This window comes from Cetorhinus maximus, chromosome 25, assembly GCF_964194155.1.
Source record: "Cetorhinus maximus chromosome 25, sCetMax3.hap1.1, whole genome shotgun sequence".
NCBI classification, from domain to species: domain Eukaryota; kingdom Metazoa; phylum Chordata; class Chondrichthyes; order Lamniformes; family Cetorhinidae; genus Cetorhinus; species Cetorhinus maximus.
The window spans coordinates 31,045,279-31,333,636 of record NC_135903.1 but is presented as its reverse complement, the minus strand read 5'-3'; the positions used below and the strand labels follow the sequence as shown (position 1 = coordinate 31,333,636).

The window sequence follows — 288,358 nt, the reverse complement described above, 5'->3', positions numbered from 1 at the left end:
ATGGGAGTTGGATGGAGAAACCTGATCACAATAGCGCTGGAGAACTGAATTAACAAATATAATCACTGAAGTCAATAGAGTGAGGAAGCTGAATTAGTTTATTCTCTTACTAAAGCTGACTGCGAGGGAGCTGAATTAATAGACATGTTCCATCATTTTGCAGCATGAAGAAGCTGAATAAAGACAGCAGTTAGTAGTGATAGAGTTAGAATTGCAGCGTTTGCAGACTTTTGGTGAATAACATAAGAAGTAGGAGCAGGAGCAGGTCATTCGGCCCCTCGAGCCTCCTCCGTCACTCATTAAGAACATGGTCGAACTTCAATATGGCAGACTTTTAGCTATGTTTTCAACCCAGATTATTCTTGACCCTTCAAGGAACTTGGGCTGTCTGAAACTCTCCTGCCTAGTTGTTCAATGAAGAGTGCAAGAGGGTATGCCAGGAGCAGCACCTGGCATACCTAAAATGAGGTGTCAACCTGGTGAAACTACAACACAGGTCTACCTGCACATCAAGCAGTGAAAGCAGTAGATGACAGACAGAGCTAAGCAATCCCACAACCAAAGGATCAGATCTGAGCTCTGCAGAGATGCCACATCCAGTCATGAATGGTGGTAGACAATTAAACATCTAACAGGAGGAGGAGGAGGCTGCACAAATATCCCCATCCTCAATGGTGGGGGAGCCCAGCACATCAGTGCAAAAGACAAGGCTGAAGATTTGCAACCATCTTCAGCCAGAAGTGCCGAGTGGATGATCCATCTCAGTCCCCTCCTGAGGTCCTCTGCATCACAGGTGCCAGTCTTCAGCCAATTCAATTTACTGCATATGATACCAAGAAATGCCTGAAGACACTGGATATTGCCCTGACAACATTCCAGCAATAGCACTGAAGACTTGTGTCCAGAACTAGTTGTGCCCCTAGCCAAGCTGTTCCAGTAGGGCTACAAAACTGGCATCTACCTGACAATGTGGAAAATTGCCCAGGTGTGTCCTGTCCACAAAAGGCTGGACAAATCCAACCCGGCCAATTACTGCTTCATCAGTCTCCTCTCTATCATCAACAATGTGATAGAAAGTGTCTTCAACAGTGCTATCAAGTGGCACTAAATACAGCAATAACCTGCTCACTGATGCTCAGTTCGGGTTAGGCCAGGGCCACTCAGCTCCTGACCTCAATACAGTCTTCGGCCAAACATGGACAAAAGAGCTGAACTCCAGAGGTGAGGTGAGAGTGACTGTCCTTGACATCAAGGCACCATTTGACCGAGTCTGGCATCAAGGAGCCCTAACAAAACTTGAGTCAATAGGAATCAAGGGGAAACTCTCCGCTGGTTGCAGTCACGCCTAGCACAAAGGAAGATGGTTGTGTTGTTGGAGGTCAATCATCTCATTTCTGGGATATCGCTGCAGAAGTTCCTCAGGGTACTTTGCTAGGCGCAACTATATTCAGCTGCTTCAATGACCTTCCCTCCACCATAAGGTCAGAATTGGGATGTTTGCTGATGATTGCACAACGTTTTGCACTATTCTCAGATACTGAAGCAGTCCGTGTCCATATCCAGAAGGGCCTGGGCAATATTCAGGCTTGGACTGATAAATGGCAAGTAACATTCGCGTCACATAAGTGCCAGGCAATGACCATCTCCAACATGAGTGAATCTAACCATCACTCCTTGACATTCAATAACATTACCATCTCTGAATTCTCCTGTATCAACATCCTGGGGGTTACCTTTGACCAGAAACTGAACTGGACCAGCCATATACATACTGTGGCTACAAGAGCAGGTCAGAGGTTAGGAACTCTCCAGATAGTAACTCACCTCCTGACTTCCTAAAGCCTGTCCACCATCTTCAAGGCACAAGTTAGGAAAGTGCTGGAATACCCTCCACTTGTGTGGCTGAGTGCAGCTCCAACACTCAGGAAGCTTGACATCATCCAGGACAAAACAGCCTGCTTGATTGGCACCCCATTCACCACCTTAAACATTCAACCCCTCCACCACGGATGCACAGTGGCAGCAGTGTGTACTGTCTACAAAATGCACTGCAGCAACTCTCCAAGGCTCCTTCAACAGCACCATTCAAACCCTTGACCTCTAACACCTAGAAAGACAAGGGCAGCAGACGCATGAGAACACCACCACCTGCAGGTTCCCCTCCAAGCCACATACCATCCTGACTTGGAAATATATCACCGTTCCTTCACTGTCGCTGGGTCAAAATCCTGGAACTCCCTCCCTAACAGCACTGTGGGTGTACCTACACCATATGGACTGCAGCGTTTCAAGAAGGCAGCTCACCACCACCTTCTCAAGGGCAATTAGGGATTTGCAAAAAATGCTGGCCTGGCCAATGATGCCCACATCCCCTGAATGAAAAAGAGCAGAGCGCCAAATTATGGAATATTTTTATTCCTATTTAAAATTAACAGTGACATTTCATAAAATGTAATAAAGATTAGAGGTAGGCTAAACTAATCCAAATTTAATTAGATTGTGTGCAAATGATCTCTTACAACACCACCTGATTAAAGTAAATATTGTATGCAAACTCTGTTTCCACACCATGACTATTCTGTGATTCTGTGATTTGTAATTAAAGGGATCTAAAATCTCCATGATGAAGTATTTGTTTTCATTACAAGACCGGCACCAGTCTGCTCACCGCACCTTCTGCTTACTGGGCTGCATGGCATAATTTTCTTGCAAATATATGTGGGTAAATCACGCACAATTAAATCCGGCATGTAAATCACGTGTGTTTTCATATCCTCCAAAAATGTATATTTAATGGGCTTCAAATTGGGTGAACTCACTCAGGGGTGTGCAACTCACCCAGATTTCCTCTATTCATTATGCCGGAGCAGTCCAATATGTCAAGGTGCAGAAACGGGAAGATCTACCCCATGAGGTTAAATAATTGGGAGTAATTTGAGACTCAGGCATGGATTCTATACTGGATTTCATGTCCATCTGTGTGAATATTTCCTCTGTTTCCTGTGTATTTGTTACATTAAACATAGCGGAAACTTTCTTGAGATTTTTACTTCCAGCAATGACATTATGCCACATTTCAATCATTGGCAATAAAGTTTACATTTATAAAGTGGCTTATGGAGTCAAAATACTAATGGGCCTTCCCAACCATGATTCCATTTTGGTCTGTTCTTGTGTGGTATTTGTTGAAGAGTGGGTGAATGTTGATGAGGACATTGGGAGAACTCCCTCATATTATTGGATGAAAACATCCAAACTAATACCTGCTCATAACAAGCGTACCCTTTAAAATCTTCTCCATGGCCAAGTGTTGAATTGTGCTTATGCTGAAACCTTTACTGACGCTGGGTTCAGTACTTAATGAATCACAATGCGTGCCTTCCACTTCCTAACAATCTGCTCTATCCTTTGGATGTGATTTCTGCAGAAAAATTGATGTCAACTCAATGGAAAGTTTCAAATTACACCGAATTGTCTTTTTCAAAAATAGCGCTCGCTGTGCAAGCACCACAATCAATTTGGTTTGCTTCTTTTTAATTTCAGGCTGCTTTTCACAAATGGCTTGCAAAAAGCACTTTTTGAAATAAAGAGAGATGTTGCCAAAACTCTTTGTCTTGCACTCATCAGGACAAATGCTAGAATGCCAAATTTCAAATGATCACAACAATTTATACTACAGGAGAAAAGAGTGCTGATTGGTTGGCAAGTCGACTCTGATTGGTTGAGGTGTTGCCATGGGGAAAGCAACAGGGAACTTTAGGCTCCCCAGGCTTCCAGATAATTCAAAAACGCCATAAGGCTTGAACCTATTCCTTTTGTTTGCAGAGAGCAGATCCCTGCATATGAATGTATGTCAATTCTAGCAAACATAAATGAGCCATGTTACAAGCTCAACTGAACACCTTTCCTGACTACAGGACGTTGCAAAGCACTTTACAGCCAATGAAGTACTTCTGAAGTGCAATGTACTGTGTAGTTTACTAAGTGTAGTGTACTATTGTAATATACAAACACAGCAGTTAGTTTACACACGACAAACTCTCACAAACAGCAACATGATAATGACCAGATAATCTGTTTTTAGTGACATAGGTTGAGTGATAACTTTTGGCCAGGATACTGGGGATAACTTTCCGGCTCTTCTTTGAGATAGCGCCGTGGGGCGTTTTACAACCATCTGACAGGGCAGACAATCCTGTTAACATCTCATCCAAAAGCAACATCTCCGAGAGCTCAGTGTCAACCTAAATTTTTGTGGTCAAGGCTCTGAGGTGGAACTTGGGGCGAAATTTTACCGACCCATACCTGGAGGTTTGAAGGTTGGCCAGGGCTCATAAAATGCTGCATGTGGCCTTCCCGTCACCTACACCAAAGACAAATGTAGGTCCCTTACAGTCTGAAACGGGAGAATTTATAATAGAAAACAAGATAATGGCAGAGCAATTAAACAACTACTTTTGCTCTGTCTTCATGGAGGAAGACACAAATAACTTCCCAGAAATACTAGGGAACCAAGGGTCAAGTGAGAAGGAGGAATTGAAGGAAATTAGTATTACTAAAACAATAGTGCTGGAGAAATTAATGGGACTGAAAACTGGTAAATCCCCAGGGCCCAGTAATCTATATCCCAGGGTACTAAAGGAGGTGGTCATAGAAATAGTGGATGCGTTTGGTTATCAACTTCCAAAACTCTGTAGATTCTGGAACAGTCCCGGCAGATTGAGGGGTGAAAAATGTAACCCCACTATTTAAAAAAGGGAGAAAACAGCAAATTACAGACCGGTTAGCCTAACATCAGTGTAGGGAAAATAAAGAACAAAGAACAAAGAACAAAGAAAAGTACAGCACAGGAACAGGCCCTTCGGCCCTCCAAGCCTGCGCCGATCATATTGCCCGTCAACTAAAACATTTTGCACTTCTGGGGTCCGTATCCCTCTATTCCCATCCTATTCATGTATTTGTCAAGCTGTCTCTTAAACACCACTATCATACCTGCTTCCACCACCTCCTCTGGCAGCGAATTCCAGACACTCACTACCCTCTGCGTAAAAAACTTGCCCCGCACATCTCCTCTATAGTTTTCTCCTTTCACCTTAAATCTCTTCCACCCTGGGAAAAAGCTTCTAACTATCTACTCTGTCCATGCCACTCATAAAATGCTAGAGTCTATCATAAAGGATGAGATAACAGGACACTTAGAAAATATCAATGGGATTAGACAAAGTCAACATTTATGAAAGGGAAACCATGGTTGACAAACCTACTGGAGTTTTTTTGAGGACATAACTAGCAGAAAAGATAAGAGAGAACCAGTGGATGTGGTATATTTGGATTTTCAAGAAGCTTTTATAAAGTCCCACATACGAGGTTAGTGTTAAAATTAAAGCACATGGGATTGGGGGTAATATATTGGCATGGACTGAGAATTGGTTAGCAGATAGAAACAGAGAGTAGGAATAAATGGGTACTTTTCGGAACAGCAGGCAGTGACTTGTGGGGTACCGCAGGGATCAGTGCTTGGGCCCCAGCGATTCACAATATATATCAGTGATTTGGATGAGGGAACCAAATGTAATATTTCCAAGTTTGCTGACGATGTGAAACTTTGTGGGAATGTGAGTGATGAGGAGGGTGTTAAGGGGCTTCAAGGCGATTTAAACAGGTTGAGTGAATGGGTAAATACATGGCAGATATAGTATAACGTGGCAAGAAAAATGTCAGAGTATTATTTAAATGGTGCTAGATTGGGAGATGTTGATGTACAAAGGGACCCGGGTACCCTTGTACACCAATCACTGAAAGCAAGCATGTAGGTGCAGCAAGCAGTTAAGAAGGCAAGTGGTATGTTGACCTTCATTGTGAGAGGACCTTGAGTACAGGAGCAAGGATGTCTTATTGCAGCTATACAAGGCCTTGGTGAGACCACACCTGGGGCAGAATTTTGCCCTTGACGGGCGGGCTTGGCGGGGGTGGGCAAAGGCGGTCAGAAAGCCAACTGCCACCCATGATCAGGGCCGGACCGTGATTTCACGCTAGTGGGCCAATTAAGGCCCGCCCAACGTGAAGCGTGAGTGGCAGCGCTCAGTGCCGCCTGTGCGGGTGGGGGAGGAGGTCGAGTGCACGCTTGAAAATCTCTGAGAGACAGAGATGCCTCTGGGAAATGAACAGTTTTCGAAAAAATAGTAAAGATTTAAAAAATGTCATGACACATGTCCCCTCATGTGACTCTGTCACAAGAGCAGGGACATGTTATAAATGAAATGCAAAATGTTTTATTTTATTTTTATTTGCTGTTGGAAACCTCATCCTGTTAGACGGGCAGCGAAAAATTTAAGTTAATTACCTTTTTACTGGCCTTAATAGGCCTTTTAATTGCCAGCGGGCGCGCTGCCGATTCCTGTGTGTGCCCACCGACTGAAATATCCCGTGACTGCGCGTTGACGTTAGGATGCTCGCCCAATGTCAACGCGCGCCATTTTAGGTTCAAGCAGGTCAGGTGCGCGCCCGCCCGCCCAAGTAAAGTTTCTGCCCCTGGATTATTGTGGGCAGTTTTGGTCTCCTTACCTAAAAACAGTTATACTTGCCATAGAGAGAGTGCAGTGAAGGTTCACCAGACTGATTCGTGGGATGGCAGGGTTGTTGTATGATGAGAGATTGGGTCGACTAGGCCAATATTCACTGGGGTTTAAAAGATTGAGAGGAGATCTCATTGAAACATAGAAAATTCTGACAGGGATGGACAGACTGGATGCAGGGGTATTTCCTCTGGCTGTGGGGCCTAGAACAATGGGTCACAATCTCAGGATAGAGGATAGACCATATAGGACTGAGATGAGGAGAAACATCTTCACTCAGAGGGTAGTGAATCTATGGAATTCTCTACCACAGAAGGCTGTGGAGGCCAAGTCACTGAATATATTTAAGAAGGAAATAGATAGGTTTCTGGACTCTAAAGGCGTCAAGTGGTATGGGGAGAGTGCAGGAGTATGGTGTTGAGATAGAAGATCAGCCATGATCATATTGAATGGTGGAACAGGCTCGAAGGGCCGAATGACCTACTCCTGCTCCTAGTTTCTATGTTTCTACCCACCCACCCTAACCTGTCTTCTATTTTTTGGAGGAAGTGAGGCATCGGGTGCCCCACCCACCCTTGGGCCTATTGAGGTCCTTATGTGGCCAATCGATGGTCACTTAAGTACTTAATCTTGTCCCCGCCGCTATATTACACGGGGGAGGGGCCCACACCAGGTAAGTAGCCTGGCAGCTTTCGCTGCATGGGCTGGTGTCAGGTAAGAGGCCAGGGATCTCCTTTGGGGATCCCCTTTGCCCATCGGAGGTACTTGGCACCCCCCCCCCCAACTTCTCTAACCCTCCCTCACTGTCTCTCAAAACTGGCCCCTGCCTCTCACCCTCTCTCCCTCTCCCCCCCTTCTCTGGGGTCTGCCAGCCAAGTCCCATTGATACTGGACACACCTTCAATCTGGCCTCCATAACCTCTTCTTCTTGAGGGACTGCCCATAGTCCCAGCAGTGGCCACTCCTTGATCTGGATGCTGCTGGGATGTCAGAGCTGCTGGCCAAACAGATTGTCTGGCAGCTCTCTAAGGCGGGACTTCCTCACCACGGAGTGTTAAATGGCTGTGGGGCAACCAGGATCGGCGGGGATTTGTTCCCTGTCGACTCTTCAGAAACCCCTCCAGCCGAAAAATGCTGCCTTGAAATCACAATCTCTGACTCGAGAGTATGAGGGTTATCAACTGAGCCACAGCTGAAAGCAACTTAATTTCTGATGGATTGGAGTGAATGGATTATAAACATGCAAAATATATTAAAAATCTTGTATATAACAACCAAAAATCGTATTTCATCAATTTGAATCTGTGCCCCTTAAACTACTTTCATGGCACACCCTGAAAGTAGGGTTCCTTATTTGTTTCTTATTCATCTTCATTAGGTTCTCCTCTCAGTAACTCTTTTTTCATTCATAAGACCTGAGGCTTCTTCAATACTTCCCATAACTCTAACACAAGGGGATTCATTTTAACTCGGTGTATGTTTAGGTTGAATGGGGTGTGAGATAGGAGTGACGCCAGGACTGCAGCAGAAATTGGATTGGAGCCTGAGGACGATCTACAAAGACAGCAATATAATGTCTCATAATCCTCAGACCCCGTTGTGAAATCTTAGCCCCCAACTCCATCCCTTTCCTGGCAATTGTCTGAGGCAAAAGCAGACTGCTTGCAACCTTGTTTTACCCCAAGATGAGCTTCTAGCCACATATCCTCAGAATCTCTAAGACTGCCTACTTCCACCTCCATAACATTACCTGGCTCTGACCCTGCCCTAGGTCATCTGCTGCTGGCATCCTGATTCATGCCTTTGTTACCTCTAGACTTGACTATTCCAACACACTCATGGCCAGCACCTTTTGTTCTATTTTCCATAAACTTAAGCTCATCCAAACCTCTGCTGCCCATATCCTTACTTGCACCAACTCATCACTCATCACTTCCATGCCCACTGACTTACACTGGCTGCTGGTTAAGCAATGCCTCAATTTCTTCTCATCCTTGATTTCAAATCCCTCTATGGCCTGAGCCCTTCCAATCTCTGTAATCTCCAGCAGTCCGACAAACCCCGGAGATATCCGCACTGCTCCAATTCTGTTCCCTTGCGCATCCCCAATTTTAATTGCTCCACTTTTGGTGGCTGTGCTTTCAGCTATCAAGGGAACAAGCTCTGGAATTCCTTCCTAAACCCCTCTGCCTCTCTGTCTTGCTTTCCTCCTTTAAGACGTTCCTTAAAATCTATGTCTTTGACCAACCTTTTGGTTATCTGCCCTAATATCTGCTTAACATCTCAGTGCCAAATCGTTTTTGATAGCAGTCCTATGAAGCACCATGAGACATTTTATTTTGTTAAAGGTGGTATATAAATTCAAGTTGTTGTTGCAGCACACCATGCTGAATACTGTCCCATGGTGAATGGACATATTAGGTGACAAAAATTCCTTGGTTACTCTTAATTAGATAACTATTCATAAAATGCCTAATTTTGTTCCTATGTGCAGTACTTTAACACTTACTCCCGGAGTTTCATCTTTTGAAGGTGATTGGTCATTCCATCAGAATGACCATTAGTTTAATATCAGCTCGCTGCACAACCTTCTCCCTCCTTGCATTACCCATTGGCTAGACATCTCTTAGTCTTTTCAATCTTCATGATAAATTATCCTTTCTCTAGGACTCCTGGTAGTAGAGTTATGGTAAATGACATAGCATAGGGAAATCAGGAACAGTGCCTTAAATTAACAGTGACAGTATGATACGGGATCACAAATTCAAACCAGTATAGAGAGAATGTAAGACAAATGTCAGAAGACACACAAAGAGAATGGAATGAACTTCAGCATGAAACAATGGAGACCAACCCTTTCAAATCTTTTAGGAAAAGGTTAAATGCTTTGTTAAAGGTATGCAGGACCTTTCTAGATGGATGAGACATGATCAGATTAATGGCCCTCTTCATCTGTATCTATCTTGTGAGCAATGTTGTTGCAACTGGGAGGTCAGTTAATAACTTGTAAAAGCGAACCAAAAATATTTTCTTCAAATGACAAGTGACGGGTGACCAGAGGAAAGTGCCACAGTGGAACCTTATCCAACAGAATTCCTTTAATGGCAATTCTTTGTTTAGAAGAGAGTAACTAAGAAATTGAAACTCTCAACCCTGCCTGCCATGAGTGATGACCTTTACTCTCCAAAAGAATACCCATAATTTGCCAATGTCATTTAGTGAATCTTAACCCTGGCGAGAAAAAGACATGCTCATCCTTTTGTTTAAGGAAGAATTTCACCCTGGGCTTCCTTGTAGTTTAATTGATTTTCTGAACGAACGAGTTCTTCATTTTGCTTCTATTTTATTTAAGGTTTAAATCTCATGTGGCACATGCAAAAGACATGTGCACTTCATTCCCAAGATAATTGTTCCCGTCCCTGTGTTTTGCTCAGTTGCATACCACATGTGCAGCATTCTCATTCCCTCAGCTCGCCCCTGCACACAATTATGTTGTGACAGCTGTTGTTTACATGTTGGCATGCTGGCAATGTCCCTGTATGGACAGCGAGGTGTAGGAGTCTGGTAACTGCCTGGCAGGCTGGCGAGATAAGGAAACATTGTGTGTTTTCAGCAAGATGTGCAGCTTGCCAATTAAAATTTTCAACATCTCAAAAGATTCAAAAGTCTTTCGGAACAAAATACATTCCAGGATGCGAACCGTTTTCGAGATTGCAATTAACACGGGCTGAAGGATTTGCAACTCCTAAATGAGGTTTTTCAGCCTTGGAGCTGAGATGCACAGCCTTATAATTGTTTATACAGATTGAATTAGAATTAGAATCCAAACAGTTTAATAGAAATGTTCAGTTTGAGGGAATATTTGCTTTCGCACCAATTTATTGCTCAGGCATTTTGCTTAATGGAAATGGCTGGATGTGGGGAATGCTTTGCTTGCTGTAGGGTATTTTCATTAAGAGTGTTGTTGTGTTCCTATCTTCGCATTCTTCCCTTGGAGCATTGTGTGAAATAGTGGAAGGGTTCATGGGTGGATTTACAGCCCTTTGAACAGTGTGAGCACTGCTTCCATGGCCTCAACCATCTTCATGCCAGCTGAGGATGCTTAGTTCTCTATGGTTTAAGGGTTTTCTGGACATGTGGGGAGGGCTCCCACACCCAAGTTTCCCCACTGAATGTTAACCCAAACCTTAGAGGCGGATCTCTAGTCCGCACACTTGGACTGTCTAAAGCTAAGTTCGAACCCTACACTTTGGGCTGGATTTTCACTCAGTTGGGATGACTCGAGAGCCCTTTAAAAATGGTGGGCAGGTCCCAATTCCAGGATTCCCGACCCCATTCCCAGGTTATCTGAATTTTTGAAGTGCCTTTAATTGGTTTGGGCTGGTTTGGGTCAAAAGCCCACACCCAGCACTCCCAATCTGGCTGGCTCCATTGTGGGGATAGGCATGTCCTACTACTCTGCAATTTTCATGGAGTGGGCTCAGGTTTTAAAGAATTGGGGTTCACAGCCCCTTAGAGGTGTCATGAACCCTAGTCTGCATGAGGGAATCTTTTAAAGGATGAGTTCAAAAGTCCTCCTCATGCCACGGAGGCTCAGGTAAGGTCTTCCACCCACACCCCAAGGCCCCTCATGCCCCCATGTCAAGCTATGCCCCTCCACCTACCCTTCATGGCCTCTCATGCCCTCTACTGCAATCTATGGCACTCCACACATGCTCCATGGCCCCTCATATCTCCAAGCCAAGTTATGCCCCTCCACCCACACCCCCTCATGGCCCCTTATTGCCCCAATGCCAAACTATGGCACTTTTATAAAAGCAAAATACTGCAGATGCTGGAAATCTGAAACAAAGAACTCTCTCCTCCACCCCCACCCCCTTTCCGATCCCCTTTTTCCAATAATTTATAATTTTTAAAATATATTTTTCTTTTCCCGCCTATTTTAAAATTTATTTCGATCTAACCTTTTATCTCCACCTTTTAACCCATTTTTATCCCTTCCCCTCACCCCACCCCTACTAGGGCCATCTGTCACTTGCTTGTCCTGCTTTCTACCCTTAATGTCACCATTAGCACATTCCTTAGGTAATATCACCACCGTCAACACCCCTTTGTCCTTTTGTCTATGACATCTTTTGGCAATCTCTTCTTTGCCTCCACCTATCACTGGCCCTCTATCCAGCTCTACCTGTCCCACTCCCCTCAAACAGCTTATATTTCACCACATTTCTATATTTCCTTAGTTCTGATGAAGAGTCATACGAACTCAAAACGTTAACTGTATTCCTCTCCGCAGATGCTGTCAGACCTGCTGAGTTTTTCCAGCTATTTTTGTTTTTGTTATGGCACTTTCATGCCCATTGACCTGCTGCAGCTCCTATGCTTGGCTGATAGCCCAGAAATCCATTACTCTTGTTGAAACACCTGAGCCCCAGAGGAAACATTGCTTGATTGTCAGCTCTGGCTCTCTGATCCCTGCTGTTGATTTCACAGTGTTTATTTACACAAGGTTAAGTGGTTTAAAGGGTTTGTGGTTTCTGTTATTGATTCTTTAAAGGGTCTGGATGATTGACACTTTTATTGCATTGTTGTGAAATTTTTTTTTCAACACAGTGGAAAGTAATGAATGAATGTTTTTTTAAAAAAGCCTTTTTATCACATCCTACTGTCACAATGGGGTTCATGGGTTCTATACATTGTATAGTGGGACAATGTGCATGGAAGTGCCATAGTTTGGGATAGGGGGCATGAAGGGCCATGGGGTTGGGTGGAGTGCCATCATTTGACGTGGGGGCATGAGAGGCCATGGGGGGTGCTTGGCATAGAAGGGGAAGAATTTTTCCATTGGCGATTTGGGGGCAGGGCCCGCTCGCCGACGCGAAAATGAAGCAGGATGACTTTGAGGGGAATCCCCGATGTCATCCCGGGCCATTTAAATATTCAGGAAGGTGGGCGGACAGCGTAATCAGCTGTCCGCCCGCCAACCAGTCAATGGCCAATTGAGGCCATTGACAGGGTAATTAAGCCAATTAAAGGCCCTGCCCATCCAACCTTAAGGCTGGCGGGCAGGCCAGGAGCCCCGGCGGGCAATAGAAAAAACATGAAACCCCATCCACTGGCGGGATGAGGTTTCATGTCTGTTTTTAAAAAGTTTAATAAAGTTTATGTGATATTTATTAACATGTCCCATAATTTTTTTATTTTTCTATTTCTCAACTTACAAAAACTGTCAGTGCTCTCCCTGAGGCAGCACTCTGACAACTGGGGAATCCCTCCCCCCGCCCCCCAACCCCCCCGCACAGGAAGTGCATAGCACTTCATTGGCCCGCCAATAGCTTGGCATAGAAGTTGGAAGGGGTCATGGGGGTGGGTTGAGGGGCAGAGCTTGTTATGGGGGCATGAGGGGCCTTGGGGTGTACCTGGGGGTGTGAGGGGTTGTGAGAGCTGAGGGCCTTTCTGTTTTTATTTTAACTGGGACGACATCCCACAGCGCTGAGGCAGGCATTTTAAACAGCGCGCTTCGGGACCAGGCAGCCCCTGTAGGTGCCTCCAAACTCCTTCCTTGGCCAGCTGGCCTGACTTTAGCCCATACCTGACCCCCACCACCCCCCCCCCCCCCCCCCGCCCCCAGCAATGAAGATCCCAACTTGCCTGAGGCAGGTGGGCCAAGCCGGGAATTTTCCCAACTCCCGCTACCAGCCTCGGTGATGAAAATCCAGCCCATAGCACTAGGCCAAAGTCACGCTCCATTAAGAAAGAGGGCTGAGCTTTTAGGCTCCACCTGAGGTCGGGAATGGAAGTGGACGGGGCCAGAAAATATTCAGCACTGGCTGACAGCTGGTTTCCCAACCCCATCACCAGCACCGTCCATTTTTGCCAAGGTGTGCTGGGGGTCGGCAGGGGTACCTGCCCTGTGAAGTTAGGCTTATTAAGCACTTTGCTTACCAGAGTTAAAAGAGGCCGACTGGGGTTTTCAGGCAAGTGCCTCTGTGAAAATCCCAAAGAATGACTGCTTCCCCCGGGAGTGGGTTCAGGACCCGGAACCACTCCCAACTCCTTTTTTCTGACATTGGAGGGGAAAATCCAGCCCAAGATATTTACGGTACACTAAAGCACATTTACAATTCCGATTTCCTCCTGTCAGGGTTAAGATTGTATACATTCTGAGCTGTGCCGACGGAAGATGCACCGAGTTCAAATCTACGAGAAGAGCAAAAATGACCCCCTTAATTGTTGAATGACCTCAGTGCATTTGGCGTGGCAACAAGTCAAACATTCAGTTCTCCTGTTTAAAGGGGCCTTTGTGTGGATCAGTGGTTGGTGTAAGAAAATGAGCCAAAGAGAGGGTGTGAGAGAAGTAAAAATCTCACCCTGCAAAAAGATACTAGTGTTGCTGTGAAGAATGCTGAACTTGTGTGACGCTAAATGTTCTTGTATCAAATTTTCTCTATGTGCTTTTACAATCAGTCAGAGATTAATTTGGTACAAGTGTGCTAAATGTTTGCATGACAATAGTACCTTTCAAAGCTCATGTAGAACAGGAAATCAACACCATAAATTTTCCCCTTCCTCTAGACTGCAGAATAGGTATTTCCCAGGCAGAGGCAAGGGGATAAAGAAGTGCTGGTACATTACCTCAGGTCTCCAACCCATTGTAGTCAGGAATTCATGCTGAAAATGTTGGGCCTGCATCTGTTGAAGTGTTGTCCAGCCTAGTACTGTCACTACCATGAGACAGGCTAGTGCATTTTCCAGCGTCTCACCTCACCTTAAGAGGTACCTGAAGATACTTGGCGCAAAGACCTGTTTCCCAAGCCCTGCGGGTCTTTGGTTTCTTGGGGCAAGCTGAACACTTCACAGCAAAAAATGGGGTTTGGGGAGGGAATTCGAAATTGGATCCAACTGCTCTACACTAACATCAGTAGCGCAGTCTCAATCAATGGGTGGGAAACAGATAGCTTTCCGATTAAATCTGGAGTCAGGCAGGGCTGTCCTCTCTCGCCTGTCCTTTTCGTGTGTTGCATAGAACCCTTTGCCGAGTCCATCAGGAAGGATCCGGGCATAAGAGGAGTGACGATCCCAGGCAGTGGAGGCACTCAGGTAAAAGCCTCCCTGTACATGGACGACGTCGCCGTCTTCTGCTCGGATCCGCTGTCGGTGCGCAGACTGATGCACATCTGCGACCAGTTCGAACTGGCCTCGGGAGCCAAGGTAAATCGTGGGAAGAGCGAGGCCATGTTCTTTGGGAACTGGGCTGACCGATCCTTTGTCCCCTTCACTGTCAGGGCTGACGGCCTGAAGGTGCTGGGGATATGGTTCGGAGGGACCGGGGCATGCGTTAGAAACTGGAAGGAGCGAGTGGCTATGGTGAAAAGGAAACTGGGCATGTGGGAGCGACGCTCCCTCTCCATTGCGGGAAAGAACCTGGTCATCAGGTGTGAGGTACTCTCGCTGTTGCTGTACGTGGCGCAGGTCTGGCCCATTCCAGACTCCTGCGCGATGGCGATCACTCGAGCCATCTTCCGCTTTATCTGGAGGTCGAAAATGGATCGTGTCCGCAGGGACGCGATGTACAAGCCTCTAGATAAAGGGGGAAAAAACGTGCCCAACATCGCCCTCATACTGATGGCCACCTTTGTGTGTGGCTGCATCAAGCGGTGCGTAGACCCTCAGTACGCAAACACCAAGTGTCACTACGTGCTGAGGTTCTACCTGTCCCCGGTGTTGCGAAGGATGGGTCTGGCCACGCTGCCGCGGAACGCTCCAAGTAGTTGGACCGTGCCGTACCACCTGTCCCTGGTGGAAAAATTTATGCAGAAAAACACCTTTGACCACAAGTCCATCAGGCAGTGGTCAGCACGTAACGTCCTAGAGGCCCTGAGGGAAAAGGAGAGGGTGGACCCTGTGGGATGGTTCCCCGAGCAGACTGTCAAAGTCATTTGGCAGAATGCCTCATCGCCAGAACTTTCCAACAAGCACCAAGACGTAGCTTGGCTGGTGGTGAGAAAGGCCCTCCCCGTCAGATCCTTCCTACACGCCAGGAGGCTCACCCCCTCTGCACGTTGCCCTCGAGGTGGCTGTGGTGGGGAAGAGACCGTTGTTCACCTCCTTGTGGATTGTGCCTTTGCAAAGAAAGTCTGGAGAGAGATGCAGTGGTTGCTGTCGAGGTTCATCCCGAGCAGTTCTGTGACACAGGACTCTGTGCTCTACGGGCTGTTCCCAGGGACACACACCGAGACAAACATCAACTGCAGCTGGAGGATCATCAACTCGGTGAAAGAGGCGCTTTGGTCTGCCCGAAACTTGTTGGTCTTCCAGCACAAAGAGTTGTCCCCGACCGATTGTTGCGGACTGGCACAATCCAAAGTCCAGGACTACGTGCTGAGGGACGCACTAAAGCTTGGGGCAGCTGCCGCAAAGGCGCAATGGGGAAGGGTCGCTGTCTAAGACCTTTCTACCACAGCGCACCGAGAGACTGGGAACTGTTTAGAGCCCCTCGGGCTGTACAGATCAAAATGAAAGGCTGTAAATGATTGTAATATTGTTTGTACTGATGCACCTGGTGATACATTTTGTAAAAGTTTAACCTGGATTGTACCCTTGTAATGTTGTTTTTGAAATGGTTTGGAATGTGATTGAAGATATTTTATGAATAAAGTATATTCTTACAAAAAAAAAAGCAAGGTAATAATTGACTTTAGAACCACCACCAGCACTCCCCCCCCCCACCGACCCTGCCAAAACACACACACACACACACGCACATACACAACAACTAAAGTGAAGCAATCTGGGCCTTCACATTGCACTTGCATTTCTTCTCCAAAGTTTTAGGTGTGTGTCCCATCCTGGGAGCGGACATACACCTGGAGTTCCCAATGACCAGGCAAATGGTGAGGAGAGGAGAAACACAGGAACCTGTAAAGTAAAATCTACGCTCTCACTAGATAGCTGACAATATGTTGGATTGTTAGACTTTTGACAACAAAAGAAGGGAAGGAAAACTTGAATTTATATCGCAGCTTGCATGAACACAGAGCGTCCCAAAGTGCTTTATTTCGCCTATTCTGAGAACAAAACAAATGCTGAATAATATTAACTCAATGAAGAATTATTTAACTGAGTTTATGAAAAATACAAGATAAGGACATAGAATTATAAATGGGCTAATGAAGGTAGCAAAGTTCTGGGCGATGAAAACCATTAGAAGAATATTGAGCAACATAGTAAAACCATAGGAGCAAAAATTTAAGTTATCAACCTCATAGCTCCAATCATAAAACCTATATAACGCATGCAAGTGCGTCAGCTGGTTGGGAAATAAACATTCTCTGGCAAGTACTGTGTGTCAAGGTAGATAGTTGCTTCTGATAAACTCTTCCAATAGAATTTCCGGACTTTACCGAAACAATCTGTGTTGATCATGTAATATACACTTTGCAGTGTTATTTATATAAAATGGATAAAGAGACACTGGAGAGGATGCAGTGATGATTTACAAGGATTATACCAGAAATGCACGGGTATACGGGGAAAGGACTGACAGGCTGGGTCTCTTTTCTCTTGGAAAAGAAAGGCTGAGGGGCTGATCTAATAAAGGTCTTTAAAATGATGAAAGGTTCTGATGGAGTGGATACAGAGAGAATATTTCCTCTTGTGGAAGAGAGCATAACTAGAGGCCATCGATATAAGATAGTCATCAAGATATTCAATGGGGAATTCAGATGAAACTTCCTTAGCCTGAGAGTGGTGAGAATGTGGAACTCGCTACCACAGGGAGTGATAGAAGTGAATAGCATAAATGTATTTAAGGGGAAGCTAGACAAGCAGAGGAGGGAGAAGGGAATAAATGGTTACGATGATAGATTTAGATGGAGAAAGATAGCAGGATGCTCAAGTAGAGTATAAATACCAGCATGGCCTGGTTGGGCCGAATAGCCTATTTCTGTGTCGTATATCCTATGTAAACCTAAGTAATATCCTGCAAATTACTTTTGAGGCTGTTGTAATGTAGGAAATGCAGCAGCCTATTTGCGCACAGCAAGCTCCCATAAACAATAATGCAGTAATCCACCTGAGAGACCAGACGGTATGTCACCTTATCCAAAATACAGCGCCTTCAATAAAAGCAGCATTTCCTCAATACTGCAGCCTAGATTTTGTGTTCAAATCTCTGGAACGGGACTAGAACCCACTACCTTCTGGCACAGAGGCAAGAGTGCTACCAACTGAGCTACTGTCGCCGAGGGTGATAGACTTAAGAATTGCCAACTTACTGCAGCTTCATCAGCACTGAAAGCACCACACACCCACCTCTAGATCTAGTGATCTCAGCTCTGCCCAGAAACAGTGGCAGCTGCAGCAGTTCCTGCATCAGAAGTGACAGGTGCCTTGGCAACAATTAGAATAATCTCACTGATGGTCTACAAGCCATGACAGCAAACCTCAGGTGGCTTACCACCATCAGCTCAGCTCCTGTGTAGCTGAACACTGTCCTTTAGTCACTGCAGTGTTCCTGGATCAAACTTTTCTTCAAAGTCACCCTTGCTTCCTGAAGTTTGGTTTTGTTAGTGTTATATCTTTTCTTTTACTGAATGCAAGCAAGTGCAAAGGCTAGCAGCAAAAAAGTATGGAAATAATTAAATTGTTTCTGTATTTTCCTTTATCTGTTGCCACTTATGCACATTTGGAAATGTTTTCATCTCAGGTTCCCAAATTGTCTTTTCCTGTTTGTTCTCTCGCTGTTTCTCCCGTTGGCCTCTGTTTTATTTTCTTGCTCTTTTCATTTTCTGCTGTGGCTCATTTCTTTCCTCCCTTATTGCACTCTTCGGGATGATTTTAACCCTGCCTGCCCAGAGGGAAGCAGGCAGTGGGCTGTTAAAAACAATCAGCTTATTTCCCCACTCGGACCCTGACTTTTTCCAGTCATTTGCAACGTTAATATGCAGGGTTTCGCAGGCAGATGATGTGTCCGCTTAAAGCAGATTCCTAGATTCATGCAAATCGGAATCTTATCATATTGATAGATCCCCTGGTTTAGTTTAAAGTGGGGCCTGAAGAAGGAAACTACTGTGGCTTTCAATAGCTCAATCCCTCTGTGTTAAGGAGGGGTTACCACCCCTGAATATGTGATGCCTGTTGGAAATGGGTGCTCAGGCAATGGATTATTAATAGCTACAAGGTAACAGCCTGTCCAATAGCCACCAAAGCTCACGTATGAAGAATGGTAACTGGGCCGAGTTTTGAGAGGCCACCTGGTGCCCACAGAAGGACTAATTCAGGAGGGGGTCAACCAGCTTCAGGAGAGGAGAGGGACAAACTTGTCAGAGACAATAAGACACTGTGTATGAAAACAATGCTAAATCCCCAAGACATATCAGCCTGTATCTAAAACTTCTTATAAACTTATTAAAAATAGTACTGCTGCTCCCACAGATTGTAGAGTATCATCATTACTGGCAACAAGCATTTATTTAACTGCAAACTATACTACTAAGCCATCTGGACAAGCAGACAGGCCAATTCTCACAAATTCATCGCGAGAGACACAATCCCTGAGCCTCGCTCATGATTGGGTAGAGGGACTTTCAAGTTGCCCAGTTTTTTTTAAATGGAGTCAAAATGTCTAATCAGAATACTGAAGCTGGGAGCCAGTTGAGAGCGCGCTCAGCCGCCTTAGGTGGGGCGAGTGTCAGCCTGTGAGGAGCCGGAGATTGCAGCCGGAAGATCCTGTGAACAGAGGCTGACTTAATCAGGTGGAAAGTTCAGGAACTGCTTTTCTGCAGCTTCCATTGTAGCAGAATAATAATAATCAGCAACCCCTCCTCCTCCAGAGGCACCACATGTCCCTGAGCATACACACAAGAATAAGCTGCTGATTCACACATCAACCTCCACTATCACTGCCACCTCTCTCTCTAGGGCAGGGCAGTGGTATCTCAGGGTTGTTCCCAAACACTGTCCACAAGAAGTGAAGCCTCCCCTGCCTACACATCCCCCCACCACACCATCCACTCCCGCAACCCCCCCACCCCGCCCCCCACCCAACCACACACAGACACACACGCATGCACATCAAAACTCTTCTTTCACGCCTTCACTGCTGTTTGGATGTTGCTGAATTTTTCTATCTCAGCTGTTACTTTAATACTTGGGTCCCCAAACTGTGGGTCCCGCCGAAAGCCAGTTAAATTTTGGCTGGGCCATCGAATCTACTGCAGCAGGTCCCACCACACCAGGGCCTGAAAATCCAGGCCTGAGACCTGACAGCCCTGGGATCGGCTGTGAAGCCCCTTTAAATTTTTTAAAATTAATTGAATTTATGTTCCATTTTTTGTGGTGAGCGTGGCCTAACGTGATGGATTGCGAGGCCCAATAGCTGACAGCAACGAAGCCTGTAAAATGGTCAGTGTCCGAGTTTTATCTTCGTGTCCCTTCACCACTAATGCTTGAGCTCTCCAACCCAAATCCTGGCCTCTGGCCCTCTGGTCAGGCACTCTCCCCCCAACCCCACCTCCCCCTCCCTCACCAATCAACAATCCTTCTCCCACCACCCCCCTCCCCAAGGACCCCATCTGCCCCGGTTTCACTGAGACCACACTAAAAATAAAATGTTAAAATGGGGTCACAGCAGGAAAATGTTTTGGAAGCACTGTTTTAAAACCTTTAATCCCAGCCCATCTTGCTAGTGACTTAGTTATTTTTTAAATTCTTTCAAGGGATGTGGACATCACCAGCAAGGTCACCATTTGTTGCCCATCCCTAATTTCCCTTGAGAGCAGTCAAGCATCAACCACATTGTTGTGGGGTGTGTGGAGTCATATGTAGGACAGGCCAGGCAAGATTTCTTTCCCAAAAGGACATCAGATGGGGTTTTACAACAATTGATGGTAGTTTCATGTTATCATTACAGAAACTAATTTACAATTCTAGATTTGTTTTTAACTAATTGAATTTATACTCCACCAGCTGCTATGAAGGGATTTGAACCCATGCCCTCAGAGCATTAGCCTGGGCCCCTGGATTATTAGTCCAGTGACAGCATCGCTATACCAGCACCTCCCCATACTACAGCACAATTGCATCTTCTGCATAAAATGGTAATTAAAGATTTTAAATATTCTTCCACTAAATATTTCAGAAATCCTTTATCAGTTAGATTTAAATTCATAATTAGCGTTATAATTTAGAGAGGGGTGGTCCATGCTTACTAATCTATTTTGAAAAGGGATCTTTCAACCAAAAAGGTTTGAGAGCCATGGGACTATGGAGCAGTTGTTTGCAAACTGGGGCCCGTGGATGCCTGGGGAGGGTCTGTAGAGACTTTCCAACATGTCCGTAAAGTAAACTATCGGGTGAGAGAGAGGAAAACACAAAAGGTGAAGAGAAGGAAAGGAAGACAAGGTGCCTGCTTTGTGTAAATTAATGCACAATTTTAGGAAGTTTTTGGTCTCAGGATTTTCAATTAACCTCATTCACCAACTCCACAAACCAGAGATACTAGGCTGGTAAACAGGAGCACTTGTCTTTTGACACAGAAAGCTCAGCTGATAATAGGAAGGATTTTAAAAAGATTTTTGTGAAGCACTTTCAGATGTAGCGATATAGTTTTTATAAAATGCCCTGTTCTGAGATTAAATAAGCCAAGAATGAGGTTTATGTAGTTACTGGGTAAAAGGTGAATTTATCACTTCAAAAGAGTTATTTTGAAGCCTTTGCTTCTTAACCGAGAATCGTTCAGCTCTAATTAATTTCAAGTTATGCACAGCCTGTGCTGTTCCTCTAAACGCCAGGTGGAACAAGCTCCTGGAGCAGACGATCACATTTTGACCTGATGTGGATAACCTCACAGTGAGCACATGTCCTTCTGGCTAAGCAATGAGATGAGCTGACATCTTACCCTTGCTCCTCTCGCACAGCAGATGTTAATTTAGTTACCAACCACCGGCACAGCTGTTCCGAAAAGGCCCCAACTGGCAGAGCTGTTCGCTCATCTACAACACTGTGTCTCTCTGCCAGCCAATATTTGTGTGGAACCTTGAAGGAAAGCAGCATTTTATCAGGTCTGAATCTGGAGCTGTGTTAAAGTTACAGCACAACTGCCAGATACAGAGCAAACAAATTTCGCTTCCAAGGCGCAAATATAAATTTATCCCATAGGAAGTTAATTAAATTCAGAGCTGTGCAAACAGAACACTGATGAGACCAGCAGCTCAGCTAATAACTTGCAGCATCTGATGAATATTGTTCTCCGTTCATGATGTAATGTTGAATGATGTCACCCTGAGCCCTCCCTGTTGCAGTGACCTACGCAGACTCCAAGTTGAAACGTTGAGCTGAATGTTACGCTGATCGGACGGGCGCGCGCCCGACCCAACCGGGCGTGAAATCGCGCAAGATGACGTCATCCCGCGCTTGCGCAAGATTTCGGTTGGCGGGGGCGCACAAAAGTCAGAATCGCGCCCACCGACAATTAGGAGGGCAATTAAACCCATTAATGGCACAATTGTCTGTCATTTTACATAGTCCGTCCAACCTTACGGTTGGCGGACGGGCGAATCGGCCAGGCGGCCCTTACATTTTTCAGCAAACCTCATCCAAGGGCGGGACGAGGTTTCCGTTATTTAATAAAATAAAAATAGGAGTCCGTGGACAGCACTTTCATCATCTATCTGATCAGGTGCCTGGTTGTGATGCTCGGACATTTTTTTTCCTGATTTTAAAAACTTTATGTCTTGGGATTCCGGGTCTCCAGCTCCCTGAAGCAGCTCTCTGCCTTCGGGGAGCTTCCTGTCAGCGCTCGCCCACGCCCGCGCTGACATCATCGCCCGCCCACCTCCCGCTCCCACCCCAGCAGCGCTGAGCTTCTCAGTGCACTCCAGAAACTTGAGCACAAAATAATCTAGGCTGTCACTGCAGTACAGAGGAACTGCTGTATTGCCAGAGGTGCTGTCTCTTTGATGATATGTTAGACCAAGGCCTTTCTAAGGCACACATCAAAGATTCCATAACACCACTTTACAGAAAAGCGGAGGAGCAATTTCCAAGGCCCTGACTAATGTCTATTCCTCATCAGCATCACAGAAACAGATTACCTGGTCAGTTTCACATTGCTGTTTGTGGGACCTTGCTATATGCAAGTTGGCTGATGTGCTTCTTACATTACACTTCAAAAAATAATTGACTGACTGCAAAGTGCCTTGGGATGTCACAAGGTTACGAAAGAAACTATATAAACACAGATCTTTTGTTTAGGTAAACAGACAGGGCTTAGCATCTCATCCTGAAAACCAGCACCTCCAACAGTGCAAAACTCAAAGGAGTATGTCACCATTAAATTGCCCTTTGAGAAAGGCTAGCTCTATGTCCTAGAAGAACATTAGCTGAACTATCACAATCTGGAAGGAAAGCTGAGATCTGATTGCAAGCTATGAAAAATATTTAACATGAATACACAAAAAATGTTTAATGATCCTTGATGTCTGTTTTACATTATTCACTGCTTTGTTTGGAATATTTTGTTATTCTGTTTGTAAACCCCTTTTTGCTGCCTCTGACTATCAGCAATTCCCTTCCTCAATGCCTGGTGAAATTCACAAGGTTATGAAAGAGATTTATACATGATAAGCTACCATAAATTAACATACATAGTGAATATCAGAAAAGGGTTTCTCTTAAGGGCATTCAACTTGCTTCGCTATTTTTCCTCACTGCATATTCTGTCTAAACCACAGATAAACCATTTTGATTTTAAAAAATCTATTTACATATATTAATAGGTTGATGAGATCCATCCATATTTAGAACAGTTAGTGTAAATCCCAAGTATTCTCTTGCACTCTGTCGCATTTAGCCTGTCTTAAAAATTAAACAAATTGTAGACCTATGCAGACAGTAACCATGCAAATACAGTCTCAGACTCAATCCCTGATCTGTGCTGGTCTCAACTGGAGCAATAGTAAAGATATTACAGTTGGCCTCAGTAAACTGGGCTAAGGAGGGCAAAATAAGCCTGGGATTTGCTCTTGATGCCAAAAGCCAGTGATCTTTTGTCGGAAGGTGTGTGCTGTGAATGTTGGGGGAGGACCGGATGTATCTCAGCTGTGATATCCTTCATGGGTGAAAAGCTTGATGGCACATGTCCAGTGGTTGCTTTATCAAGGCACTGAAGGACACTGAGTGCTGAATGATCCATATCCCAGCAGGAATCAGTGCTTTTAGGAAAGGACAAGAGAACAGGCTTGCAAAAGACCTTGAACAAACTGTACAGAGAAGGTTGAGCACCAACACTGTTCTTGTTGCTACTCTGACATCCTAACACTCCCACACTGCTGTTTGACATTGGAATCAATAAGCATTCAAGATCTGGCAGACCTATTAAAACAAATCCAAGGCTGTAATTTTGCATTATTTACAGCAAAGTAAATAATCAGGGTAAAGCTTGCTTGGAAGTGATGCCATAAGCCATACAAATGAATATCACTCAAACTGTGATCCAGAATTACTGCTTAAACTCACTCCTGTAAATTTGCTAGTCTTTGTATTATATAGCCCCAAATGGCTTTTTCTAAACTTTGGCTCAATGAAGTACAAGATTTGGTGTTCCCTTTGAATATCCTTTGAGGTGCTACTTAACTGTGTCTCATTACCAAAAAGTCCTGGAGATAATAAGTTACAATCAAATAAATTACTGACCATTACATGTGCACCAAGAAACTTTCATAGCAATTATTGGAGTGGTTATTAAAGCATACAATATCCTGGGCTTTATTAATAGAGGCATAGAGTACAAGAGCAAAGAGGTTATTGAACTTGTATAGGACACTTGTTTGGCCTCAGCTGGAGTACTGCGTCCAATTCTGAGGGCTACACTTTAGGAAGGGTGTGAAGGCATTAGAGAGAGTGCAGAAAAGGTTCAAGAGAATGGTTCCAGGGATGAGGAACATCAGTTATGAAGATAGATTGGAGAAGTTAGGACTTTTTCCTTAGAGAAGAAAAGGTTGAGAGGAGATTTGATAAAAATCATGAGGGGTCTGGACAGAGTAGATAGGGAGAAACTGTCCCCACTTCTGAAAGGTTTGAGAACAAGAGGGCACAGATTTAAAATAATTGGTAAAAGAAGCAAAAGTGATATGAGGAAATACTTTTTCACGCAGCAATTGGTTAAGGTCTGGCGTACACTGCCTGAGAGTGTGATGGAGGCACGATCAATTGAAGCATTCAAAAGGGAATTAGACCATCGTCTGAAAAGGAAGAATGTGCGGGATTCTAGGGAAGAGGTGGGGCAATGGAACTAGGTGAGTTGCTCATTCAGAAAGCCCGTGCAGACACATGGGCAAAATGGCCTCCATTTTCTTAGTGAAAACGTTTAACTTTATTTACAAGAGAGCAGAAGCAACCTACACGTGTGCATCAAACTCCATAACTAAAGAGGAACTCCATAATTAAAGAGGAACTCCCCTGTAGAGGTTCCCCGCGCTGCTAACACATTGGCTTACACAGATCATGTGATCTTGCAACACCACAGGATTATTCTTAAAGCTACGGTCCTACATTTCCCAAAACTATAATTACTACAGGCGCCGTAACAGTTCTGTGATTCTGTGGAGGATATTGCTTTGTGCTGTTAAATCAATGGGAAAAATTAACTTTTTTTCCTTTTGTTACTTATTCCTGATTATTACAATGTTAATTAAGAAAGTTTTATGACTGCTGTATTTTTCTCAATTGCATTTTATGATATTCATCATTTGCTTTTTTTTTCACATGCTTGATATGATGGAAAGGAGGTGTGCATTTTAAAAACTGGGAAAAAGTTACTGGTAAATTCTCCCCACATTAAAATGCCTTTGTTCCACGAAGCAGTTGTTCCCCAACACCCTCAGGCTGCCGTACATGAGGAGATATATTTGATACAAAAATTTCTTGTTCTCCATTTTTAATATTAAAGTTACTTCAGTAAAAAGGACACCATTTCGAGACCATCAGCGATACTTCAGACAATCATATCCAAAAGTACAAATAAGAGAGGGACATCTGTATCATGCTTTTTCTTCTGACCTAGAGCCGGAAATTTGTAAGTAGCTTCTAATTTGAAAAATGTTGTTTGCAAACAAAGCAATTGAACACTGACTTCCCCAGGCTCTATATAACCTACTGCAATTAGACTTTGCAGCTTTAAAAGGGTAGGCACTTGAACGTAGACATACCCCGACAGCAGATTAAACACATTGTGCATGTGGAGAACTGATGAAAGGTCACAGAGCTGAAACGATAATTTTGTTTGTCTCTCCACAGATGCTGCTTGACCTGCTGAGTATTTCCGGCATTTTCTGCTTTTATTTCTGATTTCCAGCATCCGCAGTATTTTGCTTCTGACATTACAAGATAGACTGACTGTGAGCAATACCACAGGAGTCCTGCTAGCAAACGTAAACAATTTTGAGCTCCTCTTGCTTCTGAACAGTTGCCAGCAATGCTGTGATAATCATTTTCTCAGGGTAAAGTGGAAAAGTTCAAACGTTGCCATTTCCAGTGGCTCACTGCAGAAATATAAATCAGAAAAATAACCACAAAACAATCTGTTAGCTTACTGCAAAGTTGTTCTAGGGTTTTAAGTTATGGAATTGATAACTATATATGGCTGCTGTTAAAACATCACCAAGAACCTGTCTGTCATAAGGGACCTATACCCCACAGACTGTGTTTGGGGCATTCTGCAACAGTCTAGACACAGTAACGTGCCTGAGCTGCAGATGGTTTTTACAACACCAACTCCCTTGCCAATTAAGAATGAAACCAGTGGTGGCAAGGAAAGCTCTGAGAGGGGCTAAGTGAGAATGATCTAAAGGAAGTAAAAGATTTTCAAAAATTTCTCAGAATGAGGAGAGCATTCACAACAAACTTTATCAGGATTAAACTGTGATGCCAACCTGGTTGTCATAACTCGAGAGTCAGCAGTAGGGGATAGGTGCTGGATCACCTGTATTCACGATGCCCCCACCCTGACAGGATCAACTTGCCAAATTAGGTCAGCTGCCTCTATGAAGCAGAAACTAAATGGCACTGCATCATTCTGCAGTGTCCAAAGGGCAACTCCTGACCAGTCACCCAAGTAAAGACATTACAGATCCCACTTTTTGCCTAAAGTAGGGATAATGTGGGACGGAAAGATAACCGGGGAGTGGGCAGGGGAGCGAGAGAGGCAGAAGAGAAAAAGAGAAAAATAGGACTTAGGGAAGTGAATTTTGACTTTGTGTAATAATGTCAAGTGATTGATTGAGCAGCAGCTCATTTTACATCCCCTTCCCATTGAAGCCAAAGCAAATAAAAATTGAAAGAGATGTAAAATAGGTTGCTGATTCATTAACACACATCTTACATTATTGCATAAAGCCAGTAATGTTTTTAATACATAGAAAGCTATTTGTATATCACTCTCTAGTGACCAATGCAAAAGAAATGGAGCTAAGAACCTGCAAAGACATTTTATATCATTTTCTTATGCACTTCCAATTGTTTTACCTTACTCCCAGGCAGGTTTTAAACTGATTATTTTTTGTTGTGGTGAGTTTGGGTGCTTGTTAACACAGATGTGCAGATGTTTGAACGGGGCGAGTGAGACTGGCTGTCAATCACAGCTACAATGAACTGTGGTAATTCTATCTCCCTACCTGTCTGCACGTGTCCCACATGCATTCCATAGCTCTTAATTAAACTTCAACATAATCTGGGATTGCGAGGATAAACACCACTGAGTTGACTTTTAATAGAAAGAATTGAGATGCTGGCAATGTTTAAAAGTTCCTTTCACTTAATACGATCAGTGATGGACAGGGAAAGGACCCTCTGGGTGTGAAAAGACGTGCAGACACTGAGGCATTGGGGAGGGCGCCGAAAAGGTTTGTGAGAATGGTTTCAGGGATGAGAGACTTCAGTTACAAGAATAGGTTGGCAAAGCTGGGACTGCTTTCTTTAGAGGATGGACAGTTGAGAGGAAATTTAATGTTCAGAATCATGAGGGACCTGGACAGAGTAAATAGGAAGTAACTGTTCCCATTGGCGGAAGGACTGAGAACCAGAGGACACCAATTTAAGGTGATTGGCAAAAGAAGCAATGGCGACATGAGGAAAACCTTGATGGAGGCAGTTTCAATTGTGACTTTCAAAAGTGAATTGAATAATTATCTGAAGAGAAAAGATTTACAGGACTATGAAGAAAAGGTGTGGAGGGATGAGGTGAGTTCCAAGGTGAGTACAGGGACCAAGCACGGATGCGATGGGCTGAATGGCCTCCTTCTGTGCTGTAACCATTCGAAGACTCTATGACTCTGGTACATCAAGCCTGTCCAGATAATTACAATTACAATAAGAACGAGGGCAGCAGATGCATTGGAATGCTATCACCTTCAAGTTCCCCTCCAAGCCGCTCGCCATCCTGACTTGGAACTTTATTGCCGTTCCTTCACTGTCACTGGGTCTAAACCCTGTAACTCCCTCACTAACAGCACTGTGGGTGTACCTACACCACATGGACTGCAGCGGTTCAAGAAGGCAGCTCACCATCACCTTCTCAAGGGCAGCTAGGGATGGGCAATAAATGCTGGCCCAGCCAGCGACGCCCACATCCCATGAATAAATAAAAATAAACTTTCTGATTCAGAATACACCCACTCTCCAGATTAAAGCAAAATAGTGCAGAAGCTGGAAATATGAAATAAAAACAGAAAATACTGGAAAAACTCAGCAGGTCTGACAGCACCTGTGGAGGGAGAAACCGAGTTGACGTTTCAAGTCCGCACAACTTCTTCAGAGCGAAAGAGAAGTAGAAATGGAAGTAGAACCATAGAACCATAGAACCATAGAACAGTTACAGCACAGAAGGAGGCCATTTGGACCATCTTGTCCATGCCAGCCCGAGGACACCCAGGTGCCCTTTCTAATCCCACCTTCCTGCACCCGGCCCACAGCCCTGCAGCTTACAGCACTTAAGGTGCAGATCCAGGTACTTTTTAAAAGAGTTTAAAGTTTCTGCCTCTGGCATGGCCAGCTTTCTCAAGGGGATTCTACAACTTGTCCAGTTGGACGATTGCTCTGCTGCCCCCTAAAATGCACATTAATTTGCCGTCTGCACCTCAGCGTTGAAAAGTTCTGGAGCAATTGGTGGCATTTTCATGCTTTTGGGTTGCTTGTGTGGTGCAGAAAAGCTTCAGAGGCTCCGACTCCCAGCGCGTCAATGGAGCTGCTGCTGAGCGCCCTCAGCTGCAGAAGAATGTTCACTTTTGACAAGCTTTTCCAGGGGCGTGGCTGCTTCCTTCACCCACCGCAGCATCCCCACCCCCCCCTCCCCCAACCTCACCACGCCTCAACCAGCCCCCCCAGCACGCGCTCAAGCATGCTTTCAATAGAAGTAGAAAACACACTCGCCACCCTACCCAAAATCATGTGATAAAATAAAACAAATATTCCTAAATCCTAGGAGTAGTTTTGAAAGAATGTCATATCACATCATCCAACTGGCTTGAAGTGGTAATCTGTGTAATTCTGCTTCAGAAGAGTTAAAATTATCCCAACAAAATTCAGTTGAATTTCTTTTAAAGACAGATTAAAAGTCTTCTGTAACTTGCTGCCTGTGAGATCCCATATGAAGAACAAGACCGGGGGATATTTTAGGCAAAAGACCCCCTTTGATTCATAAGAAGACATCATACTGCCTTCATCAGATTTTATATATTTGCGTGGAGAGATCTAAATATACAAATTAATTTTGCAAAATAAAAGGCTGAAGTGAAAGCAACTAATCAGGGGGTATTGAAATTGCAGACACTGCCCGCCTATCAACACCACTGCTTGCAGTGAAAGGACAGTAATTGCACCCTATGATGAAAAAAATTATAGTCAGTAGCTTTTGTTACTGTCATGGCTATCAGTAGATCCAGCTGTTAGCCCCAAGTCTATGAGGCTTCCTGCAGATGGCAAGTGGGTTGATCTCTCTTTTGCTTGATTAGACAAAATCTCAGCGGAGCTAATTTAAGGCTTATAATGAGTACATGTGGCTTGGGTATTGGGCTTTCAATATCTTAAGTTGAAAAACTATTAAAGACAAATGTGTGAAGATCATAAACATAATATTCAGTTTGTTTAGTCTTATGAGCACCCCGCGTTTCTTTCTGAAGATGAATTGCAGATTATTAAAATATATACACTTAAAGTCACTTATCCATACTGAAAAGTGAATGGCTGCAGATTGGCTAAATAATTATGATTTGTGTCTAATTAATCCTAGAGGAATAAGAGGAGGTTACGCTGTACCTGGGCTCAGTAACTGCAAATTCCCCTTCACCCACCAACCTGTAATCAGCATTTCTTAATGATATCAAACCAACTGACACCTGGCAAACTGTGTTGGTCTCAGTTGGCATCACCTTCAATAGTGTCTCGCTTATACAAACATATGAACGTATAAATTAGGAGCGGGAGTATGCCATTTGGCCCCTCGAGCCTGCTCCACCATTTGATAAGATCAATGCTGACCTGATTGTGGCCTCTATTTTCCTGTCAACGCCCATACCCTTTGACTCCCTCGTCACTCAAGAATCTATCCAACTCAGCCTTAAAAATGTTCAATGACCCTACCTCCACTGCTCTCTGTACAGTACTCTAGATGTGGTCTCACCAATGCCCTATACAACTGTAGCAAAACTTCCTTACTTTTATATTCCATTGCTCTTGCAATAAACAACAACATTCCATTTACCTTCCTAATCACTTGCTGTACCTGCACACTAATTTTTTGAGATTCATGTACCCGGACACCCAGATCCCTCTATACCTCAGATTGCTGCAATCTCGCTCCATTTAAATAATATTCTGCTTTTTTATTCTTCCTGCCAAAGTGGACAAATTCACATTTCCCATATTATACTCCATCTGCCAAATTTTTGCCCACCCACTTAACCTATCTATATTCCTTTGCAGACTCCTTATGTCCTCTTCACAACTTACTCGCCTAACCATCTCTATGCCATCAGCAAATTGAGCGACCATACAGTTGGTCCCTTCCTCCAAGTCTTTGATATAGATTGTAAATAGCTGAAGCCTCAGCACTGATCCCTGTGGTACTCCACTCATGACATCTTGCCAACCCAAAATGACCCATTTATTCCTATTCTTTGCTTCCTGTTAGCTACCCTATTCTCTATCCATGCTAATATGTTACCCCCAACATCATGAGCTCTTAGTTTGTGTAGTACCATTTTATGTGGCACTTTGTCAAATGCTTTCTGGAAATCCAAGGACACCACATCTAAAGGTTCCACTTTATCCACGTTGCTTAAATGTTACTTCCCCAATGAACTCTAATAAATCAGTCAAAACCCTTCCTCTTTCATAAAACCATGTTAACTCTGCCTGATTGCATTAAGATATTCTAAGTGCCCTGCTAAAACCTCCTTAATAATAGATTCTAGCATTTTTCCTATGACTGATGTTTGGCTAACTGGTCTGTAATTTCCTGCCTTATGTCTCCTTCCTTTCTTGAATAGAGGAATTAACTATTCACTATTTTCCAATCTGATGGGACTTCCCCAGAATTTAGGGAATTTTGGAAAATTAAAACCAATGCATCTATTATCTCAGCAGTCACTTCTTTTAAGACCCTGTGATGAAGTCCATCATGACCTGGGAACTTGTCAGCCTTTAGTTCCAATAATTTTCTCAGTACTCTTTCCCGGCTGATTGTAATTGTTTTAAGTTCCTCCCTTCCTTTCACCTCTTGATTTACAGTTATTTCTGAGATGTTACTTGTGTCTTCTACTGTGAAGACAGACACAAAATATATATTCAATGCATTTGCCATTTCCTGATTTCCCATTATTAATTCCCCAAATCCACTCTGTAGAGCATCAACGCTTACTTTAGTTATTATTTTCCTTCTGAAATACCTGTAGAAACTCTTACTATTTGTTTTTGTATTTACAGCTAGCTTTATCTCATACCCTAATTTCTTCCTCATTATTTTTTAATATTTATTTGCTTTTTAAAATATTCTGTCAAATCATCTGACCTGCCATTAATTTTTGTACAGTTGTACACTTTTTTCAATTTGATATTATCATTAACTTCCTTAATTAGCCACAAATGATGCATTCTTCACCTAATGTCTTTCTTTCTCATTGATCACTACTGATCTATTTCACAACCTAACTCCCCAGGTCACTTTAGCCAACTTTGTCTTCATATCATTATAATTGCCTTTATTTAAGTTTAAAGCACTAGTCTTAGACCCACTCCTCTCTCCCTCAAACTGAATGCAAAATTGAAAGATGTTATGATCACTGCTATCTAGGGGCGCCTTTACCTTGAGGTCATTAATTAACCATTAATTAATTACACATTACCAGGTCTATAATAGCTTGATCTCTGGTTGGCTCTAAGAAACTGTCCCAAAAACACTCTACAAACTCATCTTCCAAGCTACCCTTGCCAACCTGAGTCATCCAATCTATATGTAGATCACTGTACCTTTCTCACAAGCCCCTATTACTTCTTCCTGTATTCCCCATCTTAGATTGTAGTTAATATTAGAGGACCTATAAACTACTCCCACAAGTGACTTCTTATCTTTGCTACTGCTTGTCTCTATCCAAACTGATTCTGCATCTTGATCTTTAGAACTAGTGTCAACTCCCACTATTGCATTAAAGTCATCCTTAACTAACAGAGCTAACCCTCCACCTTTTCTGAACTTGCCGCCCTTCCAAAATACTATGTACCCTTCAATTTTCAAGTTCTGGCTTTTGTTATCTTGCAGCCATATATCTGTAATGGCTATCAGATCATAAATTTTTATTTCTATTTGAGGCTGACAATTCATCTGTTATGAATGCTATGCACATTCAGATACAGAGCCTTTAGATCTGTCTTTTTACTATTTTTGTAACCTCTGGCCTTATCTGCTGGCACGCTAAGTTTGTACGCTCTGTTCCTTCGTGCTTTGATTTTCATTACCCATATTGCTACCTTGCTCTCTTGTCTTGGCCTCATCCTTTGATTTATTATATCTTCCCTCACTTGATCCCTTGTCCCCACTATCTACTTTAAAGCCCTCTGTACCGTCCTAGTTATACTACTGGCCAGAACACTGGTCCCAGCACAGTTCAGGTAAAGACCATTCCAATGGTACAGCTCCCACTTTCCCTAATACTAGTGCCAGTCCCCCATGACCCAAAACCCATTTCTCCCACAGGAATCTTTGAGCCACGCATTCAACTATCTAATCTTATTTACCCTATGCCAATTTGCTCATGGCTGAGGTAATAATCCAGAGATTAATACCTTTGAGATAAAAACAGAAAATGCTGGAAAAACTCAGCAGATCTGGCAGCAGTGGAGAGGGAAACAGAGTTAACGTTTTGAGTCCAATACAACTCTTCTTCAGAGCTGAAGAGAGGTGGAAATATGATGGACTGGATAGAAGGTCAGGGATAGGTGAGAGCTCAGGAGAGATTTGACAAAGATATCATGGACACAAGATAAAGACAGTATTAATGATAGTGTTAAAGACTAAAGAAGGTGTAAGTAGTGGCATGAAGGTAAAATAGCAGAATGTGCTAATAGCAGAGCAAGGTCAGCGCTCTGTGAAAGCAAAATATAAGAACAAGCTACAGATGGCTCTGTGGGGGAAGGGGGTAGGGAATTATTTTTTTAAAAGATCAAAATAGAGGGAAGTGTTCATGGTCTGAAGTTGTTGAACTTGATGTTAAGTCCAGAAGGCTGTAAAGTGCCTAATTGGAAGATGAGGTGCTGTTCCTCTGGTTTGCGTTGGGCTTCACTGGAACATTGCAGCAGGCCAAGGATGGAAATGTGGGGATGAGAGCAGGGTGGTGTGTTGAAATGGCAAGTGACAGGGAGGTCTGGGTCATGATTGCAGACTGAGCTAAGGTGTTCTGCAAAGCAGTCACCCAGTTTGGGTTTAGTCTCCCCAGTGTAGAGGGGAACACATTGTGAGCAGCGAATACGGTAGACTAAATTGAATGAGGTGCAAGTGAATTGTTGCTTCACTTGGAAGGAGTGTTTGGGGCCTTGAATGATGAGGAAGGAGGAGGTAAAGGGGCAGGTGTTACACCTTCTGCGATTGCATGGAAAGATGCCATAGGAAGGGAGTGATGTGTTATGGCTGATGGGGGAGTGGACCTTTGAAGTCCTTAATACTTCAATTTAGCCCTTAGCTGCTCATACTCCCTAAGCAGAACCTCTTTCCTAATCCTATCTATGTCATGGACCACGACAACTGGATTCTCCCCCACCCACTGCAAATTCCTCTCCAGCCCCAAGCTGGTGACCAGAACCCTGGCACTGGGCAGGCAACAAGCCATCTGGACTTTCGCTCTCAACTGAGAACCATGTCTATTCCCCTGACTATGCTGTCCCCCTCCTACCACTACATTCCGATTAACTCCCATCGCTTGAGTGGCTTCCTGCACTGCAGTGCCATGATGAGCTTGCTCATCCACCCTGCAGCCCTCGCTTTCGATCATACAAGCTGTAAGAACCTCGAGGACCAAGAACAGTGCCACGGTACAGGCTTCCTCCTCCTGGATAATGCCCCTCTCCTTGCCAATTAGAGCCAGAGCAGCTGCATGATTGCGGGGGGGGTGGGGTGTAATATTTCTTCACCACTTCCCTTTTCCGATACCCCACATTAACAGAAATAAGGAAATGTATGGTGCGGACTGCACTCAGCGGGTTGTGCATCGTTGAACTGCAAATTTGAGGCCGACATCCTTGTTATGGCTGGCGTCCACATCCAGCCTGCAGTACAGCTTTATTGGTCCCCTGCTGTGCTTCTTGTGAGCTTGTCCTCAAACAGCAAAGGATTGACAGGCTGTTTTGCCTCTTGCTTGCCAAAAGCCTGCAGCTTGATTGACAGTGAGGGCTTAAAAGCCTGCAGGCCCAATTCTTCTGCCACTCTGTCCTGAAGACAAAGCGTAGATATCTTGTGGTCTGCAAAGAGGGCTGACTGGAAAAAAAAAACACACACACACAGACACATCGATTAGAAAGAGGGATACAGGGAAAGTACGTGAACAAGAATCCCGATCTAAGCTGTATTCATGACTCCAGGGAGATATCCCGTATCGTATTTAAGTTTTGTACAATTGCTATCATGAATTTCCTGTGCAGCAAATTTCTGTTCCCGGGCCGCCCATCACTTAGATACCAAGTGAAACCATTTCATAATGGGGGAAAAGGAAAATAAAGGCCAAGTTTGTGTGGGCTACCCTTGAGCGCCCCCTAATAATGCCTCACAGAGTCGCGATGGGAACAGTCAGCCCCTCCATCAGTTTTGTCAAAGGAGAAATAATTTGAAAAAATGTAAATACAGCCAAAAAGGATCATTTGTACCCTGCAAGCTCTTTGTAGACAGATAAAACTTTATCACTATATGAATTACTTAAAAAAAATATAGGTTCATGATTTTTGCTGTTCATTAAGGTGAGAGATGTCAGTCCTATGTCATGAAACAATTTTCTTCTAGTGCTTACTGTCAGCATCAAACACCTGGGTACAGCTAGCACAGGCAGGATGTGGAGTTAAAGTTAAAAGCTCCTTTAGAATCTGCTCTGATCCCAACTTCAGAAGAGTATTCCTTAATACAACAGAGTGATTGCTTTTCATCATCCACACAAAACATCCTGATGGCTTGGCTGAGGGACATTGCTAAATTATCATAAAATTGTGGGCAGCAGTGTGTTGAGTGCCTGTGTTCATTCGGTAACAGACTGACCTCAATGAATTAATAAACTACTTAAAAATGAAATAAAAAGGGGAAACAACTTTGACGAATCCTTCAGGGAGAAAGGGCAAGACACTCAGTGTGAATGAATATAGTGACAAGCAGAGTCACACTAAAATGGAGGTCAGAGGGGAAAAGAGACCTAGGAAAAAGCATTTCTGCAGAGGCAAAACATCGGCAATAAGGAAATTCTTTCAATACTTTTGAAGTAAGAGGGTTGTCAAAGAAAAGATGAGGACCATAAAGATGCTACCAGGACTAAAACCAAAGATGAAGACAAAGTCATTTTCGGGTGTATTATGAACTTTCAGTCAATACTTTAAACATTTTGAACATAAACAGTCTATTAAAATGGCCACTGAAAATCATGTGACATTTTGGCTTCGGAGCTCCAGACAGTCCCGAGTCTTAAACAATTGCCTAATTAAATATGTACATTCACAGCCATGCAGAGAATTCACACATCCCTTTGCTTAAGGATAGACCATCAACAAAAGAAACATAGCATTTCAGCTGGCCCATCGTTTTGTTTCACCATGGACAAAAGAAATATGGAAACTCAATGTGTGTTAGACGAATGTGAATGGATTTTCATTGACCTTCCATGGTATTATAATGATCTATCATCCAAACCTGGACTAGGTGAATTTTAAAGTGTCAGACAACAACATAGGAGGTGTAATCAATACACACCACTCCTTTTTGAATAAAGGACTTTGAACTTATGACAGTCACATAGAAAGGAGCCATTTTGTGGTCTACTTTAAAAATTTAGCAAGAAGGTGCTCAGAGACAGAGATTCCACTGAAAGCCATCGACCAGCTGCAAGACATCCAAGCAGCCAAGGTAATAAACATCAATATCTTGAAAGTGGGAGATTCCTAACAAAGAAAAGGACTTTCCACAACATGTTCCAACTTCAAATTCACCAGAGAGCCAACCTCCTGGAAAGTTAACTAAAGGGGTTTCGCAGCTTACTGAAAATCCCCTGCTTTACAAGACCTTCACTTCAACCAAAGCATCAACTCATCTAAGAAACTACAAGCCTCTACAAAAGAGGCTGACACAATCACAAATTGTAATGGTATTGGTATTTTTTCCCTCTTCTGTATCTAGTCTACGTGTGAGTGATAGTGTGGGTGAGTCGAGTGAATGAGACGTCACATTTTTAAAACTCTGGGGCACATGTGTGATGATAAATAAACTTCCTTATTTTTAAATTCACAAAAACCTTGCTGCTGGAATTATTTAAATTGGGACAAACACTCTGAGGGTAAGAAAACACACACTGCTCACTTACAAAAATACTGATCATGGGCAGTAAAAGGAAACACATCAATTCTGTCCGTGACAACAAGATAGTTATTATACTAAATTATTACTTCCTCCTAATATTCACTACGAAAGACCTGAGGAACATATTATCCCTTAATAGGGATAACCTAGGCAAAATGAATTACATTGGTATAAACGAGATGGAATTCCTAGACAAGCTAAAAGTCCTGAAAATAAATAAATCCCTAGAGATAGATGGTAGCTTTCCTAAAATGCTAAGAGATGTAGGGAGATTTGTGAGCCATTAGCAGAACCATTAACAATCATTATGAAGGGTCACTGGGCACTTGGGAGATATTAATCGATTGGAAGCAGGCTAATATGCAAAAAGGACCGCAAAATGGGGTCTGACAGCCATTGAGCCATTTGCTGTGCTCCAATCCTCTGTAAAATAATGAATTTCAAAATTCTTACATCAGAACTGATAATCTGCATGATAATGTTTGACCGAGTATCTGTTGTTTACTATCCTTCATACAACTCCTTGTCCATACGTAAGATTTGCCCTGAGTTGCTCCAGCTTCCAGTTTAACAAAATGCCTTTCGTGTGGAACATGTTCAGCACGTTGTAGGGTCACCCACTTCTTTAGATGTCACTTCTTGAAAGCAGTCGAGCAGGACCTTCCCTTTCTGGATCCATGTTGGTTACTGTTTACGTGGCCATTTTTGTGCAGATTGTCAGTTCTGATGAAAGGTCACAGACCTGAAACGTTAACACTGCTTCTCTTTCTGCCGATGCTGTCAGACCTGCTGAGCATTTCCAGCATTTTCTGTTTTAGTTCCAATAAAATGTTGAAAGCTTTAACCAAACAAAACCAAATGGAATATGAGTCAGGCTGCATCATGAATATTGGGTTTAACTCTGGTAACAAAGGAAACATTCAAGCTTTGGAGGTACTGGAGGGAAGAGCAACAGGCATCTGAGTTGTGAAGAAAGACTAAGGAAATATGAAGCTTTCAGCTGAATGAAGTCACCTGAGAGGTGAGATGGACAAGATAGTCAACACTATGGAACAGATGGATCTGGAGTTACTTTAAATTGTGAAAGTGGGAAAGGGTGGTGCTGGTCACAGGTTCAAACAATTTTTGGCTATCTATAGATTGTCTTGTTCTCCAGTTGCAGACATAACTCTTCTTAGAAAGGAACGCAAAAAGACTGGCTCACAGATTTTAAGGTTCATTAATGCCCCCTAATAGTCAGGGAACAGGGATTGCATTAGTAATTCCATTTCTTCCCCCCAACCCCCTCCCCCCCGCCACCGACGATATAACACTCTACCGTTATACAGTTCTTACAGCCAATGAGGGGGGAATTTAGTGTGCCATTTTCCATTGCTCCTAGTGGCACCTGGAAGATGAGTGGATGTCACGGAGGAAGACAAGAGTCATTAGAACAGGCAGAACAATGACAAAGCCGTTTGGTTCATCAAAGTGCATCCAACTGCATTTTTAATGTCCCTAACAGCTTTGCTTTCACTCCCTTGCCTCGAAAACTGTTCCAAACATTTGTCAAAAGAGGAGAGATTTCTCCCTGACATCAGCTTTAAATTTATGTTTCACTCATTTTCATCTAATAGCCTCGGGTTCTATCCTCCTGGCTTTCTGTGCACACAGGCCTACAAGCAGCTGGTTATAAAGCAGCACTGGCAGAGGCCAGGGACCAGGGTTGCTGCCAGAGTGATCTGTGGCACAAACAGGATTGAAAGAGAAATTAAGAATAACTCTATTAAGTATCAATGAATAAAGTAATTAAACTGCCATTTAGATACACGGGGTTGAATCTATTAACGACATGCTCACTGCTGAGATTGTATTATTTCCCATTTTCTCAGATTTAATGTAAAAATCCTGCTGCCAATGTGGTCCCATTCTCACAGTCTGAGCAGACTGTCAGTTTATGCTGAAGTAGCTCTTGTTGTAAGCTACCAAAGTGATGAATGATAGAAGCAGTGGGAAATGCAAAACGTTTCAGCTGTATGCCCATATAGCATTAAGCACTCTTGAGTTCAATCTGGATAAGACCAGCTGCAATGTAGAACTTTCTCTGAATTAGCCCAGCAAAGTGCCTCAGCTGCATCATCAGTTGGGGCATCTCTGCATTATTGATTCTTCCATCCTTTCCTTTCGTTGGAGCATTGCTGAATTACTATTAATTAGCGCCAAATGTACAGGCTGCTTTGTGCAGTGGGAACTGGCTCGAAAGTGCCTAAATGCATTGCACTTGTGATCCTTAACAGCCAACAGAGAGAGGGGAAGCCATTATCCACCCATCTGTCTGGGCCCCCCCAGGGCCCTCCAAGGTGAAAAGGCTGTTCAGATACACTAGGCCACCCAGAGCTTTTAGAAAGAAAATTGGATTATAGCACGCCAAATTACTGCAGCAATGAAACTAAATCTGACCCATGGTGCACAAAAATGCCCAGGTCTTCTTTAAACCACTTGCAGATTAGCAATTAAGTGGCAGCTTTTCCACTTGTTTCATTTTGACATCAAGAACTGGGGCCTTGATATTAATGTGAAAATGGGCTCCGGGCAGGGAGAAGCCAGAAAAGGAGTGGGATGGGTGCACAAAGAGCAGGGAGTCCAGATTTAATGATGCTTCCCTGGATTACTGCAGGGCGCAGGCAGGACAAGGGTTTTCTTAGCAATGGGAGGAAGAAACCTGCTGTGTTCACCAAGAAGACATGGTTGGAAGTGGCTGAGGAGGTGAGCAGCAGGAGCATTTTGCCCCAGTCTTGGATGCAATGCAGGAAATGGTTTAATGACCTAGCCATGTCAGGAACAGTGAATCCATTTACTGATTCATATACACGCTTTGGCATAAACGCACGCTCACCTCCCCCATCTGCATACTTCATCTCATCACCCCATCACTTCAGCAGCACCCAGCTTTCACTTGCTATGCACTTCCTCAACTCCTCATCTATCCATCCACCTCTTCCACTTGATAATTGGATCCCAAGACAGAGGCCAAAAACATCTTAGCCGTTAGAGCAGCCTGTCTGTATTTCTGCTGAAGCTATATGGGTTGCACTGTGTAGAAGCAATGGGAAGTGTAAGTTAAATAAATTGCAATTCACCAAGGTAATGCATGTGGATGATTGAGAAAATGTTATGTTGTTAAGCCTCTTCTTTCTATAATGGCACGTAAAATTTATTGATCAGAATCACTTCCACATCTTGTTCATTATTGCACCCTGAGTACCAACTCACCCTTTCATTTGTTTCATGATGAATGTCAATAGAACCATAGAACACTACAGCACAGAAAACAGGCCATTCGGCCCTTCTAGTCTATGCCGAAATATTATTCCGCTAGTCCCATTGACCTGCACCTTGTCCATAACCCTTCAGACCTCTCCCATCCATGTATCTATCCAATTTATTCTTAAAACTTAAGAGTGAGCCCGCATTTACCACGTCAGATGGTAGCTCGTTCCACACTCTCACCACTCTCTGAGTGAAGAAGTTTCCCCTAATGATCCCCCTAAACCTTTCCCCTTTCACCCTAAAGCCATGTCCTCTCGTGTTTATCTCTCCTAATCTAAGTGGAAAGAGCCTACTCGCATTTACTCTGTCTATAACCCTTCATACATGACAAGGCCCGTTGGGTGGGTGAGTGGTTCAAGGATTGTTTGATGCAAAGGGAAGGTTGTTATGGGGGGAGCCTGAGACTGCTGTTGCTGGTGGCTTCATTTGTTATTTGCTTCAGTGGAAATAATTCACTGAGCCTCATAGCTAGGAAGGCAATGCTGGAGACAATGATCTCCTCATCTGAAGACCACGGTATTCCTCCAACAGCAATCCTTTTTGCTGCGCAATGTTGTGCAGGACACTACAACGATTCTGGACACCCTCACTGGGAAGTTCAGAAGGGTGATTCCTGTCCTATTTAGGCACTTGAAGCACATCCTCAACATGGCGATAGTACACGCCTGGTGGTTATGTAGCCCTCATTGTAGTACTCCCACGCCTCACTGGTGGGGTTCTTCGTAGGTGTCAGGAGCCAATTTTGAAAGAGGATCTATCCTTTGTCTTCTACCAGCCGCCTCTTCACGCTGGTTTCTGGAGTGAAAAGCTCTGTAATGTTGGACTGCAGCAGTATGAAAACATCGTGACAGCACCCAGGTCATCTGACGTTCACCTGCATGAACCTTTTCCTGTGGTTGCACACCAGCTGTGCATTGATAGAATAATATCCCTTCTGGTTGCTACAAACACCTGGGGGTGAATTTTACAGGGGGATGAATTCCTCGCCCCACCCTCCCAATCGAAAAGTCGGTCGGCACTAAGCTGACTTTAAATTTGGCTGCCCTGCAGAGGTAATACGCTGGGGGTGGCCTTAAAGATGTAAGAGTGGGACTTTTGCCCCTCAGGGACAGGTAGTCCCACCCTTGAGAACTGCTGGCCAATCTGTAGTCTCAACAGTGCCAGAAACAAGTAGTGCCACTGCTGGGGCTACAACCAGTCCCCGGGCAAGGAAGAACATGGATACTGATCTTTAATGTAATTCCGGGCATTTTGGTCATGAAATGATTGGAGACCCCAGTGAGGGGGCTGTAGAAGGATGGGAGGTCGAGATTTTGGGGCTGGTAGAGCAGGTACAAAGGGAGAGGTACCATCTTGGGGGCAGTGCCCTCATGGGCACAGGGAACCCCCAAAGGAGGTACCCTCCTCCCTTTCAAAGCTGCAGGCTGGCCATCTTGCTTCTGCCTTTCCCCAGATGCACATATTATTGCAGCAGAGAACAAATGAGATGCTTAACTGGCCATTAATTGGTCAGTTAGGGGCCTCAATAGGCCCAAGGGTGGCAGACTGCCTGACGCCTTACCCGTCCACAATAAGATGAGAGACAGCTTGCGGGTGGGTGGTGGTCTGGCCACTCACTTTATTTTACCAACCCCTCCGCCTTCAAGTACGCTGGTGCAGGGGGGCCATAAAATTCACCCCCCGGTTGTGCTGGTGGTCCTTGGATTATCATGAGTGTGCAATCGATGGTGTCCTGTATCTATGGGAAAATGGCCAAAGGGGTGAATGTGAATGTGCGCTTAATCTGGCTATTGACCTCACACAGGAGGTTGACACAAAGCAATGCCCTGGGAAAAAACCCATTCATGACCTGCTGTTTACATTTATGGGAACTGACTGAGGCATCCTTGATCTGTCTCCAGTGGCAAATTGGAAGGAGTCAGAGGCATAGAATGAGAGGGCAATGTGTTTGTTGATGGAGATGGATAATGTATGGCCACCAGAAAGCAATTCTCCTTCAACCACCTGCTGTGTCAAACTGAGCCTGCAGAAACATTGTTCTTCAGATGCGTCTAGGTAGCAGTGGTTACTGCCTTCTGTGACCTTGACCCTTCTGTTGGCGTCCTGCTCTGCTGTTCTACCTTTTCCTCTTGTGTGTACCTCCCCTCCTGTGCACCTGCTGATCTTACCACAACATGATGTCACTGCCCTGGTTGGTGATTGTCCCATTCGATGGTGTCAACAAAATCCTCCCATTCTGCTTCTGTCTGTTTGAAAGCCTCCAAGCCTCTCCACAAAACTAGATGCAGACAAAAACTCTGAGCTAAATCTGAGGTTTAACCCGATGAAGTGCATCTAAATCCTGCCTCTCTTTCACTGATGAGTTTCCATGTAGGAGGAGTCAGATTCAAAGGAATAGTAAAATGATTTGAAAATCCCATAAAATCAATTTAATTATCATATGATATATACCAATTGCTGGCCCTCCTGTGCTCATGATTGTGCTGATTCCAGTGAGAAGGTTACTCATACACAGCCAAGCAGCTCTCAGTTAAAACCAGAATTGTGCCCATTGCAGCCAGAGTGCATTTAGGTTTCATTTTCCTTCTACATTTACTAAGCAGCCACACTCCTCCCCAAAACCACCCCCATTGTTGGGTGGTGAAACTATCCCTCTCATATACCTGTTGGGAAAAATATTTATCTTCAAATGTAGCAAAATGAAAAATGAGTCACTGATTCAAACTGAATTTCATACAATGGGCCAAGGGTTTTTTTTATTCATTCATGGGATGTGGGCATCACTGGCTGGGCCAGCATTTATCGCTCAGCCCTAATTGCCCTTGAGAAGGTGGTGGTGAGCTGCCGCCTTGAACTGCTGCAGTCCATGTGGTGTAGGTACACCCATAGTGCTGTTAGGGAGAGAGTTCCAGGATTTTGCCCCAGTGATAGTGAAGGAACGGCGATATATTTCCAAGTCAGGATGCTGTGTGGCTTGGAGGAGAACTTCCAGGCAGTGGTGTTCCAATGTGTCTGCTGCCCTTATCCTTCTAGATGGTAGCGGTCGTGAGTTTGGAAGGTGCTGTCTAAGGAGGCTTGATGAGTTCCTGCAGTGCTTCTTGTAGATGGTACACACTGCTGCCACTGTGCAACTGTAGTGGAGGGAGTGAATGTTTGTGGATGGGGTGCCAATCAAGTGGGCTGCTTTGTCCTGGATGGTGTCAAGCTTCTTGAGTGTTGTTGACTACACTCATCCAGGCAAGTGGAGAGTATTCCATTGCACTCCTGACTTGTGCCTTGTAGATGGTAGACAGGCTTTGGGGAGTCAGGAGGAGAGTTACTCGCCACAGGGTTCCTAGCCTCTGACCTGCTCTTGTAGCCACAGTACTTATATGACTAGTCCAGATCAGTATTATGCAAAAGCAAAGAACAGTTGATCTAAGGTGACCCATTCACATGTTATTGAGTGAAAGGGCACATGTTTTTCTGCAAGTTCCCAATCCCTCAGCTTTGAGGCCAGTGACTTGCCCACTGCAATAGGAGGAAAATCAAGGGAAATGTTGCCGGCGATTGTTCTCATGCAACTTTTGGCAGCCAGCTCTGGAACAAGACCTCCAGAGAGGCTCAAGGCTGGAAGACCTGTCTGTTCTTTCAGTTGGTGAATGGCATATCAGCTAAGAAGATCTGAACAGAATAGAATTAAATGCATTTTAGAATGAGAGTTGAAAGGAAAAGCTGAGTGCAAAGCTAAAAATCCCTCATTGGCTGCTGACTCATAACCTTTCCTGGGGAATATTATCTCTGTGTGCTACATGTAATGAAATCATAAATGTATTCTTTATTAATGGGTTTGCAATTCCATTACACAATGCACGGAGGAAATCTTAGCCCTTTGGTTGGTGTTCACTTGCTGCAGTTGATAATAAGATAACATCTCAAGGTGCCCCCAGTTTTCACTCAGCAGGACAATTTCCTCAGGCAGCCTCTTCTCTTAACCGGTGTTAGAATTTTAAGCAGCAGTAAGTTTTATAGAGGCCACGTTTTGCCTCCCTCTGCCCACCTAACACTGGTGGAGGCTTCCAGCTTATTATTGCAACAGCTGCAGTGGAATCTGCTCACCAGCATTTGCCTTTCAACTTTTAATTTTATAAATAGTTTGTGGACTGGAGCCACATACATGTTAACTACTAGGTGGGCAGAGAGAGAGACTACTTTAAAACTCACTGCTGGCTAAAATTATAGTGCTGGTAAGACTGAGAGTGACCGCCAAAGGAAACAAAAATATTCCAGCTACACCCCCAATTTTTTGCTCACAGTAGGAAAAGAAACCCATGAAATGTTTCCTGTACATTGTGCTCAATAAACTTTGTCGCAAGCGTTTCCATTTCTCTCCAGAATTATACAGTTTCTTGCTGTGACCATGCACAAGCATCAAAACATAGCAATAAATCAGAATTGCTGGGTGTCTGTTGTTAATAACAAGAATATGGTGCAGGCACACTAGCTGCAGTAGACATGCTGCTGTTGCACTGAGAGGCATTAGGTTTTTATGTGGAATGAATATGTTGCTAGGCAGCGAGATACAGCAAAGATGCTCATAATGTCTTGTTTCTATCCAGCTGCAATGAACATTATCATGTCTTAGTTAAGCATGGAAGCAAAACCATCATTTCATTTGAATTTCGAGTAACCTCTGACATAATGCGGCTCGTGCCAGTTAAGATCTTTCAGGATGTGAGATTTTTGGATCTTCGGCAAAACTACAATTTGAAGTCTCCTGAATTGCAGGAAATGTCGCATTTACTTTATTCTGACAACACTATTATTCAGATTTGCTGCATCTAAACAGCTACTTGACATTTGACATTGGTATACGATAGTGGCATCAAGAAGAGCTGAAAAGGCCATCGGCTGTACACATGACTTGCTTTATAAATCTTCATTTAAATTTGATAAATCATTATAACCACAAGACAAGTCATAAAGTTAAGAAGCTTACGGTTCCCCATTAGGACTGGTCATTAAATAACTATTAGAAAACAATACTACCATCCATGATTGAAGTACTTAATGAGTTAACACTAATTATCAAATACTCATTTTGTTTTAGGTACTAAGTTCATTCAGGCTTTGAAACCTTCTGTTCTGCATGTCTCTCTTTAAACCCTACGAAAGACAAGTGCCTTTCAGCATCTTATAGACACGTGCTTGGTGGAAAAAGGTGAAGGTTTAATAACGTCAAATCTCTTCTGAAACTTAAGTTGACCATTTTATCATAATATTAGACTTAATAACTTATTGCATGTATTGATTTTAATTTTCTGAAAGCTATTTCCAACACTCAGAGTTAATCATTATGGAGATTGGATCCATTTTAAAGTTGGAGTTTAATAACATGTAACAGCCTGATAAAGAGAATTATGTATCTATTTACATTGCAAGATATTTGCACTTGGCCTGCTTACTTAAGTTGCATGGTCGTTGTGTTCGGCCTCCCTCCTTTCAGTTGCCTTAGTTCCACTCTTTTGACCACTTGAAACTACTCAGCCTCTCTCCAGCTTTAAAAACCTCCCCAAATCCCATCTCCTTAATCTAGTTTTCAATTAGCCCTCTTCATATTCTCCTTCCTGGCATGTCCTCCATTTTTGTATTCCTCGTACCTGCACAATACATGAACTGACCCATCATTGTCACTGTTCAAAGGAGAAGGAGGACAGGATCCACCCACATTGTGCAACACTTAACAATCTGTGGACCTGCAGTAGGTGGTAGAGCTTAGCAACGTTCTTCCGCGAGAAGAATATAGAAAGAACCGCTTATTTATACATAGTATTTATAAAGCATCTTTCAAACAGCCAATGAAATACTTTTGAAGTGTTCCTGCAGGCAATGTGGTAGCAAATTTATGCACATCAAAATCCCGCAATCAATAATGTGCTGGTGACAAAATAATCTGTTGGTTGAGAGATAAGTATTGCCCAAGGCCCTGAGAACATGCGTATTCATCTTTGAAATAGTGCCAGAGACTCTTTTCTGCCCACCTGAGAGGGCAGTGTGACAGACAGCTCATCCAAAAAAAACAGCATCTCCAACAGTGCAGACCTCCTCCAGTACTGCACTGGAATGTCAGTCTAGATTTTCTACTCAAGTCTTGGGAATGTGGTTTGAGCCAACTACCTTCATGACTTTCAAGGCAAGAAGGCAACCAACTGAGCCACAGCAGATAATGTTAGGGCAAAGTTTAAATGAGTGGCGCTGAAATCCATCGTCCCAATATTAGCATATTTGACAGAAAGAGGCTGTGAAAAGGATAATAAGCCCTGGGCCATCCTTAGCAAGCTCCTATTGTTACTGCTACCATTTCAAAGCGCTCAAACTTTGAATGGCGGAAGCAATGCTGGTGGATTATGGGGACAATGGTGGCAGACAAGCAGAGGTTACCATGGAGAGCGTATAGCAGTGGAGCACAGCAGACAGATGGGCAGCAGACCAGGCCAGGCATGGTTAAAAAGCAAAAACATCAGTGAAGCTGAAGAAGCCAGCGAATCTTTGCAGGGAAGGCTTGAATTTTTGTGCAGATTTGTTTAAATAACCGTCTGCATCTCACTCACTTGTGGCATTTGGATATAATCTTTTGCTGTGAAAGGTTGGATATCATTTATCTAATGTATATTAACAAGTAACAGTTGGCAGAAGCTGGACCATGGGGGAGAGGCAATGGAGGAGCCAGGGAGAGGATGTTAGATAGCAATATTTAACTTTCCTTGAACTGTTCAAGTTACATTTACTGTGGTTCACGGGCATCTTCCGATATATATTAATAAGCAATGGAGGGTAAATTATCAATATTCATACTTGGATAGAATACAATGATATACAATGAATTTTGACAGAAACATGGACACACATACCATGTTTAAATTTAGACCTGGTCATGTTCTGAGTGGAGATATTTACCTGAAAATTAGGAATGATTTGCACTTTGAGATGTTTGAATTAACATCAATTATTCAGAGATGAACAAACAATTTTACAAATGGAATGAATGATATTCTACTCTGCGATTAGAGTACACCAAATCATATGATACATGGTAGTGACAGATCTCTGTAAAGTTTGCAAGATTAAGCATTAGGAAGAGTTCAAAATGACTGCTTCATGTCTTGTTTGTGAACCATCATTGGAGACATTTACACAGATGGAGGCACAATGAACCTCAAGCTAAAGTAGACTGTGATGGCAAAGGGGATAATTTCACCATTTAAAGCTTCTACCTTGCATGTCGTTTGCTTCCCATCATTTGTGAATATGTAATGATGTGCGAGAAATTTAATGAGCCAGAGTCCTGTACTGTTTCCCAGCAGCACCGCGTAGACAATGGAAAAGGGGAAGGCATGAAAAGCTGTCGATGTCTCTAGAGAATGAAACAAGTGTAAGGGAGTATGTCAGGAAGACAGATTAGACAGATACAGTAACAAGAGAAATAGATAACATAGAAATGGCTGAAAGGAGGCAAATACAGACGTGAAAGGTAACGGAGAAGAATGCAGAAACTGAATTGCACATAAAAGCTGATCATTAGGGAGGAGATTGGGTTCAGAGGACACGTGAAAGAGATAGGGGGAATGGTTGGGGGAAATTGAAGCTAAACCTAACACAAATTGCATCTAGATGGAGATTTTGTGTTTCACCCCTCTTGTTCAGATCATGTCTGAATGAAATACTAATATTAATTTGAATAAAGTGGATAAGTAATGCAAGTTTACAAAATATTCTTAATTCTGATTCAATCCAAATGAAAGCAAATTGGTCACCTCATATCGCAATTGATCTAACTTGAGATTTAGTTCTGTGACCTTGAATTCATGCTTTTGTGGAATGGATATGAGTTCTAGGTACCAAATGTAGCAACACAAATGTAACAGGTTTAGTGCTAGGAACATGGGATCAGTGAAACAGAGAAGTTGTGCATACAGAAGGTTGCAATCCTGTATAAATAGGGACATAGACAAAAAGGAGTATCTTTTGTGGCAGCAGCTATACTTGCAGGAAAGTTATTATTCATAATTTCATATTTCCACAAGAAGATGGTAGCTAACTTCAGTGAGCCTGCCAGAAATGAGCAGCATAGGGCACATACTGTTAGTATGGGCATGTTTCATCATACATAAGAACATAAGAAATAGGAGCTGCAATTGGCCAAATGGCCCTTCAAGCCTGTTCCAACATTCTGGGTGGTCACTGCCAGAGGCCTCTAATACGGGATAGTGCTGTGGCACATGGGGGAATGACAAAATCATACACGTAGAGACGTCATCTGGAGATCCAATGTGGTTTGAGACGGAAAGGGCCCAATTGCAAGTAGGTGAGAAATGATGAGGAGGGTGTTGGCGTGAAGAAAGTATGAAAACCAACTTCTATTTTCTGCGTCTAGGTCAGTTTGAGGCTGCTGCAGACAGAGAAAGGAATAAGCACAAGCCTCTGGCACTGCTTCACTGCTGTAACTGTACGAAGGCACATAATAACAAACATAAAGCCATCGGTACCAGACAGTTGCCAGCCTGGCTAAAAACTGGACTATCTGGTATAAAACCCAATTCCATCAGGTTGATCTTCTTTCTCAACTCCACTTTCCTGCTCTATCCCTGTATTCCCTGATTCCCTTAGGGTGGGATTTCCCGGCCCTGCCTGCCACTGCGATCGTCGCGTCCCACCGAAGGTCAGTGGACTTTTGGCTGGGCTGCCGAATCTCCCGCAGGAGGTCCCACCACAACGGGGCTGGAAAATTCCAGCCTGAGTGTTCAAAAAACATGCACAAAACAACCTTTATTTATTCAGATCTAGTGCTTGCTTGTTTGTTGAATTTTCACAATCATGAAAGGACTTTTCAAAGACATCATCACCAATTCAGCGTCACAAATTTGCACAAAGATGGCTGACCAACAGTGATAACTATTGTACTCAGCAATTAAAGCTGCAGCCTTTTAATGTTCGTATCTGGACTTCAACAGGAAATTGCAAAGGAAATTCAGGCATTGGAAATTTTACAAAAATTAATTTAAATTCCAAATCGCTGTTTCCAGGTGCTTTTGTTTTTCCTTCTCATCATTAGGGACTCCCACTATTGTGCATCATTCACTTGGGAAGCAGGCAATCCACACTCAAGCCTCTAATAACTCCTTTCTTGGCAGGCACCTGGGCTGTATGCTTTATAGAGAAATGCCAGACTTCTTCTTGGCTCCTGTATCTGAAGGCATGGCTAAAATCAGAAACTCTGCAGTGTTCATTTCCATTTTGGCGCTGGTGAAAAACTGGTGATCGTGGATTGAGTTGTGTGTTATATACCCCACTTGACTTCAACGAAAAGGGAAATCGGATCAAATTTGTACCAGAGCAAAGAACTCTTCCCATCAGTATTCCTCTCCAGTTCCATGTCCTGTCCTGTCCTATCCCCCCCCCGGCAAAATGTGGCTTGCATGTCAATATATTGCACCACAATTTCAAAGGAAAGCTTAATGCCAGGATATCTGGTGCAGTTTGAAACATCTATTTTGTTGTAACAAGTAGACACTTATTTTCAAAAGATGTCTATCTTTTCCTTTCCCGCAAGCTGCAGTATGATTTTATAAGCAGCCGTCATCTTCCAATATCATGCCATACTTCATGCATGACTCTATCGGGAAGTTGACAGGCTATTTGACCATTCAGATTATCAAGGCCAAGCCTGATTGTGTCCTTGATCTAATGTGAGTAATTTTGACTTTGGGGCACAGTATAAAACAAGTGACATTGACTTAGCCACTCGCTAAAGCCATCAGAATTGGAAATCAGGAGAGATCAGCAATGGGCAACTGAATGGATGTCACTCACTTTACACTATCACCCCAAGTCAAAATGACCTCCAGGGGCTTTCCAGGAAGGATAACAAGATTTTGATCAGATGAAGTATTCCTGGTTGATTTTTCCCTATACTATCTCGGGTGCACTGATGTTAATGTAGACCCCAATCACTAGCTGAAGTCAACAAAATTACACAGGCTAGGAATTAAATCTGTTTCTCTTAAAATAAAAACAAGTTAGGAAGACATTTAATTTGATATGCTGATCATTATTTATTGGCATTTATATATCATTACAATTTAAAATAAGTAAATCCCTAGATAGTAATATTGGTGAATTATATCATTGAATATGAACAGATTATATTTTCTGATGTATCTATACCAAAATATCTCTGAAATTTTTAACCGATCTAAAAAAAAAATGAGGTTAGGATTCCTTAATATATCAACCTTTAACTGTAAGAGGCCAGTTGTGTTACACCATTTGTATCCAGGTGAAACAGTTTTGCTTTAATATTGGCATGAGCTTTTTAGGGTAATTAGTGTGTGAAGCCATCTGAAGTGCATCTAGACAAGAGACCACCCCGAAACCGTGTTCTCACATTATTTGGCCTCTATTCCCTGTTCTTTACCTTGGTCTCATTGATTCTATCCTCACATAATTTAACTTGCATTTGAATATCACTGCAATGCGTTCCGAGTTCTATTATCTCTGGTACAGGAGCCTGGAATGTAACTCACGTCTGCCAGCCCCACACCACTCTCTGATTATGTAGCAAGCCTGTGGTACAACAACATGCTGAGACATTTCTCCAGATTGAACCCCTGATATCTGTTGACACCCACTTTTATACACAAAATGATGCAGCCATATATAATCCATTCAGAACTCGAATCTTCAGTGCTTAATTTCTCAGAAAAAAGGTGGGGGTGGGGTGGTGGGGAAAATCAGAGCAAATCTATTGTGACAGAATACTTCCTAAATTGCTACTACAGGCTCAAACATCTTCCGCTACACAATTAATTCAAATCAATCAGTAGAGATTAAGATTAATGACACTCACAGGTCTGTCGAATGGCTGGTAATAAGATACAAAATGAGTCACAGCAGATCTGACTCTAGTTTAAAGTTGCTTGTGGTATTAAAGAAAATTAACCTGCTTCTTCACTTTAAGACAATTATTGTAGATTTGTTGGGAGATATTGCTAAAATGCTTTTAAAGAAAAAAAAAAGCACTCAGGATTAGAAATGTTTAAATGTCAAGTATTATCAATGAAAATGGACATGCAAAATTATAATTTTGCATTTCATTCAGGTGCAGGCCATAGGTTTTCAACCTGTGGCCCACGAAGGAGATCTACAGGATCAGAATTCTGCCTGTCTGGGGCCAGGAATGTCTGTCAGACAGCACAATGCTATACTCTTAGGTATTTGTTGAGTGACTGGCATACAATTTCTGTTGCTGCATTATCCCAAGAACAAGAGTTCTCAGAGTGTACTATTTATTTTGGTAGCTGACACTGCCTGCCAGAAATTAGGGAAGGAGTCTCCCAGAACTATCAATATTTGCAGGGAGTCCCCACTGACATTGCTAGCATAGGATGGTAATTAGGTAACAGCTGGAACCGCATCATAAGACGGTATAAACTTGCACTTGATTGCATTTAACACTTGACACAAAAAAAATTGCACATGCCATATCTTTCACCCATGGACTTGTTTAAAATTGTTCATTTAATTATTTATTTTGTTTTAGTTGCCCCACATGCTTCACACTGCCAACTATTCCCAGTGCCTGTGCCAAGACAGCTTTGTAGATGGAAATGAAGGTTTGCCAGAGTAGCCCTGAATCCATAGCCTCTGATTTTGTACAGCTGTCTTGCTTCCACTTAATGCCCACCCAAAGCAGCCAAGGTCTGCAAGATGGTCAGGGCAAACATATCTGAACACAGGTGCCATCGCAACGCCTGCCATATTCTGCTTATGGCTCATTTTGAAACAGAAGCTGCATTTGAATCTGAAGAACAAACATTGCAGCCTAGGGTGGATAGAGGAGACCACCCCCTTTGTGTTCTGGTGAGGACTCTGTAGCAGGTCCCTAGTGGAGCAGGGTTAATATTGTTAATATAGTCGTGTTGAGCTGGATCATGTTGACTAGGAGAACAAAATAGGAGCAAAAAGTATAGAAATAAAGCCTGAAGACCCCACACAATATTTTATCTTTGACCTTTTTTTCCATGTGTCCTGTCACAAGGATAATGTATGTCAAAGTCATTCAGGCAGCTTGTCAAGTTGAATCAGTCATACAGAAGCCCTTTAAGCTTAGTAATTGACACAGTGTAAACTTTCAGGGAGTTTTTCATTCTTTGTGATGCTCTATAACTGATCAGGTTATGAATTGCACTGTTAGTGCAGCAATTGGTGCATCAATCCCACTCCCCCACCTCCAATATGGAGTGATGGAATTTGTTATACCAAGAAGTTGAGTCCTTAATTTTACAATAGGTGTCATCCCGCAGGAGATCTTGAGAATGTAATTCATGCAGACTCTCCCACAACAATTCCAAGGCAGTGCTGCATTGTTAGAAAAAATTGCCTTTGAGATGAAACTTCAAGTTGAGGCCCTAAGACAGACATTAAATATCCCATCTGAAGAAGAGCAGGTAAATTTAACTAGCCTCCTGGCCAACAGTTATGTCACAAATACCACCATAATTTTTGTATTGTTTTAATACAGGGTCGCTTTACTCACCCTTATCTGCCGGGAGGTGAGTCAATTACAATATACTGCAGACGCAGAGACTAATATGAAATGAAGCACATACTATATATTTACACAAACAATAGAGCACTAACATGATGTGTGCTTCCTCCAACCAGACTCTACTCTAGACTAACCTTAACATGGTAGCCCGCGATACACAGCTATTGGGTCTTACAGTCACGTGGTCAATCTGCTCACATTCTCTTAAAGGTGTATGACACCTCAGATTACCACATCCCTCCCCATTTACTTGAAAGTACATTTTACAATATTTTAACTATTTACAAAAATTAACTATTTACAAATTTAGTCTCTCTGGAGGCTTTTTCAAACGTGTCGCCCGTCGTAGTTCTACGACTTCAGGATGTTTATTTGAGGCCTCCTTCTCAGGAGTTATCTGCCCATTAGGCTCCCCAGTAGGAACCTGTAAGTTTGCCTCTTCGAGTCTCTCGGGCTCAATGGGTTCTACAGGTACTTCCAAAGTAAGAGGAGTTCCTTCTACCTGTGGTGTAGACTCCAATGGGAATGCATGGCACACCTTTTCTTGTGGATCTGCTTCCCGGTTCCTGAGGTAATCTAGATATTTCCTGAGTATCTGACCTTCAGCCGATATATAATAGGACAGGGGCCCTGTCACTGCACTGACTTCATTTGACAGCCATTTGGGCCCATCTCCAACGTTCTTTACAAAAACTGCTTCTCCTACAGTGAAATTTCTTTCACGACTGTGATAACCATGTTCATTTTTCTGGGCCTCCTGACTTCTCTCCACCCAACCCCCTAAATTTGGCCTTATGAGGCTTAACCGTGTCCTGAGACGTCTCTTCATTAATAATTCTGTGGGGGCAATACCAGTGGTCATATGTGACGTAGTCCTATAGCTGAGCAGGAAATGTGATAACTTCATTGCTATGAATTTAGTTTTTTCATTCTGGCCTTGAAGGTCTAGCCTGCCCACTCGGCCAACCCTTTGGATGCAGGATGGTATGGCGAGGTCTTGACATGTGTTATGCCATTGAGAGTTGTAAATCTTTGGAATTCCCTGCTAGTGAATGCCGTCCCTATTATCAGACACTTTTATCTCTGGTAAACTGTGTGTTGTGAAACTCTGATGCCACCTGTCTATGGTGGCGGCAGATGTGGGTGATCGCACATCGTATGTATCCGTCCATTGGAGTGAGCATCAGTAAGTAAAAGAAATATTGTGCCCAAAAAAGGCCCCACGTAGTCAACATGGAGGCAAACTCATGACCTTCCTGGCCATTCCCGGGGATGCAGTGGAGCAGAAGGAGGCAATTTCTGCACCTGTTGGCACTGCATGCAGCTCTTGACCATGTTTTCGATTTCAGTGTCCATCCCTGGCCACCATAAGTAGCTGCACGCCAACATTTTCATTCTGGAAATGCCTGGGTGAGCACTATGCAATTCTGTCAATAATGGTCGTCTCCATCTGGGAGGCACAATGACTCTCGCTCCCCACAGTAAGATGCCATCCTGGCAGGTGACCTCGTATCTCCTCTTAAAATCGGGCTTCATTTCATCCGACTTTGGCTAGTTAGACCATCCCTGTAAGACTTGTTCCCTGACATGAGACAAAACCGGATCGCGGTCTGTCCACTCTCTGATCGGTTTGGCATTCACTGGTGATGAATCCAGAAAATTTACTAACAAGACAAGTTCTTGAGGAATGCGGACGTTCACATTGCTGTCCTTTAGCGGTAAACAGCTCAGTGTGTCGGCATTGGCAACCTGGCTTCCTGGCTGGTGGATAAAAGTATATTTGTAAGCAGCTTTAGATGCGTGCCAAGGCAATTGGGGGTATTGCCTTCCCCAAACAAGCCTAGTAGTGGCTTGTGATAGGTTAGAATGGTGAAGTGGCAACCGTGATGTATTGGTGGAATTTCTTAACGCCACATACAATGGATAAGCCTTCTTTCTCTATTTGTGAGCATCTTTGTTCCGCCACAGAGTGTTCTGAGACGGAGCCAATGGGCCGTTCGGAGCCATCCGCTATCCAGTGGGAGAGTACTGCCCCTGCTCTGTAAGGGAATGCATTGCATGATAAAATCAATTCTTTCTTTGGGTCGAATTGTACCAACAGGGCCGGTGAATGTAGTAACTGCTTTACTGCTGTAAAAGCCTGTCGTTGTGGGGCTTGCCAAGTCCACCTGTGGTTTTTCTTGAGTAACCTGTATAATGGAGCCAGTACTGTTGACAAATTTGGGAGAACACAACCGTAGTAGTTAACCATTCCCAAGAAGGACTTGAGTTCTGTGGCATTTTTCGGTGCTGGCGCCTCACGAATAACTCTCACCTTGTCTTCTACTGGGTGAAGGCCCTGCGAGTTGACCCTGTGGCGCAGGTAAACCACTTCTTTTGCTTGGAAGATACATTTCTCCCTCTTCAAGCGTACTTCGGCTTGTGAGAAACACTTCAATACCTCTTCTAAGTTAGCCAGGTGTTCTTCATCACTTAGTCCTGTTACTAGGACATCGAGATAAACCACATGGGTTAGACCTTGCAGCAAAGTTTCCATAGTTAGAAAATGGCACAAGCTGATGAGACTCCGAAGGGTAACCTGGTATATTGGTATAACCCTCTATGTGTTGATAGTCACCAAATCCCGAGAGGCCTTTTCTAGTTCGACTTGCTGATAAGCGTGGCTCATGTCGAGTTTCGTATGTGCGGTTCCCTTCATCAATTTTTGGTATAGGATGCCTGTCAAGTCTGGCCACTTTGTTAACAGTCAACTTGTAGTCCCCGCATATTCGCACACTCTGGTCAGGCTTTAGTACTGGAGCTATGGGCGCTGGAAAATTGTGCAAGTTGTAAGACTCCCAGCCTTTCCAGCCTGTCCAATTCTATATCCACTTTCTCTTGTAACGAATAGGGGACTGGCTTCACCTTCAAATATCTGGGGGTTGCTCCAGGATCCACGTGGATTTTAGTTTGCAGCCCCTGGATCTTCCCGAGCTCTTCCCTGAACACAGAGGCATATTTCTGTAGTAATTCTGGCAGATCTTTGATTCTGAGTTGAAAAATCTCAGTCCACTCCAACTTTATTTCCTTAAGCCAGTTCCAACCAAGTAGAGTTGGACCCTCCCCTGCTACCACTATCAGGAGTAGGTTAGCAGACTGGCTTCCACATTGTACTGGAACCTTGCATATACCCTTTACTCGTATGTTTTCACGAGTATTATGTTTTACATCTGAGTTTTCCAGTTTTAGTGAGTGGCTTCCTCCATTCAGATACTTAAACTTGTGTTCCCCTATGACTGTGGTGGATGTGCCTGTATCCACCTCCATTCAAATAGGTTTCCTGTTGACTTCTGCTGTCACATAGATTGGCTCTGTTTTACCCATTTTTAAGTTGTGTAGCGAGTAAATATCTGACTATTTCTTCTGGCTCCTCGGTTATATAAATTTCATGACTTCTGCCTTTTTGTTTGAAATTTGGCCTCAATCTGTCTTTACAATATTGCATAATGTGCCCATTGCGATGGCAGTAGAAACACTCGGTCTTTTTAAATTGTCATTCGTTTGTAGGCTGTCTGGTTCTAATCCTGCTATTATTGATATGTTTTTTTATCTGTTAAGCCTTTGCTTTTTGCTGGCCTGTTAATGGCGGCTATTTCCCACCTTTCCACGGAACCCTGCACTTCCACACCAGTGCCTCCCTCCCAACGTGAGGGACGGCGCCATATTGTGCTCCCTTGATTTCTTCTGAGTTCCTGACTGCGCTTTCCATTATGAGCACCAACTCCAGCGCCTTGCTGAAGTCTCAAGTTGTTTCTGACCACAACCTTTTCTGAATGGCATCTTCATTAATCCCACACGCTAATTGGTGTCTTAACATGTCGTTAATCGATGTCCCGAACTCACAGTTCTCTGTCAATTGTTTTAAGGCTGCTTACATAGCAAGCGACTGTTTCTTCAGGGCACGACACCTCGAATTGAATTTAAAACGCTGCATTGTTACCAAGGGTTTCAGTTGAAAGTGGCTTTTCACTAGATTCACCAACTCATCAAAGCTCTTGGAATCTGGGGCACTGGGTGCCGTTAGACTACGGATTAGGCTGCATGTTTTACTGCCACATGTCGATAAGAGGGTCGCCCACCTCTTCTCCTTCCCTGATATGTCATTGGCCAAAAAGAAAAACGTGAGGCGTTCAATATAATGTGATCATCAGGTGGTCTGATGAAACTGTTCAATGTGGCCAAACTGCTGCATACTGGAGGGCGATAGTTTCGACGATTATGGTGAGGGCTTACAATTGTAATGTACCTACAATCGGACTGCAAGGCACAGCTGGTTCACTACAGTTGAGTTTTCCTTGGTGTCATCAACCGGTTGTGTTTTGCCTCATCGCCAGTTGTTACGTTTTATTTATGGGTCGCTTTGCTCGCGAACCGGTTGCACGCTTATCTGTCGGCAGGCGAGTCGATTACAATATACTGCAGAACAGAGACCAGTATGAAATGAAGCACATACTATTTATTTACACAAACAATAGAGCACTAACATGTGTGCTTCCCTAACCAGACCCTACTCTAGACTAACATGAACATGGTAGCCCACGCTACGCAGCCATTGGATCTTACAGTCACATGGTCAATCTGCTTACATTCTCTTAAAGGTGTATTACACCTCAGATTATCACAATTTTCTTCCATTTTTAAATTGGGCCTGGTTGTGCACAAGTTGCCCGCCACATTTACCTACAACAGAGAGAGCAGTTTAAAAAGCAATTAATTGGTTATATCCTGTGAAACATGAAAGACCGTAAATGCAATCTCTGTTTGTTCTCTCTAACTTTGTGCATCACTATAGGACTCTAAGAACAGCAGGAGATGGAACAGATTCCTTTGACTGTGGCTTGTCATTGCTTTCATTTTGCGCAAATAAATTTTCATGCAGCTCATGTTTGCTCTGTTGTTGCTTTATATTGTCAACTTCTATCCTGTAGTTATTTTGTATAAAGTGTTCCTGTATGTAGCTACACTATCATTTTCTAGTCATTTCACTCAGATTAAAATGTTCACAGCTCCTTTTGAATGAGAGCCACAATAAAACTCCAACAAAAGATTTCAGTAGCAGTCATTGTGAAAAATGGTCAACGTGTTTCATAATGATTTTGTGGCAGAAATGGTTCCTGTTATATCATATCCCTGAGAAACAACTGCCCTCTATTGCAGTGAACTTCAATTATGGTTAGTTTGGAAAGGACAAAATCATTGTGACAACTGGATCTCTTACTCGCATGATTCACTGAATCGACACAGCCATCAAAACATGTTCTTAAAGCTAATTTGGATTTCAGAACATCGACTCCGACAATAAAAGGGTAGTTTATAATCTTAGGTAATCTCTAAAGAGGTACCATTATCATTGCGCCCAGGCCCGCAGAAGTATTATTTACCTAAAGTCTCTGGCGACTTGTCTTTTTAAATACACAGCCTATGTATGGTAACAAAACAAAATTATCCCAAGGAAAGCAGTGGTTTTTACTGATTATTTATTCATTGGATTCTGGTTGCAAATCAATCCTTGATTGCATTTTGCAACATTGAACTTAAAAAAAAACTATTAAAAATACTATAATTAAACAAAGGTGCAATGTCATCTCATTGTAAATTACTGTCCCCTGATACCAACATGGTGATATTGGGTGGGGTTAAGAGTCTAGGATCACTACCGCTTTTCAGGAAGGCAAGGACAATTTTCTGCCATTTTGAAAGGGGAAAGAAACATGATTTTCAGGGGTTAAGTGTAAGATCTAATGAAAGTTGTAGGAAGGATTTTAAAATATGCATCGACTGAAAGTTGATTGGAATCCAGAACAAAATTTAAGAGCCTGCTACTGCCCGAGCTGTGAGCTCCTGCATGGATGCCCAAAGCTGTAGCTTCCCTATTTACACACAATTGAAGCTTTAGTTTAGGGCTTATTCATGATTCAAAGCAGGGGTCCTGAGGGGTTTGCAGTTGAAACCAGAGGTACTAATGCATTAGTTCAAAGCATATTCAGAAGTTAAAAGCCATAAAGGAAAATTTAAGATTCACAGAGAGAGCAGAGTACGCATTTGGGTTGAGTTTGAAATCACCATTGATGTCAGTCACAGAAACTAATACTAATTAATGAATAATGAAAATTATATTTTAGTAAGTGATGCTAATCGTGTTTGACATTCCATCATGCAGATAAAAACAAAATACTGGAAACTGAAACAAAGGTACTGGAAATACAAAATAGGTTGATTGAGATTGCCAAGAACAAAACTCATGGGTTTTAACTGAGGCAGGACAAAGGAGAGACAACCAAACTGCTTCTGGGTCATTTAATAATGAGGCTGGGTGCCTTCATTTTAACTCTTATTCTATTTTTAATCACAGGCAACTGGGTTTTCTGGGCATCAGGAAACTCAGCAGCTTAGACAAGGTGAGAAGGAATGGATCCATGAGGCAAGTGCTTTTACAGTGCTGCTTGTGGGTCAGGAGCCGTAGGCATGTTTCCTCTAGGTGCAACCAGTTACCCAGTTAAATTTTCCCAGCCAGTGATCCATCTGCTCTATTCCCTAACCACCATCGGATCCCCAAGGCCACCATCCAAATCTCCTTCCACCACCATGGGAACCCCCCCACTGCCGACCGAACCTGCCCTATGATTTCGCTCAGTTCCACTCCTCCATCTGCTCTCATAGGGTTCCACCCTGCAAAGCTGACTTCCCACATGAGAGGCCTCCATCCTGTCGATCAGGCCGCCTGAGTGGGAACCCCCCTTGAAGGAGCCCTGCAGTTAAATTCTGCAAAACATTTTGGAAAACTGTTCTTCCAGGTTTTTCAACCTCAAGTCCCCAGCACGGAACTCCCATCCACGCTAAAATCCAGGCCTATGTGGCCAAAACGGAAAGTGTTTTACTTTTCAGCACTCAAGTCCCTCACTTTAATTATACAAATTATTTTCTTACACTTTGTGCTAATTAAAAGTATTGTGTCTAGCACACATCTGGTGTGACATCCCTTTAAGTGAGACACCTCAGACATCACAGCTTGAAGAATACTACATTTCAGGGCATCACATTTCATTGGGCAAATAGTAGTGATTGCTTGAAATGAGAACTGTTATCACTGAAATATTCAACTGTCTAAATATGAACACAAATCAAAAACTATTCAATTTCATTTGTCTTGCTTGTCCATCATTGGTGCAAATCAATCATTCAAATAAAGTTGAGCCATCGTCTTGACTTCTCAGCTATTTGAAAAATACCCGCATAAGAAATAGGAGAACAGTTAAACAATTTAAAGTATTTATTCTTACACAAAATTGCTTCAATAATGATTTAAATCTCCGAAAAATTCTTGAAGTTAATCCTACATTAGGACCTGAAACTTCAACAATGGGTTGTGTTCGGTTGCACCTTGTTTTTCTGCTGATCCTCCTCTTATTTTGGCTTCAGGATTTTGACAGGAGCTGTCCTTGCTTTTGGGCTTAAAGTACCATATTTTGGAGTTGGGGGAAATGAAGTAGTGCACCAGGATTTATTTTTTTGAATGGCAATACTTCGCTGACAAGGAATACCCAATTGTTTCTGACTAAATGAAAGGACCAAGTCTTGTGCTGACAAGAAGCATTATACAGCACAGGGGACCATGACAATAAGAGGGGAAAAATATAACATTATAAAAATTGAAGTAAAAGCAAAAAATGCTGCAAATATTTAGATCAGGTAGCATCTGTGAAGTGTTATGACGTGGCAGATGATGTGTGCCAGGCGGATCAAATCCACGAGAGAGACTTGATCACGTGCTCACAACTGCTTTGCAGTTTGTATTTTATTTCGAGATGTGTGCCCTGAATTCAGAAGTAATAAGACTGCCACTACTTCAGAGGTTTTTTAGAAAACTAAATTAAACATTTATTAATACAAAAAGATTTCAAACACATACATAGGTCTACAAATTACTATAATAACTCTTAAAACCCCTAATTAATCTGGCTCCCAGTTACAACTCCACTAAGACAACAGTAAAAACAAATAGATTTTAAACAGATCCAAGCAAAGCAGCACGATACCCTGGGCAGTGATATTCAAAGTGAGTTTTCTTAGCTTCGGTTCCTGTAGACAGCAACTTGATGCACAGAGGATGGAGGCTTTTCACACTTGTGTTAGATCTTAGAATGCCTTCTCCTCTGACACATAACCTCATCTCCTTTATACACGTTTCTCCCATTTTAATGCAAATTCCATTGTTCCAATATGTCTTAGGAACTTTACCTTTCTCATAAAATTAGCGCTATGAAAAGATTTATACTATCAGTAACATTTGGGAAAAATAAACACACTGTTTGGCTTAACTTCTGGCTGGGTGTAACAGCTTACCATCTCTTTGAAATTTAAGCTAACCTAATTTATCCATAAATGCAAATTTTCCTCACACCTCATATTCTAAAACTTCAGCCGTGTTTACGTATTTAGCGATTCAAACCTAGCTTCTTGTTGATAACTCACAGCCTCCAGGCCAGCTGTCTCTAATTCATTTAAACCACACACACACACACACACACACACACACAAAGAGAAACTAATCCAAACCCCACTATTAACTCACTTTTACAATAAATCACAAGAATATTATGAACACTGTTATTGTTTCTCTCTTCGATCATGAAAATAAGTCCATGTTTCAGGTCAATGGCTTTTCATCAGAATTTTTAAAATTGAAGGTAAATTTAACAGCAACGAACAAAGCAGTGGCCTTGATCATTTGCCAGAATAATTCATATAGTCTGTGCCACAGACATCTGACAGTCAATTAATTTTATTTGCATAATTCTAGTTTATCAGTGAAATTGGACTAGGGCTGTCAGCTGCTGCACAGCTTACAGCTAGCTCCTGCACCTTTCCACCATAATCAGTCCATCCAGAAATAAGCCCAAACTGGCATCAATGTTTCCATATACTTTCAGCCAGGATTCTAGCCCAAAACAAGACTATAAAATTGTGTTTTGTGCAATATATTACACAGAACAGGAATCAAACCTGTCTGCCATTTAGGGAACAGTTAGTTGATCAGTTCTACACCTCCAGTTATTTAGAATCAATAGTCAATATTTAGGAAGGTACCTAACAAGTCCTTCAAAAACGTGTTGATACCTTAAACCTAAGGAAAAATACTGAGGCTGACGTTGGAACTTAAAGCCTCGAAGTATAGGAAAAACAATTAAAGTAGGACATAATCTAGGTTTTTAAAATATAGATGTAGGCACACTCTCCAGCATAGAACAGAAGGATAAAATTCAAAATTAGCAAACTCCAACTGAGACTAGAAATTAGAAGGAATTTCTCCTCCCTACCTACCAAGGGTATGCAGGAAAAAGTCACAGAACAAGCAGTTATAGCAATGCTGATTAACTGTTTGGAAAAAAAATAGCTGCATGAACATTTGTTTAGGAATGAGACTGAAGGTTAGAGAGATAAGCAAAGAAAAAGATACTCAAACTAAATACAATGAATTCTGGCCACGGACACAATGGAGGGATTATCCATAGAAAGCAAATGCCGATATTTGAATAATGCAGAACATTTGCTCAGGACATTAAACATGCAGGTTAGAGGCTCTGATAGGATAAATTGGTTACAGTCAGTTGAAAAAGGCAGGTAAGGTGGAACAAATGGCATTTTAAAGTTCCATGATTTGCTATGATGGCATTAACACACTTAGTCAGAATTTTATGGGAAGCTAATGAATTGCACAGATGTGAAGATGTGTCAAAATTGGGCTTTGAGCCCCAGATGCTCAAAGCCTGTATGTTTGTTAATAACAGTGTTGCAAAAATGCAATGTTAGTTTTTATCACATTTCCTCTAATCACGCAGGGCTCATTTAATTCCAAAATCAGCTGACCATAAAACTTAAAAACATAAAACAAGTTCCCATTAACTTGATTATATTAGTTAACTATATTGCAATAGATTTCTGGGTGGTGTCATTAACTATTTGTTTAAAAAAAATTGTTATTTCTGTTGCCTGGCCCCAAATCTCTATCACTTCTGTTGCACAAGGTTGCAACTCAGGCTAATCCTGCCCCTGTTCTCTAATCTACCGAGAGACAGTTAATTAACTATAAATCTCAAAATTGTCATTGCCATTTTTGGTTTGCCAAAATTGTAATTTTTGGTAGCCATCCTGAAGTTTTGGTTAGTATCTTCCCTTTTACATTGATATCTTTCCATTTGTGTCAGTTTGGGACATCTTCCATTTCTATCTTTCTTTCTCTTGTTAAAAAAATATAAAATCTTCTCTCCACCATCATTACCAGAGTTGAGAAGCGGGCTTTGACTAGCGCACAGCCTTTCTATTGGAGAAGCATTAAACCTCTGCTCGATCCGACAATAAATCGAGAGCCGCTCAGCTGAGTTACATGGTTCCTTCATGTTCTACCAATGACATAGGTAGAAATAGGGATGAGGTCTTGCATCAAAAATTCAGGGAGTTAGGCAGTAGACTAAAAAGCAAGACCTCTCGGGTTGTAATCTCTGGATTACTCCCAGTGCTACGTGCTAGCGAGCTCAGAAATAGGAGAATAGCACAGATAAATACGTGGCTTAAGAGTTGGCGCAGGAGGGAGGGTTTTAGATTCCTGGATCACTGGGACTGTGTCTGGGGGAGGTGGGACCTGTACAAGCGGGGCGGCCTACATCTGAACCAGAGCAGGACCAACATCCTTGCGGGCTGGTACGCGAGTGCTGTTGGGAGAAGTTTAAACTAATTCGGCAGGGGGAGGGGACACAGAATGTTAGCAGAATAGGGACACATCATAATACAGTAAAACAATCAAGTCAGAGGAAGTACAGCTGCATTAAGTTTCAAGGGAGTAAGGCAAGGCTGGATGGCCTCTATTTTAACGCCAGGAGTATTACAGGTGAAACAGATGAGTTAAGGGTGAGGATTGACACGTGGAATTGTGATATAGTAGACATCACTGAGACGTGGTTGAGGGAAGGACAGGATTGGCAACTCAACATTCCGGAATATAGAATCTTCAGGCGAGACAGGGGTGGGGGTAAAAGAGGAGGAGGCGTTACATTATTAGTTAAGGAGTCTGTTATTGCAGTAAGGAGAGATGATATCTTGGAGGGGGCATCGAAAGAAGCTTTGTGGGTAGAGCTTAGGAATAAAAAAGGGGCAACCGCATTATTAGGTGTTTATTATTGACCCCCAGATAGTCAGCGGGAAATTGAGGAGCAAATATGTGCATAATTTGTGGAGGTGTGTAAAAACAATAATAGGGTAATTATATTGGGTGATTTCAACTTTCCCAACATTAATTGGGATAGATATAGTGTTAAGGGCTTCGATGGAGTGGATTTCTTGAAATGTGTACAGGAGAACTTTTTAGGTCAATATGTAGAGGGTCCAACAAGGGACGGTGCATGTTGGACCTAATTCTGGGGAATGAAGCCAGACAGGTGGCTGAGGTGGTGGACGAGCATTTTAGCGATAGCTAAATACAGTTTAAGTTTGTTATGGACAAAGAAATCGACAAGTTGCAAAAAAATGTTTTGGATGGGGGGACAGTGAATTTTAGTAAAATAAGGCAGGATCTGGCCAAGGTAGACTGGGAACAGCTACTTGTGGGGGAAGCTACAGAGGAGCAGTGGGAGGGTGTTCAAAAAGGAAATGGGGAGGGTACAGGATCAACATGTTCCCTCTAGGGTGATAGGAAGGAGTAACAAGCCCAGAGAACCATGGATGACCAGAGATATTCAGGTTACAATGAGAAGGAAAAGAGAGGCTTTTAGCAGGTACAAGGGAAGCAAATCGGCAGAGGCATTAGTGGAGTACGGACAGTGCAGGGTGGAGCTTAAGAAAGCAATTAGGACAGCAAAGAGGGGATATGAGAAAGCTCTGGCTGGTAAAAGTAAGGAAAATCCCAAGATATTCTATAAGTATATCAATGGCAAGATAACCAGGGAAAGAGTAGGGTCCATAAGGGACCAATGGGGCAATCTATGGGTGGAGCCAGAGGACATTGCTAGAGTGTTGAATGAATACTTCACGTCCGTCTTCACCCAAGAGAATGAGGATGAAGGTATCGAACTTGGGGAGAGAGACTGCGAGGTTCTTAAGGAAATTGATATAGGGAGTGACAAGGTATTGGAGGTGTTGGCAGGCTTAAAAGTGGACAAATCGCCAGGTCCGGATGATTTGTGTCCCAGACTGCTGAGGGAGGCAAGGGAGGAGATCGTAGGGGCTCTGACCCAAATTTTTAATTCCTCTCTGGCCACGGGGGAGGTGTCAGAGGACTGAAGAACAGCTAATGTAGTTCCGCTATTTAAGAAGGGTTGTAGAGATAAGCCAGGGAACTACAGGCCAGTGAGTCTCATGTCAGTGGTAGGGAAACTATTGGAGAAATTTTTGAAGGAGAGTATCTATCTCCACTTGGAGAGGCAAGGTTTGATCAGCATGGCTTTGTCAGAGGGAGGTCATGCCTAACAAATTTGATTGAATTTTTTGAGGTGACCAGGTGTGTAGATGAGGGTCGTGCAGTTGGTATAGTTTATATGGATTTCAGCAAAGCCTTTTACAAGGTCCCACATGGGAGACTTTTAAAGGCAAAGGCACATGGGATACAGGGTAATTTGATAAGGTGAATTCAAAATTGGCTTAGTTGTAGGAGGCAGAGGGTGATGACGGAGGGATGCTTTAGTGACTGGAAGCCAGTGGCCCGTGCTGTACCACAGGGATCTGTGCTGGGTCCTCCATTATTTGTCATTTATATAAACGACATAGATGACTATGGGGGGTGGCAGGGGGCTAGGATTAGTAAGTTTGCGGATGACACAAAGATTGGCCGGGTGGTTAACAGTGAGGTTGAGTGTCTTGGGCTACAGGAAGATATAGACAGGATGGTCAAATGGGCAGATAAGTGGCAGATGGAATTTAACCCTGAAAAGTGAGAGGTGATACACTTTGGAAGGAATAATTTGACAAGGAAGTATTCAATGAATGGCATGGTACTAGGAAGTTCTGAGGAACAAAGGGACCTTGGCGTGTGTCTATAGATCTCTGAAGGCAGAGGGACATGTTAGTGGAGTGGTGAAAAAGGCATATTGCCTTTATCAATCAAGGCATAGATTACAAAAGTAGGGAGGTCATGTTGGAGTTGTATAGAACCTTGGTGAAACCACAGCTGAAGTACTGTGTGCAGTTCTGGTTGTCACATTATAGGAAGGATGTGATTGCACTGGAGGGGGTGCAGAGGAGATTCACCAGGATGTTTCCTGAGATGAAACATTTAAGTTATGAAGAGAGGTTGGATAGACTTGGGTTGTTTTTCATTGGAGCAGAGAAGACTGAGGGGCAACCTGATCGAGGTGTACAAGATTATGAGGGGCATGGACAGGGTGGATAGGTAGGTCAGTTGTTTCTCACGTGTCGGTGCAGACTCGATGGGCCGAAGGGCCTCTTCTGCACTGTGATTCCAGTGGTCCAGGCAGCGGAACCTTTGCTGCAGGAAACTAATGGTCTGCTCTTACGTTTCTCATGGAAGCATAGCTCTCGTATGCCTGCTGTGCACATATGTGGAGGTTGTAGGCTGGAATCAGGAGCTATGCAGTCAGCAGATCGTCCTGGTCACTCAGTGGCCACCTTCTGGTTTGTTGTAATGGTTGAAATATAGCTGGCACAGTAGACTGTTACAAAATGAATGCATTGTGACTGCTGTCAGGATACCAGGAATTGGCCTGCATGATGCGTTGCCTATGATCATGCACCAGCTGTACGTCGAGGAATTGAAAACCTTTTCAGTTCTGGTACATGGCAAGTTGCTTTGTAGTACAGAACTTAAATATTGCTGAAAAGAGAGATAAGTTGCAGAAGCTTTTCGTCTTGCACTCAGCAGGACAAATGCAAGAATGCCAAATTTCAAATGATCACAATTGATACTACACGAGAAAAGGATATTGACTGGTTGTCAAGTTGACTCTGATTGGCTGAGGTGTTGCCATGGAGAAAGCAACAGGGAACTATAGGCTCCTCAATCTCCCAAGTAATTCTAAAATGACCCAAAGCTTGAACCTGTTCCTTTTGTTTGCAGAGTACAGGTCCCTGCATATGAATACATGTTGCTTTAGCAACATGTCTGTTTTCAGCAATATACATGGCAAGAGTTGACATGAGGTGCATGCAAATCGATCTGCATGCAGTCAATGGAGCCTTGCAATCCTCACACTTGCTCTGCCTGCTTCACTCTGGCAAAAGGAAATGAGATGAAATTGCTTTTGTGGAGGGAACCTCAATGACCTCCCTAATGGATCCGTTTGATCATGTTTTTGGTTCCCCAATCTAATCTTTGCCTATTTGACTCAGCTCATATTTTAAGACACTTCCAGAAAGCATCTTGGGATGATTTTCTGCATTGAAGGTTCCATATAAAGTGCAACATTGCCAAGGCAGTATTGCATCTACAAGAAAGTGGAAAAGCAAATTACACATTTCTAGCTAATTAAACAATTAAACTGAGTAACCAGAGATAAAAGCAAAATACTGCGGATGCTGGAGATCTGAAACAAAAACAGAAAATGCTGGAAAAACTCAGCATCTGTGCCGAGAAAAATAGAGTTAATGTTTCAAGTCCATATGAACCTTCTTCAGAGCTAAAGCTTAGCTCCAAAGGAGGTTCATATGGACTCGAAATGTTAACTGTTTTTTTCCCTCTACAGATGCTGTGACACCTGCTGAGTTTTTCCAGCATTTTCTATTTTTGTTTGTGTAACCAGAGGTTGTGTTCACTTAATAGTTGGATTTCTTTTGCCTTAAAAGGGGGCACAGCTTTACTTCAGCAGCACAGCACCTGTTTGCAAACAGCAAAATTCTTCAGGCAATAATTAAACGCACACACGACGCATAATTCTATAGTGTGAACAGATCCTCAATTTAGCTACAAGAGTGAAACAAAATGCTCCGATATTTACACATATCTGTCGGTGGAGCCTAGCTAATAAAGGTACTACTTTATTATACAATTGTTATACATGGATCTCTAGAATGCATTTCTAAGGACACCGCTTTAAGAAAAAAAGTAGATACATTGAACTACTGATTTGCATTTTAGACCACAGCCCCATTTTTGAAATTTCAGTTGCCCTATTCATTTATATACTTCAGGCAGCTTTAATTCCCAAAGGAAACAGGTCTACAGTGGACAATCAGAAATATGCAGATACAGTTCAATTTATCTTGCTCATAAAACTTACCTGCAGTTAATTGCATAGCCTTCCAGCCCCGAAACTATAATTAAGTGAGACTTTGCTTTGTGTGATTTTGTACTATCTTGATCAAACTAGTGTGAACTCAATTTACAAAGGGCAGCTCACTGAGAATGTTCAGAATTTGTTTTAATCACTATTGTCAATCGCATAAAATTATATAAAGCTTTATAAAGATATTTTACATTTCTGTACAAAAGAAAAAAATGTTACATCATGCATAAGGAGCACAGCCTGTCTCATTTCTACCTCCATACATTTGGGAAAAGAAAACCAGTGATGAACTGGACCAGCAAGCAGTGATAAGAGGCTGGTTCAAATCTCTAAGATAAAAGCAAAAAACTGCGGATGCTGGAAATCCAAAACAAAAATAAAAATACCTGGAAAAACTCAGCAGGTCTGACAGCATCCGCGGAGAGGAATTCAGTTAACGTTTCGAGTCCATATGACTCTTCAACAGAACTAAGGAAAAATAGGAGGTGAAATAAATATAAGCTGGTTTGGGGGAGGGGGGAACAGGTAGAGCTGGACTGAGGGCCAGAGATAGGTGGAGATTGCCAAAAGATGTCATAGACAAAAGGATAAAGAGGTGTTGACGGTGGTGATATTAGCTAAGAAATGTGCTAATAGGTGACATTAAGGGTAATAAACAGGATGAGCAAGGTACAGATAGCCCTAGTGGGGGTGGGGTGGGGGGAAGGGATCGAAGTAGGCTAAAAGGTAGAGATAAAACAATGGATGGAAATACATTTTAAAAATAATGGAAATAGGTGGGAAAAGAATATATATAAATTATTGGAAAAAAAGGGGGGTCGGAAAGGGGGTGGGAATGGAGGAGAGAGTTCATGATCTAAAGTTGTTGAACTCAATATTCAGTTCGGAAGGCTGTAAAGTGCCCAGTCGGAAGATGAGGTGCTGTTCTTCCAGTTTGTGTTGAGCTCCCGCTGAATATTGAGTTCAGCAACTTTAGATCATGAACTCTCTCCTTCATCCCCACCCCCTTTCCGATCCCCCTTTTTTTCCAATGATTTATATATATTTTTCTTTTCCCACTTATTTCCATTATTTTTAAATGTATTTCTATCCATTGTTTTATCTCTACCCTTTAGCCTATTTCGATCCCTTCCCCCCACCCCACCCCCACTAGGGCTATCTGTACCTTGCTCGTCCTGCTTTCTACCCTTAATGTCACCTATTAGCACATTTCTTAGCTAATATCACCACCGTCAACACCTCTTTGTCCTTTTGTCTATGACATCTTTTGGCAATCTCCACCTATCACTGGCACTCTATCCAGCTCTACCTGTCCCACCCCCACTTAAACCAGCTTATATTTCACCTCTCTTCTATTTTTCCTTAGTTCTGTTGAAGAGTCATACGGACTTGAAACATTAACTGTATTCCTCTCTGCAGATGCTGTCAGACCTGCTGAGTTTTTCCAGGTATTTTTATTTTTGTTTTGGTTCAAATCTCTGTTGTAGTACCAGAGTTCCCAAATTCAGTCACATTGTCAGGAGATGGTGCTTGTTCCACATCAGTCTATAGTATCCTACATAAAGTGGATAGAAAAACACTCCAAATTAGTTGTCATTTGTATCTATGGGCAGTACAGGAATCAGGGTGAACAAGCAAGAAATTTAAGAAAAAAGTTATATTAAGTTTTCAATCATTGAAACATTCCGTAAAATTTATCAACTTTTCAGTTAATATTTTCAGAACTGTGATATTTGAGCAAAAAAATTGGAGTGTTTTTGCTGATAAACTGAGATTGCACAGGTTAAAAAACAAAACTACTGCCTTCATCAGATGAAGACCAACAATTCTTTTCTGGTTAAAGACGATCTCTAGTTTATTGAGTGAGCACCTTTCCTTCCTTCTCCTACACGCCCAAAAAATAACTCTGAATGCACAAAGGAACAATATCTGCAGATTTGTCTAAGTGAAAAATTCTGTGGCTACAGTACAGATCACAGACACCTGCAAAGTTTAAGTGAAAGAAAGACTTGCATTTATATAGTGCCTTTCACAACCTCAGGAGACTCCAAAGCACTTTTCAGTGCTTCTGAAGAATAGTCATTGTAATGTAAGAAAGTGGCAGTCAACATGCTCCCACAACAGCAAGTGATAATGACCAGATAATTTATTTGAGGGTTAAATATTGGCCAGGATTCTGGGGATAACTCCCCTGTTCTTTTTTAAAGCAGTGCCACGGAGTCTTTTACATCCACCCAAGAACAGAAGAGGCTTTGGCTCAATCTTTCATTCAAAAGATGGCAATTCCAACAGTGCAGCACCCCCTCAGCACTGCACTAGTGGCAGCCTAGATTTTTGTCCCTGGAATCACACTTGAACTCTCAACCTCTGATTCAGGTGAGTGTGGTACCAAGCGAGCCACGGCTGATGTAGTATGGCAAAAGCTATAGAGATTAACCTATATGTGTGTTTAAATGTAAAGGCTAAAAATAATTTTCATCCACAATAGTCAGCAAAACAAGTAGTAATGTAGAAAGCTATTTTGCATAAGCAACTGAAAAATGCCAGTGTAATAACCATAGACTGTGTACGTTAGAATATTTCTTGTGCTGGCGAGGCCAGTAAATTGCTTTGCCACCACCTTCAATATACAGTATTTTCTATTACTGCTCTGAATTTTATCACAAGTATGCTGTGCACCAGTTAGTGAGAGGGTGAAGATCTACACCTACCATTTAACGTTGTTTTGATTGTATAAAAAAAGTTATTAGGCCCAACATTTAATAATAGAGTAAGGTGTTAACGCTGAGCATTTGAAAGAAACGGCATCAGACTACCGCTGAAAACAGCAGACACGGCTAATAACAAAATAAATTTCAACGAGTTAATTAACATACAGTTTCTCTGCTCCTGCTTTTATGATTAGAATTTTGCTCAGCCTTTTAATAAGGTGAAGCCGATTCACAGCTTTCTGTTATTTACATTCTATTTAACTAACGAATTACATCTTCAGAATGTCCAGTTTGTGCTGTTTCAATGTGGAAGGCAGACCAGGTAAGCTTCCAGTTGCTGGTTCTGATAGCAAGCAACGCTGTCCAAAATCCATTCTCTGGTAACTACAATGTTGTTGTATTGTCTCTGGATGGCTGTAACAATATAGCAACATGACAAAATTAATGCTAAAAACATGTAATGGGTTTTGACATAAACCTTCAATCATTTAAAAAGAATCTTTATGAACATTAATAATCTTTCTCAGTTAGAGCATAGTAAACATCAGCAATGTCAATCTTTAGTCGACCTGGAACACACACACAAACTGTTCAGAAACAAGTCAGCCCCGGCCCAGATCATGAAACTAACCTCCAAGAAAGTCTGGATGCCAAGGACTGTAGAGACTAATTCAGCTCAGTCTGTTGGAGTCCATTGCTCCAGCACGTGCCTGAGACCAGCCAAAACTAGGGTTTTTGGGGAAAAAAAATTCTACAATAGGTACCTAGTTATCCTCAAGATTCCTCACTAGGTTGGAAAGGTTGTGGAGATGAGCACAGTGCAAATAGTTTTTAAATTGAGCCTGTACTTTTAGAACATTAATTTCTCTTCCAATCTTCCCACGATGTTTTCACCTTTTTTTTTAAGTGCAAAGCACAAGCAGACTTCTTAGGCTTACAAGTAGGTCACTAAACCTGGAAATGTCTCAAACACATGTATTATATCTATTATTCAGCTACTACAGAGAAGTTAGAGTTCAGCATGTTTTTCCAGTTTTCACAAATCATTACAGGGATTGATCTGTTCTAAATAACAGGATATTTATGAAATGTAAAATTTAATGGCTGCAAAACACACAGCTGCTAGCTTACCATACTTCAATAAAAGCATATCCTATGCAGTAACGATACAGATTTAACTCTTAAACCCACCTCCGTAGTCAGTATTTGCTGGATTAGCATCAGGCTGCACAACCACCACTGCAGGACAATTCTGGCAGAACAAAAGTATATATGGGGGAGAAACAATTAATAAAAATTACAAAAGGCATTGCCAAAAACATCCTCATTCTTTGAATAAGTGTTTTACATAAGAACTAATGCCTTCCACTTATTTTAAGTTCTGTATCAAGAGAAAGAAAACACTGGTCAAGAAATACAGTAATAACTTTTCTAGAGTGCAAGACTTTTAGCATTCACTATTTCATTGTATCAATATTTTCTTTTCATATTTTGTGCCTTTCAAGATTTTAATAGCATTTTCAAATTAGATTATTCTGCTGGTCACGGTAAAACACAGAATCACACCCAATTTGCATACAGTGAGATTTTGTTCTGAACAGAATAATTAGAATCCAAGGACTGAATTTGTCATTTTTTAAATAAGTGACCAAACCAAAACACTTGTCTAAATGCTACACAAATATATAAATCTATTATAATTTTTATTTCACAGATAATGAGGTCCTGATTTTTGAAGGCTGTAGATTTTTACATAAATATGCAGTCACACTTTATTCAGGGAATGATCATGCTGGCTTTGGCTGAATGCAAGGGAACATCATATTATAGAATGTATAAGACTGTGGAGACAATGTGGTTTACATGAAGAGTCACCTATCATCACAAACAGCCTCACATCTATCTGTTCATTCATCCAATGTAAAATCAAGTCTTCTTTCACTTTTCTAGAAAATGCACAGGCAATCAAACTGTACATAAAAATTAATAATGTTTTTAAAAATAACGGCAGATGTTGAGAATTTCTACCCATCCAACACCGTGTCCCCATTCTTGCTTTTTGGGGAGGGGTGGGGGGGGGCAAGGAAATGCCAAAAACTGGTGTACAAGTTATGGGAATAATAGTCCAGCTGCTTAAAGGGGAAACGTAACTTTCTAATTTGTCCCATAACCTTGAATGTTCTAGTGGACGATACCATAAATGCAAAGGTTTCTCAGGTTAACCATTTCATCAATACAAAAAAAAAGAGTGCTAGGAATCGAAGATATTTTGGAGAAGGATGCAGAGATCAAGGTTGAGTAGTATACTGAAGTTCTGCATTCTTAGGTTTAGCCCGATATGCTACGTCAGGAAGGTTGAGTATGGAAAGCTTCACATATAGCTGGAGGAGATTTCAGTTCATCCAGATAGGCAGTTGGAGAAAGTGCCAATGGCCTTGGGGAACGTAAAAGCCGCATAGCTTAACTACTCAATTTACTCCCTAAATCATTAGGCAGACAATGTACTATTTAATAACACAGGATTTCAATTTCTCTCCATTAAGACGCAAATCCAATTTACTCATTTTAATGGTTCTATGACCTTTAGGCATATTATCTTGTACTTACAGGGCTGTAGGTGAATAAGTAAGGTTCCTTAATTATGGAAGCACCGCAGAGTTCTATCATCCACTCTAGCTGATCTGCAAGAGAGAGCAATATTCATTTATGACATGTTTTATACCTACATTTAACAGTGATGGCAAGACTAGAATTTTTCTTTAAAACTTCCAGAACAATTCAAAATTAATTTGTTCAGCTTCAATTCCCAACCTCAGTTGCATAGGAAACAAAACAATTGAGGAACAAAAATTATGCATAGAGTGTGTGACCTTATGCAGGCATTGTACAATGCCATTAATCCTCATCCCCATGAAATGTAACCATCTATGGTCCACATAAGAATAGAGTAATTATAGTCCAGTTTTCCACTGTGCTCTTCTAAAGTATGATATTGAAAGCTTCTTGGTGGAGTGCCTAGAACTACAAGCACTCACTATTTCCGAAGCAAAGCTTTACCCATTGGACTGTATACCCAGAAACCGTGCATGTGCTGCTCCCATTTTTCCTGTCCACTAATTTTAATGGCTGAAAAAGAAAAATCAGGGGCCAAGCACCGATGACTTCCCAATAGTCATCGAACCCAGGACAGCTGTATACTGTTAACATAAAAACAGAAAATTACCCTCTATTTGCATGGAATGCTGGCCATCTTAATGCAGCAATCACAGTTTTATTTTTAAAAGTGGAGGAAGTTTTTATAACATAAATACACATACATATACATACACACACACAGGCTGGAGTATAATTTCTATAATACAAAAAATTACAGTGCTAAAGAAAATCCTTCACAGCATTACACGAGCTAATGCTACCTCTTTAAATTATCTAACCTCATTTCCTATATCTTTTAAAATTCTTCCTTTTCAAATACTTATTGACTTCCTTTTAAACAATCTTTAATTGTTCAATAGCCACATGTAATTTTCTAATACTCTGCTTTGTGAAATTCTGTCTCTTTTAATTTTCACCTTCATTTTTTAAGTGATACTTCTGAATCTGTGCCTATTGTTATTAGTTTGCCAATCAATGGAAATGAAGCTTTCGCTTTTTTAAAAAAAATCTCCATTAGGTCCCCTTTTAACTTTCTCTGTTTAAATAAAAACATTCCTTTTTCCAAAAAATAAGCTATAACCCCTTACTCTTATTATAACTCTAGTGAACCTTTATTATACTTGTTTCATGGTTCAAATTTACTGCCTAGAATGGAACTGCGAATTTTATTACAATAACTTTTGAAGTTTTTTTTAAAAACTCAGTCATCAGATGTGGGCATCACTGGCCTGGCCAGCATTTATCGCCCATCCCTAATTGCCTTTGAGAAGGTGATGATAAGCTGCCTTCTTGAACAGCTGCAGTCCATGTTGTGTAGTTACACCCACAGTGCTGTTAGGGAGTTCCAGAATTTTGACCCAGCGACAGTGAAGAAACAGAGGTATAGTTCTAAGTCAGGATGGTGTGAGACTTGGAGGGGAGCTTGCAGGTGCTGGTGTTCCCATGCATCTGCTGCCCTTGTCCTTCTAGGTGGCAGAGGTCACGGGTTTGGAAGGTGCTGTCGAGAGAGCCTTGCTGAGTTGCTGCATTGCATCTTGTGGATGATACACACTGTTGCCACTGTGTGTCAGTGGTGGAGGGGGTGAATGTTGAAGGTGGCAGATGGGTGCCAATCAAGCAGGCTGCTTTGTCCTAGATGGTGTAGAGCTTCTTGAGTGTTGTTCGAGTTGCACTCATCCAGGCAAGTGGAGAGAATTCCATCACACTTCTGACTTGTGCCTTGTAACTGGTGGACAGGCTTTGGGGAATCAGGAGATGAGTTACTCACTGCAGAATTCCCAGCCTCTGATTTGCTCTTGTAGCCATAGTATTTATATGGCTAGTCCAGTTCATTTCTGGTCAATGGTAACCCCCAAGATGTTGATAGTAGGGGATTCAGGGATGGTAATGCCATTGAATGTCAAGGGGAGAATGTTATATTCCCTCTTGTTGGAGATGGTAGTTGACTGGCTCTTGTTTGGTGCTAATGTTACTTACCACTTATCAGCCCAAGCCTGAATGTCATCCAGGTCTTGCTGCACATGGACATGGACTGCTTCAGCATCTGAGGAGTCATAAACGGTGATGAACATCACGCAATCAGCAAACATCCCCATTTCTGATCTTATGACGGAAGTCTGATGAAACATTACTCATCCAAGGTCCACAGAGCCTCTTTTCCTTGCCCAGAATTGTAACAGGCAGTCAAAAGGGGAAGCTGAAGTCCACCAGCTCAAATAATTTTGAAACATTCCAACGATAGTTTTTAAACACCCAAGATCGGAAGAGTTTCTTTCTCAATAGAAATGAAGGGGATGGAGGATGAGAGGTCAGCCAGGAGAGCAATGGAGTAGTCAAATCTGGAGATAACAGAAGTCATGGATGAGGGTTTCAGTAGCAGATAAGCTAAGATAGGGGCAGACGTGATAATGTTATGATTGTCAATGTAAGTGGTACTTTTGTTAGGTTACGCAGATCAGATGATGCTCAGTTTAAGGTTGAATAGACATCAAGTGTGAAAACAAAATGGTTCAACCTGTAAGAAAGGTGGGGAGGGGGGTGCGAAATAGAAATCAATAGCAAGCATATGTGGAGGAGGTCAAAGACAATGCGTTCCGTTTTAATGTTTAGTTTGAGGAAACTGCGGTTCATCCAAGACTAGATTATGACTGACAAGTCTGACTCTGTGATAGTGGAGGTGAAGAGGTACCTGTAGTTGTGATTATAATTGTGGAAGTGATCCCCAGGTCTGTGGATGATATCCATAAGCATGTATAGGAGAGGGAAAAGATAGATTTTTAGGGGTCTTCAAATGCAACATAGCATAATTTTGTCAGGATTTGCTAGCAGCCCAGAGTATACTAAAAGAGTCAAGCAATCATAATCCTGTTTATTTGCTGTTCAACAAAAGCACCAGAGTCTTTCTCCAAACTTGTTTAGAAACAGAATCATATGCAAGGAAATAAAAAAACTTAATAAAGCTAAAAAAAGGGCAATCAATACATGACTGCTAAAATGGTGTTAAAAATAAAATAGGTGGACATAGACACATTATACCTGAGATTTCATGGATGCTATCTGTAGCTAACTGGAGAAAGCAAGTTAAATTTATCATAACATCCTGAAGCTTGTTATATCCTAATGAACCATTATTAATACTGTTTTCACTCTTTCAAGTGTTTGAGGACACACCCAAGAAGCCTCAGATTACCAATCACTTGTGTGTGGTCTCCACACAACAGTAGTTTATTTTCTTTTGTAAAGAGTGTTTAAGGCATGTGGGAACAAGACCTGAATACCCAGGAGATTCCTGCCTGTGGCACAGCATGCTTTTGAAGTTTCAATGGGAATAAGCAAAATGACCCATGACCTCCAATAGAGGTGGCACAGTTGTAGCTGCACCCCAGCCATCAAACAACAAAGAGCTCAAATAGTCCAAAGCCCATCGCGCAAGGTTAAACATGCACTTAACCAGTGAGCATGTAGCATAGTGCACTCTGAAATTCCCATTGTGCACAAGTAGGATTGAGGACATTTGAAAAGCAGTGAAAGTGATGCACAAGAAAGGAGGAGGTCTTCTTGGGGTCACTTGCTGTAAATCATCTTTGGACATGGTATATTTTACCGAAATATTTGCAAGGTCAATATCGTCTTAGAGATAGAGAGAACACATAAAATCATTAGGCTAAGCAAATAAAGACATTAAACTTCTGTTTTCTTTACAAATAATATTTTTTTAAAAACTAAGAAGAATGGCATAAGATTGATAAGGAACACTCAGAGAGGCATCACTTATGCAATCCCTTCTACCTTGACAGGACAATGTTTTCATTTTGTAAATAACGCTGCTAAAGGAACCCTAAATATAGCAAGCAGACAATTTAAGAACCTTAGTTAACGTTGAGTCTGTATGACCCTTCTTCAGAGCTCTGAAGGGTCATACAGACTTGAAACATTAACTCTGTTTCTCTCTCCACAGATGTTGTCGGACCTGCTGAGTTTTCCCAACATTTTCTGTTTTTATTTAGATTTCCAGCATCTGCACTATTATGCTTTTAATTTAAGAATCTTGCAGTTGATGATTGAGAAAGATCCTTGGCATTAATGAAAATATTGGTCAAGCATTTCATTGATAATTTAATAACTCTTAATGGCTTAAGAGCCTAATTCTAACAAAGAAATTCGTAATCTGATAATAGAAATACACCAAATTTCCTGGTAATCAACTGCAAATTACCATTTGTGATAACAAGGTCACAACCATTAACTCCGCTGTGTGCAGCATCAACATGGAGTACATTAGCAGCTGGTGTTGGAACTGGCAGCCAAGACCAGAACTGCTGAATGAACCTTATTTGCATTATTTCGATGACAAGTACATCCATCATTTACAATCAATGACTTCCACAATTGTTATATCTGCTCAACATTCTCTAGAAACATGAAAATTTAAGATGAACCTACATAGCCGACAGCATAGGACACAAAGATGACACGAGCAACAGAGGGTAGCTACATTTCAGAGAGATAGTATATTCTTGTAATATAGCACAGCTCATATCGCTGAGTTCTTGGTGAGGGGTTGTATAAATGGGAATGTAAGGGAAAAGTCATCATGTAGCTAAGTCGAAGATGGCATGAGTTCATGGTCTAGGAGCAGCTTTCCTCCCTTGTCTTGGTCACGTTTGGCGATGCCCAATTACCAGAAAGCTAAATCAAAATGTTCTATCAAGCCCACCATTTGTGAAGCAAATGTTTAATTTCCAATTGAGATGTTAGTACTGGGGAAGAAAATCCTTTTCCGTATCTGGCACCTAATGACTATCAGATAACTACAATACAGCTTGACAGAATGTAAAGCTCCCAGCACTACCTCCCACTAAGTGGCATAACTACAGCTTCACCCGTCACTATGGACTTCGAGCAAGGGCAATGATTTAGGAGCAGATCCACAGACTTAAAACCCTCCAGGAAATGGATTGCATAATTAGAGTTAAAATCTACTGTTCCATTTCCAAATTTAACATCGGCATCAGATTGTTGAAAAAAATATACAATTATTTATTTTGATTACCTCACAATCAAATCTTTAGCAGTAATTTCCCCTGTTTGCCTCCAAGCTTCTACTGCTATTCAGGTGCTGGTTTTAATTAAAAGGTCTGATAACCCTATCAGGATTTTGAGAACTGGTTGAATTTACTAATGCAGGGGAGGACTTTTTAAAAAAATGATATTTGTTAATTCCTTTCAATGCATATACAGTTTACATGAACTGAAGAGTAAAACAATTGAAAAGACAATGGCAGTTTGGGCAATGTTAGGAGGCATGGGTAAAGATAGATTAAAATGTACCTTCAACATAAAGTGAAATGTGTGCAAAAAGGATCACGCCATATCAAATCACTAGAAATAAACACCTCCATCTTTATCATGGCATGAACCATGAGAGTAAACCCTATTAAACCCTACCCCACTTAGGCAATTAAAAAGGTGACCTTGAAATAACTGGGAGCACCAGATCAGAGATTGACTTCAATGAAGATATTAAGTATTTAATTATTCAAAATGGAAACCACATTTAACATGTGAATATACCTACACAAGTGTCCATCTGTCACTCATGTAATTCACCTTTAATTCAGTGCACCATTTTTATAAAATTATGGATCCCGATGTTAAATCAAGATCCCTTCTATATGTTCAAGTGGAAAGTAGACCATGGCACTACACGAAGAGGAGCAGGAGAGATTTCTCTGTAACTTGATTAACATTTAGTCCTCACCCAACACCGACACTATAATGAACACATTGAACTTAATTGCTGTTTGTGGAATCTTTTGTGTGCAAACCAGTTGTCATGATTGCCTACTTAAGAACAATGCTTAAACAGTAATTCGCGGATTAAACAGCACCACAGGTGTCTAGAATATGTGACAATTTCTTGCTAAATACAGTTTATCTTTTCTTCCCCCTTTAGTTCCACAAGTATACTCATAACTCATAAGCACTGGCATAGACCAGATGGGCTGAATGGCCTGTTTTTGAGCTGTACATTCTATGTCAATAAAAAAAAAACTTGAATGACAAAGACATTGGTGAATGACACAAATTCTTTCATGGTATTCAACATGTTCTTCTGTGACATTTTTTATAGGGCAAGTCCTACATGTACAAGAAAACTTTAGATACAGATTTACAGGTTAGCAAGGATGTTATGGTTGTGTAGCATGGGGGAGAGAATAAATGAGGCAGGCATCACTGCAGAACTTGAGCTGTTTGAAGGAAATGCAGGAATGGCAGCAAATCTTCCGACTTGACTTCAATGAGAATTTTGTTTCACCCCATTTCATTCAGAAAGTACCCTGGAGAAGTAAACTATAGGTCGTATAAGCATTTTTGTTTGGGTCAGCTGTATAACACTAGTGAGTTTATTTTGTACTGACGTTCTAGACTGCTTAAGGGTAATCGTAGTTACCATGGTTACAGATGGCACTTAGTGACGATGAGACCAGATGCACAGCTGTTTTGATTTATTTTTAAAATGCTGGTGGCTTGCAGGAAAGTAGTTTTGGTTATGTAGATGAAATTCTGTATTCAAGGACAGGTGATAAGATTCTCTTCTAGGCTACAATTCTACATTCAAGAAAAAGGGCATCTTATTTTTTCCTTTGCTCCTGGCATTTCTCTTCCCTGCCTCCACCGACCCCCCTCCAAAACCCCCTTCCTCAGATTTTTCTGTAGTAAACACCATTCTCAAGCCAAATAGGTGCTCAGGCAACCTGTTTCCATAACTGTGCCAAAGAGGTTCTGTAAGCAGCTGCTACAAGGGTGGGGGGGAGGGGCAAAAGGGAGGGTAACTCTTCCCTCAATTTTCCCTCCCTCTCAGGAAGCAGCTGGTCTCTGCTTGGTGCCACCACAATAAGTATAGGTAAGGGTCAAGACATACAAAGTGGATATTATAGGCGCTAAACAGCGTTCCAACACTCTGCAACATTACGTAGTAGAGCTGCAGCATGCTGCCCAAGCACAACAGTTTCTCAGTGCCTTTGTCCCTCCTCCCTGAATTTTACCCCAGAGTGGACATGAGGCAAAGGAAGAATTGACTTCAGCTGACAAGTAGACTTTTAACACAAGTCTAACAACATGAATAGTGACCAGTTAGAGAGATGGAGTGAAAAAAACCTGGCACTCATAGAACTATGACCCAACAACCAGCAAATATCTACAAGAAAAGAAAGGGAGAGAAGAAAATTGGCAATTTAAAATCAGTAGTATCTGTTAAAATAGTCACAAGGCTTAAATTAATGATGACAGTTACATCGCATATTTCCTTGAGTTAAGAAGGTTGAGGGGCGATTTAATCAGAGGTATTTAAAATGATGAAGGGATTCAATACTATTGATACAGAGAGACTATTCCCTCTAGTGGGGGAATCTAGAACAGTTAGGATCTTGAAATCTGAGCTGAAGGGATTTAGGGGTGAAAGTATTTGTTTTCAGCATGGAAACCAGGAACACTCTTCCTGCAGTCCACATTAGGTCAAATGAAATTTTCAAGACTGAGTTTGATACATTGTTCTTAGGTTAGGGTAAAAGATATGGAGTAAAAGCAGCTAAATGGATTTGAAATACAGATCATCCATTTTCTAATTGAATGGCTGAACAGGGAATGAATTCCTTACACCTGTGCTTATGTAACTGTTACCAATGAGTTCAGTCCTTTTACACCTTTGTTAGAAGTAGCAAATATTGTAAAATATGCTACAAAACAAAAAACCTCAAAGCTTTCTTGGCATATATAAACAGTTGCACCTTGAGTAAATGTACCATTCGCCACTTGGCCATGAGGAGCCGCAATGCTATAGTCATGGAACCAAAAAGAAAATCCAACGGCCAACCGTATCAGCATATTCAAACACTGATGCCAGACCTCCAAGCTATCCACAACCCACCATATAAGGTTTATTCCCCGTTTATGTATTAGGTACGCTAAACCACAAAAGAAGGGTCGTGAAGACTCGAAACGTTAACTGATTTCTTCTCCACCGATGCTGCCAGACCTGCTGAGTTTTTCCAGGTAATTCTGTTTTTGTCACAAAAGCAGTATATTGTACCAGTAACATATGCATAACCAGGCAATAATAACTGCATCAAAAAAAACAATTTTTATGGAATAATTCCACTTATGGGGAAAAAAAGCTTATAATTCTTGCTGCACTTTTCAAATGTACATTTATAAACTTGAAGAACACCTGCCAGCACCTGAATCCATTAAGCCCTGGTTTATTATACCTATGAATGAAGCACTGATTTAAAGTTAATCTATTCAAAAAAAAACTGCATGAATGTACATTATGTAGTGACTAATTCAAGTGATTTAATTCTTTTCCTTATTAGAAAGTCAGCGTAACCTACCGACACTAAAATCATGCATTAATAGTTTGCCTTAATTACATTTGGAGTTTGACAGGTAACTGAGAAGCTCTTACCTCTACTCATACCAGTAAAAGAACCAAAGCAGCAAATCTCACAATGGCTTAACAGCAGCTGAAAAGCAATGATTTTTAAAAAATATTAGCAAAAACATTAGTGGTAATTTATCAAGTATACCAAATTGCCTCAATATTAAATTATATAACCAACATTGCTTTTAATATATTATATTTCCACAGCACCCCTACTTTTGAAAAATGTCCAAAGCTGCTTTAGATGGGGAAGAAAAGTTGAAATTGGGCAAAAAAAAAAAGGGTGAGATCATTTTTTCTGTAAAATAAAGGCGGAGAGAGATGTGAATAGGGAAAAGGGTTGAATGAGGAAGTCCCAGAGAATGAAGCTGAGGCTTTTGAAGGTTCTATCAATGGCTCACAGGCTTGAGCTAAAAAAAGAAGGGTGGGGAAACAGAGCTGGAGATGGTTCCAGAATTAGGGTAGGAAAGCCTTTGAGAGATTTTAAGATGAGGACAAGAAATTTTAAATGTTACATGTTGGGACAACAGGGACAATAGGTGATCAATGCAGGGATGGTGCAGGCATCTTTTGGACAAGTTAGAGTTTATGGAGAGTGAAGGTTTGATGGTCAACAACAAGGACATTGAAAAAATTGAGACTAGAGGCAACAAAGAAATGGTTGCAGGTCTTTAATATTGAAACGGGGTGGAGGCGGGAAATATTGCAGAGCTGGAAATAAGAGGTCTTGGTGAAGAATGGATATGTAAAACATGTTGATTTTCAAAGCTTGGGTTAAAAAAAAAGGATTTGCTTATCTGGCCAAAGCAGAAAACAACTTGCTTATCCTCCCTATTGACTAATTAGCAAGGAAACAGAAGATTAAATTCTCTGCATTAACAATGGATAAGATAATAAATATATTCCTCCGTACCTCCAGACATTTTTGTTTATATATTATTACAGAGCTTTCTCTAAAGAGACATACTAATAATCTAGCAATTTGTGTGGGTTGCACTTGCCATAAAAAATTGTTATTGACCTACGATATAATTAAAATTTTTTGCAGCATAAAATTCTTCAGATATTTGGTTACTTATTTTATGATCACAAATGTACATGATCTAACTTGCAGTAAATTGTTATTCATTAAGGAGTCTCTAAACAGTTTTAACAACCAGATCCTGACAGTTGTCTTGCTGCTGGCTAAAACCACCATGACTTGCGATCTTTTAAGTTGGTAGCCAAACTACAACTCCCAGCAATATACATTTCACAGCAGTGCAAGTACAACTGATATTAACAATTTATCCTATTTAGCAATTAGCTGATAAATTATTTTATCAAAAGAAATTGAAGTTATCAATTGACAAAAAGCTAGCAGAGAGAACTCAGCTTCAGGACTCTCAATTTTTAAAAACTATATTGAATAGCAAATACGTGCACAAGTTTTGAAAATAACTCGCACCAATGGGGAGGGGGAAGGGAAAGAGCAGCTGCCATTATAACTCAATCTGTGATCTCACTTTTCCATCCACTGTTTTTCTTGCTTTCCTTGGGCCGTTGTGGTTTCTTCCATTGATTACATCACCCTGCACCTCAAACTCATGCTGTAATATTTGAGGACAAAAATATATATTGTTGTAATAGCTTGAAAAATTAGATTTGTTTGACAATACCAAAATGTCTCGCGATGTACAATGCCACACACTTCATATTTTGAAAGGTGTTACATATTCCCAACTGTTCTAACTTGCAGAATGCACAAGAGTAACAAAAAGAAAAAAAAAGGTTAAATTCTGAAATTAACTTCTGGGGTTGCATAATAGATTAGAAAACCACCTCCACACATACCTCTGGAGCTTGGATTAAGTATTTGTCTTCCTTTGGTTTGGTAAGGGGCCCACGCGAAAGACAGTTTGGAAGTACTATAGCAGCAGTATAGGTGGAGCTAATCTAGCCTACATTATACCTGACAATTGAGCGGTGTGGGTTTGAGATGCCTCTTTGCAGCACCTTGATGAGCATAAAATCCACCCATTCAACCTACATAGCATTCTTAAGGATCCTTCTGAAGTAGACTGAGGTAGATGCAACCTATTATGTCTGCAAACTGTAATAATTCACACCCAATCAGAACACCGAACAGAAGTGGAATTTACACACACAGGACAGAGTTTAACGTAGGCAACTGGGGTCATGCCCGCTGGCTGGAGAGCCAGCAAGAGCCCCATGTTGCATTTTTTTGGAAAGGCGTGCTTCATGAAGTGCCAATTAGGCACTTAACTTGGCAACGGCAGGTCTTCCCCAGGATCAAGGACCCCAGGGACAGAAGTCCTGCCCACCAAGAGCTGCTCGCCAGAGGCTGGCAGCTCTTTATTGCTTGGGAGTGCCATTTGGGGAGCAGTGCCTACTGCTGGTAATTCACCCATTCTAGCCTCAAGATTAACAAGGGCCCGGGCCACTGGTGATTAATGACGGGTGGCGTATTGCAGGCTGAGGAGGGGAGGGAGAGATTGCTAGCAAGGGCAGGGAGTTGGGCTCTCAGCAGGCACCCCCATTCCTGATGCCAGGTTCCTCGATCAGCCCCCCCCCCCCACCCCCCCGCCGAGTACCTTTAGACACTACCCCCTCACTCTTTCCTGGAAGCCCGTACGCAACCTGACAGTTTGATTTTCGGGATTCCTGCATGGAGAGTCTCTTAAGTGGGTATTCATTTTCCACTTAAGGGCCTCGATTGGCGGCAGGATGGGAAGGCAGTCTACGAGCCATCCTGCCACAGACTTAATCCAGACAGAGGTAGGAAGTCAACGGGGTCCTGCCATCATCCCACTCGATTAAATGCCCGCCCCCCCACCAAACTCGCCATGGAGGGGGCATTAATTTCCACCTACAGTTATTTTTAATGGTGGTGGGAGAGAATCAGAAACTCATGACCACACAATTATGGATCCGCTTCAATTTTTGGGATTCTTTCCATTGTAATTAGTCCTTCTAATGCAAGCATTTTGTAAGATGGATAGCTTGCACCCTCAACTTGCGGACAAACTAATAAATAAAATTAATAAATGAGTGTTTTATGATCATAAAATTCTATATGAATTAGGTTCAATACATGGGAAATTTACCCGAACTCAGCTGTAAACAGTTCATTTCTTACATGGAAGCGGAAGGGCTGTGGCACAATAGTATTGGGTGTCAACATTGCACTGTCAATGATATCCCACTGTATATGTGATTCAGTTGGTGCAATGCAGATGCCATTGCAGCCAGTAGGTCTGGGATTTTAAAGATAGCATTTAAAATGGATGACAAGACTATACAGGGGTCTTTACTCTCTATTTTGTCAAGTGTAATGTTAAAGCTTTATTTACTACAATTTTCAGATACGCAAATCAAATTTAACTGTTTGTAATCCAAGTACAATCAGACCATCAAAACATTGACATGACAGGATTACAAAGTCAGTGGCATACTGACTTCTGCATCTCAAAGCAATAATGGAAAATTGATTATGTGTCTAATCTTCATAGCAGAATTTGTTTTTTGTCCATGCTGTGGTACACAAAGCTTACAAACACAAATGGAAGTGATAAATTAGGCAGAATTACACAGCTCTCTTTTGTTACAGGGACATGATGTGACACCAATCCAATGTTATTAAAAACATAACTGGCTAAAAGTATTAAACCACACCAAGCCCTCAAGATATATTTTGGTTAAAGTTCTGAATTCTCCCAAGAAAACAAATAGCCAAAAGTCAAAATTAATATTCAAATCATTGGGCTCGGAATGGTCTAATGTAATGCACCAGAGATGAAACAAACCAGAAGATAGCAATGTCATCAGCCTCAGCAACTGTGCAAAGGTTTTAGTGCACTAGCTTCTGCATGACCAAAATTATAAAATACTGTTCATAACAAAATGAAAACTAATGTTCTCTGCAGAAAAAAAGGTAACCTTACCTCATCAATTACCATGCCTTTTCTGGAACACTCAATGATCCCTGAAAATAAATCACTGCAGTCATTTTGCAAGCACGCTACAATCTTAGTAAAGAGTTTGGTCATATTAGGTACTTAATGATAATAGTTTTCACTCTGAGAGGCAATCATGGCTTTATACAGCTGATCTCTAAGTGTTAGCTTTGGATCAATGGTAGAAATGTCACTGGATTCAGAATATCACGGCTTCAAGCTCCACTTGAGTTGAGCCGATAATCTAAGTGCTGAAGGAACACTGTACTATCAGAGGTGCAGTCTTTCAGATGAGATGTTAAACTGAGGCCTTGTGCACCTTCTCAGGTCAACATAAAAGATTCCATGATGCTTTTAACAGTATGAGAGTCCTCCAACAATCCATCTTTCAACCAGCATCAACAAAAATCGGTTAGCTGGTCATTTATCTCATTGCTGTTTGCAGGACATTGCTGTGTGCAAACTGGCTACCACTTTTGTCTATATTACAAAAATGGCTACTCCACAAAAGTATTTGATTACCAACGAAGCATTTTGGGACATGCCAGTGATCTAAGGGTGCTTCATAAAAATATGCAAATTCCTTCTTTTTCCCGTGTGCTTCAGTTTAGGAATTCTTAAATTCTATCTGAATTAGTCAACAATTACCAGTTTCCTTTCAATTTTGGGCAGTGTGCTAATGCAGTTATTACATCAGTTTATTGCATCAAAGCTTTTTTTAGTAAATTATACTTACATTGATAACTGACCACCCATCTCCTTCCTGCTATTCCCATGAAGTACTTCAGCGTTCTCTCACAAACTAAATCTGTATCTGAAATGTTAATTAGCAAACAAATGTAGCATTAACACACCAGTTTGGCTTTGGCGATAATTTTTAGCATTTTTCGAACACGCATGTAGCTGGGTCACTGATCTCCCTTATTTACTACATTCCTCTTCACCAGCAAGTTCACAACTTGCACTATGATTGGATCCTGAGAGATATCTTGTAGTTTCACCTAAAAACTAATCCTGATCAAATTGCACAATAGCAATAGCACATTTTATATTAATAATTCACAACAGTCAGGTTAAGTTGCTATTTAATCCCATGCTATATAAAGTTTGGATTTTACTGGGATAAGAGGAGAATGGTAACTAAGCAAATATTAGACGCTCAATTTTGGTTCAGTTGCAACTGAAATAGTGATGAAATTGAAGCAAGTGTTTCAACAAAATCAACAGGATGCCTTTAAAAGCAAAACAGCTTTAATATAAAACTAGTGGATGTCATTGGAAGGAATGCTCTACAAATAGTCATTTATTGGATGCAATGCAGAAGAAGGGACTAAGGGGATACTGCGATAGGGTAAGAGGTCAGAGTGGGAGGAGGTTGTAAGAAGTATAACACTAGCATAGACCAGTTGGGCCAAATGGTCCATTTCTGTCTTGCAACCTTTTGTCTTGAATTCAAAAAAGGTAAAGCTAGTAAAATAATATGCAGGTACCTGTTTTCATGATAACATGGGTTGTACTGGGTGAAAAATTAGTGAGGAAGGTGGCTCCTGTTTTTCTTGCAAACTTTCCAACCAGCAGCTGAAATTCGGGAACAAAAACAAGATTCATTTACATACAATTTTAATCATTTTTATCTCGACAAGGCATCATTACTTAATTCAGCTTCTTGTGCAATTAAACTCAATTTTTTCAGGCTCTTACAATTATAAAACTTGATAATGCCACTGGACACGAAAGCAAACCAGATATTGCCTTCTGAAAAAAAATAGGCCGTCTGCACACTTATAAAGGCAGCAAGGGTAACAAGATCAAGAATTGGAAAAATTCTCCCATTCTACCAGGTTTTGATAATCCAGCACCTTTACTGAACACAACTCTAAAATTTTTATTCAATATAATTTCTTTCAGAATATAAACAAAGGAAGCAAAGTCCCTTGACAAATTAACAATGAAAAGAGTGCTTTTTCAAAATCAAAACCCAGGAGGAAATCTTGAGGAACATAAATTAAAAGAAATTATTGGTGGCAGTCGCAGTTATCCACAAATTATGCTTTTTTTTTGTATGCTGGCAGCAAAAAGTGGTACAGCTTGTAGATAATTACATCTCATTGTTTAACTGGATACTCCGTCAAAGTCAGCTCCCTGTCACCAGTGACATTAGCATACAGAACTGAGCACTTCAATGTCACGGTCGTCAGGTTTTAGCATTTCAGTTTTTTTTTGACAACAACAGCCACATTCAATGGCTAAACATGCAGTTTACATATCAATTAATCCTTTATCCACATTGGTTTCAAAACTGTACTCATGTCCAAAGCAAATATGTCAGCATGTGTTTAGGCATGTAAATATAACATCTCAAGCGTTCTTGAATTCCAATTATATTTGCGTTCTAGCTCCAGCTTTGTGCGCATGTTTGATGCAATAGGTTACACCAAGATGAATGATATATTTCCACTACTTTGGTCAAGGTATATTGTGAGATGATTGGCTCTTCTAATAGTATGCTTCAATTACTTTTTTTTTTAAACAAAACCTTGCTGGATTCCAACCCTTTGCCTCCCCTGCTTAACTGTGCATTTTGTTTTTACTGACTCCTGAAAAGGTTCTTCTGTGTCATGGAGTTTACAAAGTTTGTTATGACCATCGGACAGCTGAATCTCACTCCAACATTAGAATGGATGACCAAGTGGTCCCACTGCACAAATAATGAAATAAATACATTATATATTGTACATTTAAAAAAGGCCATTATGTACAGTAATTCATTCAATTGCCTCAGTAGATGTGTTCAAACTTTGCTTCCTACAGTATACAACATCCTCTAAACTCAAAGGGAAATAAAGTTTAACTCATTTGCAGGGATCTACTATCTGATATAAAATGGATATTATGTTGTAACAGTTATCTTTTAGTAACTGGATACTAATTTGGATGGTAAATGCAAAATAATAGCAGTTTAAAAACTAGGGCCAGCTTTAGCAACAGCCAAACCTCTGGAATAGTCTAGGGAAAAATGAACTCTTCTCCATTGTGATAAACTTGTGTCTGAAGATTAGACAGATAGTATCCATAATACAGCTGCAGAAAATGGTGAGTGAGGGGGCAACTCTGGTGATGGCAAGACCAAATGCCCTCTTGATCCCTTCAATATAGCGTTTAGATTTCCACTGTCACATGTAGTTTGGATTTCTTGACAAATTAATCCAGTATTTATTTGCGTAGTATCTCCCCATCTTTTGCAAGGCTGTTTTTGTCCACCAAAACTCCTCAGTCTCATCTGCTTCTTCCATGACATCATGCACTACACTGTACAGTTTGATGGCTCCACTTTCTGCAGTTTCAGAATGAAGAATTGAGTGAAACAGGGCTGTGTCCCAGTACCCACTCTCTTGGCGCCTTCTTCTCCATGTTCCTGACCTTTGCCTTCCCTGCAGATATGGAAGGAGTCTACTTGCACATTAAGTCAGATGATAAGCTCTGCAATCTATCAAGGCTGAAAGCAAAGACAAAAGCGCATTGCATTCTGATCACAGAACTCCTATACGCTGATGCTGCTGCGCTGGTTGCCCACACGAAAACTCAGCTTCACAAACTCATGGATTGTCTATCCCATGTCTGTAATTTGTCCTCCCTGATTAAGAGCATCAAGAAAACTGTGGTCATAGGACAAGGTGTTACATCGCCATCTCTGATCACACTAAATAACACCCCACTAGAAGTGGTTAGCAAATTCAGCTACCTCGATTCCCTGATGACGGACAATCTGTCTTTTGATGCAGAACTTGACACACACACACAAAGAAAGAACTACCATCTTTAGCTGATTCATGAAATGCGTATGGAATAACATCAAGCTGACCCTTAGGATCAAGCTGATGATTTATGAGGCCTGTGTTTTCAGCACCTTGCTGTATGGCTGTGAAGCATGAACGATTTAGTTATTAAGAAAACAGCTCAACAATTTCCATCTTTGGTGTCTACTTCGCAGGACAAAATCACAAATGTATCAGTCGTCTCAAAGGCAGAGCTATCAAGTTTGTTAAGCACTCATCAAACAAAGGTGCTTCAAAGGCTCGAGCACATTCGCAGTATGGGAGACAGTCGCATACCCAAGGACTTTTGGTATGGTGAGGTAGCCAGAGCCAGATGACCAGTAGAACACCCAAAGCTCTTCTTCAAGGATGCTTGCAAGCGTGACATGAAGGCCTAGACATCAATTATGGCACCTGAGAGTCACTAGCTGACAACTGAGGAAAATGGCAACACCTCCTGTGGATTGACATGACCAGTGGCTACTCCAACAGACACCAACGCCGAAAACAACAATCCATGACGACACTTGGCAGCTTCATGTGTGGCAATTGTGGCAGAAGCTGCATCTCAAGATTCAGCCATCAACAAAGATGTGCCACATGAAGACACTCTATCTGAAATGGGTTTTTGCTGCGTGCCCATAATCTTACGTAGATGGAAGGATGCCGGCCAGTGAACTACCTCTGCGTTAATGATCTTAACTGTTAATTCTGTTCCTCAAAAATGGTCAGGTTCAGTAATTCCTCAATGCTTCAAGAGATTTGATCAACAGGCAACAGTTAAACAAAATTAATTGGAGAGTCAAAGGAAAGGCATAAAAAAGTTAATTCTTTGTTAGATTTGCTTAATGGCTCTAGATGTCTAAATTTGAGGAGGTTGACTGTTCATTTGCTTCTGAAAACACTAAAATTAACATGACTTAAACTTACAATTTCATTTTTGTTCAGCCCTGAAGCTACAAAGGACATTTTTCTTTGAATGGTCACAACCGTGCTCTTGGTGGCATTTGAACTTTTGTTAAAAACAGGAGACGAAGTCAGTGAAGATCTGTTATGTTTTAAGCTTTTGGACGTTGCCCTTCTGTCATGTTGGGGCTGTGACGTACTTGCGTTGCCAGCTACATCCTCTGTAGGTTGGCATCCTATCATGGGAGACAAAATAGAAGAGCTACTTGCTGTTGCCAAAACACAGTCTCACTTTCTAATTTCTGTACCCACGAAATGTCTTTCAGCGGTTCCTCAACATCAGCATCAACATTTCCTTGAAGAATAAACACATTTATTAACAACTTGCAAAATATTAGAAGTTGCACTGCCCAGACATTTTTGAAAAGAATTAACAATCCTCACTGTTTCAATTATGAGGTTTATTAGATTGTTACGTTTTGGGACTGTTCTTTCAATTTTGGTAAAATGAAGGCCGTCATGTGACCTGTTCTGAAGTCTGCCTGACAACAAGCCTGGATTGTTTGGCTGTTAAAGGGGGGCCAGATTGTTTTACTGGGAAGATGACGCAAGGGTTTTATGCTTGGAGGCAATGGCAGCAGCCTGCAAGCTAGCGGTGGATAGACTGTGCGTCTCTAAAGTCCCAGAAAAGCTTTGAGAATGTCAGGTTGTAAACAGTTGCACTTTAAACTGTCCAATCAGTTCCAATATGAAAGGGAGAGGTTTAAATTTGAGGAGGATTCACTGTTCATTTGCATCTGAAAACACTAAAATTAACATGACTTAAACTTATAATTTCATTTTTGTTCAGTCCTGAAGCTCTCAAGGATTGTGAATCAGCATTTCTACTTGGATACAAAGCCCGTGTGATTCATGTCACCATGGAGATGGGTTTCTAAGAGATCCTTGAAAACTCTCAGGCACAGCTAGTCTGCCAGGATCCAGGGCAGGGAGAGCAGCTACTGGCAACAAGATGCTGTGGTTCACTATCCAGAAATGCGGGTGGGAGCTTGCACTCAGATTGGAAAGACCAAATTAGTTTTGAGTTAAAACAAGGCTGGAAGGTTTGCCTCACTTTAGCTAGAGGGAGAAATCAGGAAAACTCACACTGTGAAACTCAGTTGTGGAGTACAAAGTTTCCAGGCTGAAAAAGGAAAAGATCAGAAATAAACCCTCAGGAGCAAAGAATCATTTTGGACTGATTTGGAGAGAACTGAATATTTAGTTAAAAGACAGTGTAACATAAACCTGTTAGTTTTTTTTCCCAATTGTATTAAAAGTTCTGTTCTGTTGTTTAAAGTGCAAGTTGACTAAACAGTATTTTTGTAGGCAATGTTTTTGGCTGTTACAGTAAACACCTCAAAACGTGAAATCTAGTTATGTCATCCATTCAGCTATTAAATGGAAGTTTGAATTTCTTTTAAAGTTATTGGTCGCCTTGGGGATTGTAACATTGTCCCTATGATTTAGTAACAGCTCCTAAGGGGTATATTAAAGAAGTCAAGACCAGCAAGAACAGGAATGGTGACCCAAATGTCACTTTGTTGCTAGGAAGAAAATTAAGTCCTTGAATGTAACCTTCATTTTAACAGTAAGTACAGAGTTCTTACATTTCCAAAGTTTTTTTAAAAAAAGATGAATTAACCCTTCCCTCTTGTTAGTTTGAAAACTTGCCTTTTCTGAAGATCACTTTTCTGGACAAGTTACAGAATAACTGAATGCAACAATATTAAATAATGCCCCATCATTTTGTAGAGATTTAAACCCAACTTAGATGCAGTGCAGCAAAGTTGATAAATTGCAAAGAAGAACACAATTCATTTGCAAGAATGGGGAACCAACAAATCTTCAGCTGGTCAGGTTTCATTTGCAGTCAAGTCATTAAATTGGTCCATCTTAGTTGCACTCTTACTTTCTAGCTTACTCCCAGGTGAGTGTTTAGTGGAACTGCTAGAGCACTGTAGGCATAGGCATTTCCTAAAGGTAGAGAAGCACAGGTCTGACCCAGCTCCAACACTAACATGTAATAAAATGGATCAACATTATTACAACGACCTTGTGGTCAGAATTCTTCCCTCAACCCTTGGGGAGGCTTGCACCTGTAACAGGAGTACAAGGTGTGCCATTAAAAAGTCTGCAAACCAACATAACAGCACATGTATTCTTCCGAATAGTTTCTTAAAGAAATTCTATAGTAGTCGTCCTTGATCACTGTGCTGTGTAAAACTCTTCTGATTATACTGTAGGTCATTTTTTTCCATCAGCTGGTGTCACTGTAAATGGCCCACACATGTAAAAAGGTAGCATTGGGACCACAAGAAAAAAAAGGACACAGAAAAAAAGGGCTAGTAGGACGAGTAAAAATTCTGAATGTGGAGGCTGAACTTCTCTGAACGAAGGGAGAAGACCAAAAATCAATCCTTCTTTTATTCAACCTTCACATACAAACAGGACAGAATAGCCAAATTTCTGCAAAACTCTTAAGATCTATAAGCATAGCTGGAACTCTGCAACACAAAAGCAGTTAAGAATCAGGGGCATAGGGACAAGACAAAAACACGTGTTACAAGTTTGCAGACTGTGCTACATTATTTTGCTTCATTCCCAGGCTGCTCTGAAAATATTACACCAACTGTTTGTGTTTTTAATGCAGATAGGACATATTCTGTTCTTTGATTCCAAACTTTAAACTGAACTCATATGGATGTTTTGATTCTGTGTGCTTTCCTTTATATGAGAAGTACCTTCACTATCTGAGTTTGTGGGCTTCTTTATCTCCTCTTTCTTTTCTCCTGCATTTAGCGAATCAGTCACTTCTCGAGAATCTGCTTTAGATCGGAATTGGTTTAGCGAACCATTCACTGCTTGGCGTTTCTCTGATATTTGTCCATTTTCCAAATCCAGAAGAGATGGGGAACTGACAAAAAAAAAGGAAAAAAGCAGTTAAAAATGTGTTACAATAAACAAGAATAATTCTCAACACCATTTGCGATTCCTCAGATATTGAAGCAGTCCATATCAATATGTAGCAATATGTGGACAACATTTAGGCTTGAGCTAAAAACTGGCAAGTAACATTTGCGACACACAAGCGCCAGGCAATGACCATTTCCAACAAGAGAGAATCTAACCATCTCTCCATGATATTCAAAGGCATTACCACTGCTGAATTCCCCACTATCAGCAACCTGGGGGCTATCATTGACCAGAAGCTGAATTGGACCAGCCATATAAATATTGTGACTATAAGAGCAGGTCAGAGACGGGAAATTCTGAGGTAAGTAACTCACCTCCTGGCTCCCCAAAGCCTGTCCACCACAAGGTACAAGTCAGGAGTTTGATGGAATATTCTCCGCTTGTCTGGTGCAGCTCCCACAACGCGCAAGAAGCTTGACACCATCCAGGACAAAGCAGCCCAACTGATTGGCACCCCATCCACCACCTTAAATATTCACTCTCTCCACCCCCGACTCTCAGTGGCAACAGTGTGCAGGCAAATTCCCCTCCAAGCCACTTAACACCCTGACTTGGAAGTATATCACCATTCCTTCACTTGTCACAGGATCAAAATTCTGAAACACTCTTCTTAACAGCATTCTGAGTTTACTTGCATCGGATGGGTTGCAGTGGTTCAAGAAAGTGTCTTACCACCACCTTCAAGGGCAATTAGGGGTGGGCAACAAATGTTGACTCTGCCAGCGACACTCACATCCCATTAAAGAATAAACAAGTTTATGCAGACATTATTACAAGACATTCTGTTCATCTACACATTTCTCATTCCCAAGGTATTTGGAATACATGAACACTACAAAATACTCCAAGTATGCTTGTGCTTTGTAACCTAAAAAGTAATGTAAAACTTTTTTTTTTGCAGGACCTGGTATTGCAAACGTTTCTGTGCCATGACAAACTGTACTGCAGAGGCAATACTGCCAGTAGCAGTACTTCAGGAAAAGTCTAGAATCATGGCTCAAATCATACTTGGAGAGAACAAGGAGACAATGGAACTTATCACCCAGTTAAGCACTCTATGAAACATTAAACTTGTTCAAATCAAATGCTGACTAACTTGCATTTATTCTTTTATTTCAGATTCGTAACATTTACAATTTTCTGTTTTACTGATCTAGTTATCCTGTGCAGCAATCAATTGCAGTTACTGGTTTTAACAATTTTTAATCAAACTCAGGTAATAAATAGTAGCTAACCTGTTCTGGCTGCATTATTTCTTTGCAGTTAATTTACTGGGGAGCAAGGTATAAACCATCTCATTTAGGACAATTTCAGATAATTTCAGGAAAAGTATAATTGTTAAACTGGTCAGCATTTGGCAAGGAGGATATACCGCCCATTACTGCTGAGTATATTCCTTCATTGCTTGCCATTTGGTCTATTGCGACCCAAGTATCTTCTCTGAAGCTAAGCTAAATTCACTAATAGATTCTCTGCAAGCATTTTTTTTGACAAGTAAAAGATAGTATGCAAGTTATTTACGGAAGTATTGGTAAAGGCTACAGAAGTAACAATAATTGTTCACTGACCTCAGTAATAGTTTAGGGTGTCCAATTTATAGGGAGGAAACAAAAAAAGGCATTTTTATCTCACATTGTAAACTCATTCAACATCTACATACTGTTTCTTTAGTCAAGAAAATATATGCAAATTTAAACAAGTCCTGGTAGAATCTTACCATTCAGTCTCCTCTTCGTCCCCATGTGTAAAGATTATGCTTGTATTTAGCAGCGATTGAGGTTTTACAGCCTCAGTTGCTGGAAGACATTTTAATTTTGAACTGCTTTCCAAATTTCCAGTATGTCCCAGGTGAAATTCAGCAGTAACTGTTAACATAAAGAATAAGGTTTTTAAAAAAAATTATATACATTTACTCTTACATAGAAGTTACAAAACGGAAGCAGGCTATGCAGCTAACCAGTCTGTCAGCATCTTTGAGGTTTTAGATAAATGCTGGAATTCCATATTTGCTTACAAAAATTGATTAAATATATTCTACCCAAGGCCAATTATGCTTCACTGCACTGATGATAATAAAGAATTAATCAGCATAAATAATTCATAAATGCTGCAAGTGGATTATGAAGGCTTGTCTAACTGATAAAAATTAATCTGGCGATCCCCTGCTACCTGTGTAATATTTATAGATTGCTTCTTTCAGTTGCAGCCCCCACCACTAGGTTAAGTGCTTTTATTCCTCAACATTTTCCAGTCAAGATCTTCCATTGTACTTGATGTGAATGGTTCAGGAGTCGTGGGAAAACCAACAAGGGAGAAAATCAGGGAACAAAAGAGGGTCTGGGTCTTCATAGGAAAGTACAAACCTTATTAAAAATGATTTGTGTTGAATGTTATTTTAATGTAGCAGTAAGCCAGCAACTTGCAGAAAGTAATTTTACAGCAGTAAAGTAATGTAGAAATGACTAAAAATTAATGGAAATCATGCAGAAGCTTCAAAGTTGATGAAAAATTTAGAATTTGGGGTGGGGGCGGGGGAAGAATGGGGTGCAAGAAGTGGTAACTGCTATGAGTAAACTCCGAAGCACCATCTGAATAATCCATGCACATAAATCAGCTTTAACGGGCAGATTGCTGAATTTTTCTGATTTTTTTTTTTGCCCATGAAATATTTAGCACCTGAATTTTAAAATCACAGGTTGCAACTAAAAATCATTGGTTGCCTTTTCAAAAGCTGCATGACCATGTCAAAGCTCTGAATGAAACTACAATTCTGATGCCATGTCATAGATGTAACCAGCACAAGACTATACTACATTTACTAACTTACAGCAAAAGTTTTGAATCAAACATAACTCAAATAAAAATGGTCAGTTGTCGATGCCTTTGCAGTTAAATGCTTAAAAACCTTGCTGGAATAGCATCTTTTAAGCAGTTATATGATCCCAAGCTAATCAATCGCATGTGTTTTTGATAAAAACAATGGAATGCTTATGGATCCCATACCTGTGGTTACCCACTTGATTGTAAATGGCAAAGTCAAAAGCCTTGTTCGATATCACCAGGTAAAGCGCTAGAGTACCTGCATGTAACTATTTAATTGATTCCAGATGGAATTCATTTGAAACTACTAAAATGTCAATACATTAACTATCTTTGTCATCAGTTCCCAAATGTCTGTTTGCCCCTGCAGCAAATTTAGAACAGAACAAAACTAAAGTCAGGTTTGTTAGTGAGTTTGAGAATACAGGTCAACTTCTGAACTGAAGACAATCCTTAACTAAGAGTGCAATGATTTAACCCCATTCCTCGACCAATACTGTTCTGAAAATGTGCTCTCCAGTGAACAGTGGTATCTCAGTTGAAGTGGGGTTTAATGTCAAAGTTGTTTCTTTGCATTAATTCCAAATAATATGCATATTAAATCTTTCCAAGAATCCCATATAAAAATCAAATAGTGAGCTTTAAAATTAGATTAGAACCTTCAACATTAAAGGTAATAAAATCCGAAATAATTTAGTTTTTAAACTGGCTGGTTCCATTCTGGGTTTCAGTTCTGCAGTCAACTTTCGTTCAAATCAGAATGACTGGAAATTGGCAGAGAAAAGTCACAGGTTATCTAAAGAGTACTTTGACTAAACCATTTTTAATTACAGGTTTAAATTGTATTCTGCGGAGGAGGATTTCAACTTAACCAGTTTCTGACCGCAACAAATGATTCTTCATTGTATTCTGCTCAATTTCTTCTACCATCATGCACATGACTGCTCCTATCCTGAAGTAAAAATCAAACTGTTTGAAAAATAGGCTCTACATTTGGATCATATTAAATATGATGACATGCCTGTGCAACTGTCCCCTTAGTTTCAAATCGGTCTTGGAAAGTTAGATTTCAAATTGGACACCAAGTGCTCTACGTAACACGACAAATGGTAAATTCACATCACACAAACTCCCCATTCTGTACAAACATAGTGATTTCAAAATAGTTACTGACAACATGTTATACCACCCCATCGATTTTCAGTAATGAAGCATGCAGGAACGTGTTTTGCTGGTTCGCCTTGTTAGGACCCCCTTAGAAACCAGTAGTGTTTCCAAAGAGATTTTAGGCAACTTATATTTTAACCTACAGAAAGAGCCGCTCTTGTATACTTACCACACATCGCACTCTCCATGGAATCAGCTGTCCTTATAGCAGACAGTTCACAGGAACTCCAGCTTCCAATAGGTCTGCATTTCCTAGTTTTCCCCAAGTAATAACTTTGAGTGACCACCTCTTGGTACTTCCCATAGCTTTCGGAGTGTTTTCCAAATCCAACAGCAGTAGCAAATCCTGTCCCGATGATTCGTCCCCTCTGGCCACACAAGGACGACTCTCAGAATTCTTAGGTGGCTGTGGAATGCCTCTCTTTGACTAGAGACCGTCTCCCTCCCACACCCGGTAGCTCACCTAGACAAGCAGCCTCATTTCTCTGCTGACCACACCAAAACTGCTGTCTGTGATATTCATTGATTTGTAGGGAAGCCTGTAGCCTGATCTCAAAAACGGCCTCCCCGCCTTCTTCCCCACGGCAACATGAATCACTTGGGCCTTGTATCTATGTAGAAATGCTAATTAGCTATCCTTGAGAGCCTAACTCTCTTTCATGTTGGAATTAAATGGACAAGTTAAAGCACAACTGTTCACACAGCCTGACATTCACAACACTTCTCTGGGACTTGAGACTCTCAGTCTCCACTGCTAACACACAGTTGCCCCCATTGTCTCCAAGCAGAAATACCTCCACCTTCTTCCCAGTAAAACAATCAAAGCCTTCCTTTGATCTCCAAAAACCAAACCACCCACACTTACTGCCAGGCAGACTTCAGAACAGGTCGCATGACCACTCTGTTTTACCTTAAATTAAAGACACAGTTCCAAAACATCTTATAAATCTCATAACTGTAACAATTTATATTTAAATCACAAGGCATTTTCATCTGTTAATGTTAATCTTTTGTGAATACCAGGGAAAGTATCTGCACAAAAGCAGCCTAGTAGAACGCTCATCATCTGCTACTCTGAAGTTTTACAATTTTATTTATGGTTTAAAAACTTTACCCTTTTTAATCAATGAACTACCTGGTTTCACTTGTTTTTCAAATAGCTCTGGACAATCTTCTGGATGGTTTGTTGAGAGCAAGTGTTCAGTGTCTTGGCTTCCATGTTCACCCAGGACTGCCTCGAGCACAGCCATTTCATGCTCAAGTTTCTTTATGTTATTCTGTATTGCACACCTTTGCTTGGGAGGTAAAACAAAAAGTTTCCAGTTGAATTAAATGTTTTTTTTTAAAAAAGAATGGTGCACTAAATGCAGCTTGTGATTTTAACTCAATAAAATATTTTGAACAAGGCAATTGCTATTCTATCATGATGGAAAAAGACACTTAGGTCTTAATTGGTCTTTACAGCTTCCAAATTCATGTGGAGGGCTTTTAACCCTATTGCCATACTGATGGCAGACGTCATTTTAAAAAAAATGATTTTCACCTAAAAAAAAAACAATTATTTTCCTAAAGCACTGAGTGAGAACATAAAAGTATGCTACGAGATATGGCTACTTACTGCACCAAAAACTCACTTTCAACACACCATATATAAATTATGCCATTATGGTCCTGATCCAACTTAATGTCACGAGGAAAGTGAAAAACTACAGATGAAATTTCCAAGATGGGGCTCTGGGAAATTTGTAGCTCACTCCTTATGATAACTGAGAAATAACTCTTGGATGTTGATTTATCTGATATTCTTCAACCTTGAGCAGTACTTTGCTGGTTCAAAATGAAAGAGGAACTGCCATGTTTTGCATAGTATTTAACCATCTGATTTCAACTTTGCTGTTAACCAATAATTTAAAAAAACGTGGGAGGAACAGGACTGTTTTTGATGGTTGTCTATTCTAGACTTATTTTGTGACAAAAATATTTCCGCTAGTCTCACTATGAATTCGTGGTACTCAATAGAGATTACTCTCCCAGCACATTTTAATTTGATGTTAATTTATACCATTGTTTTACCTGTGTGGTTAGAATTTCAATCTCTGGAGAGGAGTCCCCTGTACGGCTGGCTTCACTGTCGTTGCTAGGTACTTTCCCACCTTCTGCAGACAAACACAGTTGGAAAACTAAGATTATAACAACCTACACCGGCATGTTGACTCTGGGGCAGGTGCATCTAAATCCTTAGATGTGGAAAATGAGTTAAATAAACCACATACACTCTCACTATATGAAAGATTTAAAGCAGTAGTTCTCGGTGTTTAACTCAGGCCCCACCAATATGCAAACCAATGCCCCGTTCTGTATTCTAACTGAAGTGAAGTTGCACAGGGAGCATCCCCATTACCTCCACAAAATTTTGATTTTGCTTGGTGTATTTCACAACACTTCTGACAGAGTACAATTTTGTACGTGGGCTGTGATAAAAAGCAGTAAAGGCATTTGTGCTACTCCCCAAGTTGTCCATTTTTAAAAAGATTACCCCGTGTATGAATATAATTTATTTCAATCATTGATCTGTATCCCTGATCTTATTTGCATTAACTATCCTTCCTCTACAGACACACAGACATCAGGTTCCTACCTCCTAGGTTATTTTTGATCCTCTTTGTATCTTCCTCACTGATCGTCCTGGTTTCTATTTCCACCTTCCGGAACTATCTTTTCTTTTAATTCCTAATAGACAACCTTCACTAAACAGACCCATGGACTTGTTTTCTTCATCTGCTTGTTCAGTCTGTCAACTTAATTTGATGGTTATTTCCAGGATTTCCTTATACCAAATCCCCAAAAGGAGGGGGTAGCAGATGCCTGTTCGTTCATTATCTGGTGCAAGGTCCCTGAACAGTAACAATGTACGAAATTTAGTATCAGTGACAATTAAGCCATAAAATGGAGAAACTAAGACCATTGGTGAATCTACAATATATCTTGGATATTAGATGCACCTGCCAGCTTATTTACATTCCTATTGTTTGTCAACAGGAGTGTCATCAATGTACACAAAAACAGGACTTGTTAATACTATAGCTTGTTTTTATTTTAATAAAGCTGTGCCGTCTGCAGATTCAAGTCAGACCAGATGTGGAATATGAAATTTCTAGTCACCTTAATTGCTTAGTCTCAGTTTTTATGCACAATGTCCATAAATTTTCTTGAATGGTTATATTGAGGGAAAAAAAATATAAACCACTGTTTGATACAATGATAATTCAAAGTTGGACATTTATATTTCTTTGAAAATCAGCTTCAACATCTGGTCACCAGAAATGTTTGCCTAAAAAAATCTTTCAAATTTCCCAGTCAGCAGGTAAACCACCAATAGAACTTTGACTGCCCCATGTCTAAACATTAAATTGAATTCTGTGGGTCAAGTCACATTCCAAGCATGAAAGTTTCCCAAAATGGCCATTAACTACCATACCAAAAAACTGTGGCTGCACATGTGGAGCATCCCAAACTTCTTCAACTTTGCAGTCATTTTTTTCATCCTGGCTCTTTGATTCGGTTACACTTAAAGCGTTTATTTGTTTGTGAGTCTTACTGCTCGCTTTTGGTTGGGGACTGGCATCAGGGGACGAACCATCAGAATGAGAAGAGAATAAGTCAGGAGATTCCCCAGATTCTTGGCTTGGGGAAAGGCATTCATTTTTGGGAGAGCCTTCACCATCTACATTTTCTTCCAATTTATTTACTTCAGTACAAAAAGTCTTTATAACTTCTGTGTTGCTGTTTGGCAATGAAAAGGGTAGTACTAGTGAGCCCTTTGAAGACAGATGTGTTGCACTTAAGGGACTTTGCGACACAGATGGAGCATTTGACTCCAATCTGTTGAATCCAAAAATCTGAAAACAAGGTAGCTCTTCATCGCTTGTTTCAGATTCTGAAGTCGACAGTTTAACTGGCCGCTTCCTCCGACGCCGAACCTGGTCTCGTGTCGAAGATTTCTGAGAGTTTCTCTTCTTCAGTTTCTTTGTCGCTGTTTCATATTGCTTCAGTCGGTCTTTCTGACATTTACTTTGTATTTCATCCATGCTTTTATTTATGCTTTCTTCAGCACTGTCTAGCAGCCCATCAGGAGTTACGGAAGACACCAGTGAATTTTGTAGACATTTGTTCTCACCAGTTTTATATCCTGCAACAATGCTTTCTTGTGCATTGGTAAACATAGACTGAGAGTGGCATCTTGCAACATCAGTTAATTTAACTAATTCACTTTCTGTAGTGCTTTCTACAGCCATAGGAATATTTTGAAGTGATTCACAATTTTTAGAAGACTCTCTCTCTTTTAACAATTTATTTGATTTATTTTCTTGATAACTATCTTTCTCATTTGCTTCTTGAACAAGCAGATCTCTAGTTGAAAACAATAATTCAGACTCTGGGTGGGCATTGGAATCAAGTTGTGTACTTAAGCCACCTTGCTGAATATCTTGGCTGACAGCTACTTCTAAGGCTCTGTCTTCAACTGCGTTTGTGGTTTTTTTATGACAAGAATTGTTGTGTGCGTTGCTCTTAAAGTGCTCACTGACTGTGACTTGGCTTGATCTATCAGAATCAAATATTTCTTTCTCTATATTAACCAGTGAACTACTGCTATCTGAGCTTTTTATTCTCAGCAAGCTGGTGCTCCTTTTTCCCTTCGACCTGCTACTTGAGAGAGGCACCACCTCCTGGATATGCTGTGGAAATACAGGAGGAAGAGGCGACCCAAGGGTTGAAGTTGTTGGAGGCACAATTTCAACAGAATCACGATCTTCCCTGCTCAATAGCTGCAGTACACTATCCAACTCAGATGTGCACTGTTTACTTTTGACGCCACTGGCAACCTCGGCTTTTTTGATTGGAGAATCAGTTTTATCCAAATTAACTTTTCCAGTATCCTGATTTGTAGCAGCATTTCCATCGTAATCTCTGTTCACTGCATTTCCCCTATTGATCCCCTTTGATTTACAAGTGGCCTCAGCATCAATACATTTGGAAACTGGAGCTGTTGCGCATTCATCTTCTACAGACTGACGCTCTAGTCCTGGCATAAGAATGAATGATTTTCGTTTTGATAATTTGAATGACTTTAGAAGCTTCTCAGTATCCACTTCACTGTCATCAGTCACCTCCTTTGATCTTGTCTGTTGTTTGATAGCTACGTCCTCACTGCTGTTCTCTTCACTGTTTACAGTTCCTACTCTGGAATGACTCACAGTCAAACATGTAATATTATTCGGGTTCACTTCATCTTTACTGGTACAACTGGAATGTACTTGTGGGTCACTGTGTTTTTCCCCAGGAACAGGATGTAGTAACATGCTGGCGGCTTGTGAACCTGAATCTTCCGAGTGTGTGACAGATGCTGCTATGAAGGAAGAATGATCAGACCACATTGGACATTCAGCTAGCACAGTAACATTGCCAGTTTCTGCTGCTTTATCGCAGTCCCTTAATTGATGCACATTCTCTGATAATCTTAGCGCATCACTGTCTTCGAGCTCCTCTGCCGTAGAGTTCCCAAGTGATCCATGAGAAGCTACATAATCTTGCTTTGAATAGCTATCATTAGGTAACTGTTCATTACAGGCGTGAACTATAATATCCTGCATTGGGAGACTCTCAGTTTCTACACATACCGTTCTTGCATCAGTAATTTCCTCACTAGGCTCTGCTACGGGGTCATTGCCTGCACCAGGTGCAAGGAGTGTATGCAACCTGGTGAATTTAGATTTCTTCCCTTTATTTTTGTCCTGCAAGATCAACTCTTCATCCAGCAGCTTCAATCTATTACTTCTTCTGGTCGCCCTCAGTTCTGGTTCGGCCTTCGTTGGTTCTTCGCTACTGGGGAAGCTATCAATCTTGTTCTCATTCATGTCAACTGGGTTGCTTCTCGGACTTCCATCAGCTCTTACAAGCTGATTGACTAGCTGCAAAGGTTTGGCTCTTTTTCTTGTCTGTTTTATTGTTGACTTTTTTCCTTTTTTCCCCAAACCTTTGTTAATTTTTTTCTTGCTTTCAGCATCAGTCTTGCCTAACTCCAAGTCTGGCTGCTGTACAATTTGCTCAGAGTCTTCACCACAAACTACTAGTTTATCATTTTGTTTAATATCAGATGGCTCACCTTGTATTTCTTTACTTGTCTCAGTTCCAATGTTATTAGATACAGGAACATTCTCCTTGGGGTCTATTTGTTTTTTTCCATTCTGAACACCATCGCCATAGTTACCCTCATCATTGACAGACCTCTTTATAAAGTCTTCAGGATCTAGTCCATTGCTTTTTCTTTTCCCTTTTTCAGTTTTATTCCAACTGATGTCAAAGACACCTTCTCTGCGAGATGTCAAGTCATCACTTTTACTGTCAGAATTAAAACTCCAATTTACTGGAGCACTTTTTCTCTTATCTCTCTTATATGTTTTCCCAAAGATTTTGTTTTTAACATCAGCTGCAGTTACTGTTACTACACTTTTTTCTTTTAAAGGCGAGATTAGGCCATATTTAACTTTTTCAGTATCTTCTGAACCAGAAGCTTCTCCACCAGAGGCAGGGCTCTCTCCTTCTAAGGAATCTGACTCCATTTTCTGGTCATGTGGATTAGATTCAACACCAACAGCTCTCACCTCATCAACATTAATTTTGGATAACCATTCACTGACTTTCTTGATAATTCGCTGGCTTTTTCTTTTGGACACTTTTAGAACTGGTTGGCTTACAGTTCTCTGAATGTCAGTTTCATCTTCAACCATTAAAGTAGAATCTTTAGGGTTCAGCTCTTCACATTTAATCAATTGATCCACAACTTTTTCAAACGCACTTTTTTCTGAAAGAGGCGTTGCACTGTCAGTGAAAAGTTCGTTTCCGTTAATGCAGTTTTGCTTATTCACCCATTCTGCAGCAACTTGCGAGGAGCTCTCATTTGCAAAGATCTTGCCAGGTGCCTCTGGGCTACAGAAATTACTTTCAGATTTGTTCTCAGTCATTTGTTTTTGCTCTGTTTCAGATTCAGTTGCACAGGAATAATCACCAGCATCCGTGTTTGCAGTATCTTCTGACACTTCATTATCATCTACAAATTAAACATGTTTTCAGTCAATAATTTAGGATTAGTTTTGATTGGTAAATTAGTCTTTTTTTTCATTTCTCACTTTGCTAGTGTAAATATTCTTATGGAGCTTTAAAGCTGAATTTAAATTCAAAACCTTGGACAGCAACTTTCTCTCTCTCCCCATGAAAAATTTCTAAGTAATCTGCCAATTCGCTTTTTGGTGAAAGCAATCTATGTTCAGTGCACAACAAAAAGATCACTGTTTTCATATGATCACACAAATTAAGAAGCTGTATGTCAGAAAGATTATTCCCCTTGAAATGGAAAAATCTGATATACAATACTAGCAATTAACAATTTATTGTGAATATCCAATATCATCCCTGGATCATGCAGTTAAGTGAGTCAATATAATCATATAGTTCCTGTTCCTCATACTGACCCACCAACCATCAAGTCAGGAGGGGAGAACAACCAGCCTTACAACATCTCTAAGAATGGGAACAACAATTCTTGGAAAAAAAGCATTCTTGACCAAAGTAAATGGATCAGTCATATGGCAAAAAGAAGTCAGCGACATAATGATGTTTAATGCATTATCTAAACTCATTTCCCCTCAATTCATGGCCAATCCGTCAACCTTGCTGTTCCTTGTGGTCTCCCTCAACAGAAGCAACCATTTTGGTTCACTTCCCCCTCTCCTTTATCAACGCCATCCCCTAAACCTCATCATCTGCCTCTAGGGAAAATACTATTCTTCAGTTACCCTCACTAAATCACTTTCGAACTCAGAATTCTTTCTGCTCCTGTTGGCGTGCTCAACTGGTCCCTCACCTCTGCTTTAAATTCCCTTGTTCTAAACACTCTGTCAGAGTCCCCATCTTTTTCCCTTCAGGTTCATGAATGGAGGACATCTGACAACTGGTCTAGTCATTCATTCAATATTAGAGTTGGCTAAACTATGTTAAGCACTGCTGTCTCTTATTATCCTCTGTCAAATCATTCTAGTAATTCAGGCATTCTGCGAACGTTCCACACTAATTTCTGCTTACCCATGGCCCCCATTCTCACTGATCTACAATGCCTTTGTGTGCTTCAACCCAAAGAATATAAAATCTTTACATATTCTTTGAATTTTTTTCATGGATCTGTCTCAAACTACTTCTTTAAGCTTGTCCAGTCTTACATCTGCTGGTGAACTATTCGATTCTCAATTTAGTCTTTTGTACATTCCTCCTCCTCCTTTCACATTACCCTGTCATTGGGTCAACTTTTCAGTCACCTCAGCCCTAATCTCTGCATTGCCACATGAACCTTTTGCCTCTCCTCTTACACCTTAAAAAAAAACCTGGATTACAAGGAAATGGCAGGATGGGGTGATAGTGGGAGAAGTGACATGAGAACAAGATTTAAATATGAAAATGAATTCCTGGAAAGCAAAATTGGAATCCCTACATGAAATATATCTTAGCTAGTCTGAAGTAAATTCTGCAATGAGCATGCTTAAGCCATCACACATTATGTTGGGCCAAGATTATGCTGAGTGACCTTTAACTACAAGACATAAGCATACTTTTTTGGGATAAGCAGGTGTCTCGGATTCTTAGGAATTCAAGGAGAATGAGTTTGAAAAATAGGTGATAAGACGATAAATCAAAGATTAAGATCTTTCATATATTCATCGGTGCTATACTATAACCTTTTGTACTGCTATGCAGTTGATTTCAATTAAATTAATTAAATTCAGATTCAGACTATCCACATGAATGAACAAAGAAAACCTGATCAACTAGCTTTGAAGCCCACTTCTTTAAGACAAAAAAAAGTCCAATTTACACGATTCATCTTCCAACAAAGGAATTGAATAATGTCCTTTAAAACATACAATAAAGAAATTATGTCTGTAAATTTTCACACCAGGACCTTCAAGAATAATGGAACAATATCTCCAGGAAAATCAATTCCACATGATTTAGAAACCAAATGGTGCCAGGCACTTCTGTTCTGTGCAATATTGATCAGAATAAGATGATCAAAGAAACATTGTAATCTACATAACTACCTACTTTCTACTGATGCCAGCAGTGCAGAGGCCATCAAACTGCAAAGGCTAATTGAGCAGTCAGGTTTGCCTTACTTAAATCAATTTCCTCCAACTCTTTTTCAAACATGTGCTGTTTTATCAGTAATTGTTTTAGCCAAGAGATTACAATGGGTGAAGCCAGGACGATTGTAAATTTCAAAGGTTTGAGAACAAGTACTATCTTGCCCAGAAAGAAAAATAAAGATTGATAAGTAGGGATAAGGGCTAGCAGGGGAATGATGAAGGAATGGTAGATGGCATGAGCAGAGCAGCAAAACACATTCAGAGAGAGAGAAGCCATTAAAAACAGCGTGGGAACTCCCGGCAGTGACAGGGCAGCAAAGCACAACAGGAGAAAGGTGACAGGCTGGTATATACCGCAAAGTGACATCACAAGACAAGGAGTCGCATGGGGTGAGTGTACTGCTATGCATTTAATTTTAATTAAATTATCATATAGTTACAACCAGTATTCAAGTAATCATTCATATCTAGGGATAAAGTTAAAATTAAATAAGAGAGGGATAGCAACATTAAAAGGTTCTGAATTTTTCAGTAAATTAAAATCTGAGGAACATGGGTAATAGCTAAGCTAAGCATTTATAATAACCTCCCTATAAAATAAAGTGATACTAGGACAAGGGAGTAAGCTGATTGATGAGTAGCCAATAAATCTTTATTTATTCAGATCTTAAACTTAAGTCAGCTAATAGCCTAATAAATTGAGGGGCATCTAAGTTTTCATCACTTAAGGGGGTTGGAGGGGAATTTCCCATTTTTTGTACCTAATTGGTCATGAGCTTTTAATCTGGTTTTGTGTCTCTCCTTGGAGATTACCTGGTCCTGCATCAGTGGGGAGCATATATATCGGGGTGGCCAAACCGCGGCTTGTGAGCCACTTGCAGCTCTTTTATAGATAAAGTGCGGCTGCCTGCTTTTACAGTCAAAGTAGGGCGGTTGTTAAACAGAAGATTAATCCGGATCATTCTGAAGAATCGGCCAAGGCCTTGGCTCGGCATGGGGAGCCACCGCATCCACTGGCCCAACTCTAACCTGACTAGTTTAGCCCAGTTTCTGTGATTTGATGATGCAGAGGCCATACTCCCAGTAGCTGCTGCTCCCACATCCAGCCTGCAGAATGCCTTCCTGCGCTGGATTATCTGTCTGCTCCCTTGCCTGCAGGAAGTCGAGGCTGCCGGACTGGGGTGAGAGCAGGTCTGGGGGAGGCCTGTAGAGCAGCCGAGGTTGGGATGTCGGGGGGGGCAGGTGGGCGTGGCGCTGAGAATTGGGACCTAGGATTTGGGCCCTGGCAGCTGCTTTTCTCCACTCCAGCACTTCTACATCCAGGCAAGGTGGAGAAATCCAGATTTGGAGGTGGAGGTAGGAGGAAGGGATGAGTGAGTGGGGCTGAATGTGGAGGGAGGGCATGAGTGAGGGCTAAGTGAGGACGGGGGGGGACACATAAAAGTGTGCGCAATAGTAATAAAATTAAATGTGTCTATGAAGGTCATCTGTGTCTTGTGGCTTTCAAAAGTTTGGGGATTATCATTGTGGCTGTAGAGTTCAGAAAGTTTGGCCACCTGTGATATACATTGTGGTGCACGAGATATCACAAGGGCAGGTTGGAAAGGCCAGTGGGTGTTTGGAGGAGACTACCCAATGGATGGCAATATAAGAAAACAAGTGTGTTAAATGAAAAGCAGAGAAAAGAAACTATTCAGCTAACAGTTATTTTGATTTCTATTCCCAAAACACACATGCAACAGTTTTAAGTTTCTTGAATTCAATATTTTATAAAGCAACAAGTGTAGGGTCATTATGGCAGAAAATATCTAGCTCTTCGTGAGAAGAAACGTGAGGAACTTGAAAGTCTGGAATTTTGGCAATCAAACATAGCCGTACCCATTTCTGATGAAAACAGTCCCTCCATTGCTGGTTTCGATAATTTTGATTTCTTTCCCTCACAGGGTTTCTCATCATTGTCACATCGAACAATTTTCTCTTTTTGAGAAGTAGCTTTCTTATTCACTGGTTTTTGATGCAGTGTTGACCTATAGAAGCAAACAAAACATCAACTATGGAGTTCAAACTTCAGTGAATTAATTATTGGTATGACAATTGTTCATTCAAAATAAAAAAGTGGAGCTAGGGTTTTAAAAAAGAAAATTATTCATGGATGTCAAAAACAATGTATGAGGTGAAGGAGTTAATTAAATAAGATGCCAAGCGACCTGGATCAGGATGACTAATCAGTACTAGCAGCAGTGGGGAAGCACATCTGTTATCGACCAGCTGTAACATCAGGTTTTCCACCTGTGGTTTCACATAGTGGGAGGTGCGAAGAAGAAGATGCCAGATGAATGATTTTTATTTCTTTAATAAAAAAAACAAAGTGCTGGAAAAAGTCAACAGGTCTGGCTGCATCTGTGGATAGAGAAACCGAGTTAACGTTTCGAGTCCAATATGAGTCTTTTACGGAACCTGCTGAGTTTCACCAGCATTTTCTATTTTTATTTCAGATCTCCAGCATCCGCAGTATTTCGCTTTTATTTTGACTTTTATTTATTTTCGTGCTGCCCATTTTTCTGAGCAACTGAGGTACTTATAGGCCTGGAGGTGTGGCCAGTGGGGAAGCAATGGCACTCGCTGCTGACCTCAATGAAAGCCACACAGAAAGATCTATTAATCTCATCAACAAGAACTTTACCACTCTTGCGTGCAGTAGATTGCAATGGGCCTTCCCAGTGCGGAGCTGTACCAATGTCATCATGCTGTCCAAAACAGTCCAAGTCATTATTAAGTCAACATTAAAGAATTTTCACAGACAACCAACCAAGGAAATGAAAAGCACTAAAGTCCAAACACTTTTTGTTAAAAATAATTACAGGGAGTAAAATAAAAGATTAGGACATAAACATAGGGTGAAGGTAGAAGCTGAAATATTCTGAAAAAATATTTTAATATTTAAAAGTTTAGTTTAAAAAATGTTGTAATTAAATCATAATGGAGATATTTATGAATGGAGAACTATTTTTGCAGGGCCAGATCTATTGCTCAACAATAGTTATTGCTCACATCGCTGCTAAAAACCCAATAACACCTAATTGAACAAGGTGTAACTTTTTATGGGGCTTCTAAAAGCAATGAGGGCGCTGAAAAGGACAAGTTCTTGCCACATCAACTAACTTGAGTGACTGTTGGCTCAGGAGTTGTGGGGGCACAGCGCAGCCTGTGGCAGAAGTCAGTGGCAGGCTGCAGTTCTAGGATTTCCATGTTAAATTGCCCATGTGCGACATCCTGAAATTGCGGTCAGTCTCAGGGTGAGAATGCCGCTGAATGCTGTTCGCTGACAGCACAGCCTTCACCCCACCCCAACCCCGTAAAATCTGGGCCATTGTTCAAATACGCACTTGCTTGGGAATTCATAAAAACATGCTGGTAAATATCAGTTACTTCAAAGGGGTACCCAACCAAACTTTAAAAATTTACAAGCGACATTCAAAAGCACAAAAATCCTAGTGGATGACAAATAAATGAAACCCTATCCTTGCCATTGTAGCTGATATAAAATCTTGCTGCAGTGATTGAAAAAACTATATAACATGGCAAGTCAAGCACCATGCCCAACATCAATAATTTGTCCAAACAATATTAGTTATTACAGATAAAATCATTATTTTGTTTTTTTTCCTCCATGTATCCAGGTGTATTTTAAGACTGATCACCTACTTTCACATTCCCACAGTACGTAAAAAGATATAACAGCATTTGAGAAACATTTCATAATGCAATTAGTCTTGTTAGCTCCATACAGGATATGTTGCTCCTGATCTGTGCAGCTTCACTTACTTCACATTAACATGTGTTTTGAACAAAGGCTCCTCAGAAGAGTCCGAATCTGTAATACAGAAGACAAACTTTAAACTATTGTACGTTGACCAAATATCAGCTGTCACTCAAGCGGTAGCATTCTCACCTCATGGGTTTAAGCTTCATTCTAGAAATTTCAGCACAAAATCTAGGCTGGTAATGCTGCATTGCCAGAGGGTCATTTTTTGTACAAGATATTAAATTGCATCCTCATCCACTGTAAAGAGCCCAGGGCCATATCCAAAGACATGCAAGAGAGTTCTCCCAGTGCCCTGGTCAGGATCTATTCTTCAACCAACACCATAAAAAAGATTGCCAGGTCATTTATTTTCAATGAAAGATTCATCAGTGCTCGCCAATTATTCGATAAAACAACGCAGCATTCCTTTACAGGCAAGAGATGTAAGCAGAGTTGGACAGAACTCTCCCTCTGGCCAAACAACAGCACTGCCAGTGACGAAGAGGCAGCTGAGGTCTGTGGCAGACATTCTTTCCCTCCTGGGTTTAGCTGGGAGAGGTGGGGGGGTACTAGGTCCAGAGAAGTACAAAAAAACCACATACAAAGATCATCCCTTCATACGAGGCGCTTAAAATTCTCACCAATCCCAACGCAGACTGGAGTGCCCTCTATTTTCTGCCTTTTAATTCTTGAGGAAACCCTTCTTACAAATTCAGTCAAAGGAGGGTCAGCGTCCGCCTTCTGTACAAGAAAACAAAAAGTTATTTCAGAATTTTAGCTATACAATATAATTAAGAAGTTATGTAATATATGGTTATTTTCTGATAAACAATCATAATGATGATAAAACTGCTGTGATTACGTCACAATTATCAATATTTCAGTGTAAATGCCATGTATGAAGCCCAATGGGTGATGTTTGGCACAATATCTGCCACAGCCAAACAACGTCACTTTAGAAGTCCAAAAATAAAGAATACACATAAAAACATATGGGAGCGACTGCAAGGCTGTGGTCTCAATTCAGTCTTCAGAAGACTGTTATACAAATTGTTTGAAACATCATCAGAATCTCACAATGAAACTACTGCTGTGTGCATATCTTTACATAGCATAATGTTAACATTTGAAAACTTTTCAAAAAAAAGTTAACATTAAGCTGCATAAATAAACTCTCAGCTGAAATCTCATTGTGAAATCTGAGGTGTGATTAGTTGGCAATCAAAATTTTCAGTTTCTAACTACCCTCCAGCCCGTCAAAAACAAGAGGTCAGCTAGCTGTATAAAAAAAACAAAACTCCTTTCCCTCGTCAGCTAATCCACCCCACATTCGGAGGATACAAGCAAGTTAAGAATTCACAGAAATGGGAAGGGGAAGGGAAAAAAAAGTGAAGAGCAATGGCCCTGAAATAACTGGAAAAAAAATATCAGCAAGGTCACAGCACCCCCCCCTATTATTACCTAAGTAAAAAAACTCAGCCATTTGTGAGAAGGGAGATATACGCCATGAGCTGTGAAGAGCCACGAATCACTGGACAAATTGCACTTTTTCGTCACCAACCTCCCCCACGAAGGTTACGGCATCGCTGGATTTGCACCGTAAATATGAATGAATCTCATCACAGCCAGCTAGGGCAGGAATTTCATGCTGTAATGATTCCATTAATGACATGATTTACAGTCCTGACAGAAAACTAATAAACCTGTTAAGGTCTCACTTCAGCTCGGTGCTAATTTGCTCCAAGAAGTTTCTTTTAAACTATTTTTCTTCGTCCTTTGTCCACTCTTTGTTTCTCTCTCTGTATCTAATTGACTCTAAATCACCCCATTTCCCTCTCCTTCACTTGCACAGTTTCTCTCTCTATCCTTAAATTTCATTACTTAAGGAGAAAGGCCTTTGTGTCTAACGTTCAAGACGTCTTAGACCCCCCCCACTGTTGACCAGTGCCCCAAAATTAGCAAATCGCTTTTCCAGCAACAAGCAACACAAAAATATTACCCCGAATAGAAAGGGAAAAAAAATCCAATTCACAATGTTAGAAACATAGAAAATAGGAGTAGGCCATTCGGCCCTTCGAGCCTGCTCCGCCATTCCATGTGATCATGGCTGATCCTCCAACTCAACGGCGTACTCCCGTTCTCACCTCATACCCCTTGCCGCCTTTAGTGTCTAGAAACCTCTCTTATTTCCTTCCTAAATATATTCAATGATTTGCCCTCCACAACCCTCTGTGATAGAGAATTCCACATGTTCAGCACCCTCTGAGTGAAGAAGCTTCTCCTCATCTCAGTCCTAAATGGCCCACCTGATTCTGTGACCCTTGTTCTAGACAATGCCCCTCCCCAGCCAGGGGAGACATCATCCGTGTCAGAATTTTATACATTTCAATGAGATTCCCACTCATTCTTCTAAACACCAGTAAATACAGGCCTAGTCGGCTCAAATTCTCCTCATGTGACAATCCTGCCATCTGAGGAATCACTCTGGTGAGCCTTCACTGCACTCCCTCTATGGCAAGTATATATCCTTTCTCAGGTAAGGAGACCAGAACTACACACAATACTCCAGGTGTGGTCTCACCAAGGCCCTGTACAGCTGATTAAGACATCTCTGCTCCTGTATTTAAGTCCTCTCGCAATGAAGGCCAACATACCATTTGCTTTCTTAACTGCTAGCTGCACCTGCATGCTTGCTTTCAGCGACTGGTGTACAAGGACACCCAGATCCCTTTGTACATCAACGCTTTCCAATCTATCACCATTTAAATAATACCCTGCCATTCTGTTTTTCCTACCGAAGTGGGTAACTTCACACTTTCCCACGTCATACTGCATCTGCCATGTATTTGCCCAGTCACTCAACTTGTCTAAATCACCTTGAAGCCTCTTTACATCCTACACACCACTCACATTCTCACCTAGTTGTGTCGTCAGCAAACTTGGAAATATTACATTTGGTTCCCTCATCCAAATCATTGATATATATTGAGAATAGTTGGGGCCCAAGCACTGATCCCTGTGCTACCCCACTAGTCACAGCCTGCCTCTCTGAAAAGACCCATTTATTCCTACTCTGTTTCCTGCCTGCTAACCAATTCTCAATCCATGCAAATATATCACCCTCTATCCCATGTGCTTTAATTTTGCACACGAACTCTTATTTGGGACTTTATCAAAAGCTTTCTGAAAATCCAAATACGCCACATTCACTGGTTCTCCTTTATCTATTCTGCTAGTTACGACCTCAAAAAACTCCCTTAGGTTTGTCAAACATGATTTCCCTTTTATAAATCCATGTTGACTTTGTCTAATCCCATTGATATTTTCTAAGTGTCCTGTTATCACATCCTTTATAATAGACTCTGGCATTTTCCCTACTAGTGATGTTAGGCTAATCAGTCTGTAATTCCCTGTTTTCTCCCTCCCTCCTTTTTTAAATAGTGGGGTTACATTTGCCACCCTCCAATCTGTCGCGCCTATTCCAGAATCTACAGAATTTTGCAAGATGACAACCAACGTATTCACTATTTCCATAGCCACCTCCTTTACTATCCTGGGATGTAGATTATCGGGCCCTGGGGATTTACCGGCTTTCAGTCCCATTAATTTCTCCAGTACTTTTTTTTACTAATACTAATTTCCTTCAATTCGTCTTCCTCATTAGACCATTGGTTCCCTAGTATTTCTGAGAAGTTATTTGTGTCTTCTTCCGAGAAGACAGGACTGAAGTAGTTGTTTAATTGCTCTATTTCTTTGTTCTCCATTATAAATTCTCCCGTCGCAGACTATAAGGGACCTACATTGTCTTCAATAATCTTTTTCTTTTTACATACTTACAGAAGCTTTAACAATCCACTTTTATGTTCCTTGCATGTTTACTCTCGTACTCTATTTTTTCCCTCTTGATCAATCTCTTGGTCCTCCTTTGCTGAATTCTAAACTGCTCCCAATCCTCAGCTTGCTACTTTTTTTTTAGCACTTTGTATGACTCCTCTTTGGATCTCATACTAGCCCTAATTTCTTTTGTTAGCTATGGTTGGGCCACTTTTCCTGTTGTGTTTTTGTGCCAGAAAGGAATGTGTAACTGTTGCAATGCAGAGATTCATTCCTTAAATATTAGCCATTGCCTATCCACCATCATGCCTTTTAATGAATTTCTCTAATCAATCGTAACCAACTCACCCATCATACCTTCATAGTTTAGGATAGCCTGTTCCCTAGTTGGTTCCTCGACGTACTGGTCTTTAAAAAAAACCATCTCGTACACACTCCAGGAATTCATCTGCCACAGTATTCTTGTTAATTTGGTTTACCCAGCCTATATTCAGATTTACTGTAGCACCCTCGTTACATGCATCTCTAATAACCTGTTTAATGCCACTCCCCACCTTACCACTATTGTTTGGAGGCCAATAGACAATTCCCACCAATGTTTTCAGCCCCTTGTTGCTTCTCAGCTCCACCCGGACTGATTCCACATCTCGATTTTCTGAGCCAATAACCTGTCCAGTGATGCACTGTCATCTTTTGCCAACAACACCACCCCATCTCCCTTTCCTTTTTGCCTGTCCTTCCTAAATATTGAATACCTTTGGATATTCAGTTCCCAGCCTTGGACACCCTGCAGCCATGTCTCTGTAATTGCAATATCATACCCGTTTACATCTATTTGCGCTGTTAATTTTTCTACCTTATGCGAATGCTCCATGCATTCAGATAGTGCCTTTAGACTTGTCTTTTGAACATTTTTACACATTTTTTGTACAATGGCCGTATTTGCTGCTAGCCCTCGTTTCCTCTGCCTTTCACTTTTGCTTTTTACTTTTCTATCTTTCATTCCTATCTTTGTTTCCCTCTCTTGTGTCTCCCACTCAGTTTCCCATTCACTTTCCGCTCTAGCTCACTGCAAGATGCACTGCTCCAGCAATTTGAGCCAATACAACTATAAGGCATTAAAGAAATTATTGCAGTACCAAAGTGCGATTTTTGGAGATTCCAGTAGCTATGACATTCTGTGGTGTATTGTTACTCCAAGTATGGCTATCATCTTGCCATAACTGTCTGTAAGCATTGATCTCAGCTGGAGTCCTTTTTGGTGTGTTGCCTATGGAGACTGTTTAAAAAGGTGCAAGAACATTAAAAAAATCCAAACATTTCATCTATTATTTACATACGTTAACACATGCACTAATTTGAACAGATTGCTTTTTAATAGCTTTTGTTCCATGCAAAAAATCCTGTAAGCGTCCAAAAGAGTGCACACTATTTCTAGTCTTCCCTTTATTGTTTCAAAGAGGAGTGACTTAAGTGATTTTTAAATGCATTATTCAAGATCAGCTAGTAAAACATTGATTTAAAACCTTGATTTAAACAACATCCAACCATAAAACATAAAGAAGAGACATTCAATCAATCTAAACAGCAATGAAGGGCTCATCATTGTCATCTAAAGTTTGAAGTCGAAAGTGTAAAATTTGGGGCCGTAACTTCCGAGCTCCAAGGCAATTTATCTGGAGGGTGCCCCAAAGATACCCCGCGGAATTCCCCCCCACCTTCAACGTTCACAGATAAGGATTGCACTGCAGTTGCCCAAGTGCAAACTTCCAGTGGTCAACTGCCCTGCATTGGGAAGCATTTGAAAATGCGATTTAAACTGCAAACGTTGGATGGTTCCGACTGCGTTATATCAAAAGTTACCCAGAAAAGGTTCGAAGAATTAAAACCACTTCTAGCTTCTGGGTAACCATTGTACACACCCACAGGACTCCCCCCAACCCCGATGACCCCCCAGGGGACCACCCCCACCAAACAGGACTACCACCCAACCCCCCCCACTGCTTGAGCACCCCCCACCACCCCAACTGTTTGACCTCCTCCTCCTCCTCTCCCCGGCTGTCCAAATCCCCTCACTGCCCCCCAACTGTATGACCTCTTCCTCCGCCCAACTGTCTGTCAATTGACATAAAAGAGGCATGTGAAGTAAAATTTTTAAAGAGCACATTCAAATTGGAACAGTGTTAATTTTAAGTTGGCTGTCTGTTTCATAAATAATCCGTAAAATGAGTTTCAATACCTTAATACATTCCCTCTCAAAGGCTCCAATTCAGACTTCAAAAGGTGCTATAATTAACATATCTTTTGACCGAGTGTGAAAAAAAGCTTGATATTCTATTTAACTAGATGCCAGTTCATTCAAACTTTCTTAATTCGAATCATTTTTAAACACTAACTGTCCATTTTATTGTTATCTATGTTGCTTAATTCAAATTACTGGATGTGCAAAAATAAATTAACTTATTAGTAGAATGTACTGCAGAGTATTAATGACATACAAACTCACAAGTAGGGATAGATACGCATAAAATAATAACCCATAGGATGACAGTTCCTGTATAATCTCATTCAATTCAATTTCTAAATCCCCAATTATCTTTTGGTATGCAACACCAGGTCTTTTCCTCAATGTTTTTGGACTGCCAGACAGGAACAGGCAACATATATTTTCTTGATAATTCAGTTTGCTTTTACTTATCCATGTGCGGGTGCAATGGATTGGAAACATATTGATAAACACCAAAACAGCAAGGCTGACAAAACTGGTACAACAAAATTAGCATGAAATGTGAGGCTTGATTAGGGCAACACAGAGTACAGCTTTGTTAGATAATTGAAAACTTTCTTTCAAACAAGACTACATTGAGTCTTCTATGGTCACATGGATAAATAGGACTGCAAATAATTTATTTTTCAAATTTGCTTCTTCAAATCTGTAGTAAAAGTTTGAGGATTAGGGCACAAGACTAATGAGAATCCTAAAAGTAAGTTAGGTATCTATTAATGCGTTCTTTGCTATTTGTCTGGTAACACATCATGTTTAGGAACAATTATATTCCACAAAGCACTCCATCATCTTGACCTATACTTACAACCTCTATCATTCAGGAACTGTAGCATCTCAATCATAGGGCAGAATTTAGCCCTTGATGGGCGGGCGGGCCCCACCGGCTCGGCAGCGGGTGAGCAGCCGAACTCTGCCGCTGAAATGGGGCCCGCCGCCATTTTGAGTGGGCGGGCCAATTAAAATCTCTTCTAACTTCTGGGTAACTGGCAGAGACCCACACTGACACCACCCACCGCAGGACTCCACCCCCCCCTCCCCCCACAGGACACTCCCACCCGCCCACCTACCCCCAGGGGTCTCAACCCACCAAGGGACTAGACCCCTACCCCCAATGGGAACTTCCCAACTCACGAGATTTTGCCCCCCACCCAACCCCTGGCCAAGCCTGACTCTTAACTCCTCCCCACACATCCCCTTCAAGGCCTGACGCCGCCCTCCCCCCAAACACCACTACCCAAAGCCCCACCCGACCACCCCCCATCCCGCCCAATCCTGGCCACTTACCTTGTCAAAGTCCTTTAAACGTGGCTAGGCCTTTAAATTTACCTGGTTGACGGCAGCTAGTGCAGCTAAGAAAGGGACATGGCTTACTCATCTTCGACTGTACAGCCCTTCGACGCTGGGCCCTGGGGACCTGCTGCACTGCCCGGATCTTGCCCAGCCTGAGTCGGAAGGTCAGGCGAGATATGATCGCCTGGTTTTTAAGATAAGAACTTTCAAGTGGAGTGGCAATCCGACTCGATTGCCATTCCATAGGAAGTTACAGCCTAATGTGTAGTGTTAGACCACAATTTGCCTGTTAAATCACGTGTACCACATATTAACCCTGGATGTTAGAATGTTCAGAAACTGCAGAATCTTGTGGCTTTATTCTCTTAGCAAGAGTCTTGGATCTCAAACTTTGTCTACTAAACAAAAAAATTATTGGTCTCTAAGTGGACCAGACATCGGGGATCTGGTCCAGGATCATAACAAGATGCCCAAACTAAAAATTGTCCCATGGCATAACAGGTATACAGGCCTCAAAATTTCATGAATAGAATGCTGTTTTGACACTCCTGTGATTTACCATGTTTTAATCACATTTTTATTTCTTTGTCAATAACTAAATCTTCCCAATATATAACCAGTGAAAAAGACAAAATTGTTTTCCCAGGACAGACCTTCCTTACATTTAGGGAAAATAAAGAGCAAAATCAAAAATAATTAAAAAAAAATGTGTGGACTCTTTAAAGGAAGATAGTTTCATGAGTACTCTACCCCCATCTACGCACTCAAGCCCAGGACCACTGTACTGATGTAATTTCAAGACAAAACACTAAATAAACACTAAACTTAAAATTTATTAGTGGGGAAAATTAAAATGGGATAACAGCCTGAACTGTGTCAAGCTCCTTTTGTCCACTATTTGAAGGACAGTATTAATCCATTGATTAAAACACATTAAATGTGTTGTTTAGTTTATAAGGTTCGAGGCCATTTAAATTTTTAATAACTTTTCAGCTTTATTCATTTTCTTGCCCATTATTCACGAGCTCATGGCGTGTGTATCCAAGAACTGAAAGCAATCATTCCCTAAAATATACTTTTGGAAAAAAAATATACTTTCTAAATATAGAACGACCTCAAAACAATAAAAGCAGTTTGCATACTTACATTCATAACCTGTATCCAACTCAAAGGCATGGATTGCTTTCATAATACCCTCTGCAAGTTGTTTAAAGCGAGTGCTTTCCTGCAGACTCCTAAAATGCATGGTAATATTCCTTAAGTATTTCAAGATCTATCACAAAAGCTACACATGGCATGATAGAAAGTGACTGTATCTTAGATATCAAGTATAAAATAAACATTACACATTCATCTGCACCAATCACCATCAGCGATAACACATAGCAAGAAAGAGCAACAATAAAAAAAGCATACATGTGAAAACACTCAGCACTGCCTTTATTAAAACTCACTGATCTACCAAAACAGACAAATCTGTGACCCTTAGAGTTTTCTTCAATCCTATTTCTCTCATGTGAACAGTAAGAGGGTTATAAATTTAGCGAAAACTCCAATAAAATTGCCAGCAATATTCAGAATCAGTCTGAAATGTAATTCTATTTATACATTATATATTTGCACTATGCAACATACAGATTTGACTCAATGGCACAATGGATTGTAGCATTGAGCTTCCATCTACAGGTACTGAAATTTTTTCCTGATTTATCTATTATCCATGGGAATATGAGCATCCCTGGCATGGCCATCATTTGCTGCCCATCCCCAATTGCTTGGTGGTGAGCCACCTTCTTGAACAGTTGCAGTCCATGAGCTTAATGGGTTCTCTAATTATTTTGTGTTTGTTACCTGTCTCAATGGTCCAGTATGAACACGGGCACTGTTAAAAGCATATAGAAATTTTGTCCTTGTGGTTTTTGAGTCTCTGAATTATTCATGAGATTTGTTTACCCCTGATATTGAAAACCCAAATTTTAATGCAAAACCACTTGAATAATGTGCATCACCAGTGTTCGAAAATACCTCATTCTACTGAATACGAACTCATGCCCTAAGAACAGTTTGGTATGGGTCTGGAGAAGAAAATAATCAATTTGAAAATATCTTGGGATGTCTGACTAATTAAAGGCACTATATAAATGCAAATTGTTGCTGCTGTTATTGAAAAACAAAATGTAATTAACTCAGAAAAGGGGCCATGATCGTTGAATCTTAAGTGCAGTAGTGCCACAGAGGGATATTGGACGAGCCAGGGTAAGAGTCAGAATCAGTCTGAAATGTAATTCTTGATTGTTTTCATGGGATTTAGGCGTTGCTGGCAAAGTCAGCATCTGTTGCCCATCCCTAACTGCCCTTGAATTTAACATTTCAGAGGGTAGTTAAGAGACAACCACATTGCTGTGGGTTCAGAGTCACATGTAGGCCTGATCAGGTAAGGATGGCAGCTTTCCTTCCCTAAAGGACATTAGTGAACCAGGTGGGTTTTTATAACAATCGATGATGGTTTCACGGTCACCATTACTGAGACTAGCTTTATATTCCAGATTTATTGATTGAACTTAAATTCCACCAGCTGCCATGGTGGGATTTGAACCCATGACCCCAAAGCATTAGCCTGAGCTCCTGGATTCCTAGTCCAGTGACATTACCACCATCTCCCCAAGATTATGGAGCAGCTAACTGTACAGCCAACCTCGGCATGCCTACTTACAGTACAATTTTTACTGCTGCAATCCAAGATATACCAATGCATAAGCCTTCATGCAGATTTCTCTCTTTTCTGGGGAGAGTGTCTTCCAATATGGTACATGAATAACAACAGGAGCAACGCATTATTTACCTTGACACTGACCTACCTCTTGCTCACTGTGTTATTACACAATGGGCACTGTATAGTACTTTTCTTCTTATCAAAAAGCTTCAATATACAGAACCTTCACAAAAGTAGTAAAAGAAAAATGAATAAAGGTTAGCTGGAAAAAAAGTAGCAGCATAAATTCATGTTTTACTAACTGCACTGGATCATTGTTTTTCACTGAAAATTTGGCAATGGAGCATTCATGACAACACAGTCCGCAAATTCTGTTTCACTATCACTTCTTTTCATTGGTACTTGTCGCAGTCAAAATTAAATGTTTTTTTTTAATTTGGTACATATCCAGTGGCATTGCTCTCAAGCAGTTACCTCTGGAGCAAAGTTAGGATTATTGCTGTTAGTTGGAAAAATCAGTTAGCTGCACATATGCTAAGGGGTCAGTTACAGAGGTGTAATTTGTAAGAAATAAATGATACTTTTCTGAATAGGTGTAGAATTCTTACGGAATTGGTAGGCATTGCATAAGGCCACCTTGGCAGAGAAATGTTTTTTCTTCTCTCTCTGGAAAAACACAAGTAGTTCTTAGAAATGTCGAGGTCTCCCAATTCAGGCTTCCAAGTTGACATTCCTAAGTCAACAGGACAATACCTCGTACACTCTTATCTATACAAGTGTCAGGTAAGGGCTAACAAATGACTCAGCACGAGGTAAATTAAAAGGTGATCTCGAGCTGAAATGATGGGTCAAGGGGGAGGGGGGGTGGAGAGGGGCGACTGCCCTAACCTCTCCTCTATTCATTGGTTAGATAATTGGAATAAGTGGTTGGCATAGGGCAAACTACGAGCCCCTGGAAATAAAGTAAATTATTGGGATCTCGGAAGCAGAGGGCAGCCCTGTCTTTTTCAGATGGAAGTTGGACCAGGGAAGATGGAGGAAGACTGTGGGGGGCAGGGGAAGGAGAAAAAATATCCTAATGCTTTGGCTAGAGAGCAGGATGCTGCCGCCACAAGTTCAGGCATCAACACACTCTATGCCATCTGTCCGTTTGCCCTGTGGGATCAGTAAACCATTCTCAACTGTCATGGGTCTATACTTTTCCTATATATTTAGCTGAACTGCCTGTACTGCGTTTTTTGAGACTCCTGAATCTTAAAACTTTTAACTGTTTGTAAATTTCAGGCTTCAGGCGAGCGATTTAAAAAAAAACATTGTTTTACATTTTACATTTAGGAGATGGAAGATTTCTGTAAAATTCCAACAATTTAATGCTTTTTGCAATTAAACGTTAAGGCTAACCTAGCTTTATTCTTTAAGCAGCTATTTCAGTTTACCAACATATGTCATGGTACAGACACTTACATTTTAACATGGAGGTGAAGTATGTGTTAGTAACTCTTCAAAACTCAAGGGTTTTGCACAGATGTACACAGGAACAAAGACTTAAAATTCAGATTTTAATAATGCTGTGAGATTAGATTTAAATAAATGGCACTCAATTCAAAAAAGAGCTGTCAATAAATATTTTCAATGGCTGAACCAGAGTCTCAGCCTCCTTGATTTGGACACTTCACTTAAAACAAAATGAGTCTCAGTATTTTGTTTTAAGTGAAGTGTCCAAATCAAGGAGGATTAGTTTGGAACAGTCAAAAATTAGGTCACATTACTGTTGTGAGGAAATGAGAACAACCATGTGAACATATATATTTATAAAAATGGTAATTAAGAAGTGCCATAATTCATAAGAGAGATTGGGAAAATAATGACTGATCAGCTAAAGGGAATAGCTTCTACTTTAAATACAATTTGTATATATCACTGTTATTTGTTTATCTAACGCTACACACATTAAAAGACTTGCATTTACGTAATGCGTTTCACGACCACAGGATGTCTCAATGCATTTGACAGCGAATTAAGTTCTTTTGAAGTGCAGTCATTGCTGTAATGTGGGAAATGTGGCAGCCAATTTGAACACAGCAAGGTCCTTCAAGCACAGTGTGATAATGACCAGATTATTTGTTTTTGTGATGTTGATTAAGGAATAATTATTGGCCAGGACATCAGGCATAATTCCCCTGCTCTTCTTCAAAATAATGCCATGGAATCTTTCATGTGCATCTGCCTTAGTACTGCAGTGGAGCGTCAACCTTCCAAGTCCTGGAGCGAGACTTGAGCTCAGAACCGTGTGACTCAGAGGAGAGAGTGCTACCAACCGAGTCATGGCTGACTCACTTGGCAGTTAAGGTCTCAGAATTTCTTTACCCCCACCACATCTGCATGAGCAGATTTAGCAAGCAGTAATGCCAGAGGACCAGTAATCTCTTAAATTTTTTTTAAAACCACAAGTAGCAACACTAAGTATCTTCAGAAAAGCGGATATTTTACTTACTGACAGAATTGATGATCACATTTTGTTGAAATTGGTTCTTTCATCAATTCTAAGCTAATACATAAATGAAAGGATTAAATTCATGGAAGCTACACATAACACAGCAAAAGCCAACAACTATTATCACTGAATGGCTACAGCACAGAAGGAAGGTATTTGATTCCCAAGTCTGTGGTCGCTCCCTGTAAGAGTGACCCACCTGCTTCCACTCCCCCAGCTTTTCACTGTAGCCATGGGGCGGGATTTTCCGGCCCCACCCAATGTTGGGATTGTCTGGTCCCGCCCAAAGTCAATGGACTTTTGAAACAAAAACAGCTGGAAAAACTCAGCAGGCCTGATAGCATCTGCGGAGAGGAATACAGTTAACGTTTCGAGTCCGTATGAAATCTATATTTCTTAGTTCTGATGAAGAGTCATACGGACTCGAAATGTTAACTGTATTCCTCTCCGCAGATGCTATCAGGCCTGCTGAGTTTTTCCCGCTATTTTTGTTTCAGATTTCCAGCATCCACAGTATTTTGCTTTTATCAATGGACTTTTGGCTGGGCTGCCGAATCTCCCCCATCATGATGGGGCTGGAAAATGCCGGCCCTGGAAATTCTCTCTCTTTTAGGTGTTTATCCAATTTCCTTTTGAAATCCACAACTGAAAATATTTATGTATTTACAAACCAGTGTAAATGAGCTTATTTGGAGATTAAGCAGCACCAGAATCCAACATGGTTAAGGAGAACAGCACCGCGCCCGTCCATAATTCTTTAAAAACGAGATTTTTTTAAAAATGTGCAATGTACAGGACGTAACCAACTGTTGGTATACTAATATGCTATCCATAACAGCCAATTAGACACAAATTTCTGGAAATTACATTCAGAATGAACAGAACCTCAGATCACATATATTCTTGTACTTCAGAAACAAACAAAATTGTGACTTACCATATTGGACATTCTAAATTCTTCAACATTAATGACAGAACCTTGTGCACACGTTCAATCTCTGACTTACACAAAGACATTTCTGTCTACTTTGGTTTGATGACCTCTGCAAATAAATTTGTACCTTGTTAGAGAAAGAACCAATGGACCTTCTGGGTCTTTTCCCCCAAGATAAAATACGATTATATATAAACTGTAATTAATTGAGCATTATCACAACCTGGAAATTATATGAACCATAGAAACATAGAAAATAGGAGCAGAAGTAGGTAATTCAGCCCTTCAAGCCTGCTCCGCCATTCAATATGATCATGGATGATCCTCTATCTCAACGCCATACTCTTGCGCTCTTCCCAAACCCCTTGACACCTTAGGAGTCTAGGAATCTATTTCTTTCTTAAATATATTCAGTGACTTGTCCTCCACAGCCTTCTGTGGTAGAGAATTTCACAGGTTCACCAGCCTCTGAGTGAAGAAGTTTCTCCTCATCTCAGTCCTAAATGGCCGACCCCGTATCCTGAGACTGACCCCTTGTTCTAGACTCCCCAGCTAAAGGAAACATCACCCCTGCATCCAGTCTGTTCAGCTCTGTCAGGATTTTATACATTTCAATGACTTCCTACCATTTTTGCTGCTTGATTTCTTCAGAGACCACCATGAAAGAATATTAATTAAGCAACTCAAAAGGAGGGTAATTAAATATCTCTGGTTGTAAAGAAATTGAAAACTGATATCCAATCCTGCCCTTGGAGTACTGCGCGAGCTGGCTATCAAGGTTTAAAACCTGGAAAGTTGTGTGAACAGCTCAGAGACACTGCTGGGTGTTTACCCAGAAGTGGCCTTGCTGATGATAATTGTACCCATGAAACTTGAAGGTGAAAGCTGTTGTCAGATAGAACTCCTGACCTACCATGCATGAATAAAGAACATCACATTGGTGGAGCTGTGTAGCTATGCAGAGCCAAATTTGTGCGGGGAATGATACGAATGCTCGAGGTTGCATATGATGTATCTTTATTGCACCCACTATTCAAAGTGAATATTACCTTTTTATTTGAAATATCATTTGCCTGTTAATTCATGCATAATTTGCGTTGGTTCTGATGGGTGTTAAAGTAAAAACTACAAAGAGTGGAATCCTGTTGATAATTTCTTCATTTGGGGGTCATTCAGTAAATTTGGTTATTTTGGTATAGGGTTCCCCACAGGGGTCGCAACAATGTCTATTTACACCGCAAACTTTCTGCCAATCCCATTTGCATGCAAGACTGTAAAATAGGGCATAAACAAAAGGAATCCAGCATAAGTAATCAGGGCCCAAGGAAAGCACCGAACTTACAACACATAATCCTTCTACAATTTGGAAAATTAAAGTTTCAAGCTATCTAACTATCATGAGCGCAGATTAGGTACAGCAACTATAGGAACTTGCAATTCTGGAAGCTATCAATTTTTAATAATGCATGCTGATGCTTGTGCAATTGTAGATATTTCCCCCTCCCCCCGCAACTGCACTGGCCCCCATATGCACCCCACCCAACCACACCTCCCCTGCCACCCAGCCCAGCACCCTCCCATTGGGGCAGAAATACATTTGGCATAAAAATTGACGGATGGGTGAAAAACAGCAAGGAAGCTCAGGCGGAGTGGAGTGCAATAATTGCACACAACACTCGTGGCAGAGTTTCCTCAATCCTTTATACTTGTTATTTTCTTTACACCCCGAACTCATGTGTCTCTGGTCACGAATATACAGGAAATTCTACTCCAGCATGCTGTGCCAGTATACCAATGCAACACAGCACAGGGCAAACAGCTTTCCTAAGTAGATCTCAAGAGGCCTTGCTCAAGTCCTGTGCTCACCTGATGTTTATATCTTAGCTTTTATAGTTTCTTATACCTTTCTACCGCAAATATATGCTTGGTCTCAGAAGCCTTGCCCTTTTTTTTGTTGTATAAATCTCCTGAATCATTGCATCTCTCTCGCTATAACTGTGTCCCAATCTTTTGTGTTGTCTGGGTTTTGTTCTTTATCTCAGTATCTAGAGATTTCTATATCTCTTAGCCCAATTTCTCCATGTTACCCTGATGTGCCTCTCTCCATAACTTCTGGATGCTCCTAGTATCTCCAGTTGCTCCATCTCCTCCTGACTGCAGAGTTGGAGATTGAAATTTTCAATGAACTTTGAAATGGAATGTTGTGACCCACTCAACATCCATTTTATAAATTAAAAATGCTATGATAAAACAAAAGAATTCCCCAAAAATGTTGACATGACTGCAGAAGTGTTATCCATTGGAAACCGCATTTTGAAAAACGTGTCAAGATATTCTACATATTCCCTGTCCTTTGCAACCAAAAAGAACATGTCCATGCATTGCATCTTTTTCAAGCTAAACAAAAGCTTTGGGGAAAGCTATTCCCTGGTTCATTTACTGTGGCAACATGTCTGGTTTAAATTTAAACAAAGGTTGGCAGTTAACTGTTCCCTGGTGCATTCTCCTTGATTCTACCACGGTACACTTGCCAACCAATCAGCACCCTCTTCTTATGCAGTATAAACTGTTTTTCCCTTTGAGATCTGAAATTCTTGGGTCTGTCCTGATGAGTGCAAGACAAAAAGCTTCGACAGCATTCCTCTTTTCAGCAATACTCAAGTTCTGTACTACCAAGCGACTATTTATACTTCATATAGAGACAACAACTTGCTTTAATAGAAAGATAGATTGCAATGTGCTTCATGGGAGACAGTTGGACAGATGATCAAAAGTCTGGTCAAAAACTTAGGTTTTCTAGAGGGTTTTAAATGAGGAGAAAGAGGTAGAGAGACAGAAGTTTAGGGGGGCAATTTCAGACCTTAGGACCCAGAGAGCTGAAGGTCAAGCTGCCAATGGTGAGGTGAAAGAAATGGTGAATGGGTAAGGATAGAGTTTGAGAAACACAGACTTCTCAGGGATTTATAAGGAGGTTAGAAATAGAAAGAGTTGAGCCCTTGGAGGAATTTGAACACAAGGGTGAGAAGCTTTTTAAAAAAAAGGCATTTAGAGACTGGGAGCCAATGTAGGCCTGAGAGTACGGGGGCAATGGATGAACAGGACTTGGTGTGTGCTAGATGTACACAATAGTTTTGAATGCGCTGAACTGGCTGGAAGAAAGGAGGGGCATCAGAATAATCGAGTCTGGAGATATCAAAAGCACAGGTAAGTTCAGAGACAGGTGGCTGAGATAGCTGGTATTATGGACATATATGATGTTGGTGATGAAACAATATAGGTGGTTGGAAGCACACTGAAGGGTCAAATAGAATGCTTAGGTTGTGAACAGTATGGTTCAAAAGATGATGGCCAGGAAGGGGGACAGATTTGATTTGCAAATTTAAAAACATCTTTATTCGCCCTGGTTATTAACTGCTCAGTCTAACTGCGCCCAATGGGAATGGTTTTCCAAAGTTCTTAACTAGATCCTTATGCACATAAAAAATCTATATGTTGTCAGGAACCGAGACAGTGCAACACTTACTTCCTAGTCATTAACAAAACAAAAACCACAACCCTTGTTTAAGCCAGGAGTAGAGCATGTCATCTTTGGATTTGCCTCTATTAATTTTGTTGTCCGTTGATGCTTCATTCTGAGCCATTTTTCTTGGCAGTTTTTTGTCAGTGGTGGTTTGCCATTGCCTACCACTCTCAGGGGCAGAGCGAGGGGGCAGGTCCCCAGTCTATCTCAGCCACAATGGTATTTGAACGTATGCTGTTAGTGTTGCCTCTGTATTTGTTCAAAATCCATTACATTAAAGAAATTTTTTCCAGTTCCGATAAAAGATCATGACCTAAAACTTTAACTGTTTCTCTCTCCACAGATGCTGCCTGAACTACTGAGTATTTCCAGTATTCTGTTTTTGTCTCTGATTTCCAGCATCCACAATATTTTAGATATTCTAGTTAAAGAGGAGGAGTATGAAATATTAGAGACAATAAGCATTGTGAGAGAGGGTGTGCCGGAGGGACTGACATCCTTGAAAGTGGATAAGTCACCACGGGCGGATGGATTGTATCCCAGCTGTTGAAGGAAGCCAGGGAGGAAATATCAGATGCACTGAGGATCGTTTTACAATCCTCATTAGATACAGGCAAGGTACCAGAGGATTGGAGGTCTGCGAACATTGTATCATTATTTAAAAAGGGTGCGAGGGCTAGGCCAAATAACTCTCGGCTGATCAGTCTGACTTCTGTGGTGGGAAAATTATTCGAATCAATTCTGAGAGACGGGATAAAACGTCACTTGGAAAGGAACAGATTAATCAGGGATAGTCAGCACGGTTTTGTTAGAGGAAGGTTGCATCTAATTTAATCAAATTTTTCGAGCGAGTAACAAGGAGGATCGAAGAGGGTAGTGCAGTGGATGTTGTCTACGTGGATTTTAGTAAGGCATTTGACAAAGTCCCACACGGCAGATTGGTTAAAAAGGTAAAGCCCATGGGATACAGGGGAATATGGCGAGTTGGATTCAAAATTGACTCAGCAAAAGGAAACAAAGGGAAATGGGTGATGGATGTATTTGCGAATGGAAATTGGTTTCCTGTGGTGTTCCACAGGGCTCAGTGTGGGTCCCTTGCTATTTGTTGTATATATTAACGATTTGGACTTAAATGTGGGTGGCATGATTGGGAAGTTTGCAGATGACACAAAAATTGGCTGTGTAGTTGATGGTGAAAAGGGTAGCTGTTGTCTCCAGAATGATATCAATGGTTTGGTTGAGAGCGGAAAAGTGGCAGATGGAATTCAATTTAGAGAAGTGTGAGGTAATGCATTTGGGGAGGGCAAACAAAGCTAGGGAATACACAATAAATGGGAGGATATTGGAGAGGAGTAGAGGAAGTGAGACACCTTGGTGTGCATGTCCACCGGTCCCTGAAGGTGGCAGAATTGTGTGTACAGTTCTGGTCACCAATTACAGGAAGGACATAATTGCTCTGGAGAGAGTACCGAGGAGATTTACAAGAATGTTGTCAGGCCTTGAAAATTGCAGGCGCGAGGAACGATTGGATAGGTTGCGGTTGTTTCCTCGGAAAAGATGAAGCTGAGGGGTCACCTGATTGAGTGTACAAGATTGAGGGGCCTAGATAGACAGGGATGCCTGGCAGAAGTCAATTACCAGGGAGCACAGATTTAAAGTGACTGGTAGCACTAGAGGGGACATGAGGAAAAACTTCTTCACCCAGGTGGGTGTTTGGAATTCACTGCCTGGTTTGGTGGTGGAGGCAGAAACCCTCAACCCATTTAAAATGTACCTAGATCTACAACTAAAAGTGTTGTAACCTGCAAGGCTATAGACCGGGTGCTGGAAGGTAGGATTAAAACGGGCAGCTAATTTAAAAAAAAAATTTTTTTAGGCTGGCGCAGACACGATGGGCCGAATGGCCTACAGTCCTGCCATCATCTCACTTGTTCAAACTTTTTGGCTTCAAAATCAGTAACAGGAAACTTCCTCTTACTCACTGTCTTTTAATCCTATTACAATAACAAGTCAATGGTGACATACTGCACAGGTTCAGCTGTTGCTCAACACAAAAACAGAAACAGAAATACCTGGAAAAACTCAGCAGGTCTGGCAGCATCGGCGGAGAAGAGCACAGTTGACTTTTCGAGTCCTCATGACCCTTCAACAGAACTAAGTAAAATTAGCAAAGGGGTGAAATATAAGCTGGTTTACGGGGGGGGGGCGTTGTTGGGACAAGCAGCCAGTGATAGGAGGAGATAACCAAAAGATGTCACAGACAAAAGAACAAAGAGGTATTGAAGGTGGTGGTATTATCTAAAGGAATGTACTAATTAAGAGTGGAGAGCAGGACAAGCAAGGTACAGATCGCTCTAGTGGGGGTGGGGTGAAATAAGACTAAAAGAGCATAAAAGGTATAGATAAACAATGGGTGGAAATACATTTAAAAATAATGGAAACAGGTGGGAAAAGAAAAATCTATATAAATTATTGGAAAAAACAAAAAGGAGGGGGAAGAAACGGAAAGGGGGTGGGGATGGAGGAGAGAGTTCAAGATCTAAAATTGTTGAACTCTATATTCAGTCCGGAAGGCTGTAAAGTGCCTAGTCGGAAGATGAGGTGCTGTTCCTCTAGTTTGTGTTGAGCTTCACTGGAACGATGCAGCAAGCCAAGGACAGACATGTGGGCAAGAGAGCAGGGTGGAGTGTTGAAATGGCAAGCGACAGGGAGGTCTGGGTAATGCTTGTGTGCTTGTGGACAGACCGAAGGTGTTCTGCAAAGCGGTCACTCAGTCTGCGTTTGGTCTCTCCAATATAGAGGAAACCGCATTGGGAGCAACGAATGCAGTAGACTAAGTTGGGGGAAGTGCAAGTGAAATGCTGCATCACTTGAAAGGAGTGTTTGGGCCCTTGGAGGGTGAGGAGAGAGAAAGTGAAGGGGCAGGTGTTGCATCTTCTGCGTTTGCATGGGGAGGTGCCATGGGAGGGGCTTGAGGAGTAGGGGATGATGGACGAGTGGACCAGGGTGTCAGGGAGGGAACGATCCCTACGGAATGCCGCCGGTGGGGTGGGGGGGTGTGCAGGGAAGATGTGTTTGGTGGTGGCATCATGCTGGAATTGGCGGAGGATGATTCTTTGAATGCGGAGGCTGGTGGGGTGATAAGTGAGGTCAAGGGGGACCCTATCATGTTTCTGGGAGGGAGGAGAAGGCGTGAGGGCAGATGCGCGAGAGATGGGCTGGACACGGTTGAGGGCCCTGTCAATTACCGTGGGTGGAAAACCTCGGTTAAGGAAGAAAGAGGACATGTCAGAGGAACTGTTTTTGAAGGTAGCATCATCAGAACAGATGCGACGGTGCGAAGGAACTGAGAGAATGGGATGGAGTCCTTACAGGAAGCGGGGTGTGAGGAGCTGTAGTTGAGGTAGCTGTGGGAATCGGTAGGCTTGTAATGGATATTGGTGGACAGTCTATCACCAGAAATTGAGACAGAGAGGTCAAGGAAGGGAAGGGAAGTGTCAGAGATGGACCGTGTGAAAATGATGGAGGGGTGGAGATTGGAAGCAAAATTAATCAATTTTTCCAGGTCCCGACAACAATATGAAGCAGCACCGAAGTAATCATCGATGTACCGGAGAAAGAGTTGTGGGAGGGGGCCGGAGTAGGACTGGAACAAGGAATGTTCCACATACCCCATAAAGAGACAGGCATAGCTGGGGCCCATGCGGGTACCCATAGCCATACCTTTTATTTGGAGGAAGTGAGAGGAGTTAAAGGAGAAATTGTTCAGAGTGAGAACAAGTTCAGCCAGATGGAGGAGAGTAGTGGTGGATGGGGATTGTTCGGGCCTCTGTTCAAGGAAGAAACAGAGAGCCCTCAAACCATCCCGATGGGGAATGGAGGTGAAGAGGGATTGGACGTCCATGGTGAAGAGGAGGCGATTAGGGCCAGGGAACTGGAAATTGTTGATGTGACGTAAGGTGTCAGAGGAATCACGGATGTAGGTGGGAAGGGACTGGACAAGGGGAGAGAGAAGGGAGTCAAGATAGCGAGAAGTGAGTTCCGTGGGGCAGGAACAGGCTGACACGATCGGTCTGCCGGGACAGTCCTGTTTGTGGATTTTGGGTAGGAGGTAGAAGCGGGCCGTCCGAGGTTGGGCGACTATCAGGTTGGAAGCTGTGGAAGGAAGATCTCCAGAGGAGATGAGGTCAGTGACAGTCCTGGAAACAATGGCTTGATGTTCAGTGGTGGGGTCATGGTCCAGGGAGAGGTAGGAGGAAGTGTCTGCGAGTTGACGCTCAGCCTCCACGAGGTAGAGGTCAGTGCGCCAGACAACAACAGCACCACCCTCGTCAGCGGGTTTGATGACAATGTTAGGGTTGGACCTGAGAGAATGGAGTGCAGTAAGTTCAGAGAGAGACAGGTTAGAGTGGGTGAGAGGAGCAGAGAAATTGAGACGACTAATGCCACGCCGACAGTTCTCAATGAAAAGATCAAGAGAAGGTAAGAATCCAGTGGGAGGGGTCCAGGTGGAGGGAGAATATTGGAGGTGGGTAAAAGGATCCGTTGAACGGGGAGAGGACTCCTGCCCAAAGAAGTGAGCACGGAGACGAAGGCGGCGGAAGAGGATTTCAGCATCGTGCCGAGCCCGAAATTCATTGAGATGAGGGTGTAAGGGTATGAAACTAAGTCCTTTGCTGAGCACTGAACGTTCAGCGTCGGAGAGGGGAAGGTCAGGGGCTATAGTGAATACACGGCCGGGGCTGGGATTGGAAGATGGGGTGGGGACAGAGGGACAGGCAGGGGTGGAGGGTCCTGGATGGGTGTTGGTGTCGATGAGTTGTTGGAGCTTGCGTTCCTTAGCACTTGAGAGAAAGAGAAAAAGTTTCTTGTTGAGGCGTCGGATGAGACAAAGAATAAAATGAAACGGGGGGCATGCACAGCTTTGAAAAAGGGTGCGGCGGTGGTGCTGGAGGGAGAGGTCGAGTGTGTTCATATGGCGGTGCATGGCACTGAGTGTGGATCTCAGAATGCGACGGGAACAGCAACCCAAGGAACGTTGTATGTCCCTGAGATATGCACCCTTTTTCAAAGCTGCACATGCCCCGTTTCATTTTATTCTTTGTCTCATCCGACGCCTCAACAAGAAACTTTTTCTCTTTCTCTCAAGTGCTAAGGAACGCAAGCTCCAACAACTCATCGACACCAACACCCATCCAGGACCCTCCACCCCTGCCTGTCTCTCTGTCCCCACCCCATCTTCCAATCCCAGCCCCGGCCGTGTATTCACTATAGCCCCTGACCTTCCCCTCTCTGACGCTGAACATTCAGTGCTCAGCAAAGGACTTAGTTTCATACCCTTACGCCCTCATCTCAATGAATTTCGGGCTCGGCACGATGCTGAACTCTTCTTCCGCCGCCTTCGTCTCCGTGCTCACTTCTTTGGGCAGGAGTCCTCTCCCCGTTCAACGGATCCTTTTACCCACCTCCAATATTCTCCCTCCACCTGGACCCCTCCCACTGGATTCTTACCTTCTCTTGATCTTTTCATTTAGAACTGTCGGCGTGACATTAGTCGTCTCAATTTCTCTGCTCCTCTCACCCATTCTAATCTGTCTCTCTCTGAACTTACTGCACTCCGTTCTCTCAGGTCCAACCCTAACATTGTCATCAAACCCGCTGACAAGGGTGTGCTGTTGTTGTCTGGCGCACTGACCTCTACCTCGTGGAGGCTGAGCGTCAACTCGCAGACACTTCCTCCTACCTCTCTCTGGACCATGACCCCACCACTGAACATCAAGCCATTGTTTCCAGGACTGTCACTGACCTCATCTCCTCTGGAGATCTTCCTTCCACAGCTTCCAACCTGATAGTCGCCCAACCTCGGACGGCCCGCTTCTACCTCCTACCCAAAATCCACAAACAGGACTGTCCCGGCAGACCGATCGTGTCAGCCTGTTCCTGCCCCACGGAACTCATTTCTCGCTATCTTGACTCCCTTCTCTCTCCCCTTGTCCAGTCCCTTCCCACCTACATCTGTGATTCCTCTGACACCTTACGTCACATCAACAATTTCCAGTTCCCTGGCCCCAACCATCTCTTCACCATGGACGTCCAATCCCTCTACACCTCCATCCCCCACCGGGATGGTCTGAGGGCTCTCTGCTTCTTCCTCGAACAGAGGCCCGAACAATCCCCATCCACCACCATTCTCCTCCGTCTGGCTGAACTTGTTCTCACTCTGAACAATTTCTCCTTTAACTCCTCTCACTTCCTCCAAATAAAAGGTATGGCTATGGGTACCCGCATGGGCCCCAGCTATGCCTGTCTCTTTATGGGGTATGTGGAACATTCCTTGTTCCAGTCCTACTCCGGCCCCCTCCCTCTTTCTCCGGTACATCGATGATTACTTCGGTGCTGCTTCATGCTCTTGTCAGGACCTGGAAAAATTGATTAATTTTGCTTCCAATCTCCACCCCTCCATTTTCACACGGTCCATCTCTGACACTTCCCTTCCCTTCCTTGACCTCTCTGTCTCAATTTCTGGTGATGGACTGTCCACCAATATCCATTACAAGCCTACCGACTCCCACAGCTACCTCGACTACAGCTCCTCACACCCCGCTTCCTGTAAGGACTCCATCCCATTCTCTCAGTTCCTTCGCACCGTCGCATCTGTTCTGATGATGCTACCTTCAAAAACAGTTCCTCTGACATGTCCTCTTTCTTCCTTAACCGAGGTTTCCACCCACGGTAATTGACAGGGCCCTCAACCGTGTCCGGCCCATCGCTTGCTCATCCGCCCTCACGCCTTCTCCTCCCTCCCAGAAACATGATAGGGTCCCCCTTGTCCTCACTTATCACCCCACCAGCCTCCGCATTCAAAGGATCATCCTCCGCCATTTCCAGCATGATGCCACCACCAAACACATCCTCCCTTCACCCCCCCTGATGGCATTCCGTAGGGATCATTCCCTCCGTGACACCCTGGTCCACTCCTCCATCATCCCCTACTCCTCAACCCCCTCCCACGACACCTCCCCATGCAAACGCAGAAGATGCAACACCTGCCCCTTCACTTCCTCTCTCCTCACCGTCCAAGGGCCCAAACACTCCTTTCAAGTGAAGCAGCATTTCACTTGCACTTCCCCCAACTTAGTCTACTGCATTCGTTGCTCCCAATGCGGTTTCCTCTATATTGGAGAGACCAAACGCAGACTGAGTGACCGCTTTGCAGAACACCTTCGGTCTGTCCACAAGCATTACCCAGACCTCCCTGTCGCTTGCCATTTTAACACTCCACCCTGCTCTCTTGCCCACATGTCTGTCCTTGGCTTGCTGCATTGTTCCAGTGAAGCTCAACGCAAACTAGAGGAACAGCACCTCATCTTCCGACTAGGCACTTTACAGCCTTCCGGACTGAATATAGAGTTCAACAATTTTAGGTCTTGAACTCTCTCCTCCAGCCCCATCCCCTTTCTGTTTCTTCTCCCTTTGTTTTTTCCAATAATTTATATAGATTTTTCTTTTCCCACCTGTTTCCATTATTTTTAAATGTATTTCCACCCATTGTTTATCTATACCTTTTATCCTTTTAGTCTTATTTCAACCCACTCCCACTAGAGCTATCTGTACCTTGCTTGTCCTGCCCTATACTCTTAATTAGCACATTCCTTTAGATAATATCACCACCTTCAACACCTCATTGTTCTTTTGTCTGTGACATCTTTTGGTCATCTCCACCTTTCACTGGCTGTTTGTCCCAACAACACCTCCCCCCTCTCTTAAACCAGCTTATATTTCACCCCTTTCCTATTTTTACTTAGTTCTGTTGAAGGGTCATGAGGACTCGAAACGTCAACTGTACTCTTCCCCGCCGATGCTGCCAGACCTGCTGAGTTTTTCCCGGTATTTCCGTTCCTGTTTTTGTTTCGGATTTCCAGCATCCGCAGTTCTTTGTTTTTATTCAGCTGTTGCTCAACTGGTCGCACTCGGGCTTTCGAGTCAACCCTCATACAGAACACAAATCTCAAGGCTCTTTACTGGAAGCGCAGCAACTCGCACACATTTATATATATATATATATATATACATAAAAAACACCTGGAGCAATAAGAAGTCGGATCCGTGGACAACGGCGATTCACGATTACTCCGCCCGCAGCTCTAAACCTTGTTTACAACCTCCGCCATATTTCGGTTTTCCCGCGCCGCCTGCACGTCACATGACATGACGCACGACGCAATGACGTGAACGGACCGAGCGTGCCCATTGTACGTCAAAACCGATGACGTCAGACAGCGCTTCAGCTTTCAATTCATAGCCGTGAAATGACGGCTGCGGATTTTTTTTTTTTTTTGCCGTCCCGCATTTGATAGTCACGGTTCCTGCTCTTCATTTTTTTTGACGAAAGGCGAATTAAATTCTAGATATATAAATAAACCGTGCCGGTTTCGACGTCACGTCTTGGCAGGTGACCTGGCGGCGGCCAATGGGAGACCGTGTTTACCTTGGGCCGGGAGGGATGCTGGGTAATGTCAGGGCTCTGATGTAAACAGAAGCTGCGGCGGCTGTGGCAGTGAATCCGGGATCTTCGCTGAGGGGGAACCGCGATAACCGGCCCGCCGCTACTGCCACCACCTTCTGAATCATCGGGCGGTCGGGGGGGAAGGGATGGAGGAGCAAATCAAGCTGAACGTGAGCTGCGGCGGGGAGACTCAAACTTTCCTGGTTTGCGACTCGCAGAAGACGACTTGGGCGGACCTGGAAGCCATGGTGAGTGAGTGAGTGGGAGGGAAGGGAGGACGGGCGAGCGAGCGAGTGAGTGAGCCTCAGCGCTCCAGGCCCTGTACTTACCCTCTGAGCCTGATGGAGCATTTGGACTGGAGCCCTGCCAACCAGCTAAGGCAAGGAATAAGAAACAGAAAGCGTTAGAAATACTCAGCAGGCCTGGCAGCATCTGTGGAGAAAGAAACAGAGTTAACGCTTCGAGCCTAACATGACTTCTTTCGAAACTGAGGCAAGAACATAGGCCCCGGATATCTGAGTATCTGGATGCAAAGGACAAGGTGCAGTTTTGATTCCACACTCCTTTTCGCATTCCATGTTTGCGATTTTTGAATTATTTTTTTTTTGAATTAAACCTTTGCCCTTCTGTAGCAGTTTGGGCATAACAGTTACCTGCAATAATTTACCCTGCGATTTCCAAAAGTTGTTAGTGTGGTTTTTAATGTCAGATTCAAATCATGGTATCTGTTTCTCAAATCAAAATAATATGGTTCGTTGACCTTTCTGGTCTTTGTCAGACACGAAGTAATACACTTGATTTATCCTAAAATAAAAGCAAAATACTGCAGATGCTGGAGGTGTGAAATAAAAATAAATGCTGGAAAAACTCAGCAGGTCTGACAGCATCTGTGGAGAGAAAAACAGTTAATGTTTTGAGACCAATATAGTTAGAAACCCACTTAATTTAACCTGTTGTTTTTTGCACTTTAAAGAAAAAACTCATCAGTGATTCATTGTATAATTGATTCTGGTCCTTTGCTTATCTTTTCTTAGTTAAAAGAAACATTTTGGTTTGACATAGTATTGTCAGTACATTAATAAAAGTAAATATTTACTTTATGGTGTGTTCATTGTTTTCAAATGAAAGAAAGCTAGCTTGCAAGATTACTTGGACATACATGAACATACCGTATCTCTGCTCACTTGTTTTCATTAGACCGATCATGATGATGTGGCATTGCTGTGGATCTAAACAGGAATAGATCCAGAATTTGTTTATAGGATGATACATCCTGATTAATGATACATCCCTCTATGTGCTTGTCATGTTTTGCTGGTTAAAAAATCTGCAGTTTAACAGCTTTTTCGAGTGGTACTAAGCCTATTCTATAAACAGGATATTGAGTGGTGCTTGTGGTTGGAAAGGTTCTGATTTTCAAATATCAGGCTGAAGCTGTGTCAGAGTGCATGCTGAGTGAACAGTATCCCAAATTCTTAGGCAGTGTACTTTTTTTTTCTATCTATTAAAACTTCCTGTATTATTTGAATCTTAAATGTTGTGCAAGTTTGGCTGTTTATGTATTAATTCTTTTATAAGTAAGCTTTCACCCAATAATCCAATTGGCTTATATTCGTACTTTGCTGAGAAGTGATTCATTCTAAATAATTTAAAAGCATTTTCAGAAAGATAGGAATATTCCCTCAAATAATTCAGTATTGTACAATGTGCATGGAGATGTTTACAAATATCCAAAACTGTTAACTGAAAGTTCAATGAATTGACAGATAAAAGTTTTTAACTTTTCTTTGATGTTGGTGAGCTTTTGTGCTTGTCACCAGAGTTGAACTTTTTTCACCTATAGCAACACCAAGATTTTGCACCTCATATTATCAAGTTGTAAGCTGAAACTCCTTCAACAGCACCTTAGCAATGTGCCTTAATTTGACCACTGTAGTTAATAAACCAAGCTGATACTCCTTTGTTCACACCAAACATCATTGTGATTGTAAATAATACTGATTACAGAACTATGAGCAGTTTGGTACTGTGGATTTGTGCCTAACTTAATTAGCTTAGAGCATTCAGTATCTCATCGGCCTGGCCTGCGTTTAACCTTCATCCCAAATGAAAGTGTATGGTGTTCAACACTATTTCCATGAGTTTAATGATACTTAAAAAAAAGCCAAGCTACACTTTCTTATCTAGAATTAAAATCCATTAAGAAAGCTGGACTCCATTAAGTTGCCCAGCCATCTTCCTATTGTTCTTTGCAATATGCTAGGAATCTGTATAAAATAGTTATCTAATCTAACTTGGACTTGATTATTTGAAGTTGAGATTTTAAAAAAAAATGTATTATACAATTTCAATTCACCTTTCCTGCTGCCTTCCAGTCATCTGGTTGGATGTAATTGGTATAATACTCAGCCTATACTTTCCCTCTCACAAGTGCTAACATTGTAGCATCAGTGTTTGATAACTTAAACATTGAATTAAGGTGGCTTCTTTAAAGTATTGCTTCCTTGGGTAACAGCCCAAGGTGTGCAGTAAATGTCTTCAAATAATGAAGCATTCTTTATTTTTGGTATATAAATGGCAAAGCAACAGAGTAGCTGGAGACTAACGTCACTCAATAATTGCAGCCCAGAGCAACCTCCATAAGTTAACATTTCTCTAGTAACCCTGCTTTAGTAAATTTCTGTGTATAGGTCAGGTGGCCTGTCCAGAAAAGAGTTCCAAATAAAGGAAAATTTTTGTATAACTTTACATCCGTTATTTCTTTATTAGATTTAGACAGAAAATTAATATGCTGCTGGAGGATCTCTTGTATTACAAGCCTTTTGTATGACACTGTCATGATCTCGGGACTTAGTGTGTCTCATAGCTGGTACTGTTGTAATGTAGTCGCTGATGTGGAGAAACTCAATAGAAAGCTTACCCAAGCTACTATTCACAGACGACAGTAGGACAAATGAGGAGTTAATCTATTTTTAGTGATGTTGATTGAGGGGTCACATAGAACAGGAACAATAATTTTAGGCAAATAATTTGAGTAGGTAATATTTAAGGCTGTTTTGCTGAATAATATAATTTCATGCTTAAGAATGTAAGAAGACAAGAAATGGGAGCTGGAGTAGGCCATTCAGTCTTCAAGCTTGCGCCGCCATTCAGTAAGATCAGCTATATATGTATATAGATATATATATATAATAGATTTTTTGGCTACTAACTTTAATATACTCAACAATTGAGCGTCCACGGCCCTCTGGGGTACAGAGTTCCAGATTCACAATCCTTTGAGTGAAGAAGTTTCTCCTCATTTCAGTCCTACATGGCCAATCCCTTATGAAATTGTGACCCCTGGATCTTGACCCTTCTGCTAGGGGAAACCTATTCCCAGAATCTACCCTGTCAAGTTCCTTATGAATTTTATGTTTCAATTAGATCACCCTCATTCTTCTAAATTCTAGAGAATATGGGCCTAGTCTACTCAATCTCTCCTCATAGGGCAATCCTGTCATCCTAGGAATCCATCTAGTGAAGCTTCATGGCACCGGCACCCTCTCCAAGACAAGTATATATCTCCTTGGGTAAGGAGAATAAATTGTACACTGTACTACTGAGGTTGTCTCACCAAGGCTCTATGTTATTGTAATAAACTTATCCACTTATATGCTCCAATCCCTTTGCAATAAAGGCTAAAGTACCATTCACTCTAAGGACACCTCGATACCTCTGAATACCAGTGTTCCAGTCTCTCAAGGGGTAAATGTAGGCCAGGACATTAGAAATAACTCACTGATCATCTCAAAATAATGCCATGGGATTTCATCCACTTAGCTGAACAAGCAGAGACCTTGGTGTGATGTCTCATGAAAAAGGCTCTCTTAGCACGGCAAAGTATCAGCCTAGATTATGTGTTCAAGTCTGAGTGGAATTTGAACCAACAGCCTTCTGACTCTGAGAATGCTATTGCTGAATCAAACTGATGGTTAATTTAAAGCTCAAAAATTAAAACTTGCTGACCATGTGGAATAATAGTCTCAGTCCATCTCCTCATCTCTTTTATGCTGTGTATGGAGCTAACTCGATACATGTTGAGAATTGAAGTTTTTTTCTTTCCAGCTCCATCCTTCCTATCTTGGATTCTCCTCCATCAGTGTGGAGGTTGCAGGTATTCATTTGATGGAAAATCTTATTTTATTTCCTAACAGTATGCAAGATCAAGCATTATTGAGATACTGAACTGAATGCTATATGAAGCAGGACTACCTGGATTTATGAAACTTTGTACATTGGGCTGTCTCACAAAATTGTGACATACTTAGTTTTTAAAAATCTTTCTTTTAATGAAGAAGATTCAAACTGCGGTGTATAGTTTGGAAACCAAAATCATTGCAAAATTTGATGGGCTTTGTTTTATACCGTGTTAGTCAGTCTATAAAAGCATGCTGATAAGATACAATCTTTACAAAACTATTGACTGGCTACTTTGCTCTAGAAGCAGCACTTATTTCCTTGGTTTACAAGAATGTTGCCAGGGTTAGAAAAGTGTAGCTACGAGGAGAGATTGGATAGGTTGGGGTTATTTTCCTTAGAACAAAGAAGGTTGAGAGGTGACTTGATTGAGGTGTACAAAATTATGAGGGGAATAGATAGAGTGGACAGGATAAAATTGTTTCCCTTGGTGGAGAATTCTAGAACCAGGGGACATAGATTCAAGATAAGTGGCAGAAGGTGTCAGGGGGACATGAGGAAGAACTTTTTTATGCAGAGGGTAGTGGGTGTCTGGAATTCACTGCCCAAGTTGGTGGTAGAGGCAGAAACTCTAAACTCTTTTAAAAAGTACCTGGACCTGCACCTTAAGTGCTGTAAGCTGCAGGGCTATGGGCCGGGTGCAGGATGGTGAGATTAGAAAGGGCACCTGGGTGTCCTTAGGCTGGCATGGACAGGATGGGCCGAATGGCCTCCTTCTGTGCTGTAAATTTTCTATGGTTTCTATGAAGAACAGACAATAAGAAAGAAAAGTACTTGGTGCATTTCACTTCTAAAACTCTTTGGCTTTCATTTTTAAAGCTCAGCAACCCAGGATTGCAAAATTCTTTAATGCCACTTGTTTTGTATCTAGAATTGTCCAGTAAATGTATGTTGTAATGACGAGTTAATTCTGTTTTAAGTATACTGTTGCAGTAAATTTAGGTTCAGCAATAGTGGTTAACTGTCAAGTCAGCTTTGGTTAACTGTCAGATCAGCTTGAGGGGAAAAATTGCAGTCAAATTGGCATTAAAATAGTAATTATTTCTTTGTGAGTCTGCCTCGTTAGTTATGCTGAAAAGCAAAAACATCAGATTTGTGGAAATCTATTTTGAAAACCTGTGGAACTTACTATGATATCCAGTGTGGTACATCAGTGAAGACTAGATACAAATTACGATGTATCCTTTAGTCCTATTGTTCAACCCATGAGTTAAAGATATTTACTGCAATGTTTCTGATGTGGGTATAGCAGAAGGCACAGAATGGCTAGGATGCACTGGGGAATCATGTATATGAGGTGAATTGACAGATATTGCATCTTGGATCTGACTGGAAGCTTTTAAGCACAAGTGAAAGACACCAATGACAGCTCACTTCTAGTCACCAGATGGTATCCATGGAATAATCACACCTCTCAAAATGATTGGTGATTTTAAAAGTTCATTTAGAAATTGAGTTTTAGCTATGCAACCTGAAAACAAACCTAACTTTATAAACTGAGGATATACTTGAAGTATGTATGTGTCTACCAGACATGCCCAATACCATTATGTACAAAAACTGTCATTAATGGTGAGATTCCCACCCAGACCCAAGTTGTGAACTGGAGAAAGTTCTGGTGGGCTAGGAATTGTGTATGGAAGTGCAGGTCATTTATTGATGGAATTTGCAGACTGGGGATTGTTGATTTTGTTGATAATTGTGTAACATACAAGTTATGATTGGTTCTTTATGGTTTTGCTTTGATAGGTTGTAAAACTATTGCATTCGTAAGGTAACTACAGGTGTCTACCCAGGAAAACCCTACAGTGTCCCCTAATTACAAAAATCCAATTGTTGATTAATTGCAAGGTTTTTGCTGACCCTAAAGCCCATTCCATTTGTTGAACACCTTTCATTTGAAGCACTTCCTGAAATAGGTCCTAAATTTACCTTTCACTTGTTTGAACCCTGTGCCCTAAGTTCCTCTCGTCTTTCCTGACAATGCAGACCTCTAACTCTAGGGGAGGTAATTTTTACCTTTGCTGATTGAATAGTTTTCTGATGGAATACATACCTGCCTGTTCTAACATTCACCCAATTTTCCATAAATTTCAGATTACTTCCCAGGTGATGAAGATGAAAGTCTGCTGCTAGGGATCAGCCCCATGGTGCTTCTTGCCTTTCTGGTTCCCCAAGGAAACTTTGACTTCCACCATTTCTGGCTTCCCTGTACAATGAAAAAGAATCACTTGGAAATCTGTTTCATTTTCACCCAAAAAGCTTACCTTTAACGATAGCACTTGTACACTGTATGGTGTTGGACATGCCTTGAGGATTCATATATACCTAGAGTGTATCCTCTGTTCATGAAGTGTGTGGAAAATAAGATATCAGGGTCAACATACAAAGTCCACTGAAACAGAAGTTAGATTTTATACATCATACTTCGGTTCCATAAACCTTGCCACTGAGGCAACAACTTTTCTGAAGGTTCAAAATACATGCTTACTTGATTCTTTATAGACCTACTTGTTCAAAGGAGAGCTTTTAGATGTTTTGGTACACTTCACTGGTAATTGATTTTGGCTTTGTATCTTAAGAACAGAATTAAGTAAATTGAGGTGACCTGTAAAGAACTGTCTGTAATTTATATTCGCAATCCGTAGTTTACCTGGAATTTATGCCTGACCTGTGTTACTGTAGTTGTGGGAAAGAAATGAGTTTACTGTGTGGATGCCGACTTAAACAGTGGCCCTTGCTTGCTTTTGTGTTAATTGTAGAGGATAATATTATAAAAGCAGCAGAATTTCTTACAGCCACAAGCGTGAGGCCTGAAATTTCTCTTTGCAGAAAATGATGGAATGTTTGTTTTTCTTCACTCAACAAGCTGATAAATCAGAGGCAGCTTTGTAAAATCATGAAGAATGAAGTGAAGTGCGCTTTCTTTATTCCTATCATTGGGAAATTTTGGGCCCTAGGCTATTTTGAGACTAGGCTCAATCATTGGTTTCCTTGAGTATTATAAATCTTTTTCAAGGTTCTCGTGAAAATATTTGAGAATCTGCAACATTGACCAAATGGGGACCTTGCAGAAATTAATTTGTTTGGATTGATCTCAGTTGGGCATAATTTATACTTGTATGTGAACTCCGATCTGTGTTGTTATTGTCTCTAAAGCAACTGACAGCAGAGGCACTCCATGTTTCCAAGCTAGAGAGGAGAGAATAAATCTGCTGCAAAGTACATGTGTAGATGTCGAATAAGGTCATGATCTGATTGTTTGATATTTCTGGTTAGACAGGGTAACAACAGTCTCTCTGTCTGGATTCATGCATTAGAAAAATCATGGGTAACAGAGGCATTTTCACTCATGGGGTACTGGGGGGATAAGTTTCCAACATTCCATTTATATAATAAACAATGCCACCTGTACACCCCTGTCTGCCAAACTGTCCTAAGCATGTAATCCTCTGAGTAAAGATGGTTCACCTGTTGGTGGTTCTAAATTTACTTGCTCTAATTTTCTGATCTCTAATCTTTCTCATGAGCCATCACAATTTACACTTTGGATCAGACATCTTTGTTTTCTGATGTAGTGGATTTTTCTTTTCTGGTCTGTGACCAAAACAGAACACATTCCGAGCAATGCATTGTAAATTATTTTGTACAACTTCTTTAGACTCAGATTTTCACTTGAGTGAAGATTGCTGTTACTTCTAGCATGAGCCAGTTTTTTTCAGAATGTTAACATTTTAGAATGGGGATAGGAGTCTGTATGTCATGGGCTTGCTGCTGTTTCAGCACCATGCAAAGCTTTAGCATTGTTCTGTCTGTACTGATCTTGTAGTCCTTTAGTGTTAACTTGGTGAACTAATTGTAAAGTAATCTGGGTAGAGTTTGAGGACACCCAGTAGCAATTTTTAATGTGGAAATTACTATTGTAAAATAAAGTGTAACATATTTCTAGTTGACTTCTGTACAACTAATTCTATCAAATTCTTATACTTTATCCATAAGTTCTTTCAGAATGTTAATGAAAAAAGGCTTGCATTCATCATGTCCTAAAGGAATTTGTATCTTTTGAAATGAATTAACTTGTTAAAAAGGTAAAAATGTTTTTTAAAAATAAATATTGTTTTGAAAATGAACTATATAGTTGGTTCCCAAAAATACTCATAGATTTCAGGAGATTGATGGAAGTCGGTAGAACTATCTATTGAAATGACCTCCCATAATTAGACTGATTTTTTAATTTAGCTATTCCAGAAGTTGTGCTTAATAAATGTTAACAAAATTACAAAAAAAATGCTGCAATGGCATGCCAACATGGCACAATTTCTGGATTATGCTGGACTTTTTCAAGACTGGAATAAAAATGCATTGTTGTTGGCCATTACCTTGCTAAATAAACAAACTTCACTGCTCACACATTGATTAAATGTAATGCTAATGTTTCTGGCTTAATGCATTCTTGGCTCTGCATTAAAAACTTGAGTGGAAGACTTGCTGTACTTGGATATTGTGACCAGCATAATACAGTTAGGAATCCTGAAATGTGTATCAAATATTATTAGATCAGAGCAGAACACTATCATTTGTAAGCACAATTTGTCTGAGGAAGTTTGTTTCTGCCACTGATGGAGGAGAGAAGGAAAACTGATTTGTGTGGGTCAACTCAGGCCATGATTGAATGCCTTCTAAAAGCTGTGTTGCCTCCTAGCAGCCAGCACAGAATAACAAATCTGTAGCTGGTAATGTCAGTGGGAAGGTGATGGGTTTGTATTCTAGGTGGATTTAGTAACTTTAAAAAATTGAAGGCAGGAGTAAAGGGAATTGATTTTTTTCATAAAGACTTTTGGGATTACTCTGAAAGTTTTTGGTAAATAAATATGGTATACAGATGAGAAGGGCTCTGTGGTATGGTGGAAAAAAATGTTGGGGGGACCTCTGCTTCTGTCACATTTTGTTCCTGAGGTGAATTCTCAATCTTAATTGGAAATGACAGTGCTAAAAAGAAAGATTAATAAAGAAGGAAAAATTAGAGCATAGGAGAAAGCTAGCAGGAAATATAAAGACGGATAGTAAGTTTCTGTAGATACTTAAATAAGAGAAGAGTTAACAAAGTGAGCATTGGTCCTATAGAAAGTGAGTCTGGGGAATTAATAATGGAAAGTAAGGAGATGTTAGATAAATTGAAAAGGTATTTTGCATTGGTTTTCACTCCTTACGTCCTCTTCACAACTTACTTTCCTACCCGCCTTTGTGTCATCAGCAAATTTAGCAACCATATCATCTGCCCCTTCATCCAAGTCATTCATATACATTTTAAAACGTTGAGGCCCCAGCACTGATCCCTGTGGCACACCACTCATTACATCCTGCCAACCAGAAAAAGACCCATTTGTGGCTACCCTCTGGCTACCTAACAGGAAACAATCTTCTATCCATGCCAAAATGTTACCCCCTACACCATGAGCCTTTATTTTCTGCAATAACCTTTGATGCAGCACCTTATCAAATGAGTAACATCCCAGAAATAGCTGTAAATCAGGACATGGAAGGGAGGGAGGAACTCAGGAAAATTACAATCACCAGAGAAGTGGTATTGAGCAAATTGTTGGAGCTGCAGGCTGACAAATCCCCGGGTCCTAGGATCTTGAAAGAAGCAGCTAGTGAAATAGTTGATGCGTTGATTTTAATTTTCCAAAATTCCCTAGATTCGGGGAAGGTTCTATTAGATTGGCAAATAGCAAATGTAACTCCTTCATTCAAAAAGTGAGGGAGACAGAAAGCAGGAAACTACAGGCCAGTTAGCTTAACATCTGTCAAAGGGAAAATGTTAGAAGCTATTATTAAAGATGTTATAGCAGGGCATTTAGAAAAATTCAAGGCAATCAGGCAGAGTCAACATGGTTTTGTGAAAGGGAAATCATGGTTTATCTAATTTATTGGAGTTTTTTTGAAGAAGTCACATGTGGATAAAGGGGAATCGGTGGATGTACTGTACTTGGATTTCCAGAAGGCCTTTGATAAGGTGCTGCATCAAAGGTTATTGCAGAAAATAAAGGCTCATAGTGTAAGGGGTAACATATTGGCATGGATAGAAGATTGGCTACCTAACAGGAAACAGAGGGTAGCCATAAATGGGTCTTTTTCTGGTTGGCAGGATGTAATGAGTGGTGTGCCACAGGGATCAGTGCTGGGGCCTCAACTTTTAAAAATTTATATGAATGAATTGGATGAAGGGGCAGATGATATGTTTGCTAAATTTGCTGATGACACAAAGATGGGTAGGAAAGTAAGTTGTGAAGAGGATGTAAGGAGGCTACAAAGTGACATGGGTTAAATGAGTGGGCAAAGACCTGGCAAGTGAAGTATAGTGTGGGCAAATGTGAAATCGTCCATTTTGGCAGGAAGAACAAAATAGAAGCTTATTATCTAAATGCTGAGAGATTGCAGAGCTCTGAGATTGAGTGAGTGATTTGGGTATCCGAACGCATGAATCTCAAAAGGCCAGTATGCCGGTCCAGCATGTATTTAGGAAAGCTTTTAGAATGTTTTGTTTATTGCAAGGGGAATTGAATATAAAAGTAGGGAGGTTATTCTTCAGTTGTACAGGACATTGGTGAGACCACATCTGGAGTACTGTGCTCCTTATTTGAGGAAAGATGTAAATGCGTCAGAAGCAATTCAGAGAAGGTTTACTGAACTCTTACCAGGAATGGGCAGGTTGTCTTATGAGGAAAGATTGGACAGGCTAGGCTTGTATATGCTGGAATTGAGAAAACTAAGAGGTGACTTGATCAAAACCTTTAAGATCTAGAGGGGTCTTGACAGAGTGAATGTGGAGAGGATGTTTCCTCTTGAATCTAGAACTAGTGGTCACGGTTTAAAAATAAGGGGTCACTCATCTAAGACAGAGATGAGGAGAAATTTTTTGAGGTTAGTGAGTCTTTGGAACTTTCTTCCTCAAAAGGCAGTGGAAGCAGGGTCTTTAAATATTTTTAAAGCAGAGCTAGATAGATTCTTGATTAACAAGGGGGTGAAAGGTTGTCAGGTTGGGCAGGAGGTCACAATCAGATCAGCCATGATCTTACTGAATGGTAAAGCAGGCTTGAAGGGCCCAGTGGCCTACTCCTGCTCCTAGTTCATATGTAATTGCCTTCATCTAATTCTAACAGTACAGATGCTGTTTACTAATCCACCTCCCACAAACTGTTTTGCAAGAGAGTTGGATACTGTGTGATGTGTGAAGTGTTACTATGGGTGACAAGTTCTACAATTTAGTGATGGTTAAAATACAAAAAATAGCATATTTTTGATGTTTTTTAGGTACAAGTTTCCTTTGATCTCAACAATGTGCAAATGAAGTACTTTGATGAAGATAATGAGGAGGTGAGTTCCTGTTGTGCTTCAGTGTTTTGGAATATTTTTGTTTGGTTTTAATAACTTTACTCTGTCTCTTAATTTTCTAAGTAGGGTTGTCAGTTAATTGTGTTAGCTTCTGTGCTTAATGTAGTCTTTTTGCAATGAGTTGTGCTGCCTGAGGAATTCTGGTGCCTGTTGTCCAGTGGTGCCAGTAATGGCAAAAAACTGTTCTTGAATGTTGTCTTAATGATCAACTAATGGTTATACACATGGGGAGGGGGTGGGGATATCTGGGCTGAGCTGGCTGCAAGAGGACCCACCAATGGAAGACTGGAACCCCGGTGAATTCCTAGCAGATTCATTAATCTGATAATTGAGATAGCACTGCAGAGCACGATTGATGAATGACTAGCCGACCTGGTTTATTAATGGGATGTGTCAGAATAAATCTGTCACAGGGTCTAGATGAAGCTGACACATAGATTGGTTAGCTATATAAACAGTGGAAGCTTGGCAGTGATCTGTGTTAGTACATAGCCCGGAGGATTTTAACTGGTTAAACTCCACCTCTTGTGATGGGTTTCTGCATGAATCAGATTCCTGGCTAACCAAAATTCCATGTTCATCCTATGTTGGATATGTGATACTGCTTTAATAACAGTATGTTCTTTAGCTCCCAATTACTCTGATGTGTTTAAGGAATGAAAACCTTTTATATAATTCAACACCTTGACCATTAGCTTTGCAATGTAGATGCTTATTTTCATAAAAGCAATGTTTGGAATATTTTATAGAGTACGTTTTATTTCATGACTTTTTTTTCCTTTTTAGGTGTCTGTTAACAGTGCAGGTAAGTGTGCATTCAAAGTAAATTTGAAAATATAGAAAACTTCCAGATTATTTACAATTGGCAGCATGCACTTTTTAAAAATATTAAACACCGTAATTCTGTTTGGCTTCAAAATTTTGTGGTTTGCTTGCAAGAATTTGAAAAGCAGAAAATAATTAGTTGTGCAGTGACACCAGTACTTATAATTTAGGAATAAGCTTAAAATGTGTAAAACAATAAGTATTTGTTTTCTCCCTCTTCAGGCCTCCCATTTTCTCAAATGATAACCCAAACAACCCCCAGCCTCTATCAATGAGATTGTGGAACTAGCTTCTTGGTATACAAGAGTACTTTGCCTATACAAAGAGCCTGGGGACACACTGGATGCTCAGTAGTGCACCTCTTATCACCTGTACTCTCTAACTGGCCTGGTTGAATTGATGTGCTTTTCATTCTTTGTTATGATTCATGCCTTTTGGTTTTAATCCACAAACTAAATTAATCTATACACATCATGTAATAGGAACGAATCATCTTATAAAATGTGTATTGTTAAATTAACCTTAGTTTTTACATGGACGGTTTGAGTATTTGGGTGAAAATGGGTGCTAATAAGACACATGTGTTTGAAAGTCTGACTTTGTCACGCAATTTAGGGCCTAATTGCTGATTACCATAACTTGCACTTGTCTGGAAATGCCAAAACACACACTATAGAACCATAGAAAAGTTACAGCCCTGAAAGAGGCCATTCAGCTCATTGTCTGCGCCAGCCAAAAAAGGAACAAAGAAACTAGCTGTTCATTTCAATCCCACCTTCCAGCACCTGGTCCGTAGCCTTGCAGGTTACAGCACTTCAGGTGCAGATCCAAGTACCTCTTGAATGAGTTGAGCATTTCGGCCTCATCCACCAACCTAGGCAGTGAATTCCAGATGCCCACCACCCTCTGGGTGAAAACATTTTTTCATCACGTCCCCTTCTACCAATCACCTTTAATCCATGCCCCCTGGTAATTCACTCCTCAACTAGGGGGAAAACGGGTCTCCCCTGTCTACCCTATCTAGGCACCTCATAATTTTGTACGCCTCAATTAGGTCACCCCTCAGCCTCCTCTGTTCTAAGGAAAACATTCTTGTAAATATCCTCTGTACTCTCTCCAGAGCAATTATGTCCTTCCTGTAATGTGGTGACCAGAATTGTGCATAAAATTCCAGCTGTGGCCTAACCAGCGTTTTATACAGTTCCAGCATTATATCCCTGCTTTCGTATTCAATACCTTGTCCAATAATAGAAAGCATTCAATATGCTTTCTTTACCACCTTATCCACCTGTCCTGCCACCTTCAGCGACCAGTTGACATGCACTGCAAGGTCTCTCACTTCCTCAGCCCCTCTCGATATCCTCCTGTTTGAGTATTCCCTTGCTTTGTTTGCCCTCCCAAAATGCATTACCTCGCACTTCTCTGGATTGAAATCCATTTGCCATTTCTTCACCCACTCAACCAAACCATTGATATAATTCTGGAGACAACAGCTATCCTCTTCACTATCAACTACACAGTCAATTTTTGTGTCATCTGCAAATTTCCCGATCATTCCTTCCACGTTTAAGTCCAAACCATTAATATATACAATATACAGCAAGGGCCCCAACACTAAGCCCTTGGAACGCCACTGTAAACTGCTTTCCATTCGCAAAAACATCCATTGACCATTACCCTTTGTACATACGAATGTACGAATTAGGAGCAGGAATTGGCCACTCAACCCCTCAAGCCTGCCCTACCATTTAATAAGATCATGGCTGATCTGCATGTAACCTCAACCCCACTTTCCTGCCTATCCCCAATAATCTTTACCCCTTGTTAATCAAGAATCTTTCCAGCTTTGCCTTAAAAATATTCAAAGACTCTGCTTCCATTGACTTTTGAGGAAGAGAGATCCAAAGATTCGCAACCCTCAGAAAAAATTTCTCCTCATCTGTGTCTTAAATGAGCAACCCCTTATTTTTAAACAGTAACCCCTAGTTTTAGATTCTCCCACAATCCTCTCCACACCCACCCTGTCAAAACCCCTCAGGATCTTGAAGGTTTCAATTAAGTCGCCTCTTACTCTTCTAAATTCCAGTAGATACAAGGCGAATGTGTCCAGTCTTTCCTCAGAAGACAACCTGCCCATTCCTGGTATTAGTCTCGTAAACCTTCTCTGAACTGCTTCTAACGTATTTACATCTTTCTTTAAATAAGGAGACTAGTACTGTACACAGTACTCCAGATGTGGCCTCACCAATGCCCTGTGCAACTGAAGCATAACCTCCCCACTTTTGCAATCAATTCATAAGAACGTAAGAAACAGGAGCAAGAGTAGGCCATTCAGCCCCACGAGCCTGCCCCGCCATTCAATTAAATCATGCTGATATGCCTCAGGCCTCCACCCCTCTTTCATGCCAGCTCCTCATAGCCCTCAACTCCCCGATATTTCAAAAATCTATCGATCTCCTCTTTAAGTACTTTCAGTGATCTAGCCTCCACAACTCTCTGGGGTAGAGAATTTTGTTTTGTTTTTATTTGTTTCCTGTTGCTGAGCCAATTTTGGATCCAATTCACAACCTTCCCCTGTATCCTATGGGATCTCACTTTTCTGACCAGTCTGCCATATGTTAAAAACAAAAAACTGCGGATGCTGGAAATCCAAAACAAAAACAGAAATACCTGGAAAAACTCAGCAGGTCTGGCAGCATCGGCGGAGAAGAACAAAGTTGACGTTTTGAGTCCTCATGACCCTTCAACAGAACTAAGTAAAAATAAGAGGGGTGAAATATAAGCTGGTTTAAGGTGGGGGGAGAGAAGTTGGGTGGGGGGGGTGGTTGTAGGGACAAGCAAGCAGTGATAGGAGCAGATAATCAAAAGATGTCACAGACAAAAGAACAAAGAGGTGTTGAAGATGGTGATATTATCTAAAAGTGCTAATTAAGAATGGATGGCAGGGCACGCAAGGTACAGATAGCTCTAGTGGGGTGAGGTGAAATAAGACTAAAAGGGCATAAAAGGTATAGATTTAAAAATAATGGAAATAGGTGGAAAAAGAAAAATCTATATAAATTATTGGAAAAAACAAAAGGGAGGGGGAAGAAACGGAAAGGGGGTGGGGATGGAGGAGGGAGTTCAAGATCTAAAGTTGTTGAACTCAATATTCAGTCCGGAAGGCTGTAAAGTACCTAGTCGGAAGATGACTAGTGACAGTTTATCCTGTCTGTCAGAATTGATTCCAACAATTTGCCCACCACCAAAGTCAGACTCTCCATCCTGTAATTTTCTGGCTTATCCGTTGCACCCATTTTAAATAATGGTACAATGTTCACAGACTTCCAATCCTCTGGTACCTCTTCTGTATCTAGTGAGCATTGGAAAATGATCCTCAGAGCATCTGCTATTTCTTCCCTGGCTTCCTTTAACAGCCTGAGATACTATCCGCCTTCAAGGTGTCAGTCCCTCCAGTACTTCCTCTCTCACTATGCTTATTGTATCTAATATTTCGCACTCTTCCTTAACAAATGTCTGCGTCATCCCTCTCCTTAGTGAAGACAGAGATACAGTACTCATTGAGAACCCTGCCCACAACTTCAGCATCAACACATAAGTTACCACGTACATCTTCGATCAGCCCTACCCTTCCCTTAGTTATTCTCTTGCTCTTAATGTACTAGCAAGACACCTTTGAGTTTTCTTTGATTTTACCTGCCAATATTTTTTTGTACCCTCTCTTTGCTTGCGTAAGTTCCTTTTTTACTTCACCCCTATACTTTTTATACTCCTCTAGGCTTTCTACAGTATTAAGCTTTTTGTGACTTTCATAAGCTTTCTTTTTCTGCTTTATCTTGCCCTATATGTTTCTGGATAACCATGGAGCTCTAGATTTGGCAGTACCACCCTTTTTATTTGTGGGAACATGTCTACACTGCCTGTAGAATCTTGCTTTTGACACCTGCCGGTTTAACACTCATCCCTGATTGGAAGCAGTTTTCATGGGCTCCAAACTTAATTTCCACTGCAAGTGTGGAGTGAGGTGGCTGACACAGAGCAGAAGGTTTCAGGATGGCTCAGGGACAGCTTGAGAGGTAGCACAGGTGTTTGGAAGCGACACTGGAGGTCCTAGTTGACATCCAGAGGAGGAAGGATGCCCTCTACCAGCAGGTGCGAAGGAGTCCATCTCGTCATCCTGTCCCCCTCTTCTGTAGCAGATAGTGCTGCTCTTCCTGGCTACATGTCCTCCTCCCAATCCTCCCGCAGACCAATGGGAACCCTTAGAAACATGCCGACAACCAGGCACTCCTTTTTGCCTGGTGATTCCTATAAGATATAGTGCCATGGCACTTATTTTTTTTAGGTGAAGTCCTCACAGAATTTTTAGAATAAATGATATAGAGTGTTGATGAAGTCTTGATAAAATGTCAAAGTCTTCCAATATTTTTCAAAACGTACCCTTCAAACCCCTAGCAATAACTGAACAGTAGAAGGTCAGTGTGCCTTTGAGTGGCACTCAAAATCCTTCGCAATGTTTCATTTACTCCCAGTCAGCTGGTCACTGTTAAGGGACAGTGTTGGATCAAGTGCTATCCACAGAAATGTCATGCAGTTTCTTTAAGAAGGGTTAACAGGCAATTTAAGTAGCAATCCAACCCCTTAATGATTACTTAGGTAGTGATTCCTCGTGAACATCAACTCTCTTCCCAAGATGGCGCCTTGTGGTAAGCGCAACCCAAACCAATACTTGGCCACCTCAAAGACTGTTTAGAGCGTAAAGGAGCCAATGACAATCTCCCCCGTTACTTTTATTTTGGATATGTAGTATAGTCATGTGGGAGTCGGTTAGCTAAATTGGCTAGATGACTAGAGTGTGGTGCAGAATGGCACAAACAGCGTGGGTTCAATCCCTGTACTAGCTGTGGTAGTTCATTGGAAGCCTTCCTCCCTGCCTGTGCAGTGGTGCCTCTCAAGCGATATAACCACATCTCTCTCTAATGGAGAGAGATGCCCTATGATCCATGGACTACAGCTAATTACCAGAACAGTCGTAGTCCGTAAGGTGCATGTTAGATGTTTATATATTGTATACTTGCACTCCTCTTCTGTATGACAACTTTAAAAAATCTATTTCATTGTAATTTTTTTCTCTATAACAGAAGAATATGAAGAAGTTTTAAAGGTAATTGCGCATTGTTGAATTAATTGGGATTAAGTGAATTAATTCAATCAACTTTTTGCTTAATTTTCCACAACGTTAAGCATTATTATTAACTGGTATGTTAAGGAAAATTGTTCAGAGTACAATGATAAAGATGACGTTTGTGTAATATGTGCACTGACATATTTGCTGCAATGTAATCGAATGCATATCAGTCAGTTATACTTCCTGTAATTTACTTTACAATCAATAATCCTTTCATGTGGAGATAATCTACACTTGTAATAATGAACGTGCTTGATAAAAGCAAAAAACTGCGGATGCTGGAAATCCAAAACAAAAACAAAAATAAAAATACCTGGAAAAACTCAGCAGGTCTGACAGCATCTGCGGAGAGGAATACAGTTAACGTTTCAAGTCCGAATGATTCTTCAACAGAATTAAGGAAAAATAGAAGAGAGGTGAAATATAAGCTGGTTTAAGGGGGGGTGGGACAAGTAGAGCTGGATAGAGGGCCAGTGATAGGTGGAGATTGCCAAAAGATGTCATAGACAAAAGGATAAAGAGGTGTTGACGGTGGTGATATTAGCTAAGAAATGTGCTAATAGGTGACATTAAGGGTAGAAAGCAGGACAAGCAAGGTACAGATAGCCCTAGTGGGAGTGGGGGGGCGGGGGAAGGGATCGAAATAGACTAAAAGGTAGAGATAAAACAATGGATGGAAATACATTTAAAAATAATGGAAATAGGTGGGAAAAGAAAAATATATATTAATTATTGGGGAAAAAAGGAGGATCGGAAAGGGGGTGGGGATGGAGGAGAGAGTTCATGATCTAAAGTTGTTGAACTCCATATTCAGTCCGGAAGGCTGTAAAGTGCCTAGTCGGAAGATGAGGTGCTATTCCTCCAGTTTGCGTTGAGCTTCACTGGAACATTGCAGCAGGCCAGGGATGGACATGTCGGCATGAGAGCAGGGTGGAGTATTGAAATGGCAAACGACAGGGAGGTCTGGGTCATGCTTCCGGACAGACCGAAGGTGTTCCACAAAGCGGTCACTCAGTCTGCGTTTGGTCTCTCCCCATGTAGAGGAAACCGCATTGGGAGCAGCGAATGCAGTAGACTAAATTCAGGGAAGTGCAAGTGAAATGCTGCTTCACTTGAAAGGAGTGTTTGGGCCCTCGGACGGGGAGGAGAGGGGAAGTAAAGGGGCAGGTGTTGCACCTTCTGCGGTTGCATGGGAAGGTGCCGTGGGAGGGGGTTGAGGTGTAGCGGGGTGATGGAGGAGTGGACCAGGGTGTCCCGGAGGGAATGATCCCTGTGGAATGCCGCCAGAGTGGGTGAAGGGAAGATGTGTTTGGTGGTGGCATCATGCTGGAGTTGGCAGAAATGGCGGAGGATGATCCTTTGAATGCGGAGGCTGGTGGGGTGATAAGTGAGGACAAGGGGGACCCTATCATGGTTCTGGGAGGGAGAGGAAGGTGTGAGGGCGGATGCGCAGGAGATGAGTCGGACACAGTTGAGGGCCCTGTCAACCACAGTGGGTGGAAAACATGTCAGAGGAACTGTTTTTGAAAGTGGCATCATCAGAACAGATTCAACGGAGGCGAAGGAACTGAGAAAATGGGATGGAGTCCTTACAGGAAGCCGGGTGTGAGGAGCTGTAGTCAAGGTAGTTGTGGGAGTCGGTAGGCTTGTAATGAATATCGGTGGACAGTGTATCATCAGAAATTGAGACAGTGGTCAAGGAAGGGAAGTGTCAGAGATGGACCACGTGAAAATGATGGAGGGGTGGAAATTGGAAGCAAAATTAATAAATTTTTCCAGGTCCAGATGAGAGCATGAAGCAGTCATCGATGTATCGGAGAAATGGTTGTGGGAGGGGGCCGGAGTAGGACTGGAACAAGGAATGTTCCGCATACCCCATAAAGAGACAGGCATAACTTCGTTCTGTCGAAGAGTCATACGGACTTGAAACGTTAACTGTATTCCTCTCCACAGATACTGTCAGACCTGCTGAGTTTTTCCATGAACATGCTTGAGTTCGGCACCTGCGTTCAAATACCTTCCAACTTTAGAATGGATGACTATATGAAGACTTAAGAAACTTTTTAAGTTGCCAAACAATATTGATGTAACTTTGTAGTTGTCAATCTCCTTTCCCTTTTATTGTTTCCAATTTTATGTCCAACTACTCACCTGAAGGTACTGATTCTTTGGTGGGGACTAGTTCCACCGGCCACCCTCCAGTACCTTGTCTGATTGACCGTTATTCATGAGTGAGTGACTTGTGAATGATTCAAGCATGGGAGGGGATATCATCGTGGGCAGTGATTCTTGCTAATATTTGCATATTCAAGACTTGGTGCACAGTATGTAGAATTAACTAAACTCATTTTCCTCTCTCACCCAGAGCCCAGTGCCGAGCTGTTGCTCAACTATCACTGCTCCACTTAGACTAGCTACCTCTGCACAGATAGGGGTCAAACCCGAGACCCTCATTGCCTGTATGGTTCAGCCACATGGGGTAAACCTGCCGTCGAGGAACAAATCCCAATTTTTATTCTTTGCTAGAGATGGAATAGCCTGGGCTATAGACCTTTCATAACTGACATTAGTGCCATTGAATGTCTTTGAAAGAGGTGTAATTCTAATAGAGTGAATTGTTCATTTTTCTTTGCCTTTATGCAGTGTTTTTTACTGTTCTGTGATCTCTCCTGCTAATGATAATGCTCTCCACCTATAATGCATGTACTTGATCTGCAAGCATACCATGAGTGGAATTTTAGTTTGCTTCTTCCTTGAGTGTGAACAGGACTGTCATGTCAGTTGCCTAGTTGTTAGCTAAGTTGATTCAGAGGGCGTTACTGGAGTCGGGTGTAGGCCAGACCAGTTAAAGGAAATATTTTCCCTTTCCTTATTGCCTTCCATTAATAATGAGATTTATTGAATTCAAATTCATAACTCGGTGAAATTTGAACTAGCATCCTCTGGATTGCAATTACAGCACCATAGCGCTACAGTTCCTACTGCCTGTTGAATATCACACTAGTTTTTTTTTAAAAACAACATCAGTGACCCTTTTAGTAAACTATTTTGTGGAACTGCAAGTGCTCTGTGATGTACTGTCATGATGTTTGTGGTGAAATGTTGTGACGTCTATCTTATTACTGCTATTTGCATTCCTTTTAATTAGAGTGCAGTTAAACAAGGGAATCGGATTCAAATGAATGTTTATGAAGTAAAGCAACTGAAGGAAAAACCAGAAGGCCAGTGTGCAAAGCGGACTTTTGAAAATAATGAACTGAAAGAATCTCAGAATAAGAAAGCTAAGAAAAAAGAAATGAAACATTATTCACAGTTAGCAAAGTCCATGGGCCAAGACGTGAAGGTAACAGAAGAAGCTAAAAGAAAGGTATGGCATTTTTATGAAGTGTTAGAAATTTCAAAGTCAGTAAACCAAGCTAATGGCTATACTGAACATTGCTAGCCTTTGATATTCGTTTATACTGCAACTGAATTGGAGTGCTTTGACAAAAGACCCCTTTTAAAACCAGACCTTTTATTCCCCTCATTTCTTCCACTCCTACTTTCTGGACTTGGAAACCTGCTTGTAATTTTTTTCAGGCTTTTTTATAAACACGGTCCCCTGCCAACACAAGGTGGCCATGCAGGATAGCCACCAGTAACCACTTGCACCTGCCTACTGGTCTGTGCATATGCAGAACTCCGATGACATCACACCTGTCCGGCCAGTGGAGCAACATAACAGGAAGCTAGAGCCGACGTCAATTTCAGAGAATTTAATCTCCGCCCCCCCCAACCCCACCCACCCATCCACAACTACAAACCTCCCCACCCCACTTGCCTGGGAAAACTCCCCCCCCCCCCCCCCCCCCACCAGAGTTCTGGGCTGTGAGTCTGGTGGGGACGGCCCCAGGAAAGTCTACAGCTGAAGAGCAAGTTCATGTTGCAGCAGGAGGGAAGAGCATGGTTGGGGGGGTAGATGTTATGGACAGCTTTGTGAAACATTTTATAAATCTACTAACATAAAATATTAATTTATTTCACACTATACGCTGAAGCTGAAAGAATGGACTGTTAGGGTCACATGCAATCAAGTTATTAAAAATCAACATTCTTATAACAGTTAATATTGCATTTAATGGCCAATTTATTATTTCCCTTTTCTAATTTTATACAAGAAGTTGTTTCACACTGGCAGAAGTTAAAACTCAAAGATGGTCAAAGAAATCCATACTTCCTCATTTCCAGACCATAACCATGCCCCATGTTCCTAAACCCCGCCCAGCGTAGAACACGAGAACTTCTCATGCAGTTGGCAACAAATGCAGGCTTTTTTTTATCTTCGCTCCTCACCTGATTTGCATTCTCAAGACACACATCATTCCGTGACAAAGTTCAGGTGACCTGCTTATAGAGATTGAGGGTCATTATTCAGCTCTCCAGACCGAGTTGTATCAATGTGTCCTGAAAGGGAGACAGAAGATAATTTCTCCTTGTGAAAAAGTGCATGGCGTTGGCTTCCTGTCACTTTACCTGACACCATAGTCAAACCACAGTCTAGGAGATGTGAGTGTAGTTATGGAGCTGTGTGCTGATACCATACTGCACCTTGTTGATGTATCACTTTACTGTTCTACAGATATGTCAGACTCCAGTTTTGAACTAAGTAGCAGTAAATAAGTAACAATTATATATGCTTATTTTCTTAATATTTAAAGATTATTTTGTTCTATCCTAATGGTGCAGCTAATCAGTGTATAACTGTGTACATTGCTTTATTTTCTTACAATTTAGACAAATATAGTAACTTTGTGTGCTTATCACTATTCTTGTAGATGTCAAAAGATGTAGATCAAAGCAAGAACAATTGGCGGCTGCCTCCAGTTTGGTTTACACAGTACATGGAAACAGTAAGTACAGGCTTGCCACATGTTCAGGATGGGATTATAAAGTGTAAATTGAAAGGCCTTGCTATTGGTGTGAAGCCTCACTAGCTGTGAGTACATTTGGATAGAGATGGGGCTGTAATATTGCAACACTGATTTGATGCATTTGTGTGTGTGTGAGGCTCTGTGCTGCCAATAGTCTTGTAATTTCTGGCCTTCTAATTCTAAAGTATTATATTGCAGCTGCAGTGAAGGGAATGCATTTCCATAGCTCTGATCTGTTGTTTCTAAACCACTGTACAGTGAGTAACTAGTATGGGGATGAATCAGGTTATATTTATAGATCTTTCTTAGTACTCTATACTAATCTTGTTTTTTGGAGTTGTAGGGCTATCTTGTTCTTTACATAAGAGGACAATTAGATTTTGTAGTTATTGCTATATTTGGTTTTGAAGCTTGAGTGACGTGCCATCAGAGCCTTGAAAATAGAAGTGTAAAGCAACACTATTGTGTAACATTGACAGTGTAAATGTTGCTGACAAACATAGATTACTAGCAGGACATTGATTCAGTTGGAGTTCCCACTTTATCATTTGCTTTCTGTGGTAAAAACAAAATGAGTTACACCACTTGACGACGTTTGTTTTCCTCGTGTTATTTGACCCATCTGCATATACCTGTGCTTTTAAGATGAAATAAGATACATCTCCTTCCAGGCCGTAAAAGAAAATCTTGGATTTACATAACCTTTCATGACCTCAGGGCGCCCTAAAAGAACACCACAGACATTGAAGAAATGTTGAAGCGCTGCCACTGTTATAGGGATGTGTAGAAGCCAATTTTCACACAGCAAGGATTAGCAAACAGCAGTGAGATTAATGTTCAGATAGTCTATTTTAATGATATTTGATTGAGATGAATATTGGCCAGAATACCTGGGCCAAAATTTTTCGCTGAGCGGGCGGGCGCACACACTACCTGCTCAAGCATAAAATAGCGCGTGAGGATGTCGGGTGAGTGTCCCGATGTCATTGCATGCTTACGTGACATTTTGGTCAGCTGGCACGCGCTAAACTCAGCACGCCCACCGACAATTAAGAGGGCTATTAAGCCCATGAATGGCGCAGTTAACTGAGATTTTTCGCTGCCTGTCCAACGTTACAGTTGGCGGGCAGGCTAATTGTTTTTTAATTTTTAATTTTGAGGAAACCACAGCCAAGGGCAGGATGAGGTTTCCATTATTAAATTTAAAAAAAATAAATAAAAATCTATGCACAGAATTTTTATAATGTCTGTGTTCGGGTGACTGCTTATGTTGCATGGACATTTTTGTCCGGATTTAAAATCTTCATTCGATACTTTTGAAGTCTTCAGCTCCCTGAGGCAGCTCTTTGCCTTCAGGCCACTTTCTGTGTGCGCTCCCCCGCGCCCGCGCTGACTTCAGTGCTCGCCCTCCTCCCACCCCAACCAAGCCAGCGCTTGTTAGCATGCGCTTCATGCTTGCTGCCGTTAATTGGCCAGCCAGCGTGCAGTCACGGTCAGGGGCTGATCACGGGCGGCAATCCATTCCCCAGCTGCTCCCGCACGCTGACCTAAAAATCTTGCCCCTGAAGAATCCCCTGCTCTTCTTTGAACACTTCCATTTGATTTAAAAAAAAATCTATCTGGGAGTGTAGGAAAAGTCTTTACTTGATGTCCCATCTGAAAGACAGCACTGAAGTGTTGGGCTAGAATATGTGCTGTAAGTCTCTGGGTTGGGGCTTGAATCATGACCTTGACTTGTGCATTGAGCAGAAGCTGATAACCTCAATGTAATAAAAACCCTAAGGGAACAGTTCCTGCTGGTATCTTCATTATGTGTGATACAATTTCACTCCTATATGACAGATTAACCCTGATGGATTTGAAAGCTTCATTTCAGTTGCTTATCGTAATTAGGACTTTGTTTGTTGGGAACAAAAGTGTCAACTCTGTTTTAAAAGAAAACTCCAATAATATAATTCAATTTTTTACATTTTGTTCTTCAAAGCAAGCTGCTGTTACACGAGACCAGACTTGTCCAACCTTTTTGTGCAAGGGGCCACATTTCAAATTTTTTTTTGACTCAAGGGGCTGATAAGCAAATTTCAGGAAGGTAATGTTTGGCACAACATTAAACATGAATTTCAATAAAATGTTGAGGTATGAGGAAAAGAAACAACTTGCTGAGCAAAAATAAAGCGATGTCAATGCAATCAATTGATGATTTTTTTAATTAATAAAGATGACCATTAGAGTGTGAGAGGGTCAAATTGTATTTGACCGGTTTACTCCCAGTCTCTGGGTGCTTACTCACTCTCACTCACACCCACACTCACCGTGTGAGTTGGTGTGTGGGTTTGAGGGCACCCAGACTCCTCGCTCGACTACACGTGCGCTTGCTCACGCACACGCACTCGCTCCCCCCCACCCGGCAGCCATGCTGACTCTTCTCCACTCCCTGAAAACCTCCCTCCCTTCCCAGCCGATTCACCGCCGCTGTTGTGCCATTTTTTTCAGGCTGAAGGAAACTGTTCCTACAATCAGAGACTGGCGCTCTCCCACTATGTTCACTAGTGATGTTATCAACAGCAAACAGGGGAGAGAAACGGCCTGTGATTGGAGGAGCAGCTCCTTGCAGAATACTTGACTTCACTTACCAGCATTTTGAACACTGGATCTGGGGGCCAGATAGAGAGCCGGAGAGTGGCCCGCGAGCTGTATGTTGGACAAGCCTGCACTAGATAGTTCTGTGAAGAACATGAATAATCGCTGACTGAAAGCTAATGGCTTGAAACATTTTGAACCCAGGCAAATGGTAGTTTGTGAACCGACACTGTTCTTTGAATTTTCAGTGATCATTCTATGTTCACCGAACCTGATACTTCTTTGCCAGGGATTTGTTTAGCTTACAATGTCACTGAACAGGCCAAGAGGCCAAAGGGAAGTTGATTTTTTTTTAAAGTGGTGTATTGAGTCATAAGACTGGGTGGTGTCTGGTTTGATGCCTAGTCTGTACAGAGGTTGCTGAATTCATCTATGTTAATTGTACTTGTCCTGTGTTTCCAAAATAGGGTGGGAAAGGGGGGGTAAATTTGCATATTCCTACTGCCCATGCTATTGAGAAAACTTGAATGTATGGTGCCTATGCATTGACAGCTGGTAAGGACGAGATTGGATTCCTTGTGGTTGAAGACCCACTGATATTTGTTCCTAACTTGAAGCATAAACACGTCTCTTTTTGTTTTGGGCTGTAGAAGGTTTACCAAAATATTTGGAACTGAACTCCAACATGTCATAAAACGGAGTGGGAAATTAGGATTTAAATAAAAGTATAGACTTTTCCAATACTCTAGCTCAGCGAAACTGTAAGGACGGATATTTATGTTAGTTAGTAGCGACATTAAGGTCAGTTATTCTGCTACTGATCAGTGCCCACAGGGGCACAAATCTGATGCTGTCCAAACACATTTACATGGGCATAGTAATGGCTGTCATTCCCTATAATGGTTGTCTCGTCCTAAATTTGTCTGGTCAGACTCGAGACAGGCCTTGGCAATCTATTTCTGCATATGTTTGGCAATGATTTGCAACATCAGAGGACCAGTCTGGTGTTGTACTGACCCTTCTGGAAATGTATGTAACGTTTAAATGCCTTCATCTAAGCTTACTTGAATTGAATACAGTTATCTCATTTAGTGTTTGCTGTCCATGATGGTCCTCCAACGCTGTTTTTATCGTAATATGAAATTAGATCTGATGTGTTAATTTTAATTACCAATATATAATTAATAATGAAGACAGTTTGAAAAGTATCGCTGCTTTGTAATTAATTGCATAGAACAAGAATATTAGTGTAAAACAAAACCAACATTCTGCAGATACTAGAAATCTGAAAAACTGAAAATGTTCAGCAGGTCAGGCAGCATATTGGTATTTTTTTAATAAATGACCTACTTACCATTATTATCAGACCTGTCATTGACAAACTAAATATTATTACAAAATGTAATCTTGTTCCTCACCACAAAATAAATTGGGTATATGGAAATATCATCCTTCATAGAAACAATGTGCTATCCTTCCAGTAATCTCAGATGTGTCTGTTGCTTTGTAAATGCACAGCATATGACTAATTTAGTGGTTCATTTCTCCTTAAACCTTACCTTTCTTTGCTGTTGTTTACATGTAAACTTAATTGTATATGAATTGTTTAATTAAATGCAGGTGGTGGGCATCGTGGTTTCACTTGAGTGCATGTAAAGAGACACTTACACATAACTCAACCACACCACAGTTACTGCATGTTTGTCATGTTTCACTTTATAAATTAAATGTAAGGCTAGAGTAAAGATTGATTCCAATATCATCCTTCGCCAACTTGCTTTCCGGAATAGAACATAAACAAGTAACAAAGATAGGAGAACGGGCCATAGCTTTGAGCTACGGCACCACCAAATGGATTAGAGGTTAAAATCCCATTGCTTTACTTGTCATTTTCTTCATAGACAGAATATCACCCATGATCTTCTCATGAGCCACCTGCTGTGGTTGAGGTTCTGTTAGTGGCGCAAGAGCTCATTGTTTTATAACCATATTTTAAACTCTTGTTTCTTTTTTGCTCTCTGGGGCTTCTGCTAATGTGCATTCTAATTTCAGTTCAAAGATAAGCTCGTGAAAGAAACAGTTGACCGGATCTGTTGTGACTTCTTTGAGAAGGTGAACATTCAGCAGCAGGTGCGTGACCCATTCAGTGCCCCAGCAGCACCACCTGTTCAAGTTCCAGAGGCCCACACAACACAGATCGGCTACTATGATTGGCTCATGGCTTGTAGCAACTGTCTGTCTCGTATTCTTGGAGTACGTTACCAGTGCAGGTAATGTAAAGTATGAATTATACTCTGTCCCTGGTTTTATTTATATTGTGCCTACTCAATACAGTAGAAATGCTTTGGGAGATAGTGAAAAATGAATGGAAAATTGGGTGTTGTGTAAAATAGGTGGCCAATTTGTTATTCTGTGTTGCCGTCCAAGATGAATTTCTCACTCCTAAAGTATCCGGGTCTATTTCCTCCACAGCTTTCTATAGTTCAGCACTTCTTTAAAATTTGAGATCAAAACTCCTTTATTTTGTTTTGTCAATTCTTTAGGCATATTTGCTAAGTCAGACTTTAGATTCAGATGGCTAAATCCTAAATATTGAAATTAAGCAACTTAGACTGAATTATAGGAACAAGTAGTTGGAGCTTCTCTTGTATCGTTTGGCTGCCTGACTATGAACTGTCAGGATCAGTATGTGTAAATAAGCCTGAATGATAGTTGAGGTACAAGTGCCTCTTTTGTGAATCTGTTGTTCTGCCATGCAGGTATCTTTGCAGCCACATTAAATACAGGCTTAAGAGTACATTTACACTGTAACTGCAGCATCAGTATGCAATGTCAGTATGCAATGTCAGTGCAAACCAAAACCTTTGCAGTTATTTTGTAAGTGTAGTCTAAACTCAGACACAGAAACAAAGCAGTGACACACCAGAACATCTGCAGGAGGGAATCTTGCTGTGCTTTGCTTCAGAGTCACTTGACGCCACACCTGCTTTGCACACCAGAGCTGAATTTTATGGGGCCTGCAAGAGCGCAATTGGAGGCAGGGATGATGGGTGTTGGGCTGGAAAATGGCGAAGGACATTGGGGGTTCAGTGCCAGTTAGGGACCTTTTCCTGTTGCCATCAGCATTTTGCCAACAGTGGGTGGGCCTTCTGCAATATGAGAAGACTGCCTAGTGAATCATGGCAGCCTCCTGCAGGCTTTGGGGGGGTGAGGGGAGGGGAGTGAAGGGCCCTTCTCATTGGGCACTTGGTGGAAAGGTCTACCCCTGAGGCATCACTGCCCCACTCTCTCCAACCACACACCCACACCCTTGTTGAGGCCTACCTGACTGACCCCTGGCCTTATTTACCTTGCTGCAAGGGCAGCAACCATTGCTGCATCTTTCATGCTGGTTGCAGTCCTAGCAGTGGTCACCATTCCAAGTGGTATTGCTAGGACTGAAGAGCTGCCGGCCCCCCGATTTGCTTTAAAGGAATGGGAGTCCCGATGACAGCTCATTAGCTGCAAGATGGGTATAAAATCCAGTTGTAGATTTCCCCCCCCCCCCAAAAGGCTGAAGTGGGATTGTCCCTGGCTTTCTGGCCTGATGCCGAGTCTCCACCGCCCCAACAAAGCCCAGCCTCAAGTTGCACATCCGTGCAAAGTGATTTTTGATCTTATACTTTCAGTAAATTTGTGGACTGTGTTTCTTAAGTGTGCTGACTTTGTCCATCGACAATAAACACATGCATGGTGGCTGTTTGGGAACTTACTTTGGGAACCTATTGAACACAACTCCAATTACAGATAATAGAAAATGCAAAACTGAAACGGTGTACAGTTGTATCATGGTGGTGGCAAGAACTTGAATGATTTTGACCCAATTGACAAAACGCTGTTTGCAAGGTGGGACACTTCTCACCCACAGTAGATGTGTAACATGCATCCATCCATTTTCTCACAGCTTCTCCTGTTGAGGGTTGCGGTGACTGTGTAACATAATTAGCCTATATTTATCTCATAGAATACAGGACTGTAATGTAATTTCACAAAAATATCCTGCTCAAAATATCTCGATTACATGTATGTGAAAATCTTAACTTAACATTTTGCAGTGTCTTTTTCTTACAAACATATGAACAAGGAGCAGGAGTAGGCCATTCAGCCCCTCGAGCCTGCTCCGCCATTTAATAAGATCATGGCTGACCTGATAGTAACCTGAAATCTGCATCCCACGTACCCCTGATAATTTATCACCTCCTTACTCACCAAGACTCTGCTTCCACCACATTTTCAGGAAGAGAGTTCCAAAGACTCATGACCCTCTGAGTGAAAAAATTTCATCTCATCTCTGCTTTAAATGAAAACAGAATTACCTGGAAAAACTCAGTAGGTCTGGCAGCATCGGTAGAGAAGAAAAGATTTGACGTTTCAAGTCCAACATGACCCTTCAACAGAACTGAAGTATAGTTAGGAAAGGGGTGAAATATAAGCTGGTTTAAGGTGAGGGGCGGGAGGAGAGAAGTTGAGGGTGGGGTGGTTGTGGGGACAAGCAAGCAGTGATAGGAGCAGATAATCAAAAGATGTCACAGACGAAAGGATCAAAGAGGTGTTGAAGGTGGTGATATTATCTAAGAAAAGTGCTAATTAAGAATGGATGGCAGGATACTCAAGGTACAGCTCTAGTGGGGGTGGGGTGGAAAGACTGACAAGGTATTAGTTGTAGATTTAAAAATAATGGAAATAGGTGGGAAAAGAAGAATCTATATAAATTATTGAAAAAAAAACAAAACAAAAGGGAGGGGGAAGAAATGGGGTGGGGATGGGGGGAGGGGGAGTTTAAGATCTAAAGTTGTTGAATTCAATATTCAGCCCGGAAGGCTGTAAAGTGCCTAGTCGGAAGATGAGGTGCTGTTCCTCCAGTTTGCGTTGGGCTTCACTGGAACAATGCAGCAAGCCAAGGACAGACATGTGGGCAAGAGAGCAGGGTGGAGTGTTAAAATGGCAAGCGACAGGGAGGTTTGGGTCTTTCTTGCGGACAGGCCGCAGGTGTTCTGCAAAGCGGTCGCCCAGTTTGCGTTTGGTCTCTCCAATGTAGAGGAGACCGCATTGGGAGCAACGAATGCAGTAGACTAAGTTAGGGGAAATGCAAGTGAAATGCTGCTTCACTTGAAAGGAGTGTTTGGGCCCTTGGATGGTGAGGAGAGAGGAAGTGAAGGGGCAGGTGTTGCATCTTCTGCGTGGGCATGGGGAGGTGCCATAGGTGGGGGTTGAGGAGTAGGGGGTGATGGAGGAGTGGACCAGGGTGTCCTGGAGGGAACGATCCCTACGGAATGCCGCCGGGGGGGTGAAGGGAAGATGTGTTTGGTGGTGGCATCATGCTGGAGTTGGCGGAAATGGCGGAGCATGATCCTTTGAATGCGAAGGCTGTTGGGGTGATAAGTGAGGACAAGGGGGACCCTATCATGTTTCTGGGAGGGAGGAGAAGGCGTGAGGGCGGACGCGCGGGAGATGGGCCGGACACGGTTGAGGGCCCTGTCAACGACCGTGGGTGGAAAACCTCGGTTAAGGAAGAAGGAGGACATGTCAGAGGGTGACTCCGTATTTTTAAATGGTGACCCCTAGTTCTAGCACCTGTGCTGAAGAGACTTTACTGTCTATTAGTTTAGGCTTGTTTGTAATTACTTTCTGCATACATTTAAACTTATTTTCTGTTATCAACTCACACCCAGGTTAGTCTTGGGCCTTTTCTACTCTTATTGAGACTTATTTATGGGAAGCATGAGGTGACCAAAATTTTGAAACAAATGCTGTCAATATGTTTTCTACTTTGTGTACTTCCACAGGTAGTGGTAGTGATTAGGAAGGATACTTCTCTCAAAATCAGCAGCTAAAAATGTTACAAATTAACACTACATGCGTTTACTGGAATGAGTTCTCAAGGAAAAAAATAATAAAAGTTAATTTTTTGTTATTCAAAACTTGGTCATTGAGTGTTTTAAGTGTTAAGTATGCACGTTTGTAAAATAAATTTAAATTGCACTCCAATTTTATTTTCATAGCATTTGCCCCACATACACCATCTGTGAGTCCTGTGAAGCTAGTAACTATAGGCATGATCTGAACCACCCATTGCTGAAACTGAGAAAACCTTCAACATCACCTGAGATCACACTGGCACAGTTTGTTGGAAACATTATCCCTGATGTAGCAGAACAAACGAGGTAATGTCAACCCTACTTACGTTAGCATTCTAGAATTTATCTTCACTGGGATTCTACCTGGTATGAAGAAATACAAATACAGAGATGGACTTAGAGTGGGTTCTTTTTCATTTGAACAATGCAGATTGTAGAGCAATAGGATTGAAGTGTTGAAAATTACGAAAAGATGGGACAGTTCGATAGGAACAGACTGCTTAACTGCTAGAAACAATCTAGAATGAGGGGCCAAAATTAATTAGTAAATGTAAAAAAAATTAGAGCTAGAGAAGCCTAATATAAAGAGTTGTGAGACTGTGAAATTCACTTTGATGGATTATGGTTGAGGAAGAGACTATGTTATCTGTGAAGATGAGATTGGAAAGGGGATTAAGGATATAAAAACAAGGTAGGTGAATGTGATGAAGGCAGTTTACTCACATGGAGAGTAATCAATGCCAACATGGCCTGGTTGGACTAAATGACAATGTTTTTGTTGTAACTTTTATGTGCTAACATTCAGAATTAGTTTGGTGTTGTTGAATTGCCAGCGATTTTTAGTTAAAAACAATAAACTGGTCATTGCAGCAAAATGGAAACAAGTAAATTCAGCTTGTTTTGTCTTCTGCAGTGTCGGAGTGCAATGCTTTGCCTCTCATTCCCAGAGTGCTGTCCATATGGGTTTCTGCCCATTATTCACGATTGTATCAATATGTGTATAACGTCCTTTCTTAACCTTGCTAAAACATCACATTGTTCGCAAAGGGTTTCTTTATTGACTTTCTAAACAGCTTGTAAACACAAAAGCCCTCAAATTTATTGGGGAAAGTTTTTTGAGCTGTCAGCTGTGGCCGAGTTGCTAATACATTGACCTCTGAGTCAGAAGGTTATGGGTTGAAGTTTCACTCCAGAACTTGAGCACGAAGAGCTATGATGACATCTATGCTCCCCTCACTACAGCAGGAGTCCTGCACTGTCAGGGATGCTATCCTTTGGATGAGATGTTGAACTGATGCCCTGTCTGTCCTCTCCGGTGGACGTAGAAGATCCCATGGCACTATTTTGAACATATTGATTCCTCAATCAACATCACAAAACAAGATTATCTGGTCACTATCACGTTGCAGTTTGTGGGAGTTAGCTGTGTGAAAATTGGCTGGCGCTTTTCCTATGTTACAATACTGGCTACACTTCATTGGCAAAGTGCTATGGGATGTCTTGAAGTTTTGAAAGGTGCTATATAAATGCAAATCTCCTCTCGCTTACTTACTTCCCTTTTTCTCACCCTCTCTGCCTCCCCATCGCCCCTCTCCCATTGCATTTAAAATGGGTTTCACTGTTAAACATGTTCCATAACTTCTCTCTGTATCATATTAAGCATTTTTCTTTTCCTTAAAGACAATATTAGGTAGATCATCATATTATCCACAATTTAGAATGGAATGTTCTGTATTAAATTCTGAAATATGCATTTTCAACTTCTGTTTAGGCTACAAAAACAAATAGATAAAACTTTTTTGAAAGCTGAAAAGCAAAGATTGCGATCTGAAAAGCTGCAACGCAAAGCAGAGTTTAAGGAGATTAAAAAACAGCTAAAACTACAGAAAAAACATCTGCAATGGAATGGTGTACCTCTTGCGGAACATTTGAATCAACCGATACAAGAACATAAAGGAGTTCAGCACACTTTAGCAGTGTAAGTACAGGATCAGTAACTCTTTGGGCACCACTGCACTATTTTTGCAGCATTTAACACTCATACCCTTTTTTTTGATGTTTGAACGAATACTGCATAAAATTTTGCAGTTCCATATATTTTTGTCCAGAAATTTAAACTAGCTCTATAGATTGCAGTATAATTTAGTGACCATAGAATATCGTTTTAAAAATACATCAGTGATAAGCTTGTATTAGTTGTTACCCAAAAGCTGGTGATTGTGTATTCTCCATATGTTGATGATAAGTCATCAATAAAATCAAACACTGATTGTTCATGGAAAATAAACCATCAAATGACGTTGACTGCATTATTTGCTGGTGCCAGAGGCACAAGTGAGTTGTGTTGGCTGCAGCCTAAGTGATTTATTTTTGTTGCTGCTGGTCTCCGAGTGTGCACTTAAAGGACAAAATGAGCTTTCTGAGTGTTCAGATAGATTTTTAAAAAATTTTCTTTAAACCTGGCAATTTTGAGTGGATGTACAAACTGATGTACTTAGAGGCTATATATTTACAGATGTAATGTCTTGCAAACCAGCTCAAAATTGACAACAAAAAAAATTCAAAGACAATTTAGTCACCATCATCCTTTGGGGTGGTTTGTGAGACTTTAATCCACTAAGATAGTTTGGAAAAGAAGGTTCCAATAGCAATTCTGTGGAGGCATCAATTTCCATACTGCATCATTTACAGTTTGTGTAGTATGTGAAGTCTGTTTGGCTGGTGAGCATTGACTTGTTTTTTGGATAATTTGACGAATGAACCATAGATTCAATATGGCAAAGGAGGAGGCCGTTCAACCCATCGGGTCCATGCCACCCCTCTGTAGAGCAATCCAGACAGTCCCATTCCCCCTCCCCCCACTCTAATATCATAACCCTGCAAATTTATTTCCCTGAAGTGTCTATCCAGTTTCCTTTTGAAATAATCGATTGTCTCCACTTCCACCACCCTCACAGGCAGTGTGTTCCATGTCATTACCACTCAATACGTTTTTTTTAAAAAAAGTTTTTCTTCACATCCCTCCTACATCTCTTGCCCAAAACCTTAAATCTGTGTCATAGAATCATAGAATGGCTACAGTTTAGGTGGGGGTCAATCGTCCTGCCATGTCTGTGTTGGTTATCTGCAAGAGCAACTCACCTAGTCCTACTCCCCCACCTGTTCCCTGTAGCTCTGCATTTTTTTTCAGATAATTATCCAGTTCTCTTTTAAAAGCCACAATTGAATCTGTCTCCAGCAGACTCTCACGCAGTGCATTCCAGATCCTAACCACTCGCTGGTTGATGTTGTTGCTTCTTTTGTCAATCACCCTAGATCAGTGTCCTCTGGTTCTTCCTTCCACCAATGGGAACAATTTTTCCCCTATCTACCCTGTCCAGACCCCTCGTGATTTTGAATACTTGGATCAAATCTCCCCCCAACCTTCTCCAAGGAGATCAGCACCAACTTCTTCAATCTATCCATGTAATTGAAGTTGCTCATCCCTTGAACCATTCTTGCAAATCTCTTCTGCACCCTCTCTAATACCTTCACATCTTTCCTAGTGTGGCACCCAGAATTGGACGCAGTACTCTAGCTGAGGCCGGACCAGTGTTTTAGACAGGTTTATCATAACTTCCTTGCTCTTGTACTCTGTGCCCTAAGTCCAGGGTCCCGTATACTTTATTAACTGCACTTTCAATCTGCCCTGCCATCTTCAATGATTTATGTACATGTACCCCCAGGTCTCTGCTCCTGCATCCCTTTTTGAATTGTTCCCTTTAATTTATATTGCCTTTCCTCATTCTTCCTATCAAAGTGAATCACTCCACACTTCTCTTCATTAAATTTCATCTGCCACTTGTCCACCCATTCCACCAACCTGTCTGTCCTCTTGACATTTATGACTATCCTCACAGTTCACAATACTTCCAAGTTTTGTGTCATCCACAAATTTTGAAATTGTGTCAACTCTAGGCCATTGATATATATCAAGAAAACAAGGCGCCCTAACACCAATCCCTGGGGAAGTCCACGATAAGCTTTTCCAGTCAAAAAAGCAACCGCTGACCACTACTCTGTTTCCTGTCACTCAGACAATTTCAGACCCGTGCTGCTAGGTCTAGGCCTTATCAATTCGCATTAGCTGATGGTATCTTTTTTTGTCCACCTTTATGTAAACTTGTCGTAATCATACCATTTTTAACCGATCTCCCCTCAATGCTTTAGGGAAAGTAGCTCCAGCTTCTCCAACCTCACCTTGGAACTAAATTCTCTCATCCCTGGAACCACTCTGGTAAATCTCCTCTGCACCCTTTCAAGGACTTAACAGTTAAGCCCAAGAACAAGTGTGTATCAACATGAAATATTCTTGCTCTATGCTCCTTTACTTTATTTGCGTTTTTTGTTTTGATAGTTGCTAGTAGTTTTTTGTTTTCATTTTTGCAGGCCTGTTATTTCAATTTTGGGAGCTGAATTTGTGGACGAGAACTTCCCTGATGGTACTCATCTTCAACCAGGAATCAAATTTATCAAACACTGGAGAATGAAGAACACGGGCAATGCTAATTGGACATCTGCCACAAAAGTAAATAGCTGTCTTTTTTTATGTTATCACTTAGTAAACGTTTCAGTGTCTGCATTAATAGTTAACTGATAAAATGGCAGTGAAAGTGTTGTCATCAAACTTTTTGTTTCGAGACTGTAAATGGATAACCTCACAGTCTCATATATGACAGTTGACAATATTTAATGGCCTGTCATATCAATGAGTTCTAAATGTTCTTTCACAAGTGTACAGGACCATTGTATATAGTTTTCATCTGTTCTGCTTTTTTCATCATACTTTTTTTGTTGTTGCTGTTTTCTTCTCAGTTATGCATTATCAGCTCTCAGTTGAACCATAGTCATAGAGGTCCACAGAACAGAAAAAGGCCATTCGGCCCATCGAGTCTGCCGGTCAAACAAGTACCTAATTATCCTAATCCCATTTTCCAGCACCAGGCCCATAGCCTTGTATGCGATGGCATCGCAAGTGCACATCCAAACACTTGATAAATGTTATGAGGGTTTCTGCCTCTACCACCCTTTCAGACAGTGAGTTCCAGATTCCCGCCACCCTCTGGGTGAAAAAATTCTTCCTCAGATCCCCTCTAAACCTCCTGCCCTTACCTTAAATCTATGCCCCCTGGTTATTGATCCCTCCACCAAGGGGAAAAATTCCTTTCTGTCTACCTTATCTATGCATCTCATAATTTTATTTGCCTCATTCATGTCCCCCCCTCAATCTCCTCCACTCCAGGGAAAATAACCCCAGTCTATCCAATCTCTCCTCATGACTAAAACTCTCCAGCCCAGGCAACATCCTGGTAAGTCTCCTCTGCACTCTCTCTAGTGCAATCACATCCTTCCTATAATGCAAATTCCAGAACTGCATGCAATACTCTAGCTGTGGCCTAACCAGTGTTTTATACAGTTCCAGCATAACCTCCCTGCTCTTATATTCTATGCCTTGGCTAATAAAGGCTAGTATCCCATATGCCTTCTTAACTACCTCATCTACCTGTCCCGCTAACTTAAAGGACCGGTGGACATGCACACCAAGATCCCTCTGATCCTTGGCACTTCCCAGGGTCCTACCATTCATCATGTATTCCCATGCCTTGTTTGCCTCGCCAAAGTGCATCACCTCACACTTATCCGGATTAAATTCCATTTGCCACTGATCAGTCCATCTGACCAGCCCATCTATATCCTCCTGTAATCTAAAGCTATCCTCCTCACGATTTACCACCCCACCAATTTTCGTGTCATCAGCGAACTTACTGATCAGCCCTCCTACATTCAAGTCTAAATCATCTATATATACCACAAACAACAAGGGACCCAACACGGATCCCCATGGAACCCCACTGGACACAGGCATCCAGTCACAAAATCACCCTTGACCATCACCCTCTGCTGCCTGCCACTCAGCCAATTCTGGATCCAGTTTGCCAAATTGCCTTGGATCCCATGGGCTCTTACCTTCGTTATCAGTTGCCCATGCGGGACCTTATCAAAAGCCTTGCTGAAGTCCAAGTAGACTACGTCAAATGCATTGCCCTCACCTACACACCTGGTCACCTCTTCGAAATATTCAATCAAGTTGGTCAGAAATGACCTTTTAACAAAACCATGCTGATTGTCCTTGATGAATACCTGCCTCTCCAAGTGTAGATTAATTCTGTCCCTCAGAATTGCTTCCAATAGTTTCCCCACCACTGAGGTTAGACTGACTAGCCTGTAGTTCCCTGGTTTATCCCTTCTTCTCTTCTTGGATAACTGTACCACATTGGCTGTCCTCCAGTCCTCTGGCACCTCTCTTGTGGCCAGAGAGGTACTGAAAATTATTGCCAGTGCCCCAGCTATCACCTCCCTTGCCTCACTCAACATCCTGGGATACATTTCATCCGGGCCTGGAGATTTATTTACTTTTAAGCCTGCCAGACCACTTAGAACCTCCTCCCTTTCTATGCTAACTTCTTTAATTATATCACAGTCCTTCTGCCTGATTTCCATACCCAAGTCGTCCCTCTCACTTGTGAACACCAACACAAAGTATTCATTTAGAACCCTACCTACGTCTTCCGGCTCCACACACAAATTACCACTATGGTCCTTAATGGGCCCTACTCTTTCCTTAGTTATCCTCTTACTCTTAATGTACTTGTAAAATAACTTTGAATTTTCCTTTATTTTACCTGCCAATGTTTTTCATGCCCCCTTTTTGCTCTCCTAATTTCCTTTTTAAGTCCCCCCCACCCCCCCCTCCACTGCACATTCTATACGCCTCTAGGGATTCCGCTGTTTTGAGTCTTCAGTATCTGCCATAAGCCTCCCTTTTTCTCTTTATCCAATCCTGTATACCCCTCGACATTCAGTGTTCCCTGGATTTGTTGGTCCCACCCTTTGTCTTTACTGGAATATGTTGGCCCTGTACTCTCCCTATTTCCTTCTTGAATGAGTCCCACTGCTCTGACACAGATTTACCTAAAAGTAGCTGCTCCCAGTCCACTCTGGCCAAATCATATCTGATCTTATTAAAATCGGCCTTCCCCCAATTTAGAACTCTGATTTCTGGCCTATCCTTGTCCCTTTCCATAACAATCTTGAATCTAACAGAGTTATTATCCCTATCTGCAAAATGCTCCCCCACTGATGCCTCTACCACTTGCCTGGCTTCATTCCCTAAAATTAAGTCCAGGGTCGCCCCTGCCCTTGTAGGACCTTCTACATACTGGCTTAAAAAGCTCTCCTGGAAGCATTTTAAGAATTACGCTCCCTCTAAACCTATCACTATGACTAACCCAGTTAATATTGGGGAAGTTGAAATCTCCCACTATTACTACCCTATTTTACAATTCTCTAAAATTTGCCTACATATTTGCTCTTCTATTTCTCTTTGACTGTTTGAGGGCTTAGAATACATTCCCAGCAATGTGATTGCTCCTTTTTAGTTTTTCAGTTCCACCCATATGGCTTCATTTGAGGAGCCTTCTAAGATGTCATCCCTCCTTATTGCTGTAATTGATTCCTTGATCAATATTGCAATACCCCTTCCTCTTTTACCTCCTTCCTTGTCTAGCCTGAAGACACTATACCCTGGACTATTGAGCTGCCAATCCTGCCCCTCTCTCAACCATGTTTTTGTGACAGCAATGACAATTTACTTCCATATGTTAATTTGTGTCCTCAACTCATCTGCCTTATTCGTCAGATTCTTTGCATTAAAATAAATACCATCCAACCTTGCCAAACTACTTTGTGCCTTAACTGGCCTATAATTTCTATGCCTTCCAGACTCACTTGTTCTCTCTTCTAATTTTGGCTGTGCATCTCCCCCTGCTGAACCTCCTCTCAGGATCCCATCTCCCTGCCAAGTTAGTTTAAACTCCACCCAACAGCATTAGCAAACTTCCCCGCAAGGATATAGGTCCCATTCCCGTTCAGGTACAACCCATCCGCCTTGTACAGGTCCCACCGCCCCCAGAAATCTAAAGCCCTCCCTCCTGCACCATCTCTCCAGCCACGCATTCATCTGGACTAACCTCCAATTTCTGTACTCACTAGCGCGTAGTACCAAAAGTAATCCAGAGATTACTACCTTTTGAGGTCCTGTTTTTTAATCTGTTTCCTAGCTCCCTAAATTCGGCTTGCAGGACCTCATTTCTCTTTCTACCTATATCACTGGTACCAATATGTACCACAATCTCTGTCTGTTTGCCCTCCCCCTTTAGAATGCCCTGCAGCCGTTCAGTGACATTCTTGACCCTGGCACCAGGGAGGCAACATATCATCCTGAAGTCACGTCTACGGCCGCAGAAACGCCTGCCCGTTCCCCTTACTATCGAGTCTCCTACCACTATTGCTCTTCCTCCCCACCCCCTTGCAGCTGAGCCACTCAGTTCATGAGCGTGGCTGCACTCCCCGGAGGAACCGTCACTCTCACTGTTTTTCCACACACAAAATGGTTCTCAAACAAGATGCACCCTAGAGATTTCCTGACTACCTGCCTGACACCTTTCTTCTGACTGACGGTCATCCATTCCTTCTCTGTCTGCATTCTCATAAGCTGTGGGGTGACCATGTCTAAAAACGTGCTATCCACAAAACTCTCAGCCTCATGGATGCACCTCAGTGCCTCCAGCTGCTGCTCAAGCTCTGAAACTTGGAGTTCAAGTAGCTGCAGCTGGTGGCACTTCCTGCATACGTGGTCAGTCAGAGCGCAAGAAGCGTCTAGGATTTCCCAAATGTTGCAGGCGGTACGTAACACAGGACTGAGCTGCCCTGCCATGCTTCTAGTTGAAAAAAAACCATTACTTTAAATACAGTTTAAAAAAAGACGCTAAACTATTTACGTGCTTTAAATAAAGACTAGAACCCTTACCTTTTCTTAGCTTAATCTATTTTAAACTGGAGAAAAACACTTGCCCGCTACTCAACAATCAGCTCTCACCTTTTGTGCTGATGTCACTTTTTGAAGCTTCCCCACACTCGCACTGGTTCTGATCTCTCCGCCGCTCTCTTGCACTGTCTTGTGATGCCACTCTTGTTATTTTCAACAAGAACTGACTGCAAGACACCCTTCCCAGACTGCTTCACCATGATGCTGACTGCAGGACACTCTTCCAGCTGCTGGAAAGTACAGAACTGTCCAAACACAACCTTTCCCAATGTCGGTGTTCCCAAAGTGTTGTGTCATGATGCTGAGTTACTTTTGAAGTCATTCAGATCCTGGAGAGATGGAATGTTTTGCTATGTTTCTTTCTTCCTCTGCTCTGACCAAGCTAGAACTTTAAATTAGTTCTTTTTAGTTTAAAATGTGATTTGTATGTTTGTGTTTTTGTGTTATTCAATTTTCACAGGTCTTATTACTCAAATATGAGGATTTAAAAAGAGACAGGATCTAAACAGTCTTTTTGATATAGCTAGGGAATAGCAGGACTGTAGTCACATTGTTAGAATTAAATTGAAGACTGCTGAACAAAGTAAATGGACAATAGCCTAAGCTGTGGGAGCTAGCAGCTAATTAAAAATAGACTGGGAGAGGAAGATGTTTGTGCTGAGTTGGGGATGTTGTGGTTTGTAGTGTGTTCAGGACTGTTTGTTTTCAATCAACAGGAGAGAAAGCATTATTTATCCTGGTTTTTGCTAATAAAGAGAAGCGAGTAGATGATATAAAGGTGATCACAATATAACTGGGTTCAGTAAAAGAAAAGTTGAGGACAAGGGTACTTGACTGGTAAAGTAAATTTTAATGAGTTAAAAGAACCTTACACAGCTTGGAGAGCAGGAGAATTTGGTAGCCATAGATCCAGAAGGGAAAATACCCCTCAGAAGATCAAAAGAGTATAAATCAAGTGCATTCTATTTGTGTATAGAGGCAAAGGATTGAATTGAAGGTAGGGTTTGTAGAAATAAATTGAAAGATGAGATCTGTTTTGAAACTTAACAATAAAACATACAGCACTTGCAGGACAGATTGAAAAGCGAAAGCCAGGATAAATGCAAAGTATCCATATAAGAAAGCTACAAAATACAAATTTAGAGTATGGGGGACAATTATTTGAAAAAATGATTATAAGAAAGCTTTCCAAAGTGACATTATGATCATGATAGACGTATGATCATTAAGAAATGAAGGAGGTTGTTATGGCACAGCCAATGGTAAATGCTGAGCTGCTCAAATCCCGAAGGGAAATTTAAAACAACCGCCACAACTGTTTGGCAATTTATATAAATTTTGAGATGCGTGCCTTGAATTCAATAGTATTAAAACCTTCAGACCAGCTGCTTTTACATCAATTAAGACAGACACACACAGGCACGCACACGCAGACCCACGGACACAGACCCCACTATTACTGTGCTTTACAATAAATTCCAATATCATTATGAGAATTATTATATCTGCCCTACAGAGGTGGACTATGACTTTGTTCTAAACCAGACCTCTTTGTTCTCCAGTTAGTGGAAGTTAATTTTAAAACGAGAAGAAATAGTAAAGAAGTTACTCAAACTTAAGGCGAACAAATTTCCTCAACCAGATGTTTCGCTTCCATATTTGTATCTTTATGCTTATTGATCTAGGTCAATGTTGTCAGCAGTTAAAACCAGGAAAAGCTTGCCCAGTTGTCTGTTGGCTTGCGAAAAGGGAGAGTGAGAAAAAATTATATTAATATAAAATTAGACTTATTTTGCTCTAATTTTTAGAATATTGAAATTAATTTTCATGTTTTGACAGCTCCAGTTTATGTGGGGCAACCTCATCCTGGCTTTCCCTGCAAAAAAAGAAGTTTCTGTTCCATTCCTACAACCAGGAGACATTGGTATTGTGTCAGTGGAATTTGTTGCACCCACCTTTGAAGGCACTTACGCTTCTCATTGGCGCTTGACTCATAAAGGAGAACAATTTGGGCCTAGAGTATGGTGCAGCATTATTATTGACTCTCCATTACTCAATGAAGCTCTTGATGGAAATGAAAATTCCCTCTTTACCTCTAGCAAGACTAGGTTTCCTGGCAATCAGGTAGGTTGAATGAAGCAAATATTTGAAGCCAATGTTGATTGTTTCATAGTAGTTAAATTGTGTTTTGTGAATTCAGATGACCAAATTGTATGAAAGTGATACCTATCCTGTTTATTTAAAACATTACAGATTTTTGGAAAACCACAATACAAAAAGAAAGCACATACATTTGTCAGGAAGCATTACTTAGTTGTGACCTTTCAAACAAACACAACAGTAAAATACTTAGTTTTGTCAGGACTTTCTTGTTGCTGTGTTGAAGTGGTGGACACCTTTGTAAATTGTTCCTGTAACTGGAATATCTGAACTCTATTTTACACCTGAGTGCACTTATATCAATAAGGCGAGAGTCTGGGGTATACTACCTGCTCCTGTTCATAGTCCATTGACTCACTGCTTGACAATGTGCGGTTTAGGTCTGCAATGATACTTCTCCATGGACAAGTATTCTACTGAAAAGTCCTCAGTTTTACAGACGTTGACTACCCGGGTGTCCATTTTTCTGTTTATCTCTTGTCCAATTTTAGACAAGGAGAAAGATGATTGCCACACCACACAGAGGCTAATAGAACCTCTGCGATCATCTTGGCTGAAATTGACTAATTCAGCGATAACTGGATTTGAATGTGAGATTTTTCTGGCTCAGATTAACCTGTAAAAGTTATTTCTGTAAATGAGGATGAATTAGTTGAATTTGCTCCAGATTAATATAGTTGGAATTTTCTTCTTTCGGGCGAGGCTTCTTTGGCTGCAGGGTCTGAGCAGCAAGTTGTTCCAGATCCAGAAGAAGTGGAATCCACAGAAACAGTAGTAATCAACTATAAATACATGTCTACACGTTTTAAAGAGATGAGTGCAATACTTAAGGGAGTTGTTTGCTAATAATCTGACATTTTAATTTTTTTCTTAGAAGGCGACATTGCTTTTTTTTCCTTTTCTGATTTTCATCTTTCTCCTGAAGGTTTGAGGTCATGCCAGCACCTTCCAGTGACTTGGCTAAGTGACCATTCTTCTTGTGAGTTAAATCATGGGGCTTAAATTTTGCACTTTTTTTTTTCCAATGAACCTAGGGCAGGCATCTGACCCACCCTGAATGTCACACCCTACCTCTCTATTCCCCTCCCCCACCTCAATTTCCTATGGTCAGGTACACCCAAAGTAAATCGCCCATGAATGAACTAGTGTCCAGCATTGAGGTTGATGGAAGTAACCATGGGGGTTGAATGTTGCGGACCTTATGTGCATTGATCCCAGAGCATGGCCATGCACGAGCCACATTAGCTGCTGTAAACATTTGACCCTTCAAAAGACTTTCTTCTTTCAAATCAGTGGTCATCTTCTTCGTCCAACATTGAGCCTCCATTCCAGTCTGATGTAACTTCCCGGTGGAGGTGGAAGAGCCTGCCTCCTGCATTCTAATTAACCTGAGGTCAAAAATTTGCCTGAGGTCAAGGAACATCTCACTAATGGACAGAAGTCCTGCCCCATCAGAGATATCTCCATTCATAAAATCCAAGCCATTGAGTGTCAGCAGACAATTCCAAAATGTGGGCCCAAACTTGACACCATGCAAAATCAACGTATACTTTGTTATCTCCTAATCCCTTCTGCAATCAGGGATGATGAGGTAATTCCATACAGGCCAGAAATTAAAGTAGTGCCTTTGTGGCCTGTATTGGAGCCTTATCCATAGATAGCTTTTATTTTATTTTTCTAAAATGGAGTCTACCAGTTTGTTGCTAAAACCAGCACTAACTACATTTCTGCAGCCTAAATTAGTCCATTAACTGAAGCTGACATTAAAAGCCCCATTTCCAGTGACTCATTTGTTCTTGGTAACCCCATGATTCTCCATTTTAATATTTTTCTCAGCCCTGTGTTGTTTAAAGTTCACTCACTGTTGCTGCAGAGTTTCTCCTCTCTTGTCTTCAGTAGCTCCAAAGGGAAATGAAGATAAAAAATCAGCCAGTTAAAGCTCATCAGTGCATTAGTCCCATGATGATACCTAATTATAATTTTGAATAATACCAGTCTTGCTTGGCTGATTATTCCTTCAATTTATCACTGAATAAAGAAATTTTCCCTGTCAAATTTAAATTTACTTTTTACTAATTTGACTGCATATTCTTTGGTCCCACTTTCTTGGTATGGATAATATCCTTGCAAAGTGCTACCCTTTTCATGGAAGAAAATTATAATTTCACTTAATGTCCTTTGTTTTTAATTGTTATGGAACAGCTCCATGTTGGTGATCCTACTTGTAGTTTCCATGAAGATGATAAAATTGGCGTTTATAAAAAATAAACTTGGATGAAATTAAAATTTTGTGATACAGCACAATAAGGAAGTACTTCCCTAGATTTCCTACCCCTTTTTTAAACCCCTTTAATCTTTCCCCAAATCTCTCTCACTTTACCTTTGGGGTAGTCTTGTAGTTCATTTTCTGTACCTTTTCTAAACTATTTTTTGTGGTATAGTGGATAAGGGAAAAAAATGCACGATGATTACATATCCTATGGATGATCATGAAAAAACTATGACTAAAGTTAGAAGAGATGTGGGCATATTAGTAGACTCTCTCGTTAAAGTGCAGAGCAACAATCAACTAAGTAAATGGACTATAGATGCAAAAGGGTAACGTATGAGTGGGAAAAGTAATGTTTAAATGGTGCAGTATGTTGGACAAGACACAGCTTGAATACAGGGTCCGTATTTTGTCACTGAGACATGAGGGAGATATTCAAGCCCTGGTAATGATTGAGTAAAGAACCAAAAAATTGATCCATAGTGTCAGAGGATGGCTTGTGTTTCACAGCCTTGAAAGAAAGTGATTGTAAAGAGACCCTAGGCAAGTTAAGAAATGGTACAGAAATGGTAAATATGGATGGTACTTCATATTAAATCTGGGCATTAAAAGCAAGGGACAGATTCAAATTGGTAAAATGCAAACTTAGGACTGATTTGAGGAAATTATTTTGCACTCGCCCTGATCAAGGACTGGACTTGACTCCCAAAAATGTTGAGTCAAATCCTGAATTTGTTTAAATATGAAATTTATTTTTTAAAGGAACCTTTCTTGAACAAAAAATAATTTAGAACATTTAAGCTGATCAATTCATAATGTTTTATAAATGTTGAGCAGATAGTAGTTTGTCCAAGGTGCATAAAAGTTATAATTTTCTTCTTTTAGAAAGAGGCTTCCTTGACTGTAGAAACTGAGACGCAGCCATTTGTGCCAGATCTTGAAGAAGCAGAGCCTGCAAAAACAGCAGCCATAGCATTGCCCAAACTTCAGCGAAAAGACCAGAGCAGGGACTTTTACACAATGGTGCCATCTGTAGACCTTCTGACTGCACAGGTATATATCATGTGCTACAAAACATAGACTACACAGAATATGTATATTTCAGATTTTTATGATTTGATTCTTGCAGAATTAACTAATGTACTAGCATGGCTTGCATATTACAAACTGATGCAGAGGGCAAGTGGAAGATTCTGCTTCCCAACCAGCAGATTTACCTGTTTTTATCCATGTGATAATGGGCAGAAATTTGCCGACGGTGAGCAGGGGGCGGGGCCCGCTCGCCGACGCGGGGTGACGTCAGGCGGAACCCCTGACATCACCCTGCCCCGTTTAAATTTTCAGGAAGCCGGGGGCGCAGCAAAAGCAGCTGCAGGCCCGCCGACCTGTCAATGGCCACTTGAGGCCATTGACAGGATCATTTAAACAATTAAAGGACCTGCCCGTCTAACCTTAAGGTTGGTGGGTTGGCCAAGAGCCCCGACGGCAAATAGAAAAAACATGAAACCTCATCCACTGGCAGGATGAGGTTTCATGCAGGGTTTCAAAAATTTTAATAAAGTTATTATGTAAATTATGAACATGTCCCATCTCATGTGACATTGTCACATGAGGGGGGACAGTGGGGACATGTTGGGAAATTCTTTTTCTATTTTTAATATTTGTCAAAGTGGAAGCGATCTCCCTGAGGCTGCACTTAGCCTCAGGGAGATATGTGCCGTTTCGTGTGCATGTGCGAAAGAGCGCACTCTCGCTTTTAGGGAATTCCACCCCTCCACCCTCCCCCTGCCTGCACAGGAAGTGCATAGCGCTTCCCGACGGTGCCACGCTGGGCAGGCCTTAATTGGCCTGCCCAGGTAAAATGGTGGTGCGGCCCGCTTCGCTGGCGGAGATCGGCTTCCCGCCCGCTGGAGATTGGGTCGGGCCCACACACCCAACAGGCAGAAAATTCTGCCCTGTGTGTCTAAATTCTAAGGCTTGCCAATTTTGAGAGCACGATAGCTGTGAGGTAACTGTGGTATGGAACCGTTGTAATTTTGTTCCCTTAATGTTCCAGGATTTGCTTTCATTTGAACTGTTGGACATAAATATTGTGCAGGAAATGGAACACGTACCAAACAACACCCCAGTTGGTAAGATTTTAAATTATTGCACTGTCTAAAGAGAGTTAGTCCTTTTCACCAACAAAGCCTTGTTATTTAGCTGCTCTCTTGATAGAAAATCTGTCATTGAGTTAATTTTGATCATGTTTTAATCTTAACAATGAAGTTTTATATACATTTAAAAATACCAGTAAAGAGTATAAGACCATCAGTACATCGGTTCCCTTACAACAAAGGTGTGACTGCTGTGTTGATTTAGATATTGTTACCAGTCAGTTATTAATTTTCAGTCTATCATTACTAAAAGCTCGATCTAAATCCCACGCATCCCATCTATGACTCCTGTTAAGCTAGTAACTACTGGCATGATCCTGGCCAAGCATTACCCAAGTTGAGAAAACCCTTAGCATTTTCGGCTGAGATCACACAAACGTGGTCTGTTGAAAACGTTCTTCATGGTGTAGCAGAACAAGCAAGATAATGCCCTCCAGATAAATTAGCTTTATAGAATTTAACTTCACTAAGATGCTGTCTGGTATGAAGAAATACAAATACAATGAAAGACATAATAGTTGGGCCTTTTCTCTATTAGAATAATTCAGGTTATATCTGAAAGAAGTGATTAAAATACTAATTTTGGAAAAGTTGTCAACCGTTAACACAATTTCAGTTGGCAAAGTGGCCAACTGTTTTCTTTATTTTCATCCACATTCCTACCAATTGTCAACGCGTGTCAATTTTACCATATTAGGAATTGTCAAATAAGCTTTGAAGATTTTTTTGGGTCCTGTACCATATTTAACTTGTTTTATTATTCCATTCTTGATTATCTTCACACTTGTAGGTCTTCTGTACTTATGGCAAGACATCTATTACAATATATATTGTGGCTGTTAGCAATGTGACTGATAGAAAAATGTTGCAGGATTGTGTGCAGTAAAGCACTGGATTTTTCACTCGTTTGCACATATAATAATAATAATTCTGGTTTCTGTTGTTTTTAATGTGTTTTTTTAAACTAAATTTAGACCTTTTCTCAAAAAAAAACAAGATTCAAATTGAATGAAGCCAATCGTGCATCTGTTCTGGTTTTATCTAAAGCATTAAAATAATTCGGGATAATAAGCTATGGTTCTGACTGCTAATTCAGGTATTTTCTAATTATCAAAATTGACATTGATAAACAGCAACAATTCAAGACAGCCACACAGCTGTAGATTAACCACAGTTACCTGCTGGCAGCCTAAACCTATTCTAGAGGAATAGAATTGAAAAGCAGTAAAGTTGTTCAACTTGTATGAACCTTCATCACTTGAACTTAGTTGTCAACCGTTCTGATCTCCATATTACAAAAAGGATATAGAGGCACTGGTGGTGAAGGTGCAAAAAAAAGATTTCTAAGGTGGATACCAGAACTCGCTTTGCAACTGTCAAGTAATACTGAACAGGCTTGGTGCCCTTTTCCCTTGAAAAGAGAAGGCCTACTAGAAGTCTTTAAAATTATGAATGGGCTTGATAGGGTAGATAAAAAGAAAAGTTTTTGCTTGTGGGGAAATCCAAAACTAAGGGTTGTAGATATTGGACAGTCACTAATAAATCAAATAAGGAATTTGGGAGAACCTTTTTTACCCAGGTTGTGGTTAGAATGTGAAACTTGCTATCACTTGGTGCAACTGAGGAAAATTGCGTAAATGCATTTAAGATAAAGTTAGATTTGTACATGAGAAAAGAATAGATGGTTATGCTGGTGGAGTTAGATGAAGTATTGGCTTATAAATATCAGCATAGACCTGTTAAACTGAATGGCCTATTTCTGTGCCATAAATTTTATGTAATTATGTAACTAGGATTTTTACACTTTACAAATCACTTATTGTAATATTTAAAGAAGTTATAATGTGCACATCTTGCGTTAGTTTTGAACATTTTTGTAAAATTGTGATGTTTTTTCTTTTTACACATTGCAGTTTTAAAATTTAAAATTCTGCTTTTATTTCTAAGACATGACTCCATGCATGTCACCTTTGCCCCATGATGGCCCACTAATGGAGAGGCCAGGCCTAGGTCAGATTGAAGAAGAAAATGAAGCTATTTTCAAGTCACGGTTTGGTAAGAAAATGTTTTTTATGAAGTACTATGGACTTGGACTTAAATTGAATTGTTGTAGTTATTTGAAACTTTTTGTAATCTGGACATAACCTCCTTTTGCACTGAATCCACCTTGCACTGGAGTCTGCCTTCTCTCTATTGAACTATCAAGTGGTTATATTCCACCTAGTGGTGAAGGAATACGGTCTTAAGTACCTTATTTCTAAGTTTTACTGATTTTTTTTTTGCATTAAATTGGCAGACTTCAAAGTTATTTCTAGTTCTATTTGATTTTCTTCTTCATCTATGAATTTCCAGCTGTGTATTTTTTATTACTATTATTTCCCCTGAATTCCTGTACTTTGTCTTGTGACATATGGTTCTTTTCTCTTCCAGTTGCATCTGGAAATGGTATCTAATGTGCCAGCTTTTTCTTTCATCTTTTAACTACAGTGCCGAAAGAAGTTCGAATTAAAAAAAAAATGACCAAAATTCACATGGGATTTTTTTAAGATTTAGGCCCAGATTTTTGTGGTGGTAATGATGACAAAAGTGTCAGCATTCACATTCATTTCCCTATTGAAGCCAGCAGTAACTTCAGGAGACAAGAAATTCTCGATTTCCATATGGTTGGTGATTCTCTGCTGCTTCTATAGGCGGGGTGCTGTTTGAGGTCACTCCCCCACACCAAAATTCAATGAATGGGTAATCTATGGATTAACAGGAACTTCCACTCTGAAGATGTTAGTCTCACTTCAAAATTTTTTTAAAAATTCATCCATGGGATGTGGGCATTGCTGGCTTGGCCAGCATTTATTGCCCATCCCTTAATGTCCTTGCGCAGATGGTGGTGAACTGCCTTTTTGAACCGCTGCAGTCCATGTGGTGTAGGTGCACCCACAGTGCTGTTAGGGAGGTAGTTCCAGGATTTTGACCCAGCAACAGTGAAGGAATGGCGATATAGTTCCAAGTCAGGATGGTGAGTGACTTTGAAGGGAACTTGTAAATGGTGCCGTTCCCATGTGTCTGCTGCCCTTGTCCTTCTAAATGATAGTGGTTGTGCGTTTGCAAGGTGCTGCCTAAGGAGACTTGGTGAGTTCCTGCAGTGCATCTCGTGGATGGTGTACACTGTTGACACTGTGCATCAGTGATGGAGGGAGTGAATGTTTGTGAATGTGGTCCCAGTCAAGCAGGCTGCTTTGTCCTGGATGGTGTCAAGCTTCTTGAGTGTTGTTGGAGCTGCACTCATCCAAGCAAGTGAAGAGTATTCCATCATAATCCTGACCTGCGCCTTGTAGATGGTGGACAGGCTTTGGGGAGTCAGGAAGTGAGTTCATCGTCACAGGGTTCCCAGCCTCTAACCTGCTCTTGTAGCCACATTATTTATATGGCTAGTCCAGTTCAGTTTCTGGTCAATGGTAGGTCCCAGGATGTTGATAGTGGGGGATCCAGTGATGATAATGTAATTGAATGTTAAGGGGCAATGGTTAGATCCCCTCTTATTGGAGATGGTCATTGCCTGGCACATGTGTGGCGCAAATGTTATTTGCCACTTGTCAGTCCAAGCCTGGATGTTGTCCGGGTCTTGCTGCATTTGGACATGGATTGTTTCAGTATCTGAGGAGTCGCGAATGATGCTGAACATTGTGTAATTATCAGCGAACATCCCCACTTTTAACCTTATGATGGAAGGAAGGTCATCGATAAAGCAGTTGAAGATGGTTGGGCCTAGGACACTATCCTGAGGAACTCCTGCAGTGATGTCCTGGAACTGAGATGATTGACCCGCAACAACCACAGCCATCTTCCCTTGTGCTAGGTATGACTCCAACCAGTGGAGAGTTTCCCCACTGATTCCCATTGACTCCAGTTTTGCTGGGGCTCCTTGATACAACACTTGGTCAAATGCTGCCTTGATGTCAAGGGCAGTCACCCTCACCTCACCTCTGGAGTTCAGTTGTTTTGTCCATGTTTGAACCAAGGCTGTAATGAGGTTAAGAGCTAAGTGATCCTGGCAGAACCCAAACTGAGCATCAGTGAGCAGGTTATTTCTATGCAAATGCCACTTGATAGCAATGTTGTTGGCCCCTTCCATCGCTTTACTGATGATTGGGAGCAGACTGATGGGGCGGTAATTGGCCAGGTTGGATTTGTCCCGCTTTTTGTGTACAGGACGTACCTGAGCAATTTTCCACATTGCCAGGTAGATGCCAGTGGTGTAGCTGTGCTGGAACAACTTGGCTAGGGGCACGGCAAGTTCATGAGCACAAGTCTTCAGTACTATTGCAGAATGTTGTCAGGGCCCAAAGCCTTTGTGTCCAGTGCCTTCAGCTGTTTCTTGATATTACGTGGAGTGAATTGAATTGGCTGAAGACTGGCATCTGTGATGCTGGGGACTTCCGAAGGAGCTCCTGGAAAAAGGTGCAACTAATTGAATGAGATGTAACTGGGTTTTTAATGGTGTACAAAATTTATAATTACTGCTAAACACCCTCATTGGCCCCTAAAAAGTAATTTTATACGTGGAATGTCACATATCTCCATTATGAAAAATTCAACATTAAAAAAATGTTTTTTATGTATGTTTATCTTGAGCTTCAGTCATTAATCATTTGTTTCACTATCTGAAATTCTAAATTACAAATGAAGTGTTTCAGTTCTTTTAACTTCCTGGTTTGCTGGCTGTGCTTTAAAGTATGTTTTCTAGTAATAGGATATATATATTGGAGTAGTAATATGTGCATCAAAAGTGATTTTGGCAACTTATTCTTAACTGCATTCTTCAAAGAAAATGAACTAAGCAGAGAATTGAGAATTGAAACAAAATTCTTTCTCAAAAAAAAGTCATATATATTGTGCACTTGAATTCAGTACATCTGGTCATTTATGGCTTAGCACCAGAAAAAAATGGCACAGAGCTGCTGAAAATTGTTATACTTATATAAAAAAAATCACTGAAGGCCTTCATGAAAAGGAATTCATCACCTCTAGATGTGCCTCTACTCCACACTCTGTGATTGATTCTTATTGCCCGCAGAGCAGCTGACGATAAGCAATAAATGCACCATCCACATCCCAAAAACAGGTTAAAATAGATTTAATAATGGATGATATCGCAGTCATGAATACCCGTTTAGTAGTACTACCTATTTAGCTATCAGTGAACATTGGATTATCACTTCAGTGGTTTGAAAAATACTATTTACAGTTATATGAAGGAGGCTTTGCAGTTAATAACTGTTGTTTTGAAGTATATAATTTTTTTTAAAAATTGAAAGTTGTACTTATGAGTATTCTGCCTCATTAAATCCTACGATTTCTACAGGACTATGCTTCAAGATAGCAATCCAGTTTTACATTTTAAAAATGGAATTTGGTAATTCATATCGTATTTTTGATCATCTTATCTTTCCTTGCAGACGTGACGCTGGTGGGGAAACCAACAGATCATCCTCATTTTGAGGAGGGAGAGGAGGACATCAGTGGAACTCAATTTGTCTGTGAGACAGTTATCCGTTCTCTAGCTTTAGATGAGGCACCTGATTTGCTGCCACGCCGCAGGGGTAAACCAGACAGTAAGTATTTGTAGGGGACAGAAGAGACAAACCAGTATTGACTTGAGTGCTATATTAATGTTCTGAATTTTGTGTGGAAAATATGAATAGTTGTGAACTTTGGAGATTTGAACATAGAATTCCTAGAAGTATCCTGCATGGAAGAGGCTGCTGTCAGATGTGTTTAGCTACTGTAAGCCGTTCCCTTTGCTGCTAAGTAACAGTTACGTGTTTGACACCAGGATCGTCATTTCTCAAATGGAAAATTTGCTTAGGGTAAAAATTGCCTCTTGCTTAGTGCTCCATCCTAGTGTTTCATGTTTTCCAATGGGGTTGTTTGATTAATAATCATTTGCTTTTAAAATAAAATATTTTCTGTAACTTAAACATCTTGAAATAATTAAAGATTAGTTTTTTTAAACTAATCTTTTCAGCAGTCTAACTATACTGAAGTTCAAGTGAGGTCTTTTTGGAGTTGTGCTTATGCTACATTTTTTTGGCACATTTGTAATAATTTTTACAATTGTTGCACTAAATTAGCAACAGTTTTTATTTCCAGAGTAAGCTCTTGTTCCATACAGTCTTGAATTATCTCAATCTGTACTTAATCATTTATCTAATTAGTCATGCATTGTAGCATTTAAAATATAAAAATGGAGGAAAGTTGTTTCCAGTAATAATAGAGGATGAATACTACTCAGTTCTGTAAAATTACTAGAATATTTTTTGTGAGTTTTTGACAAAAAAGGGAGAAGTAAAACCCAATCAATAATGGGGTTTGTTTGGGGTAGATGCAGGAAGCTTTAGAATCATACCCTCATGACATAATCAGTCCTCAAAAAACTTCATAAATACATTGCACTTCAACAACAAAAATAAATCAAAATTGGAGCTAATAGCATCATTGTTTTCTGATTCTATTTGTTGCCCTGGTAAGAGAGGCAAACTGAAAGGGGAATGAAAGCATTTAGATAACTTATTAACCCCCCCCGCGCCTCAAAAATACATAGAAATTATCCATATGCCCCATAGGTAGGCTGTTCATCTGTTTTTCATTTTGACAGGCACCTTCCAAGATCTGCACGAAACCTGTGGCTCTGACGTTGGCATCAAAGAAGGAAAATCTGATAGGACCATAGTGACCACAGCTCCTGCTTTAAGACAGTCTGATAAACCTTGCACAGAAGAGGTGCTGCCAGAGAAAGGTAACTGAACATAGAGATAGGAGTAGGCCATTTAGCCTCTCGAGCTTGTTCCGCCACCATTCAACAAGGTCATGGCTGATCTGTCACCTAACTCCATATACACGCCTTTGCCCCATATCCCTTAACCTCTTAATACAGAAATCTATCAATCTCAAATTTAAAATTAACAGTTGATCAAGCATCTTCTGTTTTTCCTTTACTGGTGGTGCCTAATACACAATTTCTCACATACTTTACTCCCTTTTCATTTGTTTTAAAATTATTATTCATACAGCCCTTTCCACCTGATCCCTGAAGTGGTTCTAAAAGTAGTTTTGCAAGTATTCAGTTTAATTCAACTACAGTACACTGCAGTAAGAGGCTAAGCATATTTGTTTTGGAAACTTCTGAGAATAAAAATAAAGACATTTTAAAAATTAATTTAAACAAAATTACACTTGTTAAAGGACAAGGCAAGTCTAGGAAGATTATTTTCTGTTTAAAGCAACCCCAGTCTCTATATCAGAAAAATATGGCAACTAATAGAAAATGTCACACTAACACCTTGAGATTCATCCAGCTTTCCTTAGTCCTCGCCTCCTCAACTACTCCATGAGACAAGTCATGTAGAGGTCATATATGTATCTCTGGTTGACTCAAGATTACTTTAGTGGAGGCCTGTACTCCAGATCTTTTGGAGCTATTGCATAGCCAGGCAACTCTTGAAAAACACATTACCAGTTGAGTTCTGCTGCATTTAATGTCATCCTTTTAATCTTTTTAACTGGCTTTTGCAAGCATGGTGACCAAAACTGTAAAGTAAAATTAAATGCATCACCAGCATTTTGTGGCGAATCAGTATTAAGACGTTGAACTTCATACATGTCACTCTTGAGCTTCATTATTAAGTGTAGTTTAAATGGATGATGTGATTGACAATAAATGAACTGTTGTTTGCTTCTGATTTACAGATAATCTTGAAACTGATGTGGCTGATCATTCCAGTGTAAACTTTGAAGAAGAAAAGTATGAAATACAAAGCCAAGTGTCTTCGGACTGTTCAGAGGACTACATTATCGTCCTGCCTGAGTGCTTTGATACTAGTCGTCCACTAGGAGAATCTGTGTGCAGTTCTGCTTTTTCCCAACCTGAAGAAATGGAGGATGAGATAGAAGTGGTATCAGATGCAGAGGTCACTGAGAGTGAAAATGCAGTTGATGAAAGTAGGCCTCAGTTGCAAAACGTTAATGATATGTTGTGTACATCTCAGACATTGGATATGGAGCCCCTTAAACCAGAGGTGCTGTCTGCTCCTTTGCACCACCACAGGTAGGTAATGCTTTGTAGCAAATGGGCTAATAGCTTTTGGTTCAAAATAACAATATTCTGTAAATTATATTAATGGTTACATTAAATGTCGAAGTCGATAATATTCAGTCTCCATGGCATATAATCTTGTTTGATGGTCCGTGCTTATGATGTTTCTGCAAACTCAAGTTTTGAAATTTAGTGAAGTCACGATACTCATGGTTTCAGTGACTGTCAGTGTTTCACAACAACCATTCAAAAAGCTTTCATTGGCTCCCTATTGGCTTAAAACTAACCAATCCAGTCTCTGAATCCAGCAAAGTAGGAAGTTCCCTCAATAAATCCAGTTAGTGCTGAGTTAGCTAAAGTGTTCAATTGTTCTTCATGCTCCTGGGTTAGAAACAAAAATGTTTCCAATGTCCTTGCTCCTTTATCACTATCCAGCGGCTATTTACAGCAGTGTGGATAGGGGACAAAATATATTAGATTATATTGTGTTTTCAACCATTTCAAATAATCTTCATCTTCCCTGTGAAAACTCACATGAATAATGTTCTCAAGGTACCGCAAACAAGACTTCATGCATGTGAGAGGTTAGAAGAGACAAAAAAAAGTAGTCGTCAATTGGAGCTTGCCTCATTTAAATAAATGAATGCATTGTCGCTAAAATCTTTAGATCTTAAAACCCCAGCCTTGCCTGGTTTTCCCCGCATCCATGGGGTAATGTTGAAAAAAAGGTATTTGTTCTGAGTTTATAATTTGGCATGGTAATAAATTAAAGTTACTTACATGGGCAGTAAAATTTTAATTTGTTTTCCTGGTTTATTATTGAAGGAATGATGGCTCAACTTTAAATTCAAGCGGCGTTCATTCTGATGTGTCAGAAATGGCTGATTTAGAGAATCCTGCAGTTAGATCACCTGTTCATCAAGAAAACACTGGTAATAAATAATATCACAGTTTAAAATATTCCTTCAGCTACTTTATTGTTCCAGCTTCTCTTCATGGTTATTTGCCACTGGTTCTTTTAGCTTCTTTTGATTCCAGTTTTCAGTTGCAGAATAGTTGTTCTGTTGCAGTGGAGTTAAGATAGTGCTGCAAGTTTAAAGATAATTATTGTAATTGTTTTGGATGGTAAGAAAAAGCATGAATCATGGAAATCTCAATTTAAAAACAAAGGAAGTTATTTTGGTGAAGGGGTTTGATGTCCTAGTTTTAGTTTGCAATTGTGGTTTTAATCGCTGATTACCAAATTAGAACCTGGAGGTTCTAAAACAGACACATCTGCAGGTTAGCACACAAGTGCTGGTTAGACACAATTTTCGTGGAGCAGTATACATGGGGCAGAATTTTCTGCCTGCCGGGCGGGCGGGACCGACCCAATCTCCGGCGGGTGGGGAGCCGAACCCGCCGGAGAAGTGGGCCCCGCCGCCATTTTATGTGGGCGGGCCAATTGAGGCCTGTCCAGCGTGACGTCCATCGGGAAGCGCTGTGCACTCCCTGTGCAGGCGGAGGGGGGGATTCCCCAAAAGCGAGAGTGCACTCTTTCGCGCATGCGCACATCTCCCTGAGGCTAAGTGCTGCCTCAGGGAGATCGCTGACAGTTTTAAAAACGCTAAAAATAGAAAAAAAAAATTCATCATGTCCCCCTCATGTGACAATGTCACACGAGATGGGACATGTTCATAAATTACACTAAAACTTTAAACTTTTAAAATGGCTACATGAAACCTCATTCCGCCAGTGGATGAGGTTTCATGTTTTTTCTATTTGCCGCCAGAGCTCCTGGCCTGCAGGTCCTTTAATTGATTCAATGATCCTGTCAATGGCCTCAATTGGCCATTGACAGGTCGGCGGGCCCACAGCTGATTTTACTGTGCCCCCGCCTTCCTGAAAATTTAAATGGGGCGGGATGATGTCAGTGGTTTTCCCTGACGTCATCCTGCATCATTTTACGCGTCGGCGAGCGGGCCCCACCCCTGCTCGCCAGCGGCAAAATTCAGCCCATGGGTTCCGAAAACTCACTTCCAATGAAGGTGTGGAGTGTGCTGGCTGATGCACAGCAGCATATTTCAGGATGGCACAGGGCATATATGTTCTCAGATGCAGCATTGGGGGTCCTGGTGGACAAGGTCCAGAAGAGGAGAGATGTCCTGTACCCAAAGTGGGGAAGGAGCCCCTCTTCTTCCTGTCGGTCTCTCCTCCAGTAACTGGCACTGCTCTGCCTGGCCTCATCATCTCTTCCCTTTCAGACCATTGGAGACTCCAAGCAAGGTTCCAGTGACCAAGCGCTCTTTTTCTCATTGTGACCCATAGTGTCAACAGGGTAGAGTAGCTCAACATTTACTCTTTTAGGTGAAGTCCTCAGAATAAATTTTGCTAGAGTGTTGGTGCAGTCTCAATGGTGTCCCAGAAAATCTTTCGATGTGTTTCAAAAATCTGTTTCAAACCTCCAGCACCAAATGAACAGTAAGAGGCTTTAAATAGCATGCAAGATCCTTTGCAACAAATTGTTTACTCCCAATCAGCTAGTTTCTGTTGGGAGAGGGCTTTTGATCATGCACTAGCCACAAATGCCATGCAGCCTTCTTAAAGAGCACCAGCAGGCACTTGAAGTGGCAGTCGGCAGCCCTGATGATCCTCTGGATGGCTGTTCCTGGGGCAAGCTTTCACTGTTTTACCAAGATGGCTGAATGTGGGCTAAACTGGCATTTCAACTTTAGACACCAACTTGGCCACCTCAGAGGCTCTTTAGCACCTAAAGGAGCTGGCGAAAATCATCTCCCCAAAAATGGTGAAAATACACAAATCAGCATTTGAAAAATGACAGGTGTGACCTGTATTAGTTCTGGTTTTAATTGCTATGCATTTCTGTTTTAATTCCCATATTTATTGTACTGTGTTCAAAATACTATTTTGACCAGATACCTGGATTGGCTGTACAATTACGAATGCAGCCTTTCAGCCGCTGTTAATAACAAATGCATGATTAGTTAAAGCTGCCACCATATGAGAGCTTTTCTGATGGTGCAATGGAGTAAATATTTTATTTTCACTGTAGAGTCAGCAAACCTTTTTTGCCTTTCAACCATCTTAATACTTTAAGAGTAATCATTGTACTATTTGTTCTTAGTGTCTACACATTTGGAGGTAGAGTGTACAGAACCACCAAAGACCATGAATAAAAGACAGTGCCCACATTTAAGGTGATAACACTATTTCCTATGCAAACTTTCTATTAAAAATATGCTTTTGTAATATAACAGTAGCTGCTTTCTTTTGCTGGAGCTGAAAATGGTCATGGTAGAAGTATGCAGATGTATTTTATCCATCCAAATTTTGTAATTTTAGTGATAACTGTTGTGCGTATCAGCAGAAATATTACTCAGGATTAGCCTTGGCTCAATTGATTCTTGCCTTTGAGTCAGAAAACTGAGTTCAAGTTCCAGTCCAGCAGCTTGAGCACAAAATTTAGGCTGACACATTAGTCTACAACTGAGGTGTCACCTTAAATAAAATGTTCATGTGAAGCTCCCATCTGACCCCTCACATGAACATAATAGGCCCCAAACCACTATATGAAGAGGAGCAGGTGAGTTCGCTGACCAGTGCCACTAAAATTGATTATCTGCTGATTTATGTCATTGCTGTTTGTTGAAATTGGCTGCTGCATTTTCGTATATTACATCAGTTAAAACATCTCAAACATTATGAAATATTATGACTATGAAGCTTCTTGTGTGAGATCCACCATTATATATACAAGTTCTTTCTTTACGTTAAAGACAAATAGAAGACAAAATGAGCAAACAGGTGATACTATTTTCAAACCTTTCTCCATTGGCTCCATAGAGCTGAGTTAGTTGACCTTAGCTGGAGCAATAAGTCATCCAAATCCTTCAGGGGCAAAATCAGCCATAGTTCCTGGTCACCTTCCAGAAGCCCCTGTGTTGATCAGAGAAGGACAGGATAAGGTTCAGTTAAGATTTTCCTGTTGCTGAACAGTCTTCCCAACATTAGGTGACTGGCCTCACATGTGGAATGGCTGGTTGGGGAGCAGAAAGCAACGAGAGCCTGTGGCACTATATGTCTTCTCTTGGCATTTAAATAGTAAAAGGGGTGGTGGAAGAAGAAGATGGGGCAATTAAGGACCAAAAAGTGGATTAATGCATGGAGGCAGGGGTATTAAATGAATACTTTGCATCTGTTTTTACTGAGGAAGATGATGCTACCCAGGTCATGGTGAAAGAGGAGGTAATTCAGACACTAGAAGGGTTTAAAATTAATGAGGAGGTATTGGATAGGCTGTTAGTGGATAAGGCACCCGGACTGGATGAGATGCATCCAAGGGTACTAAAGGACGTGAGAGGGGAAATTGTGGAGGCACTGACCATAATTTTTCAGACTGCCTTAAACTCGGCGGGGGGGCGGTGCCAGAGGGCTGGAGAGTTGCAAATGTTGCACTTCAGCACAAAAAAAGGTGTAAAGATAAGGTCAATGACTACAGGCAGTCAATTTAACTTTGGTGGGGAAACTCCTAGAAACAAGAATTCGGGACAAAATTAATAGTCACAGTGACAAATGTGAGTTAATTAAGGAAAGCCAGCACAGATTTCTACAGGGTAAATTGTCTATAACTAACTTGTTAGAGATTTTTGAAGAGGTAACATGGAGTGTTGATGAGGGTGATGCTGTTGATGTGATGTGATGCCTTCCAAAAGGCATTTGATACAGTGCTGCACAACAGATTTGTGAGCAAAGTTATAGCTCATGGAATAAAAGGAAAAGTAACAACATGGATACGAAATTGGCTAAGTGACAGAAAATAATAGTAGTTAATGGATGTTTTTCATGCTGGAGGTAGGTGTGTAGTGGAGTTCTCCAGGGGCCACTGTTGGGACCCTTGCTTTTCCTGATATATATTAATGACCCAGCCCGTGGTGTATAAGGAACAATTTCAAAATTTGCACGTGATACAAAACTTGGAAGCATTGTGAATTGTGAAGAGGATACTGTAGAACTTCAAAAGAACACAGACAAGTTGGTGGAATGGGCGGATAGTTGGCAGATGGAGTTCAATGCAGAGAAATGCGAAGTGATTCATTTTGGGAGGAAGGAAATGGAGAGACGATGCAAAATAAAGGGTACACTTCTAAAAGTGATGCAGGAGCAGAGGAACCTGCGTGTATATGTGTCTTAGTCATTGAAGGTGGCAGGACAGGTTGGGAGTTGGGAGGTTAATAAAGCGTAGATTATCCGAGGCTTTATTAATAGGGGCATAGAGTACAACAGCAAGGAGGTTATGTTGAACTTGCAGAAGACAGTAGTTCGGCCTCAGCTGGAGCATTCTGTCCAGTTCTGGGTGCAACACTTTAGGAAGTTTGTGAAGGCATTGGAGAGAGTGCAGAAAAAGTTCACAAGAATGGTTCCAGGAACGAGGAACTTCAGTTTTGAAGATTGCGTGGAGAAGTTACGACTGTTTTCCTTGGCAAGAAGAAAACTCAGAAGAGATTTGATAGAGATATTCAAAATCATGAGGGGTCTGGAAAGCTAGGAAGGTAGAAAAAGAAGCATGTGCATGGCCCCTCGGGAGAAGGTGGGAGATCAGGTCTCCGAATGAGCCAGCCAGTGCAGATATGATGGACTGAATGGCCGGTGATGTCTGTCAGTACTCTGCCTTTAGGAGAGAGGAACAAAAGCTTGGGATGGGGAACATTGAAGTGTGTTTTTTCTAAACTTGAAAGTAGCTTTTTTTAAAAATACCCAACTTAAGCTTGACTAGCAGGACTAATCAGAATCATTTTTACAAACTGAAGTCTGTGTTCCATTTTTCAAATTTCTTTGTAGACACCATAGTGGCATTGCTGGTGAACTGGTGAAGGGAGCCCTGTCTGTGGCGGCCTCTGCTTATAAGGCTCTTTTTGCAGGGGACACCAGTGTGACACAGGTATTTTTTTTTAATATTCTTTAAATAAAACCATTTTGGAGACTGTTGTTACCCAGTTTAGAATGTTCATAAGTTGGTTTTTAGTGCCTTTCTGATTAACATGACCATTGTACTCATGGGCCTGAAATTTCCCCCCGTTGGGGAGGTTGTGCGGGGGCGGGCACGAACCTGATCGGCGGCCCCAATTGGGGCTGCACTGCCATTTTATGTGGGCGGGCCTTATTTGGCCCGCCCATCGTGACACGCGCCCGGAAGCACTGAGCGCTCCCTGTACAGGTGGTTGGGGGGGGGGGGGATTCCCTGAATGGTTCCATACATGCGCGCGAAAGAGCGCAGAGATCTCCGTGAGGCATGAAGGTGCCTCAGGGAGAGTTGTTTCAGTCTTAAACTTTAAAATAAAGGATTTTTAAACTTTTAAAATATGTCCCCTCATGTGACACTTTTCACATGAGCTGGGACATGTCAAAGAATAAATGTATAAATTTTTGTTAGATTTTAAAAAGTTCATGAAACCTCATCCCGCCCGTGGATGAGGTTTCATGAAAAATGCGAAGGCCGCCTGGGCTCTTCACCTGCCCGTCAACCTTAAGGTTGGACGGACAGCTCATTAAATTGAGTTAATTGGTTTTTAACAAGCCTTAATAGGCCTTTGATAGTTCGGCGGGCGCACAGCCGGGTCGGCTGCCCACCCGCCAAACTGACAATCGAAATGATGCGCGGTGATGTTGGGACCCCGCTCGCCGATGGGAAAATGCTGACCATGGTGACATACTAATAACAAAGTGCCGAGAGCCCATTTCTACTTAGAGGCCTGTGCTGCATGCAGATCTTTATAAGACATTCTCTGTATTGCTTGCGTTAACCATTTATATTTGATGCAGTTGCAGTTATTTGTAGCTGAGTTTTCCCAGTTGATGCTAAGCCTCCTTTTTCTAATTGAAAAATTGAGTTCAGTCCTGATGAAACAAGATTTTGTTATCAAGTAATGTTTATAGCTGGATTAGTATTTTCTGTTGATTGTGAGTGATATATTAACACAGTATACTGTGGCTTGGTGGAATATTCATCTGCTCTTGCACTTTTCCCTATACTACAGATTTTTAATTCTGACCAAGACTTTGAGGGAATTGTCAAGTTGTGGCTATGCAGTTCCATTTATAGAATTGATTTGAGGGTTTACCTTGGACCATTGTTATAGACTTAGTAGTAGTCAGCTAATGAATAGCAGAAGCCAGAGAGCTGCTCACCTGCATATCTTAGCCAGAGTATGGTTTGCATGGGGTGGGAGAAGGACTGATAAAGGAGAGGTGAAGAATATTTTGCTGGAGCTCCTATATAGCTGTCATGACTTACCCGATTTAAGCACAAACCTGAACCAGGTATGTATTTAAACAAATTATACTGTATTGGTAATTATCGGTTACTAGATACTAATCCAAAAAAAGTGCTGGCTTGCTTATCTATCTTTAATGGTTCATACTACTTTGACAGATAAGAGTTTGAGCCTATTGCTCCCTTTCTCCACTGTGCATACTTCTAGACGGTGGAAAGGTTATTGTCTTGAAACAAGGTTACAGACAGGGATAAGATGATGAATGTCGCTGACTGTGTTGCTACAATAAGTTCGGACTTATGGAACAGATGACCATGTAACCTTTGGGAATAGTAGTTGGCTGTTTGGTAGATAGCTGTAATACTGGGGAAGAATCCAGAAGGTAGTTGATTTTTAGGATTTGATGTTGGGACCTCTTTATAATTTTATTAAATGAGGATGGAATTCTGTCAGGGTGACTAAATTTTCACATGACACCAAATGGGGAGCAGTGACAAATGATGGTTTGATCAATGTGCACAAACTGAAACGATCTATAGAAGTGAGTGGATGATTCGTCTCGGTCTCCTCTGGAGGTCCCAGCATGACAGATGCCAGTCTTCAGCCAATTCAATTTACTCCATGTGATATCAAGAAATGGCTGAAGACACTGGATACCGCAAAGACTATGGGCCCTGACAATATTCCGGCAATAGCACTGAAGACTTGTGCTCCAGAACTTGCCGCGCTCCTAGCCAAGCTGTTCCAGTACAGCTACTACACTGGCATCTACCCAGAAATGTGGAACATTTGCCCAGGTATGTCCTGTACACAAAAAGCAGGGCAAATCCAACCCAACCAATTACCGTCTGCTCTCGAATATCAGTTAAGAGCTGGAAGGGGTCATCAATAGTGCTATCAATCGGCACTTGCTTAGCAATAACCTGCTCACTGACACCTAGTTTGGGTTCTGCCAGGGCCACTCAGCTCCTGTCCTCATTACAGCATTGATCCAAACATGGACAAAAGAGCTGAACTCCCATGGTGTGGTGTGAGTGATTGCCCTTGACATCAAAGCCGCATTTCACCAAGTGTGGCATCAAGGAGCCCAAGCAAAACTGGAGTCAATGAGAATCACTGGGAATATTCTCCATTGGTTGGAGTCATACCTAGTGCAAAGGAAGATGGCTATGGTTGTTGGAGGTCAGTCATCTCAGCACCAGGACATCGCTGCAGGAACTCCTCAGGGTAGTGTCCGTGGCCCAACCATCTTCACCTGCTTCATCAATGACCTTCCATCATATGGTCAGAAGTGGGGCTGTTCGCTGAATGTTCAGCACCATTCGCGGCTCTTAGATACTGAAACAGTCCTTGTCCAAATACAGCAAGACATGGACAAAATCCAGGCTTGGGCTGACAAGTGGCAAGTAACATTTGTGCCACACAAGTGCCAAGCAATGACCATCTCCAGTAAGAGAGAATCTAACCATCGTCCCTTGATGTTCGTTGGCATCGCCATCACTGAATCGCCCACTGTTCAACTTGGGGGTTACCATTGCCCAGACACTGAACTGGACTAGCTATATAAATACTGTGGCTACAAGAGCAAGTCAGAGGCTAGGAATCGTGCGACGAGTAACTCCCCTCGTGACTCCCCAAAGCCTGTCCACCATCTATAAGATAAATTCAGGAGTGTGATGGAATACTCCCCACTTGCCTGGATGAGTGCAGCTCCAACAACACTCAAGAAGCTTGACACGGTCCAGGACAAAGCAGCCTGCATGATTGGCACAACATCCACAAACATTCACTCCCTCCACCACTGACGCACAGTCACAGCAGTGTGTACCACCTACAGGATGCACTGCAGGAATTCACCCAGGTTCCTTAGACAGCACCTTCCAAACCCACGACCACTACCATCTAGAAGGCCAGGGCAGCAGATAGATGGGAACACCACCACCTGGAATTCCCCTCCAAGTCACTCACCAACCTGACTTGGAAATATATCACCGTTCCTTCACTGTCGCTGGGTCAAAATACTGGAACTCTTCTCTCTCTCTCTCTCTCTCTCTCTCTCTCTCTCTCCCCCCCCACCCAAACAGCACTGTGGGTGTACCTACACCACATGGACTGCAGCAGTTCAAGAAGGCTGCTCATCACCACCTTCTCATGGGTAACTAGCGATGGGCAATAAATGCTGGCCCAGCCAGTGAAGCCCACATCCTGTGAATGAATTAAAAAATTGCTACATCTGTGAATGGCGAATAAACAAATGCAGTTGCATGTGAAAAAGTGTAAACTTGCAAGATTCAGTACAAGGAACAATGATGTAGATCATATACTAAATGGAGAGATGATTATATCTTCTCAACGGGTGGTGGATCTGTGGTTTTGGTAAACAGGTTGACAAGACAATTGATACAGTGGTCACAGGCAGTCAGGAAAGTAAACAGAATGCTGACCTTTTTAACTAGAGCCATAGTTCATAACAAGAGTCACATCTGAAGTACTGCATGCATTTTGGTCTCCCTATTTTAAAAAGGGCATCTCCCAGCTATCTGCACTCCTCCTAATTCTGACCACTTGAGTAACCCAGTTTCAGTCGCTCCACCATTTAGTGGTAATGCCTTCAGCTGCCTGGGCCTTAAGCTCTGAAATTCCCTCCCTAAGCCTCTTCACATCGCTATCCTTTTAGGATGCTCCTTAACACCTGTCTTTTTGACCGAGCGTTTGGTCATTTGCCGTACTATCTCCTGACATGACTCGGTGCCGCATTTTGTTTTATAACACACCTGTGAAGCGCCTTGGGATGTTTTATCACGTGTAAGGTGCAATATAAATTGTAGTTGTAGTTATATCAGATTTTTGGATGAAGTGGAAAGAAGGGCTGCTGGACTAATTCCAAGGGAGTAGAGGCTAGCTATACAAAATATTTTGTCCCAGAATAATGGAAAAAGAGAAGTTAAGGACAAGGATGCTTGATTTGCAAAAAGCATTATTATAGTAAGTTTAACAAGTGCCACATGCAGATTAAATGCCGATTAAAATTGGCAGACGGAACAATAAATCAACAATAGGAAATATTTAACCAGGACATGGAAAGGGTTCAAATGAAGTATTTACAAGGTGGTGGGGTGCGCAGGGGGCTGGTGTGGGGGAGGGAGTATATTGAAGGCCTGGCTACCATGACTGAATAAGGAAATTGATCAATAAATTTGCATTGCAATGGTTCGAGAAGGCAATTCACTTCCACCTTAAGGGCAGTTAGCGATGGACAATAATGTGGTTGTGCCAACAATGCTCTCATCCCATGAACGAATAATTATAATTATGAACAGAAACTATAAAAGTTAAGGTTAAAGGATGAGCTGGTATGGATCTTCGGATTATGATTGGGTAAGTAACAATAGATTTTATCCACTGATCATCCAGGTGATTAGTAAAGCAACTAAATGTATCTAAAGCTCCGTGCTAATGATAAAGAATGATTTCAAGCAACTGATAAGTTGGAAATATGCCTTCCTGAACTCAACTTGTAACTTGTTTCTCTCTGCATAGGCTGAAGCAACAGAGAATCAAACAGCATCCATGATGGATATTCTTTTTGAAATGGGATTTTGTGACAAACAACTAAATATGAAACTGCTCAAAAAGCATAGCAACAATCTCATTGAAGTTGTCACTGAACTTCTCTACATCAGTGAGAACGACTGGTATGCTAACCGCCACTGAATAAACACAGGATACATGGATCGCCACTTAATGTGGAGCTGCCACATTTTTGTGCACAATAGCAGTAATCAAGGACAATATCCACATGACAATATCAATATCCTCAGAATTCATTTTCAGCAATGTGCTCCATTGCATTAACACGGAGTTCATTTATTATTGAGAAAATAATGCGCTTGCTTTCTCTATTCCATATTAATCCACATTTCACTTTTTAAGTGTGTGGGTTTTTATAAAGTTAAAGCCAGAAGAAAAACAGCTCAAGATGTGTTTATCTGTCTTTGAGTCTGGTTGATTATTTTTGGAAAATTATTCCACATTGATGCTGATATCCTCTCAAATTATACTACACTCAATACATTAAAGATTTTTTTGCATTACGTAATGTACTACTTAGTTTTGAAAAGCCATATTCCATGCACAGTAGGATTCTGTATGCAATTAAACACTACATCGAACCTGTATCAATGCAATGAGTGTGCTTTAGGGACCTATTGTCATGAACATGCTTCTTTCACTGTGACTCTTCCAGGGAAGAAAATTCTATTAGCATGGCGTACCCATTTGAACAGATACAATTGAAACTTCATTTTAGATCATCCATTTTGTCGTAGTACAAACCTAATTCTGTGCTTGATCAGCTTTTTAAATTTGCTGTAAAATTCAAATATTTAATATGATGGAAACCTACATTAACAATAATAGCCACTTGCCATAGCCTTTAGTTTAAGAAACAGGTCTGCTGTTGTTAGTAACATTATTTTGGGTTATGGAAAGTAGAGTGTGTGTGTGTCTGTCTGTGCGCGCGTGTGTGTGTAACAATATGCATAGCGCAAAATTGAAAATGTCATAATCAATCTGTTTTAAAACATTAATCAAATGGCAGTAGGAAAAGTTTAATTTGAAATAAATCCTGTTCTGGTGGACTAGGTCAAAACATTACATTTTTTTAGTCTTTTATTTATGTTTTCTTCCTATTGTTCCAGTATGTGGAAGTTGTGTGTTTTGAAATGATCATTGTAGCATTAGTTGCCAACCTATATATGCTTTTAAGGATCTGGTGTTGAGTGGATGTTCTCAGTAGAATAGTCTCAGCTATATGGCAGAGTTGGCATTTTACATTCTTGTGTTCTGGCCATTTTCATAGTCCTGCTTGAATAATAGCACACTAATGTTTGGATTGAAACCACTAAATTGGACTTTGAAATGATGTGGCATCTTTCCCTTTTCCCCTTTAGGACTGAGGTAGATTGAGGGTTATGTATTGATTCAAATACAGATAATTCCAGATTTGTAGGAACCAGCTTTTGTATGTGTTGCAATGCACACAATTATAATTATATTCCCCACCCAAGGAAACAACCCACTCTTTCAGTCCGGAAAATGCTCTCTGTGGCAGTTGTTAATTAAATGTTTCTTAGCAAACTTCTGTCAATAGATGGCTGATTTGAAGAATTCTACATTTTTAAGATTCCTCTGAAGCTGGTTGCTCATTATGCCATTGGAACCTTCACTCCAGCTGTTTCACAATCTTGGTACTTTTGAAATGTAATGTAGATATAATTGTTAACTCCTACATACATACCCAAAAATGGAGTGTGATTCCAATTTTATTTTGGCTCAAGAAAAAACCCTGAATAACTCTAGAATCTTCACATCTGACTTTGAAATGGTGTTGTGTTCACTCCTCTTTTTCCCCTTGCCTACCAAGAGCAAAACTTTTGTCAGCTCAACCTGCTGGTTGCTACATTGACTGAATTGGTACGGCAGCGACTAAGACGTTTCTGACAAGGACAGCTGTTGCTGGATTCATTCATAGTCTAAAAAATGAAACTAGTGTGCAAGATAATGATGGATTTTTCATGTTTTTGAATTAATACAAGCTGAATTAATTGGTTACTAATCAGCTTTCCAGGAAACCCTGTTCTTCAAGTAGCTGCAAAAAATAAATATTGGGTATTCTAAAGGGAATTAAACAAGTGCTTAACATGTTGGCAATATAGACAGCCAGCTTTCTCAGTAGAATAACATTTTAGGCAAATAAGCAACTCACTTTTTGTTCTTTTTTCCTTCAACAGCTGGTCATTAGCGATTAAAATAAAAGGAAGTGCTGGTAAACCTATTGTCAGCACAGTTTGTTTACCTGGAAATTAATGTGCAGTTGCACTTTTTATGATAAAAAGCATTATATTTATGATTTTGCTACAGAAATCCAGATTCTCAAAATACTTTTAGCCTTCAATTTTAGCCACTTTGCTGCCAAGATAAGGAAAACATCATAAAGTTTGACTTGATTTCTGCGTTGTCCATTTCTAAGTGAGGTTTTGACACGAAGGATGCAGCAATATTTACAGTATTGGTGGACATTTTTTTTGTTAGTTTACGAATGTCTTCTAATGCTCAAAAGTAAGTGCTTTGACCATAGGAATTTCTACTTTAACTGCTATTGAAGTTGTCCATTCAGTAAGTTAGTGCTACAGTACACTGTGTATGGCTAAGATGGGATCTCCTGTATTTTTGTTATAATTTGTGTTCTGCAATTTTACTTCATGCCCCAAGCTTTTAAATCTCATGAGCACTATGATGTACTTAACTATGTGTTTCTGCTTCAGATAATTGTGTGATCCTAATCCAGAACTCTTGAAATTGATATGAAGTAGGCTACAGAATGCAAGAAAAAGTTAATGTGTTCTCATAAACGTATTTAGCCTTGCACCATGACATGACTTGCAGATTAACTTCTGTCGCACTATAATAGTTTAAAACATAACGCCTGATTGTCTTGTACCTTTTGGAAAAAATAAAATTATGCTAATAGTTTACCTTAAAAGCAAAGTATTCAAGCTATCAATAGGCTCTCAGTATTTTAACAGGATCTAAAACTGAAATGCTTATTGATGGGTTTAATACTGATTAGGGATTCCCTAGTCAACAAGTTTTATACTGACCAGCGGTTTACACATTTACGCAGCTAGACTTCACTTATTTAGAATGGACTGAATGAAAGGTGCATACTCGCATTCAGCCAATTAATAGGTTCTTCCTTGGTACCATTTCATCTTACAGTTAGTGGCTGTTAACCTTACATTATGGGACTAGGAATCAAAGGAAATGTCCTTCTTTAAAGTAAAAACTGGAGACAAAAGTATATTTCCATGTTCAAGAACATAATAGTTATGCCATATGTAGAAACCATTGAACCATTTCTGCAGCTCATCCATATTTTTACATCCATGAATCCTTTTTGCACATAATTTATCTCAAAATTTGCAGTATATTAAAATAAAAATTAATGCTTCAGTAACTTCTGATGGCTTCATTTGCACATTGTCAACATTTGCATGTAATTGTTTTAAAACCAATTTTAGAGTGTAGACTCTTGCATAGATTGCTCAACATTCTTTACAGATCTGTATTTTTCTGTCCTTTTAAAATGTGATGTAAAGGAATTTTGATTCCAAGATACATGAATCAATAAAAATATTGTTGAAATAAACTGAGGTCTCATCAGTAATTCTCTCTCTCCAGCATTTGTAATATCCCAAAACAGCTGAAATTAAAGTGGTTTTGTGCCAGTCGTTTAAGGGCATTTGTTCTGTATTCTGTGTTTTCATTGGAGTTTGTCACTCAGCATAGATGTGATACTGCTCCATGACAGCTAGCGAAAATGTGAAGCTTCCAGGCCAAAGTTATTTTCAAGGTAATACATTCTTTCAAATGTGAATGATGTCCATTTTCATTTTCCTGACCTTCAGGAATGTGAGCAAAGGTTTTATTTGATTGTTGAATGAATGCCTTTGACTTCTTCACTCTCCATGCAACGAAGAACAGGCTAAACAGGCAGCTCAGGCACTTGTAGGGCCACTCCATACTCGGAAATGTTAAGATGACTCGCAATGATTTTCCCTTTCTCCCTGTGTATAGCCACCCGCTACATAGCAAACATCTGAGGAGGAGATGGAAGTAGAGGAGGAGGCAACCTAAACTGCCACTTCCTGGCAGGTTTGCCCCTGATCGACTCCTCTGATTTCAATACCACTAAAAGCAACCCAAATTCCCCATTTACCAATAGTCCCACATCTTACATGTCCTTTATTATTGACCATTACTGTTTGGCATCAATGCTAAATTCAAAACTATCACACAATAAACAATCCAAGCCAAATTAATAAATCAAGCCATGCAATATTGCGTAAATTGTCAGCAAATCACCCATGTGCATTGCCTTAGTGCCTGCTTTCCATGTGCCTTTGTCTGCCCTGGTGCTCCTACGCAGTACCACACCAGTGACTGAAGCTTGGCCGGTGCAAGGCTGCCGACTTCCGGTGGGGTAGACTGCAGGTGACCCTCGCAGGACTGCCTTAAGCAGCTCTGGCCCTAGATGATCCAGTTTTGGACCACAGCATCTCAGCATGGGTAGCAACAGCCTGGGCTGGCTGACTGGCAGCAGCATTGGCACTGGTCAAGTGGCAGTGATGGTAGGGTCAATTTTGTCACCATGAGAAATTTTCATGTTCCACAGAGGCCCTGCCACTCCCTGTGGGCAGCACCTCATTAATCTTATAAATCTGTTGGGAGAGAGATTGTTGGACTGCTGTGACAAGCAAGCCTCTGTGAACATTGGTATTCACAGCAATTATGGCAGCAGTCGGAGTTTGTGTGTCAGCAAGCTGACTTTGCATTATTTCAGTCTGAGCCTCCGGTGTAGCAACCAGACATTGGGTGCCTTCTGTTTGTGCTTCAATGGAAGCTGAGTCATCATCCATCAGACACTGCATCATGGTTGGATTGGCAAGTGTGCTAATGGAGTTGGCCCACCACTTACATGCTGGAAAGGATATGCTCCAAACACTCTACAAAGCCCTGTGCTGAATTGGTGCTAGGCTTCTTAGCATTGACCACAGAATTTTTGGCAGGTCTGCTAATACATACCCATCAACCACCTCCTATAGGCCGCCCTATTGAAGTCCTTATTCGAGGTCTTTGCAACAGAATTTGTGTGCGACCTTCCCCTCTAGCGAGCTGGGAACTGTACTACCCTTGCCCCCTACCCTTGCTGCAGCCCACTCATCCTCAGTGTCTCACCACGTGCAGATCCAGCCTTTAAGTTGCCCCCTCAAGTGCGCACGGTGTCGGTATCTGAGCTGGTGACATCAAGTGACTGTGCTTCTTCTACATTGTCTTCCTGCTTCTTCATCTCTTGTACAACACCAAGTGTAGTTTTTTGGTATCAGGAAGGAAAAAGACACAAGGGTAGAGTTATGGTACGGGAAGTGGGGGAGGAAGCAAGAGTCGCAAGCTTACACTATCTGTAGCTTGTAAATCAAAAGAGATTGTGGATGAGCAGTAAGTGGGATGTGAGATGGAGAATTAGGTCTAAGTATGCCATCATCTTCATGATGGTTCACTGCCAGCCTCCGCCTTAGCCACTCCAATGATGGCAACCACTGTCTTCTCCATCAGGTTTAGGACATGCAGCTGAGCATGTCTCCACTGGTTAGGTCTTACTGGTGCCTATAGTTATGTGCCACTTTGTTTTGAAAAAGAGAGGGAAGTGTGTCCATGAGTATGAGACAATGTGTTAGGGGGTGATGTGGCTGTCTTGTGATTGAATAATAGACTGTGTGTGCAAGCTCTGAGATGTGGGTGTGAGGCTTGCAGCAGTCCTAAGTATGTGAGGGCAGGGTGAAGCTGTGAATGTTAGGTGTGAGTCATGACTGATTTGAGATTATTGGTAGCTTAATGCTTACTGCACACAACAATCATTCAAACTTGAAGTTTGCGCATTCCCTGTATCAGAATCAACAGGTGTGGGGTAATCCCACATCACGATTCTGGCACCCGTTTTGGGCCCTGTCCAATTTTGCTGTCTAGGTCTCTGTAGTGATTGAAAGTATAACCCTTCCTACTGCCTATTAGGGGCCACATGATTGTTCTTGACGAATGAGTCCTAAGCGCAAGTAATCTGGGGGCATGGCTTTTCTAGTCGTGGACCTGGTTCATGCATGTAGCTTCTAAAAGAGCTCTCTGTAATAAAGTTATCTGTTTCAAATAGAGACCTGTCCAGTACGCCAAGTTATTACTTTGGCAATGAGGATAAAATAGCGCCAATGCTGCACCTCGCCTTGTGAAAATGAATACATCGGTTCTTAAGAAAAAAAAGAAAAGAATACTCACCAGTCATGCCACTCTTCGGCAGAATCAACCTTTATGACCGGTGCGTGGAAGACTGGAGCCGGTATGTAGAGCGCCTTGGTTTTATTTTGTGGCGAACTAAATTACTGCAGAGGAGAAACGGAAAACAATTCTTTTGAACGTCTGTAGTAACAAGACACACCATCCTCATCCGCAGCCTGAGGTCCTCGAATGTGCCCAATTCTAAATCTTTTAATGAATTGGTAGGCCTCATGAAGATGCGTTTTCAGCTGAAGCCATCTGTGATAATGCAGAGGTTTAAGTTTAACTCCAGAGTAAGGGCCCTGAGAGAGTGCATCGCAACCTATATAGCGAAGTTGGAGACTGAGCACTGTGATTTCAGAGAGACACTCAATGGCACGTTGCAGGACCAATTAGTTTGTGGCATTCACGGCGACGCCATTCAGCACCGTTTACTCGCAGGAGTTAACATCGATTTGAAGCACACCGTGGAAATAGCACTAGCCCTGGAAAGTGCTGCGAGGGACTCGCAGGCTTTACAGAATGTAAAACATGGCGCCGTTTTTCAGGTGGGGCAGGAACCTATCGCCAGGCGTGGCGCAAAAACCAGAGACACAGCAGCAAAGCGAGAGGTGGTCTCCACTGCTACAGAAACGAAAAGGCCTAATGGAAGCATTTCAGCAGTGACTCCGAGGTTAATCTGTTTATAAATATGGGGGAAACTATGTACAGGACATCTGCAGGTTCAAGGAGACAGAATGCCATTACTGCCATAAGAAAGGGCACACAATAAAGCAATGCAGAACGAAATCGAGACAGCCTATAAGGCAGCAGACCAAAATGATTGAAGTGAATAATATACAAAACCTGAAACTGCTGATACTGATATCTATTCCCTGTACAATGTCAAAGCAGTAAAAACTGAACCAATAACCATCACAATTCAAGTGATTGGGAAGCCACTAGTAATGGAGGTAGAAGCGGAAGCCTCAACCACAGTGGTGGGAGAGCACACATTTAAATACCTAAATGAAGATACCCAGTCACTGAATCTGGAGCAAACCACGGCTCAGTTGAATACATGGGGGGAGGTGGTGGTATTAGTGGTATTGTCACTGGAATAGTCATTCAGAGACCCAAGGTGATGCTTTGGGGATCTGGGCTCAAATCCCAGCACAACAGATGGTGAAATTTGAATCCAATAAAAATCTGGAATTAAAAGTCTGCTGATGATGACCACGAAAACACTGCCAATTGTCGTAAAAACCCATCTGTTTCACTAATGTCCTTTAGAGAAGGAAATCTGGTCTGGCCTACATGTGATTCCAGACTCTAGCAATGTGGTTGACTTTTAAATGCCCTCTGAACAAGGGCAATTAGGGATGGACAAAAAATGCTGGCCTAGCCAGCGACGCCCACATCCCATGAACAAATAAAAAAAATACACTGGAGAATCAATACAGGTAAAGGGTATCGCCTCAGCACTTGTGTCCTATAGGCAACAGAGAGCCCAGCTTCCAGTGATCATAGTGACAGATGAAGGACCTAGTCTTCTGGGCTGAGATTGGTTACAAAAAATTAAGCTGAACTGGTCTGAAATATGTTAGGTGAGAACAGGTGGAGTTCCTGAGCTGTTAAGGAAATATGGCAGTGTATTTCCTGATGAATTAGGGAAATTAAAAGGCTTGCAAGCAAAAATATATGTAGATTCTTAGGCAACACCCCATTTCTTTAAGGCCAGACTTGTGCCTTATGATTTAAAGGAGAAGGTAGATGCAAAATTGTGCTGCTAGAAAAACTAGGCATCATCCAACCAGTCCAATTTTCGGAATGGGCAGTGCCCATACTCCCTGTGGTGAAACCTGATCAAACTATATGCATTTGTGGGGACTACAAATTGACCATGAACAAGGCAACAAAACAAGATAAATATCCTATCCTGAGGATAAATGACTTGTATGCAAAGCTAGCTGGAGGTAAATCCTACAACAAACTAGACATGAGCCATGTGTGCCAACAGCTAGAGCTGGATAGCACGTGTAGAAGGTATGTAACCATCAACACACAAGGGCCTGTATCAATATACTCACCTACCCTTTGGAGTATCATCTGCATGTACAATCTTCCAAAGGACAATGGAGAGTCTTTTGCAAGCACTTCCCCGAGTAGTAGTATACCTAGATATTGCTCTGATCGCAGGGTCAACTGAAGCCAAACATTTGGCCAATCTGGAAGAGGTTTTAAGAAGATTTGTGGAAGCTGGTGTATGACTAAAGAAAGGGAAATGTACATTCCAAGCGCCAGAAGTTACTTACCTGGGTCACCAGGTGATGCCATGGGGTTGCATCCAGTAGAGGAGAAAGTTAGTGCATTCAAAGAGGTGCCCTCTCCGTCCAGTGTAACTGAACTCAAGTCTTTTTTAGGCATGATCAATTATTATAGCTGCTTCTTGCCAGACTTGTCAACAGTGTTAACACCATTATACTTGTTTTTGAAAAAGAATCATCATTGGTCATGGAATTCGCAACAAGAAGAAGCCTTTGTGAAAGTTAAGCTATTACATTCATTATGTCCACTGGTACATTATGACCCATCAAAAGAATTAATATTAACCTGTGATGTGTCTCCCTATGGTGTGGGGGCTGTGTTATCACACAAGATGGAAGATGATTCTGAAAGACCAATCATCTATGTCTCCAGAACCCCCTCTGCAGCTGAGAAGGGTTATTCACAACTGGAAAAGGAAAGTTTATCAGTAATATTTGGAGTGAAGAAATTCCACCAGTATCTGCATGGACGACATTGTGTTGGACCATAAACCACTAATGGGTTTATTCAGTGAGGAAAAAGTCTTTCCACCAATAGCCTCAGCAAGAATTCAACGTTGGGCTTTGATATTATATGCATATGAGTATACCTATATGCACCGTCCTGGCTTGCATGTTGCAAATGCGGGCACACTGTCATCTCCCGTTACCAGATAGCATTGTACATGCACCAGTGCCACAAGAGGTTGTGCCTGTACTGAACTTCTTGGTCTCTTCGCCTGTGTGTGTGCGAAGCAAATAAGGAATTGGACGAACACAGACCCAATTTTGTCGAAAGTCCGAGACCTTGGTGGTCGAATTCACCAGTGTCAATGTCTGTAAAACAAGTTAAGTTGTCAAGATGGAATCATCTTGTGGGGATCAAGAGTCATCATCCCTTCACAAGGAAGAGAACCACTGTTGACAGAGCTTCACAGTTCGCATTCAGGCATTTTGAGATGAAAATGCTTGCGTGAAGCTATGTCTGTTGGCTAGGCATTGACAGTGACATTGAAAGCTTGGTCAAGCACTATCTCTGGTGTCAGCAACAATAGAAGTTCCATGTTTCAGCCCCACTGCATCTGTGGGAGTGGCCTGGTCGACCCTGGATTAGACTACATATCGGTTATGTGGGTCCATTCTTGGATACCGTGTTTTTATTGATCGTAGATGTGCATTCTAAATGGATGGACACGCATGAAGTCAGATCACCGACATCGAGCGCAACTATTTAAAAGCTGCGTCAGTGTTTTAGTAAATTTGGCCTACCGGAAATCATTGTTTTGGATAACGGCACCATCTTTACCAGTACAGAATTTCAGAGATTCATGAGTTTAAATGGAATCAAACATGTTAAAACAGCACTATATCATTCCTCATCAAATGGTTTAGCTGAAAGAGCTGTGCAAACTTTCAAATCTGGAATTAGGAGGTTATCAGAAGGTACTCTAGAAACTCAACTTTCCTGCCTTCTTCTCAATTATTGTATGACTCCTCATTCAACTACAGGTTCAACACCATCTGAATTATTGATCGCCACCTACATACAAGGTTACATCTGGTGTTCCCAAACTTAGAGGGGAAGGTAGAGAAGAATCAGAGTGATCAAAAATTGAATCACTACATTCATAGCAAAGCTCAAAGATGTACCGTGGGAGATAAAATTTTCATGTGGAATTTTGGAAGTGGACGTTGTTGGGTTCCTGGTATAATTGTCTCAAACTGGTCCCTTGTCCTTCCAAGTGGAAGACTGAATTGTTTGAAGACATTTGGATCATCTTAGGAGTAGAGAGACATTCCAACAACCAGCTATTCCGCCTGTGAGTAACGTCGAATCATTATACCCTGAGGTGACAAATAAACCTAGAATAGACATACCAGATCTCCCTGCAGAAGGCTGCCTAACCCTGAACTGCCACTTTCTAATGATGTACCTGTTGCTGCGGTTCCTGATCATGTTGATCCAGTGGAAGAACCTCAAGGGGTAGAGCTACACCACTCTAACCAAATAAGAAAAACACCTCAAGAAACTTAATCTTTAATCGCCTGACCTGTATATATGTACATGTTGTGGATTAAAATGTTCTTTGTAAATAGGAAATATAAAAAAAATCTAAAGGGGGAGCAAATGTAGTGATTGAGGGTATAACCTTTCCTACTGCCTATTAGGGGGTCACGTGATTGTTCTTGATGATAAGCGTGGGTAATCCGGGGGCGTGACTTTTCTAGACCTGGTTCAAGCATGTAGCTTCTAAAAGAGTTCTTCTGCTTCAAGTAGAAACCTGTCCGGGACATCGTCATTACAGTTTCCCTGAGAAAAATCCATGTAAATGCAGGAGATATTATCAGATGCACCCATGTTAAATCACTAAGGATATAAATATTTCCTGCACAATTGACCGTTAGCTGTAACAGATTGGCCTATAATTTCTGTACAATACATCACCCTCTCTGTACATTATCGAAATGTTAGTCCATTAAGCTGTGTAAAATGATAATACAGTTTATATTAAACATTGAAGGCTGATGTCACCTAAAAATTATTCTGCACTTGGAAGATTGCCGATCATCACTACAATATAGTCCTGGTTGACCATGAGGTCATGTTGACTGGTCTTGAGTTGTGCAATGGCTTCGCTGAAATGGAAGCATAAGTCATTATAAGTAAACTTCTCCACTGGAAGATAGGTCTCACACTTTTTTTGTCTAATTTAAGGTGGGGAAGCTTTTAGAATTAACTAATTTAATTGATCTTCTACCACCCCACACCCCACCCATCCCAGCTTCATCTATTTTCTTCATGTCACTAATTTCATCCTCTTTCACCAAGTCCCCCACCCCGTCCCCCACATGTGTATTATACTTTGGTGATGTGTGTGGAGTATTGTTCTCGTGCAAATAATTATCGTAATAGGTGAGTATCTGTTTTCATTTAAGTAAACTGAGTCTGGTTCCTCGCATTGGATTAGCGCATGAAAACACCGTGTAAAAGGCAAACCTTTTTCATTTTCTATTCCCATTAAGTAAAAGAATGTTCTGGGTGATTTAAATTAACTGAGATATGGAAGAGTCCTATACTTCCCTCTTGCCTGAGACACCTGCAGGTGACAATGCCCTGAAAGGGTTTTCTCAGGTTATTATTTGATGCATTGTGACTGCTTTCAGTCTGGGTGCAGTTTGAGGCTCTGGCCACATGGTGATGCTCTGGAGCAATTTTAAATGCGAGTGACTACTTCTATGATTAATGCTGAAATATAAATGAAGCTGTGTCAATGCTCCCTCTCCTAAACTTCTGGAAGGGTTCACAGTTAGAAATTTAAACTTTCACATGCCTTTAAAACCACTGTGCAAACCTTGTGCCCATGCTGTTATTCCAGAGTTATGGCTTGAATGCCAAAGCCAACCTACAAGGATATTGGGATAAATTTGGAACACCATCTCTCAAGTTGAGGGAATGGTTTCACAATAGAGTTTAAATACATGTGACTGGTTTCAAAGCAGCATTAGTGGAAACAAGCCAGCATATGTCCCATCCTCTTGGTGATGCATAATGTGCAAGATCAGTTGAAAGGTAAGAATTTTTATTCTCACTAACTTTCCTTCTTTCCCTGCTTCTCTTCTGCAGGTGAAATTTTCTGGAGTATGATAGTGTTTGGAGCCAGTCAATCTTGTGCTTTATCTGAGTGTATGGGTCCCTGGCTGCAAACAGGAGTCCAGGCCAACTTTCACCTCTAATGACGGGCACTGAAGCCAAATGTAGGAGATTCAACACTAGTCTGGCTGAATTAGCTAACTCAGAGTTGGGTGCCTAAATATTGATAATCTTTGTTAATAAAAATTCTCTGGTGAAAATTGACTGAGCGTATAGTTGCTTCAGGGATGTGTTGTGTACATTTACTTTCCATTTACTAAATTTTACTGTAAAATTTGGTTAAATACACTGGACCCTTGTATTTAGCAGTTTTTTTTGTTTCAAAATCTAAAATGCTTTATCAAAATATTTTAGTTTAATGAGACAATATTGCAATATAAATATGTAAAAAATAATGCTAAAATCAATACCATGATCAGGTCTGCATAGTGTGAACCGAAATGTCTAAAAATATACTCAGATCTTGTTTGATGAACTTCCCTTCTTTTGCTTACTCATAGTCATGTTTCTTATGGTGAGAAATAATGTGTAAAGGTTCAAGCCACAGCCACACTTTGCACTAATTCAGTTACATTTGAGATTCTGCTGAGGACTTGATTGTTAGCCTTACAGTCCACAGGATGTTGCATGTGTGAACCAGTGTGACCCTTGGCAGAAGTGATATGCGATCAGCATTCATATATAGCTGTCCTTTAGATTGTAGTCAGGAATGTGTGACCCAAGGGCAAACAGGGTCTTGCAAATTGTGAATTCTAGGCATTTATTCATAAGTTCAAGACATCACGCCTGTTGTCCCTCTGGCTTGTTAATGCAAAACTTATCATTATAGTGTAATGGCCCATGGGCTTTTGGGGAGAAATCTATATTTTATGTTGGAGTGATGGTCCCTTTGAGCACTAGGTTTCTCTAGGAGATGATTTCTGGTAAAGCTTCTGGCTTCCACTAACTTATCATGTGACTGGGTTGCCTAGGAGATGAGCAATAGAAAGGGGGTCAACAACAAGTTAATTAGAGGGATGGGTATAGCTCTAGTCTCAAGCAGGGTTTTAGTTAGTAGAACAAGCTTGCTGCAGGACAGATCTCTTTCAAGCTGAGTTCATTTGAAATTCTGTGTGCTGGTTAAAGAGTTTAAACCTTTTGTTAATTGAAGAATCCCTAACAGTGATATGGACTTCTGGGATAGTTATGCTGAGAAGAGAGAGAGAGGTGGGAAAATTTTAGATGCAAGACTCTAGAGAACATTAGAACCAGACCTGAGGCAGCTATGTTTAAAATGCAAGCGACGCCTGTGTTGAACTGGGAGTCTGCAACTGTTGGACGGTTGAAGGAGATCTGAAGGGATAACCTTGCCAGAAGTAAGAGGAAAGCTCAAAAATCTAAACCCTTTTATGAATCTTAACCCTCATATGAATCATAACCCTCAAATGAATTTCTGAAACTGCACTCAGACCAAATGATTAATCTTCCAATTTCTGGTATCAGACTTGACTTATGGGCGTGGAAGGAAACTTGAGTTAAATTTGGTTTGAAGTATAAGTGACCATGTTCATTATACTTTCAATATATTTAACGTAACTGACAATTGAAGGCAATGTAGTTATTTGTATTCATGTTCTTGGATTTTTATGCAGTAAAATTCTTTTGAATTAAACTATGAACCTTGTGGCTTCGTTCTTTTAGTAAATACCTGGTTTTCAGATTTTTATAAAAAGTAAACATGTTACTGGTCTCTACTGAGACGATACAACAGATAAAACATGAATTATTTAAATCCTACATAGTATTTCACTTTCAAGGGCCTACTGACCAAGAAAGTGTTAACTTAAAGGAAGAAAGAGCTTCCATTGATATAGCACTTTTCACAATCTCAGGATGTCGTAAAGTGCTTTACAACCAATTAAGTACTTTTTGAATTGCAGTCACTATTACAGGGAAATGCAGCAGCCAATTAGTGCAAAGTTGGGTGCCATAAACAGCGGTGAATTAAATGGCCAGCCCTTTTGTGTTTAGGTGTTGTTTGAAGAATAAATGTTTGCTGAATGCCTCGCTTTGGTTAGTATCATTGGATCTTTTACGCATACTTGACGGACTAGACCGGACCTCTGTTTCACGTCTTATGCAAAAGATGACACCTCCACCACGGCAGCACTTCCTCAGTATTACGCTGTAGTAGTGCCAGCATGGATTATGTGCTCAGGTCTCAGGAGTGAGGCTTGAGCCAGGAACGTCTGGCAAGTCAGCCAAATGTAAGTTGGGAAACTTTTAGAAACAATAATCCGAGATAAAATTAATCAGCATTTGGAAATTATGGGCTAACAAATGAAAGTCAGCCTAATTTTTTAAAGGCCCAGTCTGTTCACCCTTTCCTGATGTCTTCACAGTTCTCTTATCATCTTTGTAAATCGTTGTTACAACCCTCTCTATTGCCCCACCACCTTTTTTTATATGGTGACCACAACTGTGCACAATGTCGAAGTGTAACTAAGGTTTGATACAAGTTTAGCATAACCTTGCTACTTCTCAATTCTATCCTTCTAGAAATAAATGTTAGTGCTTGGTTTGCTTTTTTAATGGCCTTATTAACCTGAATCATTACTTTTAGCAATATGTGTGTTTGTACTTCTGCATCTCTCTGTTCCTCTATTCCGTTTAAGAAACCATCTTTCTCCATTTTTCTTACCAAAATGTAATGTAATATAAATGTACCGAGGTTGAAATTTGCCAAGTTGTGTGTGACTAACTTGATTGAGTTCTTGAATTTTTTCATTCTTTCACGGGACGTGGCTGTTGCTGGCTAAGCCAACATTTTCAATACCCATCCATAATTGCCCTTGAGAAGATGGTGGTGAGCCGTCTTCTTGAACTGCTGCAGTCCATGTTGGCCAGGTACATCCACAGTGCTGTTAGGGAGGGAGTTCCAGGATTTTGACTTGGCAACAGTGAGGGTACGGCGATATAGTTCCAAATCAGGATGGTATGTGGCATGGAAGGGAACTTGCAGGTGGTGGCGTTCCCACGCGTCTGCTGCCCTTGTCCTTCGAGATGATGTAGGTCATGAGTTTAGAACAAAGTAATGGAGAAGGTTAATGTGGTTGATATTATGTATATTGACTTTCAAAAGGTGTTTGCCAAACTACCACATAATAGACTTGTTAGCAAAATTGGAATTAATTGGACAATGGAAGCATGGATACAATTTTTTTTAACCAAGGAATAGAAAGCAGAGCTGTGGACACTGGAGGGAAGGATACTGTGCTGTCCCCAGGAGTTTCTGTGGTTAGGGTTTGGAATACTTGGAATGCACTGCCAGACTGTGGTGGAGGCAGAGGTTCATTCGAAGCATTCAAAAGGAAATTAGACTGTGAGCTGTAAAGAAAGAATGTGCAGGGTTACAGGGAGAAGGCATGAAAATGGCACTAAGGGAATTGCTCATTCAGAGAGCCAGTGCAGACACAATGAACAGAACGGCCGCCTACTGCACTGTAATGATTCTGAGTCGGTATTAGGACCAGTGCTATTTTTTGACATAAATGATCTAGATTTGGGTATAACAGGGCTTAATGTTGAACGTTGCAGATGATGCAAAACTCAGAAAGGACTTTAGTATTATTAAAGACATATATTGTTAAAATTAGCAAGAAGATAGGAGTAGACGTAAGGGAAATGGACAGGGTTGTGGCTGATGAAGTTTAACACAGAAGTTGAACTGATACATTTTGGTGGGAAGAAGGAGAAGGTAATATGAACTAAATGGTACAATTTTAAAAAGAGGTGCAAGAACAGAGATGAGGGATGTATACAAACAAATCATTGAAGGTGGCAAGTCAAACTGAGAAGGTTGCTTAGTTTTATCAGTTTTATTAATACAGACACAGAGTACAAAAGCTGACCCTATTGTATGCTGGTTGGACTGGCTGAGGAATGATTGCTGAGACATTGGTATGTCTGAATAATAACTGGTTTATTAGATATAATAGAACTATACACAGATATACATGACTAGTGTTACTCTGCCTACGCTTAAAGCATCCGCCCTCTTGACTGTTACTCATGTGTCTCTTACATCATCACTATGGGTGGTGCTATTTACACAGTCCCACACATCAATCCTTTCAACCCTAATACTATGTCTCCCACCACCACCCCCCCAAGTCTTTGTTCATATATATTTTTACATTCGTATTTATGTACTATTCCATCTCCCCCCAAGTCTCTGACTTCATAGATTCAATCTGTCAGGAGCCTCCATGACTGTCCCTAATTGTATTCTTGTCAGACTTGGAAGACCAGCAGTCTCTTGTTGAAATTTTTAGAAAAGGTGGACCTTGCATGTTTTTGTTCTGTCTGTAGTTCAGGACTTGTTTGGCTGCTAGCATCCTTGACTACCACTTTTGGTGGATGGATATGTGTTGATGTACTTTCCAGAATGTCATCACTGTTGGATGAATGTGGTATTGGAACAGAGTATTCTATCACTAGAGTTTCATCGCCCATCTTCTCGGCAGTACTACAAAGTGATGAAGGATCATTGTCATGCTCATGTATTCCCTGGTGTAATTGGTTTATTAGGCCTTTGGTGAGAACTCTCTCCCTCCAGGACATCTTCCTGAAAAAGGGCAGGATTGTCAATGTCTGTGAAGAGTGTCAAAAAATTGGCACTGAAGTCTCGGTCCAGAACTTCAGTGCACTTGGATATTTTCAGGCATTCAGTTCTGAAGTCATCCTTGGATGTTTGTTGATAGACGTCCTCCCCTTTCCTAATGAGATTGCGGTCTATGCAGGCTTTCCAATTTAGAAGAGAGAATTCCTGATTCTGTAGAACATACAATGTTTCCAGTATGTATTCCATTTTACTGGAGCGTTGCCTGTAACATTCCCTTAACATGTGGTTTCACCCCTCCTGGACCACGTAGCTGGGTTTTGTTGGCTTCAGGCATTGTGTGACTAACCACGTTTCTTTGTCTGATAAAACCACTAGACTCGCTCCAGGTTAGTATCCAGTTTAACATTGGTGATATGTCCATTGACATAAATATCTGCGCTCCAGAAGGTATATTTGGGATCTTTGATCTCACCCAGGAAATATTTTTGTTCCTCTTCTCATTGAAATTCCTCAGTTGTGTTGTAGCCTTGTGTGTGAAGACTTTCTCCTTAACTCCTGTAAAGTGAGAGGCTTTACTTCTGCACATCTTCCTAAAATGTCCAATCCTTTTGCAGAGAAAGCATTCTGCAATTCTTCTAGGACACTGTTTGCATCTGTGGGTCTTTTTGATGCCACAACACTGGCATGGTTTGATGGCATCTTGTACTTTTCCCTCCAAATGGTACCTACTTTTCTAATGCTTCATTTACATTCCTGTGCTTAATGAACTCTACGTTCACTGGAGATTTCCTGAGCCAAGGTTTTTCTTCACCTCTCAGTATTGCTCCATTCTGTTTAAGGACCTTTGTTTGTCACACCAGCTGTATTGCTTTCTCTAATGTTAGGTCTTGCTTAGATTGCCATTGGTCTGATAAGGTGTCATTGGTAACACTGACTACAATGGGGTCTTGTATTAATTCTGTTTTTGGGTCTCGTGACTTGCATCCTTCAGCCAGTCTGTAAAAGCACCTATTGGTTCACCTGGTTTCTGGATAAATTTGTTGAATTTGGCCCTTTCCAGAATCTTGTTACTTCTCAAGTTGAAATAGTTATCAGAGGCCTTTTAAAGGCTTTAAAATTTATCTGAGATCTTATTGATGCCTTGTCTTGCAATAACATCATCTGCTATTGTTCTAATGGAGTAAAGTAATGTGTTGACCTGCTCAGCTTCAGACTTATTGTCCAACCCTGAAGCAATTTGGAACCTCAAGAATCTTTTTCTCCCAAAGATCCCAGTTCTGAGTTAGGTTTGGACATGTGGGAGGACCAAATCAATTGGGTAATGTAACTATGGGATCCATGGCTGCTTTAAGCTTCTAGGTGGTTTGTCTTAAGTTTTAAACTTTTCTTGCCGAATTGCAGTTTTCCCATACTGATCAACCTTTCACTGAGACCCGCTGTGGTTGCTGTCTCTTTTGGGTATTTACTTCTTAAACTCTGCTAAGCCTTTAAACTCTTCATTTGAAGTTATTGCAATACTCTCTTCACCCCCTTCCTCAGGATCATTGAGTATTTGCAGCCATTTGTTTTCCATTTGCTACCTTGTGGTCACCACATGTAGTCCAGATCTGAGGTTGGAACCATTACAAGAGCGTACCTCGGAGCTGGGCTGCGAGGAGTATCAAAACCTGTTAGAGATGTGATTTGCCCAGTGCTGCATGGCTAGTGTGGCAAGTTTTTACCCTTTTTTTTTTAAGGGTTGTTTGCCAGTTCCACAATCTTTGCTTGGTTCTCTGACCCTAGTGCTGGATCGGGATTCTCTTCAGAGATCAGCACGTGCTGTGGTGCAGCCCTTAATGATTTGAACAGTTGATTTTCTGACTCTTCCCACCTCTGATCTGTCAATGGAGCTGCTTTTGGACTTCAACTATGCCTTACCGAGTTCTGCAATTTTGGCGCCACTTAAAGTCAGACTTGCAAACTTCCTTAAAGCTGAATTTTAAAGATTTTGGGGTCCTTCACAGATGCCACCACCATGGCCACCATGTTGTATGTTAGTTGGACTGGCTGAGGAATGATTGCTGAGACATTGGTATGTCTAAACAATAACTGGTTTATTAGATATAACAGAACTATATACATATATGCATGATGAGGTGTTACTCTGCCTAAGCTAATATCATTCTCTTTCTTGACTTTTAGTCATGTGTCTCTTATATCATGAGTGGTGCCCTGATATAAGAGTCCTTTCAGCCCTAATACTAAACATTATTTAGTCCTCAGCTGCAGTTGTGTTCAATTCCGGCACCACAATTTAGGAACGATGTCAAGGTATTTGACAGTTTTAAAGAGATTTATTAGAATGGTTCGAGGGATGCGGGAGTTTAGTTATGTGGAGAGAATGGAGAAGATGGGGTTGTTTACAGAGCAACAGAGAAAGAGTAGGGGGAGTGGTATTAATTGGACAGCTCTACCAAAGAACTGACGCAGGTACAATGAACTGAATCCTGTCCTTCTGTACTGTACTGTTCTACAACCTTCCGCTACAGAGGAGAGAATATGACCACTGAGCCCACATTGACACTAAGGATGCAGATAGGATAGCATGGAGAGATTTAAAGAGTGAGGGGAAAAGATCTATTCTACAGCCTGGGGCAGTGGTGGTGATGGCAGATCTTTAGCACTTAGTTTTATAATAACAGGAATCCCAGTCCTGCGCTGATGTGTCTAGTTCATTTGGGCATGGTAGGGATATCTCATGGCACTTTAGCAGAAGTTCTTAAAGTGTGCAAGATGCATCAAAAGATAAACCGATCATGCATCTTGGTGCCATCTGCAAGACATGGTGGTGTACAACTTAGTTGCCACATCTGCCCAGAAAACAAAAGTCACAAGGGGAGGCCATTCAGCCCAATGCGACCATGCTGACTTTCAGGGAGCAATCCACTCAGTCCCATTCCCCTGCTCTTATCACTGTATCTCTGCAACTTTTGCTCACGTACCCATCCAATTTCCTTTCGAAATCATCGATTGTCTCTGCTTCCACGGTGGGCAGCAAGTTCCAGGTCATTACCACTCGCTGCTGCGTAAGAAAAGGTTCTTCCTCACCTCCCCTCTTGCCCACAAACTTAAACCTGTGTCCTTGAATCCTTGAATCATCAGCTAATGGGAATGACTTATCTTTACCTACTTTACCTAAACCTTTACACCTCTATCACCTCCCCCCCCCCCCCCGCCCCCTCAGTCTCCTTTGCTCCAACTGGGAACAACTCCCAGCTTCTCCAAACCTGAAACCTTGCAGCTAAAATCCCTGCATCTTTTTTGATAAAAAAAAAAGAAATCTCCTCTTCACCCACTTCCTCAAAGCGGCCACCTTTCAAATAAAATTATTGCCTGGGAAGCTGACTATAGGGGAAGGAATAATGAGAGGCAGAAAAGGACAAGGAGGAGTGAGTCTCTTTGCTCTTGTTTCAATTGGAACCTGCAGTACTCGGAGTGACCGGCGAGGGGCGGTGGAGGCGACAGACAGGAGGGGACTCGGAGGCAGCAGCAGCAGCAGCGGCGGCGGCGGGTGAGTGAGGGGTAAACATGGAGCGGGGATGCGAATAAACCCCTTGGCCGGGGCGACGGGGGAAGAAAGAGGTTGGTAACCGGGGCGGGGGGCAAATGGCGACAGTAGCCGGGCGGACCTTGGATACCGCAACATGGAGGATCCGTGGCCCCCCCGGCCCGGGATCCTCGACCCCCCCCCCACCCCCCCCCGGGATCCTCGACCCCCCCCCCCCCCCCCCCCGGGATCCTCGACCCCCCCCCCCCCCCCCCGGGATCCTCGACCCCCCCCCCCCCCCCCCCCCGGGATCCTCGACCCCCCCCCCCACCCCCCCCCGGGATCCTCGACCCCCCCCCCCCCCCCCCCGGGATCCCCGACCCCTGGGATCAACCCCCTCCCCCCGGGCCCGGGATCAAACCCCGCCTCCCCACCCCCCCGGGATCCCCGACCCCCGGGATCAACCCCCCCCCATCGGGCCCGGGATCAACCCCCCCCCCTCGGGCCCGGGACCTGTTTATTTATCCAGTTAGTCCTGAATTTGAGAGGTTTGTAAACGCAGCGCAGTCACCGGGTTGGTGTTTTACTCCGGGTTTGGTGTGGGGGCGGGGGGGTGGGGTTTGTATAATCACTGATTATTCATCTATTTATTTATTTATTTCTTTCTTTCTCTCGGTGCAAAGACCTTTTCTTTCCTGTGAAATTGGGGGTGAGGCTGGTTTTCTCCCCGTGCCCCAGTTTCCATGGGCGCTGCACAGCTATTGACTGGCGTCTTGTTTTATTTTATTCTGCAGCCCTTTCACCGACACTCGGACTCAGAACAGCTCATCACCAATTTTGTTTGGTTTCCCTTTTAGCATTTTCTGTGAGCTTTGTTGTTTTGGAGGCTCTTCTCCATCTCTCTGAAGTTTTTCAGGTTAACGCCATTGTAAATTTTCACAGCTTTTGGCATTGAATTCCCTTTGTAGCTTGGTATTATCTGTCATTACTTTGGTATGTTTATGTACATAACATTCATCAACTCCCTCTCACCAGTTGCCCAACTCTTCCAGCGCAAAGAGTTGTCCCTGACTGAGTGTTGCAGACTGGCACATTCCAAGGTCCAGGACTACGTGCTGAGCGATGCACTAAAGCTCGGGGCAGCCGCCGCAAAGGTGCAATGGGGAAAGGCCTTTCTGCCATAGTGCACCAAGGGGCTGGGAATTGTTTAGACCCCTTGGGCTGTGTGAATGTATGCAGCGAATACTACACTTATCACAATTGTACTGAAGCACCTCAGAGCGCAACATGATCTATGTCGAAACTTCAATACCATTGCACTGTCTGACTGACTGTAATGACCATGTGCTAGCCAGAGCAGGAATAAGAGGATAGACCAAATGAACACATGGCTGGAGAGATGGTGTAGCCAGGAGGGATTCTGATTCTTGAGGCACTGGGACCGGTTCTGGGAAAGGTGGGACCTGTACAAACCGGACGGACTGCACCCAGGCAGAGCTGGGACCAGTGTCCTTGTGGGGGCTTTTGCTAATTCTGTTGGGGAGTATTTAAACTAGTGTGGCTGGGGGGGTAGGATCCCAGGAGTAGGATCAGATAGGTCAGATTCAGATCAGAAAAATGGAGGTAGAACGTTAGCTAGGGACGTTGTGATAGACATGGAGTTACGGGAGAAGCAAAGTTTAAAAGGTGTCCAGCAAGGGAAATTGACGGGGTTAAACTGTTTATACTTCAATGCAAGGAGTATAACAAACAAGGTAGATAAGTTAAGGGCACAGATAGACACATGACAGCAGGATGTCATTGCTATAATGGAGACCTGGCTAAAGGAGGGACAAAACTGGCAGCTAAATATCCCTGGTTATAGGGTCTTCAGACACGATAGAGTAGGAGATAAAAAAGGAGGGGGGGGGTAGCACTAATGGTTAAAGAATCAATTCCAGTTGTGAGAAGGGATGATATACTAAATGGGTCAACAAACGAGGCTGTATGGATTGAGCTTAGAAATAAAAAAGGGGCAGTCACACTGCTGGGAGTATACTACAGACCCCCAAATAGTGAACGGGAGATAGAAGAAAAAATATGTAGGCAAATTTCTGCTTGTAAGAACAAGAGGGCAATAATAGTAGGAGACTTCAACTATCCTAATATCAACTGGGATTCAAACAATATAAGGGGCACTGAGGGAGAAAAATTCATGCAGTGTGTCCAGGAAATTTTTTTCAACCAATTAGTGACAAACCCAACGAGAAGAGGTGCAATTCTAGACCTAGTCTTGGGGAACGCAGAAGGGCAAGTGGGTGAAGTGACAGTTGGTGACTATATCGGGGACAGTGATCACAATTCAGTTAGATTTAACATTACCATGGAAAAGGACAAAGATAAGGCAGGAGTAAAAGTCTTGAACTGGGGGAAGGCATATTTTGCAGAAATGAGAAGGGACTTGGCTGAGGTGGATTGGACAGCACTGCTGGAGGATAAAACAATGGAAAACCAGTGGGAAGCACTAAAAAGCGAGATCCTAATTGTACAAAGTAGACATGTCTCTTACAAAAATAAGAGTGGTACTGCCAAATCTAGATCCCCCTGGTTGTCTAGAGGAAGACAGGGGAAGATCAAACAGAAAAAGAAAGCGAACGATAGGCACAAAGAACTAAGCACTGCAGATAGCCTAGACGAATATAGGAAGTGCAGGGACGAAGTAAAAAAGAAAATAAGGAAATCAAAGAGAGGGCATGAAAAAAGATTAGCAAGTAAAGTTAAAGATAACCCAAAGATGTTTTACCAATACATTAATGCTAAAAGGTTAGTTAAGGAAAATGTGGGACCTATCAGAGATGAAGATGGAAACTTGTGTGTAGATGCAGAGGCTGTGGGAAGGGTTTTGAATAAATATTTTGTCTCCGTGTTTACAAAGGAAAGGGAGGATGTAGATATAGTAGTCCAGGAGGAACACTACGAGATATTGGACGGGATAGTCATAAAGAGAGAGGAAGTACTCGAAGGGTTGAAATCCTTGAAAGTTGATAAGTCACCAGGGCCAGATGGATTGTTTCCGAGGCTGCTGAAGGAAGTCAGGGAGGAGATAGCAGATGCTCTGAGGATGATTTTCCAATCTTCACTAGATACAGGGGAGGTACCGAAGGACTGGAGAAATGCAAACATAGTTCCATTGTTTAAAAAGGGATCAAAGGAAATGCCAAACAATTATAGGCCAGTTAGTCTTACATTGGTGGTGAGCAAATTAGTAGAATCAATCCTGAGAGATAGAATTAACTGTCATGTGGACAGGCATGGACTAGTCAGGGATGGTCAGCATGGATTTGTTAAAGGAAGGTCTTGCCTCACAAATTTGATTGAATTCTTTGAGGAAGTGACAAGAAGGGTTGATGAAGGTAGTGCGGTGGATGTTGTGTACATGGATTTTAGCAAGGCATTTGACAAGGTCCCACATGGCAGATTGGTCAGGAAAGTAAAAGCCCATGGGATTCAGGGTAATGTGGCAAACTGGATAAAAGGTTGGCTTTGTAACAGGAAACAAAGGGTAATGGTCAATGGATGCCCTTGCGAATGGAAAGTTGTCTCAAGTGTTGTTCCACAGGGCTAAGTGTTGGGACCCTTGCTGTTTATGTTATATATTAACGATTTGGACGTGACTGTGGGGGGCACGATTGGGAAATTTGCAGATGACACAAAGATTGGCCGAGTAGTGGATAGTGTAGAGGATAACCATAATCTCCAAAATGATATAGATGGGTTGGTGGAGTGGGCGGTAAAGTGGCAGATGGATTTTAACATAGAGAAGTGTGAGGTCATACATTTAGGGAGGTCAAACAGTTACAGGGATTACAAAATAATTGGGAATATACTAAGAGGGGTAGATGAAGTAAGAGATCTTGGCGTACAAATACACAGGTCCCTGAAGGCAGCAGTTCAAGTAGACAAGGTTGTAAAGAAGGCATATGAAATGCTCTCCTTCATTGGCAGAGGTATAGAATATAAAAGTAAGGATATAATGTTGAAATTGTATAAAACACTGGTGAGGCTACTACTGGAGTATTGTGTGCAATTTTGGTCACCACATTACAGGAAGGACGTAATAGCTCTGGAGAAAGTGCAGAGGAGGTTTACAAGAATGTTGCCAGGGTTAAACTCCATCTGCCATTTCCTTGGGCGGAGAAATGGCAGATGGAGTTTAATCCGGAAAAATGTGGGGTAATGCATTTTGGAAGGTCTAATACAGGCAGGAATTATACAGTAAATGGCAGAACCCTTAAGTGCATTGACGGGCAGAGGGATCTGGGTCCACAGGTCACTGAAAGTGGCAACGCAGGTGGATAAGGTAGTCAGGAAGGCATATGGCATGCTTGCCTTTATTGGCAGGGGTATTGAGTATAAAAGCTGGGAAGTCATGCTGCAGCTGTATAGAACTTTGGTTAGGCCACACTTGGAATATTGCGTGCAATTCTGGTCGCCACATTACCAGAAGGATATGGAGGCGTTGGAGAGGGTGCAGAGGAGGTTTACCTGGATGCTGCCTGGTCTGGAGGTTATTAGCTATGAGGAGAGGTTGGAGAAACTCGGATTGTTCTCACTAGAGTGACGGAGATTGAGGGGCCACTTGATAGAAGTTTACAAAATTGTGAGTGGCATGGACAGAGTAGATAGAAGCTTTTTCCCAGGGTGGAAGAGTCAATTACTAGGGGACATAGATTTAAGGTGAGAGGAGAAAACTATAGAGGAGATGTGCGGGGCAAGTGTTTTACGCAGAGGGTATTGAGTGTCTGGAATTCGCTGCCAGAGGAGGTGGTGGAAGCAGGTACAATAGTGGTGTTTAAGAGACAGCTTGACAAATACATGAATAGGATGGGAATAGAGGGATATGGACCGCGGAAGTGCAAAATGTTTTAGTTGACATGCAATATGATCGCCGCAGGCTTGGAGGGCCGAAGGGCCTGTTCCTGTGCTGTACTTTTCTTTGTTCTTTGTTAGAAAAGCGTAGCTATGAGGAGAGATTGGATAGGTTGGGGTTATTTTCCTTAGCACAAAGAAGGTTGAGAGGTGACTTGATTGAGGTGTACAAAATTATGAGGGGAATAGATAGAGTGGACAGGATAAAATTGTTTCCCTTGATGGAGAATTCTAGAACCAGGAGACATAGATTCAAGATAAGTGGCAGAAGGTGTAGTGGGGACATGAGGAAGAACTTTTTTATGCAGAGGGTAGTGGGTGTCTGGAACTCACTGCCCAAGTTGATGGTAGAGGCAGAAACTTTAAACTCTTTTTAAAAGTACCTGGACCTGCACCTTAAGTGCTGTAAGCTGCAGGGGTATGGGCCGGGTACAGGAAGGTGGGATTAGAAAGGACACCTGGGTGTTCTCAGGCTGGCATGGACAAGATGGGCCGAATGGCCTCCTTCTGTGCTGTAACTTTTCTATGGTTCTAAATGTTTGTAATGTTCATAGATCATGAGGTGTTTCAATACAATGAATGTGGAAAACTGGAATATTATTGCATTTTCTGTGATGGCCATTTTGAAATGTTTTGTAATGTTTCAGATATTTTAAAAATAAAGTATATTTTTCAAAAAAAACTCTTCCCTCTCCTCACTGCACCCCCGCCATGAAAGTCCACTGGCCTTTCCTGTCCTAATTAATTGGCTTCTGGATCTATTTATCTTCAAATCCCTCCCTAGCATGACTGTCTCTTGCCCCTCTCCTTTTACATACCTTTACTCTTCTGACACATGATGATTGCTTGTTCCCCACTTCCTTTGCACCACCGTTGGAGGCCAAACATGCAGTCCCTATTACAATTATTGCTAAAGCTACTTCCCATTTCCATTTGCCTCCCTATGTTCAGAAGGCCCCTACAATCCATTCTCTTTGATCCATTCCAGGTGCTCTCCCTCCTTTTCTTGCTCATTATCCAAATTTCCAACAGGCTAATGGCTCTTGAGATATTCTTTTAATGTAAGGAGACCTGATATAGATTATATAAGATTATGAAATGGTTTGATAAGATGTAGAGAAGATCACTTGCAGGGAGACCAGGACTTGGGACTAGAAATATAAGATAGTTGCCAACACATCCAGTAGGGAATTCGGGAGAAACTTCTTCACCAAGACACACTTTGCTGTGTCAGCTTTAAGAAGGCATGAGCAGGAACAGTGACGTTCTAGATGAGTTGAGCCTGTGGTGGGGTGGATACAAACAGAGAGGGTATTGAAAGTTCAAGCCTTGAGATAATAAAGTTATGAATGAGTCTCAGAAACAACTGCATTGGAAATCTCTGTATTTTGAATCTTGGGAAATATATGGAGATGGAGATACATATACAGATGATTTGCGCTTTGACATCTTGGGAAAGGCAAATAACCCCGCAGTTTATTTTTATCTTAAAAGTAGCATAATTCATTCGGTTATCTGTGCTATTTAATTTTTCATTCTCGCATACGGAGTATCAGTGGCATCAGCAGTTGCCTTCACTTAGTATTCTGAAATGTCAAGCCTGCAAAATAATAAATCCTTATGGCTGAATGTATAGACACATCACTTGATGTTATACTGAGTCATACAGATCATGAAGCTCTCAGCTTTAATTCTTTATGCTTTGTTAGCTAGCTAATTTCGACTGGAGCCTCAGCAGGTAAGACAAGGAAAAATGATTCTGATCCCGCTGCAGACTGCTATCCTGTAACACCTACAAGGGTGCAAACGTGAAGGTCATTAACAACAAGATTGAGCTCCCACAGAAAAATAACCTTCATATTCACTGTCTGGGCCAGTCACTTTAATCTTTTCTGTCTCGAGGACCCCCAGCAAATATTGGCACAGTTCTGCAGACCCTTCATCGTAAAACTTACCAAAGGGCTTAAAGCATTTGTAATTTGTGACTTGTAGCCTGGTGATGAGATTGTGTAGAACAGGAGATTTGGCATTCACAAAATCAACACATCTGTTTTGCGTTTCTGTGGACCGCAGATTGAAATTAGTGGTTTTGTCTGCTGCAACTGTTGTGTTTTTTAATGTATTTGTGCAGGATGAGCATCAATTTTTTTTTAAAAAATGACCTATACTGGCCAAGACCTGAACATACAAGTTGCACTAATTTGGGAAGGGACTGACTTTACAAGGGATCATGAAGGTTATTATTTTTCTGTAGCGGGCTCAATGCTGTTGTTAATGACCTTCATATGTTGTAGTAGGTGTCACAGGATAACAGTCAGCAGTGGCATCAAAATTATTTGTCCTTTACCTACCTGCTTGGGCTCCAGTTCAGTGCAAGAACGGAATATAATTAATCATATATGCAAAACGAAGCATGAACACATATCCACCAATTGCAACCTTTGGATCATTATTCACTGGTAGTCTGTGATTAGTAAGAACCACATAAACATTATAGGTACAAGCATGATGTGGTTAGGGTCCAAATGAGTGCTTCCTTTATATGGAGTCATAATTAACTCTGACATGGATTTGATACTGCAACAGAGTAATTTAAACATAAGACAGGAAAGGCAAAGCAGACAAGAACACTCCATTTCCCCACACCCCCCGCCGCCTCAGCAAAAAAAAACTCCTGCCAGCAGCCTCGGTAAAGATTAAAATCTCTGTCTGAAATAATGAATATAAAATCAGGAGAAACTCTGGTGGAGTGTGTGACATTCAGGAAGGGAAACAATATGATAGCACAGCAAGATCAGGTTGTAATAGCAGCATGTGTATACCGCATGACACTGCTTGCTGCTTGAGGTTGTGTTAATTGCAGATTTTAAGTATGTCAGTGTGACAGTGACACAACAGCATCATTACAAATCAAAAATTGTACTGCACATAAGACATGTGTTTGTAAGTAGGATGATTCATTCACACAAGTTATTAGTATCTGGAATGCACTGCCTGAAAGGATGGTGGAAGCAGATTCATTAGTAACTTTCAAAAGGGAATTGGATAAATACTTGAAGGGGAGAAGATTGCAGGGCTCTACAATAAGGGCAGGGGAATTATAAATTATTGAAGGAATAATGATCCCTCTCTATTGTAAATTTATATCTACTATTTATGGATAATATAGATTTGCATATAAAACAAGAAATTTCAGTTGAGGTTTATGGGTTAAAATTAGTGTGTTCAACATTTACAGGGCCACCTTTATTAGGCTGGTAACTATGACCTCCTCCTTCTCAGTTGCTAATTCAGAATAGCCGAGCATGCTATTGTTATTCCATTTTTTTTCCAGATTCCTTTGGTACGAAGTTACCTTGGGAGAAGAGGTAGAATCTCAAATATTCTGAGTGACCAACTATCTAAAAGAGAGGTGAGCATAACTTAGAGCAAAAATAGAAATTTGGGGATTTTTTGCATTGATTTCTTGCTACTGTGTAAATCTCAAGCTGCAATATGTTTGTAATTGAGAAATTGGTTATTGTACTTCCAGTGTAAAACTGCCAAGTTGCATAGACAACCACAAACTCCCAACAGAATCAGGGCCTATTTCAGGCTGCAGCATAATGAATGAAGTACTACATCTGTTGGTTAGATCATTCTGTTGGCAACTATCATTTTGTCTGTCTTCCACAGCTAGCACCTTCACTACACTACTCTACTCTGATGCTTTAGAGAATGAGACAGACACAACCTTCAGTGGTTTTACCCTGTTGTCTTTATTAAACAGGTGCTTACCTCAAGAACTCTGTTTTATTTTAATCTAAACCAAGCCCTTGGGAACCAATAAGGCTAGAACAGCTAGGCCTTATCATTTTTTTTTTGCCTGAGGCAAGCTTCCAAAAAGCTGAACTGAATTAAAAAATCACCAAGGCATAGAAAATTGCCTAGACAAAACTAACTTTAAAACTAAATAGAAGATGGAGACAAAGAAAAAAAAAACAATAGGGAAAGAACTACTAGAAATCTGAGGGAGCAGTGGGAAAGCTGCAGATTTAGGAGCAATACCAGCCTTAACCTATACTTGCCCCTCCCCTCCCCTGTCCTACCCTACACGCCACCATGACCTCTAGCACAGTTGCCTTATAACTGGCTGCTGGTTAGAAAGCACATGAGAGTGGTGTGACTTTTCTACACACTTTTTCCTTCCTGGTTTAGAAACGTTTCTTATTACAAAGATGACTTTTTTTTTGAATGTTTAATTTTCTGCATCTCTCTACAATACAACTCAAATCCAGCCTTCCCACTGGATGTTCTGTAACACAAATGTGTTCACCTTGAACCTGAGGAAGGTATTCAAGGGCTGAAGATCTGCTTGTGCATGAGTGTGGATGGCAGTGATGTCACCTTCAGGCAGCAGAAAGCTGGGTCATCCCATGGGTAGTTTAAGTGTAGCCAGTGGAGAAGTAGCCAGATAACCCTCAGGTAGAAATTGCAACCATATAAATTTGAATATAAAACAAGAAATTTGTTTTATTCGAAACAGAGCTTGATTTTTGAATTTTTCTCTGCCCACTTCATTCCTGCAGTATTCATTTTAAATATGTGGAAAATCATTTTTCTCAGATATTACATTAAGAAGTGACACTTTAAAAGATGAGATGGTGTAGTTGAAGAATTAAAATGTTGAACTAGTATAATGTTCACTTAAGAAAGATTATTCTTGCATGGAGATTTAATGACATACACTTAAACCTACAGTAGTTTTCAAATTAGCATAATTGACAAACCAATGTGTCTATACATGATAGCCTACGGAATTCTCAGAGACACCCACGTACATTTATATCAGAGTCTTGTACAAGCTCTGCCAGAGGTTTTGGTAACTAAGTCCAGGATGCACCTATACTTGTAGAACACACTTCTGTCTGCACTGAGATACTGGTGGCACGGATGTTTACCTACACATCATTTAGCCTCTGCTTTGCTGAGGTCAGGATCACAGCGGAGAATTAAATCTATGAGACACCAGATTATGGAATTGCATGTTACTGCTCCAGTATACTATACCTTCAACATTGCTGGATATCCTTTAGTTTTCATCCGTATACAGTGATTGCCCACATGGTCACCAGAAGCTGCTCAATAATGGGTAGTAATAGAATTATTGACTTTACAATTTGTTTTATCCTTTTACAAGCTGATTTTTCTGCTTTTATGTATGATCACCCCCCTGAAGCAACCCCTGCTCCCCCCACCCTCACCTTTTGACATACGTTATTCCGAGCAGCAAGGGGCAGGTAAATAATCTGCTCCAAGGACTGGCTGATATGATGAACTTTGGTCCCTTATTGGATGCCCACATAGTTGTTGTAGGAATAGCTTGTGGGACATGATCACTATCAGGATCTCAGGAACTTCTGCATAAGTTCCAAAGAAAAGTAAGTTGAAAACAAAATCTTTTCTCCCAGGATTTAGCACTTTAAATAATATTTCATTTAAAGACAATTAAATCTTAACTATTTTTATTTTTTGTTTCTCGTGACATTTTTTAATACATTACTTCTACAATTTTGTTAGATTTTCCACTGTTCTCTGCTTCATTTTGAAAATAATAATTGCATCAATAGACTTTATCGTTAATATCTAACGCACTTACTTAACATTCATTATCTCCGGAATCTTGCACTAATTTCCTTTTCACATACTTTCACATATTTCAAACTTTTACGGATCCAGATAGGTAATGATTAACATGCAATTGCATTGGAAGTACTCCAGGTTTTGGGATTATTGATAAACCTGTGTTCTTACTGAATATTTATAATTTGCAGCACAAACAACTTGGAAATTAGCAACCTCTCGAGGTTATTCTCTAATCTCTTTTCTTCAAAGTCAAGTCCCAGACCCTTGGAGATCTGCCAAGGGATCACGGGACCCACAAGGCCATTAGATTTTTGACTCTCATTTTCTATGTTTGTAGTTCTGTTGCTGTATAAAAAGGTTGAAATTTTCAGTAACCCTTGCAAGCAGCAGGTGGCTTGCTGGAGAACTGCGGGCAAACTGTCCATGATTTTCCATTGAGGGTATCATTAGACAGAAAATGACCAACAGCAACTTGTGATTTACCTGCAAGCTGCGTGCTACTTGCAAGGCCCCACAGGTAAATGCGATGGCTCAGTTTGCCTGATATCAGTTCCTCATGCCAATATATTTAGAGAGGGTCTTTGTAAGTACATCCATTTGTAGATGATATCCATGCAGAATAATTTTGAAGCCACTGCTTTTCAGGCTAATGGTATTTTCATCCTTTCTATAATTTCTGTTTTCTATGCCTTTCATTTAAAAAAAAATTTACCTTTCCTAATTTTCTCATACTTCGAAAGGTTCTAGCAGCTCCAGCAGTACCTAGACTAGTGACAATATACATTGAGTATTGGCAAACCTTTTCTCCACCAAGGATTTCAGCCAGGTCCAATCAGCTAAATGCTCACACATGTGTTTGCGTAATAATAACTAAATTAAGTGTTCGCGTAATAATAACTATAACTATTATAGCTCTGCCAGCTGGGATCAGCTAATTCAGGGCAGACTGGAGATCAAAGTTGATACTTCCTGTTTTGTACAGCTAAGTTGTTCAGTGGGAACTTCTGGCTACGACCAGTTTGACAGCTGCCTCTATCCTCTAGGCCTGTGCCAGGATATAGACTGATGCCACATTTGAGGGACTTATCTATTTTATCATCATTTTCAAGAGCTTTTGCCTTTCCATGACAATTCGGGTGTGAAAAGTGGTCTGTTTTATCTCTCTCTCTCTCTCTCTGAATAGCATTTTGTGTCTTAGTAAGAACTCTTCAATCTGATTGATCCACACAAATTAAGGATGCCCCAAAGCACTTTACAACCAATAAAGTAACTTGGAAGTGTAGTCGTTGGTCTTAAGATAGAAAACATGGCAGCCAATTTGCACACAGCTTGATCCTACCATTAGCAATGTGAGAATGACCAGTTAATCTGTTTTCTGGTGGTGTTGGTTAAGGCATAAATATTGACCAAAGCTTAAATATTGACCCTGCTTTTCTTCATTTAATAAAAGGCCAATATATTTAATAATTGGTTCACTAACATAAGGATGAGAGTCACAGTATTTGGAAAGTTTAGTGAACTGTTTAATTTGTGCATCTGAACACTACTAAAAAGTGTTGCCCTTAAATGGGGGCCGTTATAACTTCAAATCAACACAAGATGGAGCCATGATGATTTTTCCTTTTTATAATTGTTCAGCTTCTGATCTGAAAGTTAACGTTGGCCTGGGTTTTGCAGTGGTAAAGGAACTTGTTGGGATTCATGCCAGAGTTCAAGTGTGCAAAAAAAGTCTCACAACCCATCAAAGCCTCTCTCCTTGTATTCCCAGCCTCACATTCTCCTTTTGTCAATATATACACATGCAACAAAAGCAGTATTTCAAAGCACAAAGCTAGACCAACATGCTAGTTCCAGTGTAACTAGAGAGACTATAAGTTTGTGATAGAGGTTCATAATGTTTGAGCTTTGAAATGTATTTTTAAATGTTTTCAGTAATTGTTATCTCCATAGAGTATGATTCTATATTCTGAATTCCTGTTACAGGACATATATAAGAAACCATGGGTAAATCATTTTCTCAATTACCTAATTTCCCAAGACAAAGCAAGAAAGAGGATACAGCACCCATTGTGCCGGAGGCTAGAGGGACAGTTCCAGAAAACACAAATGAAGTACAGGACAGTAATGGAGAGGCCAATTCTCATGTTCCATATGTAGAGTTCGTGGGAAGAGAGAGCATCACATGCCCCACTTGCCAAGGGACAGGAAGAATACCAAGAGGTAGGTAATTTTCTTACCAACATTAGTGAAAAGTTTGATGCTACTCTAGCAAAACCTCCCTTTCCCTGCCACCAACATTTGAAGGAGAAGGAAATTCCACTGTCGGCATAACCAAGCAATAACCACCCCAAACACTTCCTGCATTAGTGCGAACATTGTTGATAGCTCTTTTGTCAACCCAAGGGAGAACTGGGGCCAGTATTATAAAGTACTATTGTTATAGTATTTATATCATAAAGTTTATAGTATTATGAAGTAATATTGGCAGACTACTCAGCATGCATTTATTTTAAGGTATTTCTTTTTTTCTTCTCTATGCTGCACCCTTTTCCATAGGTTAAGTGTGTTGCTAAAGACATGCTTTCTGATCTTAACTGGTGCTACTTTTGATTTGTATGAATCAGTGCCATTGCTGGTGATTTACTGGAGACATCCTTGTTTTATAACTTGGACTCTCTCCGGATACCTATTATTCAAATTCAAGCAAATGTCAGTTTCCATAGAAGTTTAGCACTCCCTATGAATAAATGTGACCTTTTGTACAAAGTATATAGACAGTGGCTCTCTGGAAAAACAATGAATACTTAGCATTGAAATATACATTGGAATAAGTACAGTATACTACTATACCTCCCTGATCTCTCCAAATAATGAAAGCACTGCACTACTGATGGGCAGCACCGACCAAAACTACTAATTCAACTGTAAAATTAAACAGAGGCAAAAAAAAACTTGTTTTAGATGACTGCATTACTTCCATTTTATTACATTGTTTAAAACAAATAAAAGTTCAAAGTGTTTGCAGTTCTGTACTGTAACTTGGACCTAATGTCTTTGATAAGTTTTAATGGGGTCAGCTTGACCCAAGAATTGGGACAAGTAGGATAACAATGGAAACCAAAGGTTGCCTGTTGAGCTTTATCATAAAAGCATATTTCTGCGGATAATGGAAGCCTGAAATAAAAACAGAAAATGCTGAAAATACTCAGCAGGTCAGGCTGCATCTGTGGAGAGACAAAGTTAACGTTTCAGGTCGATGACCTTTCATCAAGTTCTGACCTGAAACATTAACTCCGTTTTTCTCTCCACATATGCTGTCTGACCTGCTGAGTATTTCCAGCATTTTCTGTTTGTATTTCAGTTTAGCTTGATGTCTCTTTTCCCTGTGAAGTTGAAGCAAGCACAAAAATGTAAAAAAAAATAGTTTCATCATAAATCAAGACTGTCAATCAAAATAAATTTCAAAGTATTATGGTTGCTTCACAGAATTCCTGATTCAAAAACAATTCACAAGTATTTAGGGCAAAGCTAACCTGTTAATTTGGTGAGAGTCTTGCTCATGCAACCCAACGATGGGGTAACCATTATGGAAATATAATAATTGCAAATATTTTAGACTATTTGTAGTAAGGTGATTAATAATTATATTTACTACATATGTGTTCTTTACCAGTTAACGCTTATTAAACAGAAATGGGTGATCCCCCACTTTGAAGCAAGCACCTACATAATAGGAAGGCATATATTCTTTAAAAGGTAGAAATTTAGTCCAGCTAGTTTCAGATAAACCTTCCACACAATAGAAATTACCATTCAATTACTTTAAGAGAAATCACTGTTGAATTGACTTTGGGATGGGCCTATTTATAGCAATAAGATCTTGTGGTTTTAAAGGAACAGGATGAATAATACCTGGTGCATCCTCAAGATAATGCTGCCTTTACAAACCATTCTAAAAGAAAAATAAATTGTGTCTTTCACGAATTTCGATGTCCCAAAGCACACCAAAGCCAATTAAGTACTTTTGAATTCTAGTCATTGTTGTAAAGAGGAAAATTAGGCAGCCAATTTGCACACAGCAAGGTCTCACAAACAGTGGTGATGTAAATGACCCGGTAATCTGTTCTTGGTGGTGTTGGTTGAGGAAAATGTTGGCCAAGAATAGCACTTTGGGATTTTTAACAGCCACCCGAAAAGCCTTGGTTTAATATCACATCTGAAAGATGGCACCTCTGACCATGCAGCAGTACTGCACTGGAGTGTCAGCCTAGATTACTTGTTCAAGCCTCCGAAGTTGGGCTTGAACCCATGATCTTATTATTCAGAGATGAGCATGATACGCAGAGCAAGGCTGACATCTTAAGCTCCAAAATTTCATGTGAATACTCTGGGTGATCTGATGGTATTTTAAAGTTTTTTTTTCTTTTTTTACATTTCCAGGCCAAGAGAATGAGCTGGTAGCTCTGATTCCGTACAGTGACCAGAGGCTGCAACCACAACGAACGTCAGTATTAATTTTTACTGTTGCAACTATTTAGTGTTTCACCAACAGCCAAAATGAAACCTTTCATTATAAAAGAAGAAAACCAGTTCCAATGCTGGGATTATGATTTACTTTTCAGGAAGCTTTCTGTGGCAATCGCTGTGGTGATCAGTCTTCTGATTAGCGGACTTGCGATCTTCTTCCTTTTCCCGCGTTCCATTAAAGTAGAACATGTTGGTATTAAGTCAGCCTACATCACCGATGACAAGACGGATTATAGAGTTATTCTTAAAATAACGGTAGGTTCATCATATATTATATGTAATTTAAACTCCTATGGTGTAGGGATAGATTGGTACCAAAAGGAACAAAGTTTGTGTAATGTGGCTCTCACCATCTATACTTTTGCAAAATTAGAAATTATCAGTTATATTGGTGCATTGATCTTTTCTGAGGCTAGAGTTGAGAGAAATTATTTTGGCACATTAAAGGGAACCTTTGCAGCATCAGATGTGAAGTGTTGCAGGGTGACAATGGGAGGCAGAAATTCCTGGCATGTGAGAAGTTGCAATGTAAACAAATCATTTCTAGGGTCAAGAATTTAGAGCACAGTCTAAATAGGCAAGATTTGAGCCCCATGCATCCTTTAATTGAGTGAGCAAGTCCTCTGCCTGCTCTCCTTTGGTCCACTTTCAGGACTATCCTGGAAATTCTGGTTACAATGTTCCTTTAGACCAAGTGGATCTCACACCTGCGGGGAGCAGGCAGTGAAGTGTTCCATTGTGGACCCTGTGAGAAATGCAAGGAGTTAAAGGTAATTGATCCCAGAGAGTATTAATTATGTTCAGAACTAAGGCACAATGTGGAAAAGATGTATTTTAAAATTTGCATCTTCAGTTCTCCAAGGGCATGTAATGTTTTCCATTAGAGTGGCAGGGCACCACTCTGATTTATATCAGACCTCCTCAGCGTAGGCACTTCTGTAGCAGCAGTGTACAGTCACTTGCCCAGGTTATTTGAATGAAAATTCAGATGGAATTTGGACAAGATCCATGAGCTCAAGGACTGGGATCCTGGAATTTTGGCGCCGACGTATCAAAGTGGAAAAAATGCTCCATTTCACACTGTCAACTTCTGGTGGTTACCATTGACCAGAAACTGAACTGGACTAGCCATATAAATACTGTGGCTACATGAGCGGGTCAGAGGCTGGGAATTTTGAAGCAAGTAATTCACTTCTGACTCCCCAAAGCCTGCCCACCATCGGCAAGGCATGAATCAGGAGTGTGGTGGAATACTCTTGCCTGAATGAGTGCAGCTCCACAACACTCGAGAAGCTCAACACCATCCAGGATCAAACAGCCCATGTGATTGGCACACCATGCCCCACCTTAAACATAAAACACTCCCACCGATGCACAGTGGCAGCAGTGTGTACCATCTACAAGATGCGCTACAGTAGCTCACCAATGCTCCTTTGACAGAACCTTCCAAACCCGCAATCACTACTACCTAGAATGACAAGGGCAGCAGATGAATGGGAACACCACCACTTGCAAGTTTCCCTCCAAGCCACACTCCATCCTGACTGGGAACTATTTTTCTGTTACTTCACTGTTGCTGGGTCAAAATCATGAAACTCCCTCCCAACAGCACTGTGGGTGTATGTACCTACACCACACGGACTGCAGCGGTTCAAGAAGGTGGCTTATCACCACCTTCTACTTTCCCCAAGGGCAATTAGAGATGGGTAACAAATACTGACCTTGCCAGTAATGCCCACATCCCATGAAAAAAAAAGGTCACAGGACTGACATCCGACAGAGACTGCCTCCTTATTCCAAATGGAAAAGCTGGAGTACAGTACTTGGACATCTCTATCTTAAGACTGGATTGCATACAAGTCTCTGCTTCCTGGTTATGGTGGGTCATGAAATGATTTGGACAGTTTCAATTAAGCCTCCAGAGGATACTAATGTATAACATAAAACTGCTCAGCTCAGCACTAATTGGTACAAAATTGCCTTTTCACTCTGAAAAGCTGCAATGATGGATGTTGTGGGAAATAGAAAAGTGTTGCAGAGAGGAAGGAATTCTGAGGTTATGATTAAGGTACATTGTGGTGCTTTTCGTGTCTTATTTTGGGCCCTTGATGTACCACTTCCCTTTCCTCTTTTGCAGAATATAATAAATGTAACAAACCACAACTTCTACAGCATCAGCATTACTGATCTCAGTGTGCAGATTGTGTTTTTTAATGAAGTCCTTGGAACTGTCAACATGAAAAACACTACAGTTTTCAGGCCTTTGGGAGGCGGCCAGGTAATGAATATTGGCTCAGTTAGATAAAAGCAAAATACTGTGGATGTTGGAAATCTGAAACAAAAACAGAAAATGCTGGAAAAACTCAGCAAGTCTAGCAGCATCTGTGGAGGGTGAGAGAAACAGAGTTCATGTTTTAAGTCCGTATGACCCTTCTTCAGAGCTGATGAGGAGTGGAAATGTGATGAAATTTATACTGTTTAAGGGGAGTGGAGCAGGTGAAGCACGATAGAAGGCCAGTGATAGGTGGAGGCAAAGGAGAAATTGACAAAGATGTCATGAACTAAAGGACAAAGGGAGTGTTAATGGTAGTGGTAATGGCTAGAAAAGGTGTAAAGGTAAGAAAGCAGAATGTGATAATAGCAGCTTCACCTGTTCCACCGCCCTTAAACAGTATAAATTTCATCCCATTCCCACTTCTCTTCAGCTCTGAAGAAGGGTCATACGGACTTGAAACGTTAACTCTGTTTCTCGCTCCACAGATGCTGCCAGGCCTGCTGAGTTTTTCCAGCATTTTCTGTTTTTGTTTGGCTCAGTTAGCTTGGGTACTATTGGTGGATTGATTTCTTTATTGCTTTTTTAATAGTGATATTAATCAGATTATCAACAGGTTGCCACCTACACTAGAGCAGCACTCAGGCATATCTTACGAATGTGTAAAACTTGTATCCACTAATATCACCAATACTTATTTCCAGCCTTATTAGTTTTTGCTTGCATGCACTAAGCTCTACTTCTGTATCTTATTGAAGCAGATGTAGCCAGCTTTTGGGAACTAAATAATAGCATTTACAGTAAAGTCTTCAACTTCAGATTCACACTGCATGGTAATTTTGAACACTGATGTAAATAATAAAATTAAAGTACTGCGGATGCTAGAAATCTAAAATATCAGCCAAGTGCTGGCAATGTAAATGAAGAAAGGGACTTGCTGCTGCAGAAATAATTTCTTCTTTAGTTATATGCCTGTTGATAGTCCAAGAAGTGCAACAGGAAACTGGTGTCAAATACATTATCACAAATGATGGCTGCCTTTCGTTCAAGCAAATGTTAGCAATTTCTAAGACTACTTGAGCATGCAATGTCTTTATTGTAGCAAAAGTATTCTGATTAACACCTACACAGTATGGGGTTTGGGGCCACAGCAGGATTGATTAGGAAAAAAATGGCAGGGGAGGTTATTGGAGGCACAATCAAATGATAAATTATCGGGAGGCTTTTGAAGATGAGGAAGCTTCCTTGTTACAAATGCATTTTAAGTTTTTGATTTCTGGTTTTTCTAATGTGTAGACCAGATACACACAAATCTCAGGAACTATTGAGAATCACTAATTATTAATGAGCCCTACACATAACTAATTCAGTGTGCACAAGTTATCACTGATAAATTACTGACAGAGATGTGGGAAGACATCATTATGCAACAAGATTCTTTCTCCTACTGCTGTCAGAATTACCCAGAGTTTCAAATTCATTAAATTTATTCTTATAGTTCAAGCACTTTACTGAATTTCATCAGCGTTGGTGAGATTTATATCCGTAACTAATTACCCTTATCCACATCTGTAGATAAGTGCATTTATACACATTTCTTTTCCCACTTCTGTTTTACTGGTCTCATGTGCCTCTGGTGTTCTACATAATGTGATTATATCTTTTTCTGTTTTTCAGATTTTCTATGAGGTGACTGCTGTGCTAGATGATCTAGGAATGTAGTAAGTATTATAATGACAATTGTGTTTCGGAATTGACTGGTCATAACAATGAGATGGTAGTGGTTTAAGAGAAAAATTTTCCATTTAATTCTGTACAAGTAGGGGGAGACACTGGACTACTAATCCAGAGGCCCAGGCTAATGCTCTGGGAACATGGGTTCAAATCCCACCACAGCAGCTGGTGGAATTTTAAATTCAATTAATAAGATCTGGAATGAAAAGCTAGTCTCAGTGACCATGAAACTATCATCGATTATCGTAAAAACCCATCTGGTTCACTGATGTCCTTTAGGGAAGCAAATCTGCCGCCCTTACCTGACTTGGCCGACATATGACTCCAGACCCGCAGCAATGTATTCTTAAATGCCCTCTGAAGTGGCCTAGTAAGCTGCTCAGTTGTATCAAACTGTTACAAAGCCTAAAAGGAATGAAACCGGATGGACCACCCAAGATCAACCTCGGCACTGGAAGCGACAACAGCATACCCAGCCCTGTCCTACTCGCTAACATCTGGGAACTCGTGCCAAAATTGGGAGAGCTGTCTTACAGACTAATCAAGCAACAGCCTGACATAGTCATACTCATCGAATCATACCTCACAGACAACAGACAATATCCCAGACACCATACCTGAAAATGTCCTGTCCCCTCAGCAGGACAGATCTACGAGAGGCGGTGGCACAGTGGTATATGCTCAGAAGGGAACTGTCCTGGGAATCCTCGACATTGACTCCAGAGCCCATGTTGTCTCATGGGATTAAGTCAAACATGGGAAAGGAAACCTCCTGCTGATTACCACCCTTCCTTCCTTCAGCTGATGAATCAATACTCCATGTTGAACATGAAATGGAAGAGGCACTGAGGGTGACAAGACCACAATATGTACTCTGGGTGTCCATTACCAAGAGTGACCGAAAGAACGTAGCTGCTAGACTGAGTGCGGCAGGTGTTGAGGGAACCAAAAATAGGGAAAAACCTACTTGACCTCATCCTTAGCAATCTACCTGTCACAGATGCATCTGTCCATGGACAGTATTGGTGTAGCCCTTGTGGAGACAAAGTCCTGTCTTCACATTGGAGATAACCTCCATCGTGTTGTGTGTCACTACCACCAAAATGAGAGATGTCGAGCAAAGCTAGCATCTCGTGGGCATCCAAGAGGAGCAGCATAATTATATTCAACCATAATCTGTTACATCGTGGCCAGGCATATTCTCCATTCTACCATTACCATCAAGGGATCAACCCTAGTTCCATGAAATGTGCAGGAGGGCATGCCAGGAACAGCACCAGGCATACCTAAAAATGAGTTGTCAACCTGGTGAAGCTACAACACAGGACTACTTGCATACCAAACAGCGGAAGCAGCATGCAATAGCCAGAGCTAAGCCACCCCACAACCAACGGATCAGACCTAGACTCTGCGGCCCTGCCACATCCAGTTGTGAATGGTGGTGGACAATTAAACAAATAACAGGAGGAATCTCAACTAATATCCCCATCCTCAATGATGGGGGAGCCCAGCACATCAGTGCAAAAGACAAGGCTGATGCATTTGCAATTATCTTCAACCAGAAATGGATGATCCATCTCTGCATCCTTATGAGGTCTCCAGCATCACAGATGCCAGTCTTGGCCAATTCGATTCACTCCACGTGATATCAAGGAACAGCTGGAAGCACTGGATACTGCAAAGGTTATGTGCTCTGACAGCATTCCAGCAATAATACTGAAGACTTTTGCTCCAGAACTAGCTGCTCCCCTAGCCAAGCTGTTCCAGTACAGGTACAACATTGGCATCTACCTGGCAATGTGGAAAATTGCCCAGGTATTTCCTGTCCACAAAAAGCAGGACTATTCCAACTCAGCCAATTACCGCCCCATCAGTCTACTCGCAATCATCTGCAAGATGATGGAAAGCATTATTGACAGTCAAGTGGCTCTTACTCAGCAATAACCTGCTCTCTGCACAGTTTGGGTTCTGTGAGGTCCACTTAGCTCCTGACCTCATTACAGCCTTGGTCCAAACATGGACAAAAGAGCTGAAGTCAAGAGGTGAGGTGAGAGTGACTGCCCTTGATATCAAGGCAGCATTTGACTGAGTTTGGTATCAAGCAGCCCTAGCAAAACTGACTTTAGTAGAAAATGGGGGTAAAGTCTCCACTGGTTGGAGTCATACCTAGCACAAAGGAGGATGGTTGTGGTTGTTGAAGGTCAATCACCTCAGTCCCAGGGCATAACTGCAGGAGTTTCTCAGGGTACTGTCATAAGCCCAACCATCTTCAGCTGCTTCATCAATGACCTTCCATCATATGGTCAGAGGTGGGGCTGTTCGCTAATGATTGCACAATGTTCGCCATTGAGACTCCTCAGATACTGAAGCAATCCATGCCCATATGCAGCAAGACCTGGACAACATTGGGCTGATAAGTGGTAATATTTGTGCCACACAAGTGCCAGGCAATGACCATCTACAAGGGAGAATCTAGCCATCTCCCCTTGATTTTCAGTGGCATTACCATTGTTGAATCCTCAACTTTCAACATCCTGGGGGTTACCATTGATGCAGAAACTGAACTGGACCATCCATGTAAATAATGTGACTACAAGAACAGGTCAGACGCTGGGAATTCTATGGCGAGTAACTCTCCTCCTGACTCCGCGAAGTCTGTCAACCATCTACAAAGAAAAGTTAGGAGCGTGATGGAATACTGTCTACTTGCAGCTCCAATAATACTTAAGTTTAACGCCATCCAGGACAAAGCAGCCCGCTTGATCAGCACTCCCTCCACCAGCGATGTGCAATGGCAGCAGTGTGTACTATCTACAAGGTGCACTGCAGCAACTCACCAAGGCTCCTTCAACACCACCTCCTAACCCCACGACCTCTACCACCTTGAGGGATAAGGGAGCAGATACATGGGATCACCACCAACTGCAAGTTCCCCTCCAAGCCACACACCATCCAGACTTGGAACTATATCAACGTTTCCTCACTGTCGCGGGGTCAAAATTCTGAATCTCACTAACAGCACTGTGGGTGTACCCACACTACATGGATTGCATTGGCTTAAGAAGGTGGCTCACTACTACCTTCCACCTTCTTAAGGCAACTAACAAATTTCACTCCTACCTTTTGGACATTCCCAAATACAATTGCATCTTCCAGTTTTCTCGCCTCCTCTCCTTAAGATGACATCTGTTGATGAGGTACATTTCTACAGCTTCTAGATCTAACATTGTGGGTATTCTTCATTGTGTGAATCGTAGGCAGTGATTGCATTTATGGTATAAAGAATCATTGAAAATCAATGGTATCTCCGAAAATTGCTATTTACGGTGAAAGATAAATTATTTGGTGGAACCACAACAATATACAAATGTAAATGTTAATGAGTAATTTGTTATACATATCAGAGAATCTGTAATATCTTTTTTTGTTTTTTTTCTTTAAGCCATTACTGCACAATGCCTGAAATCAAAGTGCACAATATTGTGATCTCAATTCAGTAAGTACTGTAAGATTAGATCTTTTGCTTAGTTGGTAGAATGCAGATGTAATCCAAGTAAATGAATCTGTAATTCACTTTTCTTTTAATCAGGACCCCCGTTTTCTTCCCTTTGTGGAGCACGCACTCTGTGCATCCCTTGTCAAGGGAGAAATGGAATGGTCCCATTCACAAACTCGTGTTTGTGTTTCCCTCTATCATGAAGGATGGGATATCCTGTTCTGCACGGGCACATTGTTTCTGTGCAATAGTGACTGCCTGAACCAGCACCAGACAAGCTGTTTTTTGTTGTGGTCCTGATAAACTTGATAATTGCGTGGAAAGGGTCTTATCTTGGATTATAGCTTTAAAATATTGTTGTGCTCATGTGTGATTATAGTTCCTTTCCCATCTGGCCCATTTTGCACAAGCAATCTGACCTTTTGTGTAGTACCAAGAATGTGCTATCCCTCCCAATTTGGAACTGGGCTGAAAGTTACAGCCTCAGTATATCCCCCTACCCAGAGACTTGTTACAATTTCAATCACATCCTTCAGGTTTTCCATGGGGAGAATTTTCTCCCAGTTTGGGGGGGGGGGCGCGTAGCTGATCGCCACCCGCGATTGGCTGCGTGCCACTATTTTACGTGGGTGGGCCAATCAAGGCCCACCCAGAAGCGTTGTATGCTCCCTGTGCAGGCGGGGGGATTAGGCTGAGTCAAAGGCCTGCGCTCTTTTGAGCGTGCAGAAATCTTCCAGAGGCACAGAGCTGCCTCAGGGAGATTAGTTTGATATTTGAAAATTTTAATAAAGGAAAAATGTTTTTTAAATGTGTCCCCTCGTGTGACAGTGTCACATGAGCTGGGACATGTCAATGAATTTTATTAAAAAATTTTAATAACCTTTAAAAAACCTTCATGAAACCTCATCCCGCCCCTGGATGAGCTTTTATGATAAATGTGAAGGCCGCCTGGGCTCTACGCCTGCCCGCCAACCTTAAGGTTGGACAGGCAGCTCAGTTAATTAGCTTAATTGGTGTTTAAATGGCCTTAATAGGCCTTTGACAGTTTGGCGACCTGAATGACGTGCGGTGACATCGGAACGCGTGCCCAACATCACCTTGCGTCATTTTATGCGTCGGCGAGCGGGCACCACCCTCACTCGCCAACCCAGAAATTCTGGCCCATGTCCCCATGTATCATTGCACTTTGAGAAGCTGCTGCTAACAGCTAGTCACTTTAAAACAAATGCAGTTGTGCAAGCAAGTTATTTAAACATAAATCTTAGTGTAGAAGCCTTCCTGAAATATAAACTGAGCTACAGCCGCCTCTGATGACTGAAATGGATCAGCTAAGTAAATGCAGCTTCAGCTTTCCTAAAATGTGTGTGTAAAAATAACAGCATGAAACAGCTGAAAGTTCTATTATTTATTGTTTTTCATCTTTTCCAGAGCAACAGTGACAGCTTGGTATTTGTCTCACTCTGAGCAAGTCTCCTTCGATGCCTACCAATACGTCGACTGTGGCTCCAACACCACCCGTCTTCATAGCCCCTACTACCCTTCCCAGGGCAACCATTTGCAAGAGCTGCTCAGTTAACGCAAATGGTGTTAGTGCCCTTTTCACTAAAGGCTTCCAGCATGGCACAAACACTTCTCTGTGTGTAGATATTGTGCTCCTGGACTGATGACACAACCCGTCAGCCAGTTCTGCACTCGTCTGCCTGATTATTTTATAGTGCTCTGTGTGGCAATGTAATACTTGTAAGAGGAGTACATTAATTTGGGATATTGAGCATGTAATGGCGGTTAGATAATCTGATAGTTCTAGTAATAGGAAGTTCTGCTGTACTACCAGAGCTGGAAGATTTATTAAATTCAGCTGGGAAAAGAACAGGGGCTGAACTGTGAACTGACGTTTGTTGATCGATTTCAGATAAAATAGCTGCACTTTTCATGGCCTCCAAATTTAAATGTATGATTCCTTAAATAAGTCACCATTTGTTTGTTAGACTGCTGCCTCCCATTAGAAGAGATGAGAACATACAGAATGCTTCTTTTGTGCAACATCGGTAGACAACCCTCTAGATAACATCTGGGAGGTTCTTATGCATTTATAGATCATGTAGATTGAAATTCCTAAAAAAGATACATATATGTAGAATTATCAAAAGTATTTAGACTACAGAAAGGCAGGATATCCAATATCTAACATGGAATAATGGAATATGCAAAATAATTTATCAAGCAAAGTCAGATATGCAATACTTAGGTTTGGAACATTCTGAGTGCATTATTCAGTGTATTCCAGAAAGCTACATTGTTTAATACATTTCTACCACTGTGAAAGCAAATTAATCTATTTTATATAAAATATTCAGTGCAGGCTCTGTATGTTTCAGTGGATAACTGCTTTGTATATTGTAGTAATGAGCCACACTGGTCAAGATGATCCTATTTTTGACCCCTGCCTTGTTCTGATTTGGATGTTCTCTGTTTGGAAAGAGCGGGTGGAAGATTGAAGTACATTTTGGCTTAGTGTCCCTGGGCTAGGGCAGGAAAAGTAGACCATGGTTCCTGCTCCAGATTGTGAGTGTTGATTGGGCTCAGCTGTGATACTCCCTATAACTGAACTGGTTACGGCCACATACTGACAATCCCACACTTGGTGCCAAAGGGTGCCTATGGGACCATACCACAGCATGACACCACCTCTTCAGCAAAGGAGGGAAGAATGCTGGAGAGGAATATTTAAAAAAGAAAACCTGATAGTTTAGATAAATGCTTAGCCAAGTTATATAGCCTGTCCCAGAAGGTGTCCCCAGTCCATGAGCACTAAAGTAGCTTTGAGTGTGACTGTGTTTTAACCACACTGAGCAAATAGCCTATTTTAAAAAGCCTTAGATTTATTATTGTAGTTAATAGTAGTAATTCACTATTTTATCTGTCACTTATGTACTGTTCTCTCCCGTAATACATTAAGGGAGCATGTTAGCATTTTCCGCTTGTATGCACACTTCAAGTTCTTTTGGGGGGTGAGGGAATGGTTATTAGCACAGAAGGTACTATTATATTCCATCTATATCACAGTCACAACTTAACATGTTCTAAATGCAGTTGGTGATCCCTGCTCAAATGCTTTTAATCATAGGGGATTTAAAGTTATTTAAAGCAGGATATTGTTCTTGCCCCAAACCAACCCATACAGACCCCAACAAACTTGTCCAAAGTTTATTTTGATGGGTGTTTGGGAAGAACTCCTTATTACCATACATGGTTCTCAAGAGTGGTTGCTGTCCACTGGATTGGGTTTGCTGATGAGAAACACTTTTTAGAACATACTTTGCCACTCCAGATGTGTCATCACCAAGTTAGAAACTGACTGGCTTGGGCAGGATTTGCTTCTGTCAAATTTGCGCACACTGCACCAAGTACTTCTACTGCGGGCCTACCCATTTCGCCCACCACAGTTGGCAAATATATGTGAAATCTTTCACATTATTCCCAGCCACCGTTTTGTTCATTACTCAGTGTTTCAGCCACCTGGGACATTACTTCCTATTTACATCACCAGTGGAAGTAAAGTTGTCTCCTGTGTCTCGCAGACAATACTGACAAAATGTCAGTATTACTGGATTGAAGAATAACTCTCTGCATTCCATGTTTCAGGCCAAAGTATTATCTTGCCATATCCATGGTTCAGTTATAAATCAGTTTTTCAGCTGAACTCTCTGTCCACTCATCTTATGGAGTTGGTGACACCAATGATGGTGAATTTTCTATTTCTTGCAATGGAAGTATAAAATCGAGTGGTAGACCAGGCTTTCTTAGAGGAAGGAAGACCTGTGTAGCTAGATTCTGTGGGACTTATTCCCAGTGTAGAGCTTTGTTTGATGGAACTGTATGTTACAGAAAAGTCACTTAATGTTATAGGTCCAAACCTATGGCCTGTCCCTGTCTCGTTTTGAAATTATTAAACAAAATAGTTTTATTAAAGCCTGATTAAGCCAATCTATTCTGTCCCTTGTCTTTGACAATTGTTGGTTAGAATGACACACAAGGGCAAATTTTACAGCATCTCACATGCATTTGACCTTTCAGATTATCACAGAACTAATGATTTTAAAGTACCAAAAATTATGGTGTACAAGGTTTGTGTTGGTGGTATACAAGGACACGCTGTGATGTGAGTCCTTAAAATTTACCCCATGCTTCTGATACTTTAAAAATAATGACATTGAGTTTGGTAAAGCTAGGAAACATTGGGTCAGAGGGGGTGAGTTACTGTGATTGTCATGTGTACTGATACTGACTAAAAAAATGCATTTATGATTTCACCAAATGACAGGCCAGAGGAAGGTTTCATTTTCACCCTAATGATGTTGGTACACGTAGTAACTGGGAGAATTTGTATTTTGATAAATAGCGTGCTCTGTTACCTCAATTTACTAAAATTTCCTGAATGTGAAGGCACTTATTATATACTTTGAGATTCCTCGCTCTTTTATTTGACAGTATGATCACTTTTGTGTAATGGGTTTGTTTCACTCATGGTGCGTACATATAAGTTTTGTTATTATGTGATGTAAGGACATCATATTTTGTTAGCAATCGCCTTTAATATAACTGACATTATCCACAATGATACATCATCTACAACCACAAACATAAAATGTTAAATGTATTTTGAACTTCTGCCATAACATTTTTTCTTTGTATTACTGTGGAATACTTGTCTCCTCATCTTTCATTTTTTTTATTATTATTCATGGGACGTGAGCATTACTGGCAAGGCCAGCATTTATTGCCCATCCCAGTTGCCCTTGAGAAGGTGGTGGTGAATTGCCTTCTTGAACCACTGTAGCTCATGTGGTGTAGGTACAGCCATAGTCCTGTTAGGGAGGGAGTTCCAGGATCTTGACCCAGCGACAGTGAAATGAGAAGAATAGCTTGTGCGCGGAAAATGTTAGCACACATTGACATGACAATGTGCTGTAATTAATTGTGCTGTGACTCTTCCTGTATAAGTGTATATAGGGAAAAAATTAACCCCCCTGTTGGGAGTGGGGGGAGTACAGGAGCGGGTGCATCTCCGATCGGCGCCCCCAATTGGGGGTGCACTGCCATTTTATGTGGGCGAGCCAATTAAGGCCCGCCCAGGGTGACGTCTACCAAGAAGCGTTATACGCTCCCTGTGCAGGTGGGGGGGGGATTCCCTCTGCTAGGAGTGCATGTGCGCGAAAGAGCACACTGATCTCCCTGAGGCTAAGTGCTGCCTCAGGGAGATCGGCTCCGAATTAAAATTTGCAGTACAAATGATAAAAAAAAATTTCCCTGACATGTCCCCTCATGTGACACTGTCACATGAGTTGGGAGATGTCCATAACTTTTATTGAAACCTTTATTAAAAATATAAATACCCTCATGAAACCTCATTCTGCCCGTGGATGCTTTTTCTGAAGCCTGCCAGGGCTCCCGGCCTGCCCGCCCGCCAACCTTAAGGCTGGACAGGCAGGTCCATTAATGACTTTAGTTTCTCAATGGCCTCAATAGGCCGTTGACAGGTCGACAGGCGCGCAGCTGACTTGGCTGCGCCCCCGCCAACCTGAAAATGGAAATGACGCGGGGTGATGTCGGGAGTTCCACCCGACTTCATCCCGCATCATTTTACGCGTTGGCGAGCGGGCCCCGCCCCGGCTCACCGACCAGAAGGTCCTGCTCATAATTAACTTTTATGCTTGATTCTACACAATTATAACTAACAAATTGAGAAGTGGTGTGCAAATCTGAAAGGCTCTAGACACACGACTTCAGCCCTTGAGAACCAATGTCTGTGATAGAAGAAATGGGAGTAAATTATTCACAGACATGCCTCTGTTAGTAAATTCATGACTTAAAATGGTATTTAGCTATGCAGACCAGGAAAGTGTCAAATTCAGTTTCTGGTCTGTGTCCGTCTGAGCATTGGCAGCATTTGACATGTTACAGGTAGCCTTAATGCCCCTGTGCTAGGTAAATGAATTTTATCTGAGTTCCTGATTACAATCTACCAACTCCTGCTAGTAACTGCAAATGATGGGTTTAGATCAGGCTTGGAGAGACTGGCCTCCATATTTGAATAATCCTCCACTATTCACTGTCTTGGAGAAGGTACTTAGGGAACTTTCCCTAGTCAGAATCTTCAGCAAATTGAAGGAGAGAGAGGGAAGCATTTGAGAACTTGCTTGGATACGCATGCTAACATTAGTGACTGAAATATGTTAAACTATGTACTTCAATTAATTTAGTTGACACCTCCATTATCCACAGTATGTTTTAGATTTGAGAGAACTGACTAATGAAAAATGTTTTGTAATTAGCATGTTATTTTAGAGATTTACTGTGCATTGTGTTTCACTCATTATTTATGGATAAACCGGTGGCAGTGAGATAATAGGCACAAGACCTTACTCCTCATCACAAGACCTTACTGCATATCATTTGAGCTTGCACTGCTCCCCAAAATGGCACCTAATATAAATAAAGCAACTGTAATAAAAATGAAATGCAGTTAACTTAATTTTATTTACATATCTGTATTCACATTTTTAAATGTACAATACCAGAAATTAAGCAGTGGATTAAAACCTAAATGTAATCCTGAGCTTCAGGTGAATATTAGCTTTGTTCTGCTGCTTTACAATGTGATCTGAACTGGATTAAGTTTCAATTTTGTACTTCCTTCATAGGTATCATTATTCCACATCATTAAGCATTCTAAAGACACCTTTCAAGTCAGCCCATGATAATTAATTAAGCCTGTGAAATATGTTGCCTCATTGCAATTAGTGTCTTCAGTCTGTATTACTGGTAAATCACGGGATAAACACAAACTGTTACTAATTTACAGTTGGTAAACCACTTCTCCTGCAGTGAGAAAAGGTTTAATTAGCTATTCTGAATTAATTCTTCAATTCAACGGGAGGCAAGTTTAAAGCTCTAGTTAGTAATCGAGGCAAACAGTGGACTTGAGATTTTGATGGTTAACTAAGTAATAAGTGATGAGGACTAAGGCAGTTAGTTTATCAGTGTCAACTAGATAACTGATTCATGGAATTTCCCAGTTTGACTTGTCAGTGCATTGGGAGAGGTACTCCACATTTTGGTGTAGTACGTCTTGCCCTGAAAACTCTTTAACTGCTGCCTAGCAAAAGCTAGCCCTGAATTGGGCACTGTACATCACCTAGCGTGAAAACTTTTAAGTGCAGGGTTTGTACTCTTGTCATTTAATTTTTGTTCAGATTATAAAGTAACTTCCACTGCTAATAGCTGACGGCATGACATCATTGCATCACCAGTCATGTCATCAATGCATCACCAGTCATGTCATTGAGCCTCTATTCATGTGTAAACCCAATGATATTTTAACATGTTAACCATGCTCCTGAAGTCCAAGGAAACTAGAAAAATGAACAGTGCTGGTGTTAATGGTGCCACCTGTTTGTAAGTATGGGAAACGTGCTTTGTATTCATTCTTTGCCACCAGCCAATGTGCATACCAAACAGATTACTGCTTATTGATTTTTTTGATGTACAAATTAACTGTGCCTAATGATAAAATGTTATTTTAAATGTAATGAGTTCTGTGGAACGTGGTGTATCACACTTGAGCATTATTTTAGATTGGTATTGCCCTAAGTTTTCAAATGGATTGTCTTGTAATTATGGCTTTGTTGCTAATTAAAGGTTAACTGAAGTTTCTTTGTGAGGTTGAATTAATATAAATGCATAGTAATTTGTAATTAATGGAAATCAGTTGCATGGTAACTCAGACAGGACTGTGGTGACTCAGATATTAATACTCAACATTTCACTTACAAATTACTGATTTTGAAGTGGGTTAGGAGGATTAAAGGGAAAGAGAAAAATTAAATATTATCACCTTGGATAAATAGGGGTTTGCATGTATCATCAATTCCAATTGCCCATGCTTCCCCTGGTGGCAAATGGATGTAATTCTCTCAAATGATGTAACAGAACCTGCCAATTCGATATATGACACACAAATCAATCAAGGATCAATTCATATATTCCCATTTGGATTTAGTTTTGATTTTTATCAAATTCAAAAACGCCTTCAAATTCAGATTACCTTCTAATGGTAGGTCCCAGGCTTAGAATGCTTTCATGGCTGCTGGTGTTCCTTACAACAACAACCTGTATTTATATAATGCCTTTAACATAAAACATCCCAAGGAGCTTCACAGGGGCCTTACAAAAGAAAATTCCATAATATAACGCTTAAGGTGACACTAGATCAAATGGCCAAAAGCTTAGCCGAAGAGGTAGGTTTTAAGGAGTGTCTTAAATAGAGCTAGTAAGCCAGAGAAGTTTAGGGAGAGAATTCCAGAGCTCAGCACCCAGGTGGCTGAAGGCATAGTGACTACTGGTGGAGCAATTAAAATCGGGGATGCTCAAGATGTTCTTACAAACATGAGGAGTGCAGAGATCTGATGGATAGGACGAGATTACAGAGATAGGGACGAGGCTTTGAGGGGATTTGAAAACGCGGAAGAGACTTTTAAAATCAAGGTGTTGCTTTACTGGGAGCCAATGCACTCAGTGAGCACAGGAGTGAGAGGTGAACAGGACTCGGCGGGGGGCGGGGGGGGAGGTGATGGCGTAGTGGTATTGTCGCTGGCCTAGTAATCCAGAGACCCAGGGTAATGCTCTGGGTTCAAATCCCGCCATGACAGATGGCGAAATTTGAATTCAATAACAATCTGGAATTAAAAGTCTGATGATGACCATAAAACCATTGTCGATTGTTGTAAAAACCCATCTGGTTCACTAATGCCCTTTAGGGAAGGAAATCTGTCATCCTTACCTGGTCTGGCCTACATGTGACTCCAGTCCCACAGCAATGTGGTTGACTCTTAACTCCCCTCTGAACAAGGGCAATTAGGGCTGGGCAATAAATGTTGGCCTAGTCAGTGACGCCTGCATCCCATGAACAGATATAAAAAAAAAACTTGATGCTGAGTTTTGAATGACCTCAAGTTCACCAAGGGTAGAACGTGGGATTCCAGCCAGGGCTGCATTGGAATAGGCAAGTATAGAGGTAACGAAAGTATGATAGGGTTTCAAGATCAGATGAACTGAAGCAGGGGCTGAGTTGAGCAATTTTATGGAAGTGAAATAGGTAGTCTTTGCAGATAGATGGCCAGAAGCTTGTCCCAGGGTAATATAAGACACTAAATTTGTGAACAGCTTGGCTCAGTCTGAGACAGTTGAAGGATGGGGTTGGTAGCAGGAGAACACAGTTTGTGGTGGAGACTGAAAACAATGGATTTAATCTTTGCAATATTTAATTGGGAATTTCTGCTCATCCAGTACTGGACATCGAACAAGCAGTCTTATAATTTAGTAACAGTGAAGGAGCTGTGAGAGGTGGCAGTGAGGTAGAGCTGGGTGTCATCAGCAAACATGTGAAAACTTCCAAGTGATGTCACAGAGGAGCAGCATGCAGGTGAGAATTAGGAGGAGTCCAAGGATAAATCCTTAGGGGATACCGGAAATAACAGTGTAGGAGCAGGAAAGATACCATTGATGATGATACTCTGGCTTGTTTTGAGAGGTAAGAATGGAACCAGGCGAAAGCAGCCCGTACAGTTGGGTGACAATGGAGAGGCATTGGAGGAGGATGGTATGGTCAGCTGTGTCAAATGTTGCAGGCAGGTCAGGAAGGATGGGGAGAGATAGTTTGTCTTTGACCTAGTCACATAGGATATTATTTGTGACAATAAGAGCCATTTTTGTGCAATAGAAGGGCAGAAATCTGATTGAAGGGATTCAAACATGGCGATCTTAGATGCTAGCAGGAGCTGAGAGGCATGATGTGTTCTAAGGGCCCCAGTTGAATAAGAACTACATTTTTTTGTTTGAACCACAAATAATTTAACCCTCACCTCGAGTTATGATGATTAAATCTAATTATATCCTCAGATGATTATGGCAATACATGTGGGTTACAATTGCATATTCTGGCACTTTTTGTGTTACGCATTTGATCAGAACACAGCACTGTCAAAACGTGCCTCTTCATGACACCCAACTGGGGAAGGCGACACAGTTAATGCACCCACTGTTGCTGGGGTAGAGCTTCATTGCATCACCAAAACAACTTTACACAATTTGTGATTCCCCTGACCAAAGCATAAAATTTGGAAACTTACAGAGAACTACACAACATCAATAAGAGTGCCAACATCTTGCTTTTACTACTCTGACAACACAGCTCCTCTTTAAATGAGAGCTATGTAAACATCATGGTACTAATATATAAATGCTAATCTCCCTAACTGAGTGGCTAACATCCAACATCAACATTATTAAAGAATAGCAACTAATGTCACATACCATTTTGCACAACGAACTTGCCTGCACAATTCCTCACTGGTAAGTTCCCAATTTCAGCTATTCTATAATAAGCAGGCAAAGAGCATTCATCACAATAACGGAAAGGAAGAAATGAAGAACAATGTTTTGAAACAGTGATGTGGAAAAGTAGGAATAAACATGCAAATATACTTGGATGAAGTTCCTCTTTTGTTCTAATGGAAGTTGATTTGTTTCTTATGGGTATGTTAGTGGAATCTTTACTAATAATACTGCATACGGTGGTTCCAATCCAGAAGTCAGTCGGGACTATTTTCGAGCAACTTGAGCAAATGGTTTGAAAGAGTTGTTAATCAAACCTGGGAATAGTGTATGCTGCAAAGGAGCAGATCAAGAGGAAGGAAAATATGTTTTAAAATATGTTGCTATACACCTCCTAGACTTGTTCACAAGGGCTCATACAGGGGTATGGAGATATATAATAACTTTCAGGATTACACAAAAATAGTTCTGGTAACAGAACTCTAGGTAATTGAAAAGGAAAGAGAGAAGCATTGTGCTGACTGCTGACAAATAATGAATAATGTTGAAAAGCTTTTATTTACTTGAGCTTTTTAGACTGGTCCTGAGGTTGTTCAACAAGCTGAATGTAACAAACTGTACTATTTTGCATCCTGGTACTGACTAAAACATACAGAACTTTTCTCAGTCGGAGGGAAGGGTTTTCATTATCTGGAGGTTATGATGCCTGATGGATGGTTCAATTCTTCACCATTGTTGATTATAGTCTGTGGACTAAAGCACAAAAAGGAACAGAGCACATATAAATCATAATGGCATTCATTTAAACAGGCAAGACCTTTATGTCGAGGTCTATGCTTTAATGTTTAACATACTTAAGGAGCTTTTCTTTTAATCTGTATATATTATTCTGGTTCTCTCACAACACTCTTGATACAGGTTCAAGTAAAAAGGCAGTTCCATAGCGAGCCTTTGTCAACTGTAGGAGGGTTGAATGTAGGAGGGTTGAGCAGTAAGTTTGCAGATGACACGAAAATTGGTGGGCTGGTAAGTAGTGAGGAGGATAGCCTTAGGTTACAGGAGGATATAGATGAGCTGATCAGATGGGTTGATCGGTGGCAAATGGAATTTAATCCAGATAAATGTGAGGTGATGCACTTGGGCAGGACAAACAAGGCACGGGAATATACGATGTATGTTAGGACCCTGGGAAGTACCAAGGATCAGAGGGACCTTGGTGTGCATGCCCACCGGTCCCTTAAAGTAGCGGGACAGGTAGATAAGGTGTTTAAGAAGGCATATGGGATACTTGGCTTTATTAGCCAAGGTATAGAATATAAGAGCAGGGAGGTTATGCTGGAACTTTATAAAATGCTGCTTAGGCCACAGCTAGAGTATTGCGTGCAGTTCTGGAATCCGCATTATAGGAAGGATGTGATTGCACTAGAGAGAGCGCAGAGGAGATTTACCAGGATGTTGCCTGGGCTGGAGAGTTTTAGGTATGAGGAGAGATTGATAGATGGGTTATTTTCCGTGGAGCAGAGGAGATTGAGGGGGGGACATGATTGAGGTGTATGAAATTATGAGGGGCATATATAGGGTAGACAGGAAGGAACATTTCCTCTTGGTGGAGGGATCAGTAACCAGGGGGCATAGATTTAAGGTAAGGGGCAGGAGGTTTAGAGCGGATGTGAGGAAGAATTTTTTCACCCAGAGAGTGGTGAGAATCTGGAACTCACTGCCTGAAAGGATGGTAGAGGCGGAAACCCTCATAACATTTAAGAATATTTGGATGTGCACTTGCGATGCCATGGCATACAAGGCTATGGGCCTAGGGCTGGAAAATGGGGTTAGAATAGTTAGGTACTTGTTTGACCGGCGCAGACTTGATGGGCTGAAGGGCCTTTTTCTGTGCTGTAGACCTCTATGACACTATAACTACGAACTGAAATGTGCATTCTCATGCATGTCATGAATGTGCAGATGAACAATAACCCTTTCACCTTGATATTTCACACCAGAGATTGTGTGGGGGACCCATCATGCTCCCCTTTTCACTCCGAAAGGCTGTCACACTAATGTTTAAGATTGGAACAGCCAAATGTATCTGCTAGTAAGGTAATTTCACAGAAGTGAAAGAATTCAGCAGATAATCAGCAACATAAGGCTTGACCCACAGACTGTTGAAGGGTCTGGAAATAGACTTTCAATATCTCAGTGTCCTTTCCAGGTTCTTTTAACTGAGTTCCTAGTTCAGAAAACAGTCAAACCTGCAACACACAGAAAACCTGCAACTCCTTGAATTATCTTTGAAATCCAAAGGAAGATTTGAACACCCAAGATCGAGAAGTTATTTTCCACTAAGGTAATAATCAAGCCTATCATTCAAGTAGATAGGATATGACTAGCTGTCACACTGGTGGTTTGCTTCCTTTTGAAGGCAAACTTTCATATCAAACAACATTCCTTCTCTTGTGGATCCTGTGACTGAGTGTCTGATATGGATACTTAACCATATTTATTAACGAGAGATGTCATTAACTTGTATACACATGGCTGCATCAAGTAACCTCCACACATGTCGATATACCTAGACCCGTTTTTGCATGAGGTATTTTCCTACACAGAAGTCTTAAAAGTGTATCAACTTTAAATTGACTATTTTTTGTCAGGCTGTGCTAATATAAGAAGACATACATTTAGATATGTTAGAGACATGATGGAGCTGTGCTTTCTTCACAGGTTCCATGGTTCATAGAACCATAGAAAAGTTACAGCGCAGAAAGAGGCCATTCAGCTCATCATGTCTGCACCGGCCAAAAGAAGAGAAAAAAAGAAACTAGCCGCTCATTTTTAATTCCACTTTCCAGCACCTGGTCTGTAGCCTTGCAGGTTACAGCATTTCAGGTGCAGACCCAGGTAACTTTTAAATGAGTTGAGCATTTAAACACGATTTAGCCAGTGAATTCCAGATGTCCACCACCCTCTGGGTGAAAATGTTATTCCTCATGACCCCTCTAATCCTTCTGCCAATCACCTTAAATCTATGCCCCCTGGTAACTGAGCCCTCGCATGGACTACAGATGTCCATTTGGTCAAAACAGTGCAGTAAAATATTGAAGCAAACATCTAGCTTTGAGGGAGATACCGACAGTTTAAAAAAATGTCATGGTTACAGTCCCAGAAGGAGCGTGCGTAGATCAGTAGCACATTTCGTAGTAGACAGGGCAATACTGTAGGCAGCCTTCATAGCCTCTGCTACATAATCCAATGGTAACAGAATAATTATCAGTTCCATGGAAGGCTTTCCCATTCACAATACAGGAAGGGTTCAAGTTTCCACATCACAGAAGCAGGGTATATATGGAAGCTTGTCTTTTTGCTATGAATTTAAGCTAAAAGGGTTGGCTTACATATAAATTGCTGGGTGGAGATGCATTATGATAGCAGTGAACAATTATTAGTAACCACAATTTTCCCAAATAAACTTACACTGTATTTATAAATGACTCATCAGGCATGCCATTCACCACATAGAAATTGCAGCGCTCCAGGTGGAGTCCAAATACATTGGTCCACGATACCTTAGTGGCCAACTTAAAACATATCTTGCCATTCAGCACTAATAAAAGTTTTTGAGTCAAATGTTTTAACAATAGTGGCATAGCCAATTTGTCCATTGATTTTGCTTCAGAAGTGACCAACCACCTATGTTGGATTTAAATCTGTATCATATAAATGTTTTGTTTATTAAGCGCATACATTCCACATTTGAGCAGGGTTTTTAAATATTTGCCCCAATTTTTTTTCTCTAAATCCCTTCCTGTCACAGAATGTATTGACCCCTTGCTGATGGTATAGTTTCATTGGTCTCAGGTGCCCTCTTTTATTTATGGGAGATCCTGCAGGCTATTTGACTATGTGGTCATCACACTGAGCTAGATTCTGCTTTAACTCAACATATTTACTTCACTAGGGGTTGCTACATGGTGGTCAGGGACCATGTCCAACTTTCCCCTAGTTAATCAATTGTACTTCCCCCAGTGCTGCCTTAGCTGAGATCAGCTGAATCAGTATCCATCAGGGAATAGGTCTCGTCTTTATAGCTCAGATACTCACTGAAAAAGCTCACAGGAAAATCTGAGGATTCATACACTCATAAATATAATATATATATACACATACAATAATGTGTTAATAAAGTTCTAAAGTTACTAGATCTGATTATCCCAAATACAAACCCAAAAATGCTAGTTTTGTCCCTGTCTAAACCATGTACATAGCACAGCTTATAATTCAGATTTGTGCATGGAGCCTGCGCTCTGAGTACTTACACTCCTACCATATTAAAATAATCTGCAGGTTAAATGTGTACTTGCAGAACGTACAGTCCCATTAAGAAATACTTTAAATGATTGCTGCTTCTGTTATTTTGACACATGAGAGAAAAAAGCAGTTATTTTAGAAATAACTAATTAATTGAAGGCAGTTCAATGATATAGCAGTGTGCTACATCGCACCAATTATATGTGTACAGGATATATATGTGTGCCAGCCATTGTCCCTACGGCAAGGTAGCAATCATGACTGTGATACACTGAGCTTTGGTAGGGTTCTTCCCCACAAGAAAGGTGGGGAGGGGTAAATCAGAGGAAACTTGTTGCAAGCAATGGTACAGGCAATGGAACTAGCCAGTCTACTGGCTGAGGAGTAATATATTGAGCAGAGTAATGCAGAGAGAGACAAAAAAAATTGCTATTGGCTACAATATAAAAATTCTCTACAAAAAGCTTGGATGCTAATTGATAGCATATCTTGATTACGTACTGCATTAAAATTAGCTTTGAATGCTCTTTTTTTAAAGGACCAAAGAGTTAAATGTTGTGTTTCCATGAGATAGGGGAGAGGCGGTGGTGTAATGGTAATGCCACCAGACTGGTAATCCAGAGGTGCAGGCTAATGCCCTGGGACGTGGGTTTGAATTGCATTATGGCAGCCAGTGGAATTTAAGTTCAGTTAATAAATCTGAAATTAAAAAAGCTAGCCTTGGTAATGGTGACCATGAAACCATTGTCATGAAAACCCACCTAGGTCACTAATGTCCTTTAGAGAAGGAAATCTGCCATTCTTACCTGGTCTGGCCTACATGTGACTGCAGACCCACAGCAACATGGTTGACTCTTAACTGCCCTCAAAAATTGTCTTAAAGCCACTTGGTTGTATCAAACCACGATAAAGTCTACAAAAACAAATGAAGTTGGACGGACCACCTGGCATTGACCTAAGTACCGGAAACGACAACAGCAAACCCTGTCCACCCTTCACAGTCCTCCTTACTAACCTCTGGGGCCTTGTGCTAAAATTGGGACAGCTGTCCCACAGATTATTCAAAAGCCTAACAGAGTTAAACTCTCAGAACCATACCTTACAGACTATGTCACAGGCACCATCATCACCATCCCTGATATGTCCAGTGGTACGCAGCCGGGAGGGAGTTGCCCTGGGAGTCCTCAACATGGACTCCAGGCTACATGAAGTCTCATGGCATCAGGTCAAACATGGACAAGAAACCTCCTTCTGATTACCATGTACCACCCTCCCTCAGCTGATGAGTCAATGTTCCTCCATGTTGAACATCACTTGGAAGAAACGCTGAGGGTGGCAAGGTTGCAGAAGGTACTCAGGGTGGGGGACTTCAATGTCCGTCACCAAGAGTGCCGCTGTAGCACCACTACTGACTGAGCGGGCTGAGTCCTGAAGGACATAACTGCTAGACTGGGTCTGCAGCAGGGGTGAGGGAACCAACAAGAGGGAAAAACATACTTGACCTCATCCTCACCAAACTGCTTGCCACAGATGCATCTGTCCATGACACTATCGGTATTAGTGACCACCGCACAGTCCTTGTGGAGACAAAGTCTCGTCTTCACATTGAGGATACCCTCCATCATGTTGTGTGGCACTACCACGGTGTTAAGTGGGATAGATTTCGAACAGATCTAGCAACTCACGACTTGGCAAACATGAGGTGCTGTGGGCCATCAGCAGCAACAGAATTGTACTCAACCACAATCTGTAACCTCATGGCCCGGCATATGCCCCACTCTACCATTAACACCAATCCAGGGATCAACCCTGGTTCAATGAAGAGTGCAGGAGGGCATGTCAGGAGCAGCACCAGGCATACCTAAAAATGAGGTATCAACTTGGTGAAGCTACAAGAGAGGACTACTTGCATTCCAAACAGCATAAGCAGCAAGTGATAGAGCTAAGTGATTCCACAACTAATGGATCAGATCTAAGCTCTGCAGCCCTGCCACATCCATTCATGAATGGTGATGGGCAATTAAACAACTCACTGGAGGAGGAGGCTCCACAAATATCTCCATCCTCCATGATGGGGGAGCCCAGCACAGTAAAGCAAAAGATAGGGCTGAAGAATTTGCAACAATCTTCAGCCAGAAGTGTCGAATGGTGATCCATGTCGGCCTCCAGTGGTCCCCAGCATCACAGATGCCAGTGTTCAGCCAAATCAATTTACTCCACGTGATGTCAAGCAATGACTGAAGGCACTGGATAGTGCAAAGGCTATGGGCCCTGACAATATTATGGCAATAGTACTGAAGACTTGTGCTCCAGAACTTTCCGCGCCCCTAGCCAAGCTGTTCCAGTACATCTACACCACTGGCATCTACCCAGCTATGTGGAAAATTGCCCAAGTATGTCCTGTTTACAAAAGGAGGACAAATCCAAACCGGCCAATTACCGCCCCATCAGTCTACTCTCGATGATCAGTAAAGTAATGGAAGGGGTCATCAACAGTGCTATCAAGCGGCAGTTGCTTAGCAATAACCTGCTCACTGACGCCCAGTTTGGGTTCTGCCAGGGCCACTCAGCTCCTGACCTCAATCCAGTCTTGGTTCAAACATGGGCATAAGAGCTGAACCCCAGAGGAGAGAGTGACTGCTCTTGTCATCAAGGCAGCATTTGACCGAGTGTGGCATCAAGGAGATCTAGCAAAATTGGAGTTAATGGGAATCAGGGTGAAAACTCTCCACTGGTTGGAGTCATACCTAACACAAAGGAAGATGGTTGTGGTTGTTGAAGGTCAATCATCTCAGCTCCAGGACGTCACTGCAGGGGTTCCTTAAGGTAGTGTCCTGGGCTCAACCATCTTCAGCTGTTTCATCAATGACCTTCTATCATATGGTCAGAAGTGGGGATGTTCAATGATGATTGCATAATGTTCAGCACCATTCGCGACTCCTCAGATACTGAAGCAGTCCATGTCCAAATGCAGCACCAATATCCAGGCTTGGGATGACAAGTGGCAAGTAACATTCACACCAGGCAAGTGCCAGGCTTGGACTGACAAGTGGCAAGTAACATTCACACCAGGCAAGTGCCAGGCAATAACCATCTCCAACAAGAGACAATCTAACCATCGCCCCTTGACATTCATTGGCATTACCATCGCTGAATACCCTACTATCAACATCCTAGAGGTTACCATTTACCAGAAACTGAACTGAACTAGCCATATAAATACTGTGGCTACAAGAGCAGGTCAAAGGCTCGGAATATTGTGGCGAGTAACTCACCTCCTGACTCCCCAAAGCCTGTCCACCATCTACAAGACACAAGTCAGGAGTGTGATGGAATACTCCCCTCTTGTCTGGATGAGTGCAGCTCCAACAACACTCAAGAAGGTTCACACCATCCAGGACAAAGCAGCCCACTTGATTGGCACCACATCCATAAATATTCACTCCTTCCACCACCGATCCACAGAGGCAGCAGTACGTACCATCTACAAGATGCACTACAGGAACTCACCAAGGCTCCTTAGCACCTTCCAAACCCACGTCCACTACCATCTAGAAGGACAAGGGCATCAGATACATGGGAACACCACCACGTGGAAGCTCCCCTCCAAGCCACTCACCATCCTGACTTGGAAATATATCGCCGTTCCTTCACTGCCACTGGGTCAAAATCCTGGAACTCCCTCCCCAACAGCACTGTGCGAGTACCTACACCACATGGACTGCAGCTGTTCAAGAAGGCAGCTCACCACCACCTTCTCAAGGGCAATTAGGGACGGACAATAAATACTGGCCTAGCCAGCAACGCCCATGTTATGTGAAAGAATTTTTAAAAAGCAAAATTATAGATATGTGAGCACTTACTGAGTATCTTCTAATGTGTTTGTAACCAGGGGTCCGATCTTCAGTTGATATTTCCGGGTCAGGAGCTTCCAGGAAGAGAGAAAATCTCAATCAGTGTAATTTTACATTCATATCCGTGACATGTTGGAAGTTTACCATTCCTTGCCTAGCCTCCTTTCTCCTCTCCTGACAGCACTGATTCGTAATTCATGAGGTTCAAAAGATACTGCAGCTCCTGGCACCTCGCCTAAGTAGCCATTTTCCATGCGTGAACATGGATAGGAAATATTGACAGGCTATTGGACTTTGGGTGCATCTCCCCCAATCATAAACCACTCGATGTCCACACACACACACATATGCACGCACTTTCTAGCGGGAGCCACTGATGTGGACCAGGAGTAGAAGCACCAATTAATTACCTCCCCACTCTGTGCCACAGAACCTGTGAGGTTCCACTGCCTGTCCTGGTTCAGTTCAGCTAAGTCTGCACGGACCTGAAAATGAAGCTGAGGGCTTTCTCCTCTGTAACGGTTAGAATAACATTGCATGGTGCACTTATTCATTAAGCTATTGGGAAAACTCAAACTCATACTTTAAATCATTAAGGTCTTCAGGAGGATGACACAGAGTGAGGCTGCTACTTTGATTGCTGTAAAACATCTGTCCCTTTTGTGGTAAATTTGGTCCAAATTTGACCTCCATTTTGTAGTGTAAACCCAATGAACTCCAAACGTCTGAATTGACTCAAACCATCTCAATCCATGGTCTGGCAGCTGGACTAATTCAGAGATATACGGGGAAAGCAGCCACAAGGACTCAACACCTGAATCTGCGACTGTCTGATCCCTCAAACCACACACCAACCATGCACAGTGAGGAACAGTATTCCTGCGCTAGCGACAGGATTGAATAGGGAAAATGGCAACATAAAACTGAAAATATAGCACCAGGGAAGTTTTGTATTAAAGGAAATGGATGAAAGTAGGTTAAAAATCTAAGAATTGGAAAGAAGACAAGTCAAATAGCAAATGGTTTACCTTGTGTTTTGATTTTAAAATGGGTCCACTCTGGGAGGAAGGAAAAACTGAGATATGAGGAATTCTACACTTATGTTGTCACAGAACAGAATAAGATAGAGTAGCAACCAGTGAGATGATGTTGATTTTAACACTGAATAAAGCAATGAGGGAGAGAGTGCAGGTTTACAGTATTGCAATTTAGGAGGAACAGAATAGGCGAGTTTCGAGTAGCACTTACCAGAGTAAAAGGTAACACAAAACCAGCGGAGCTAATGCAAGGGGAAATATCTTAGTTAAAGTTTATACATGACATACTTCACTGCCTTTGTACCTTTGCTTGTTGTTGGTTGATCTGAAGATTTAGACTGTTTCCTTTTTATAAGCTCATCCTGAAACAGTAACAACGAAGTCAAATTTTATTATCATGGACTAGTCAAACATCGTGTCGAGAAACCAGCCCTGGAGAGTGTACAGTTTTCATTGATAAGGGACAAGGACAGCTGCGGGTGGTATTCTCTGGTCTTAGTTTAATGCTAAAGTCTCAGTATTAGGGTTGCCAACTGTGATTAAATATATTCCTGGAGGTTTCATCATATAATTTGCACCCCCCCACCCAACCCAAACACTCCAGCCATTAGTCGGCCAACACATCCATTATTGTAATGCACTGTCTTCCTACACCAATTGGAAAGCAAGAAGACTCATTACCCAAAGAGATAAAAACAAAAAACTGCGGACGCTGGAAATCCAAAACAAAAATAGAAATACCTGGAAAAACTCAGCAGGTCTGGCAGCATCGGCGGAGAAGAGCAAAGTTGACGTTTCGAGTCCTCATGACCCTTCAACAGAACTAAGTAGAAATGGGAAAGGGGTGAAATATAAGCTGGTTTAAGGAGGGGGGGGAAATTCAATCAAATTTGTTAGGCATGACCTCCCTCTGACAAAGCCATACTGACTATCCCTGATCAAACCTTGCCTCTCCAAGTGGAGATAGAATCTCTCCTTCAGAGACTCATTACCCAATTGGATAATGCTTGACTGTGAGCCAAACAGCTTCCCTCCTGCCCCATTTTCAATATTTTCCTATCTGGTTAAGAGAAACATTCAAAGAAAATGACAAAAAAATCATTTTTAATATCCCCCTGATGATTTTTCTCCAGGGTTGCACACAGCAGCGTCTGGGAGATTGTTCTTCAATTCCTGGAGACTCCAGGCCAATCCATAAAGGGTTGGCGACCCTGTATTATGCATGTTGGTGCAGCCGCTTCTTAGAGGACAATGCACACAGGTAAACTGCTTGTCCCTGCAGGCTCTATACCAAATAGGTGCTGCCATGTTACTCTTAAAATAATTCTTCTGCTGGGACTTTCGACCCGTGAGTCTTGCACATCTGCTGGAAACGGAACAAAAGCTTGCTAGGATTCACCAAGGCCGGCAATGGACAAATTTCTCAACCACCAGCGTCAACAAATAGCTTTCGGTTGCCTACGAGACCCCCAAGAACCATCGTCACTAGCACGGCTCACAATGCAATATATTTAATTAAAAAAGACAACAACTTCTACCTAAACAACTATTAAGACGTTCACAACTGCATTCATCAACACACCGTGTGACTGAGCTTCTCTCAATGAGGAACTGAGCCATAATGATGGGGAAAATGCTTGGTTTGATCTGTGCTAATCCACTTAGATATGTGATGGAGTGGCGGGAGGGCGAGGTTAGACCATTACTGGTCGCTATCCGATGACCCCCCTGTTGGAGAAATGAAAAGATGCTGGAAACACAGACAAAGTCAGTCTTAAATAGTTCCGAAGAAGAGTCATATTGGACGGGAAACGTTAACTTTATTCTCTCTCCACAGTTGCTGCCAGACTGGCGGATTATTTTTAACGCTTTCTGTTTTTATTCCAGGTTTCCAGCATCCGTAGTATTTTGCTTTTACTTTGGTCTTAAATAATATGAGTTACATTATAATTATACAGCATGAACCGCACAGAAAAAGGCCATTCGGCCCAGTGTTCCATGGTGTAGATCTTCGGTCAGAACTAGTTAAGTATGAGCTGTGCAAGTCCCTTTACTTTAACCCATCATCTACCAGATGTTGATGGTGCTGCTGTGTATTCCCAGTATTTGCACCTTTTAAAAACCAACCTTTGCCGGTGTGATGTGGACACTGGGTTAGCCCAGAATCTGACAAGAGTTTTATTAGCGCCTGTATGCACAATAAACAAGTGACATGCGCTGAGTGTTGCAAGATTCTGGCAGGGCAATCCTACAACCACGAGATAGCGAGAAACCCACACTTAGCAATGAAAGACTGGCTCACAAGTGACCGACTTGCCAATACAATCAAAAAGGGCCCTTCCCTTCTGGTTACCGTTAGTCTTAATCTATTCGGTGCATCACCACTAGCAGGTGTTTGTCAAGGTGGCACATGCTGTCCTTGCAAGGAGCATGTTACTGAAGAACCCTACCTGATGGGCCTTGATTCTTTTATCCACAATCCATTGCCTGCGCCTTCCTTCCCAATGTTGTGCAGAAGCCATTGCCAGAGTTACAGAGCTTAGTGTTCACTGCAACTGAAAGCACAATGTGTGCCTGGGGGATGCGAGCGAAGATTAAATAAAACTGCACAGAGCCCAGTGAACAGCGCTGAAAGTACAGTAACCCTGGCTTTGGATTGACAGCTCCCACAGAGACCTGCTCACAAATTACAGCCGTTGCTCAGCAACAGGACGCCATAAATTGCCGGTGAAGGCCTTTGCGGTCTGCAGTTGCTTTCCTGCAACAATTGCAGTCGCTTTTCCTCGCAAACTTTAAGTTTTATGTTCTAACACTGCCATCCTTACATTCGAAGTTGAAGCCACAGTATTTTAAAACGTGATTTCACTTCCCTCCGCCTCCCTGGCAGTGTCTCTCTGCCTAAGTGCAGCCTTAAACACAGCACCATGTGGTCTTATCTATTCATCCATGCATTTCAGAGGCATCAGTTTACAAAGTCATCCACACTGCTCCCTTTATTCTAAGTATTATGTCGAAGGCTCGGGTAAAGAACACTGCGGTAAATTGCTGGATTAGGTGACGGAGGAGGAGGAATTTCCTCTCTCACAGGGCCCTTACTCTTTGGAATTCTCTTCCCCAGAGAGCAGTAGAGGCAGGGTCATTGAATATATTCAACGCTGAGTTAGACAGATTGTTCCCTCCAGGACACCCTGGTCCACTCCTTCATCACCCCCTACACCTCAACCCCCTCCCACGGCACCTTCCCACGCAACCGCAGAAGGTGCAACACCTGCCCCTTTGCTTCCCCTCTCCTCACCGTCCAAGGGCCCAAACACTCCTTTCAAGTGAAGCAGCATTTCACTTGCACTTCCCTCAATTTAGTCTACTGCATTCGTTGCTCCCAATGCAGTTACCTCTACATTGGAGAGACCAAACGCAGACTGGGTGACTGCTTTGCAGAACACCTTCGGTCTGTCCGCAAGCATGACCCAGACCTCCCTGTCGCTTGCCATTTCAACACTCCACCCTGCTCTCATGCCAACATGTCCATCCCTGGCCTGCTGCATTGCTCCAGTGAAGCTCAACACAAACTGGAGGAACAGCACCTCATCTTCCGACTAGGCACTTTACAGCCTTCCGGACTGAATATTGAGTTCAACAATTTTAGATCATGAACTCTCACCTCCATCCCCACCCCCTTTCCGATCCCCCCTTTTTTTACCAATAATTTATATAGATTTTTCTTTTCCCACCTATTTCCACTATTTTTAAATGTATTTCTATCCATTGTTTTATCTCTACCTTTTAGCCTATTTCGATTCCTTCACCCCACCCCCACTAGGACTATCTGTACCTTGCTTGTCCTGCTTTCTACCCTTAATTAGCACATTCTTTAGATAATATCACCAGCTTCAAAACCTCTTTGTCCTTTTGGCTATTTCCACCTATCACTGGCCCTCTATCCAGCCCTGCTTGTCCCACCCCCACCTTAAACCAGCTTATATTTCACCTCTCTTCTATTTTTACTTAGTTCTGTTGAAGAGTCAAACGGACTCGAAACGTTAACTGTGTTCCTCTCCGCAGATGCTGCCAGACCTGCTGAGTTTTTCCAGGTATTTTTATTTTTATTTTTGTTTTAGACAGATTGTTGATTGACAAGGGATTCAAGGGTTGTGGATGGGGCAGGGGAAGCAAGAAACTGCTATTAAGGCCACAGTCAGGTCAGCCATGATCTTACAGAATGACAGAGCAGGCTCAATGGGCTGAATGGCTTACTCCTGCTCCTACTTCTTATGTTATGTCCCTATGAAAAAAGAGAAGCCTGAGAGCCACATATGGTGGTGAGGGAGGTTATACATGCTGGGCTCAGCCATCAGATGAGGAAAAATGTCAACACTAAGGACATGAACCTGGCAACAGTGGCTATCAGAGACATACAGACAAATAGAAGACTGAGATCTGGTGCTTAAGAAGCAGGAAATCAACCATTTTCCTATGCAAGTCTGCCCATATACAAAAAAAACAATGCCCATATACAAAGACTGTACACATGACTGTTTATATACAAGGAGTGCATGTACCTTTGACTAGATACAGAAACTATGTGTGTTTCTCCAAATATCTATGTACTGAAACTGTGTATCAGCGACTGGCTATGAGGGTCAGCCACGGCTCAGCGCTGAAGGTTATGATCAATTCAAGTCCCATTCCAGAAACTTGAGAATGATATCTAGGCTGACACTCCAGTGCAGTACTGAGGGAGAGCTGTGTTGCAGCAGAACAAAAACAAAAATACCTGGAAAAACTCAGCAGGTCTGGCAGCATCTGTGGAGAGGAGCACAGTTAATGTTTCGTAGTGTGTTGTAGCAGATGCTGTTTTTTGGACGAATCGTTAAACCGAGGCCCTGTCTGCCCTCTCAGATAGACACAAAAGATCCAATTGCACTATTCAAAGAAAAACAGAGAGACTCTACTAGATGTCCTGGCAGACAGATTATCACACTACTGTTTGTGGGAGTTTGCTGTGCACAAAATTAGCTGCCGTGTTTCCTACAACAGAGACATTTCAAAGGTAAGTCATTGGCTGTAAAGCACTCTAGGACATCCTGTGAAAAGTGTTTTTTTTTTAAATATAGAAATGATTGTCACTACCTAAAAGACTGCTGAAACCAGTTTTTTCTGTGTATCGGAATCTTGACTGGTCAATCCCTAGACACAGAGAACTGGGGAAGATCAGAGAGCAAATCATTGGCTCCCTGTTAAGGACAAAATACAGAAGTATAGGCCTGGAAAAGTCTGTGAGATTTGGTGAGGAAGTCAGACCTAAAGAAAGAAAGCTCCCTTCTTAATTACGGGTCCAACTACATTTACTGAGAAAACTAGTCAAACAAAGTGGTATTTAGCCTGTTAAATAGGATAGGAGAAATGCATTATAAAAACAGAAAATGCTGAAAAAACTCAGCAGGCCTGGCAGCAACTGTGGAGAGACAATATATGACTCTTCTTCGGACTCCAAACTTTAACCTTGTTTCCCTCTCCACAGATGCTACCAGACCTGCTGAGTTTTTCCAGCACTTTCAGTTTTTATTTCAAATTTCCAACATTCAGAGTCCTGTAATTTGATTTTATATAGAGGAAAAATGCATATTGTGGCATATGTGGGATTACAGTACTAAGCAAGGTTTTTTTTATTGTAGGCCCATTACCATATGATTAGATGTTGGGAGGTTGAACTGTAGGAACAGGAGTAGGCTATTTAGCCTCTTGAACCTATTCCAACATTCAGGTAGATCATAGCTGATCTGTATCTTAACTCTATTTACTCACCTTGGCTCCATAAAAGTAAACACCTGATTGTACAAGATTATGAGGGGCATGGACAGGGTGGATAGGGAGTAGCTGTTCCCCTTAGTTGAAGGGTCAGTCACAAGGGGGCATAAGTTCAAGGTGAGGGGCAGGAGGTTTAGGTGGGATGTGAGGAAAAACTTTTTTAGCCAGAGGGTGGTGATGGTCTGGAATGCGCTGCCTGGGAGGTTGGTGGAGTTTACCTCTCGATCACGTCCTTTCAAGGATGAATAGCCAAGTTTACCCTGTCTTTCTTCATAAAATGGACCTTGAAAGGTAGGAATCAGCTCCTGTTTCTGTGGTTAAGTGTCTCCCCTCTATCTTGGAAACAGAACTAAACATAAGCTCAAGATTTGATCTGACTGGAGCACTCCAATTTTAGCTGCCTTAGTCTGACTTGTCCTCAGAATCCCCCAAGCTTAGATCCTTTATGTGGAACTTTGTCAAATGCCTTTAGAAGCTGGGCTACCAATCCATTGGGGGTGTAATTTGGTGAAAAGCAATAAAGCAGGTAGCATCCTTCCATTTTGACTCCATTTTTTTATTCTTTCATGGGATGAGGGTGTCACTGGCAGGGCCAGCATTTGTTGCCCATCCCTAATAGTCCCTGAACCGAGTGCTTGCTAGGCCACTCCAGAGGGCAGTTAAGATTCAACCACATCGCTGTGGATCTGGAGTCACATGTAGACCAGACCAGGTAAGGATGGCAGATTTCCTTCCCTAAAGGACATTAGTGAACCAGATGGGGTTTTTGTGACAATCGATGATAGTTTCATGGCCACCATTACTGAGACTGGCTTTATAGTTCAGACTTAATTTTATTAATTGAATGTCACCAGAGCCTTAGCCTGGGCCTTTAGATTACAACAACATAAAAACAAAAAGCTACTGCGGATGCTGGAAATCCAAAACAAAAACAGAATTACCTGGAAAAACTCAGCAGGTCTGGCAGCATTGGTGGAGAAGACTAGTCCAGTGACATTACCACCACATGATCTCCTCACGAAGGTTGCTATTTGGTAGGTTATTACTGAGCATATAATTCTCCAATTTACTTGTGAAAATCTCAAGAACTGTTTTAAATACTGTTACAAGTAATACTGATTGTGATTCTTTTTTTGGTGGATTCTGTTAAGATTGAAAATCGAGTCTTTCTTCTGCTAATTAAATGTAATAAAACCCTTCAGAAATTAGGTTGGAATGAAAGAATCTTAATCAACCATGTTGCTGACTCAGTTGTCAAGACTTGGTGCCCACTGCCCCACTGAGAACGATTGCCACAGCGCAAGAAGTTGGAGAACAGCTTGCACCGAGAAAATTCTACGACGTTTTCGGGAACGTGTCACTTTTCCTAATGATATTGATCGCAATTCAAAAGTGCTTTGTCTCCACAGGTCATATTTCGTGATGAAAGCACCAGTTTGTTTGAAAAATGCAAATAGGTCACATTAACGTGTGATGGATTCCAGCCATAACACTTAATCACACGAATGTGAGGAACATGTTTGCAAACATCTCATTGTTCTTTCAGAAATCAATGCCCACCCATCAGTTTGAAAAACATTGAGTCTGGGCTATTTATACAGACTTGCGGTGGTTAATTTGTGCACAGGGTTTTGTAAAAAATAATTTATGTTTAAGGAGAGAACGGTCGGCGCGCTGGTGTCAAGAATTCACCAGGCGGCGCTCATACCCCGTTGTGAAGGAACAAGTGGGAATCAGAAGTGAAATCTTGAACAATTATTTCATGAGATGCCTCTCAGTCTTTAGCTGGAAATAAGTAACAAAAGACCGGAAAATGCACGTTTGTGAAATGTACACTTGTAATATAAACTACCCACTTCAAAACGCTAGTCCTTAAAAAGCTTTCAGCAATATCTAAAATAACCATTCATGCTTTTCGGTCACTGGGAATGTGAGCTCCCATGTTTAATTTATTGAATGAGCATGTTTATTTCAAAACATTACATTAGAGCAAAATGCTTGAACTATCAAAGTAGGAGGGAGATAACATAAGCAGAGCGACTCATGAACTGTGATTAGTAAGGTCAGTAACTTGATATAAGTTGCCACAGTTCATTCATAATGCTCTTTGACTACTCTGTGTAACTCACTGTTTATGCTGAAGGAGCAACGAGTACTCATCTTAAAAAGTAATAGCTGGCCTTGACTACTGAATATATATGCTTAAGCATAACAGGCTGTTTGCCGTCTATCTTATATGTGTGATGGTGCTCGATCCGGGAAAACACCCTCTCCATCGTCCCATCTACAAAAAACATAAAACTACAAGGAAAAGTGTTTCAGTTCTAATTATTATGTTATGATTAGATTTGGAGGAGTCGCGGAAATTTACTCAGCGACTACACGGCGTTAACAGTTTGGGAAAGTGCTAATTGTGAACGGTGCAGGCTGTTGTCCCAAAGTGAAACTGATCGGTTCAATTTTATAGTGAAATTATAAACAGCTTTTTAAAAAAGTATATATATATATGTTATAATATTTGATATGTCGTTTACACACAGTAATAGGAATGATTCCTCTTTCAGTTTCCTCGGTATCTCAGCAGGATCCCCTGCATCCTCACACCTGCCCGTGTGAGCAGATGCAACACTAAGGGGGGAGCATTCAGATAAAAGCAAAAAACTGCGGATGCTGGAAATCCAAAACAAAAATAAAAATAGCTGGAAAAACTCAGCAGGTCTGGCGGAGAGGAACACAGTTATCGTTTCGAGTCCGTATGACTCTTCAACAAAACTTAAGTAAAAATAGAAAAGAGGTGAAATATAAGCTGCTTTAAAGTGGGGTGGGACAGGTAGAGCTGGATAGAGGGCCAGTGATAGGTGGAGATAGCCAAAAGATGTCATACACCTCTTTGTCCTTTTGTCTATGACATGCTGAGTTTTTCCAGCTATTTTTATTTTTGTTTTGCTGGAGCATTCTGTTCGCCTTTGCAATGATTGCGTCTTTCTGATTTTGCTGTGCAGGCAACAGCCGGATTTTTGCCCCACCTCTTAAAAAAAGATGCTTTTCGTGCCAAGAGAAAGGCAGAATCTAAACTCTTTGAATTTAAGGCTGGAAGACTTTTCTCAGAGCAGCAGCTCTCGGAGTTCAAGCCCTAGCAGTAAACACACTGTCTAATTGAAGCTCCACTGCAGCGAGGTACTGAGGTACCATCCCTCAGATATTGTTAAACTAAGGCCTTGCTCAGTTCTCACGTGAATGTATAAGATTACATGACAGTTATTTGAAGAATAGGTCATATTTAAATTTCAACCGAAACTGCTAAAACAGATTGTGCTGTTATTTATCTCATTGCTGTTGGTGGAACTTTGCTGCGTCCAAATTGACTGTCATGTTTGTCTCCAATAAAATGCTAACTACGTCTCAACAATGCCTCACTGGCTATGAAGTGCTTTAGGACATCTTGAGATGTGAAAGGTGCTATATAAATGCATGCTTTTTTCAACATGATAAACAAGCATAATATTGCTTTTGAACAAACTTCTGATGAAAAGGTGATTTCTGAACGGTATTAAATGAGTTAATTTGGTTCAGTTGAACAATTGAGGAAAAATCTTGATGTCAAAAGTTAACCATCCCATTGTTTGGTATTTTGTAAATTACAGGCATGGAGAGGATTCCTTAGTATCACCATCTCCGACCACTCAAACAAAGCCTGTCACACATGGGAGTGCAGTTGTGTGTAACTAGGAAAATATTTATTTCCCAAGTGTGATTGTTTTGCAGTCTGAACTCAGCTGTCACCATGTTCTTGGCACATGAAAAAATGGGATTCATGAAATGTCTGTGGCCAGGACAAGACAATGATTTTTGTCAGTGTCTGGGGTAAAATTGCAGGGAGGACACCAAAAACATGATTTTTGACACATTTTAGCATTCCGAAGGTGCATTTATGTATAAATATTTTGTGGGTAAAAACTATTTAATCTGACAGGTCAATATTAATAAGATACAATATAAGAAATATATGTGTGCTGTGGTAATATATGATGATTGATATGGCATCATATACTTTTAAAATATCTTCAACTCTGCAGTTGTCCATATCTGCGCTCAGTATCTAGACTCCGCCTTCAGGCTAACGGAAATGGGAAACATGTTAAATAATTTGGGAGAAAAATAGTTTATTTCTGCCTACGAAATGTAATTCATAGGCAAGAACTAGTTCAGCAACAGCCAGAAAATGTCTGCATATTATAGATTGATTCGGACGAAGTTCTTCTTCCGCTCTGAAGAAGTCATGCGGACTGGAAACGTTAGCTCTGTCTTTCTCTCCACAGATGCTGTCAGACCAGCTGAGTCTTTCCAACATTTTTTGTTTTTATTTCAGATTTCCTGCATCCTCAGTATTTTGCCTTTTTCTCCTTCTTCAGTCTATTTGACCTCATTCTTCTAGAAAAGCATTACCTACTGCCTTCCCATTGTATCAGGTATGTGGAGGCTTTTTAATCAGCATGGATAATGTATAAAGTTTAATTCAATGTTCTATTAATGTGCGTTGATTTCAAGCCATTGAAAATAACCAAGTTTAATATTTTGAATTAGGATTTATCCACCAACGAGGTAATAGTGTTAAGAATAGCTCTTTGCCAACTTACAGATCCAGAGTAGAGATGAGGAAAAGCAACTTATTAGAAATATAAGCATAATTGCTGTTCTTTAGCCTTTGTAGCCTGGTTTCTGATGTATATGGTCCATAGGACATAAAACTGCAGAATCTAGGTATTTCTTCAATGAGCCCAATGTCCTGGCTTCAAACACCTTTCTAGGCGACCCATTTCATCTGTTGATTACCGTTGTCCTAAACTTCCCCTATGACCATTCTAAGCTCACGTTTCCCGGGAACCTGGAACTGATTAAAAAATATGGCATCTTTACTGATCAGGGTTTGGGAAAGCATTCTTTCTTGTTTGTTGGAAACAGAAGGCACAATATCATAAACTGTTTCAAAATGCCCCACCTTCTCATTTGTGCATGACGTCACTGTGATGAAATGGCACGTGGTTCTTCACTGTCATCACTTTTTAATGGGGCGGATGCCTGTTTTATGTTTCATTTTTTTGGTGTCCTCCCTGTTTCACCAATCAGGTACTGCTGCAAATTCAAGAGGACAGACATGGGTGTAAACAAACGTAAAACACATGAGGAACATCTGTTTGAGATACATTTTTTAAGGTACTGAGGAACCATCTCGTTCCCTTTGCTGTATTTTTACTCAGCAAAAACTTATAACACAAGCCATTATTAATTGCTCCATATTATTAGGATTACAAGGTATAATAATGTTATAGAAAAGAATACATTAACTGTCTTATTAATATTTACAGATTCTTGATTTGTTTATGAATGTGAAGCAATAGTTCACTTGAGTGACAGTTTCAGCCTTCTTTTGGTTTCAGTTCAGATTACACACAAAACATTCACTAACACTACACAAGAATGGACCTGTTCAACCTTATGCTTTCACTGAAGGCTGCCTGGTGCGAGTTGGAACTTGTCATGCAGCAGTATTAAGAGAGGGCAGCACATACAGTAAGAACAGGAGGCTGTAAACAACTGTAGACAAGTTCAGCATTGCTGTTTTCATCACGACAAACATCTGCTGTTTTCATCACTACAAACATCTGCTGTTTTGTGCTTTACTTTTAATCAATTTATTTTCAACTTCTTTGGTACAGCAATGCCATGACTCAAATCTAAGTTTCTAGACAAACACAATAGCTTCGCAAATGCCCTAACTTGTCCCAAAAGACTAATGGCACATAAGGGGTGAAGTTCAAATGCAATTTAAATTTTGCAGTTCACATCAGAGAGGTTTTGCCTGCTGGGAATGTATGCTGGGAGCTCACTTTCTCCAGGATCTTCCATCCATATGTGACCACAATTTTCTGCTATGTGCTTCCCCTCAGTGCCAGGAGCACACTCACAAGCTCCCTCCTCTCCCGAAGGTGTTGACTCTGTACTGAGGTACAGAAATTTGCTGCTGACTACCCTCACCCAAGTACCCTTTCTCTGGCTGTGATTCCAAATAGTTAATGCCAGGTCATTCAGCCACGAAGAGGAATTACTGCTGAGCTTGACCCAATCCTCAGCAGCGTCCAAAGTCATGTACCAACCAGCAGAGGCTGTTGGATAGAGATCACGGGCATGAACCTGGCTGATTTTTCTTCTCACTGGCCCTGGGGATGGTAAGATCAACTATAACAGCCCTGTCATTATCTCAGGTGTGATCAGCTAATTCAGCACTGTCTGATGATTGAACTTAAGCCTTTGTTATTCTTCTGCTGACTGGCTTTCCACTTCTCACTCTCCATAAGGTTATGTAACCTTTGCTGCCTGTATCCTCACACACCAGTTCCCATTCACCCATGTGTGCTGCCACACCCCATCATTGGTGGACAAGCCTTAACCTCTGGAATCTACTCCTTAAACCTCTCCTCCTTGTTGCCCTTTTTCTCCAGTCACAGCTTCTGTGAAAACCTGTCTATTTAACAAGTGCCTGGTCACCTGTTCGAATGTCTCCTTCTTTGGCTTAGTTTTGAAACGTGCTGCTATATTAAAGGTACTATACAAATGCAAGTTGTTATGTTGTCAAGCCATTGATGGAGCCACATAAAGCATTATCTTTTTCTAATAAAAACAGGAAATGCAGGAAAATCTCAGCAGGTCTGGGCAGCATCTGTGAAGAGAGAAACAGAGTTAACGTTTCTTGTCTGTATGACTCTTCAGAGCTTTTTTTTCCCCCTACTCCTCCTCTCCAGACAGCATGAACTTCTGGCTCATGGCCCAGATCACCTTTCAGTGTTTTGTACATCTGTGAGCTTTGTCAGCAAGAGTAGGCAAGCGACTTAGCCATGAGGTCAGCACAGCCAGCTTTCACCCTTTCCTGACCCAACATTCACACACATTCATCAGGGGCCAGCTAATGCTCATCAAAAATGGTTGCCCTTTCCTCTCTAAAAAATGGGGCGACTGAGGCTACTTGGAAAATCCGCCAATTTTCTGGTTCAAATCATGGAAGGGAATTGAACTTGGGAACCTTCTTGATCTGTCTGGCTCAGAAGCTAACTGGAGTTTCTTGTCACATAATAGCTGATTGTCCTAAACGCTCCCCCAACAATTGGAGAATTTGGGGAAAGAAAGGTGCAATTTCCATGCTCTTTTATTTTAATGAACATAAAATCGAGGGGAGCACCTCTGTGATTTCCCAACATGTATTCTAATGGACAAAGCCCAGGAGTGTGCATTTCTAAACTTGCCCCCATTATCTTTAATGGTAACATTTTTTTATGATGCTGCTAACAAGAAAACAGGATTTCTGTGCATTTGTTTACCCAGGATGCTGACTTTGAGGTTTCTCATCAGCAATTTGGATTTTCAATATCAGGCTGAAAAACAGATCAGATTTATTACTGTCACTATCATGTTGTGACCTGGGTGAAACATCATTGATCTGCCTCTTTGTTTCTGACAGACATTGATTTGAAGGTATTTTTTCAGTTAAGTAGTCAGAATTTTGTTGATATGGTTGCCCACTCTAAAATGGATAATGTGTCACTGAAGGTGAACAAAAATGGAATGTTACTGTTTATAAGCAAATCTAATAAAATATAAAACAAAGAATATAGATAGTAAATAATATTAAACTTAAAATAGAGCATATAGATGGAAAGGAGAGTATGAAAAGAAGACAGGCAGAGAAGTAGCCATGGCACTATTTGAGAACGGGATAGAGTTCCCTTGGTGTCCTGTTCAACATTCCAGCCTCAAATTTTTAATTCCTCTCTGGCCAAGGGGGAGGTGCCAGAGGACTGGAGAACAGCTAATGTTGTGCTGCTATTTAAGAAGGGTTGTAGAGATAAGCCAGGGAACTACAGGCCAGTGAGTCTCACGTCAGTGGTAGGGAAACTATTGGAGAAATTTCTGAAGGAGAGAATCTATCTCCACTTGGAGAGGCAAGGTTTGATCAGGGATAGTCAGCATGGCTTTGTCAGAGGGAGGTCATGCCTAACAAATTTGATTGTATTTTTTGAGGAGGTGACCAGGTGTGTAGATGAGGGTAGTGCAGTTGATGTAGTTTATATGGATTTCAGCAAAGCCTTTGACAAGGTCCCACATGGGAGACTTATAAAGAAGGCAAAGGCACATGGGATACAGGGTAATTTGATAAGGTGGATTCAAAATTGGCTTAGTTGTAGGAGGCAGAGGGTGATGACAGAAGGATGCTTTAGTGACTGGAAGCCAGTGTCCACAGGGATCTGTGCTGGGTCCCCTATTATTCATCATTTATATAAACAACATAGATGACTATGTGGGGGGTAGGATTAGTAAGTTTGCGGATGACACAAAGATTGGCCGGGTGATTAACAGTGAGGTTGAGTGTCTTGGGCTACAGGAAGATATAGACGGGATGGTCAAATGGGCAGATAAGTGGCAGATGGAATTTAACCCTGAAAAGTGTGAGGTGATACACTTTGGAAGGAGTAATTTGACAAGGAAGTATTCAATGAATGGCATGGCACTAGGAAGTTCTGAGGAACAAAGGGACCTTGGCATGTGTGTCCATAGATCTCTGAAGGCGGAGGGGCATGTTAGTGGGGTGGTGAAAAAGGCATTTGGGACACTTGCCTTTATCAATCGAGGCATAGATTACAAAAGTAGGGAGGTCATGTTGGAGTTGTATAGAACCTTGGTGAGACCACAGCTGGAGTACTGTGTGCAGTTCTGGTCGCCATATTATGGGATAGATGTGATTGCACTGGAGGGGGTGCAGAGGAGATTCACCAGGATATTGCCTGGGATGAAACATTTAAGTTATGAAGAGAGGTTGGATAGACTTGGGTTGTTTTCATTGGAGCAGATAAGTCTGAGGGGCGGCCTGATTGAGGTGTACAAGATTATGAGGGGCATGGACAGGGTGGATAGGGAGCAGCAGTTCCCCTTAGTTGAAGGGTCAGTCACAAGGGGGCATAAGTTCAAGGTGAGGGGCAGGAGGTTTAGGGGAGATGTGAGGAAAAACTTTTTTATCCAGAGGGTCTTGACAGTCTGGAATGCGCTGCCTGGGAGGGTGGTGGAGGCGGGTTGCCTCACATCCTTTAAAAAGTACCTGGATGAGCACTTGGCACATCATAACATTCAAGGCTATGGGCCAAGTGCTGGTAACTGGGATTAGGTAGGTAGGTCAGGTGTTTCTCTCGTGTTGGTGCAGACTCGATGGGCCGAAGGGCCTCTTCTGCACTGTGATTCTCAATCTGTACTGAACACCATTCAACCCTCAATGAGAACTGACCAACATTCCAGCCTCAATCAGTACCAAACACCGCTTAACCCTCGATCTGTACTTACCAACATTCCACTCTTAATCAATCCTGAACAACATTCCTTCATCAACCAGCACCGCCTAATATAGTCTAACTGGCCAGTCATCTCATTTCTGCTACTGGGATGCTGCTACATACAGAATAAATGTTATGCTTACCTAAATAACAGACACTGCAGGCAAAGTAATTCAATAGAAATCGCCTGCATTTATTTAGTACCTTTAATGTAAGTAAAAGTTGCAAGCCACTTCACAGGAGTGTAATAAGACAAAAGTCAGACACTAGTCATAAAAGGAGCTATAAGAACATAAGGAGTGGTGATAAGCATTTAGTCAATGGTATAGGTTTGAAGGAGGAGAGACACAAAATTTTAGAGAGGGAATTCCAGAGTTTAGTGCCTACCATGGTCACTAATGTTCAGGTGTATGGAGCGGACAATGTACAAGATATAGGATTGGAAGAACACAGCGTTCATGGAGGGCTGTAGGACTGGAAGAGGATTCAATGATAGGGAAAGGTGAGGACATGGAGGGAGCTAAGCATGAACATGAGAATTTTAAATTCAATGCACTGGTGGACCTCAAACCAAAACAAGGCAGTGAGCACAGGGGTGATAGATTTGAAGGCATGACCAGGTTAGGATATGGTTAGCAGATTTTTGGATGAGCTCAAGTTTATGGAGAGTGAAAAACGGTAGGCCAGCCAAAATAGCTTAGAATAGTCAAGTCTAGAAATAACAAAAGCATGGAGGAGAGTTTCAGCAGTAGATGGATTGAGGCAGGCAATACCACAGAGATAGACGTATAGCCCTGATAGTGGAGAGGATATGGGGTTGAAAGCTCAACTCAGGACCAAAGAGGATGGTGAGGTTTTAAACAGTCTGATTCAGCCTGAGAAAGGAGCCACCGGCCGGTATGAAATCAATGGGGAGGGAAGGAAAGTTTGTGACAGGGACTGAAGACAATAGATTCAGTTTTCCCAGTTTTCTTTGGAGGAAGTTACGGCTCATTATTGATGATGGAACATCAGACAAGCAGTCCAATGACAGAGGCGGCCGGAGTGGGTGGGGGGTGGGGGGTGGTGTGGCAGATGTTGAGCAAAGTGATGGTAAAGTAGAACTCTGTGGCATCGTCAACCATGTGGAACTGGACCTTGAATTTGGATGATCACTCCAAGGGACAGTGTGAAGATATGAAGGGGCCACGGTTAGATCCTTGGAAGGCTCCACAGATAAGTTTGGAGTGGGAAGAGAAGCCATTGCAGGAGTTTGTTTCACTCTAACTGAATAGATCATTTTAAAATTCTCATCCTTGTTTTCAAATCACCCTGTGACCTCACCCCTCCCTATCTCTGTAATCTCCCCCTCCCCTACAACACTCTAACCTACACTCCTCCAGTTCTGGTTTCTTGTCAATTCCCAATTTTAAGCACTCCACAATTGGTGGCCGTGCCTTCAGCTGCCTAGGCCCTCAGCTCTGGAATTCCCTCCTTAACCCTCTCCACCTCTTTACCTCTCTTTCCTCTTTGAAGACACTCCAACCTTTCAAGCATGTGGTCATCTGCTCTAATATCTCTTTATGTGGCTTGGTGTCAAATTGAGTTTGTTAACATTTCTGTGAAGTGCATTGTGTAGTTTCAATTTGTTAAATGTGGTATGTAAAGGCAGATAATTATTGGAAGAGTGGAACCAACCAGATGCAAGCTGCCCCAATCAGCTGATCAAGGGAGGGGAGTTGTCTGAGGATGACATTGTCAACTCTGCCAAAGACCACAAGAAGGTCAAGTAAAATGAGGATGGTTGGCATACCACAGTCACCGTCATATTGGATGCCATTTGCTTCCAGTGCTGTGGCAGAGGTGAAACCTGATTGGAGAAGGTCAAACATGTAGTTGTGGGCAAGATTGGCACAGATTTGGAACAGGCATGAACCACATTGAGACAGTTCTGAAAGGGGTGATAAGTGCTATATAAATCAAGTCATGTTTTATCATCACTGTAATATCAGGTGTTTCTTCAACCTTAGAACAGATGGACAGAAATCTTTAAAAAAAACTCATGACTAGCCTTAGGGTAAAGAATCCCATGGAGATTCTGGCACTGCTGGGGTTAATGTCTACCAGTAACTGGGATAATCTCTTTTATATCGAACTCAGTAACTCCACATCTTCCCTTCACCTCCCCGGCGGCATTCCACAGGGACACCCTGGTCCACTCCTCCATCACCCCCTACAACTCAACCCCTTCCCACGGCACCTTCCCATGCAACCGCAGAAGGTCCAACACCTGCCCCTTTACTTCCCCCTCCTCACCGTTCAAGGGCCCAAACACTCCTTTCAAGTGAAGCAGCATTTCACTTGCACTTCCCTCAATTTAGTCTACTGCATTCGCTGCTCCCAATGCGGTTTCCTCTACATTGGAGAGACCAAACGCAGACTGAGTGACCGCTTTGTGGGACACCTTTGGTCTGTCTGCAAGCATTACCCAGACCTCCCTGTCGCTTGCCATTTCAACACTCCACCCTGCTCTCATGCCCACATGTCTGTCCTTGGCCTGCTGCAATGTTCCAGTGGAGCTCAACGCAAATTGGAGGAACAGCATCTCATCTTTCGACTAGGCATTTTACAGCCTTCCAGACTGAATATTGTGGAGTGGACCAGGGTGTCCCAGAGGGAACGATCCCTACGGAATGCTGCCAGGGGGGCTGAAGGGAAGTTGTGTTTGGTGGTGGCATCATGCTGGAGTTGGCGGAAATGGCAGAGGATGATCCTTTGAATGCGGAGGCTGGTGGGATGATAAGTGAGGACAAGGGGGACCCTATCATGTTTCTGGGAGGGAGGAGAAGGCGTGAGGGTGGATGCGCGGGAGATGGGCCGGACACGGTTGAGGGCCCTGTGAACGACCGTGGGTGGAAAACCTCGGTTAAGGAAGAAGGAGGACATGTCAGAGGAACTGTTTTTGAAGGTAGCATCATCAGAACAGATGCGACGGAGGCGAAGGAACTGAGAGAATGGGATGGTGTCCTTACAGGAAGCGGGGTATGAGGAGCTGTAGTCGAGGTAGTTGTGGGAGTCGGTAGGCTTGTAATGGATATTGGTGGACAATCTATCACCAGAAATTTGGACAGAGAGGTCAAGGAAGGGAAGGGAAGTGTCAGAGATGGACCATGTGAAAATGATGGAGGGGTGGAGACTGGAAGTAAAATTAATAAATTTTTCCAGGTCCTGATGAGAGCATAAAGCAGCACCGAAGTAATCATCGATGTACCGGAGAAAGAGTTGTGGGAGGGGGCCGGAGTAGGACTGGAACAAGGAGTGTTCCACATACCCCATAAAGAGACAGGCATAGCTGGGGCCCATGCGGGTACCCATAGCCACACCTTTTATTTGGAGGAAGTGAGAGGAGTTAAAGGAGAAATTGTTCAGTGTGAGAACAAGTTCAGCCAGATGGAGGAGATGGTGGATGGGGATTGTTCGGGCCTCTGTTCAAGGAAGAAGCTAAGGGCCCTCAGACCATCCTGGTGGGGGATGGAGGTGTAGAAGGATTGGACGTCCGTGGTGAAGAGGAAGCGGTTGGGGTCAGGGAACTGGAAATTGTTGATGTGACGTAAGGTGTCAGAGGAATTACGGATGTAGGTGGGAAGGGACTGGACAAGGGGAGAGAGAATGGAGTCAAGATAGTGAGAAATGAGTTCCGTGGGGCAGGAACAGGCTGACACGATCGGTCTGCCGGGACATTTCTGTTTGTGGATTTTGGGTTGGAGGTAAAAGCGGGCTGTCCGAGGTTGGGCGACTATCAGGTTGGAAGCTGTGGGAGGAAGATCTCCAGAGGAGATGAGGTCAGTGACAGTCCTGGAAACAATGGCTTGATGTTCAGTGGTGGGGTCACGGTCCAGGGAGAGGTAGGAGGAAGTGTCTGCGAGTTGACGCTCAGCCTCCACGAGGTAGAGGTCAGTGCGCCAGACAACAACAGCACCACCCTTGTCAGCGGGTTTGATTACAATGTTGGGGTTGGACCTGAGAGAACGGAGTGCAGTAAGTTCAGAGAGAGACAGATTAGATTGGGTGAGAGGAGCAGAGAAATTGAGACGACTCCAGTGACAAGTGGACGATTTCCATCGGAGGAAAGTAGGCTTAGGAAGAAAGATTCCAGGTACAATTATACAACCGAATATTGCCACTGCAATTTCCCCAACAACTCCAATCAGCTAAGTTCACCAAAACAATTACAGCCAATACAGTGGGTGTATATGCAGATAGTATACTAATTTAAGTACATTAACAAAGGTATCGATTCCATATTAATGTTTTGAACGATTTATCACGATACCCTCATTATAGCTCGTTACCTAAGGAAATATATATATATATATATATTGCCAGCGGCTCTGTCGGAATAAACCTGTCAAATTTGGGAAAGGATCTTTCAGATCAGTGCCCAGGCGGGACACCGTTGACGTCAGGAAGGGATGGGGCCGCTTTAAGAAATGTCCTTGTAGGTGTTGCTCCGGGTTAAAGCGACGTCAGAGGGAATGTGTTTCACTTGCCACTGATGCGAGTGAGTTACTCGGAGAAATCCCGAGGAAAGGGGTGGTCCTCTGATCTGTCAGCTCTTATTGATGGCCGTAGAAAGTGCCTAACAAACTGCTATATGGAAGATCTACTCCGTGGAGCCTTCTTTATCGAATCTTTACCAGGAGAATCACAACAGCTTCTCTGCAAGAGGACAAAGGTAGTGCTTTGATGCTTAACAGTCAACCTCCTTCTAAATCACCAGACTTGTCAATTCGCTTCATGTTTTTTTTTCCCCCAAAATGTTTAACAAGCTGATTTCTGTTCAGTCTTAATTTTAGAGCGCGCGAGTCACGGGGGTGTCAGTTATTTCAATCGGAATGGTATACCTGTCACTACTTTCCAACCTGTGCAATTACATGTGAACATGCAATTGACAAATGTGTAATCTTTTTCCCCAGGAGAACTGTGAAATTTCAGAAACCAGACTAATGAAGTTTATTGGGGTTTCTTTTTTTTTACATTGCTAACGTGCCCGCTGTTTTATCCCCGGCTGTTTTAATGCAGACTTCGGTCTCTGAGGTGCCTTCACACATTGGACTCTGGGTTTATGTGTACACATTTATATATATATAAAAAATCTTTGCACTGCCCTTGATCTGACTGCTCCGGCGCGCTGCTGATCAATTGGAGAGCTTACCAGCAAAACCCTGGGTTGTTTCGAACTAGAGGTTTTTGATCATTGAAAAAAATACCCGAGAGAAATGTAGTTTCGAGGACTTTTCATTAATTTGTTATTTATTGGCCTTTTTTTTATATGTCGTATTTTACCCGCCATCGATAATATTTGCGGACAGCAATTTGCTTTAAACGCCCCTGAAAAAAGGTTGCAAAAATATTGCCCACACGCACAAAATCCCTTTAAAAACCCAAATGGATCGACCGCACAGATGTGTCAGCAACGTTCGGGGGTGAAGCTAGGACCCAGAAGAAACCTTGAAAGCCTCAGTCCAGGGCAGAGCACTTCAGATTGATGTGTTAATTTCGTGTTTGGTTTGCTTTGACCCTAATGGATTCTGTCTGAGTATAGTCAGGAAGCATGTGATTAGTAAATAAACAGGGATCAAAGAAGTTTACGCCTAAAACCGCCAGGAGTCTAAATAAATCCGGCTTGATGGGGTGAGTGACACACACAAATGCTGCATCCACTCAGGCCAAAGGAATAAAAAACCTCGTTTGCTTTGATCTTCTAAAAATTGGTCAATGTATTGATTTTTTTTTAATATAGAGCTCAATATTAAGTGCACGTGAATCATAGACTCAATGTTAGTAATGGCAATTATATTTACAAAGGCATTTATACTTAAAATGGTATTCTTAAAGATGCAAGGAAGTTTTCATGCAGAATGCAAGACGTATTTTAATCTTTACTCCAAACGAGTTTTCACAAGTAGTGAGTTACTTGTTTCAGTTACATTTAAGGTGGAAAGGGAGCATTTAAAATATGCTTTCACTAACCAGTTGTTAACTTTTTTCTTTTTAAATTAGCTCTTAACCAAATTGCGTCCAATGAAGTCAGACTGACTTTGAAGAAGGTGCCAACAGTCGACGCCTTCCCCATCCCCCCCTCTCAAGATAAGAACAACGACAATTAACCCTCGGAGTACTTTTTGTTCTTAAAGGGGAAGAGGTGAAGAGGATATTTTGTCGACCATGGGGAATCAACTCTCTGAGCTCACGCCCAACGGGACCTTCTTGCCCCCTTTCCAGTCCCTGCACGTCGTAGTGATTGGTTTGGATTCAGCTGGAAAAACCACGTTGTTGTATAGACTAAAATTAAGGGAGTTTGTCAACACGATTCCTACAAAAGGCTTCAACACTGAAAAAATCAAAGTGCCTGTTGGGAATTCGAGGGCCATCACTTTCCAGGTCTGGGATGTTGGTGGCCAAGAAAAGCTGAGGCCTCTGTGGAAGTCCTACACCAGGCGCACAGATGGCATCGTCTTTGTGATTGACTCTTCTGAAATGGAGAGGATGGAGGAGGCCAAGGCTGAGCTCCACAAAATTTCCAGGAGTTCAGAAAATCAAGGAGTGCCCGTATTAATCTTTGCCAATAAACAAGATCTGCCGGGGGCTCTTTCTGTGGCTGAGGTGGAGAAATCCCTGAGCTTAAATGAACTAGGGGCATCCACTCTGCACCACATCCAGAGTTCCAGCGCAGTGAATGGACAGGGCCTGCAACAAGGCCTGGAGAGGTTATATGAAATGATCATTAAACGGAAGAAGATGCTTAGGCATCAGAAGAGAAAGAGATGAATCGTGGACCTCATTCCATAATCAATTAAGACATTCTAGAATAGCTCATCGATGGAATCTCCTAAAGGATCAACTAAATGGTCAAAAGCACACAACTTGCCAAGAATATATGTTCAAGATTTTTTTGGGCTGACCCAAATTCGACTTTTCAGTTTTTGTTTTCCCCAGATGCAGTGTAGTGCATATAACAGCAATAACATACAAATCCTGTGATCCAAATGTTTATTTAAATAAACGAGCCATAATATGATGGACAAGTGGCAAAATGGTAGATGGCTGTTGAGGAGTTGGACGGATGCAAGCCAGCCACTACCAGGGAACAGACTGATTGGTATTTTAAGCTGCATCATAACTGTTTAGGGTTTGATGTTTACAATCAAAATCCTCAGCGTTCTGGATAATATGTAACCTTTTGATTTGCAAATAAATTCCTGTAATGTTTTGGTTGTCCCTGGCTAGCCTCTTTACATGTAAACTGATAGAAGATCTCTGCTAATTGCCTGGAAAGTTAGTTTAATTGAGAGAGAATGGAATTATTCTCTATCTCTTCTTTTTCTCTTTCCTTCTCTCTTTCAAAGTTGCTTAGACTCTTGGGAACATGACAGAATGTTCTGAAATTCACTGACGTTGTTCTGTTGCGACTTTATTGTATAAAGTGTTGTGTAGCTTTTTGTAGACCGATGATGTGCAAGTCAAGGACGTTTGTCAAAAGCTGCAAAAGACATTTAATTCTGCAAGTGTTTGCAGAGATAACAAGTGGACTGAGTGGGGGCCTTTGTATAATTTTTTTGTGTCTGAAAGTATCATTCAGCTACACATCCCAAACACTTGGAAGTACCAAAAACAGTATTTCAATAAGTGGGTACTGGGGTGCAGTAATGCTTCTACATTCCTATCAATATGAAGCCATTTAGTCTGCCACCCTAATCCATGAAGGCCAAATGATGTGAAGTCTCCAAGAAGACTTCCTGATGCCTCTTGAAGTTTGCTTCAGCTGCATTAAAACTCTTGCTCAGTGTGAAGCTGAGGTGCCAAGGCAAAGAAATGTCTTTGATGTTGAGAGAGCGAATGTGAGCTGCCTTCACTCTCTCCTATCAGAGCTTTTCACGTGCCCAAGTGTGTGCAACGAGGATCTGGTTGGATTGCACAGCTAGCAGTAAAACTACAGTCTAGTGACTGGTGTGCTACACATCACTTGATACACCGTAGCTATTGGTTTCAGATCAGGTAACTGTAGCCTTGGATATGAAGTACACATGAGCCACTGTGCTACAATAAAAGAAAAGATGCCAATGTCACATCTTTCATTTTGAAATCTTTTGCATCATCAGTGTTAAAGCATTCCACTCAGCCTGTCATCCTGAAAAAATTGGACCTTGCTGTAAATATTTAAGCTGTGAAATGAAATAGTGATTTGTATATATCTTCTTTTGTACTTTGATAAGTTTTTTTTTAATAAATAATTGTCGTTGGTGTTGAAATAAAATGTTAAGATGCGTTTTTTTTCTAAATAATTTTACCTCTATTTCAGAACTGTTCCCTAGTGTGATTTTTTTCAATCATCTTTTAATAGATGTAAGGACACGCTTGCACCTCACATCACTAGAGAAAAGGGATGAGTTAAAATTGACAGCTTGCATTGATGAATGTTTACAACATCAATTTAATAAATGTATGTACTAGGGTCATATAAATTTTCTTTTTACTTATGTAGATACAATGATTAAAGGCGATCTAATTTTTGAAGTCAGCATAACAGCCACTTGATGCATTGGAGGTCTTAAGACTAACAGTTACCCTGAATGAAGCCAGAGATGGAATTTATTGCTGCGCTTATGGAGAAATTGCTAGGAAAATGTTCTTCCTTTTTAACAAGGCTGATTCAGTCAATTATTGGTCCATCAGTGAAATAATGGACTAAAACAAAATAGTAACTTAATATTAAAAAAGTATGGTTTTAGATGGGGAAGATTCTCTGTGACAAATCTCTTGCTTCTTTCAGTCGGTATCAGGTAAAATAGATGAAGGCGTATCCTTGTTCTGGGCATTATAGCTTGGACTTTCAGAACATATTTATATTCAGCACACTAAAAAATGTCAGTGGTAGGAAATGTAATATTTTCCTTTTCAGAAAACCAGTGCCAACATCAAGCACTACTGTACCAGGTAAGAGAGCTAGCTGCAGATGAAAGGTGGTCCTTCTTTGCCTCAACTGCAGGGGAGAATCCCCTGCTGCACTGGTGTATCTTGTTTCCCATTTCCCACATCAATCATCCTTAAGCCTGTTTGAGAGAATTAGGGGAAGTATTGTATTATATGGCCATATCCATTTAGAGTTGGATGGAGCTTTCCCAATCTAATTTTGTAAAGGGTCATTACAGCCAGAAGATAGAGGAACCTTTTCCATCAGTCTGGTTCAAATCTGATGCTCAGCCTGGTATTTAGCCCACTGTAACGCT

The 288,358-nt window shown here is 41.6% G+C and overlaps 4 protein-coding genes and 1 long non-coding RNA gene across 8 annotated transcripts; 3 read left to right on the top strand and 2 right to left on the bottom strand.

The window, feature by feature from the left end:
• Window positions 1-69,821: 69,821 nt before the first annotated feature.
• On the bottom strand, window positions 69,822-135,584 carry LOC144668011 (breast cancer type 1 susceptibility protein homolog). 2 transcript variants are annotated; one of them, XM_078529719.1, is made up of 23 exons: window positions 135,469-135,584; window positions 123,870-123,975; window positions 122,933-122,986; window positions 120,584-120,661; window positions 118,872-118,960; window positions 115,288-115,427; window positions 110,956-111,055; window positions 110,335-110,383; window positions 108,388-108,536; window positions 100,794-104,423; window positions 99,389-99,471; window positions 98,451-98,610; window positions 95,046-95,193; window positions 93,097-93,269; window positions 90,338-90,549; window positions 87,083-87,170; window positions 86,329-86,406; window positions 85,581-85,621; window positions 83,142-83,225; window positions 81,661-81,718; window positions 73,146-73,219; window positions 71,730-71,790; window positions 69,822-70,952 (listed from the first exon to the last, which is right to left on the bottom strand). In XM_078529719.1, exons 2-23 carry the CDS (start codon window positions 123,947-123,949, stop codon window positions 70,840-70,842), a joined length of 5,742 nt encoding a protein of 1,913 aa, XP_078385845.1. In that variant the 5' UTR covers window positions 123,950-123,975; window positions 135,469-135,584; the 3' UTR covers window positions 69,822-70,839. The 2 variants fall into 2 exon arrangements, with proteins under 2 accessions (XP_078385845.1, XP_078385846.1); XM_078529720.1 differs by having other exon boundaries at window positions 110,956-111,052; window positions 135,469-135,572.
• Window positions 135,585-135,882: 298 nt separating this feature from the next.
• On the top strand, window positions 135,883-205,007 carry nbr1a (NBR1 autophagy cargo receptor a). Of its 3 annotated transcripts, none has more exons than XM_078529722.1 (21): window positions 135,883-136,140; window positions 147,446-147,508; window positions 148,313-148,331; window positions 153,493-153,515; window positions 156,688-156,906; window positions 158,354-158,428; window positions 163,082-163,299; window positions 167,071-167,232; window positions 168,698-168,904; window positions 171,355-171,493; window positions 177,692-177,976; window positions 181,167-181,334; window positions 182,338-182,413; window positions 184,385-184,492; window positions 187,891-187,971; window positions 189,090-189,230; window positions 190,181-190,538; window positions 191,352-191,458; window positions 193,651-193,723; window positions 196,365-196,464; window positions 201,338-205,007. In XM_078529722.1, the coding sequence occupies exons 1-21, from the start codon at window positions 136,039-136,041 to the stop codon at window positions 201,509-201,511; spliced, it is 2,898 nt and encodes a 965-aa protein (XP_078385848.1). In that variant the 5' UTR covers window positions 135,883-136,038; the 3' UTR covers window positions 201,512-205,007. The 3 variants fall into 3 exon arrangements, with proteins under 3 accessions (XP_078385848.1, XP_078385847.1, XP_078385849.1); XM_078529721.1 differs by having other exon boundaries at window positions 187,891-188,046; XM_078529723.1 differs by lacking the exon at window positions 177,692-177,976 and having other exon boundaries at window positions 187,891-188,046.
• A 24,985-nt stretch (window positions 205,008-229,992) lies between these two features.
• Window positions 229,993-248,292, top strand: tmem106a (transmembrane protein 106A). The gene is made up of 8 exons (XM_078529717.1): window positions 229,993-230,074; window positions 234,271-234,507; window positions 236,728-236,791; window positions 236,910-237,069; window positions 238,952-239,092; window positions 240,764-240,807; window positions 244,263-244,316; window positions 245,745-248,292. Exons 2-8 carry the CDS (start codon window positions 234,288-234,290, stop codon window positions 245,890-245,892), a joined length of 831 nt encoding a protein of 276 aa, XP_078385843.1. The 5' UTR covers window positions 229,993-230,074; window positions 234,271-234,287; the 3' UTR covers window positions 245,893-248,292.
• Window positions 248,293-255,250: 6,958 nt separating this feature from the next.
• On the bottom strand, window positions 255,251-266,518 carry LOC144667747 (uncharacterized). Its single transcript, XR_013573370.1, has 4 exons — window positions 266,358-266,518; window positions 264,212-264,269; window positions 262,880-262,944; window positions 255,251-255,464 (listed from the first exon to the last, which is right to left on the bottom strand). It is a non-coding gene; the product is annotated as an uncharacterized LOC144667747 (long non-coding RNA).
• Window positions 266,519-285,147: 18,629 nt separating this feature from the next.
• On the top strand, window positions 285,148-287,385 carry arl4d (ADP-ribosylation factor-like 4D). The gene has a single exon (XM_078529716.1). The coding sequence runs from the start codon at window positions 285,297-285,299 to the stop codon at window positions 285,897-285,899; it is 603 nt and encodes a 200-aa protein (XP_078385842.1). The 5' UTR covers window positions 285,148-285,296; the 3' UTR covers window positions 285,900-287,385.
• The last annotated feature ends 973 nt before the right edge of the window (window positions 287,386-288,358 follow it).

Coding starts and splice junctions, on each gene's coding strand:
- LOC144668011 (XM_078529719.1), bottom strand. CDS start 123,949: ATGTCTTTGTGTAAGTCAGAGATTGAACGTGTGCACAAGGTTCTGTCA. Junction 115,428..118,871: donor GTTGGATACAGGTTATGAAT/GTAAGTATGCAA, acceptor CTTTTTAAACAG/TCTCCATAGGCAACACACCA. Junction 108,537..110,334: donor AAAACACATGTTAATGTGAA/GTAAGTGAAGCT, acceptor TTGCTTCTATAG/GTCAACACTGCATCAAAAAC.
- nbr1a (XM_078529721.1), top strand. CDS start 136,039: ATGGAGGAGCAAATCAAGCTGAACGTGAGCTGCGGCGGGGAGACTCAA. Junction 168,905..171,354: donor GTTCAGCACACTTTAGCAGT/GTAAGTACAGGA, acceptor TCATTTTTGCAG/GCCTGTTATTTCAATTTTGG. Junction 191,459..193,650: donor TGTTCATCAAGAAAACACTG/GTAATAAATAAT, acceptor ATTTGTTCTTAG/TGTCTACACATTTGGAGGTA.
- tmem106a (XM_078529717.1), top strand. CDS start 234,288: ATGGGTAAATCATTTTCTCAATTACCTAATTTCCCAAGACAAAGCAAG. Junction 236,792..236,909: donor AGGCTGCAACCACAACGAAC/GTCAGTATTAAT, acceptor TTTACTTTTCAG/GAAGCTTTCTGTGGCAATCG. Junction 239,093..240,763: donor GGCCTTTGGGAGGCGGCCAG/GTAATGAATATT, acceptor TCTGTTTTTCAG/ATTTTCTATGAGGTGACTGC.
- arl4d (XM_078529716.1), top strand. CDS start 285,297: ATGGGGAATCAACTCTCTGAGCTCACGCCCAACGGGACCTTCTTGCCC.